Raw genomic sequence first — 288,358 nt, 5'->3', positions numbered from 1 at the left:
AGCTGCTGCTTGAGACACTGGTGGGAATTTTCAGGGGAGCTTGTCATATGGGGGTGCTGTATCCTAGTTTTCTTTGGTGGACTCCACTCTCTTCTAACCAGCTCAGGGGTGCAGAACAACAGTGTTTGATATTCCTAAGTCCACCTCCTTCCTACCAGGTGTATGCAGCAAAACACATAGCAGTTTACCTGTACCAGCTGTGTGACTTTAAAGAAATTAATTAATCTTTCTGAATCTCAAACATGTCCATTATAAAATGAAGTGGGATGGTGCCCACTTTGTCAGGGGAGGGATTGGAGGATTAAATAAATAAATATTTATTCGTAAATAAAGAGTAATGGGTAAGGCCTGGGATTAGGTAGGGTGGCAATTACAGCCCCCCCACCCCCGCTGGCTGTGATGGAGCCTACTGGCTGGCTCCCTACATTCGTTCTCCCCTTCTCTCTCAGAAAATGCTCCCGTATTTGTTTGTTTCCTCGCTAGGCAGGAGTGGCTGAGAATAAAGGCTACATCTTCCAGCTCCTTTTGTGGTAAGGTGTGATTTTCTGATGCACAAATCTGGCCATTGGGATTTGAGCAACAGCGATGTTGAACTGTGTCAGCTGTGCTCTTAAAGGGAAGAAGAGTCCGTCCCTCTCCCCTCCCCCTTTACTTTCCTGGTGCAGGGGGAGTGCAGAACTTGAGGGCTGAGAAGCCACCTTGGACTGTGTGGTAAGAACAGTACTTGGATTGGCAGAGCATCAAGACAGAGGGCGCCTGTTTCCCTGGTGCTGTTCCAGCTCTATAGGCAGCTAATGAGACAAAGAGACAGCTCTCGATTTTTTAAGCTGCTGGCTGGCATCTCTGGCAACACAAAGTCAATTTGACAGAAACTGGCCCTGTTGGGGACTACCTCATCCACTCCCTCAGCCTGCATTCAGTGACACACTGCTCCTGTGGACTTTGCACAAACAAGACATTGAGGTGAGTTTTCGTTATGAGGGCAGATTTTTTTTTCTTCTTGTTTAATTATTCAGTTCAGTTCAGTCTCTCAGTCGTGTCCAACTCTTTGCAACCCCATGAATTGCAGCACTCCAGGCCTCCCTGTTCATCACCAACTCCTGGAGTCCACCCAAACCCATGATCATTGAGTCAGTGATGCCACCCAACCATGTCATCCTCTGTGGTCCCCTTCTCCTCCCGCCCCCAACCCTACCCAGCATTAGGGTCTTTTCCAATGAGTCAACCCTTCGCATGAGGTGCCAAAAGTATTGGAGTTTCAGCTTCAACATCAGACCTTCAAATGAACACCCAGGGTTGATCTCTTTTAGGATGGATTGATTGGATCTCCTTGCAGTCCAAGGGACTCTCAAGAGTCTTCTCCAACACCACAGTTCAAAAGCATCAATTCTGTGGTGCTCAGCTTTCTTCACCGTGCAACTCTCACATTCATACATGACCAGTGGAAAAACCGTAGCCTTGACTAGATGGATTTTTGTTGCCCAAGTAATGTCTCTGCTTTTAAATATGCTTTCTAGGTTGGCCATAACCTTCCTTCCAAGGAGTAAGCATCTTTTAATTTCAGTCACCATCAGCAGTGATTCTGGAGCCCAAAAAATAAAGTCTGACACTGTTTCCACTGTTTCCCCATCTATTTCCCAGGAAGTGATGGGACCAGATGCCATGATCTTAGTTTTCTGAACGTTGAGCCTTAAGCCAACCTTTTCACTCTCCTCCTTCACCTTCATCAAGAGGCTCTTTAGTTCTTCTTCACTCTCTGCCATAGGGTGGTGTCATCCGCATATCTGAGGTTATTAATATTTCTCCTGGAAATCTTGATTCCAGCTTGTGTTTCTTGCAGCCCATCATTTCTCATGATCTACTCTGCATATAAGTTAAATAAGCAGGGGGACAATATACAGCCTTGATGTACTCCTTTTCCTATTTGGAATCAGTCTGTTGTTCCATGTCCAGTTCTAACTGTTGCTTCCTGACCGGCATACAGGTTTCTCAAGAGACACGTCAGATGGTCTGGTACTCCCATCTCTTTCAGAATTTTCCACAGTTTATTGTAATTCACACAGTCAAAGGCTTTGGCATAGTCAATAAAGCAGCAATATATGTTTTTCTGGAACTCTCTTGCTTTTTCGATGATCCAGCGGATATTGGCAATTTGATCTCTGGTTCATCTGCCTTTTCTAAAACCAGCTTGAACATCTGGAATTTCACGGTTCACGTATTGCTGAAGCCTGGCTTGGAGAATTTTGAGCATTTCTTTACTAGCATGTGAGATAAGTGCAATTGTGCTGTAGTTTGAGCATTCTTTGACATTGCCTTTCTTTGGGATTGGAACGAAAACTGACCTTTTCCAGTCCTATGGCCACTGCTGAGTTTTCCAAATGTGCTGGCATATCGAGTGCAGCACTTTCACAGCGTCACCTTTGAGGATTTGAAATAGCTCAACTGGAATTCCATCACCTCCACTAGCTTTGTTTATAGTTATGCTTTCTAAGGCCCACTTGATTTCACATTCCAGGATGTCTGGCTCTAGGTGAGTGATCACACCATCGTGATTATCTGGGTCGTGAAGATCTTTTTTGTACAGTTCTTCTGTGTATTCTTGCCACCTCTTCTAAATATCTTATGCCTCTGTTAGGTCCATACCATTGCTGTCCTTTATCGAACCTATCTTTGCATGAAATGTTCCTTTGGTATCTCTAATTTTCTTGAAGATATCTCTAGTCTTTCCCAATCTGTTGTTTTCCTCTATTTCTTTGCACTGATCACTTTCTTATCTCTCCTTGCTATTCTTTGGAACTCTGCATTGAGATGGGAATATCCTTCCTTTTCTCCTTTGCTTTTTGCTTCTCTTCTCTTCCCAGCTATCTGTAAGGCCTCCTCAAACAGCCATTTTGCTTTTTTGTGTTTCTTTTCCATGGGGATTTTCTTGATCCCTGTCTCCTGTACAATGTCACGAACCTGTGTCCGTAGTTCATCAGGCACTCTGTCTATCAGGCCTAGTCCCTTAAGTCTATTTGTCACTTCCACTGTATACTCATAAGGGATTTGATCTAGGTCACACCTGAATGGTCTAGTGGTTTTCCCTGCTTTCTTTAATTTAAGTCTGAATTTGGCAATAAGCAGTTCATGATCTGAGCCACAGTCTGCTCCCGGTCTTGTTTTTGCTGACTGTATAGGTACTTGCAAATTTAGCTCAAATGAATCCTTTTATACTTCTAAATTTTAGTAATGCTTTTTCACCTTAAAATCCATTTGCTTGACAGTAATAAACTGGGGAAAATTCTGAAAGAGATGGGAATACCAGACCATCTGGCCTGTCTCTTGAGAAACCTGTATGCATGTCAGGAAGCAACAGTTAGAACTGGACATGGAACAACAGACTGGTTGCAAATAGCAAAAGGTGTACGTCAAGGCTGCCTATTGTCACCCTGTATATTTAAGTTATATGCAGAGTAGATCATGAGAAACGCTGGGCTGCAAGAAACACAAGCTGGAATCAAGATTGCCAGGAGAAATATCAATGACCTCAGATATGCAGATGACACCACCCTTATGGCAGAAAGTGAAGAAGAGCTAAAGAGGCTCTTGATGAAAGTGAAAGAGGAGAGTGAAAAAGTTGGCTTAAAACTCAACATTCAGAAAATCAAGATCATGGCATCTGGTCCCATCACTTCATGGGAAATAGATGGGAAAACAGTGTCAGACTTTATTTAGGGGTGGGGCTCAAATATTACTGCTGATGGTGATGGCCCCCATGAAATTAAAAGACGCTTCCTCCTTGGAAGGAAGCTTATGTCCAATTTAGATAGCATATTTAAAAGCAGAAACATTTCTTTGCCAACAAAGTTCCGTCTAGTCAAGGCTATGGTTTTCCCAGTGGTCATGTATGGATTGAGAGTTGGACGGTGAAGAAAGCTGAGAGCGGAAGAATTGATGCCTTTGTACAGTAGTGCTGGAGAAGACTCTTGAGAGTCCCTTGGACTGCAAGGAGATCCAACCAGTCCATCCTAAAAGAAATCAGTCCTGAGTGTTCATTGAAAGGTCTGATGTTGAAGGTGAAACTCCAATACTTTGGCCTCCTCATGTGACAGTTGACTCATTGGAAAAGACCCTAATGCTGCGTAGGATTTGGGACAGGATAAGAAGACGAAGACAGATGATGAGATGTTTGGATGGCATGACCGACTCGATGGAGATGTGTTTTGGTAAACTCCGAAAGTTGGTGATGGACAGGGAGGCCTGGCGTGCTGCGATTCATGGGGTCACAAAGAGTCGGACATGATTGAGCAACTAAACGATACTGAGTACAGCTGCATTGGCTTTCATTGTCAGTATATATATATATATATATTCTTATTGTGTATTTTTCAACTGTTGTATATATTAGGAATCTTTCATATTTAGCCAGCTTTAAACAAACAAAGAAAAAAGAAACTGTCAGAAAATCTCTTGCGTTGAAACTTTGCCTTATTCCCATTTATTGTGATGAAATTTGGCTTTTTTGGATATCAGTTTACTTTGTGTCTTCTATTTGTCAGACTTCCCTTGTTTTCTTGTATCACTTCTTTGCCATATTTTAAAAATGTATTTATCTTTGCATGTGTTGGTTTTCATTTCCATGAGGGCTTTCTCTAGCTTAAGGTGGCAGGGGCTACTCTTTAGTTGTGGCGTTGAGGCTTCTCATTGCAGTGGCTTCTGTTGTTGTCCAGCATTGGCTCAGGTCAAGTGGACTCAGTAATTAAGCCTCCCGTGCTCTAGAACACAGACTCAGTAGTTGGAATGCATGAGCTCAGCTGCTCCATGGCATATGGGATTCTCCTGGATCAGGGATGGAACCAGTGATTCCTGCATTGGCAGGTGGATTTTTTACCACTGAGCCCCCAAGGAATTCCCCTCTTCTTTGCTTTATTTTTAATTACATTCTTTGCTCATTCTGTCTTTCCCCTTTGTTATGTGCAAAGTCAGGTTCCTGTTTTCTTTCTCTGCTGACTCCCCTGGAGAGAGACCCTCCTCTGAGTTTCTGCAGATGGATTTAGCTTTCTCCCCCACCCCCACAGGCCCAGGGAGTATTAATGACACCCTCTTTGGGTTCCTGAGGGCTAACTCTGCACAGGTCCTCTGCTGACCCCCTTGGCATCTGTTCTCTGTAGGTTTGACAGAGAAAAAGGCAGTTCAGAGAGGGTTGCCACTGGCTGAAGGCCACACAGCTAACAATGGCAGAGCAGGGATTCAGGGCAAAATGTGCTCTCCTTGTCACCTGTTTCTGTGAGAGGCAGGTGGCTGTAGGGTGAAGCGAGGGAGAGACCTGGGACACAGAATTGAAAGAGGCACCTCCAGGACTTCCCTGGGTGTCCAGTGGTTCAGATTCTGTGCTTTCACTGCAGGGGGCATGGGTTCAAGCTCTGCTTGGAGAACTAAGATCTCAAAAAAAAAAAAAAAGGAACTATTTTATTCAGCTTTCCTCATAACTCTGTTGGTAAAGAATCTGCCTGCAATGCAGGAGACCCCAGTTCCTGGGTTGGGATGATCCCCCGGAGAAAGGGATAGGCTACCTTATCCAGGATTCTTGGGCTTCCCTGGTGGCTCAGCTCGTAAGGAAACTGCCTGCCATGCAGAAGACCTGGGTTTGGTCCCTGGGTCAGGAAATCCCCTGGAGAAGAGAAAGGACACCCCCTCTAGTATTCCGGCCTGGAGAATTCCATGAACAATATAGCCTAAGCGGTCACAAAGAGTTCTATATGACTGAGCGAATCCACTTCACTTCACTTCAGTTTATAAAGCGGCATCTCTGTCAGCTCTACCTCTTCGTGGCTCACTAAGGGAGGGCGGCCTTAGACCAGCAGTTCTTGAAGAAGGAGGAGTGACTGTGACAAATTCTAGGGGTGTGGTTTTTGACTGTTGTCATGATATGGGGGGCCACTACACATGGGGGCAGGTGCCTGCTTCATGGCATACACGTTAGACGTGAATGATTCTCAAATGTCCTGCCAGATATTTAGGTAAGTCCAAACCCATTCATAATACCCCGAGTGGAGGCCCTTATCTGCACTTTGTCCCATAAGTTTAATAAAAGATTTCCAGGGCTGCAATTATGGTGCAAACTGGAGAAGTCAATATTTTGTTTTATTCAGAGCCTAACCATGGGTTGCTTTGCAGTTTGTGGCAATCACATGATGGCCACAGTACCTCGATGGCTTTGTGAATGGCCGAGACTGCACACTTGTGTCCTCCTGCATTTGCCAGGCTGAATCCTCAGTGAGGGCACATTTGGGTGCAAGTGTGAGTGCTCAAACATTTACCTACGGGAGCATGCATTGTTGTGAGTATAAATACATGTGTGTGCTCAGTTGTGTTCAACTCTTCGTGATGCTATAGACCCCAGGCTCTTTTGTCCTGGGATTCTCCAGGCAAGAATACTGGAGTGGGTTGCCATGGCCTCCTTCAGGGGACCTTCCTGACCCAGGGATCAAACCTGTGTCTCTTATGTCTGCTACATAAGGTCTGCCTAAGTAGACCTTATGTCTACTGCATATGGGGGAATCTTTACCACTACCGCCACCTGAGGAACTGAATCCTTGAGTATAAATGACCTACTCTTAGTTCTTTAAAAAAAAAAAAATATGTGGACCATTTTTAAGCTCTGTATTTAATTTGTTATCATCACTTCCTTTATGTTTATGATAACATAAACACTTGTTTTATGTTTTGGTCTTGAGACACATGGGATCTTAGCTCCATGTGGATAGAAGCTGCACCCGCTGCATTGGAAGGTCAAGTCTTATGCACTGGACCACCAGGCAGTTCACTCCCTATTTCACTTTGTGTTACTGGATGTTGATCTCCAGGACAGTTTGTTTTTTTTTTTTTAATTTCCTGGGACAGAACATTTTGGTTTTAAGATGGTTTTATTATCCATCAGTATTTCATTTCAGGATAGTAAATGATCATTTCAAAACATCTGCTACACCACCCTAGGAAACCTCCTTTAATGTGAGAAGGCAAGTGAATAGCAGTGACAGCTCTATGGACTTCTCTGTCATTCTCCAGGTAAGAATGAGAGGGCAGGTAGTGGGGTGTCCACGACCAGGAGCCTAAGCAGGTCCTCAATCTAACTGATAGAAGCAAAGTTTCTTTTGATCACTCTCACATGCTCAGGGTAGAGTTTCTTCTCAATTAGATCTGTACTTGGAAAAGGGCCTCTAGACTCCCCCTCCTACCCCAGCAGAGGGCTTCACATAGGCTCACCTGAGACCAGCTCTCGACCCGGTACACCAGTTCTGGAACCATGTGGTAATTCATTAGGTTCGCACCACTGATTTGTTCAGACCCTGGTATATCACCCTTATCAGTCAGTTCACTCTCTTAGTCATGTCTGATTCTCTGCGACCCCATGGAATGCAGTACGCCCTTCCGTACACTTCCCTGTCCATCACCAACTCCCAGAGGTTGCTGAAACGCCTGTCCATTGAGTCAGTGACGCCATCTCACCAGCTCATCCTCTGTCGTCCCCTTCTCCTCCTGCCTTCAATCTTTCCCAGCATCAGAGTCCTTTCCAATCAGTCACTACTTCCCATCACGTGGCCTAGGTATTGGAGCTTCAGCATCAGTCCTTCCAATGAATATTCCAAATGGATTACCTTTAAAATGGACTGGTTGGATCACACTGCAGTCCAAGGGAGTCTCAACAGTCTTCTCCAGCAACACAGTTCAAAAGCATCAATTGTTCGGTGCTCAGCTTTTCTCATGGTCATCCTTATAGCTATTATTAATATTGTCTCCTCCAAACTGAATATATACCATGCCATATCATGTGGCATGCAGAATCTCAGTTCCCCATGCAGGCGTCAAACCTGTGCCCCTGCATTGGGGTCCCTGAACCACCAGTGTTAAGGACAGACAGGTAACAAAATTCCTCTATATCAATTCACTGTTAACGTTAAAGAAATCTTCTTTAAAAAGAAGTGCTTGGACAAAAAGTTGAAGTGCCTCTGAAGGCCGCAGGCACCTCCATGACCCCACCATCCCCACCCCACCCGTTGCCTTTTGCTTGGTGCATCCTTGAGGGCACTCTGGCTCTCCACAGGAAGCTCCAGCCTTTGGACCTTTGAACTCCTTGCTTCCTCTCGGGAAATTCCGTCCTTCTTATGCTCACTGGGCTTACTTCCTCTCCTCCCACCTGTGTCCTGCTGTCACCTTGAAACCAGGCCGGCCTTGATCACCACCTACCCTCCCATCCTGACCACCCCTAGACACTCCTCTGTTCTCCATTCTCCACTTTATTTTTCTCCAAAGATCTGGTGGTCAATTGACACACTTGTTACACTTAGGTGCTGACTGCTTGTAGCCAGGCTGTGAGCTTGGTGAAGAATGAGACGGCCTGTGTGTTCTGCTCACTGCCCATGCACAGTGACTGTGCATGAGAGGCCAGCACACAGTAGGTGCTCAGCTAATGGAACTTACATTCCACATGGAGGGTCGTTGATGAAACCATGTGTCACAAAGGTAAATGTTTCTTGACAAGAGAGGAGGAGAAATATTGGGAGCTGGTGGAGGGAATTGCGGGCAGGCCTGGCTGAGCTGGAGGGTGGGAGTGCGAGCTGGGAGGGAATGCTTCCTCTAGAGTGAGCCGGAGCTGGAAAAGCGTGAGTCCAAAGAGCTGGGCAAGGGGAGGAGCCTTCCAGGAGGCTGGAACGGTATATGTATTTTTATCCCCATTTCACCGACTTAGAAACTAAGGCTTGGGGAGTAAGACAGTGGCAGCATTGGGACTAGAAATGGGTTTTATCCAGTCAGAGGCCCGAAGTTCTTCCTGGGACATTACTCTTTCTGAGAACGGGGTCAAGGTGTAGATGGCACATTTTATTATCCGCCTACTCAAATTGTATTCCCTTTACCAGCCAGTAGCTGCTTAGAGTCATCATGATAATCAAAAACATCCCCATGTGCCTCCTGGGGGAGAAGCAGCCTCACCTGTAAAGAGTCAAAGACTTAGAGAACTCCAGAAATAGTGATCAAGGGTCATTGGTGAATCAACCCTGCCTCCAGCACCTTCCAGGTTTCTTGTACAATATGATAAACCAATCCTCTCCTGACACTGAAGCTGGTGGCTTTCATAACTTGTCCACACATTAGAATCCCCCAGGGAACTCAGTAAGTCCCAATGCCAAGCAGCAGCTAGGCCAAAAAAGCAGAACGGTAAATTCGTCAGGGGATCCCAATAGGAGTCACGCTTGAGAACCAATGTTTTCACGAATCACCTGGGAGTCTTGTTAAAGACACAGATCTGACCCTGATGCCTTGGGAGGGGCTTCGAGTCCACATTTCTAACAAGCTCCCAGGAGATGAACTCGTGTGGCTGCTCCAGGGACCACAGTCTGAGTAGTCAGGGCGAAGCCCGAGGTCCTCAACTTCCAACAAGCATCAGAATCACCTGGAGGTCCAGTTAAGATTCAGAGGGCCAAATCCCACCCCAGAGCTGTCAATCTGACAGGTTTGAGATGGGGACCAAAGAATCTGCATTTCCAAGACCCTGCATGTGACCCTGATGCTGCTGGTCCAAGGACCACATGTGGAGCACAACGGTGGGGCTGGAGGCATAATCATGGACGGGCAACACAAGTCATCTCTCCGTCAGCTTCCCCAGACCCAAAGTGGGGATGATGAGATCCTCTCCCAGAGGGTGTCATGAGGGCAACCCTGAGTGAGCTAGGATGTGTAAGCCTCTTGGAAGCTGGCACTGAGCAGGTGGGATATGAATGATAGCATCCATTCTTAATGAATTTCCCTTGGTCCTGGGGTGCTCCTGGAGCCCAGGCAGACAGACCCTTCAACCACCATGGATGGCCCTCTCCCTGGCCCACTCACTGCCGACACTGTTTCTGTAGGCATTGTATATCTCCTTCACCCAATGGTCGCAGAAGGCCAGCTTTCTGATCCAGTCCACAGCATAGTGCACACTGGAACCTAGGCACAAGCTGGCTCCTGGGGCAGAACTGTGGAAACCATCAGTGGAGAAGTTGCAAGTGCTGGGGAGACGGAAGAGGGCAGGGGGATGGAGAAGAGACAGTGTCACTGTGGAGAGCTTGGAGCTTTTTACCAGGAGACCCATGGATGGGCTTAGGGCTGTGTTTCACTCTGTCCCTGAGTGCGTGAGAGTACTGTGAGTATCTGTCTTCTGGGAGAAGCAGGATCAGAGCTTCCATTAACTTCCCTAACAACAGTGGCTCCCTGTGCTCATGCCCAGTCAGCCTCCATTCTCTTTTCTTCCGGTATCAAAGAACATCTTTGGTTTTTTGAGGGGCAGTCATCCAGTCCCCTGCATGCACTGAGTGACCAAGCCAAAGAAAATCCCTCTATCTCCCACTTTGGGCTTTGGGGCACGAACACAATTACAAAATGTGGTTGGCCTTAGTTCATCCCAAGAGTAGGGTGCAGAAGAAAATACCAGTGGGCTCTTGATATTTTGATCCCCAAATTTGCTTGTTTCACATGCCTTGAAAGGCCTGGCTGCTAACCCTTTCTTCCTATTTTGTGAGCATCTCCGTATCTTTCTATAGGCATTCCTCATGTTAATTTTATCTTTTCAATTAGGCGGAGTCAGACTTCTCTGCTGGCCCAGTGGTTGGGAATCCAGTTGGCAATGCAGGGGGACACAGGTTCAATCCCTGGCCCCAGGAGATTTCACATGCTATAGAGTAGTTAAGCCCCCAGGCCACAACTACTGACAACATATTCTAGAGCCTTTGCTCCGCAACAGGAGAAGCTACCTCAATGAGAAGACTGCACTCTGCAATGAGGAGTAGCTCCTGCTTGCCCTAACTATAGAAAGCCTGTTCACAGTGTTGAGGCAAAAAAGAAAAAAAAGTAATAATAATAATAACAATAATAATAATCAGGCAGAGTCAATTGCATACGTACAGAGTACTTTGCATACAGTACCCTCCTTCAGCATGAAGCATGCCCTGGGAACACATCCGAGTGTCATGGGAAGTTAATGACAGGAGTGGCAGCTGAGAGCCAGAAAGGGAGTTGTGGGAAATTTGTCACCGATAGCAGCTAGAGTATGAAAATGAAAATCCCAGCTCTCATGGAACACCGGTGATTTTCTTTCCCTCCACCAGAAGCCTGGTATAGGTCTGCAAAATCACTGGACATCCCAAGGCAATGTGTAGACCAAAAACTTCAGAAAAACTTTTCAGAGAGTAAAAGCCTGGGTGGGGAGCAGTCAGCATGGTACACCAGGGCCTCTTAATGGGTGGATTTGGCTGACACTTTTCTTTTTCTCTTATTTTGCTGTTTCTGGATTTTCTGTGATGAGTTTAAGGGTAGAGATATGATGTACTAGGAATGAAAAAAATGCTTGGGAATTGTACCTAAGGTATTCCCAGATTAATGCCAGTGCTGCCACAGAGAAAACGAATTTGGAAATGGGAAGCACAGGATCATTCTCTCCTGTGCTTTAGGCTCAGCTTGAATATCAAACCGGAGACAACAAAATCCCTGCAGGATCCACAGAGATGCCTTGAGTGATACCTCAACTTCGAAAGCAAATTTCACCACTGGGGCAGGCAGACCAGAAGAACGCTGACTTAATCTGAAAGGGCTCAGTGGCAGACTCTAGCGTTCTCTCCAGGAGAGGCTGGAAAGACAATCACAGAGATATCAACGGGCTGACAGAAGCTGTTCTTCAGATATCTTCAAATTCTTGCCAATATGCCCAGTAAACATACACTCAAGCACATACACTTTCACTTTAGTCGTTTTTCACAGACATTTGTGAGTGTGTACAAGATTGTAAGCAAGTAAGTGATAATGTCAGGAAGTGGTGTTTTGGAGATGGTGGGAATAGGGGTGATCACAGTCTCTGCTCTGCTCTTTACCGAATTACTCAGATTTAAAAAGATGAGGATTATCGTTACCCTCTTTCAAATTCCATATATATGCATTAGTATACTGTATTGTTGTTTTTCTTTCTGGCTTACTTCACTCTGTATAATGGGCTCCAGTTTCATCCATCTCAGTAGAACCGATTCAAATGTATTTTTTTTAATGGCTGAGTAATATTCCATTGTGTATATGTACCACAAGGGCTCAGGGCCGGGGCAATGGGATGATCCAGAAGGATGGGATGGGGAGGGAGGTGGGTGGGGGGTCCGGGAAGGGGAACACATGTAAACCCATGGCTGATTCATGTCAATGTATGGCAAAAACTATTACAATATTGTAAAGTAATTAGCCCCCAACTAAAATAAATAAATTTATTAAAAAAAAAAAAAAAGAAATAAAATTAAAAAAAAAAAAAAAAAGATGAGGAATTCCCTGGTAATCCAGTGGTTAGGATTCCGTGCATTCCCTGCTGAGGGTGTGGGTTCATTCTCTGGTCAGGGTACAGGGAGCCCATAAGCTCTGTAGCATGAGAAAAAAAAAAAAAAGAAAAATCAAACAAAAATCGTGTGCAATTAACTTGATAGACCAGTAGCTTGATATCATAGTATTGAACATCCTAACTTCTGAAATCTTGAGAAGATCACCAAAAAATGTTTTCTGCATGAAGATAAGTTGTGGCTGTTCTAATAACTTGCTGGTATGACTCTGTTCCCAGAGCTGACCGCCTGTGTCTCCCAGAGACACTTGGGTTAACACGCCCACTGCTGTTCTATGTGCAGACTCTCCTCCCCACCATCCATGCACCACAAGGGAGCCTCCACAGTGGATCTGATGTAGTGGATGCTGGCCAGGAAGCCCTGCCTATGCTGGGACCATCTTCCTTGAGTACTAGAAAGTGAAATTATGAAATCCTTCTTCTTCTCCATGAAAGATACCAGTGGGTTTATTACACAGAGGTGTTGCTATCACTTTTTTCTCATCCCCTCCCTTGGGTGGCAGTAATCTGGGGCTAAAGAGAAAGAAAATACCGCCAACTACTGAAAGGGAGCAGACAACATCTAATCAGAAAGACAGAGAGCCATTTAGTGAGGATTACTCACTGTGCTTGTCACTTTTTGAGCACATTCTTAACTTTATGAGAAAGGGGTTATGTGACTTTATCCCATCAGGGCTTCTCTTTTCCAGAACCTATGAGTTTTCTTTTCACCTGAGAATTTTGATTTATTGGATGTTTTGAAAAATATAAGGTTACTTCTCATTAGAGTGACCACCACTATGACTAACGTAAAATGGAAATCATCACCTAGCTTCTCGTATATAGACAACTACAAGGCCTCTTACTCTTTTTTTTTCACTTTTAACTCATTATTTTATCAAGTAAAGGGAATTTTATGTTTTTGTATCCGTTGATACAGTAAGGGAAAGTTTTTGGATATTTCATGATGCTTTATAATAATATTAAAACCCCTTTTCCTGAAATTTAATATTTTCCGTTTTGAAATAGTATTTAAAACCATGGATATGACTAACCTAATGAGTGAGATTTGACTAGAATTTTTTGCATATGTTGTAAAAATTCATACTTTTTATGAAAGTCAGTGGATTTTGATAAATTACAATACAAGGACCATGTCCCTAGGAAGATACATTGTAAGACGCCACATTCCTAAGTTTTGAAATGCAAATGTCATTACTAAGGACAATCCTATTCCCCAAGAACCTATGCTTTTTGCCACATGCTCCTCCTTCTCTACTGTCAAGGTTCTCATCTTGCTACATGACTTTGTTTTTTTGTTTTTTTTTTTAATTTCTTTCAACCTCTTTTCTGTGGATTTTTTTTTTTTAAGAGGCCGTGGAAGAGTAGCTTCAGATCATTTCCCATCCAGTGGTCTGAGCACTGAAGTCTCTGGTAGGGAGCCGCTGGGCAGGCATAGACGATATCTGTGTGCCTCTAGACCACAAGATATTAAGAAGAGGTGGCAAGAATACACAGAAAAACTGTACAAAAAGATGTTCACGATGCAGATAATCACAATGGTGTGATCACTCTCCTAGAACCAGACATTCTGGAATATGAATTCAAGTGGGCCTTACAAAGCTTTACTAGGAACAAAGCTAGTGGAGGTGCTGGAATTCCAGTAGAGCTATTTTGAAATCCTGAAAGATGATGCTATGAACGTGCTGAACTCAATATGCCAACAAATCAGGAGAACTCTGCAGTGGCCGCAGGATTGGAAAGGTTCAGTTTTCATTCCAATCCCAAAGAAAGGCAGTTGCAAAGAATGCTCAAACTACCGCACAATTGCACTCATCTCCCACACGAGTAAATTAATGCTCAAAATTATCCAAGCCATGCTCCAGCAATATGTGAACCATGAACTTCCAGATGTTCAAGCTGGTTTTACAAAAGGCAGAGGAATAGCATAATCGAAGCTATGGTTTTTCCAGTAGTCATGTATGGATGTCAGAGCTGGAGTAGTAAGAAAGTTGAGAACCAAAAGAATTCATGCTGTGAAACTGTGGTATTGGAGAAGACTCTCGAGAATCCCTTGGACTGCAAGGAGATTCAACCAGTTCACCCTAAAAGACATCAGTCCTGAATATTCATTGGAAGGACTGATGCTGAGCTGAAACTCCAATAGTTTGGCCATCTGACATGAAGGACTGACTGATTCGAAAGACCCTGATGCTGGGAAAGATCGAAGGTGGGAGGAGAAGGGGACAACAGAAGACGAGTTGGTTGGATGGCATCACCAACTCAATGGGCATGAGTTTGAGTAAACTGCGGGGTGTTGATGATGGACAGGGAGGCCTGACTTGAAGCAGTCCATTGGCTCGCAAAGAAATGGACACAACTACGCCACTGAACAGACTGACTGAACTCAAAATCAAAGAAAGGGATTCTAGGAAATGTAGAACTAGCCTAGACAAATTAACACAGCAGAGCACAGACCACTTGACTTACTAAACCCTTCCGCTTTACTTAGTAGGATGAATTGAGCTTTGAAAAGCTGAGGTGGCTGATAAAGAGACTGTGGACAAGTCTGCAGGGAGGAGACTTTTTAGTCAATGCTTTAATTGTCCATCTTACAAATCTGCACTAGAAACAGTCAGAATCTCATTTTTGCCACCTCCTTTGCAGTCAGAATGTAACCATGTGATATAGGCTCAATCAATTAGATGCACCTAGATGGTACCCAGGCTCAGCCAATCAAATACATCCAGATGGCACCTAAGACTCAATTACTACAGCCACATGGAATGCAGGCTTAACCAATGGATACACCTACAGGTGAAAGCAATGCAAGTGGATTCTATTGCATAGAATTCAATCTAGCAGAGGTGCAAGGAACATAAGCCATCTCACTAGTGACAGCCGCTGAGTCTGAAGCCAGTGGTAGTGACAGTTCAGTTCAGTTCAGTCACTCAGTCGAGTCCGACTCTCTGCGAACCCATGAACTGCAGCATGCCAGGCCTCCCTGTCCATCACCAACTCCCAAAGTCCACCCAAACCCATGTCCATTGAGTTGACGATGCCAACCCACCTTCTTATCCTCTGCCATGCCCTTCTTCTCCTGCCCTCAATCTTTCCCAACGTCAGGGTCTTTTCCAATGAGTGACAGAAGATCCTGCAATTAATTTCTATATTGTCATGGCTGCCTCTCCAGCCTTCCCTCCCAGAAATCTGTGTCACTTAATATTCTTAATAAGTTTCTTTCCTGCTCAAAGTTACCTGTAATGGATTTTATTCTTTTCAAGTAGAAAGCTGACACCCCTCTAACTTCATTTAACCATCAAGCCTCTTTGCAAAACTAGACTAAGTAAGGAACAATGTCCAACCCCATGGGCAGTGGAGTCAGGGAGAGGCATTTTGTCAAATTATTATAGTGCCACAGACTCTGGGCCAGTGTCCCTCTGAGGGGGTCACTGACCTGGGTTGTGAGTCGGGTAGACCCATTTGAATCCAGGCTGTGGTGCTGACTGACCTGTTGTGTGACATGGAGCATATCACTTTCCTCATCTTGACAGTGGACTATGATTAGTACTTGCCTCCTCGGGTTGTCATGGAGACCAAAAGATTCCTGTATGGAGCAATCTCTCAACCATACACCTCAGCACGTGGGATACACCCACACCAGTGATGCTAGAAGGAACGAGAGTCAACTTTCTTTTGCTGGATTAAAAAAAAATCAGTAATAATAGAGGTGGTGTCCTCATGTAGTCCAAGATGAAGATGGTCTGTGAACACTGCAGTTTAGAAAACAGTTACATGTTTTTCGTTTTGAATTTTTTAGTTTTCTTTCTTTTTTTAATTTATTTATTTTAATTGGAGGCTAATTAGTCTACAATATTGTAGTGGTTTTGCCACACATTGACATGAATCAGCCACGGTTGTGCATGTGTTTCCCATCCTGAACCCCTCACCCGTCCAATCCTATCCCTCTGGGTCACCCCAGTGCCACAGCCCTGAACACTCTATCTCATGCATCGGACTTGGACTGGAGGTCTGTTTCATATATGGAAATATACATGTTTCAACACTATTCTCCGAATCCACCCCACACTTGCCTTCTCTCACAGAGTCCAAAAGACTGTTCTATACATCTGTGTCTCTTTTCCTGTCTTGCATATAGGGTTATCATTACCATCTTTCTGAAGCCCATATATATATATATATACATATGGCATATGTATGTGTGTGTGTGTGTGTGTGTGTGTGTGTGTGTGTGTGTGTGTGTGTTACTGGTGCTTTTCTTTCTGGCTTACTTCACTCTGTATAATAGGGTCCAGTTTCATCCACCTCGTTAACACTGATTCAAATGCATTCTTTTGGATATATGAGTAATATTCCATTGTGTATATATACCACAGCTTTCTTATCCATTCTTCTGCTGATGGACATCTGGGTTGCTTCCGTGTCCTGGCTATTATAAACAGTGCTGCGATGAACATTGGGGCACATGTGTCTCTTTCAGTTCTGGTTCCCTTGGGGCTTACGTCCAGGAGTAGGACTGCTGTTACATGTGGCTGTTCCATTTCCAGTTTTTTTTTTAAGGAATCTCCACACTATTCTCCATAGTAGCTCTACTAGTTTGTATTCCCAACAACAGTGTAAGAGGGTTCCCTTTTCTCCACACCCTCTCCAGGATTTATTGTTTGTAGACGTTTGGATAGCAGCCTTTCTGCCTGGTGTGAGATGGTACCTCATTATGGTTTTGATTTGCATTTCCCTGATAATGAGTGATTTGAGCATTTTTTCATGTGTTTGTTAGCCATCTGTATGTCTTCTTTGGAGAAATGTCTGTTTAGTTCTTTAGCCCATTTTTTGAATGGCTCGCTTATTTTTCTGGAATTGAGCTGCAGGCGTTGCTTGTATAGTTTTGAGATTTATTCATTGTCAGTTGCTTCGTTTGCTATTATTTTCGCCCATTGTGAAAGCCATCATTTCCCCTTGCTTAGAGTTTCCTTCTTTGTGCAAAAGCTTTTAAGTTTAATGAGGTCCCATTTGTGTATTTTTGCTTCTATTTCCATTACTCTGGGATATAGGTCATAGAGGATCCTGCTGTGATTTCTGTCAGAAAGTATTTTGCCTGTGTTTTCCTCTAGGAGTTTTATAGTTTGTGGCCTTACGTTTAGATCTTTAATCTATTTTGAATTTATTTTTGAGTACGGTGTTAGAAAGTGTTCTAGTTTCATTCTTTTACAAGTGGTTGACCAGTTTTCCCGGCATGCTTGTTAAAGGGGTTGTCTTGTCTTCATTGTACATTCTTGCCTCCTCTGTCAAAGATAAAGTATCCATAGGTGCGTGGATTTATCTCTGGGCTTGCTATTTTGATTCATTTATCTATATATCTTTTTTGTGTGTGTGCCAGGACCACGCTGTCTCGATGACTGTAGCTTTGTAGTATAGCCTGAAATCAGGCAGGGCATTTCCTCCAGGTCCATTCTTCTTTCTCAAGATTGCTTTGACTATTAGAGGTTTTTTGTAATTCCATACAAATTGTGAAATTATTTCTTCTAGTTCCCTGAAAAATACCGTCGGTAGCTTGATAGGGATTGCATTGAATCTATAGTTTGCTTTGGGTAGTATACCTATTTTCAGTATATTGATTCTTTCAATGCATGTACATGGTCTATTTCTCCATCTCTTTGTGTCCAGTTTGATTTCTTTCACCAGTGTTTTCTAGTTTTCTATATGCAGGACTTTTGTTTCTCTAGGTAAATATAGTCCTCACTATTTTATTCTTTTCGGTGCAATGGTGAATGGAATTGTTTCTTTAATATTTCTTTCAGTTTTCTCCTTGTTAGTGTACAGGAATGCAAGGGATTTCTGCGTGTTCATTTTGTATCCTGCAAGTTTACTATATTCGTTGATTAGCTCTAGTAATTTTCTGGTGGAGTGTTTCGGGTTTTCTATGTAGAGGATCATGGCATCTGCAAACGGTGAGAGTTTTACTTTTTCTTTTCCAATCCGGATTCCTTGTATTTGTTTTTCTGCTCTGATCCCTCTTGGCCAAAACTTCCAAAACTATGTTGAATAGTAGTGGTGAGAGTGCACATCCTTATCTTGATCCTGACTTTAGGGGCAATGCTTTCAATTTTTCATCATTGAGGATAATGTTTGCTGTGGGTTGGCCATATATAGCTTTAATTATGTTTAGGTATGTTCTTTCTATGCCTGCTTTCTGGAGTGTTTTGATGATAAATGGATGTTGAATTTCGTTCAAGACTTTCTCTGCAGCTATTGTGATAACCATATGTTTTTTTATCTTTCAATTTGCTAATGTGGTGTATTATGTTGATTGATTTGTAGATATTGAAGAACCCTTGTATCCCTGGGATAAAGCCCACTTGGTCATGATATATGATCGTTTTAATATGCTGTTGGATTCTGCTTGCTAGAATTTTGTTAAGGATTTTGCATCTATGTTCATCAGTGTTATTGGCCTGTAGTTATCTCTTTTTTTGTGGCATCTTTGTCTGGTGTTGGTAGTAGGGTAATGGTGGCTTCAAAGAATGAGTTTGGAAGTCTGCATTCCTCTGCAACTGGAAGAGTTTGAGTACTATAGATATTAGCTCTTCTCTCAATTTTTGGTATAATCCAGCTGTGAAGCCGTCTGGTCCTGGGCTTCTGTTTGCTGGAAGATTACTGATTACACTTTCCATTTCCGTGCTTGTGGTGGGTCTGTAAAGATTTTCTGTTTCTTCCTGACTCCGTTTTCGAAAGTTGTACTTTTCTAAGAATTTGTCCACTTCTTCCAAGTTGTCCATTTTATTGGCATATAGTTACTGATAGTAGTCTCTTATAATCACTTGTATTTCTGTGTTGTCTGTTGTGATCTCTCCATTTTCATTTTTAATTTGTTGATTAGATTCTTCTCCCTTTGCCTCTTGATGAGTCCGGCTAATGGTTTGTCAATTTTATTTATCTTCTCAAAGAATCAGCTTTTAGCTTTGTTGATTTTTGCTCTAGTCATTTTTGTTTCTTTTACATTTATTTGTGCCCTATTTTATGATTTCTTTGCTTCTATTAACCCTGGGGTTCTTCATTTCTTACTTTTCTAGTTGCTTTAGGCAGAGGGTTAGGTTATTTGTTTAACTTTTTTCTTGTTTCTTGAGGTAAGGCTGTTTTGCTCTGAACCTTCGCCTTAGCAGTGATTTTACAATGTCCCATAGGTTTTGGCTTGTTGTGTTTTCATTTTCAATTGCTTCTATGCATATTTTGATGTCTTTTTGATTTCCTCTGTGATTTGTTGGTTATTTACCAGCGTGACATTCAGCCTCCATATGTTTGAATTTTTAACAGTTTTTCTCCTGCAGTTGATATCTAGTCTTACTGCATTGTGATGAGAAAATATGCCTGGAATGATTTCAAGGTTTTTTGAATTTATCAAGGCTGGACTTATGGCCAAGGATGTGATCTCTTCTGGAGAAGTTTCCATGTGTACTTGAGAAAAAATGTGAAATTCATTATTCGGTGTAAAATTAGTATAGATATCAATTAGGTTTCTCTGTTCTAATGTATCATTTAAAGTTTGTGTTTCCTTGTTGATTTTCTGTTTACTTGATCCATCCATAGGTGTGAGTGTGGTATTAAAATCTTCCACTATTATTGTGTTATTGTTAATCTTCCCTTTCATGCTTGTTAGCATTTTCCTTACATATTGCTGTTCTCTTATGTTGGGTGTTTACGTATTTTTAATCATTACATTTTCTTCTCGGTTTGATGTTTTGATCATTATATAGTGTATTTCTTTGTCTCTTCCACAGGCTTTATTTTAAAGTGCATTTTATATGATATGAGTATTGCTACCCCTGCTTTCTTCTGTTTTTTTTTCCCCCCAACCCTTCACTTTCCGTCTGTATGTGTCCCTTGCTTTGAGGTGGGCCTTTTGTAGACAACATAAGTAGCGGTCTTGTTTTTGTATCCATTCAGCTAGTCTCTGTCTTTTGATTGCGGCATTCAACCCATTTACATGTAAGGTAATTATTGACAGGTGTGATCCTGTTGCCATTTGCTTTACTATTTTCGGTTCAGGTTTATGCAACCATTCTGTTTTTCCTGCCTAGAGAAGATCTTTAGTATTTGTTGAAGAGCTAGTTTGGTGGTGCTGAATTCTCTCCGCTTTTACTTGTCTGTAAAGCTTTTGATTTCTCCTTCATATTTGAATGTGATCCTTGCAGGGTACAGTAATCTGGGTTGAAAGTTTTTCTCTTTCATCACTTGAAGCATGTCCTGCAATTCCCTTCTGGCCTGAAGAGTTTCTGTTGAAAGATCAGCTGTTATTCTTATGAGAATCCCTTTGTGTGTAATTTGTTGTTTTTCCCTGGCTGCTTTTAATATTTGTTCTTTGTGTTTGATCTTTGTTAATTTGATTAATATGTGTCTTGGGGTGTTTCACTTTATGTTTATCCAGCCTGGGACTTTCTGGGTTTCTTGCATGTGGGTGACTATTTCCTTTCCCTTTTTAGGGAATTTTTCAACTATTATCTCCTCAAGTATTTTCTCATGGCATTTCTTTTTCTCTTCTCCTTCTGGGACTCCTCTGATTCAAATGTTGGGGCCTTTAACATTGTCCCAGAGGTTTCTGAGGTTGTTCTCTATTCTTTTAATTCTTTTTTTTTTCTATTTTCCTCTCTGCTTCATTTATTTCTACCATTCAATTCTACCTCAGTTATCCTATCTTCTGCCTCTGTTATTCTACTTTTCTATCCCTCCAGAGAGTTTTTGATCTCATATATTCCATTATCCATTATTGATTGGCTCTTTTTTTTTTTCCATCTAGGTCCCTGTTCAATGATTCACCATCATCTCAATCCTTGTCTGCAGGCTATTTATCTGTAACTCCATTTTGTCTTCCAGATTTTGGATCTTTTTTAACCTCCTTATTCTGAATTCTTTTTCCGGAAGACTCTCTATCTCCTCCTCTTTTGCTTGGTTTGGTGCACATTTATCATGTTCCTTTCCTGCTGATTTACATGTTTAAACCCCAACCTTGACTAACACACTTAAAAAATGATGAAAAGGAAAAATTTTGTTACATCTCATTTACCATATTAAAAAAAAAATGTGAAATACCCAAAGCAATTATACACTTTAAATGCTATCTCAATAAATCCTTTTTAAAATGTCAACCAACCTGGCTTCCCAGTTCCTTCTGATCATAATTCAGCCCCCATACCCCTTGATTTCTTTTCATTCTCTGATCTCATCAGCTCCATCTCCAATGCTGAATCCCTCATTCTGGCCCCCTCAACTTTCTCCTATTCTGAGAAGATCCAGAAGCCCCCTGAGGTTTTTTTAGTTGCTCTCCCTTCTACCTTGGGTGTTCTTCCAATAAAGGTACAGGCTCTGAGATCTAGCTGCCCAGCAGAATCACCTGAAGAACTTATGAATGCCCCAACCCCACCTGAGAGAGTCAGATATCGTTACTTGGGGAAAGAGGGTGGCACCTGAGCATTTATTGTTGTTTTAATACTTGCCAGGCACTTCTAACATTCAGCCGGCACTACTAAATCACTGCTGAAGACATCGTGCTCAGTTCCCACATAAAGGTTTCAGTTCAAAGGCCAGTTCTACAAGAGGCCGTCCCCAATCACACCAACTACTTCCCTTCCATATGCTACATATTTGATTCTGTCCCACCTAAGATTCTATCATATACAGATCTGCTTCCCAGTGAGAATGTCAGATGGATGAAGGCAGAGCCTGTGTCCTCAGTGCTTGGTTCCCCACAGATGCTCAGCACACAACTGTTTCATGAATGACCCTCCACCGGTGCCCTCCTGGGTCTAGCTTCCGCTCTAAGGGCTGCAGTTCTCCATGACGACCATTAGGTGGCGATAGTGCCTGGCTGCATTAAAGGTCATCTCTAGACCCACCAATGGAGAAGGCAATGGCAACCCAATCCAGTGCTCTTGTCTGGAAGATCCCATGGATGGAGGAGCCTGGTAGGCTGCAGTCCATGGAGTCGTGAAGAGTCAGACACGACTGGGCAACTTCATTTTCACTTTTCGCTTTCATGCATTGGAGAAGGAAATGGCAACCCACGTCAGTGTTCTTGTCTGGAGATTTCCAGGGAGAGGGGAGCCTGGTGGGCTGCCATCGATGGGGTCCCACAGAGTCGGGCACAACTGAAGGGACTTAGCAGCAGCAGGAGACCTACCAGGCCAACTGTGCAGGTCGGGGCAGTGGTAGAAGGGGGTAGGTGGTGGGGCCCATCCTGCCCTGTGCTTAGCCATTGCTCAGAGAAAGGAGAAAGGACCACGGCAGACAGTTGGTGGCCTCCCTCTCCTCCTCATTTCTAGACTCTGAGCCACTGAGCCCTGAAAACAGCCCACTCAGACTAAAGTCAGAGGCAGAAGGTCCTGCTTCCCTGTCTGGAACCTCCAAGTCCTGGCCAGTCCCCGAGCCCTGGATGTAACCTCCTGAGATGAATTCCATAGGTCCCTCACCTAGCTGATGACTTGCACACAAGGCTGGTCTGCTGGCCATGGCTGGTATCAGCAGACAACCTGAATATCCATCAACTGGGAGTTGTGACACACACTGCCACCTTCCACGTGGCAGGCTCCCATACCCCGAGAGAAGAATAAGGAAGCTCTTGTAAGGTCTTCTCTAAACCAGTTCCATTCCATTCCTTTCACAACACCAGCCAGGGATGGCTTGAGGGGCCAAACATGCCCTGCTTTTGTCTAGCCATGGAGCTGAGGAGTGTTCCCAAGTTTAAATGATGGAAAAAAAAATACTTATGTGACCCATGAAGATGAAATGACCAGGATGTGCCTGGGCAGAGTCAAGGTCACACGTTGCCCACAGAGCTCCTTGTAGCTCAGGTTGCCATCTTGGCTACTGAAAGACAAATTCATTCCCTGCCAGTGTTCTTCTGAGACTGACCCCAGATTTCCCTTCTGTCTCCATCTCTGTCAGTAAATTCTCTAGAACTGAACTTCCCAGGAAAGCTGCAAGTGGGGACATTTATTTATAATGTGGAGAGAAACCTTCCTGACCTCATGTGACCCCGTCTCCGTCTTTGGCCCAAACCTGATACATCCATCCTGACCAAATGGAAAACTGTCAGTTCGAGGAAGAGCAAGGCATATTTTTTCCAAAACAGCTTCATTTAAAAAAGGTGAAGATTCTGAAAAAATTAGGGGGTGGGGAGAACCCATAAGAACATACCTCGTGAATCTACTGGTTCAGTCACAAAGAAACACCCTCATCAGAGAAGATATTTAAGTTTCATACAAATGTTATACAAAGAAATTGTGAAAAAAATACTTCCGTATGCGAAAAGCAATTATGCTTCACAAATAAGGCTAGGTTTTTGTTTCTTTTGACAACTGCAATTGACAAATGTTCTTTCTTGTTTTCCTCTAGTACCCTCTTTTTTATTTCTTTTTATTATGAGTAACTAGCTGGAAACTATACAGTTCACATCCTCTTATCAATAATGAAGAGAAAGGAAACAAGATTAAAGTGTACAACAAAATGTACTGAAATGATACCGTACAATTAATTTTTATCCTATACATACATCACCTTTTTGCTTTGTTCAATGCTTCTTGAACATACATACAAAATGGTACTATAGCATACAGAGTGTAACGGCAGAGTGGTGTCCTGCTTCCCCTCAAACTGCTTTTGTTTCATATTGACATATAAACCTAAAATTCCATCGTAGAAATATTACATACATGCTTCATCTCAGGCTCAAATGTCCTCCGAGTGTGTCTCGCCTTTGACTTTTCACTTCTATGAAGCATGGCCATCTCTTACCAAGAAGGTGTGAGTGTCTTTAAAGGAACCACAAAGCAAAGAAAATCTCTGTTTTGGAGCTTCGGACTTGAATGCTTTCTACGGTCTTCTCTTCTGCAAACTGCGGTGAGCGGGGTTGTTTCTAGTTAATCATCTGTAAACAAAGATATGGGTTTTTCCTTTTTTTCTTTTGTCCCTTTTATTGGAGTAGAGTCATCATGGAAATCACATCAGATTAATGAGCACATCTATGTGCTCTTCTGGTCCAGAGAGCTTCCCTTTTAAAACATGGTAACATAGTACTTGAAATGGGCCAGTGGGTGCATGTGATGTGTCCATAGCAGCACTAAACTCCGTGCTGGAAATTCCTGATCCCAATGTGCTGTGTACAGACATAAAATGGTAACAGCTCACAGGGTGTCACAGAGAAGGAGCTGTGCACCGTAAAGCAACCCCTGTCCCCTCTCTGTACCCCTGTGTCAGACTGGCTGGGTGACCATCCTTTCTCCAGCATCCAAACAGTCTTTTTGTTGTTGTGTGTGTCTTTTGTTTTGTTTTGTTTTGCTTTTCTCTTTCTCTCTCTCTCTCTCTCTCTTTTTTAAAGAAGTTAAAGTTAGTACAAGTGTGAAAAGGGGAAGGTACTCTAGGCTTGATGACAGTCACAAATTGTATATTATTTACATCTAAAGCAAAGATTTCATGTGGGTGGAACATTCCACAGTGAAGGGTAATGCCAGACATGATATAATGCGCCCTGCCCTCCATGCCAGGTGCAGAGGCCAAGCCAGAGGTTGGCAGCCCTCCTGTCTCATGTTTCTTTGCCATTTCTGGTTTCCCTGGTGTCTGGATTTTTTCCCTCTATGGAGTGGGTGGTGTGTGTCCTAGCATGTCCCTAGGCACAGAAGGTGTCCAGGTGGGACTCTTTCAGGATGAGGCTCCTTGAACTGGTACGAGTGTTCTGCTCAGAGCGGGCTGAGCCTCGCTTCTCCTCACTGTCACTCCAGCAAGCTTGGATTTACTGCTCTGGGAATGGTCTGGGAGGGGGAAAGAGGGATTTAGCGTTCCTTCCCACCCCCTTCTACTTGATCTGCACCTGCTTCCCCAGGAAGCCACCTTCCCCTCCCAACTCTCCAACACACAGGGGGGAAATCCTGCCACTGTTTACTGATCTGGATTTTTGGGTCTTTAAGGATTTAACAAGAGCTGGTTGGAAAAACAGAAGGGCTTTGTGCTCAGAAAAAATAAAGATGAGGGGGGAAATGTACTAACGTATCGAGAAAGGGGTTTCTTATGCAGTAATTGGGACCAGGCACTCTTACTGCATGTGTAGACACAAAGAACCCCAAGCTCTTGTTATATTTAACCTTGGGCACCAAGAAAGGCACTGAGATTTGGTGTTCAGTCTACTTAATCCTGTTAACGGAGTTTCTTTCATCACTGTATAGACAACTTGAAAGCAGACTTATACCTCAACCAGCCAAAGGAAAAAGAGTGAAGACCAGAATGGTTAAGCCACCTGTGCTTAACGGTTAAGCCCAACTGGCTCCGTGTATGGACAAGCTAATGGGTCAACAGAGGATGGAAGAACCACAGTAAGGGCTAAGGGAGTTTCAAGGACACGTGCACCATAAGGAGCTACATCGTGGATGAGTAAGACGTGAGGACACTGAAGGAAGAGCCAAATGAGGTGTCTGTCCAGCGGGGAGACACCCAGCCTGCAGGCTCAGTGGGATGGCCGACTCTGAGAGACCCACCAGCACATCACTGAGATCTCATCATATATTAGATCGTTTACCAAGTTCAGACAGATTGGGACAAAACTTTTTTTTTTTTTTTAACTTCTTGAGGTGGGATGATGATATATGAACACAAGAGGTCGACTATCAAGCTTAGAGACAGACTCAGAGTGGGGGAGCAAGGGACCAGATCATCACCTAGAAGGGTAAGTACTCTTATCATCGCCTAGTGATAGGCAGAATGTGTGTGGTTCTGAGCTCTGGTTCGAGAAGAGAAGCAGCAAAGACAGTGATAAGGATCTCCCAAGTCACATATTCACTCAGGAGAGAACACATTCTCGTCACTTGTATCTATGACCCAAAGGGAGCGCTATTGTGGTGGGCAGAGCTGGGTTCCAGGGTGGAGCTATCTTAGGGTTCTTGAGTCCAAATCCACCCCTTCTTAGACATTCTTCCCTACTCGTGACACCTACATTGTTAGTCCTCTGGAAAGTCGGTGATTGAGCTGGTCATCACGACACGGAAACTCTGACAACAATGTACTCAAGTCACATCGAATCTCCCCAGCTCTGACAAAGATGTACTCAAGTCACATCGAATCTCCCCAGCTCTGCTGAAGGCAGAGAACAGCTAGGCAGCGGGGCTTAGCTTACTTAGCACAGGAGCCACATCCCAGAGCCAGGCCACCTGTGTAAGTGCAGAGCCTGACCTCTCCCATGGACAGGACAGGGCACGCTGGCTGATTCAGCCAATCACTGCAGAGGAAATGGGTGTTACTTCAGCACTCACCATGAGAATAGCAAGGATGAAGCCCCTTCAAGAAGCCAGATCGGGAATTCCCTGGCAGTTCAGTGGTTAGGACCTCGTGCTTTCACTGCCAAGGGTACAGGTTCAATCTCTGCTTGGGGAACTAAGATCTCATGAGCTGGTTAGCATGGTCAAAAAATAAATAAATAAATAAATAAAATAAAAGCAGGAGAGAGAGAGAAGCCAGACCATCCATCCTCTCTCTCTCATATCCTCCTGCTGTTTCCAATGGCCATCAGGAGCACAGTGAGGAAGAAACCAGGCAAAGCCAAGACCCATCACTCAGAAACATACATGCTCACAAAGAAAACACACACACACACACACATTCACTCAGGAGACGAGCACACTGTCTGCTGGGAAAAGATCCCCGTTGGCTGTCATGAAGTTGGTTCATACTTCCACTTCTGCACTGGGTAGTTTGTGTGAGGCTGGTGCTCTGTGATGTTTGGGGGCAGAGGCAGGTGGTTTGTCACACCTGTTGCTAACTGAAGATACAGCAAGGCAACGTCAGAGACTGGCAGAGAGCTAGAGTCTGGAAGAGAGCTCAAGTCCGTACAAACCCACCAGCTCTCTATCCTGCTGCCCAACAGGCTACTGATCTTAGAACTGGAGAGCTTCTGAGTCAGTGTTGCCATTTTCCAAATTGAGGCAGTCATAGAAGACTAAGGCTTTTACAAATGTATATTAAACCATGAACTAAGATCACTGGACGCTGAACGAGATTACAGGTGGAAATAAGGCGTACCATGATGTAAAAGCCATAAATTCCCAGAAGTTTGAAAGCAAATTTCCTTCAGAACCACTCTGCCAAGAGCTTAGTTCATCCAGGGAAACTGTAGGCACTGGCTCCACCACACTTAGGTGGCAAGGCTCCATCAAAGGAACCTAGATTATTTAGGCTAAGTATAACCATGAATCTACTGCCAAGGCTGATGAGAGATCAGGAAAGAGAGTGTGATGGAGGTGCCTGGAGTGACAAGGGTTGAGGAAGGAGCCACAGGTGAGATTTTACTGGACCATACCTCAGCCATGATGGTAGGACTCAGACACATACTTATTTGAAATGGAAGAGCCCAAAATGTGCGCCATGAAGTGTCTCAAGAAAACAACCCTTATGGCAAAGAATTTGGCAGGGAAATGGTTGAAGATATGCGAGTGGTGAGCGGGGAGAAAAAACACCCAGGGAAAAGTAAGGCTATACAGAGATGGAAATGTAATCACAGTGCACTAGTTGACTCTGAGACCAACAGCACGACCATAATGATGGACACACAGATGGTCATCTGGCAACGTTTATGACTCAGCCAACAGCCGGAACTGAGGTGGGCCATCTGCAGTTATAGAATAGAATGCACAAGATCTCTCCACCTTGGTGATGGGAACTCAGAGCAGGAAAATGGAAAAGTCTGAAAATGACAGTGGAGGAGAGGTGAGGGAATAAATGTGCACCAAGAGAGGGGTCCAGAGACAGTTTCCTCCAGCTGGGAGAACAAGGACTAAGGAATAAGTGTTGTACTGGAGCAAGGAAGCCTATAGAGCACGTCAAACAGTGACAAAGTGGTCTTGGAGAGAGGGGAGAAGAGAGGTGATAAGTGACCCCAATTCTCATCTTCAAAAGTCACAAGTCAACACACAACGACTAGATAAAGTCAAGAAACAGCAATATGAGGAAATAAGTTATCTATAAATAAGTACAGGATGCAAAAAATAGCCATGAAGACTGGGGCAAGGAATTGTTTTTCCCTATGTGATTTTACTTTCTCTGACTACACACATCCCGTCGTATCAGGGATGGTACAGGGGATTCATCCCACGACCCACCATGGACACCAGATTGCATGGAAACTTAATCTCATGGCCAGCCCTCCATAGCCACATCCACAGATTCAACCAGCTACAGATTGTGTAGAAATTCATTCATTACAGGAACATAATTCCGCTCAGATTTGGACTGCATAATCCAAACCCATGTTGTTCAAGGGTCAACTCGATATGCATGCATCACTTTAAAATCTTAAGATGAAGAGACAAGTGAACAGGAGAGTGATATGGACACCCAAAGGAAGTTCCTAACTCCTGTTTAACCTTTCTTTCTCTCAACTAGACCCTCATCTTAACCAGCCTGGTTCCAGAGGTTGATAAAGAGCACAGGAACCTCCATGTTTGTAACGCTCAGATTTCCTCCAGCTTCCACCCACACTGTCAGCAAGCAGTGAGCACATACAGAAGTCGTCAGGCATATGAGGAATGAGAAAATGAGCTGGTCTGCCTGCTTTGACACAAGCCTTCAGCCAGAAGGCTGTGGAGTGCAAACAGGGGGAAATGAACAGGCGTGAGCTCACAGTCCTGATCAGGCATCCAGGAACCTCCAGCTCAGCTCACACTCTAGAATAATCCTGAAACACTCCCTAATAAATGCTGACAATTGAGGCTCCTTCCCTCTGTCCCCTCTAGTCATCAGGCTCCCTGAGATGTTCTTCTCCTACTCCAGCCTCTGCACCAACTCACCAGCATCTCTAGACCCTTACCTCTTCTCTCCACCCTCCCTTTTCATCCCCTCACACACTAGGGTGCTTCAGGTCGGGTGGTCAACCAATGATGGTCCACAGGCAAAATCCAGCCCAATGCCTGCTTTCCCAAGTGCAAGTTCACTGCAGCACAGGAACGTCTCTTTATGTGCCATCTCTGGCTGCTTTCATCTGACAACAGCAGTTCTGATAAAAACTGGTGGTCCACCACCCCCTAGGCCAGGAAACACCTCATTCACCTCACAACTGCCAGAGGGTGTATCTCTCAACCACGTTTGTACATGCAAGCCTCCTTGTCACACCAGATTCTGTACCCCACAGCATCACCAATCCTCCTCTTCCCATGTGGATGACACCACTGTGCTGGTCCAAATCCCCAACAGGGCTCCCTGCCTGCAGCAGTGTTTTCCCAACTTGAACCCTTCCACCGACCAACAACCTCCACGGCTTTGACACATCCAAAGTCCCCCTACTTATGGCTCAGCTAATGTTTCTAAACTCACTTTCCACTTAAGTCAAACAAAAACTCTTCTATCAACACCAAAAGCAGGAAATCAGAATACCTGCCCTACACAGACGGCAACTCTACAAATCAACATAAGGAAAACTCAACTGTAGCAGAAAACTCGAGGTGGGTGCTGTGCTGCTGTTGAAGTCTCAAGTCTCCTCTGCCATTGTTAAAAAGAGAAGCTAGAAGGAGGGATGAGGAAGACACCTCAGCTCCAAACTCAACGTGTCCTCCAGATGCAGTCACAAGACCCGAGTGAGAGTGAGAAGGGAATTGACAGGCGGTTCAGTCATACTTCCATGCCTATTCATCTTCATATTCCCCCGAAAATCAGCTCATGCCACTCTCTCATCATGTCTCCTGGATCTAAACCCCGCTTCCAGTGCCACTGGGAAACCTCCAGCCACTCTAACAAGATACATCATTTCTTGCTCTAAGTACTCAATATGCAGAAACTAACTAACAAACAAAAGTTTGGTTTTCAGCTGAAGACAATAATCTGGGAGAGAGAAAGGCCCTGGAGCTGAAGGACCCTGAAAGAAGCAGAACTGTTCTCACTGAGGATGAACCATTTTAGAATGCCCTAAAACTTACTTGAGAGGTTGCAGGGGGAAGCCTAAAGAACACAGCTCAAACTCCACAGAAGAGAACTGGAAAAGTTAGTGCCAGATAATCTACCCAAAACAGCCTGCCAGGTTATTCCTCGATAAGAAATATTTCTACAGAAAGATCACCTCCGTAGAAATGCTTTTCTCCTCTGAAGGCCTCCACAGAATGTGGATGCTGGGACCTCAGGGACAAGTTCACACAGTTTAATTTACTATGGTCATTTCTGAGGGCAGAAGAACTGTCCAAACCAAATGTATCTTCTGTCCCACCTCAGTTCAGCAATAGAAACTCTCTCTGTCTTTGATTCAGAACTGAAAAAAACAAAACAAAACACAGCAAAAAAAAAAAAAAAAACTAACACGAATAAGGTAAATTCTCAACTTGGAGAAATGCCTCAAAGCTGCTTGCTAAGCCATCCTTCACCTCTACTGACCAGCCCAGGGTTCCCTCAAAGATCCCTAAGGAACCACAGTTTGCAAACCACTTCCCTGAACCCTCCAGACTCCCCTGGAGGAGATGGCTCCCCTGCCCCTGCGGAACATGAGAGTACATACAACCATCAGGGGGCCATGTACCAGAGTCTAGCTTGGAGCATAAGAGAAAGGAGAGGGTATTTCCTTGGACCCAGAGAGGTCAAGGATCTAGAAACACAGAAAAAGACAGATGGAGCCAAGGCACTGTTTTAAACAGGGCCTCCCCAGTACCCCACCCCAGGGAAGCCCGGGGATCCATAGGGGTGCTCATCATGGCCCTGACAACACCTTAACACCCTCTGCCTGGCATGCTCAGGGAGGGAAGGCCAGGCCAGTCAGTGTGGCCTAAGCCCTGTGCCCTTTTCTGCTCCATCTCCCTGGACACAGAACTAGGGAGGCCCCTTACTCAATGCTAGAGCCTCAGCTTCAAGAACACTGTTTGTCAACTCCCCCCTCTCTGACCTATTCTACTCTCTGGATTTCTATCCTATCCCCAAAGGATGTACAGCCATCCCCTAGTACCCAAGGTGGAATGGTTCCAGGACCCCCCAAGGATACTAAAATCCAAGGACGTGCAAGTTCCTTATATAAAATGGCCTAGAAGGATGAATACAACTGTGCCTTTGTATCCAACGGTTCCACATTCATGTATTCAACCAAACAGAGATGGAATTTTGGTTGTTTGCATGTACACATGAGAAATCCATGGATAGACAAGGCTACCTATATACTAAATCATATTATATCAATTCACTTTTATTCCACAATAACCTCTTCCTAGGCAATGATATCAATAAAGTCAAAGAGGTTTGACTTCTGGGATGAATTGATGTTTTTCCCTGATACACATGAATTAAAATCATAATGACTACAAAGGTAAAAAGTGACCAATGTGTCCTCTAAAATAACATCTGCATGCAATCAACATGGCACCCCCTGGGAAAATCAGAAATTTGATGTCTGTGTCCAATATGGCAATCACCAGCCACCCATGGCTATTGTATCTACATTCATTATCATTAAATTAACCTGAAATCCAGGTTTTGGTCACACTAGCCCCAGTTCAAGTGTTCATTGTTCAAGTGCCATATGAGGCTGGTCGCAGGTTTTCACAATGGGCAGAAGGGATGTAGAACATTCCCATCATCACAGAAGGTTCTACTAGACAACACTTGTCCTCTACATGCAGCCTGAAGACAGACAACTTCCCACATCACGGGAATCACCATGGTATTGGGAGGGGGCTGCTCTGAGATTCTGTTTGGCCCTAGGTGTGTGCGATGGATACTCACCGAGCCACTGTCCTTGCATTTCTCAGCTGGCGTCCCCTTCGCTTTCAAGGCGCTGGTTTACAGGGGGGGCTGCCTGAGTTTCAGAGGAAGTGCCCTGGGATAACTTATTTAGTGTTTCCGTGTTCACATCGGGGTCTACTTCCTGCTGAGGGGTGGTAGTTGAGTGCAGAGGGGGACAGAAGTCACATATACGCCGAGCATAGTATTTCCCAGGACTGCGGGGAACCCTGCTCTGTGCAAACCACCATGTGTTAAGACATGCCAACCAGCTCCACCCAGGTTACAGTGTGGTCCCTGAATAGCTGGATCGAAGCCTTCCCAGACACAGGAATTCCAGACTGTGTTTGAAGATATGTTCATTTTTAAGAGTGAGAGAGAAGAGTGAAATGGTTGACTGAAAGCTCAACGTTCAGAAAATTAAGATCACGGCAACTGGTCCCATCACTTCATAGGAAATGGATGGCGAAACAGTGTCAGACTTTTTTTTTTCTGGAGCTCCAAAATTACTGAAGATGGTGATTGCAGCCATGAAATTAAAAGACACTTATTCCTTGGAAGGAAATTTAGGACCAACCTAGATAGCATATTAAAAAGCAGAGACATTACTTTGCCAACCAAAGTCCATCTAGTCAAGGCTATGGTTTTTCCAGTAGTCATGAATGAATGGGAGAGTTGGACTGTGAAGAAACCTGAGCCCTGAAGAATTGATGCTTTAGAACTGTAGTGCTGGAGAAGACTCTTGAGAGTCCCTTGGACTGCAAGGAGATCCAACCAGTCCATCCTAAAAATCAGCCCTGGGTGTTCAATGAAATTATTGATGTTGTAGCTGAAACTCCAATTCTTTGGCCACCTGATACTAACGGTTGACTCACCAGAAAAGACCCTAACGCTGGAATAACTGGGAGCAGGAGGAGAAGGGGACAACAGGAGATGAGGATGGCATCACCACCATCCAGCAGAGTTTGGGTAAACTCTGGGAGTTGCTGAACGACAGGGAGGCCTGGTGTGGTGCCGTTCTAGGGGTCGCAAAGAGTGGGACATGACAGGTTGACTGAACTGAAAGTCGCTCATTCGTGTCTGACTCTCTGCGACCCCATGAATTGCAGCACGCCAGGCCTCCCCGTCCATCACCAACTCCCGGAGTCCACCCAAACCCATGTTTATCGAGTAGGTGATGCCATACAACCATCTCATCCTCTGTCGTCCCCTTCTCCTCCCGCCCGCAATCCTACCCAGCATTAGAGTCTTTTCCAATGAGTCAACCCTTCGCATGAGGTGGCCAAAGTATTGCAGTTTCAGCTACAACATCAGACCTTCCAATGGACACCCAGGATTGATCTCTTTTAGGATGGATTGATTGGATCTCCTTGCAGTCCAAGGGACTCTCAAGAGTCTTCTCCAACACCACAGTTCAAAAGCATCAATTCTGTGGCACTCAGCTTTCTTCACCGTCCAACTCTCACATCCATACATGACCACTGCAAAAACCATAGCCTTGATTAGACGGACTTTTGTTGGCAAAGTAATGTCTCTGCTTTTAAATATGCTATCTAGGTTGACCATAACCTTCCTTCCAAAGAGTAAGTGTCTTTTAATGTCATGGCTGCAGTCACCATCAGTTTTATTAAATCATTCTGGAGATATAAGCATGTTCGTGAAGCAAATAGTACGACTGTTCCAATTTCATAATTTCCTTTTTTAGACGAGTGTGCACCCCCATGCACTTGCTATCACCCTGTTACAGCATAGTTGAAAGGTTTTCACAGACCACATGGACCACAAATCCTAAAACGTTTATTCTCTAGACCTTCTTAAAAAAAGCTTACGAACCACTGCCTAAGCTTCTCAAACTTGGGTCATTTATCTACCACCCTTGAAAAATTTAGCAATCCACTGACACATTTCCTTGTCACATTATTTATGTTATTTGTGTTTAAATATATTCTTTGAAGTGGAGAGTTCTTCTAAACACAGAACTCTAGTATTGGCCATAAATGAGCACTAAGTATAAAATATTACTAATACATATTATTAATCAAGTCTTACTAGGTGGTGTCTCCAGCTAGAGTTTCTTGGCCTGGGATCTGCTTGCTGTGTTTTGGAAAGAGATTTAAAAGGCAGATTAGTTCCAAAGCAGCACTTTGTCCTTCACATAAGCACTAGTGATTGTTATAGCCTTGAGTCCAAGATGGGCTCCATGGTGGGGGCTGTCTAGTATATTGTACATTGTGCATTGCAGAATGGGGTAGAAGATGTGTTTGATTTGTGTGTGTGTGTGTGTCTGCTTAGTTACTCACATTTCCGACGCTTTGCAACCCCATGAAATGAAGCCTGCCAGACTCCTCTGTCTGTGGCCTTCTCCAGGCAAGAATACTGGAGTGTGTTGCCATTTCGTTCTTCAAGGGATGTTCTCGACCCAGGGATCAAATCCAGGTCTCCTGCATTGCAGGCGGTTTCTTTACCACCTTAGCTACCAGGGATGACCACATTGCTTGGGGCAGAGACAAATACTGCCCCAAGCAGGGAACCACAGCAAACCACATGAAGCTAAAGTCATCTGGGCTGTCATTACAAGCTCCATTCACACAAGTGAATGCATCCAAGTAAACTGGAGGGTGGAGACAATGGTGCCTGGAGACTTGGCTACGTGTCTGCCTGCTACTCTCATGTATGTAGGAGTCATTTGTAGTGAGTGAGCGTGGCAAGCGCCCTGTGATCCAGGAGGAGCCAAGGACCCGTCCACCACAGTCGGGTCCAGGGGACACTCTTAGTCCCACCTGACTGGGTGCAAGACTTCATGTGCTCGGGCCAGTGGGCCTTCTGGCAGGGGTCGTCAGAGTAGCTGATATTCCACAGCAGTAGAAAACATCCTCCTTCTTGCAGTTGGTACAACACAGTTTCCTCCTGGTCTCGGCCACTGCCTGCTGCTTCTCCAGCTCCAGTTGCTTCTTCACCTCAGCAATGAGCTGGTCCTGCTCCTGTTCTAGGCTCTGCCGCATCTCTGCCTTTTTCAACTCTGCCAGAGGAGGGGAGGGGAGAGGATACTGACTTCATCGCCCATCCCAAGCCATGGGTTCATTCACACCAGGTCAGAAGGTGAATCCTAACAGGTGTGAAACCTTGGGTCGGGGATGCCCTGGTCATATGAGCCCGTGCAGAGAATCACCCAGCTTCCCTGAGCTCCAATGTCTTCATCTGTAAAATGGGCATCCACCACGCTGACCACGAATGTAAGCATGATCATGAACGTCAGGTCCTGAGGATACTGAAAATGGGGCCCTGCGGTGATTCTGTAGGAAGTACTCACATAAAACCTCTGAAAAATGTCCACTCAATTCACTTTGAAATTTATCATTTGTATAAGCTTTTTTCTCTATCAAATACAGAGTACCTATGATCTGTAGGCACTGCTGTAAACACTTTATAAATGTGAACTCTTTTAATCCTTACTCCAACCTTAAGGAGGTGTATACTCCTACAATACCCATTTCACAGATGAGGAAACTGAGGCACACAGCTAAGATGAGCAGAGCTGGGGCTACAACTTGGATATATTTCTTTTCTGATGTGTTTAGTGGCAGCAGATCTAATCTTCCAGACAGGGCATCAGGACTGATCATTGGGCTGACAGGACAATGATCAAACTGCTCAGGCTACTGAGATTTCTCTCAGTTTTACAACAGGTCAGAGCTCACAAGCAGGAGAAGCTACCACAGTTGTTGTCATGAATTTGTTGCTGATGTTGGTATTTGGAAGAGAGGAAAACGGGTTTCTGCCAGCTCCTGCTTCATACCTGGTTTCTCCAGGTTAGACTCCCTAAGATGCCGTGTTCTCCCTAAGATTGGTAAGGCGGCCTGGACTACTTTTGACTGAGTGCACATTTGGGCCTAACTCTAGACATGCCAAGAAGTTCCTATCCAAACCTTTTCAGTGGAGGCCAGGTCAGCAGCACTTACCCAAGTTGTATTTCATGTCCAAGAGCTCCTTTTGGTGCAGCCACTGGATATCCCCCGCCCATGCAGTTATATATTTATTCCTCATTCAAATTCTCCATTATTATATTTTTTAATTTTTTTAAATATAAATTTATTTATTTTATTTGGAGGCTAATAACTTTCCAATGTTGTAGTGGTTTTGACATACATAGAGATGAATCTGCCACGGGTGTACATGTGTTCCTCATCCTGAACCCACCCCACACCTCACTTCCCATCCCATCCCTCTGGGTCATCCCAGTGCACCAGCCCCGAGCACCCTGTCTCATGCATCAAAAATGGACTGGTGATTCATTTTGCATGCGATGATATACATGTTTCAATTCCATTCTCCCAAATCATCCCACACTTTCCCTCTCCCAAAGAGTCTAAAATACTGTTCTATACCTTTGTGTCTCTTTCCCTGTCTGTCTCGCATTTAGGGTTATCATTACCATCTTTCTGAATCATATATATATATATGTATATATATATATGTATATATATATGCATTAGTATGCTGTATTTGTGTTTTTATTTCTGGCTTACTTTACTCTGTATAATAGGCTCCAGTTTCATCCACCTCATTAGACCTGATTTAAATGTTTTTTTTGTTGTTGTTGTTGTTTAATAAATTTATTTATTTTAGTTGGGGGCTAATTACTTTACAATATTGTAATAGTTTTTGCCATACATTGACATGAATCAGCCATGGGTTTACATGTGTTCCCCTTCCTGGACCCCCCACCCACCTCCCTCCCCATCCCATCCCTCTGGGTCATCCATTGCCCCGGCCCTGAGCCCTTGTCTCATGCATCGAACATGGAATGGTGTTCTGTTTCACATATGATAATATACATGTTTCAATGCTATTCTCCCAGAACGTCCCACCCTCACCTTCTCCCTCAGAGTCCATAAAATTGTTCTATGCATCTGTGTCTCTTATTCTGTCTCGCATATAGGGTTATCGTTACCATCTTTCAAATTCCATATATATGCATTAGTATACTGTATTATTGTTTTTCTTTCTGGCTTACTTCACTCTGTATAATGGGCTCCAGTTTCATCCATCTCAGTAGAACCGATTCAAGTGTATTTTTTTTAATGGCTGAGTAATATTCCATTGTGTATATGTACCACAGCTTCCTTATCCATTCGTCTGCTGATGGACACCGAGGTTGCTTCCATGCCCTGGCTATTGTAAACAGTGCTGCGATGAACATTGGGGTACACGCGTCTCTTTCAATTCTGGTTTCCTCGGTGTATATGCCCAGCAGTGGGATTGCTGGGTCATATGGCAGTTCTAGTCCCAGGTTTTAAGGAATCTCCACACTGTTCTCCATAGTGGCTGTACTAGTTTGCATTCCCACCAACAGTGTAAGAGGGTTCCCTTTTCTCCACACCCTCTCCAGCATTTATTGCTTGTAGACTTTTGGATAGCAGCCATTCTGACTGGTGTGAAATGATATCTCATTGTGGTCTTGATTTGCATTTCTCTAATAGTGAGTAATGTTGAGCATCTTTTCATGTGTTTGTTAGCCATCTGTATGTCTTCTTTGGAGAAATGTCTATTTAGTTCTTTGGCCCATTTTTTGATTGGGTCGTTTATTTTTCTGGAATTCAGCTGCTGAAGTTGCTTGTATATTTTTGAGATTAATTGTTTGTCTGTTGCTTCGTTTGCTATTATTTTCTCCCATTCTGAAGGCTGTCTTTTCACCTTGCTTATAGTTTCCTTTGTTGTGCAAAAGCTTTTCATTTTAATTAGGTCCCATTTGTTTGTTTTTGCTTTTATTTCCAATATTCTGGGAGGTGGGTCATGGAGGATCCTGCTGTGATTTATGTCGGAGAGTGTTTTGCCTATGTTTTCCTCTAGGAGTTTTATAGTTTCTGGTCTTACGTTTAGATCTTTAATCCTTTTTGAGTTTATTTTTGTGTACGGTGTTAGGAAGTGTTCTAGTTTCATTCTTTTACAAGTGGTTGACTAGTTTTCCCAGCACCACTTGTTAAAGAGATTGTCTTTTCTCCATTGTATATTCTTGCCTCCTTTATCGAAGATAAGGTGTCCATATGTGCGTGGGTTTATCTCTGGGCTTTCTATTTTGTTCCATTGATCTATATTTCTATCTTTGTGCCAGTACCATACTGTCGTGATGACTGTGGCTTTGTAGTACAGCCTGAAGTCAGGCAGGTTGATTCCTCCAGTTCCATTAAGCAAACATTATCCTCAATGGTGAAAAACTGAAAGCATTTCCCCTAAAGTCAGGAACAAGGCAAGGATGCCCACTTTCACCACTACTATTCAACATAGTTTTGGAAGTTTTGGCCACAGCAATCAGAGCAGGAAAGGAAATAAAAGGAATACAGATAGGAAAAGAAGAAGTAAAAGTCTCACTGTTTGCAGATGACATGATCCTCTACATAGAAAACGCTAAAGACTCTACTAGAAAATTACTAGAGTTAATCAATGAATATAGTAAAGTTGCAGGATATAAAATTAACACACAGAAATCCTTTGCATTCCTATACTCCAATAATGAGAAAACAGAAAGAGAAATTAAGGAAACAATACCATTCACCATTGCAACAAAAAGAATAAAATACTTAGGAATATATCTACCTAAAGAAACAAAAGACTTATATATAGAAAACTATAAAACACTGATGAAAGAAATCAAAGAGGACACAAACAGATGGAGAAATATACCGTGGTCATGGATTGGAAGAATTAATATAGTGAAAATGAGTATACTACCCAAAGCAATCTATAGATTCAATGCAATCCCTATCAAGCTACCAATGGTATTGTTCACAGAACTAGAACAAATCAGCTCACAGTTTGTATGGAAATATAAGAAACCTCGAATAGCCAAAGCAATCTTGAGGTAAATGTATTCTTTTTAATGGCTGAGTAATATTCCATTGTGTATATGTACCACTGCTTTCCTATCCATTTGTCTACTCATTGACATCTAGATTGCTTCCATATCCTGGCTATTATGAACAGGGCTGCAATGAACACTGGGGTTTACGTGTCTCTTTCAATTCTGGTTTCCCCTTTGTATCTCAATCCTCAGCCTGTGGATCTGTATGGAGACAGAAAGACTTATAAAGTGCATCTGGGCGTTTGCTGTGAATAGGGCTTGGAAGCTCCAGCTATCACGATAGGGTTAATGTCATGTGTTGAGTCAAAGAGCGGGAAGCCTGGTCTCTGCTCGCCTCCCCCAGATGGTTGTCAGTTGGTTAATTCAAATTCATGAGAAATTCTGCTTAAAAAAACAAACAAACAAATAAAAAACAAATACCAGTGGTCCATCTTTTCTAAGAGATGCTCCAGTAAAAGCCATTTAAAGTCAAAAAGACCAGATTTTCAAAATAAATAGTACAGTGAGTGACCTACTTATGAACAGGTTCCATTCCTAGAGCATGTTCCTAAGTCCAATTTGTTTGTAGAAGTCCAACAAAGTTAGCCTAAGCAACCAACTAACACAATCAGCTAGATAGTACAATACCAGGTACATCACTGCTGCTTTTATGCTTTCTTATGGACATCCTGGGCTTGAAATAAAGATACTGTAATACTGCACTCTGTACAGTAAAGCACACAAAGCACAACGACTTGTAGAGGATGTGTGCGGGTGACAATGTACGCCAGGGAGGTGAACTAACTTACAGGATTAAACATGCAAACATTCACGTCTTTCAAAATTCCCAACTTGAAGGTTCACACATAAGACACTTCAGTTCCATTCAGCCCCTCAGTCATGTCCAGCGCTCTGCGACTCCGTGAACTGCAGCACGCCAGTCCTCCCTGTCCATCACCAACTCCCGAAGTCCACCCAAACCCATGTTCTTTGAGGCGGTGATGCCATCCAACCATCTCATCCTCTGCCGTCCCCTTCTTCTCCTGCCTTCAATCCTTCCCAGCACCAGGGTCTTTGCAAATGAGTCAGCTCTTTGCATCCAGTGGCCAAAGTATTGGACTTTCAGCTTCAGCATCAGTCCTTCCAATGTACGCCCAGGACTGATCTCTTTAGCATGGGCTGGTCGGATCTCCTGCAGTCCAAGGGCCTCTTAAGTGTCTTCTCCAACACTACAGCTCAAAAGCTTAAATTCTTCTGTTCTCAGCCCTCTTGTTATCCCAGTTCTCACATCCACAAATGCCCACTGAAGAAACCATAGCCTTAACTAGACTGATCTCTGTTGACAAAGTGATGTCTCTGTTTTTTAATATGCTGTCAAGCTTGGTCATAACTTTCCTTTCAAGGTGCTGGGAAAGCTGGTCAACCACTTGTAAAAGAATGAAACTAGAACACTTTCTAACACCATACACAAAAATAAACTCAAAAAGGAGTAAGCATCTTTTAATTTCTTGTCTGCAAACAGCATCTGCAGTGATTTTGGAGCCCAGAAAATTTAAGTCAGCCACTGTTTCCACTCTTTCCCCATCCATTTGCCAAGAAGTGATGCCAGCAGATGGCATGATCTTAGTTTTCTGAATGTTGAGCTTTAAGCCAACTTACAGAAAAATACATATGCATACGTGAATTAGAAAAAGACCCTATGGTTAACAATACCTCTGAGAAAGGGTGGAGAATGAAATATGCATTCAATCAAGACTGTAGATTTTTGTGTGTCTAGGCATCCATTTCACTTCGTTCTAAGAAGACATGTATGCACTGTTTGTAAAATGAGAAAAGAAAAAAGAAAAGTAAAACAGCAAGCTGCAAATTAATTTTTAAAATAATGCCAAATGGAACGTGTCAGACCTCTAGGATACAGTGGCCAGGCAACCAAGGGGAAGTAAACAAATAAAACAAGGACTATTTTTCTCCTGTCCATGTGGCAAAAAAAGAGCTGGTGCCATGGAGTGCAGAGTAGGGAGGCTCGGTACATTTCACAGCCTGTCTGTTCTGATATGTCGTCCTCTTGGAAGACTGAGGCTGCTGCTGCTAGCTTTGCTGCTGCTTCTGCTGGTGCTGCATCTTCTGCATGTGCCTCTTTTGGGAGGACGTTTGAAACTTACTTGATGAGTTCCACACAACCTGCTGCATGGCCAGGGCAGTCTCCTTTGGTAAAACTGGTGAGTTAGTGCAACGTTAGTGCCTCTCTTTTCTGCCATGTGGTTAAGAAATATACTGTCCTTGTGGATAAGCTAGTCTGATACCTTCTTGGGCAAAGGGCAACCACAAAAAGGCCCTTTCTCTCTCTCATCTTGCAAAAGCAAACAACTGGCTTTGTAGAGTGGTAACTTCTCTGAAAGAGTCCCATTCCGGCTCTTTTTCAAATTAAAATAAGAAACAAACAAACAACAACAACAAAGCAGGAGTATGCAATCTGAAAACTTTCCAGGCTTGACACACTTTGGGGGAGTTTTCATTTAGTCACTAAAACGCTTTAATTTCTAAAGGATATGGAAGGTTTACTGGGATGGTGGGGAGGAAGAGGAAAGGCCATGGAAAATTCCATTGGTCCTAAAAATTTTGGAGTATATACTCACCTGCAGTCTCAAAAAGAAGTGACTTTCTTAAAAGTCAACACTCCAAAGGCGACCCCACCCAACTAGCCTACTTATATCAGACTTAGGTTACTGTCTTGTACATTAAAAAAGGACTTTTTCAGAGAAGGCTGGAAACGACTGATATGACACATATCATAAGTGGAGTCAAGGTCCTGAAGCGAGCTCCATTAGCCTCTGCTCTGGCATCTCTAGCTAGAAAAGCCATCGTTCGATCTGAGGATTCAGTTTCTCTGTATAAGCTGCACTTCTAACTGAAGATCACTTGGAGGTCACCAAGCACTCTTCAAAGCACCAGTCACTTAATAAACACATAAGTGAAATCACACCTTTGAAAAGATACTCAACTGCAGAGTCTGACATGAAGCCAATTCTTCAAGACCAAAATCATCCTCAGGTGGCTCTGGATTTCAACTTCTGTGAAGTTCCTCTAACTGACCTATTGTTTCAGAATCATCCTCTACATAAAATTCCCACCACGTTCAGAGGATCCTAGAGAAACTTCCTTCCGACTCCAGTGAGAGGAACAGCTCAGCTTCATTTTATCACCTGGAGTGCCTTGTATTTGGGGGGGGGGGGGGGCATGAGCTCTTTTAAGCACTCATATGTTTTTTCCCTTTTCATTTCAACTGCAGGAAGCTCAGGGCCAAAAGGGAAGAGTGACTTTGCTAATTCTGAAGGCTGACATAGTTATTTCTGTATGTAAAATTTCCCTACATCTCTCACTATTTCATGTTCATTTTTCTCGGTGTCTTGATTTCCATTTTATCAGTATATCTGAAATCCTTTCTGGAAGCAGTGAAAAAATCCACAACTAAACAAACAGTCGACTTCAGAAAGAAAGGAATAGTTGCCATCTGGGACCCAACAATTCCACAAACTTCATGGAAAAAATGCTACTCCTGTTGCTTTCTGCAGCATCAGAAGTGGTCCCTCAAACCGCAATCCACACAGAATTGGATGTTTCAGATGCCACTCATAATTTTAAGGGATGAGGTGGTGATCCATCCTTCCTGACCGACTCAACTGCTCTCTATCATCCTACCCTGCATCACTGAGAGATATTCCATCCTCTTTCAATGAATTCCAGGAACTGAGGTTCAGCAACAGTTCACAATGATACAAACACAGAGGATAAAAGCTCAAAACCCATCCCCCCTCCTGCTTTAAGCAGTGAGACTAAGAAAACCCTAGGGCACACAGAACTGAGAAGATGTGTCCTATCAGAAGCTGCCTGTTGTCTGTTTTGTCACTAAGTCATGTCCAGCTCTTTTGTGATCCCATGGACTATGTAGACCACCAGACTCCTCTGTCCATGTAATTCTCCAGGGAAGACTACTGGAGTAGGTTGTCACTGCCTTCTGGGGATCTTCCCAATCCAAGGATCAAATTTGCGTCTCCTGCATTGACAAGCAGATTCTTTACCACTGGGCTACATAATTAAAACTGGCTATCCGTGTATGTAACTCACAAAGTACAAGAGGTTTTATGGCTACAATCTCCAACTTGTTCTTAGGCCATGTTTCTCCTGGGCTCTTAATTAATTCTTATCTTTCTTGGGCATATCAACAGCCACTTGCCAAGCCAGCGGAGAAATTCACTGACTGCTTCACCAACGGGCCAAATATCTTTTAAATCATTCCTATGTTCCACTGGTATGGATCTAACAGAAGCAGAAGATATTAAGAAGAGGTGGCAAGAACACACAGAAGAACTGTACAAAAAAGATCTTCACGACCCAGATAATCATGATGGTGTGATCACTCACCTAGAGCCAGACATCCTGGAATGTGAAATCAAGTGGGCCTTAGAAAGCATCACTATGAACAAAGCTATTGGAGGTGATGGAATTTCAGTTGAGCTATTTCAAATCCTCAAAGGTGATGCTGTGAAAGCGCTGCACTCGATATGCCAGAAAATTTGGAAAACTCAGCAGTGGCCACAGGACTGTAGGAGGTCAGTTTTCGTTTCAATCCCAAAGAAAGGCAATGGCAAATAATGCTCAAACTACCGCACAATTGCACTCATCTCACAGGCTAGTAATATAATGCTCAAAATTCTCCAAGCCAGGCTTCAGCAATACATGAACTGTGAACTTCCAGATGTTCAAGCTGGTTTTAGAAAAGGCAGAGGAACCAGAGATCAAATTGCCAATATCTGCTGGATCATCGAAAAAGCAAGAGAGTTCCAGAAAAACATGTATTTCTGCTTTATTGACTATGCCAAAGCCTCTGACTGTGTGGATCTCAATAAAGTGTGCAAAATTCTGAAAGAGATGGGAATACCAGACCATCTGACCTGTCTCTTGAGAAACCTGTATGCAGGTCAGGAAGCAACAGTTAGAACTGGACATGGAACAACAGACTGGTTCTAAATAGGAAAAGGAGTACGTCAAGGCTGTATATTGTCCCCCTGCTTATTTAACTTTTCTGCAGAGTACATCATGAGAAATGCTGGGCTGGAAGAAACACAAGCTGGAATCAAGATTGCTGGGAGAAATATCAATAAACTCAGATATGTGGATGACACCACCCTTATGGCAGAAAGTAAAGAAGAACTAAAGAGCCTCTTGATGAATTTGAAAGAGGACAGTGAAAAAGTTTGCTTAAGGCTCAATGTTCAGAAAACTAAGATTATGGCATCTGGTCCCATCACTTCATGGGAAATTAATGGGGAAACAGTGGAAAGAGTGTCAGACTTTATTTTTTGGGCTCCAAAATCACTGCTGCTGGTGATTGCAGCCATGAAATTAAAAGACGCTTACTCCTTGGAAGGAAGGTTATCGCCAACCTAGATAACATATTTAAAAGCAGAGACATTACTTTGCCAACAAAAGTCCGTCTAGTCAAGGCTATGGTTTTTCCAGTGGTCATGTATGGATGTGAGTGTTGGACGGTGAAGAAAGCTGAGCGCCGAAGAATTGATGCTTTTGAACTATGGTGTTGGAAAAGACTCTTGAGAGTCCCTTGGACTACAGGAGATCCAATCAATCCATCCTAAAAGAGATGAATCCTGGGTGTTCATTGGAAGGTCTGATGTTGTAGCTGAAACTCCAATACTTTGGCCACCTCATGCGAAGTGTTGACTCATTGGAAAAGGCCCTAATGCTGGGTAGGATTGGGGGTGGGAGGAGAAGGGGATGACAGAGGGTGAGATGGATGCATGGCATAACCGATTCGATGGACATGGGTTTGGGTAGACTCCGGGAGTTAGTGATGGAGAGAGGCCTGGAGTGCTGCAATTCATGGGGTCACAAAGAGTCAGACACGAATGAGCAACTGAACTGAACTGGACTGATGTTCCACTGTAGGGTCTACCAACATGCCTGGGGTGTCTCAAGTTTGAAAGAAGCCACTGCTGGTTCAGTCCCTAACAGCAGTAAAGGGAGAACTGCTAAGACTCAGGCAGCAGTTCACAACTAGGTGAGATTTAGCTTTGTCAAGACACTTTTGAAGTCCTCCACTGGGTAGATGCTACTGACATCCAGTTGGTAAAGACCAGGGATATTGCTAAACATCCTTCAATAAACAGGACAAAGAACTGTCCAGCATAAAATGTCAATAGCGCCAAGGTTGAGAGGCCTTGGGCCCATGTCAGCTAAATGCAAATATGGCAGAAAACAGGCTCTGGTGCGCATCATACAATGCCCCTTGGATTTCTACAGACCTGAAGAAGAACTCAGCAGTCTGGTGCCGCTCACCCGGAAAACGTTACACTCTAGTAAGAAAATGTATTTTGAGATGCCTGGGCAGTGTGAGGGGAGGTAAGGGAGAATAAACTCATCAAGGTCTTTGAACTGAACACTTTTCTCAATTTCAGCCCTGTCCAACATCTTAGCATTGATAACCACTTGAGGCATGTAAGTGAACATATTGGAAAGGAAACTGCTTAGGTTCAAAATGACCTGACTGCTGGAAGCACCTATTACTTTCTAAGAGACTTCTTCTCCTGTGCTCAAAATCAACCACATTGGGTATCAAGAAGGTTAAAGGTAGCCAGGACCAGCTCAAGTCCTTGTCCTGCTCAGTAACTAGCTAGGTGACTTGGAGATACCCCAAGCTTTGTTGTGCACACTTCATGGTGTCTGAGGGTGACATGACATATGATAGTATAAATGGCAATGTGGCATTCTAAAACCAAATCAAGAAAGCAGAAACTGATACAGTCACTTACCCTCCTGCTTGGGAGATGTTTCGTTGGGTTCCTTCCTAGGTTTTTGACTCTCCAGTGCAGAAAGGTCTTCTCTTAAATCTGTGACAAATCCGCTCTCTGAATCAGAATCCAGGCCCAAATGCACTCTTGGGGAATCAGTCTCACCTTTTCCCTTCAGCTTAACCTTTGTGGGATGAGGAAAGAATTTTGCTTTGTCTGAAAAGTCCTTCTCAAGCTGGGGGCTCATCTTCTCCTTGACTGATCTTGGCTTTCTCACTGGCTGGTGACATGCTTTCAGCTCCTCTTCTATCTCTACTGGGTTTGCCAATTTGGACTTTCTTCTTTTCTTTTTTTTTTTTTTGAAAGCAGATTGCTCTTTTCCCATCTGAGACAATTCTGTGTCTTCAGCAACTTCTGGCTCATTCTTGGACCTCTGCTCCTCATCACTGATAGGGCCACTTTCGATACTATCTGACTTTTCTGTATTCCTGGAATCGCTGGGCTTGACAGTCATATAAACACCTTCTGAGATTTCATTTATGCCTACATTAAAAAAAAGAAAGAAAGAAAACAGGATGTAGCATGCTCACAGAAAAAGGAGCAGGACCAGAAAACCACAAATATTTAACATTCTCAATGCTGAAATTAAAAAAAAAAAAAAAATCACATTGCCTCAAACTGGCCTGTTGGCGTTAGCAGTAGACTTAAGCTGCAGGTGAATACAAGTGACAAATGGAACTTGCCTGGAGAGTGTTTCAGTTACTGACATTCAAAAATGACATCGGACCAAACCACGTGCATTTCTAATTTATACAGAGCTCAATCTTGGCAGCATAGGTAAGTACTGGGAAACATAGAATGGGAGGGATGGAAGGGAACACTACACCGGATTTGTTAAAACTGATCAATTTTCAGTTCAGTTGAGTTCAGTCGCTCGGTCTCGTCTGACTCTTTGCGACCACATTAACAGCAGCACTCAAGGCCTCCCTGTCCACCACCATCTCCCGGAGTGCACCTAAACTCATGTCCATTGAGTCGGTGATGCCATCAAACCATCTCATTCTCTGTTGTCCCCTTCTCCTCCTGCCCTCAATCTTTCCCAGCATCAGGGTCTTTTCTAATGAGTCAGCTCTTCGCATCAGGTGGCCAAAATATTGGAGTTTCAGCTACAACATCAGTCCTTCCAACGAACACTCAGGACTGATCTCCTTTAGCATGGACTGTTTGGATCTCCTTGCAGCCCAAGGGACTCTCAAGAGTCTTCTCCAACACCACAGTTCAAAAGCATCAATTCTTCAGCTCTCAGCTTTCTTTATAGTTCAACTCTAGCATTCACACATGACAACTGCAAAAGCCATAACCTTGACTAGACAGACCCTTGTTGACAAAGTAATGTCTCTGTTTTTAATATGCTGTCTAGCTTCATCATAACTTTCCTTCCAAGGAGTAAGTGTCTTTTAATGACATGGCTGCAATCAGCATCTGCAGTGATTTTGGAGCCCAGAAATATAAAGTCAGCCACTGTTTCCTCATTTATTTGCCATGAAGTGACGTGACCGGATGTCATGATCTTAGTTTTCTGAATGTTGAACTTTAAGCCAACATTTTCACTCTCCTCTTTCACTTTCATCAAGAGGCTTTTTAGTTCTTCTTCACTTTCTGGCATAAGGGTGGGGTCATCTGCCTATCTGAGGTTATTGATATTTCTCCCAGCCATCTTGATTCCAGCTTGTGCTTCTATTTTACAGATTAGAAATAAAAGAGGGCCTGAGAAATCCCTTGTCCTGGGACACAAAGAAAACCAAGACAGAGAGGCGAGGCTAGAGACATGGATTCTTGAGTCACCACTTGGGCTCTTCCCACATATTCCCAAAGCGTTAAGTCTTTTACTCTTTCTGTCCATGACTCAAAGAAATAAGCCAAGCCTTAAAGCAGGGATTGCAAACTCACAGCCCAAGAGCCACGTGGGGCAAGCAGACGTGTTATTTAGGAAGCAATGATTTGACCCAATGCTTTCCAATCTTTCGTTATTTGTCGCTTTTAACTTAGAATGTGCTGGCCAATTCAGAAACCCGGAAGTTTCACACAGAAATTAAGATTTTAGGCTTGCCTGAAAGAGCAGAAGACCTGGCCATTCTCGGTTACAGGGCTTCAAGCCTGGCTGGGGCTGAGAAGTACTGTCCCATTTCGGTTGGGGGAGCACTGTCTCCAGGTCACCCAGCTGCCCAGCCCCCATCTTGCTCCCTGCCCTGAAGCAGAGTCAACCATCATTGTGCTTCTACTGTTTTTCTACTGGTAACTGAGTCCAGAGGAAAGGCACCCATTTCCATGTCTCAAGCAAAAGGAAAAACGATAAAACAACAGGAGTTTCCTACATATACAAGCAAAAATTGGCAAAAGTCTATTTCTAACAATAATTTCATTTAACCTCTTTGTATTTCCTACTCCCAATAGTGAGCGTCATCCATCTGTAGGTAAATAATCCGTTACCCTACAAGCTTGAAAAGAGGAAATCCCCATCAACTCTGTATTGTCTTCATTCTAGAGCAATGGTTACCATGAGTGGGATCACGGAAGAGAAAATCGTAAAAGGGCAAGAGCCACAAACAGCCCAGCAGGATCAGGAGTGAACTATATCCACCTCCTCCAGGGCTCAAAGGGAAAGAATCAAAAAATCCAGTCTGGTTTGATTTCTGGATCTCAGGGCTGGTGCAGTTGGTAACTAATGTTCGGACCCAAGAATGACAAGCATGACCACATTTGCTTGGATACTGGAGCCCAAAGGCGGTGAATTCAGATCCTGCTCCTCTGCTTCTATTAGTTGTGTGACCCTGAACGGGTGGACTACCTCTCTGAGCCTCAGTTTCTTCCCCTGGACAATGGGTTTGATAACATTATCAACCTTCCAGGACAATCTTTGCACAGTGCCGGGGGGATAGGAAGTCCTCCGTAACTCCTTACTGACAATAACAAATCGAGGAGCTAGACTAGCTGCCTGGAAGAACCCAAGAAAGATATGGACTGCATAGTTCATCCACGTCACTCAATGTCCTAACCAAATGGGCAATCCAGCAAGGAGTGCTTTGGTTAGACAGCCTAGGTGACATCCAACGACAGCTCCTTTCTCACCCAAAGGTCCAGAGCACCCAGTGACAAAGAAATCTGAAGATTCCTTTAAAAACTGTAAATAGAATGGCCACACGACCCAGCAATCCCATTGCTGGACTTACACACCGAGGAAACCAGAACCGAAAGCGACTCGTGTACCCCAATGTTCATCGCAGCCGTGTTTACAATAACTAGCACATGGAAGCAACCTAGATGTCCATCGGCAGATGAATGGAGACGAAGGCTCTGACCCATACGCACAATGGAATTTTACTCAGCCATTAAAAAGAATACATTGGAATCAGTTCTAATGAGGTGGATGAAACTGGAGCCTATTATACAGAGCGAAGTAAGCCAGAAAGATAAAACACCAATAGAGTAAATTAACGCATATATATATATGGAACTTAGAAAGATGGTAATGATGACCCTATATGTGAGACAGCAAAAGAGACACAGATGTAAAGAAGAGACTGCTGGACTCGGCGGGAAAAGGCGAGGGTGGGATGATTTGCGAGAATAGCATTGAAACATGTATAGTATGTGAAATAGATCACCAGTCCAGGTTTGATGCATGAGACAAGGTGCTCAGGGCTGGTGCACTGGCATGAATGACTCTGAGGGATGGGATGGGGAGGGAGATGGGAGGGTCGGGATGGGGAACGCATGTACACCCAGGGCTGCATCATGTGAATGTATGGCAAAAGCCACTACACTATTGCAAAGTAATTAGCCTCCAATTGCTATAAATTTTAAAAAAGAGGTAAAAAATAAAAAGAAAGATTAGAAAATATTTTAACTAAGTGATAATAAAAACACAGCGTAACAGAATTCATGAGATGCATGTCTAGAAGTGTTCACAATTTTAAATGCTTCTATTAAAAATGAATAAAAGCCTAAGGCAATGGAAAAAAGAAAAAACAAAAACAAAAACCTCCCTCAAAGCGTTCAGCAAAGGCTATGTATAGGAAAGGTGAGGGATAGGTGTGATTAGCTCTTGCAAATTTCTTGCTGTCAGATCTTATGTTCTTGAAGTAAGGTGGTGGTCAGCTAACTGTGTTCCTGTAACCTTGAGGGAAGCAAATATTATTCCCTATTCCCTATTTCCTGAAAAGATAGGTCCCAAGCTTGACGTTCACCCTCCATGGTCCTGGTTGGGGGGAGGGGTCCCTGTGCAGGCTGGTTTTTCTAGTCATGGAGCATTCATCTAGCACCCACTCTTGTTACTTCCAGCAGTGCTCAGTCCTAGGTGGAAGAGGTAATTCTCAGTTCTCTGTGCCCTCCTCTTACCAAGGCCCCCATACACTGCCCAGCCACCTTCAATGAGGGAGCCAGGTACCCAGCATGTAGCTGACCCTCAGCCTCCTCAGTCTACCCAGTTGGAGAGCTGGGTCCTGTAGACTGTGACCCATGCAGATTGCCACAACCATTCGGTCATGGAGGTGGGGATGGAACACGTTGGCCATTGCTTTCAAACCTGGTCCAGACCAGTCAGTGGCTTCAGCAAGGGCTCTGGGACTCTGCAATACACAGCCTGTTCCCAAGCTCCACAGTTCATTCCCCATCCCAAGGCCCAAGGGCCTAGAGGGCTCTATGGGAAGGCTGTAATATATCTCACTACACTCTGCTCAGAGGCTTTCTGTTGGTGGTATTGGGGTTTCTAACGCCACTGAAGGTCTTGGGCTGAGGTCTGCAGCACCGTTTTCCACCCTGCCTCTATTACAGTATCTTCCTTGATGAGCTTATTCAACCTGGGACTAAAAGTTGGTAACTTGGACCATCACGGACCATTTCCAGTAGCCCAAGGACCACATTCTACTCTGTTTCTATAATGAAGGGATTTCAACTTCACAATGTCATGTGATGTAAAAGATTTATTCTTCCTCTAACTGAAATATTTAACTTAGAATAATGTCTCAATGGATATATATTGCAAACGAGGCTACCATTTATTTATTCACTGCTGGAATTATACTTGATGTGTAAGGTGTTTGAAACAATTATCATTGGGGTATAGTTGCATTACAATGATGCTTTAGTTTCTGAGTACGTATGTCCAAGTGAATCCATTTTAGGTGTACACATATCCCTTCGTTTTTGGATTTCCTTCCCATTTAGGTCACCACAGAGCAGAGTCGAGTCCCCTTGTTCTTTCATTTTTCTCATACTGTAACATTTTCGTAAATGTTAACTGGAGGTTAATTACTATACAATATCGTGATGGTTTCTGCCATGCATCGACATTAAGAAGCCGTAAGTATATCGGGGTCCCACCCATCCTGTAGCCTCTCCCACATCCCCTCCTATGCTATTTTTCTGGGTTGTTCCAGAGCACTGCTTTGCATTCCCTGCTTCGTGCCAAGGAAAATCTGAAAGATGATTTTTCTGTATGAAATATGTAATTTTCTTTATCTCACATGTGAGAACATGGGTGCAGATTTTTCTACGTGAAATAGGAAATATGTACTTCATGTTTGAAAATCTACTTGTATAATTTTTTCATCATATATGGAATCTTGTCTGTTTCACATGTGGATATCTGTGCACACTTTTTCCTACATGAACGGGGAATTCCAGATAGTTCAGATATGAAAAGTTGAGCATATGCTTTCCTGTCTGACCTCTGAAGTTGTATCCATTTCCTATGTAAAAATCTCAATGAAATTTTACTGACATGAAGTATGCAATTAAGATATGGGAACCAACAGGAAATTGGACATCTATTTCATAAAAGAAATTCTGGGCACCACTGTTTCTTCATGAAATACTTAATTCTTTGTATTTCTTACATAGAAAACAATGACTGTCCACCATGAAATAGGGAGATCTCTGTATTAACTGCATCAAAATCTAGGCACTAATTTTCCTTCATGAAGCTTGAACTTCTCTATATTTCACATCTGATAATCAGAATGAACATTTCCCTATGAGAAATAAGGAAATCTCTGCATTTCATGTAAACCATTGGTTCTTCAGTCTCTGAAACACCTGTTTGCATTTGTGTCCCTGTGTGTTACATGTGTGTGTGTACACATATGTGCTTGTGTCACCTGTTCCTGTGTGTGTGTGTGTGTGGCCTAATGTAGGTGCTCAGTGTGAAACACCAGACATCCTAGGAGGCAGAGTGTGAGCATTGCATCTATCCAGGCACTTAACGTGAGTGTGCCCACGTTAGCTATGTGGCCGAGAGGAAGAGAGTAAGCAATGGTCAGGAGGAGCACTTTACTCCACTTGAAACACTTGCAGGAGGAGCTCTGCTTCTCTGGGAATTGCATCCGCAGGAGCACATCCTTAGCCGCTGGGGTGCCTGCTTTAAGCTGTGGGCCAGGGGAAAGGCCAAGAGCTGACAGACAGCAGGCCAGGGGCTCCAGGGTGGTTTGGCTTGAGGCTGCATTGTGGGGCCCAAAGAGCGAGCAAAGGAAAGTGTGCTGCTTCATCCTCAGAGTATGGCTGCATTCCTGACACTGCTCAAGCCTAAGGCACACGGTTAGGGACGGACTCTGCAGGCGGTGAACTTTGGTGAGGTCAACGGTAACAGCGCCTCCCCCGCCGATCCCCACCCCCCACCAAACTCATCCACGCTCTGCCCGTGGCTTGCCGTTTAGATCCAAGGTGAGCACCTGTGTCCCTGACGTACCCACGAACCTTGTGTCACCTGTGTGAACCCCTGAGCACACAGAGTCGCCCGCTTCCCCAGTGGCAATTTCAAGCTTGACGGTGGCTGCAGTGTCACCTTCAGATTCCTTGCCTTCGACTCCAGCTGGCCTGGCTTGCCCAGTCGCTGGTCTGGCACATCTATACTGTTGGTCAGGCAAACGGCTTGTGTGGACCGGCGCACTGTGCACTGAGCCAAGTTGGGCCCCTGCGTGCCCAGAATTCCAAGGGGTGTGTCCCGTGAATGAACGCCTTTTGACTCCATTTGATTGGTTCTGTGATGAGGTCTGGAGGTCAAGGTATAGAGTTCAGCTCCTTCCCGCCACCATATTACCCGTGCGTGGTGGCACACGGTTCTGCGCATGCCTGTCTCCCTTTCCCTGCTCATTGGCTGTGGGCAAGTAACCAGTTGGTTGTGCCACGTAGACTGCGGCTGGTTGGCGGGCTTTGCCGGCCACCAGCTGTGCTCTCACGTCCAGCTTCTTTGTGGCTCTGGGCTACGGCCAGAACACCATAGAGAGTGAGACGGGGCCAGAGGAAGGCGGCAGCACCCCGGGATCCTGGGTCTTAGTTGTGAGCCCGGGTCTTCTCGAGGGAGGGACCCTGGGGCCTACCAGCGCGGTGGGGGCGGCAGAGGCAATGCAGGCCGCAGGTAGTGCACCAGGCAAAGAGGCCGCCCTCTTCTGGGTGGAGGCGGTAGGGAAAGGTGCAGCCCTGGAGGAGGGAGAGTTGGCGGGATTCGGGCAGGAGTTCCAGCTGCTGGTGTTAGACATCATGGAGGAGGTGGCGGTGGTGGCCTATGAGGAGCAGGAGCAGGTGTCCTCGCAGGAGCAGGGCCAGGAACATCCAAGCCCCAGAGCCCCCAGGGATCAGCCCGCACTGGAGGCCCTGACGGCCCTGCAGCTGGAGCTGGATTTTGTGAATAAGAAAGCCCAAAGGGCCCGCGCTCGCCTGAAACACAAGAACTGCCAGAGGCGGAAGCTGCGTCTAGAACACAGAAGTGCCATCATCGAGGGAATCCGTGGATTCTGGGTCGAAGTTGTATCCCTTGGTGTGGTGCTTGTGAATTTTTTTTTTTTTTTCAATCTGGGTAATTGCAGAAGCAGTTTAGAGATCTGGCAGTTCTGGTACAAAATGTATTTTTTGGATGCTGAGTATTGGTTACCGTTCTGTGTATCTGTTCCCGATATAAGGTGTGATGTCCTTGCTGTTCTGGGTAGCACAAATTGCTACTTGGGCTTTATTTGCAGAGGTCCCAATCAGAATTGTCATTAGCACCAGGGACTCTTCAGAGAAAAGGCTTGTCTGGGATCCAGGTCTTCTCTGAAAAGCTGCGTGAATTTGGCGGTGAGGTTGGGGTGTGTAAATGCTCATGCTGCTTGTACGTAGGAGTGCCTGTTTTCCAGAAGTAAGCTAAGTTTTAGGAGGCTGAGATGGAGCTTAGGGCCTTTCCTGTTAGGAACAGAACCTGCTCTGGTAGTGCATTTTTAGGCACAGCCTTGGGGCTTGTCATGCCTTCATACAGTCTGCGTTAACAGAAATGTGACGAGTTAACTCGTCGCAAGATGAACTCAGACAGCGCCATTCTACACTTTAGGCTAGATTTGTCCTTCCAGCACTTTTTTCCTCTAGCATCTAGAGGCTCCTTGACCTAAAGCAGTTTATGAACCACCCTCAAATGTCAGCTATGATGGCTGACCAAGATGAAGACATACTTCACTTCATGACCAACTTAAAGGTCAGGTAGAGGACACTGATAATTGTGGGGGGAAGGTGACTGCGGAGGGGAGAGGACATGATTTACCCCTGAAAACAGGAAAGGACAGCTCTTCTGTAAAGGGGTTTCACACCCATCCACCCCTACCCTACTCCCCACACTTTGTCCTGGCAGGTGGAGGAACTCAGGCATCCCTCTCATCACTGCAAGATCACATTGTCCTTCTGGAAGAATAGGTATTTCCAGAATGAAGTGATTGTTAAGGATTATCTCATTAATGTCACTGGTAAGAGGCAGCTCCTTGGATTTGGTGGGTGGGGGCAGAAAAGTGTAGGTTGAATTGGAAAGTGATTTAGGTCTTTCTCCCATACTCCTTTTCCTGCAGGATATCGAGAATCTCATTCCACCCTAATTCGCTGGAACCAGGGATTTGAACACAAGGCATACAGCCGCAGGCACCATGACAGCAGCGTTAACTTCTTCAACTGGTCCTTTGACCACAATTTCACAGGATCTGACCGGATTGCTGAGGTAGGGTCCCACGCGGCCACTGGGCCAGAACTGGTGATGTATGTTGGATTTCTTGGCGGTGTACAGGAGGGCTCAGGGTCTGGCCAGCCCCGTGCTGACCTAGCTCATTGCCCTGACAGTTCATCATAAAGGATCTCTGGCCCAATCCCGTGTGGTACTATATGAGGAGGAAGGCTCTGACATGAGAGGTATTGGGAGGACGAGAGGCGAGGAGCCCAGGGATTGGGCACTGGCATAAGTGTTTTCCAGAAACTTGGGTCACTTATTTCACTTGTGGAGAAAGTGAGACTCTGTGGAATGCAGAGTAACACCATGGAATGAGGGAATCAGCAAGAGACAGCAGAAGTAGAGAACTGTAGTGAAAAACAGGTTCTAAGTAGAGAAGCTTGAGGTAGATGAAGTGTCCTGGTCAGGGCAATGTCACTCCAATTTATATCTGGCTCAGCTGCACATCTCTGAACTGGCATTCCATGGCCAACAAGGCAACCCTCAGGCTCCTCTTAAATTGGGGCCCACCTACTATTGAAATCCCCTTTCTACAACGGTCTGCGAGTCTCCTTTCTGCTAGGCTGTTCCCCACTGACCATCATTTGATTCCATTTTGATCATCACACTTGTTTCTATTTTTGTTTTCTTTTACATTTTTTCCACATGCCACTCTCATTCTGAGAATACTGACCACTGTGTAGGATTATGCAGAATAGTCTTTTAACTTATTTATTTTACCTGGAGGATGATTACTTTACAAAACCATGATGGTTTTTTTCCTACATTGGCCAACACGAATCACCCATAGATATACACGTGTCCCCCCAAATGCTGAACCCAACCCCCACCGCCCTCCCCTACCTGTCTTTCTGGGTTGTCCCACAACATGACTTTGGTTGCCTTGCTTCACGCATCAAATTTGCGCTGGTCGTCTATTTTGCATAAGGTAATGTAAATGTTTCAGGGCTATTTTCTCAAATTAACCCAGACTCACATTCCACCCCGGAGTCCAAATTCTGTTCTTTATATGTCTGTGTCTTATTTGCTGTTCTGCATGTTCGATGTCTGGTACCACCTACGTGGTCCTAAACTCCATATATTTGTACTAACATGCAGTATTTGCTTTTTCTCTTTCTGACTTTCTTCACACTCTTAATAGGCTCCATATTCATTCCAACTCATTAGGACTGAGTTCAAGGCATTCCTTTTTAGAGCTGAGAAACATACCATTGTGTATATGTACCCCAACTCCCTTAACCTTTCATCTGCCGATGGCCATATAGGTTGCTTGCATATCCTAGCTCTTGTAAATAGTTGTACAGTGAAGATTGGGGTGCGTGGTTTAAAAACCTGTATGCAGATCAGGAAGCAACAGTTCGAACTGGACATGGAAAAACAGACTGGTTCCAAATAGGAAAAGGAGTACATCAAGGCTCTACGTTGTCACCCTGCCTGTTTAACTCTCTATGCAAAGTACATCATGAGAAACGCTAGGCTGGAAGAAACACAAGCTAGAATCAAGTTTGCCAGGAGAAATATCAATAACCTCAGATATGCAGATGACACCACCCTTATGGCAGAAAGTGAAGAAGAACTAAAGAGCCTCTTGATGAAAGTGAAAGAGGAGAGTGAAAAAGTTGACTTAAAGCTCAACGTTAAGAAAACTAAGATCATGGCATCTGGTCCCATCATTTCATGGGAAATAGATGGGGAAACATTGGAAACGGTGTCTGACTTTATTTTGGGGGGGGGTCCAAAATCACTTCTGACGATGATTGCAGCCGTGAAATAAAAAGACACTTACTCCTTGGAAGGAAGGTTATGGCCAACCTAGATAGCATATTTAAAAGCAGAGACATTACTTTGCCAACAAAAGTCCGTCTAGTCAAGGCTATGGTTTTTTCAATGGTCATGTATGGATGTGAGAGGTGGACGGTGAAGAAAGCTGAGCGCCGAAGAATTGATGCTTTTGAACTGTGGTGTTGGAGAAGACTCTTGAGAGTCCATTGGACTGCAAGGAGATGCCATCAGTCCATCCTAAAGGAAATCAATCCTGGGTGTTCATTGGAAGGATTGATGTTGAAGCTGAAACTCCAATACTTTGGTCACTTCATGCAAAGTGTTGACTCATTGGAAAAGACCCTAATGCTGAGTAGGATTGGCGGGAGGAGGACAAGGGGACTACCGAGGATGAGATGGTTGGATGGCATCACTGACTCGATGGACATAGGTTTGGGTAGACTCCTGGAGCTGGTGATGGACAGAGAGGCCTGGAGTGCTGCAATTCATGGGGTCACAAAGAGTCAGACACGACTGTCCGACTGAACTGAACTGAACCGAACTGAGAGAGGAAATATAAAAGTTCACAGACTCTCTCTCCTGGAAACTGACTTGAAAGGTTAAAGCTGTCTTTAGTGTTGTTCCGGGGGGCTAGGTTGACATATATGTATCTGTTTCTCTGTCCGTTTTGAAAGGAAACCCCCGATTTTGAGAAACTTATGTTGGAGTGTCCCCCTTTACCTAAAATAGAAAACCTAAGAAGGTGCTTCACATGAAGATCAATGGCCAACTAGTCCTCTCTGACATGAAAGTAATGAAGAGTGGTCTGCTGGTGAAACAGATCGAGAGGGAGAAACCAGTAAACATGAAATAATTCTGAAGGATAAATAGAAAGCATCAACCATAGGTGTCTGTGTATAGTTCGGCCAGGTCCTCAGGACAGATACTTCAACTCCATGTAGGATTCTCACTTTAACGCGTGGGAATTACCAGACCATGGAGAGTTATAGAGGGGGTTAAGTCATATGTTGGGGTTGTGTCAGGGGACAAGTTCTTCCTGTGGGGTGGGGTTGGGGAGGAAGGAGAAGGAAGAGGAGGGGCCATTAACTGTGGGTCTGGCAACTTGACAAGGGAAATGTGGATGTTCATGGAAAGGGTCTGGTGAACAAGAGCCAGAGATCGAAATAGTGGGACACAACTTTGTTGGAAGGTGGTGCCCCAGGTATCATCACTGTTGGATATCATCAGGCATTTTAAGAGTACAGGACAAGGAAAAAGCCTTAACATTCAACTCACTATGAACCACATAGCCTCCTTGTGTATATGACTGCACAGTTCACCTTTTCTCAGAGTCAGCTTCCCAGGCCTAGGGTTCCAGGTAACATCTTAGGGGATGGGGGCATAAAGTATATGGAGGGGCTGTGGCCCAGAGCAAAAGCGAGGGGGTGGGAAGGCAGTAAGGATATTAATTTCTGGCAAAAGTGACCAGGGGAAAAGATAAATCACCAGGAAACAGACAAACAAAAACAGATCCCATCGTGTATGTTTGAGCTCATGTGAACTCTGTTCTTTTTTCCAAGAACTCAGTTTAGGTACAAAGTCTGCAGGGGCAGAAGTCAGGGGAATGGGGATGTTAAACAGGCTAAGTCCAGCCTACCCAGCCGTGCACTCTGTGTCGCATGATGGCTCAGTGCTTAATATCCTTTTTTCCAGGAAGGCTTAAGCTCTGTGCCCAAGGCCCTCTGTCAGGCCTAGGTGCAGAAATAACATTTTTCCACAAACTCTCTGGTGACAGTGTCTATTCCTTGCTGAATGGCTCAGCACCGGCTGTATAAAACCACAAGTGGCCTTCTTCTGGGCTTTGTCGCTACTCTGTGGGCCAAGGGCCAATGGGAACACCTGGAGAATACAGAGCTTACGGAGGGACTGGTCGAACTTAGGGTGGCCCTTTCCAGGTAGATGGCTGCTTTCCGGAATCACGTCCACCTCTGGATTGGGCAAAGGACAGACTGGCACAAAGGGAGTAGGGAGAGGTCAATGTTTGTCCTCTCACCCCAGATACAATGGCTCCAATGTGGGCATTCCTGTGGGCGATATTTCTGTCTCACATGGAGTTCTCACTCCAAAAATTGTCTCCCGACAGCAGCATCTCCTTGGAGGGCAAAGGGTAAAGGATGAACGTCAAAGTTCATGGGTTTATGGATGCCCCCTTCAAGGTGCACTGAATGAGATCTCCTGCTCTGGGCCAACTTTTGCATTTGAATATCTTCAGCCTAGTATGCCCCTTCTACAGAGGAGCATCTACAGTTCCAGAAGGCAAGGCTTGTCCTTCTCTGGGTGCTTTCTGTACAAGCAGCGCAGCAAACAATGGAAACATGTCTTCTTACTTTCTTAATCTGTAGTCTTCAAAGGATCCTGGGGGCTCCGGCAGGCTGGTACCTGTCTTTCTCAGCGCCAGTTCAAAACAAAACAACACAAAGCAGAAACTATGCTGTAATAAGTCTGCTGTGGGTGTGGGATGGTGTATTGGTGCATGCTTTGGGGGACCTTAGACTGGGCTCATTCTAGGGGCTGCATGGTAGTTATCCACATTCAGAAGTTTTAGTAAGGCATTTCAAAGAAGATAAAGACAAGAGACGTTAAGGACAGGGTTCCCCAACACCTACTATCTCCTGTCTTCAGTACCAGTGCTTCAGTACCAGGGGTGGCTTTAGCTCTAACCTGACGTGGAGTGAAGAGTGCAGAGATAGTCACGGATCGGTTAGTAAACCTGAACTATGCATGGTTGACTTGATGGTCATTCTCTGGAAACTTGCCATGACATGTGTCCCCATGTCTTTCGGGCTTTCACTTGGGCCCTAAGGTCTAGGCGCTATCAGATTTGACTGCACACTTGGACGTGTTGTGTAAGGTTTTCTTCCACTGAATATCAATGCGTGTGAGACTTGGCGGATTACTGATAATTTCTTGAGCATTCTGGCTCAATCACCCTGAGCTGCATTTGTTTCCTGTTCCCTGGATATGTTCATGTTTTCCTCTGTTGAGAATGAAGATTGGGTGTCTCTGTTGTGCCTGCCCATGAATGTGAGTTGATGTTTCTTCCCGTGGGTCTGCCTATGACTCCTGTCTTCTTTGATGTGGCACCGATGCCTGTGCCATTATACACAGCTCTGCTGCAAAAGCTATGTCAGTTCTTGCATGGCCCTATTCAACATACATGAATTGTGTTGCTTGTATTCACTTTTGTTTTTTAAGTTTGTGTGTCTTTGTCAGATTGTGTGTGAATTGGATGATTTCTTTCATTCCTGGATCAAATGTTTCCAACATCTTGAATTGTGACTTTTTTTTTTTTTAAGAGATACACGATATTTGTGAACAGCAAGAAATGCTTTATCGCAGGAATAGTTAACAGTGACCCACGTTTGGAAACAGCAATACCCACATACTTACAGAAATGCCCGTTGGGCAAGAATATCACTCGTTGAAATGAGAATATGAATCAGGATCACAAAAGGCAAAGATGTTGCAGGAATGCATCTGTCAGAAAATTTTTCGTCTGTCAGGAGAGATTTGGGGTTGATTGTTAAGTGTTCTATAAACACTGCTGCAGAAAAGGAGGACATTGACTATTACCACTTCTTGCAGTGATCGTTAACCTGACATTACCCATGCAGAATTTCTTCATGATTTTAAGTGAAGCATCACTCAGGCAGTAAGAGTTGGGGCTTGCCTTTCTGTGAATAGGAATTTGTTAAAGAATTCTTGTCCTCAGTGACCTTCTATAGCCTGGGGAAAGGGGCTTGCATGATCAAGTACAAGTTCAAAGCCCCTTGCTATTTCTGTGCTTTTTCTGGAAGGAAAGCGCAGGGAATGGAATGATGCCAACGTGATTGGCACTGTGAACCAGTCTGTTGTGATGGGAGTAGAGATCAGAGGCACACGTCACTCAACCGTCCACAGTGAGGACTTCCAGCCCTGCCAAACTCTTTGAATGTCAGTCCCCCTCATGAGAAAATCCCATTCACCTTCCAGGATTATCATAGAAGTAGAATAGGATGCTGATTTGATCAACTAGTGAGGGAAAAAAATAATAATAACTGGGCCCAAAAAAGAGGGGTGCTTACCAAAGTCCATTAGACTGGACAAGTAAGCAATTAGTTGCACATCTGTGCAAGTTTCTTTTCAGGATTGTTTGTGTGTGTATGTGGGTAGGTGGGTGGGTGAGCATGCAGACACATGTGCGCTGACACAAATGTGTGTGTGAGCTGTCTGAACTGGTCTGGCTGGGGGATGGAAGAATGGACACTGAAAACGCGAAAGAGCTTGTGTAAGATGTAAAGATCATAGGGCAGCAGAAGCACTGACGCCAAGGAAAAAAGCCCAGGGATCTCACCGACAGAGCAAGCTAGAAATGTAAACAGGCTTGTAAGTGTAAACATGGATCCCTGAGCAGAAAGGAGAGGCAAGAACAAAGCACCTGGGTGCAGTCAGGGAGGATGCAAAGGAGCAGAGAAATGCAGTGGGCCAGATTCCCAGGCACAGAAGAGGGGCTATGCACAGCCCCTAGGACACCCAGCTACAAAGGGTTTTCTGTCCTTCTCAAGTGCAGGACCATTCTATCCTCGACATGACCAGGCATCTGAGCACAGCTTGCCCTTTTCTGTAAGGTTTGGGAGACTGGTGGCACTGTAGCATAAGCACCTGCTACATGCAGTTTGTCAGTTTGAAACATCACTCCTTAAAAGGGTGTCTTGGGTTGATCCTCTCACCCCTCCCAGTCCCACGGGCCTGGGCTGATGGTGTAGGCTGGGCTGTGTTCTCACGGGGAGGCTGGATGAGAACAGAACCACTTTGAAAGGGCCTCTGTACATTAAATGGACAGACTTCAATTCCTCTGGCAATGGAGAGCCGTGGCCCTTGGTGGGGCGCTATCCTTAGCATCTCTGTATAAATTTCTCTCAACAGAGAGAATTCCATGTCTGTATCACATTTAGACATGAGGGCCAAAGTGTTCTATGTGAAGCATGGAAGTTGGTATTTCACATCTGAATACATGCATGTAGATTTCCTGAATGAAATACAGAATTCGCTGCATTTCGCCTGGGAATATCTCACCACAAACTTTCCAAATTGAGAATGGAATTCCCTATATTTTACACTATGAAAATGTATGCACATATTAAAACATAATGTGACACACATGAGAAGCAAACTACTAAACGATGGAAAAGATAAAAGATATACTCGCTCTATATATCCTAGCAAATCAGCTCATGACAAAGTTTCCAAAATAATGAGTAGTCCTCAAGTAAGACCTGATGAAAACCTTTGTCACACTTTGTCCTAAATTCACCTGGTAACTAGGAGAGCTCTCAGTGTCTGTTAACTTGCTTCACACACAAGAAAAAAACTGCTCATCCTTTTATGAGTGTATGTGGTTTTGAAGTGAGACATTATCTCAAGAGATTCTGTTAACCTCCATAGACTTAAGAGATAAGGTGTTACTGTAACTAAATACCCCTGTACCCAACAACCTTGGGCCAAGCAATATCGAAACATTAAAGTTTAAAGCAGAGTATGTTTTACTGCAGAGCCATGCAAGAAGTGTGGCTTATGCCTTTAAAAACCTCAATCTACCTAAAGAGAAAAAAAGAGCTACATATAGAAAAGTATAAAGCACTGATGAAAGAAACCAAACAGTACACAAATAGATGGATAAATATACCGTGTTCATGGATCAGAAGAATCAATATAGTGAAAACGAGTATACCACCCAAAGCAATCTATAGATTCAATGCAATCCCTATCAAGCTACCAGCGGTATTTTTCAGAGAACTAGAAAAAATAATTTCACAATTTGTATGGAAATACAAAAAACCTCGAATAGCCAAAGAAATCTTGAGAATGAAGAATGGAATAGGAGGAATCAACCTGCCTGACTTCAGGCTATGCTACAAAATTACAGTCATCAAGATAGTATGGTACTGGCACGGAGACAGAAACATAGATCAATGGAACGCAATAGCAAGCCCAGAGATAAATTCATGCACCTATGGACACCTTATCTGTGACAAAGGAGGAAAGAATATAAAATGGAGAAAAGACAATTTCCTTAATACGTGGAGCTGGGAAAACTGGTCAACCACTTGGTAAAGAATGAAACTAGAACACTTTCTAACACCGTACACAAAAATAAACTCAAAATGGATTGAAGATCTGAATGTAAGACCACAAACTATAAAACTATAAGAGTCCTAGAGGAAAACATAGGCAAAACACTATCCGACACAATTCACAGCAGGATCCTCTATGACCCACCTCCAAGAATAATGGAAATAAAAGCAAAAATAAACAAATGGGACCTAATGAAACTTAAAAGCTTTTGCACAACAAAGGAGACTAGAAGCAAGGGGAAAAGCTTGCCTTCAGAATGGGAGAGACTAATAGCAAACGAACCAACTGACAAAGAATTAATATCAAAAGTATGCAAGCAACACCTGCAGCTCAAGTCCAGAAAAATAAGCGAACCAATCAAAAATTGGGCCAAGGAACTAAACAGACATTTCTCCAAAGAAGACATACAGATGGCTAACAAACACATGAAAAGATGCTCAACATCACTCATTATCAGAGAAATGCAAATCAAAACCTCAATGAGGTAGCATCTCACACTGGTCAGAATGCCTGCCATCCAATAATCTACAAACAATAAATGCTGGAGAGGGTACGGAGAAAAAGGAACCCTCTTACACTCTCAGTGGGAATGCAAACTAGTACAGCCACTATGGAGAACAGTGTGGAGGTTCTGCCATATAACACAGTGAACCCACTGATGGGCATATACACCAAGGAAGCCAGAACTGAAAGAGACATGCTGCTGCTGCTGCTAAGTCGTTTCAGTCGTGTCCGACTCTGTGCGACCCCATAGACGGCAGCCCACCAGGCTCCGCCGTCCCTGGGATTCTCCAGGCAAGAATACTGGAGTGGGCTGCCATTTCCTTCTCCAATGCATGAAAGGGAAAAGTGAAAGTGAAGTCGCTCAGTCGTGTCCGACTCTTAGCGACACCATGGACTGTAGCCTACCACGCTCCTCCGTCCAGGTGATTTTCCAGGCAAGAGTACTGGGGTAGGGTGCCATTGCCTTCTCCGGAAAGAGACATGTGTACCCCAATATTCATCGAAGCCCTGTTTATAATAGCCAGGACACAGAAGCAACCCAAATGGCCATCAGCAGACGAATGGATAAGAAATCTGTGATACATATACACAATGGAATATTACTCAGCCATTAAAATGAATGCATTTGAATCCCTTCTAACGAGGTGGATTAAACCGGAGCCTATTATACAGAGTGAAGTAAATCAGAAAGCAAAACACCAATACAGTATACTAACACATATATATGGAATTTAGAAAGATGCTAGCGATAACCCTATATGCAGGACAGCAAAACAGACACAGATGTATAGAACAGATTTTTGGACTCTGTGGGAGATTGCAAGGGTGGAATGATTTGGGAGAATGACCTTGAAACATGTATATTATCATATGTCAATCCAGATCATATACCATATCATGTCATATGCCAGGCCAGATTTGATGCATGAGACAAGGTGCTCGGGGCTGGTGCACTGGGAGGACCCAGAAGGATGAGATGGGGAGGGAGGAGTGAAGGGGCCTCACGATGGGGAACACATGTGCACCCGTGGCGGATTCATGTCAATGTATTCAGAAACCACTTAGATATTGTAAAGTAATTAGCGCCCAATTAAAATAAATAAATTTATATTAAAAAAATAAAAGTTACCTGAAAATAAACTACTTACATTTTCGTCAAAAAGAAAAAAAAAAAGAATGCCCTAGAACTAACAAGTCTTGGGAACTGAACTTCATGCCATTCTGCCCCTTCAGTTTGGACTAGGCATCAGGTTTTTTTTGTTTGTTTCTTTGTTTGTTTGTTTTTTGACTACTGAAAAGATGGAGTAGATTTCCTTCCAGTCTTTACATCTACTTAGACATAATCTTTCACATTTTTTTTAATGAAACAATGCATCTATTTCTGTTAAAATGTTTATTGTGAGCAAAAACCAACCAACCAAACAACAAAAAGAAATTGGTGCCCAGATTTTCACATGAGAAACAGAGATAATGCCATCATTCATGCAGGAAAATCTGCACCCTGATTTTCAGATGTGAAATATAAATAAGTCCCTATTTTATGTAATGAAAACTGTGCTGTGATGTAGATGTTGGAAAATTTGTGAAATTCATATTTAATATAGGAAAATGGATGCCCAGATTTTCTGATGTGAAATACACAGAATTTCAAAACTTCTTGTAGTAATACAGACATGCAGATATTCATAAATAAAATACAGAGAATTTCATATATTACGCTGAAAAAAAAATGGCTTCCAGAGTCTCATATGTGACATATACAGAGGTGCATTTTTCATATGGGAAAATCAAAACCTAGAAATACAAATGTCACTCCAGTTATTTATGCAATTCATGTAGAAATATTGGCACCCAGATTCTCATGTGTTAAATATAGATTATTCCATATATCATGCAAGGCAGCCTTCACGCAGATTTTCAAAAGTGAAATCCAGAGAATTCCAAACTTCAATAGGGAAATCTGTGGCCAGATTTTCATATATGAAATATAGTTGATTCTATATTTGACTGCCTGGCCCAGATATCAATTTCTGAATCACGGAAAATTGCATATTTTATATGTCAAAATCTGACACAAATATTCACATGTGAATAACTGACATTTTGTATCTCACATGAGAAAATATGTCCCCAGATTTTCCAATGCAAAATATACAGAATTCCATATTTCATACTGAAGAGCTTCATGCAAGTTTTCTTGGGTGAAATACAGAGAGTTTCACACCTCAAGCATGAAAACCACTTCATATATGAAATAGAAATTTCTACATTTCTTTAGGAAAATCGATGCCAAGTGTTTCAATTGTTAAATATACAGTATTTTGTAGCTCATGAAGCAAAGCCAATATCCGCTGGATCATCGAAAAAGCAAGAGAGTTCCAGAAAAACATCTATTTCTGCTTTATTGACTATGCCAAAGCCTTTGACTGTGTGGATCACAATAAACTGTGCAACATTCTGAAAGAGATGGGAATACCAGACCATCTGACCTGTCTCTTGAGAAACCTGTATGCAGGTCAGGAAGCAACAGTTAGAACTGGACATGGAAGAACAGACTGGTTCCAAATAGGAAAAGGAGTACGTCAAGGCTGTATATTGTCCCCCTGCTTATTTAACTTCTCTGCAGAGTACATCATGAGAAACGCTGGGCTGGAAGAAACACAAGCTGGAATCAAGATTGCTGGGAGAAATATCAATAACCTCAGATATGCAGATGACACCACCCTTATGGCAGAAAGTGAAGAAGAACTAAAGAGCCTTTTGATGAAGGTGAAAGAGGAGAGTGAAAAAGTTGGTTTAAAGCTCAACGTTCAGAAAACTAAGATCATGGCATTTGCTCCCATCACTCCATGGGAAATAGATGGGGAAACAGTGTCAGACTTTACTTTTTTTGGCTTCAGAATCACTGCTGCTGGTGACTGCAGCCATGAAATTAAAAGACCCTTACTCCTTGGAAGGAAGGTTATGGCCAACCTAGATAGCATGTTTAAAAGCAGAGACATTACTTTGCCAACAAAAGTCCATCTAGTCAAGACTATGGTTTTTCCAGTGGTCATGTATGGATGTGAGAGTTGGACGGTGAAGAAAGCTGAGCACCGCCAAACTGATGCTTTTGAACTGTGGTGTTGGAGAAGACTCTTGAGAGTTTCTTGGACTGCAAGGAGATCCAATCAATCCATCCTAAAAGACATCAATCCTGGGTATTCATTGGAAGGTCTGATGTTGAAGCTGAAGCTCCAATACTTTGGCCACCTCATGCGAAGGGTTGACTCATTGGAAAAGACCCTAATGCTGGGTAGGATTGGGCGCGGAAGGAGAAGTGGATGACAGAGGATGAGATGGTTGGATGGCATCACCGACTCGATGAAAATGGGTTTGGGTAGACTCCGGGAGTTGGTGATGGACAGAGAGGCCTGGCGTGCTGCAATTCATGGGGTCGCAGAGAGTCAGACACGACTGAATGACTGAAATGAACTGAACTGAAGCGAAGCAAAGTCAGCACACAGGTTTTCAGATGAGAAATATGAAAAATTCCATATTTCATGTTACAAAACGTGACCTTATTTATTGCCAATACTATGTGAAATACAAGAATTTCATATTTCAGGGGAAAGTGCTCTGTGCCTCGAGTTTCAAATGCGAAAGTAGAGAAATCCATATTTCCTGTAGGAAAATCAGTGCCTAGATTGTCATTCATGAAATATAAAGAACTGAATATCTCATGTAGAAAAATCGTGACCCAGATTTTCCTAAATGAGATATAAAAAGTTCATTATCTCATGGATTAGGTCTCTGCCAAGATTTTTTTTTTTTACGTGAAATATAAAAGTCTATCCCACAAATGCAGAGGCTGAAGAAGCTGAAATAATCAGTTCTCATGAAAACTTACAAGACCTTGTGGAACTAACATCAAATGAAAGAGATCCTTATCATCATCAGTTCAGTTCAGTTCAGTCGCTCAGTCGTTCATTTATCCCTCTTTCATGCTGTCTGTTCAGTTTGTAAGAGGCCTCTCCAGTAAAATTGAATGCACATTCTTCCCTCTCTAAAGTAGCTGCACATTCAGCCATTCTCCTTGCAAGCATCTTCAGTCCTGGCCCTGAGAGTCTCTCTGAAGGGCCCCAGATCAGCAGGTACACACACAACAGACAAGCACATGAATGCACACGTGCACACTCGCATGAGAATTTTTAGAGCTATTTCTTTAATGACAAGATTGCTGTCCCAGTTTACTTTGAAAGCTCACTTTTGGATTCTCCCTGGTGGTCGACCCCAAGTGTGTCCTTGGGACAAGGCCCTTCCTAATCTTGCCTCATTATGGTGAAAAATGAAGTTAGAGCAATTTGGGCCTCCTGTCTCCTATGAGTAAGTGGGTTGGGTGGGGATTTGGGGTGACTGCCTGTGGCCCCTTAAAATGGTAAGTCTCTGGTGTGTGGAATTATGAGCATCACTCCCCCCCCCCCGGCTTCTTGGGTGCAGGGCAACATGCAAGGGTCATGTTAAGGGGGAGAATGAAGGCTTTGGAGGAGCCCTGCATTCCAGCATTCAGTCTGTACCTTGGTCTTTGTACCAGGTTGGTGGATGGAGGTGACGTTCTGGGTAGGGATAGCAAAGAGATGGGAGAAGTCAGCAGTGAGCTCAGAGCCAGTGGAACTACCTCAGAGGTGGCTCATCTTTGTTCCTGAGTGATCCTTGAGGGATCCCACATCCTTTCTGACCTGCTTTCAGGGATCAGTCAGAGGAACTTGGCACCCCTTATCAGAGCCCAAGAGCATTCGGGTCTATCGGAGGTGATGTCAGGGTGAAAGACAATGTTTCCTGTCTGCATAGTCTCTCACTGTTTTCTGGGACTTTGCTGCTTCCACCGTTTTGTCCCCTTGCTATGGTTTGGGGGTCACTAGAGGTGACAGCAGAGGAAGAGGGGAAGGAATTCAAGAAATGCAAGCTCATGGATCCTTGGGAATCTGGGCCAGCTTGGTCAAACAAAGACCCACAGCAGACATGGGGATTGAGTTGGTGGTAGGGACAGGTGGGAACTTTGGACCTGAGTCATTAAGTAGAGGCCTTTGCCCACAGTCAGTGTGAGGAGGAGTTGGCACCCTACCTGAGCAATAAGATGCACGTTCATGTGCAAGACTAATCAGTCCCTATTCCTCAGATAGATGCAAGCAGCCAAAAGGAGATACAGCACACCACCTGGAGTATCTGTCTGTCTTCTATTTTCCCATTCTATAAATATTTATTTGGCTAGGCAGGGTCTTATTTGTGAGACGCGGGATCTTTGACCTTCCTTGGTGGCATGGGAACCCTTAGTTGTGGCATGTGGAATCTAGTTCCCTGACTAGAGATCAAACCTGGGCTCCCTGCATTTGGAATATGGAGTGTTAATGTCTGTACCTGCAGGTACCAAGGAAGTTCCTATTTTCCCTTTCTTTCTAATGTGAGCTTGAGATTAGGATGACAAAAAATGAAGTCTCTGGGTAAATGAGGAGCTGGGCTCCCCGTAGTTATCAAAGAATTGATTCTTTTGAACTGTGTTGTTGGAGAAGACTCTTGAGAGTCCCTTGGATTGCAAAGAGATCCAGCCAGTCCATCCTAAAGCCAATCACTCCTGAGTGTTCATTGGAAGGACTGATGTTGAAGCTGAAACTCCAAGACTTCGGCCACCTGATGCAAAGAGCTGAATCAATTGAAAAGACCCTTATCCTGGGAAGGATTTGTGGGCAAAGAGTTGGGCATGACTGAGCAACTGAATTGATTACAGTATCATCAAGAATTCTGTGTGCATACAAAACTGAAAATAAAAATCAAGGTTAATGGTGAAGCAACTCTCCATAGTCAGAAGTAAAAAATAGGATTCACAGAAATACACAGAGCGGAGATATAGAGGTGTCTGGGAGAAGAAAATGGAGAATCAAAGTGGGATACAGCAGTCAACTCGGGATTAAAAAACATAAATTAAAACAGATCCTAAAGGTTAGATTCCTAAGGTTATATCATTGATAGCAAATTTAAAAACAAATTAAGAGCTTAGAAAGAGAGTAGACTCCCAGATCACAGTTGTTTTCTACCTTACTATATATGAAATGTATATATATGAAATATTTTAATAAATAGGTTTGCTTAGTATTATTATTATTATTATTAGAAAGGCAATCATTCATTTCACTTCACTTCAGTTATTCAGTCATTTGCAACCGCATGGACTGCAGTATACTAGGCCTTGCTGTGTCTCACCAGTTCCTGGAGAGTACTCAAACTCATGTCCATTGAGTCGGTGATGCCATCAAATCATCTCCTCCCCTTTGTACCCTTCTCCTCTCACCTTCAATCTTTCCCAGCATCAGGGTCTTTTCAAATGAGTCAGCCCTTTGCATAACGTGGACAAAATATAGAAATGAAAGTTAAGGAAATAATAATGAAAACAAACTTAAAAATGATAAGCATAATTTAAAGAGAGGTCTAGGTACTTCCTTTGAGTTGTTTGTTATGTGATGCAGTTCAGTGTCAGATAGTCACTTGTTCCAGATTCTACTTGTCATGAATGGCTACGATTGACCCTCAACTGAACAATCTCCATATTAGCTGCTGAGTTTTAATCTGTTGCACATGTTACTTCTGGGGTATTTTACCCTTCTTCATTTAATTTCACTTCCTTTGTTTGCAAGTCAATTCTGTGTTGATTTTCCACCCTGAGGTGAGGGAGCAGCGACCCCCATTCAAGCTCACATGCTCAGTGGTTTGGTGGTGAGAATGGGAACATTGAAAACAATTACCACTGAGATATCTGTGGATTTTTGAATGGATGGACCACTGTGGGGTTACCATTTCCAAAGGTGTCATGTAGTTTCTTGATCCACTCTGTTCAGGTACCTGGCTGTTCCACAGGTCCACTGAACCAAACGAGCCCTGCATTTCATACACTTTCCAGGTCTAAGCAACTCAGTTTCTCAGGTTTTCTGCAAGGCAACTGATTTTGATTGTCTATGTGCTTTGTCCCCTGGCAAGGTCCGTGAGGATCAAGTGAGTGGGTGGTGAGCAAGGCACTGTCCCAGATGGGCTATGCATCTTACTCACCTGTATGGTCCCAGGCACTCTCTTTGCTGGCTGTGCCAAAAGGGCACGGTTGCAGGTGTGCCACTTGTCTCCAGAATGGAGCCGATCTCAGGCTGTGAGGCTGCTGGCCAATGTGAACTGTCCATGAACCCAGGAAGACACGGTGAACAATCGGCAGCCTATTCAGAGCTTGGTGGGAGATGTCGTCTCTGTGGCTGAGATATGAGCAGCGCCTTGGCTTCTGCCTCTTGCTGTCACACACATTGCACTCTGCCTCCCTGGCAAAAAGGTCGTAAAAGGTGGCTGACGTGGTCTCCTTGTGTATTTTCCAGTGTGTAAATGCTTGTTTTGTGAGCATGACAGCATTCACTATGTGGCCTTACAGCCTTTTTGGAAGAAAGTTTTTTTTTTTTTCCCATAATTTTTATCTCTAGTTTCCCCACAGTTTAGGTTGCTATACCACCTTTGCTCTGTCAAATTGTCCTCAAGACATTAAAGGCTGGCCTTTACCGCGGGGTAGATGATATGGTCTGGGCCTACCTTTTAAGACCCATTAAATGATCGTGTACAGGAGTTTCTGAGTCACTTCTTTGTGGATAATTGCATTTAAGGATATAGTCTGTGTTTTTGTTTTTGTTTTGTTCTCCCCAGGTAGGCTGCCCTCTGTGCTCACAAGCTCCCCATTGACATCGATGTGAGAGGGTTTCCTATTGTGTGCAAGCTTCTCCTCCTTTACGATTCCCTCTACAAAATGGGAATCCATCCCCAGAGTAATTTATCTCTGTTTATGTTTCTTATAGTTTGTCCTTCCACCTCTTGAAGAAATTTGTTTGCCTTTCTGGACATCTAGGTGGTGAAATTCCAGTTGGGCTATTTCAAATCCTGAAAGATGATACTGTGAAAGTGCTGCACTCAATATGCCTGCAAATTTGGAAAACTCAGCAGCAGCCACAGGGCTGGAAAAGGTCAATTTTCTCCCAATCCCAAGGAAAGGCAGTGCCAAAGACTGCACAATCTACCGCACAATTGCACTCATCTCACATGCTAGTAAAGTAATGTTCAAAATTCTCCAAGCCAGGCTTCAGCAATACATGAACCATAAACTTCCAGATGTTCAAGCTGGTTTTAGAAAAGGCAGAGGAACCAGAGATCAAATTACCAACATATCCGGTGGATCATCGAAAAACGCAAGAGAGTTCCAGAAACAAACACACAAAAAACCCATCTATTTCTGCGTTATTGACTATGCCAAAGCCTTTGACTGTATGGGTCACAGTAAGCTGTTGAAATGTCTAAAAGAGATGGGCATACCAGACCACCTGACCTGGCTCTTGAGAAACCTCTATGTAGGTCAGGAAGCAGCAGTTAGAACTGGACATGGAACAACAGACTGGTTCCAAATAGGGAAAGGAAAAATTCAAGGCTCTATATTGGCCCTACTTATAAAACTTACATGCAGAGTACATCATTAGAAACGCTGGGCTCTCACGAAGCACAAGCTGGAAACAAGACTGCTGGGAGAATTATCAATAACAACAGATACGTAGATGACACCACCATTATGGCAGAAAGTGAAGAAGACTTAAAGTGCCTCTAGATGAAAGTGAGAGAGAAGAGTGAAAAAGTTGGCTTAAAGCTCAACATTCAGAAAAACTAAGATCATGGCAACTGGTTCTATCAGTTCATGGCAAATAGATGGAGAAACAGTGGAAACAGTGTCAAACATTGTATTTTTGGGCTCCAAAATTACTACAGATTGTGGTTGGAGCCATGAAATTAAAAGTCATTTACTCCTTGGAAGGAAAGTTATGACCAACCTAGATAGCATATTACAGAGTACAAGGGACTGGTGCACCAGGATGACGCAGAGGGATGGGATGGTGAGGGAGGCGGGAGGGGGATTCTGGAAGGGGAACACATGTACATCCATGGTGGATACATGTCAATGTAAGGCAAAACAAATACAATGTTGAAAAGTTAAAAAATAGATAAATAAACTAATTTTAAAAAATAAAATAAAATAAAAATCAGGGAAATTACTTTGCTAACAAAGTCCATTCAGTCAATGCTATGGTTTTTCCAGTAGTCACGTATGGATGTGAGAGCTGGACTGTGAAGTAAGCTGAGCACCGGAGACTTGATGTTTTTAAACTATGTTCTTGGAGAAGACTCTTGAAAGTCCCTTGGACTGCAAGGAGAACTAACCAGTCCATGCTAAAGGAGATCAGCCCTGGGTGTTCATTGGAAGGACTGATGCTGAAGCTGAAACTCCAATACTTTCTTGCAAAGAACTGACTTATTAGAAAAGATCGTAATGCTGGGAAGGATTGTGGGCAAGAGGAGAAGGGGACGACAGAGGACGAAATGCCTGGATGGCATCACTGACTCAATAGACATGAGTTTGGGTAAATTCTGGGAGTTGTTGATGGACAGGGAGGCCTGGCATGCTGTGGTTCATGCAGTCGCAAAGAGTCGGACACGACTGAGCAACTGAAATGAACTGAACTGAACTGAGTTGAAGGGCCAGGCAACAGAGTTAACAAGTTGTTCTATGGAAGTTGTTCCATGTGCCAATGATCCTTAGATGCATTTATGCAGAAAGAATTGGTTGAAACATTTGCAATTTCAAAAATTTCCTAGCAAGTTTCAACTGGAAAGAAATCCTGGAGCCACTGAAAGTGTTATTTACTGTTACTATACAATATATTTTTACTTGTGGAACACAATAAATTCGAATATGTATGTATTTAAAACTGCTAATGGAGGTGTTTAGTTGCTAATAACTTTGTATGCTTAAATGAATCGGTTTTATATTTGAGCTATGCTTTTTCATTTTACCGTGCTTTATAAACTCACTAATTTTCTTCTTGGGATTTAGAAACAGTTTTATCATAATCTGAATTTTAAACGAGGCTATCCTCAGCTTTTTGTAAGAATGAAAACAATAAACTGGAATTAAAAATATCTCTCCACTATCTTCATTATAATAAATGATGACAAGAAGAAGCATGTTAAAGCAAGGGACAATGTGGATTGTCACAATCTAGTTTTCCTCTGCTTTTCCTTCTGAAACTAGAGGAGTGTATTTTCAGCCTCAACAAGTTTAAGTGTACCTTTCATACTAAAACCTTCTACTAGCCAGATGATTGGTAATACACGTGCCCCAAATCAAAGGGATTTTTCTTCTCCATCATCAATATCAGTTAGGCCACCAGAGCAAACTGTGATAGATCAACCTATGGTTTTCAATCACTTGAACATTTTTCTATCAACACTCACATAACAGCTACATCAAACAAATGATCATATTGAGAAGTTTGCTACTATGACTACCTCTATGTCACAGTACCACATCTTATCTCCATGACAGAGCAGTTATTTTGGACTAATGATTGAGATGTCTAACTTTCCAGTTAGGTACAGAGATATGTCAGCACATTATGGTCCTTTCTCTAAGCTGGAACATACAGGAAATTCATGGTTCCCAGCGCCAATGATCGCCGATACATCTGCTGCCTCTCTTTCAAGGTTAACTCATCAACTGTCTTTCTTATATGAAAATTATGCAAATTACAATGATCTAACAAACAAGTGTCAGATTATGCAGGGTAATGAAGAGTGAAATTAATGCTGGTACACGTTAATAAATTCTTACATCTCTTATTTCAACAATAAGATATATGCTCATCTTAGTTTTTTTTAATAAGAGTAAAATTACACTTTCCTTCAATATCTGGCTATTGGACTGCATTTTAATATAAACACTTTACTTCCAGGAACTTTTTGATAAGCATCCTATGTAAATTATATATAATCAATTGTTTGAAAAAAAAAAAGGAAATGAAAGCAAAAGGCAAAGAAGTCATGGATAAAGTGACTTTTGAAATCACTCAGGCTGATCTGAATGGATATCAAAATTAGGATGGTATGGGAGAAAGCAGAGATACAAATCTATCTGAGAAAAAGCAAATGCACAGTATGTATCTTACTGCTGTCTCAGCTGCATCCTAGTCTCTCACTTAAAAGAAAAAAGTTAGACATGAGGTTATCTCCATTAAAAAGTATGTTTCACACTTGAAAATATATGTGGTGTAGCCTGCTCAGTAATCGTGATCAGGATGATAATATCAGAGAGAAGATGACAGAGTGAAAAATTGTAACATAGCACAAAATAGATATTTTACATATGGTATTATAAACGGTCACATTTGCTCTTCTGTCTTTGATGCATATGTTTATTTCCTACCAACAGGATTTCACATTATTTTTCCAAATGTATATTTTCATGTTTCTTGCCTGTTCCTGCAAAGACAGACTTACATCCTTCTGTGGAATGCAACACCTCAGTTTGGTTCAGATATTCTTGGAAGACCTAATATCTGCTTGCTTTAGTAGCTTCATTAAATGCCTCTTTCACTGTCCTTCCGTAGCTGCAGAAGGCAAACTACTTTCAGTCATGTTAAGCCCTTTCTCACCACTTTGCTTCAACCTTTTCTTGCAGTTGGAAGGCACCTGTTAGCCTACCTACCAAAGTAAGCACAGATATCAGGCCTTCTATGTATTTACACACATTTCCTTATGTATCTTGCACATCAGCAAACATATAGTGCCTGCCAAATGAAGTATTTTAAGTACTTTCTGGGTTAGCAGTAAAGAAGTGTAATAACCAATCAAAAGATATATTCATTACTCAACAACATCCCATATCCTCCAGTATTGCTATAAATGACCCTTATAATTGACTGAGAATTTTTTGCTTTATCAAATATGTATTATATTTATGTGCAAGGCAAATGAGATAATTCAAATTATAGAATGATTGTATCTTCTCAAGAAATTTACAGTCTATTAGAACTCATTCTAAGCATGTTGCTTCAGCCTGCACTTCCATAAAATTCAATAGGAATTATACATAAATATAAAACAAAATGTTAGCATTCAGTTTAATCATCTAGCAAAATCATGGAGAAAGCGTGGCCCAAAATCAATGGCTGCTGCTTAATATATTGTGCAATGAAATACTCTGAGCAGAGTATCTGCTTGCTGGCCTGTGCTACCCAGACTCTTATGAACTCTATTTAGAACTGTGGGCGATCTCACTTGTAGCCATTCCCTTAGGCAGTGGTGGCAACATCGAGTCATGTCCGTATGTTTGTTTGCTACTCCACATAGGGCAACACCAAGTTAAGGTCATCATTCTCATTCTTGCAGCTAATGCACAGTGAGGTCTGGGGAATCTTTGCGTAGATAAGGGAGTTGTTCACAGGAGCACATTCTTCTTCTTGCACTGAAAATTGTCTTTAAAATGCAGGTCAGAATATTATGCATTAGAGAATTAAGCATTTTGCAGCAAATCTGAGTCACTGAAATTGGTGTCCTTAATTATCATTTCAAGCACTAAGTAAAATAGCCTCAGTTTAGATTTCAGGCATCGTGATATGTAGGCAAAAGTGCATGCTTTGAGCAGAATCTACATAAACGTGATTGCATGTTCGATTTAATTGCCTTCTACAGACTATTCCTTCTGACTCCCTTTCAGCTTCTTTTCATATTCTACCTTGAGTGAAAGGTCCTTCCGAAAGATAACAGGATTAATCTCTATAGTCCTTTGGGATAGCTAATAAAAGGTATGGATAGTAAGCCAGAAAGAAAAACACCAATACAGTATACTAATGCATATTTATGGAATTTGAAAGATGGTAACGATAACCCTATATGCGAGACAAAATAAGAGACACAGATGCATAGAACAGTCTTATGGACTCTGAGGAAGAAGGTGAGGTGGGAAGTTCTGGAACAATAGCATTGAATCATGTATATTGTCATATGTGAAACAGAACACCATTCAATGTTCGATGCATGAGACAAATGCTCAAGGATGGGGCAATGGGATGACCCAGAGGGATGGTATGGGGAGGGAGGTGGGAGGGGGGTTCAGGATGGGGAACACATGTAAACCCATGGCTGATTCATGTCAATGTATGGCAAAAACTACTACAATATTGTAAAGTAATTAGCTCCCAACTAAAATAAATACATTTATTTAAAAAAAAAGGCATGGATATTGGCATCAAGATATCTCAAGTTGACAAGCCTCTGCTTCTATGCACTCCTGAATAATATCAAATTGGCACATATTATCAAATTATGCCTCAATCATCCAACCTAGGGAAACCTGGCTACATCCTCACATATCTTGACACATTACACCTTTGCTCTATTCCTATATGTCTTTTTTTTTTTATATAAATTTATTTATTTTAGTTGGGGGCTAATTACTTTACAATATTGTAATAGTTTTTGCCATACATTGACATGAATCAGCCATGGGTTTACATGTGTTCCCCTTCCTGGACCCCCCACCCACCTCCCTCCCCATCCCATCCTTCTGGATCATCCCATTGCCCCGGCCCTGAGCTCTTGTCACATGCATCGAACATGGAATGGTGTTCTGTTTCACATATGATAATATACATGTTTCAATGCTATTCTCCCAGAACGTCCCACCCTCACCTTCTCCCTCAGAGTCCATAAAATTGTTCCATGCATCTGTGTCTCTTATTCTGTCTCGCATATAGGGTTATCGTTACCATCTTTCAAATTTCATATATATGCATTAGTATACTGTATTGTTGTTTTTCTTTCTGGCTTACTTCACTCTGTATAATGGGCTCCAGTTTCATCCATCTCAGTAGAACCGATTCAAATGTATTTTTTTAATGGCTGAGTAATATTCCATTGTGTATATGTACCACAGCTTCCTTATCCATTCGTCTGCTGATGGACATCTAGGTTGCTTCCATGTCCTGGCTATTGTAAACAGTGCTGCGATGAACATTGGGGTACACGCGTCTCTTTCAATTCTGGTTTCCTCGGTGTATATGCCCAGCAGTGGGATTGCTGGGTCATATGGCAGTTCTATTCCCAGGTTTTTAAGGAATCTCCACACTGTTCTCCATAGTGGCTGTACTAGTTTGCATTCCCACCAACAGTGTAAGAGGGTTCCCTTTTCTCCACACCCTCTCCAGCATTTATTGCTTGTAGACTTTTGGATAGCAGCCATTCTGACTGGTGTGAAATGATACCTCATTGTGGTTTTGATTTGCATTTCTCTAATAATGAGTGATGTTGAGCATCTTTTCATGTGTTTGTTAGCCATCTGTATGTCTTCTTTGGAGAAATGTCTGTTTAGTTCTTTGTCCCATTTTTTGATTGGGTCGTTTATTTTTCTGGAATTCAGCTGCAGAAGTTGCTTGTATATTTTTGATATTAATTGTTTGTCTGTTGCTTTGTTTGCTATTATTTTCTCCCATTCTGAAGGCTGTCTTTTCACCTTGCTTATAGTTTCCTTTGTTGTGCAAAAGCTTTTCATTTTAATTAGGTCCCATTTGTTTATTTTTGCTTTTATTTCCAATATTCTGGGAGGTGGTTCATGGAGGATCCTGCTGTGATTTATGTCGGAGAGTGTTTTGCCTATGTTTTCCTCTAGGAGTTTTATAGTTTCTGGTCTTACGTTTAGATCTTTAATCCATTTTGAGTTTATTTTTGTGTACGGCGTTAGGAAGTGTTCTAGTTTCATTCTTTTACAAGTGGTTGACCAGTTTTCCCAGCACCACTTTTTAACAAAAAAAGTCTAGGTTTTTCATTGCTTTTCCTCCAAGAAGCAAGTATCTGTTAATTTGATGACTGCAGTCTCCATTCACTGTCATTTTTGGAGCCCCCAAAATTAAGTCTGTCACTGATTCCACGTTTTTCTCTTCTATTTGCCAAGTAGTGATGGGACCAGATTCCCTGGTTTTGGCTTTTTGAATGTTGAGTTTTCAGCAAAGTTTTTCACTTTCCTCATTCATCCTCATCAAGACACTCTTTAGTTCCTCTTCACTTTCTCTTCCTACAGTGTTCCCATCTGAATATGTAAGGTTGTTAAAGCTTATCGCAGAAACCTTGATTTCAGCTTATTATTCATCCAGCCCGGCATTTTGAATAGTATAGTCTGCATATATTTCACATAAGCAGAGTGATAATCATCAGTTCTGTCACTATCTTTTCCCAGGTTTAAACTGGTCAATTGTTCCATGTCTTTTTCCAATTCTTCCATCTTGACCTAAGTACACGTTTCTCAGGTGAGAGGTAAGATTGTCTGTGACTCCTGTCTCTTTCAAACTGTCCACAGTTTACTGTGACACACTCAGCTAATGTCTTTGGTGGAATCACTGAAGCAGAAGTAAATGCTTTTCTGAAATCCCGTTGTTTCCTCTAGAAGCCAATGAATGTTCCCAAATTGTTCTCTGGCTCATCTATTGTTTCCAAATTTAGCTTTCACATGTGGGATTTCGTGGTTTATGTACTGCCTACAAATTTTGAGTATTACCTAGCTAGCATGTGAAAGGAGCAAGAGTGCATGCTTGTTTGAACACTCTAGCTTTACCCTTCTTTGGTGTTGGAATGAAAACTGACCTTTTCCAATCTCATGGCTGTGCTTGAGATTTCCAAATCTGATGACATATGAACCCAGGGCCCCAATTTAACAGCATCCTTAACAGTTTAGCAAATTCATGTTAATGAATGTGTGCAGTTTTGGATTAAATCATTCAATTTCTCCTTCATATCTGAATGAGATCCTTGTTGGTTTTATATTTGGCTCATTCATCATTTTGAGAATGTGCTACCATCCTCTATTGGACAAAAGAATTTCTACTGAAAGATCAGCAGCTATCCTTAAGGGGATCCAAATGTATAATATTTATGTCTTTCTTCTCGTGGTACTTGATGTTTGCTTTTGTTTGTGTGTGTGTGTTTAAATTTTCTGTGTTTAATTAAAATATTTGTTGTGGGGTGTTTCAGTTTGGATTCATCCTATGTGGGACTCTCTGGTGTGTTGGGACTGAGGGAGCTATTTCTTTCTCCATTTAATGAAGGTTCTTTACTTTTATCTCTTCAAGAATTTTCTCATGGAGCAACCTCTCCCCCCTTTTTTTTTTCTTTTTTTTTTAGTCTTCTCCATTTGGAGACCTACAATTCTCATCGTAGGATTTAATATTTTCACAGAATGCACAGAGCTTTTCCTGTTTCCTTTTCTTTCTTTTTTTTTTTTTTTTGCACACCACACTGTGTTTCGTTTATTTCCTCTTTTCTACCTCCAGCTTAATAGTTCTTTCTCTCTCTCAGTTATTCTACTGTTGGTTCCTTCCAGGGTGTTGTTAATCTCCATTTTTGCACTGACCATTACTGCTTGACTTTTCTTTATTCGTTATAGATCCATGGTAAATATGTTTATTTCTTCTCAGTGTGGGCCCCCAGTTCTAATTACTGGTGACTCCATTTAGCGTTCAAGCTTTTGGTCATCTTTACTATCATTATTCTGAGCTCCTTTTCAGGAAGACTTCCTATCTCCTCTTCCTTTGTTTATTTTGGTGGGTTTTTATCATGTTCCTTCACCGGCTGCATATCTCTCTCCCATTTCATTTTGTTTAGATCCTGTGGTTTGGGTCCCCTTTCTGCAGGCTGGAGGGCTATGACTCCACTTTGCTGTGGAAGCTGATCTTTGTGGGTGGGATTGGACCTGTAAGTTGTCAAGGTTTAATTCTTGGGGGATCTTGTTCCTGTGGTCTGTCAGGTGGAGCTTGATCACTTCTCTCTGAAGTGCAATCAATTGTCCTATAATGTGCTTTGTGGTGTCTGTGACTTTGATATGGCTTCATGCAGCACCTTTTGTAATATTTATTTTTGTGTTTCAGCTTTGCTGAAGAATCGCTGTGGGTTGTCGTGCACTGAAATTACTGGCTTCAGCTTAGGGCTTGATTTCCATGTAGGCATGGGAACTTTTGGATGCATTTCTCGTTTAATGTTCACTGATGTCAGAGGTTCAAAAATGATCTAAAGATCTGGAATTGACCTCGTGGCCTCTGGGTTTTGGTCCCTGAGTTACAGTAGCGTCAAGAATTCTGCATCCACAGAACAGAAGATAAAACCCAAGGTTGATGGTGAAGCAGTTCTCCATAGCCAAAAACAGTCAAAGGGATTCATAGAATTATACAGAGCAGAACAAGTTGAGGAGGGAGATAAAGATTTCTAAGAGGAGAAAAGGGAGAGTAAAAATGGAAGAGTACAGTCAACTCAGGAATTAAATCCGTAAATGGAAATCAGTTCTAAAGATCAAATTCCTAAAGGTATAATCATTGATTTAAAAAAATCAAAAAGCAAAGATTAAGTACCTAGAATAGAATTTAAACTACTATAAATACTGGAAGAAAGATGGAAGCCAAAGTCATTCTCAAAATTATAATGTAGTGTATAGAAATGAAAGTAAAGGGAATGATAAAGAGCAACAACAACAACAACAAAACATGAAAATAATAGAGAATAGTCTAACAATTTCTCTAAAGTTGCTCTGAGCTTTGTTGTGTCAGACCAGTGTCAGATAGCCTCTTTGTCCTCCTTCTACTTGTTGTCAAAAGCTATTGTTGTCTCTGGATTACACAGTTTCTGCATTAACTTCAGTGCTTCCATTTGTTGCACCTGTAACTTTTGGGGTACTTCGCCCTTCTTTGATTATTCTTACTTCTTCAGTTTGCAGCTCTCTTTCATGACTAATTTACTTATGACTAGTTTGCACCTGGAGAAGGAAATGGCAACCCACTCCCATGTTCTTGCCTGGAGAAACCCAGAGGCGGGGGAACCTGATGGGCTGCTGTCTATGGAGTCACACAGAGTTGGACAACACTGAAGCGACTTAGCAGAAGCAGCAGCAGTAGTTTGCACCATCACACGAGGGGACAGAAGGCTGTTATTCGACCTCACTTGCTCAGCGGTGCAGTGGTGGTGCTGGTGGAGACGGGGAGGACACTGAAAACAAATACCACTGGGTTATGTGGGGTGCTTAAGGTGGATGGGCCACCAAAGTGGGCTTGCTATTGACTAATGTGACATGCACTTTCTGGGTCCACCTTGCTCAGGTTCCCAGGTGATCCGCGAGGTCACTGTCCAAAGTGGGCCCTCTGTTTCACGCATGTCCCAAGTCTAAGCCACTCAAGTTCTCGGGTGGTGTGCAAGGGCACTGACCACATTCGACTATGTGCTTTGTTTCCCTCCCAGGTCCAAGTTTCTCAGGCAATTGGGTGGCAGGCAAGGCACTGTCCAATATAGGCCATGCATCTTAAGTATCTATCATGTCCCAGCCACTCGGTTTGTTTTTAGGGTAAGGGAGTTAGAGAAGGTGAGGTTCAGAAAAATAATGAGACTGGCACTTCATAGGAACAGGTCACCTTTAATGAGGCAAAAAGGGGCAGCAGTAAGATAAATGAGCTGCTGCACTAATCCAAGAAAAGAGTAAGTATATATAGGCATATATGTGGAAAGCTACTCTCTTAAGGGGGCCTGTTCTTCTCCAAGGTTGTTTTGAGTAGACATCTCTTAAATGGCTGGAGCAAGGAATTTTGGAGATCGGCCAGAGGCTAGACCCACTTGGAGCTGGGTATAACGGCCTTAATGTCTATGTTTCTTTCAGGTGAGACAGTTCTTTGTTTTTCATTGAATGGTTTAGAGGACATTACGGGGAGTTTTAACTCCAGGCTATTTAGCAGCCATGCAATTAAAAGACCCTTACTCCTTGGAAGGAAAGTTATGACCAATCAAGATAGAATATTAAAAAGCAGAGACATCGTTTTGCCAACAAAGTCCGTCTAGTCTGGGCTATGGTTTTTCCAGTAGTCATGTATGGATGTGAGAGTTGGAAAGTGAAGAACGCTGAGCACTCAAGAATTGATGCTTTTGGAACTGTGGTGTTGGAGAAGACTCTTGAGAGTCTCTTGGACTGCAAGAAGGTCCAACCAGTCCATCCTAAAGGCCATCAGTCCTGGGTGTTCATTGGAAGGACTGATGTTGAAGCTGATTCTGCAATAGTTTGGTGACCTCATGAGAAGATTTGCCTCATTGGAAAAGACCCTGATGCTGGGAAGGATTGGGGTACAGGAGGAGAAGGGGACGACAGAGGATGCGATGGCTGGATGGTTTCACTGACTCGAAGGAGATGAGTTTGGATAAGCTCCAGAAGTTGGTGATGGACAGGAAGGCCTGGCGTGCTGCAATTCAAATGGTTGCAAAAGTCAGACACGACTGAGGGACTGAGCTTAACGGAACTGATTTAGAGACATGCAACTTTTATTATGGAAGAAAGCAAAGAAGAACGAAAGAGCCTCTGGACGAAAGTGAAAGAAGAGAGTGAAAAAGTTGGCTTAAAGCTCAACAATCAGAAAACTAAGATCATGATATCTGGTCCCATCACTTCACGGGAAATATATGGGGAAACCGTGCAAACTGTGTCAGACGTTATCATTTTGGGCTCCAAAATCACTGCTGATGGTGAATCCAGCCATGAAATTAGAAGAGGCTTACTTCGTGGAAGGAAGATTGTAACCAAACTAGATAGCATATTGAAAAGCAGAGATATTACTTTGCCAACAAAGGTCCGTCTAGTCAAGGCTATGGTTTTTCCAGTGGTCATGTATGGATGTGAGAGTTGGACGGTGAAGAAGCCTCAGCGCTGAAGAATTGCTTTTGAACTGTGGTGTTGGAGAAGACTCTTGAGAGTCCCTTGGATGGCAAGAAGGTCCAATCAGTCCATCCTAAAGGAGATCAGTGCTGGATATTCTTTGGAAGAACTGATGTTGAAGCAGAATCTCCAATAGTTTGGCGACCTCATGCGAATAGTTGACTCACTGGAAAAGACCCTGATGCTGGGAAGGATTGAGGGCATGAGAAGAAGGGGAAGACAGAGGATGAGATGGCTAGATGGTATCACTGACTAGAAGGACATGATTTTGAATCATGGTTGGTGTTGGACAGAAAGGCCTGGCATGCTGCGACTCATGCAGTTGCAAAAGTCATACATGAGTGAGTGACTGAGCTGAACTAAACTGATTTAGAGACATGTAACTTTTCTTTATTATTGGCTTTGCCATCAGGACAAATTGCAAGAGTGTGTGTGTCTCTGGAGGGGTGCTGAACTCAGGCTCTGACCCTTCTCTCCTATGTAAACTGTACATGAATGCATGAAGACATGATTAGCAACTGGTAGCCTGCTCAGATCTTGGAGGGAGATGTTTTCTCAGAGGCTAATACAACTGCAGCATCTTGCTTTCTTTTCTCACTGGTCCAAACATTCCTCTCTGCCTCCGTGGAGAAAAGGGCCATAAATGTTAAGTATGTTACACACCTTTGATATCTGTAATGTGTAATATTTGTGCTGTGAGTGTGTCAGTTTTCTCTATGTGGCCTTCGAGACTTCTCTCAAGAATGGCCCCTTTTTGCATTTTTGTCTCTAGTATACCCATGGCTTAGGTTGCTACATCACCTCACCTCTGTCAGATTGTCCTCAGAGCATTAAAGCTGGGTCTTTACCATAGGGAAGATGATACAGCCCAGATATCCCTCCCAGGTCCACCTCAATGACAGTGGACAGGAGCATCTGAGCTTCTTCTCTGCTGGTAGTTTCACTTAAGGACATGTGTTTTTGTTTTTCTTTCCCTTGATTATGTTGCTCTATGTGATCCCAGAGTTCTCCACTGTCACTGTTCTCAGAGGGTTTACTACTCTTTTACAACATCCTCTCCAAGACCAGCCTCAGCCCCTAAATACTTTGTCTCTTTTTATACCTCTTTTATTTTGTCTACCTCCTTTTGAAAAGACATGTTTGACTTTCTCGGTATCTTGGGCCAGTCAACCGTGTTCACAATTTGTTTTCTGAAAGTTCTTCCATGTGTAGTTGATCCTTAGATGAACTCATTGGGGAGAGAGTGGTCTTTGTCTCCTATTCCTCTGATATTTTGGAATCAAACTTCAATATGCAAGTGCCATTTTATTAACTGAAGTGTTGCTGTTCTTCAGCCACTAAGTCATCTTTGACTCTTTGTGTCCCCTTGGACTGTAACACATCAGGCGTCTCTGTCCCTCACCATCTCCCATAGACTTCCCAAGATCATGTCCTATGAATCGCTGATGCTCTCCAAATGTCTCATCCTTTCTTACCTATTGCTCCTCCTGCTTTCAACATTTTCTAAAGATCAGTGTCTATTCTAATGTGTCAGCTCTTTGCCTCAGATGGACAAGGTTTGGAGCTTTATTTTCAGCATCAGACCTTTCAATGAATCTTCAGTGCTGATCACCTTAAGACTCACTGGATTGATCTTCCTGCAGTCCAAGGAACTCTCACTAGGCCACCACAGCAGAGTAGTTGAAACTAAACAATACTTTGGTGTTCTCACACCTGTACATGTCTTTGGAAAGACAGTGGTTGTGACTCTATTGGCCTCTACTGGCCAAATCATGTCTTAGTTTTTTTTTAAAAAAATTCTAAATTTGTCACAGCTTTTCTGTCAAGAAGCAACTGTCTTGTAATTTTAAGGTTGTCGTCACCATTTGCAATGAATTTAGAGCCACAGAAAGTGAAATCTCTCATTTTTTTCTGCATGTTCCCGTTTTATTTGCCTTGAACTAGTGGGAACAGACGCCATGATCTTATTTCTTGTAATACTGACTATTCAAATGTACTGTTTAGCAAATGTTTCTGTATAATTAGTGACAACTATTGTTTTCTTGTAACTTTGTTTTCCCTCAGTGTTTAAGATAAGAAATTACTCTCTACATGTTTTCTAACACAATAGCTACTCATTTTATGTAATACTGATGATTTTAATTTTCCTACTGAAATCGTGTTTACTATGATTCTGTGAAAACTTGGTGAAATGTTGATAAAATACCCAACCTGTGAAATACTTTGACATTAACGTAATGTCTTAAGACTGTTCAAGATATCGGGTTTTTCTTTTTTTCCCCCCTAATATGGAAACTAGGCAAATGCAAAGGATGACAATACCAAGAAGATATGACATGGAGAGGGGGCAGGCAGCTGAACCACCATGGTATGAAGGGACAGAAATCTGATTCATCCATGCTTTCTATTGTAATATTTGGAACAAAAAGTTAGTGATGAAATAAAATTTTACCTATTGAGGTATGGGGAAGATATTCTGATGTATACAACATTGACTTTCATTGTTAGGCTATCTAGAGTAGCCTGATTATGACCTATGCACTGTGCATTTTGCATCTATTTTACCCATTAAAGGGTAATATATTTTTCTAAAAAAAGGTAGTAGCTGTATCCCAAATTTAAGTAGTTGACCACTAGGAATATTGTTCAGATATGTTCCTTTGCTACTGGAACTTTAATTTTTAAAATTTTATCCAATGTAAAGATAGCAGCTGCTTTCTTAGAACAATATCTTTAAACACTTTACAGTTGCAATTTTATGGCTGAAGGTCTCATCAGATATTCGAAATCCAGCTCTTATTATAGAAAGAATAACAGAAGATGAGCAAGGTAATGGCATAGCCTTGAGCAAGAGGACCGAAATTGTTCAGCCTGAAACTTATACCAAATAGTTCATTTACTCTCTTGGGTGTGGCAATTGTTTTGCCAGCTTAATAAACAGGCTTGAAATTACATTTTCACAAAAAAAAAAAAGAGAGAGAGAGAAAAACTTCGAACAAGACACAAGTATGAAGCCATTTAAAGTTGTATTTACTGGAGATTTGTAACATATTTTACTTGAGGAGAATAATTTTTACTGTTATGTAAGTTTTTAAAAATACTAATACAGGGGGTTATTTGATGCTATTAACTTCTTATGATTAAAGGAATCGATTTTTCTTAGTTTTTCTGATTTACCTGTGTTTAAAAATTTACTAGATAAATGTTTTCCTTTGATGTTAGTTGCATTCTATCATAATCGAAATTTTGAATGAGGTAATCCTCAAATTTAGTAAGAATGAAAAGAAGAGTTGGGAATAAAAATGTCTCTACATTATCTTCATTAGTCTGAGATTATAAGAAGCATGTTAAAGCAAGGGGTAATGTGGATGATCAAAACTCTGACTTTCATCCTGAAACTAGAGGACAGTGTATATTTTCAGCCTGAACAAGTTTAAGTGTGCCATTCCTATGAAAGCCTTCTACCATCCAGAGAGCTCCTGATACAAGTGCCCGAACTTGAAGTGATTTTTCTTCTCCATCATAAATATCAGTTAGGACACAGAAGCATATTGTGATACAGCAATCTGGTGCTGCTTTAGTTGTTGTCGTTGTTTTAATTGAAGAATAATTTTACAGAATTTTTCTGTATTCTGTCAGAATTCAAAATAAATCAAACATACAGGCACATATATCCCTTCCCTTTGGGAATACCCTCCCATCTCCCTCCCCATCCAACAATCTAGGTTGATCATTTGTCACGGGACTACACATAGCCACTACACTAAATCAAATGGCTCCAGTGAAAATTTTCCAGCTATGTCTACTTCTATTTCTCTGTACCATAACATATCTCCATTACAGAACAGTTAGTTTGGACTGAGGATGGAGCCTTCTACCTTTACAGGTTTGTATGGTAATATGTCAGCCCATGACCATCCTTTTCCTAAACTACAACAGTCAGACAATTTATTTTTCCCAGTGCCAAAGATCCCTGATACATCTGCTGCTTCTCTTTCAAGATCCACTCATCAACCATCTTCATTATTTGAAAACTGTCCTAAGACAACTCATCTACCAAATAGGTGTCAGATTATAGAGGATATTGAAGTGTAAAATTAATGTTGGGAGATGTCAACAAATTCCTACAATTCTCTTATTTGAAGAATAAAGTTACATATTCATCTTCATATTGCCAATTTCTATTTTGAAAAAAATAAGAGTAAAATGAGTCTTAATTTAAGTTCCTATTTTACTCGCAGTAATATAAACACTTCTCTTCAAGGTCATACAAAAAACAGTACACTTGCTTTCACTCAACCCCACAGTCAGTTGATTGACATTATTGCATCAAAGTGAGCAGACCCATGTTTGGTTTGGTAACAGTCTGAATGTTAAGAATGTGTATAGAAGGGTGATCAATCACTTTTATTTCAGGAACGAAGTAGATTTATTGATGTGATTTTTCTGTGTAAAAATACTTTAGGAATGACATTTTACAGGTTTCATGTTTTTGGTTACTATTTATGTAAGCAACCTTTATTTTAAGTTGATGTAGAAGTAAACACTGGTTGAACATTGCCCTTCAATTGTGAGAAGACCAGTGACTTTATGATGTCAGAGCTACCCTTCAGTTGCTAGGAGACCAGTGACTTTGTGATGTCACAGCTTTTTGACTTTGAGAACCATGTTGATGGTCTAGAGAGTTTATCTGTGTATGCCAGCCAAGCAGCATTTGAAGTTGGAGTGTGTAAAATCAGACAAATGAGGAAAGTATCTGAAAAAAGATTTCTCTGAGATGGCACATATTCCTTCAGAAATTCAAGATGTGCCTCTTAAAGATGAATCAACTGGTTCCAAAACCTCCATTAGATCTTCTTTGTGTGATTACACACTAACTGGGGACTCAGTTTTGAGATCTATGATTGAAGAATATGCTTTTCAGGCTTTGTCTGAGGAAGTTGGGATAAAAAGGCCATGCTACATATTTTCTGTCTCTGAAACAAATGATTTTCTTTCACTAACTTTTCCACAAAAACTCTGGACTATACTTGAAAGTGAACAGTTTGAATCTATTTGGTGGGATGAGAGTGGCACTTCTATAGTGATCAATGAAGAACTCTTTAAGAAAGCAGTCTTGGAAAGAAAGGTCCCTTTCAGGATATTTAAAACTGATAGTATGAAAAGTTTAGTTCGCCAGCTTAACCTTTATGGGTTTAGTAAAAAGCGACAAACTTATCAAAGATCTGCTTCACTACCTGACTTTCTGGAAGAAGAAAGCAATGTCTCTCTTTTGAGCAAGGTATTCCAAAATTTCCACTTATTGGTAATATGTAAGATTAATTCATGTGACTTACAAAGCATGTTCACATATATAGCTAAAACTGAATTTAAAATTGAGATAGAAAATTGTTGAAAACATTTTATTTTTTGAAGTTGAGAACAGCTGGAGGTTAAAATATTTGATATTTAACATACTCTCCTAGCAACTTGAAACCGGATACTTGTCCTCAAGCTACTTTAAGTGGTATTTACTGTATATATAACAACATATTTTTTTAACTGAGGAGCATACCTGTTTCTAACATGTAAGGTGTTAAAACTACTAATGGAGACGTTTTATTTGATGCTCTTTAATTGGTATCATTAAAGGAATACATTTTTATAGTTTAGCTTTGCTTTTCAAGGGTACCTTGGTGTATAAAAAAATGAAATAATTGTATCCTTTGATTTTAGGTACAGGTCTACCATAATCCAAATTTCAAAAGAGGTTATCCCCAAATTTTAGGAAGAATGAAAAGAAGAGTTGGGATTAACAATGTGTTTCCAAAATCTTCATTAGTTCGAGATTACAAGAAGAAGCATGTAAAAGCAAGGGTTAACATAGATGATCGTAACTCTGGTTTTCATCCTGAAACTAGTGGAGAGAGTCCATTTTCAGCTTCCACAAGTTTAAGTGTGCCTTTCACACAAAAGACATATACCAGCCAGATAGTCCCTAAAACAAGCGCCCTTTCTCCGGGTGACTTATCTTCTCCATCATCAATATCAGTTAGACAAACAGAACAGAATGTGGTAGATCAACCTACTCTTTTAAACCAGTTGAGCGTTTTTATTGGCACTCCCATAGCACCTACACTCAAGTAAATGGCCACATTGAGGACTTTGCTACTACCGTTACCTCTACTTCTCAGAACCACATTCTATCTCCATTTCGGAGCAGTTCTTTTGGACTGATGGTGGAGCCTTCTACATTTCCAGGCAGGTATAGCGATATGTCAGCCCATGACAGTCCTCTTCCTAACCAGCAACAGAGAGGCAACTCAAGGTCCCCAGTGCCAATGATCGCTTATACACCCACCTCCGCTCTTTCAAGTCAATTCATCAATTATATTCCTTATGTGAAAACCATGCTAATTAAAACTGACCTATCAAATAAGTATCAGCTTATGGAACCTAATGAAGATTAAAATTTACGTTGGGAGATGTCAACAAATACCTACAATTCTTGTATTTGAACAATAAAGTTACACGTTCATCTGCACAGTTTTGTTTTCTATTTTGAAACAATGAAGAGTAAATTAAGGCTTTATTTCAATGTCTGGCTATTTTTCTGCACTCTTTTATAAACTCTTCAGTTCAAGAAAACATCCGTTAGGCATCCTAGGTAAATGGCACCGAATCTATTGTTTCTAAGCAAGAAAATGAGAACAAAGGGAAAAGAGGTAATGGATGTAAAGTGATTTGGGAAATCATCCCTGCTGAAATGAATGGGTGTCTAAATGAGGATGGTACGGGTGCAGGAAGACATACAAATAAAATTAAAAAGTGCACATACACAGTACATACCTTAGTGCATTCACATTTACATGATATTCTATAAGGTGTAGGTAGGGTCTTAACAAGACCTTCTAGAACTAACACTCAAAAAAGATGTCCTTTTCATTATAGGGGACTGGAATGCAAAAGTAGGAAGTCAAGAAACACCTGGCGAAACAGGCAAGTTTGGCCTTGGAGTACAGAATGAAGCAGGGCAAAGGCTAATAGAGTTTTGCAACGAGAACGCACTGGTAATAGCAAACACCCTATTCCAACAACACAAGAGAAGACTCTCCACGTGGACATCACCAGATGGTCAACACCGAAATCAGATTGATTATATTCTTTGCAGCCAAAGATGGAGAAGCTCTATACAGTCAGCAAAAACAAGACTGGGAGCAGACTGTGGCTCAGATCATGAACTGCTTATTGCCAACTTCAGACTTAAATTAAAGAAAGTAGGGAAAACCACTAGACCATTCAGGTATGACCTAGATCAAATCCCTTATGAGTATACAGTGGAAGTGACAAATAGATTTAAGGGACTAGGCCTGATAGACAGAGTGCCTGAAGAACTACGGCACAGGTTCAGGACATTGTATAGGAGACAGGGATCAAGAAAATCCCCATGGAAAAGAAATGCAAAAAAAGCAAAATGGCTGTCTGAGGAGGCCTTATAGATAGCTGGGAAGAGAAGAGAAGCGAAAAGCAAAGGAGAAAAGGAAAGATATTCTCATGTGAATGCAGAGTTCCAAAGAATAGCAAGGAGAGCTAAGAAAGCCTTCCTCAGCGATCAGTGCAAACAAATAGAGGAAAAAAATAGATTGGGAAAGACTAGAGACCTCTTCAAGAAAATTAGAGATACCAAAGGAACATTTCATGCAAAGATAGGCTCGATAAACGACAGAAATGGTATGGACCTAACAGAAGCAGAAGATATTAAGAAGAGGTGGCAATAATACACAGAAGAACTGCACAAAAAAGATCTTCATGACCCAGATAATCACGATGGTGTGATCACTCACCTAGAGCCAGACATCCTGGAATGTGAAGTCAAGTGGGCCTTAGAAAGCATCACTACGAACAAAGCTAGTGGAGGTGATGGAATTCCAGTTGAGCTATTTCAAATCATCAAAGGTGATGCTGTGAAAGTGCTGCACTAGATATGCCAGCAAATTTGGAAAACTCAGCAGTGGCTACAGGACTGGAAAAGGTCAGTTTTCGTTCCAATCCCAAAGAAAGGCAATGCCAAAGCATGCTCAAACGACCGCACAATTGCACTCATCTCACATGCTAGTAAAGTAATGCTCAAAATTCTCCAAGCCAGGCCTCAGCAATACGTGAACCGTGAAATTCCAGATGTTCAAGCTGGTTTTAGAAAAGGCAGAGGAACCAGAGATCAAATTGCCAATATCCGCTAGATCATCGAAAAAGTAAGAGAGTTCCAGAAAAACATCTATTTCTGCCTTATTGACTATGCCAAAGCCTTTGACTGTGTAGATCACAATAAACTGTGGTATATCTTGAAAGAGATGGGAATACCAGACCATCTGACCTGTCTCTTGAGAAACCTGTATGCAGGTCAGGAAGCAACAGTTAGAACTGGACATGGAACAACAGACTGGTTCCAAATAGGAAAAGGAGTAGGTCAAAGCTGTATATTGTATCCCTGCTTATTTAACTTATATGCAGAGTACATCATGAGAAACGCTGGGCTGGAGGAAACACAAGCTGGAATCAAGATTGCCGGGAGAAATATCAATAACCTCAGATATGCGGATGACACCACCCTTATGGCAGAAAGTGAAGAAGAACTAAAGAGCCTCTAGATGAAGGAGGAGAGTGAAAAAGTTGGCTTAAATCTCAACGTTCAGAAAACTAAGATCATGGCATCTGGTCCCATCACTTCATGGGAAATAGATGGGGAAACAGTGGAAACAGTGTCAGACTTTACTTTTTTTGCCTCCAGAATCACTGCAGATGGTGACTGCAGCCATGAAATTAAAAGACGCTTACTCCTTGGAAGGAAGGTTATGGCCAACCTAGATAGCATGTTTAAAAGCAGAGACATTACTTTGCCAACAAAAGTCCGTCTAGTCAAGGCTATGGTTTTTCCAGTGGTCATGTATGGATGTGAGAGTTGGACGGTGAAGAAAGCTGAGCACCGCAGAATTGATGCTTTTAAACTGTGGTGTTGGAGAAGACTCTTGAGAGTCCCTTGGACTGCAAGGAGATCCAAACAATCCCTCCTAAAAGAGATCAATCCTGGGTGTTCATTGGAAGGTCTGATGTTGAAGCTGAAACTCCAATACTTTGGCCACCTCATGCAAAGGGTTGACTCATTGGAAAAGACCCTAATGCTGGGTAGGATTGGGGGCAGGAGGAGAAGGGGACGACAGAGGATGAGATGTTTGGATGGCATCACCGACTCGATGAACATGGGTTTGGGTAGCCTCCGGGAGTTGGTGATGGACAGAGAAGCCTGGCGTGCTCCAAATCATGGGGTCACAGAGAGTCGGACACGAGTGAGTGACTGAACTGAACTGAGGGTCTTAAGATGGAGAAGAAAATGGTGCCCCGCTCCAGTATTCTTGCCCTTGGAGAATTCCCTGCAAAACGGCTCCCGGTGGGCTGCTGTCCATAGGGTTGCACAGAGTTGGACACAAGTCAAACGGCTTAGCAGCAGCAGAGTCTTAAGACATTAGACAGGAGAGTGTCTTCATTATAGAAATTCATTTCATACTTGAAAATATAGATATTGTAGCATGTCCAAAATTAGGATAACCGTTATACCGTCACTGTGATACCAAACATTACAGGACATAATCAGTGACTGGACAATGCTCAGCACAAGATAGATATTTTACAAGTGGTATTGTATAGTGTCATTTTAGCTCTGCTCTCCTTAAAGCATACTTTTATTTCCTGCCACGGTGATTCCACCCTATATTTCCTGATGAATATTTATATTTTGTTTATCTGTTCCCTCACGACAAAATAAATTCCTGTGGTGATTGCAGCATCTCAGGATGGTTAAGTTCTTTGAGGACAAGATATTTGTTTTCCGTAGTAGTTTCATTATCGTTTTGTTACACCTTGCTTCTGGAGCTACAATCACACACACTGCTTTCAGATGTGCTAAGCCCCTTCTCACAATTTTGTCTCAACTCTTTCTTGACGTTGGAAGGAACCTCTGTTCGCCCTCCTACCAAGGTGAGCACAGGTATCAGGGCTTCAATGTGTTTTGGGTCTACCCCCTTTTCTTTATGTATCTTTCACATCAGCTAAAACGTAGACCCTGCAAATGACATTTTGTAAGTACTTACTGAATTATCAATAATGAAAAGTAATCACCAATCCAATGCTATATACATTACTCTACAACAGCCTACAACCTGCACTATTATCATAATTGGCCTTTCCTACTTACTGAGAAAATTTTCCCAGTTGAGAAATATATATATTATATTTACATGAATGTCAAATGTGGGAATTCAAATTATACAATGATTGCTGCTCTTATGAAGTTTACAGTCTCTAAGAACCCATACTGAGCATGTTGTTTCAGGCCGCAGTTCCCTAAAACTCAGTAGTAGTTATAGAGATACTTATGAAAAAACAAACAAACAAACAAAAAAGAATCATTCATTTAAATCATCTATAAGAGTAATGGAGTAAGGAGGGATCAAAATCAATGGCTGATCCTTCATATAGTTCACAACGAAATACGATGAGCAGAGTGTCTGCCTTTGGACTATGCAGACTCTCATGAACACTACCTCGGGATCTTGGCAATCTCCACTTTGTGGCCATTCCTTTAGACGGTGGTGGCAATGTTAAGTCATGGCCCTGTTCTGGTATGGTAACCCATACAGGACAACACCAAGTTAAAGTTCACCGTTCTCATGTTTGGGGCTAATGGACAGTGACAGCTGTGGAATATTTGTGTAGATAAGGGAGGTGTCCACACAGCACACTCTTCTTCTTTCACTGAAAGTTTTCATTGAATTTGGCTGAGAATACTATGCTTTAGAGAGGTAAGCATTTTGTAGCCATTATAAGAGTTATTGAAATTGGTGTCCTTCGTTGTCATTTCAAGCCCAAAATCCAATGGTCTTGTTTTCGATTTCAGGCATCTTACTTTGTAGTCAAATTTGCATGCTTTGAGAAATAGCACCTTAAAGCAATCACGTCTTCTATTTCATTGTCATTTACTGATTATTCCTTCTCACTCCCTTTTATCTTCTTTCCTGTTCTGCTTTGTGTGGCAGGTCCTTCTCAAAAAGAACAGGATTAATTCCCTTAGTGCTCTGTGGTAACTGGGAAAAGGCATAAGGCCATTCACTATATCGTGTGGAAAAGCTACTGTTTTTGTTCCCTCCTGAAAACGTATTATTAAATTGTCCCTCAATTGCCCTACCACGGGAAGCCTGGTTACATGATACATTACCTTGTTGATCAATTCCCATATGGCTTTAACATATCAGTACCTTTAATTCTCAAAAGCTGATAGAGAAAATAGCTCAATACATTAGGGAAATATTGTACAAGAGTTCAATTTTCTTTCCTTTACTTATTTATTTTATAATTGGTGCCTAAAATAGTAAAAGTGAGAACAAAATTTAAGGGAATTAAACACAGAAGATGAGACAAGAAGTAGAAAAACTGATGGGAGATGATCAGAGGATAAAATTGGATGTTTACAATGTAACAAGCAAATGTGTAACAGCAGGACCTAAATAGGTCAATATGACTTCAGTATTGTTACCCTACAAATTATTTTCATTTTAGCAAATCACAGAATAGTCTTACATGCAAAACATTTCAAGATCCCACGGAATGCACAACAAAGTTATATCTTTTAAAACATTCTGATTTAAAAAGTCGCTAGAGAGAAATCATTCAAGTACAAAATAATTTCCAAAACTAAGCCTAGAGACGTATCAGAGAAACTCTGGGAAGTTCATAGGTGTCCTTCAGTGAGTCCTTGGGTTTTCTTTTCTTTTTGTAATTGTGTTTAAGCATATAAGATTGTGACTGTGCGTGTGTGTGTACATCAGATTAAGAATGTGTTTGTGAGTATATGTCTGAGCTCTCTTTTGGTCTTTTATGTTAGAAATTTCTGCTGAAGAAATAATTCATTCAAAAGTATAAACAGGTACAAATTAAAATGCTCATTCAAAAGTCTTCTTTTTCTTTTCAAAGTGCAAGATAAACGGATGCATCAAAGGTTGAAAACATTTCAATAATACCCAAGCTACTCCATCCAAACATAATTAAAAACTTTGAAACTCTCCCAATCAGCCCAGCAAAAGATGAGTGGGACCTTAAGTATCTATTATGTCTGGCAGTAACAAAACACCCAGCCTCTAATATGGCAGTAGCAAAGAAGGCCATGTAGAGGCCTGGAGTTTCAACCGGGCCTTCCTGTAATAGGATACTACCTTCCTATAGGAGGCTGCACACTCACCAGTTGGGGATTTCACATGCATTCACACACACAATGCTCAACCTTCATCTGAAGAAAAAACTGTGACATTAAGAGAAGAGGAATGGTCTGTTCACAGAAAAGGCAAGTGGTAAATTCAAAATGGATCCAGCTTCCTGCCTACATCCATGCTCAGTAATGTAATCCCTTGCAAGCATTCCTAAGGGTGACTAGGATGCACAAGTCAAAGATGCTTCTCCCAGGATTACAGAGATTGATTGAGAAGCTATAAGTTTGTTTACCTCTCACCCCTTCCTTAAGATCACATATCATGACTGTTAATACATAAGCCAGAAAGAAAAACACCAATACAGTATACTAATGCATATATATGGAATTTGAAAGATGATATTGATAACACTATATGTGAGACAGAATTAGAGACACAGATGCATAGAACAGTCTTATGGACTCTGAGGGAGAAGGTGAGGGTGGGACGTTCTGAGAGAATAACATTGAAACATGTATATTATCATATGTCAAACAGAACACCATTCCATGTTCCATGCATGAGACAAATGCTCAGGACTGAGGCAATGGGATGACCCAGAGGGATGGAATGGGGAGGAGGGGGGTCCAGGAAGGGGAACATATATAAACCCATGGCTGATTCATGTCAATGTATGGCAAAAACTACTACAATATTGTAAAGTAATTAGCCCCCAGCTAAAATAAATAAACATACAAAAAAAAAAAATGGGCAGCTCTAACACATATTTAGAGACAATGCCTGCTTCTGCCTAAGACCAAGGTTGTAGATCCAAGTGGCATATAGGGTAAGGTTTCCATCTCAGGATGCCACATGACACCTCGGGAGTTCTCCTTCTCTGCAAAGGTCTCAAAAAACATTGTGAGAAGTATGTTTTGAGGGAAGGAAACAAGGAAACCGACAAGAGTTGTGTTCTTTCTAATTATCCTCAGTCTCACTTATCATCCCATGTATAATGACAAAGCCCCTCAAGCACTGCCAATACCAATTTTTTGATGTTGTTCAGCCACTCAGTCTTGTCTGACTCTTTGTGACTCCATGTACAGCAAGAACCCTGGGTTCCCTTGCCTTTCAAATCACCAGTTTACTCAAACCCATGACTTTTGAGTCAGTGATGCTTTGCAGCCATCTCACCCTCTGTCGCTCCCTTCTCATCCTTCCCTCAATCTTTCCCAGCATAGTTAAGGTGCTTAACAAAGGAATTATTTCAAGGGGCCCAGATTCTTGCATCTTCCCATAGGTAGAAAATATCTCAATCCATTCACTTGATGTGTTCTGATTTTATTTCGTTGACCATAATATTTGCACAATCTCCATACCTGATCATTGTACCAAAACTTCTGTAAAACCTGGCTCCTCTGATCCTTCTTCAGAGCAGTCTTTTCGCATTACTTAAGAAGTTGCTCCACGTGATTAAAACCTTCTTAGGATGAAAGTCTAGAATATGATTAAGAACTCTTACAACTCAATAATAAAAAAAGACAAACACCCAATTTAAAATGGGCAAAGAATCTAGACAGACATTTCTCCAAAGAAGAGGTACAGTTGTCCAACAAGCTCATGAAAAGATGCTCTGACATCATTAGTCATCAGAGAAATGCAACTCAAAGCCACAATGAAATACCATTTCATGCTCATTATGATGGAGATATGATATATATGACAATAAAAAGTGTTGATGAGGATGTGGAGAAATTGGAAATTGATGCAGCCTCTAAAAAAAATAGACTTGCAGTTACTCAAAAGTCCAAATATTGAGTTACCACATAATCCAGCAATTCCACTCCTAGGAATATATACAAGGTTAATGAAAACATATGTCCTCAAGAGGAGGATCATAGCAGTATTAGTCATAATAGCTAAAAAGTGGGAACAATCCAAATGTTCATCAACTGATGAATGTATAAATAAAATGTGGTATCATCTATGGGATGAAATATTGCTCAGCAACAAAAATAAATGAAGCAATAAAATATGTACCAACAGAAAAAAAAAAAAAAAAGAAAGTCCTGATGAAGAAAACATAATTAGTCACTTTTAGGCTATGCAGTTTTCTCAGTCATTAGCACACATTCTAGAATTGCAAAAAAAATTTAAAAAAAAGGAAATTCTTGTGCAGCATCTCAGCTTTAGCCTATGTTTACTAATTCCTACCTAGCAATGTTCTGAAACTCAAAGGCTTGCTACTACTTATTAAAACCTGAGGGAATTTATGTTTTCATAAATTTGTGACATAAGTTTACGAAAACATATAACCATACATGTTTACATTATTTTAAAAAACATTTTCTTTACTTTTAGAAACAATGACAAGGGTGAAGTGAAGGGACACCTAAGTGTAGAGCCTGAATTTATTCTGGGTAACTTAGCTCTGTATTTTAAGTTTCTGTTTGTTTGTTTTTTTCTTTGTCTATACATACTAAGGCAGTCCCGGTTACACATTTTCCATGACACACACTGTGATGCTTTTCTTGTCACTTGCACAAGTTGGCCGAGGACTGATTTTCTATCTTCACTTGAAAGAAAATGGTTAAAATTTGTAGTATAATAAATATACAATGCTGTGTTTATTTCTGCTGCACAGCAAAATAAATCAGTTATTCGTGAATATAGCTGAGTCTCCCTTTTGAACAGTCCTCCCATATCCCTCAGGGGTCTGCTCCCCTAGCCCACAACACACTCCACTAAAGCACTTCATAGCACTGAGCAGGAAGTGCTATCTACTACATTAGCTATCATTAGCTACCTACTACATATTTGGTATTTTACATCTGTCAGTGCAATTTGTTCAAATCATTCCATTCTCTCCATCCCACTCTGTGTTCACAAGTCTGTTTTGTATGACTGCATCTCTTTCTACCCTCCAAACGGATTCTTCAGTACCTGTTTTAGAGATTTCATATTCAATATTGGTCCTTCTGTTTCTGAATTATTTCACTGCATCATAGGCTCTAGATTCATTTGTAACTCTACAAATAATCCAATTTTGTTTCTTTTTATGGGTAATTTTTCGTCCTATATATGTAACATAGCTTCTTTATCCATTTTTCGTTCCATGGGCACTAAGGTTGCTTCCCTTTATTGGCTATTATAAATGGCATTACAATGGTTACTGGAGTACATATCTTTTTCAATTATAGTTTCCTTTGAGTTTATACCAAATAGTGGGATTGTTGGGTTATATAGTAGTTTTATTCTTGGTTATCTAAATAACTCCCATAATGTTAGGCAACGGGGCAGCATTCATTTACATTCCTAACAATAGTGCAGGAGGGCAGGAGGATTCCCTATTCTCTATACCATCTCCTTTATATATTATTACACAATTATACACACACACACATACATATATATACATATACATATATTTACTTCTTTATTTGGTTGTGACAAATGTCATTTGCTGCATGTGGAATCTAGTTCCATGACCAGGGACCAAATCTGGGACACCTGCATTGTGATTATGATGTCTTAGCCACTGGACTAGCAGGGAAGCCCCCTATTGTGGATTTGTTTTTATCGATGGGCATTTAGAATGGTATGAGGTGATACTTCACTGTAGTTTTGATCTGTGTGCCTTTGTTAAGTAGAGGTAGTTTTTGCTATGGTCAGTTTCGGGAGTTTCTATCACAAACACTTGTTAAATCATGTCAAAGGTTTTACAACATCTGTTGAGATGATCATGTAGTTTTAATCCTTTAATATATATTGATATGCAGCTACTGAAGAATGTTTGCATATTTTGGATAAACCCCACTTAATAATGGTGTTCGATCCTTTTAAGGGATTGATGGATTTTTTTGGTCGCATTTTGTTAATGATGTTTGACTCTGTTCATCTATGTGATATTGGTCTCTAACTTTCCTTTTCTGTGTTATCTTGCTGTCGGTATCAGGGTGATGGTGACCTTGTAGGATGAGTTTCTGGGTTTTCCTTCTACTTTAGAATTGTGGAAGAGTTTCAGAAGCTTAAATGTTAGCAGTTCTCTCAATGGTTCATAAAATTTCCCTGGAAAGCCATATGGCTTTAATTGTGTTTACTGGAAAATTTTTCCATCACACTTTCAATATTAGTGTTTCTAATAGCTGTGCTAATATTTTCTATTTCTTCTTATTTGAAATTCTGAGAGTTTGTCCATGGATTTCAGATTCTAAACTTTATTGACTTATAATTGTTTGTTGTAGTCTCTTCTGATAATTTGTTGTTTTTGTAGTATCAGTTATATTGTCTCCTTTTGTATAACAAATTCTACTTGTATAACAAATTCTACTTCTAAGTGTTTTTCTTTTTCTTTTTTCATACTGTTCATGGGGTTCTCAAGGCAAGAATACTGAAGTGGTTTGCCATGCCCTTCTCCAGTGGACCACAATCTGTCAGACCTCTACACCATAACCCATCCATCTTGGGTGGCCCCACATGGCATGGCTTAGTTTCATTGAGATAGACAAGGCCGTGGTCCGTGTGATCAGATTAGCTAGTTTTCTGTAGTTTTAGTTTTAGTGTGTCTGCCCTCTGATGCCCTCTCGCAACACTTACGGTCTTACTTGGGTTTCTCTTACCTTGGGCCTTGGGTAATTCCTCTTGCCTCCACCGCCGCCGCCAGCCCCAGCCCCTGCCCTGGCCTAGGCCCTGTCGGCCGCCGCCCCCGGCCCCAGGCCCAGCTTATCCCCTGTCGGCCGCCGGATTCGGCTCCCAGCCCGGCCTAGCCCCTCTCGGCTGCCGCCCCCCCGGCCCCCGAGCCCTGGCCCGGCCTAGGCCCTCTCGGCCGCCGCCCCCGGCTCCAGGCCTTGCCTAGCCCCTGTCGGCTGCCGCCCCTGGTACCCGTCCCCCGGCCCGGTCTAGCCCCACTCGGCCACCACCCCTGGACCCCGGACCCCAGCCCGGCCTAGCCCCTCTCGGCCGCCGCCCTGGCCCCCAGCCCCTGGCCAGGCGTAGGCCCTGAAGGACGCCGCCGCCAGCCCCCGGCCCAGCCTAGACCCTGTAGGCCGCCGCCCCAGGCTCCTGGCCCTGGCTAGGCCCTCTCGGCGGCCAACCCTGGCCCCTCGGCCCCAGCCCGGCCTAGCCCCTCTCGGCCGCCGACCCCAGCTCCCGGCCCCTGGCCCAGCCTAGCTCCTCTCGGCCATGCTTCTGCTTTGAGCCGTCGCAGCTGCCTCGCTTCTGCGCTGAGCCATCACAGCTGCAACAGAAATCAGATTGACTATATTCTTTGCAGCCAAAGATGGAGAAGCTGTATACAGTCAGCAAAATCAAGACCAGGAGCAGACTGTGGCTCAGATCATGAACTGCTTATTGCAAAATTCAGACTTAAATTGAAGAAAGTAGGGAAAACCACTAGACCATTCAGGTATGACCTAGATCAAATCCCTTATGAGTATACAGTGGAAGTGACAAATAGATTTAAGGGACTAGACCTCATAGACAGAGTGCCTGATGAACTATGGACAGAGGTTCGTGACATTGTACAGGAGACAGGGATCAAGAAAATCCCCATGGAAAAGAAATGCGAAAAAGCAAAATGGCTGCCTGAGGAGGCCTTACAGATATCTGGGAAGAGAAGAGAAGCGAAAAGCAAAGGAGAAATGGAAAGATATTCCCATCTCAATGCAGAGTTACAAAGAATAGCAAGGAGAGATAAGAAAGCCTTCCTCGGCGATCAGTGCAAAGAAATGGAGGAAAACAATAGATCAGGAAAGACTAGAGACCTCTTCAAGAAAATTAGAGATACCAAGGGAAAATTTCGTGCAAAGATAGGCTCAATAAAGGACAGAAATGGTATGGACCTAACAGAAGCAGAAGATATTAAGAAGAAGTGGCAAGAATACACAGAAGAACTGTACAAAAAAGATCTTCACGACCCAGAAGACCACAATGGTGTGATTACTCACCTAGAGCCAGACATCCTGGAATGTGAAGTCAAGTGGGCCTTAGAAAGCATCACTATCAACAAAGCTAGTGGAGGTGATGGAATTCCAGTTGAGCTATTTCAAATCGTCAAAGGTGATGCTGTGAAACTACTGCACTCAATATGCCAGAAAATTTGGGAAACTCAGCAGTGGCTACAGGACTGGAAAAGGTCAGTTTTAGTTCCAATCTCAAAGAAAGGAAATGCCAAAGAATGCTCAAACTACCGCAAAATTGCACTCATCTCATATGCTAGTAAAGTAATGCTCAAAATTCTCCAAGCCAGGCTACAGCAATACGTGAACCATGAAATTCCAGATGTTCAAGCTGGTTTTAGAAAAGGCAGAGGAACCAGAGATCAAATTGCAGGTATCTGCTGGATCATTGAAAAAGCAAGAGAGTTCCAGGAAAACATCTATTTCTGCTTTATTGACTATGTCAAAGCCTTTGACTGTGTAGATCACAATAAACTGTGGAAAATTCTGAAAGTGATGGGAATACCAGACCATCTGACCTGTCTCTTGAGAAACCTGTATGCAGGTTAGGAAGCAACAGTTGGAACTAGACATGGAATAACAGACTGGTTCCAAATAGGAAAAGAAGTACATCAAGGCTGTATAGTGTCACCCTGCTTATTTAACTTATATGCAGAGTACATCATGAGAAACACTGGGCTGGAAGAAACACAAGCTAGAATCAAGATTGCCGGGAGAAATATCAATAACCTCAGATATGCGAATGACATCAACCTTATGGCAGAAAGTGAAGAAGAACTAAAGAGCCTCTTGATGAAGGTGAAGGAGGAGAGTGAAAAAATTGGCTTAAAGCTCAACGTTCAGAAAGCTAAGATCATGGCATCTGGTCCCATCACTCTATGGGAAATAGACGGGGAAACAGTGGAAACAGTGTCAGACTGTACTTTTTTGGGCTCCAGAATCACTGCTGATGGTGACTGCAGCCATGAAATTAAAAGATGCTTACTCCTTGGAAGGAAGGTTATGGCCAACCTAGATAGCATATTTAAAACCAGAGACATTACTTGGCCAACAAAAGCCCATCTAGTCAAGGCTATGGTTTTTCCAGTGGTCATGTATGGATGTGAGACTTGGACGGTGGAGAAAGCTGAGCACCACAGAATTGATGCTTTTGATCTGTGGCATTGGAGAAGACTCTTGAGATTCCCTTGGACTGCAAGGAGATCCAATCAATCCATCCAAAAAGAGATCAATCCTGGGTGTTCATTGGAAGGTCTAATGTTGAAGCTGAAGCTTCAATACTTTGGCCACCTCATGCGAAGTGTTGACTCATTGGAAAAGACCCTAATGCTGGATAGGATTGGGGGCGGAAGGAGAAGGGGATGACAGAGGATGAGATGGTTGAATGGCATCACCGACTCAATGAACATGGGTTTGGGTAGACTCCTGGAGTTGGTGATGGACAGAGAGGCCTGGCGTGCTGCAGTTCATGGGGTTGCAAAGAGTCGGACATGACTGAGCGACTGAACTGTACTGAAAATATAGGCTGCTTACTTAAATAGAAACCACAAACATGAAACTTGCAAAATTTCATTCCTCAAGAAATTTTACACAAACAAATTACATCAATAAGTCTACTTGGTTCTTGAAATAAAATTATTGTATCACTCTTTGGTACACACACTCTTAGAAGTCAATACTTTTACCAAAAAAACTTGGGTGAGCTTGCTTGTGTGCAGTAAAGTCAAACAACTGACTGTGAGCTGTGGTGAAAGCAAGTGTAGTGTGGTGTTTATTGTAGGTCCAAGCAAGGAATATTCTTTTGCATTGCCTTTCCTTGGGATTGGAATGAAAACTGACACTTTGCAGTCTTGTGGGCACCTCTGAGTTTTCCAAATTTGCTGACATATTGAGTGTAGAACTTTCACAGCATCATCTTTTAGGATTTAAAAATGGAATTCCATAATTACCACTAGCTTTATACGTAGTGCTTCTTCCTAAGGCCCACTTGGCTTCACATTCCAGGATGCATGTCTCTAGGTGAGTGATCACACCATGGTGATTATCTTGGTCATGAAGGTTTTTTGTACAGTTCTGTGTATTCTTGTCGCCACTAATTAATGTATTTTGCTTCTGTAAGGTACATACCATTTTGGTTCTTTTTCAAGTCCATTTTTGCATGAAATGTTCCCTTGGTATCTCTAACTTTTTGAAGAAATCTCAAGTCTTCCCATTCTATTGTTTTCCTCTATTTCTTTGCACTGATCACTGAGGAAGGCTTTCTTAACTCTCCTTGCTATTCTTTGGAATTGTGCATTCAAATAGGTATATATTTCCTTTTCTCCTTTGCTTTTCACTTCTCTTCTTTTCACAGCTCTTTGTAAGGTCTCGTTAGGCAGCCATTTTCCTTTTTTGTATTTTTTTTTCTTGTTGGGATGGTCTTGATCCATGTCTCCTGTACAGTGTCATGAATCTTCGTCCATAGTTCATCAGACACTCTTTCTATCAGATCTAGTCCCTTCAGTTTGTGTCTTACTCCCACTGCATAATCATAAGAGATTTGATTTATGTCATACCTGAATGGTCTAGTGGTGTTCCCCACTTTCTTCAATTTAAGTCTGAATTTGGTAATAAGGAGTTCATGATCTGAGCCATAGAGAGCTTCCGATCTTTTGTGTGCTGACTCTATGAAGTTTCTCCATCTTTGGCTGCAAAGAGTATAATAGAGTTCATGATCTGAGTCACAGTCAGCTCCCGGTCTGTGGATTAGATTAGCAATTGGATCAGATTGCCAGTTGCCAAACTCTAAGCTTTAACCTTTTCTGCCTCAGAGAACAGTGTATGCAATAGATACTATTTAAGCTGTTGGAGCTGAATTATGGAATGAATGTGGGCCTGCAAAGCTCTGTCTTCTTTTTTTTTTTTTCCTTTCCCTGCAAGCTTCATAATCAAGACATTTCCCTGGAACTTCTAAACTCTTTCATATATAGATATTTTCAATAGCAACCACTTGATTATTTTGCTCCTTAGAAGCCTTCTTACTCGTACATATCTGATTCTGTGCACATCACATAATAGGACATACAGTTTAGAGGTTGACCTTACTGCCCGGATTGGGCTTCTCTGATAGCTCAGTTGGTAAAGAGTCCGCCTGCAATGCAGGAGACTCCGGTTCGATTCCTGGATCAGGAAGATCTGCTGGAGAAGGGATAGGCTACCCACACCAGTATTCTGGCCTAGAAGATTCCACGGGCTGCTGAGTCCATGGAGTCGCAAAGACTCTGACACGCCTGAGCAACTTTCACTTTGACTTTAGAGCATGGATTACTAGTAGCAACCATTAAAGGAACCATTCAATAGGGCAATTGGACCCTGGACCTTGGACTTTGAGTATGGTGGCTAGTCAGTGAAATACCTGGTATTCTCATTGTCCTTGATGTGCACGGCTCAGACAGTAAGATATCTGCCTGCAACGTGGGAGACCGAGGTTCAATTTGTCAAGATCCCCTGGCAAAGGAACTGTCTACCCATTCCAGTATTCTTGGCTGGAAAATTCTATGGACAGAAGAGCCTGGTGGGGTCCGGTCCGTGGGGTCGCCAAGATCGGACACCATTGAGCAACTGACACTTTCCAACTCCTATAATCGGTGTGTGGGGCTTCTTCGTGGCAAATTTTAGTGGTCCAAGGGTCAGAGATAGCCTCTGTTTCAGACATACAATAAGTAGGAAGACCAGTGGTAAAAACGAGAGGCAGTGTGGCCTGCTGGGTAGAACGCACCAGACTATACCTATACCTATATCAGACTATACCTACACCTGACAGGAAGTGGTCCACTGGAGAAGGGCATGGCAAACCACTTCAGTATTCTTGCCTTGAGAACCCCATGAACAGTATGAAAAGGCAAAAAGATAGGACACTGAAAGATGAACGCCCCAGGTCAGTAGGTGCCCAATATGCTAATGGAGATCAGTGGAGAAATAACTCCAGAAAGAATGATGGGATGGAGCCAAAACAAAAACGATATCCAACTGTGGATGTGACTGGTGATAAACACAAAGTCCGATGCTGTAAAGAGCAATACTGCATAGGAACCTGGAATGTTAGGTCCGTGAATCAAGGCAAATTGGAAGTGGTCAAACAGGAGATGGCAATAGTGAACGTCGACATTCTAGGAATCAGCCAACTAAGATGGAGTGGAATGGGTGAATTTAACTCAGATGACCATTATATCTACTACTGTGGGCAAGAATCCCTTAGAAGAAATGGAGTAGACACCATGGTCAACAAAAGAGTCCAAAATGCAGTACTTGGATGCAATCTCAAAAACGATAGAATGATCTATGTTTGTTTCCAAGGCAAATCATTCAATATCATGGTAATCCAAGTCTACGTCCCGACCAGTAACGCCGAAGAAGCTGAAGTTGAATCTATGAAGACCTACAAGGCCTTCGAGAACTAACACTCAAAAAAGATGTCCTTTTCATTATAGGGGACTGGAATGCAAAAGTAGGAAGTCAAGAAACACTGGTGTAACAGGCAAGTTTGGCCTTGGAGTATAGAATGAAGCAGGGCAAAGGCTAATAGAGTTTTGCCACGAGAATGCACTGGTAATAGCAAACACCCTATTCCAACAACACAAGAGAAGACTCTACACGTGGACATCACCAGATGGTCAACACCAAAATCAGATTGATTATATTCTTTGCAGCCACAGATGGAGAAGCTCTATACAGTCAGCAAAAACAAGATTGGGGGAAAACTGTGGCTCAGCTCATGAACTGCTTATTGCCAAATTCAGAGTTAATTTGAAAAAAGTAGGGAAAACCACTAGCCCATTCATGTATGACCTAGATCAAATCCCTTATGAGTATACAGTGGAAGTGACAAATAGATTTAAGGGACTAGACCTGGATATACCTATATCCAGCCAATATCCACTGGATCATCGAAAAAGCGAGAGAGTTCCAGAAAAACATCTACTTCTGCTTTATTGACTATGCCAAAGCCTGTCTCTTGAGAAACCTGTATGCAGGTCAGGAAGCAACAGTTAGAACTGCACATGGAACAACAGACTGGTTCCAAACAGGAAAAGGAGTACGTCAAGGCTGTATATAGTCACCCTGCTTATTTAACTTCTATGCAGAGTACATCATGAGAAAGGCTGGGCTGGAAGAAACACAAGCTGGAATCAAGATTGCCAGGAGAAATATGAACAACCTCAGATATGCAGATGACACCACCCTTATGGCAGAAAGTGAAGAAGAACTAAAGAGCCTCTTGATGAAAGTGAAAGAGAAGAGTGAAAAAGTTGGCTTAAAGCTCAACATTCAAAAAAGTAAGATCATGGCATCTGGTCCCATCACTTCATGGGAAATAGATGGGGAAACAGTGGAAACAGTGTCAGACTTTATTTTGGGGGTCTCCAAAATCACTGCTGATGGTGATTGCAGTCATGAAACTAAAAGACGCTTACTCATTGCAAGGAAGGTTATGGCCAACCTAGATGGCATATTTAAAAGCAGAGACATTACTTTGCCAACAAAAGTCCGTCTAGTCAAGGCTATGGTTTTTCCAGTGGTCATGTATGGATGTGAGAGTTGGACGGTGAAGAAAGCTGAGCACCGCAGAATTGATGCTTTTGAACTGTGGTGTTGGAGAAGACTCTTGAGAGTCCCTTGGACTGCAAGGAGATCCAATCAATCCATCCTAAAAGACATCAATCCTGGGTGTTCATTGGAAGGTCTGATGTTGAAGCTGGAACTCCAATACTTTGGCCACCACATGCGAAGGGTTGACTCATTGGAAAAGACCCTAATGCTGGGTAGGGTTGGGGGCGGGAGGAGAAGGGGACGACAGAGGATGAGATGGTTGGATGGTATAACCGACTCGATGAACATGGGTTTGGGTAGACTCTGGGAGTTGGTGATGGACAGAGAGGCCTGGCGTGCTGCAATTCATGGAGTCGCAAAGAGTCGGACACGACTGAGCGACTGAACTGAACTGAACTCAGGTCTCTTTCACTAGGCAACCCTCAACACCATAAATCCTGGCCACTAATGTTTGTGAAAGGTTCCCTTTTCTGGAAAGTTGCCTTTGGTCACAGGAAAGCCTCCTCATCCAAGCGATGAAATTCTCACATCTATGGGTGAGATTTGGACTGAGTGACATGGAAGCAGATGTCTTAATACAAAATGAGATAAAGCCTGGTGCAACTTGGTCTCTGCTTGACATTAGATTTTGTTTCCCCTCTGCTATATCCTGCTTCTCTTATTCCATTTCTCCTGGAAACCCCTCACCATTGAGTCATCTGAGTAACAAACATGGCCTCTGCTTTTAGGTAATCTGATGGAAAACATTCCCACCACAGAATAGTAACTACCATTCGGCAAGAAAAGGAAAGGGAAAAATATTTATACTCTAGTCTCAATTTCTCTTACGGTGAAATGCCGCTGTCTGCTGCTATTTACTATCCTTTGTACAGACCTGTGAGATTACTTTGTTTGTTTGTTTGTTTTTTCATTTTTTTCCCCCCTATTTGACGTTCCTTGGCCACATAAGTCATGGAAAGATATGGTTTTCTTAGAAGCTGATGATATTTCTTTAGCTGATCTTGAGATGGACACCCACAGTTGGTGATTTTAACTTATAAACAATATACTTCATTTTTTCGAGGGATAGAATCTTAATAATCTGTCTTCGAGTCCAGAGTTTATCAAGATTAGTTAGTTTAAACATGTTTCTTATTGATTCCATTATTTAGGTTGTATGTTTCAAATACAGATCTCTATTCCAGAAGAGAATCAAATAAAATCCCAAGTGAAATAGACTTGGGAGATGATCGTCTATTCCAGTCAGAGAAGACAATCTATCAAATTGCATTGAACAGGTCAATCTACCATAGTAGCCTAATAACAATCTGTAAAGTCAGAAAAAGCTTCAAGAGGAAGTTAAAATAAGATCTCATAGGCATTAACAAACAAGAGAAATCAAGGGGAGCAGTAGAATGGCATAGGCACAGATGGTGAGGCTAAGAAGAAAAGAGAACAGATTGAAAGGTCAGTGTGATTGAAGAATAAAGGAACAACGTGAAGATTGAGAATAAGGTAGAATCCAGAGTCCTCATAGGCTCTTCTCAAGATCTTGCTTGCCATCACATGGCTTAGCTGGTGAGTGACAATTTTCTCTGTAGCAAGGTAGACAGTGTCCGAGGAACATACGTGGATGCTAGAGAATGGATTGCCGTCCACTGAGTCATCTGCATTTGAGAAATCTGCCCATGTTCTGCCAGGTGAGTGGCAATAAAGACAGTGGTATGTAGCTGAATCTAAAGCATGATAAGGGGTAAAATTAACAAAACTGAGGTATGGATAGGGTGAAGTGCATTAGAAAAGGAAGTAATCAAGAATGAATAGTAGTGTCAATCACAGAAGGAGAGAATTTGTGTTGTTATTCAGTCAGTAAGTCATACCCAACTCTTTGGAACCCCATGGACTCTAGTCTGCCAGACTTCCCTTCCCTATTTCCCAGAATTTGTTCAGATTCATGTCCATAGGGTTGGTGATGTTATCTAGCCATTTCATCATCTGCTGACCACTTCTCCTTTCACCTTCAATCTATCCCAGCATCGGGGCATTTTCTACTGAGTCAGCTCTTTGCATCAGGGGGTGAAAGGAAGAAAGAACACTGAAAGATAACTAAGTTTTCCAAGAAGAGGCCTTGAAACTCTTTAGGATACAGATGCAGAAAACACTTTTGACAACATTCAACACCCATTCATGATGGGTGTATGCAAAAACCTGTACAGGCAGTGGGATCACAGGGAATCTTTTTCAACCTAATAAAGGCCACCACATTGAATAAATCCACTGCACACAAGATTCCCAATGGTAAAAACCTGAGAGCATGTCCCCTAATGTTATGAATAAGATAAAGATGCCCACTCTCACCATTGTTACTCAGCATAGTCTCTGGAATCCAAGTGAGAGCAATCAGAGGAGAAGAAGAAAACAATTTTCAAACGAACTGGGAAAGAAGAGGTGAAACTGTCATTGTTTGCACGTGGCATGATACTATGCCCAGAGAATCCAAAGATACCACCAGGAAATGACTAGAACTAATCCAGGACGTTAGGGTATTGGATGGATACAAAGATAACACACAGAACACTCTTGCTTTCCTATAAAATAACAACAAAAAATAAAAAAAAAATAGAAACGAAGGAAGCAATCCCATTCACCATGGAACCAAGAAGAGAAAAATTTCTGGGAACAAACCTACCTAGGCTGGGAACAAACTGGTGCACAGAAAAAAATAAGGCATGGATGAAACAACGGTGATATAAAGAGATAGTGAGATACACCATTCTCATGTACTGGAAGAAAAAATATTGCGAAAATGGCTACACTACAAAATGCAGTTTGCAGATTCACTGCCATTCCTACGAAATTACCAATGGCATTTTTCACAGATAGTAGAACAAAAAAGTTATACAACTTGTATGGAAATACAGAAGACCTTGAAGAACCATGTTGCCTTGAGAGAGAAAAACAAGAGCTGGAGGATTCAGACTCCCTGATTTCAGTCTATACTACAAAGCTGCAGTAATCAGTGTGGTATGGAACTAACACAGAAACAGGAATGTAGAGAAATGGAACACGACAGAAAACCAGGAGATAATCTCATGCCCAAATGGGTCCCCTAATCTATGACAAAGGAGGCAGAAATATGCAATGGAGCAAAGATAATCTCTTTCATAAGTGATGCTGGAAAATCTTGACAGCTAAAGGTAAAAGAATGAAATTAGGACACTTCCACATCGTTGTTCAGTGGCCACGTCGTGTCTGACACTTTACGAAGCTGTGGGTGGCAGCACACCAGGTCTCCCTGTCCTCCACTATCTGCCGGAGTGTGCCCAGGTTCATATCCATTGCATCGATGATGCCATCCAACCATCTCATCCTTGTTTCTGGCTTTGCATTCTGACCTCAGTCTTTCCCAGCATCAGGGTCTTTTCCAGTGAGTTGGCTCTTCGCATCAGGTGGACAAAGTTTTAGAGCTTCAGCTTCAGCAGTGGTCCTTCCAATGAGTATTTAGGGTTGATTTCCTTGAAGATTGACTGGTTTGGTCTCCTTGCTGTCCAAGGGATTCACAAGAGTCTTCTCCAGCCCCACAGTTCAAAAAGCATCAGTTCTTTGGCGCTCTGCCTCCACTGTGGTCCATCTCAGACAACCATAAGTGACTACCAGAAAGACCGTAGCCTCGACTCTATGGACCTTTGTCAACAACGTGATAGCTTTGCTTTTTTACACACTGTCTAGGTGTGTCAGAGCTTTCCTGCCAATAAGAATTGGTTTTCTGATTTCATGGCTGCAGTCACCATATGCAGAGATTTTAGAGCCCAGGAAGAGGGAATCTGGCACAGCTTTCCCGTTTCCCCTTTCTATTTGCCATGAAGTGATGGAAACGGATATTGTGAGCTGCGTTTTTATACTGAGTTTTATGCCTGCATTTGCACTGTCCTCCTTCACCCCCATCAAGAGATTCTTTAGTCCCTCTTTGTTTTCTATCATTAGAGTGGTATTCATACGCATATCGTAGGTGGTTGACATTTCTCCCAGCAATCATGATTCCACGTGCAACTCATCCAGCCTGGCATTTCTCATGATGTGCTATGAACTTAAGTTAAATAAACAAGGTGACAATCAACAGCCTTTTCATCCTTTCTCAATCCTGAAGCAGTCAGTTTTTCCATATGTGGTTCTAACGCTTGGTTCTTGATCTGCCTACAGGTCTCTCAGGATCCTGGTAAAAGATGGTCCTGTATTCCCATCTCTTTAAGGGTTTCTCACAATTTGTTATGATCCATACAATCAAAGACTGTATAGAGTCGTCAGTGAAAAAGAGGTAGAGGTTTTTCTGGAATTAATTTGCTATTTCTCTCATCCAGCAAATGGTGACAACTTGAGCTCTGGCTCCTCTGCTGTTTCTAAAGCTACCCGAAGATCTGGAATTTCTCAGCTCATGTAATGCTGAAGCCTAGCATGAAGGATTTTGAGCATACATTTTTAGCATGGGAGACAAACACAATTGTGTGGTGGTTTGAACGTTCTTCAGTCCTACCCTTCTTGGGAACTGGGAAAAGGATTGACGTTTTCCAGGCCTGTGGCAGTTGTTAGGTTTTCGAGATTTGCTGACATCTCGAGTTCAGCACTGGTCATAGCAAACACCCTCCTCCAACAACACAAGAGAAGACTCTACCCATGGAGATCACCAGATGGTCAACATCGAAATCAGATTGAATATATTCTTTGCAGCCAAGATGGAGGAGCTCTATACATTCAGCAAAAAAATAAAGACCGGGAACAGACTGTGGCTCAGATCATGAACTCCTTATTGCCAACTTCAGACTTAAATTGAAGAAAGTAGGGAAAACCACTAGACCATTCATGCATGACTTAAATCAAATCCCTTATAATTAAACAGTGGAAGTGACATATAGATTTAAGGGACTAGATCTGATAGAGTGCCTGATGAACTATGGACAGACGTTCGCGACACTGTAAAGGAGACAGGGCTCAAGACGATCCCCATTGAAAAGAAGTGCACAAAAGCAAAATAGCTTTCTGAAGAGGCTTGAAAAATAGCTGGGAAAAGAAGAGAAGAAAAAAGCAAAGGAGAAAAGGAAAGATATTCCCATCTGAATGCAGAGTTCCAAACAAGAGCAAAGTGATATAAGAAAGCCTTCCTCAGTGATCAATGCAAAGAAACAGAGGAAACATCAGAGTGGGAAAGATTAGCGATCTCTTCAAGAAAATTAGAGATATCAAGGGAACATTTCATGCAAAGATGGGCTCGATAAAAAACAGAAATGGTATGGACCTGAGAGAAGCAGAAGATATTAAGAAGACGTGGCAAGAATACACAGAAAAACTGTAAAAAAAAGATGTTCACGTCCCAGATGATCAGAAAGGTGCAATCATTCACTACAGCCAGATATCCTGGAATGTGAAGTCAAGTGGGCCTTAAAAACATCAGTATGAAAGAAAAACACCAATACAGTATACTAATGCATATATATGGAATTTGAAAGATGGTAACGATAACCCTATATGTGAGACAGAATAAGAGAGACAGATGCATACAATAGTCTTACGGACTTTGAGGGAGAAGGTGAGGATGGGACGTTCTGGGAGAATAGCATTGAAACATGGTTATTATCATATGTGAAGCAGAACACCATTCCCTGTTCAATGCATGAGACAAATGCTCAGGGTTGGGGCAATGGGATGACCCAGAGGGATGGGATGGAGAGGGAGGTGGGAGGGGGTTCCAGGAAGGGGAACACATGTAAACGCATGGCTGATTCATGTCAATGAATGGCAAAAACTACTGCAATATTGTAAAGTAATTAGCCCCCAACTAAAATAAAAGAAAAAAAAATAAAGTAAAAGCATCACTATGAACAAAGCTAGTGGAGGTGATGGAATTCCAGTTGAGCTATTTTAAATCATCAGAGATGATGCTGTGAAAGTGCTGCACTCGATATGGCAGCAAATCTGGAAAATTTAGCAGTGGCCACAGGACGGGAAAAGGTCCGTTTCATTCCCATGTCACAGAAATGCAATGCCAAAGAATGCTCAAAAACCGTACAATTGCACTCACCGCACACACTAGTAAAGTAATGTTCAAAATTCTCTAAGCCAGACCTCAGCAATACGTGAACTGTGAACTTCCAGATGTTCATGTTGGTTTTAGAAAAGGCAGAGGAACCAGAGATCAAATTGCCAACATCCGCTGGATCATCGAAAACGCTAGACAGTTTCAGAAAAAACACCTATTTCTGCTTTATTGACTAGGTCAAAGCTTTTGACTGAGTGGATCACAATAAACTGTGGAAAATTCTGAAAGAGATGGGAATACCAGACCATCTGAACTGTCTCTTGAGAAACCTGTATGCAGGTTAGGAAGCAACAGTTAGAACTGGACATGGAACAACTGACTGCTTCCAAAAAGGAAAAGGAGAACGTCAAGGCTGTATATTGTCACCCTGCTTATTTAACTTATATGCAGAGTACATCATGAGAAACGCTGGGCTGGAAGAAACTCAGGCTGGAATCAAGATTGCCGCGAGAACTAGCAATAATCTCAGATATGCAGATGACACCACCTTATGGCAGAAAGTGAAGAAGAACTAAAGAACCTCTTGATGAAAGTGAAAGAGGAGAGTGAAAAAGTTGGCTTAAAGCTCAACGTTCAGCAAACTAAGATCATACATCTGCCCCCATCATTTCATGGGAAATAGATGGGGAAACAGTGAAAGACTTTAATTTTGGGGGCTCCAAAATCACTGCTGATGGTGATAGCAGCCATGAAATTAAAAGACACTTGCTCATTGGATGGAAGGTTATGATCAACTTAGATACCATATTTAGAAGCAGAGACATTACTTTGCCAACAAAGGCCCGTCTAGTCAAGGCTATGGTTTTTCCAGTGGTCATATATCGATGTGAGAGCTGGACGGTGAAGAAAGCTGAGCACGGAAGAATTGGTACTTTTGAACTGTGGTGTTGGAGAAGACTCTTGAGAGTCCCTTGGACTGCAAGGAGATCCAACCAGTTCATCCTAAAGGAGATCAGTCCTGGGTGTTCATTGGAAGGACTGATGTTCAAGCTGAAACTCCAGTACTTAGGCCACCTCATGTGAAGAGTTGATTCATTGCAAAATACCCTAATGCTGGGAAGGATTGGGGGCAGAAGGAGAAGGGGATGACAGAAGATGAGATGGTTGGATGGCATCACCGACTCGATGAACATAGGTTTGGGTGAACTCCGGGAGTCGGTGATGGACAGGGAGGCCTGGTATACTGTGATTCATGGTGTCACAAAGAGTCAGACACGACTGAGCGACTGACCTCAACTGAACTGATCTGAGTGCAGCACCTTGATAGCATTGTCTTTTAGAACTTTAAGTAGCTCTGCTGGAACTCCATCACCTCACTTGATTTCACACTCCTGAATGGCTGGCTCTGGGTGAATGGTCACAACATCATGCTTATCTGAGTCGTTTAGGCCTGTTTTTCTACACTTCTGTATATTCTTCCATCTCATCTTGATCTCTTCTACTTAGTTTCGGTCTTTACTGTTTCTGTCCTTTATCATGCTCATCTTTGGATGAAATGTCCTTTTGATACCTCCAATTTTCTTGAAGAGATCTCTAGTCTTTCCTTTCTATTGTTTTCTTCTATTTCTTTGCATTGTTTATTGAAGAAGTCCTGCTTGTCTCCCCTTGTTATTCTCTGAAACTCTGCACTTAGTTGGGGTACCTTTGCATTGTCCGCATGCTTTTTGCTTCTCTCCTTTCCACAGCAACTTGGAAACACTCCTCAGACAGTCACTGTGCCTTCATGCTTTTAGTTTTCGTTGGGATGGTTTGCTCCTTGTACAATATTTTGGGCCTCCTTCCACAGTACTTTAGACACTGTTTACTAGATCTAAACCCTTGAAACTATTTGTTATCTACACTGCATATTGAGAGGGGATTTCATTTAAATTGTACCTTGCTGACCTAGTCGTTCTGCCCTCTGCACCCACCCCAACTCCTCTCAGTTTAGTTTAAGCCTGCATTTTGCCATGAGAAGATGATGATCTGATGATGATCCACAGGTCTTGTTTTTGCTGATCGTATGCAGCTTCTCCTCCCTGATTGCTACCAAGAATATAATCAATCTGATATCAGCAGAGACCATTTGGTGACATACTTCTGTAAGGCCGTCTCTTCTGTTGTTGTAAAAGATGATTGCTATGACCAGTGCATTTCTTGACAGAATTTGATTAGTCCGTGCCTTGCTTCACTTTTTACTCCAAGGTCAAACTTGCCTGTCTCTCCAGGTACCTCTTGACTTCCTACTTTTGAATTCCAACCCCCTACGATGATAAGGCAATGCCAAAGAATGCTAAAACTACCGCACAATTGCACTCATCTCACATGCTAGTAAAGTAATGCTCAAAATTCTCCAAGCCAGGCTTCAGCAATACGTGAACTGTGAACTTCCAGATGTTCAAGCTGGTTTTAGAAAAGGCAGAGGAACCAGAGATCAAATTGCCAATATCTGCTGGATCATCGAAAAAGCAAGAGAGTTCCAGAAAAACATCTATTTCTGCTTTATTGACTATGCCAAAGCCTTTGACTGTGTGGATCACAATAAACTGTGCAAAATTCTGAAAGAGATGGGAATACCAGACCATCTGACCTGTCTCTTGAGAAACCTGTATGCAGGTCAGGAAGCAACAGTTAGAACTGGACATGGAACAACAGACTGGTTCCAAATAGGAAAAGGAGTATGTCAAGGCTGTATATTGTCCCCCTGCTTATTTAACTTCTATGCAGAGTACATCATGAGAAACGCTGGGCTGGAGGAAACACAAGCTGGAATCAAGATTGCCGGGAGAAATATCAATAACCTCAGGTATGCAGATGACACCACCTTTATGGCAGAAAGTGAAGAAGAACTAAAGAGCCTCTTGATGAAGGTGAAGGAGGAGAGTGAAAAAGTTGGTTTAAAGCTCAACGTTCAGAAAACTAAGATCATGGCATCTGGTCCCATCACTTCATGGGAAATAGATGGGGAAACAGTGGAAACAGTGTCAGACTTTACTTTTTTTGCCTACAGAATCACTGCTGATGGTGACTGCAGCCATGAAATTAAAAGACGCTTACTCCTTGGAAGGAAGGTTATGGCCAACCTAGATAGCATGTTTAAAAGCAGAGACATTACTTTGCCAACAAAAGTCCGTCTAGTCAAGGCTATGGTTTTTCCAGTGGTCATGTATGGTTGTGAGAGTTGGACGGTGAAGAAAGCTGAGCACCGCAGAATTGATGCTTTTGAACTGTGGTGTTGGAGAAGACTCTTGAGAGTCCCTTGGACTGCAAGGAGATCCAATCAATCCATCCTAAAAGACATCAATCCTGGGTGTTCATTGGAAGGTCTGATGTTGTAGCTGAAACTCCAATACTTTGGCCACCACATGCGAAGGGTTGACTCATTGGAAAAGACCCTAATGCTGGGTAGGATTGGGGGCGGGAGGAGAAGGGGACGACAGAGGGTGAGATGGTTGGATGGTATCACCGACTCGATGAACATGGGTTTGGGTAGACTCCTGGAGTTGGTGATGGACAGAGAGGCCTGGCGTGCTGCAGTTCATGTGGTCGCAGAGAGTCGGACACGACTGAGCGACTGAACTGAACTGAACTGATGATGATAAGGATCTCTTTCATTTGATGTTAGTTCCACAAGGTCTTGTAAGTTTTCATGAGAACTGATTATTTCATCTTCTTCAGCATCTGCATTTGTGGGATAGACTTTTATATTTCACGTAAAAAAAAAATCTTGGCAGAGACCTAATCCATGAGATAATGAACTTTTTATATCTCATTTAGGAAAATCTGGGTCACGATTTTTCTACATGAGATATTCAGTTCTTTATATTTCATGAATGACAATCTAGGCACTGATTTTCCTACAGGAAATATGGATATCTCTACTTTCGCATTTGAAACTCGAGGCACAGAGCATTTTCCCCTGAAATATGAAATTCTTGTATTTCACATAGAATTGGCAATAAATAAGATCATGTTTTGTAACATGAAATATGGAATTTTTCATATTTCTCATCTGAAAACCTGTGTGCTGACTTTGCTTCGCTTCAGTTCAGTACAGTTCAGTCGCTCAGTCGTGTCCGACTCTCTGGGACCCCATGAATTGCAGCACGCCAGGCCTCTCTGTCCATCACCAACTCCCGGAGTCTACCCAAACCCATTTTCATCGAGTCGGTGATGCCATCCAACCATCTCATCCTCTGTCGTCCACTTCTCCTTCCGCCCCCAATCCTACCCAGCATTAGGGTCTTTTCCAATGAGTCAACCCTTCGCATGAGGTGGCCAAAGTATTGGAGCTTCAGCTACAACATCAGACCTTCCAATGAACACCCAGGATTGATCTCTTTTAGGATGGATTGATTGGATTTCCTTGCAGTCCAAGAAACTCTCAAGAGTCTTCTCCAACACCACAGTTCAAAAGCATCAATTCTGTGGTGCTCAGCTTTCTTCACCGTCCAACTCTCACATCCATACATGACCACTGGAAAAACCATAGCCTTGACTATACGGACTTTTGTTGGCAAAGTAATGTCTCTGCTTTTAAACATGCTATCTAGGTTGGCCATAACCTTCCTTCCAAGTAGTAAGCGTCTTTTAATTTCATGGCTGCAGTCACCATCAGCAGTGATTCTGGAGCCAAAAAAAGTAAAGTCTGACACTGTTTCCACTGTTTCCCCATCTATTTCCCATGGAGTGATGGGACCAGATGCCATGATCTTAGTTTTCTGAACATTGAGCTTTAAACCAACTTTTTCACTCTCCTCTTTCACCTTCATCAAAAGGCTCTTTAGTTCTTCTTCACTTTCTGCCATAAGGGTGGTGTCATCTGCATATCTGAGGTTATTGATATTTCTCCCAGCAATCTTGATTCCAGCTTGTGTTTCTTCCAGCCCAGCGTTTCTCATGATGTACTCTGCAGAGAAGTTAAATAAGCAGGGAGACAATATACAGCCTTGATGTACTCTTTTTCCTATTTGGAACCAGTCTGTTGTTCCATGTCCAGTTCTAACTGTTGCTTCCTGACCTGCATACAGGTTTCTCAAGAGACAGGTCAGATCGTCTGGTATTCCCATCTCTTTCAGAATGTTGCACAGTTTATTGTGATCCACACAGTCAAAGGCTTTGGCATAGTCAATAATGCAGAAATAGATGTTTTTCTGGAACTCTCTTGCTTTTTCGATGATCCAGCGGATATTGGCTTTGCTTCATGAGCTACAAAATACTGTATATTTAACAATTGAAACACTTGGCATCGATTTTCCTAAAGAAATGTAGAAATTTCTATTTCATATATAAAGTGGTTTTCATGCTTGAGGTGTGAAACTCTCTGTATTTCACCCAGGAAAACTTGCATGAAGCTCTTCAGTATGAAATATGGAATTCTGTATATTTTGCATTGGAAAATCTGGGGACATATTTTCTCATGTGAGATACAAAATGTCAGTTATTCACATGTGAATATTTGTGTCAGATTTTGACATATAAAATATGCAATTTTCCGTGATTCAGAAATTGATATCTGGGCCAGGCAGTCAAATATAGAATCAACTATATTTCATATATGAAAATCTGGCCACAGATTTCCCTATTGAAGTTTGGAATTCTCTGGATTTCACTTCTGAAAATCTGCGTGAAGGCTGCCTTGCATGATATATGGAATAATCTATATTTCACACATGAGAATCTGGGTGCCAATATTTCTACATGAATTGCATAAATAACTGGAGTGACATTTGTATTTCTAGGTTTTGATTTTCCCATATGAAAAATGCACCTCTGTATATGTCATATATGAGACTCTGGAAGCCATTTTTTTTTCAGCGTAATATATGAAATTCTCTGTATTTTATTTATGAATATCTGCATGTCTGTATTACTACAAGAAGTTTTGAAATTCTGTGTATTTCACATCAGAAAATCTGGGCATCCATTTTCCTATATTAAATATGAATTTCACAAATTTTCCAACATCTACATCACAGCACAGTTTTCATTACATAAAATAGGGACTTATTTATATTTCACATCTGAAAATCAGGGTGCAGATTTTCCTGCATGAATGATGGCATTATCTCTGTTTCTCATGTGAAAATCTGGGCACCAATTTCTTTTTTGTTGTTTGGTTGGTTGGTTTTTGCTCACAATAAACATTTTAACAGAAATAGATGCATTGTTTCATTAAAAAAATGTGAAAGATTATGTCTAAGTAGATGTAAAGACTGGAAGGAAATCTACTCCATCTTTTCAGTAGTCAAAAAACAAAGAAACAAACAAAAAAAACCTGATGCCTAGTCCAAACTGAAGGGGCAGAATGGCATGAAGTTCAGTTCCCAAGACTTGTTAGTTCAAGAGCATTCTTTTTTTTTTTCTTTTTGACGAAAATGTAAGTAGTTTATTTTCAGGTAACTTTTATTTTTTTAATATAAATTTATTTATTTTAATTGGGCGCTAATTACTTTACAATATCTAAGTGGTTTCTGAATACATTGACATGTATCCGCCACGGGTGCACATGTGTTCCCCATCCTGAGGCCCCTTCACTCCTCCCTCCCCATCCCATCCTTCTGGGTCCTCCCAGTGCACCAGCCCCGAGCACCTTGTCTCATGCATCAAATCTGGCCTGGCATATGACATGATATGGTATATGATCTGGGTTGACATATGATAATATACATGTTTCAAGGTCATTCTCCCAAATCATTCCACCCTTGCAATCTCCCACAGAGTCCAAAAATCTGTTCTATACATCTGTGTCTGTTTTGCTGTCCTGCATATAGGGTTATCGCTAGCATCTTTCTAAATTCCATATATATGTGTTAGTATACTGTATTGGTGTTTTGCTTTCTGATTTACTTCACTCTGTATAATAGGCTCCGGTTTAATCCACCTCGTTAGAAGGGAGTCAAATGCATTCATTTTAATGGCTGAGTAATATTCCATTGTGTATATGTATCACAGATTTCTTATCCATTCGTCTGCTGATGGCCATTTGGGTTGCTTCTGTGTCCTGGCTATTATAAACAGGGCTTCGATGAATATTGGGGTACACATGTATCTTTCCGGAGAAGGCAATGGCACCCTACCCCAGTACTCTTGCCTGGAAAATCCCCTGGACGGAGGAGCGTGGTAGGCTACAGTCCATGGTGTCGCTAAGAGTCGGACACGACTGAGCGACTTCACTTTCACTTTTCCCTTTCATGCATTGGAGAAGGAAATGGCAGCCCACTCCAGTATTCTTGCCTGGAGAATCCCAGGGACGGCGGAGCCTGGTGGGCTGCCGTCTATGGGGTCGCACAGAGTCGGACACGACTGAAACGACTTAGCAGCAGCAGCAGCAGCATGTCTCTTTCAGTTCTGGCTTCCTCGGTGTATATGCCCATCAGTGGGTTCACTGTGTTATATGGCAGAACCTCCACACTGTTCTCCATAGTGGCTGTACTAGTTTGCATTCCCACTGAGAGTGTAAGAGGGTTCCTTTTTCTCCGTACCCTCTCCAGCATTTATTGTTTGTAGATTATTGGATGGCAGGCATTCTGACCAGTGTGAGATGCTACCTCGTTGAGGTTTTGATTTGCATTTCTCTGATAATGAGTGATGTTGAGCATCTTTTCATGTGTTTGTTACCATCTGTATGTCTTCTTTGGAGAAATGTCTGTTTAGTTCTTTGGCCCAATTTTTGATTGGTTCGCTTATTTTTCTGGACTTGAGCTGCAGGTGTTGCTTGCATACTTTTGATATTAATTCTTTGTCAGTTGGTTCGTTTGCTATTAGTTTCTCCCATTCTGAAGGCAGGCTTTTCCCCCTTGCTTCTAGTCTCCTTTGTTGTGCAAAAGCTTTTAAGTTTCATTAGGTCCTATTTGTTTATTTTTGCTTTTATTTCCATTATTCTTGGAGGTGGGTCATAGAGGATCCTGCTGTGAATTGTGTCGGATAGTGTTTTGCCTATGTTTTCCTCTAGGACTCTTATAGTTTTATAGTTTGTGGTCTTACATTCAGATCTTCAATCCATTTTGAGTTTATTTTTGTGTACGGTGTTAGAAAGTGTTCTAGTTTCATTCTTTACCAAGTGGTTGACCAGTTTTCCCAGCTCCACGTATTAAGGAAATTGTCTTTTCTCCATTTTATATTCTTTCCTCCTTTGTCACAGATAAGGTTTCCATAGGTGCATGAATTTATCTCTGGGCTTGCTATTGCGTTCCATTGATCTATGTTTCTGTCTTCGTGCCAGTACCATACTATCTTGATGACTGTAACTTTGTGGCATAGCCTGAAGTCAGGCAGGTTGATTCCTCCTATTCCATTCTTCATTCTCAAGATTTCTTTGGCTATTCGAGGTTTTTTGTATTTCCATACAAATTGTGAAATTATTTTTTCTAGTTCTCTGAAAAATACCGCTGGTAGCTTGATAGGGATTGCATTGAATCTATAGATTGCTTTGGGTGGTATACTCGTTTTCACTATATTGATTCTTCTGATCCATGAACACGGTATATTTATCCATCTATTTGTGTACTGTTTGATTTCTTTCATCAGTGCTTTATACTTTTCTATATGTAGCTCTTTTTTCTCTTTAGGTAGATTGAGGTTTTTAAAGGCATAAGCCACACTTCTTGCATGGCTCTGCAGTAAAACATACTCTGCTTTAAACTTTAATGTTTCGATATTGCTTGGCCCAAGGTTGTTGGGTACAGGGGTATTTAGTTACAGTAACACCTTATCTCTTAAGTCTATGGAGGTTAACAGAATCTCTTGAGATAATGTCTCACTTCAAAACCACATACACTCATAAAAGGATGAGCAGTTTTTTTCTTGTGTGTGAAGCAAGTTAACAGACACTGAGAGCTCTCCTAGTTACCAGGTGAATTTAGGACAAAGTGTGACAAAGGTTTTCATCAGGTCTTACTTGAGGACTACTCATTATTTTGGAAACTTTGTCATGAGCTGATTTGCTAGGATATATAGAGCGAGTATATCTTTTATCTTTTCCATCGTTTAGTAGTTTGCTTCTCATGTGTGTCACATTATGTTTTAATATGTGCATACATTTTCATAGTGTAAAATATAGGGAATTCCATTCTCAATTTGGAAAGTTTGTGGTGAGATATTCCCAGGCGAAATGCAGCGAATTCTGTATTTCATTCAGGAAATCTACATGCATGTATTCAGATGTGAAATACCAACTTCCATGCTTCACATAGAACACTTTGGCCCTCATGTCTAAATGTGATACAGACATGGAATTCTCTCTGTTGAGAGAAATTTATACAGAGATGCTAAGGATAGCGCCCCACCAAGGGCCACGGCTCTCCATTGCCAGAGGAATTGAAGTCTGTCCATTTATTGTACAGAGGCCCTTTCAAAGTGGTTCTGTTCTCATCCAGCCTCCCCGTGAGAACACAGCCCAGCCTACACCATCAGCCCAGGCCCGTGGGACTGGGAGGGGTGAGAGGATCAACCCAAGACACCCTTTTAAGGAGTGATGTTTCAAACTGACAAACTGCATGTAGCAGGTGCTTATGCTACAGTGCCACCAGTCTCCCAAACCTTACAGAAAAGGGCAAGCTGTGCTCAGATGCCTGGTCATGTCGAGGATAGAATGGTCCTGCACTTGAGAAGGACAGAAAACCCTTTGTAGCTGGGTGTCCTAGGGGCTGTGCATAGCCCCTCTTCTGTGCCTGGGAATCTGGCCCACTGCATTTCTCTGCTCCTTTGCATCCTCCATGACTGCACCCAGGTGCTTTGTTCTTGCCTCTCCTTTCTGCTCAGGGATCCATGTTTACACTTACAAGCCTGTTTACACTTCTAGCTTGCTCTGTCGGTGAGATCCCTGGGCTTTTTTCCATGGCGTCAGTGCTTCTGCTGCCCTATGATCTTTACATCTTACACAAGCTCTTTCGCGTTTTCAGTGTCCATTCTTCCATCCCCCAGCCAGACCAGTTCAGACAGCTCACACACACATTTGTGTCAGCGCACATGTGTCTGCATGCTCACCCACCCACCTACCCACATACACACACAAACAATCCTGAAAAGAAACTCGCACAGATATGCAACTAATTGCTTACTTGTCCAGTGTAATGGACTTTGGTAAGCACCCCTCTTTTTTGGGCCCAGTTATTATTATTTTTTTCCCTCACTAGTTGATCAAATCAGCATCCTATTCTACTTCTATGATAATCCTGGAAGGTGAATGGGATTTTCTCATGAGGGGGACTGACATTCAAAGAGTTTGGCAGGGCTGGAAGTCCTCACTGTGGACGGTTGAGTGACGTGTGCCTCTGATCTCTACTCCCATCACAACAGACTGGTTCACAGTGCCAATCACATTGGCATCATTCCATTCCCTGTGCTTTCCTTCCAGAAAAAGCACAGAAATAGCAAGGGGCTTTGAACTTGTACTTGATCATGCAAGCCCCTTTCCCCAGGCTATAGAAGGTCACCGAGGACAAGAATTCTTTAACAAATTCCTATTCACAGAAAGGCAAGCCCCAACTCTTACTGCCTGAGTGATGCTTCACTTAAAATCATGAAGAAATTCTGCATGGGTAATGTCAGATTAACGATCACTGCAAGAAGTGGTAATAGTCAATGTCCTTCTTTTCTGCAGCAGTGTTTATAGAACACTTAACAATCAACCCCAAATCTCTCCTGACAGACGAAAAATTTTCTGACAGATGCATTCCTGCAACATCTTTGCCTTTTGTGATCCTGATTCATATTCTCATTTCAACGAGGGATATTCTTGCCCAACGGGCATTTCTGTAAATATGTGGGTATTGCTGTTTCCAAACGTGGGTCACTGTTAACTATTCCTGCGATAAAGCATTTCTTGCTGTTCACAAATATCGTGTATCTCTTAAAAAAAAAAAGTCAGAATTCAAGAGGTTGGAAACATTTGATCCAGGAATGAAAGAAATCATCCAATTCACACACAATCTGACAAAGACACACAAACTTAAAAAACAAAAGTGAATGCAAGCAACACAATTCATGTATGTTGAATAGGGCCATGCAAGAACTGACATAGCTATTGCAGCAGAGCTGTGTATAATGGCACAGGCATTGGTGCCACATCAAAGAAGACAGGAGTCATAGGCAGACCCACGGGAAGAAACATCAACTCACATTCATGGGCAGGCACAACAGAGACACCCAATCTTCATTCTAAACAGAGGAAAACATGAACATATCCAGGGAACAGGAAACAAATGCAGCTCAGGGTGATTGAGCCAGAATGCTCAAGAAATTATCAGTAATCCGCCAAGTCTCACACGCATTGATATTCAGTGGAAGAAAACCTTACACAACACGTCCAAGTGTGCAGTCAAATGTAATAGCGCCTAGACCTTAGGGCCCAAGTGAAAGCCCGAAAGACATGGGGACACATGTCATGGCAAGTTTCCAGAGAATGACCATCAAGTCAACCATGCATAGTTCAGGTTTACTAACCGATCCATGACTATCTCTGCACTCTTCACTCCACGACAGGTTAGAGCTAAAGCTACCCCTGGTACTGAAGCACTGATACTGAAGACAGGAGATAGTAGGTGTTGGGGAACCCTGTCCTTAACGTTTCTTGTCTTTAACTTCTTTGAAATGCCTTACTAAAACTTCTGAATGTGGATAACTACCATGCAGCCCCTAGAATGAGCCCAGACTAAGGTCCCCCAAAACATGCACCAATACACCATCCCACACCCACAGCAGACTTATTACAGCATAGTTTCTGCTTTGTGTTGTTTTGTTTTGAACTGGCGCTGAGAAAGACAGGTACCAGCCTGCCGGAGCCCCCAGGATCCTTTGAAGATTACACATTAAGAAAGTAAGAAGACATGTTTCCATTGTTTGCTGCGCTGCTTGTACAGAAAGCACCCAGAGAAGGACAAGCCTTGCCTTCTGGAACTGTAGATGCTCCTCTGTAGAAGGGGCATACTAGGGTGCAGATATTCAAATGCAAAAGTTGGCCCTGAGCAGGAGATCTCATTCAGTGCACCTTGAAGGGGGCATCCATAAACCCATGAACTTTGACGTTCATCCTTTACCCTTTGCCCTCCAAAGAGATGCTGCTGTCGGGAGACAATTTTTGGAGTGAGAACTCCATGTGAGACAGAAATATCACCCACAGGAATGCCCACGTTGGAGCCATTGTATCTGGGGTGAGAGGACAAACATTGACCTCTCCCTACTCCCTTTGTGCCAGTCTGTCCTTTGCCCAATCCAGAGGTGGACGTGATTCCGGAAAGCAGCCATCTACCTGGAAAGGGCCACCCTAAGTTCGACCAGTCCCTCCGTAAGCTCTGTATTCTCCAGGTGTTCCCATTGGCCCTTGGCCCACAGAGTAGCGACAAAGCCCAGAAGAAGGCCACTTGTGGTTTTATACAGCCAGTGCTGAGCCATTCAGCAAGGAATAGACACTGTCACCAGAGGGTTTGTGGAAAAATGTTATTTCTGCACCTAGGCCTGACAGAGGGCCTTGGGCACAGAGCTTAAGCCTTCCTGGAAAAAAGGATATTAAGCACTGAGCCATCATGCGACACAGAGTGCACGGCTGGGTAGGCTGGACTTAGCCTGTTTACCATCCCCATTCCCCTGACTTCTGCCCCTGCAGACTTTGTACCTAAACTGAGTTCTTGGAAAAAAGAACAGAGTTCACATGAGCTCAAACATACACGATGGGATCTGTTTTGTTTGTCTGTTTCCTGGTGATTTATCTTTTCCCCTGGTCACTTTTGCCAGAAATTAATATCCTTACTGCCTTCCCACCCCCTCACTTTTGCTCTGGGCCACAGCCCCTCCATATACTTTATGCCGCCATCCCCTAAGATGTTACCTGGAACCCTAGGCCTGGGAAGCTGACTCTGAGAAAAGGTGAACTGTGCAGTCATATACACAAGGAGGCTATGTGGTTCATAGTGAGTTGCATGTTAAGGCTTTTTCCTTGTCCTGTACTCTTAAAATGCCTGATGATATCCAACAGTGATGATACCTGGGGCACCACCTTCCAACAAAGTTGTGTCCCACTATTTTGATCTCTGGCTCTTGTTCACCAGACCCTTTCCATGAACATCCACATTTCCCTTGTCAAGTTGCCAGACCCACAGTTAATGGCCCCTCCTCTTCCTTCTCCTTCCTCCCCAACCCCACCCCACAGGAAGAACTTGTCCCCTGACACAACCCCAACATATGACTTAACCCCCTCTATAACTCTCCATGGTCTGGTAATTCCCACGCGTTAAAGTGAGAATCCTACATGGAGTTGAAGTATCTGTCCTGAGGACCTGGCCGAACAATACACAGACACCTACGGTTGATGCTTTCTATTTATCCTTCAGAATTATTTCATGTTTACTGGTTTCTCCCTCTCGATCTGTTTCACCAGCAGACCACTCTTCATTACTTTCATGTCAGAGAGGACTAGTTGGCCATTGATCTTCATGTGAAGCACCTTCTTAGGTTTTCTATTTTAGGTAAAGGGGGACACTCCAACATAAGTTTCTCAAAATCGGGGGTTTCCTTTCAAAACGGACAGAGAAACAGATACATATATGTCAACCTAGCCCCCCGGAACAACACTAAAGACAGCTTTAACCTTTCAAGTCAGTTTCCAGGAGAGAGAGTCTGTGAACTTTTATATTTCCTCTCTCAGTTCGGTTCAGTTCAGTTCAGTCGGACAGTCGTGTCTGACTCTTTGTGACCCCATGAATTGCAGCACTCCAGGCCTCTCTGTCCATCACCAACTCCAGGAGTCTACCCAAACCTATGTCCATCGAGTCAGTGATGCCATCCAACCATCTCATCCTCGGTAGTCCCCTTGTCCTCCTCCCGCCAATCCTACTCAGCATTAGGGTCTTTTCCAATGAGTCAACACTTTGCATGAAGTGACCAAAGTATTGGAGTTTCAGCTTCAACATCAATCCTTCCAATGAACACCCAGGATTGATTTCCTTTAGGATGGACTGATGGCATCTCCTTGCAGTCCAATGGACTCTCAAGAGTCTTCTCCAACACCACAGTTCAAAAGCATCAATTCTTCGGCGCTCAGCTTTCTTCACCGTCCACCTCTCACATCCATACATGACCATTGAAAAAACCATAGCCTTGACTAGACGGACTTTTGTTGGCAAAGTAATGTCTCTGCTTTTAAATACGCTATCTAGGTTGGCCATAACCTTCCTTCCAAGGAGTAAGTGTCTTTTAATTTCACAGCTGCAATCATCATCAGCAGTGATTTTGGACCCCCCCCAAAATAAAGTCAGACACCGTTTCCAATGTTTCCCCATCTATTTCCCATGAAGTGATGGGACCAGATGCCATGATCTTAGTTTTCTTAACGTTGAGCTTTAAGCCAACTTTTTCACTCTCCTCTTTCACTTTCATCAAGAGGCTCTTTAGTTCTTCTTCACTTTCTGCCATAAGGGTGGTGTCATCTGCATATCTGAGGTTATTGATATTTCTCCTGGCAAACTTGATTCTAGCTTGTGTTTCTTCCAGCCTAGCGTTTCTCATGATGTACTTTGCATAGAGAGTTAAACAGGCAGGGTGACAACGTAGAGTCTTGATGTACTCCTTTTCCTATTTGGAACCAGTCTGTTTTTCCATGTCCAGTTCGAACTGTTGCTTCCTGATCTGCATACAGGTTTTTAAACCACGCACCCCAATCTTCACTGTACAACTATTTACAAGAGCTAGGATATGCAAGCAACCTATATGGCCATCGGCAGATGAAGGGTTAAGGGAGTTGGGGTACATATACACAATGGTATGTTTCTCAGCTCTAAAAAGGAATGCCTTGAACTCAGTCCTAATGAGTTGGAATGAATATGGAGCCTATTAAGAGTGTGAAGAAAGAAAGAGAAAAAGCAAATACTGCACGTTAGTACAAATATATGGAGTTTAGGACCACGTAGGTGGTACCAGACATCGAACATGCAGAACAGCAAATAAGACACAGACATATAAAGAACAGAATCTGGACTCCGTGGTGGAATGTGAGTCTGGGTTAATTTGAGAAAATAGCCCTCAAACATTTACATTACCTTATGCAAAATAGACGACCAGCGCAAATTTGATGCGTGAAGCTAGGCAACCAAAGTCATGTTGTGGGACAACCCAGAAAGACAGGTAGGGGAAGGCAGTGGGGGTTGGGTTCAGCATTTGGGGGGACACGTGTATATCTATGGGTGATTCGTGTTGGCCAATGTAGGAAAAAAACCATCATGGTTTTGTAAAGTAATCATCCTCCAGGTAAAATAAATAAGTTAAAAGACTATTCTCCATAATCCTACACAGTGGTCAGTATTCTCAGAATGCGAGTGGCATGTGGGGAAAATGTAAAAGAAAACAAAAATAGAAACAAGTGTGATGATCAAAATGGAATCAAATGATGGTCAGTGGGGAACAGCCTAGCAGAAAGGAGACTCACAGACCGTTGTAGAAAGAGGATTTCAATAGTACGTGGGCCCCAATTTAAGAGGAGCCTGAGGGTTGCCTTGTTGGCCATGGAATGCCAGTTCAGAGATGTGCAGCTGAGCCAGATATAAATTGGAGTGACATTGCCCTGACCAGGACACTTCATCTACCTCAAGCTTCTCTACTTAGAACCTGTTTTTCACTACAGTTCTCTACTTCTGCTGTCTCTTGCTGATTCCCTCATTCCATGGTGTTACTCTGCATTCCACAGAGTCTCACTTTCTCCACAAGTGAAATAAGTGACCCAAGTTTCTGGAAAACACTTATGCCAGTGCCCAATCCCTGGGCTCCTCGCCTCTCGTCCTCCCAGTACCTCTCGTGTCAGAGCCTTCCTCCTCATATAGTACCACATGGGATTGGGCCAGAGATCCTTTATGATGAACTGTCAGGGCAATGAGCTAGGTCAGCACGGGGCTGGCCAGACCCTGAGCCCTCCTGTACACCGCCAAGAATTCCAACATACATCACCAGTTCTGGCCCAGTGGCCGCGTGGGACCCTACCTCAGCAATCCGGTCAGATCCTGTGAAATTGTGGTCAAAGGGCCAGTTGAAGAAGTTAACGCTGCTGTCATGGTGCCTGCGGCTGTATGCCTTGCGTTCAAATCCCTGGTTCCAGTGAATTAGGGTGGAATGAGATGCTCGATATCCTGCAGGAAAAGGAGTATGGGAGAAAGACCTAAATCACTTTCCAATTCAACCTACACTTTTCTGCCCCCACCCACCAAATCCAAGGAGCTGCCTCTTACCAGTGACATTAATGAGATAATCCTTAACAATCACTTCATTCTGGAAATACCTATTCTTCCAGAAGGACAATGTGATCTTGCAGTGATGAGAGGGATGCCTGAGTTCCTCCACCTGCCAGGACAAAGTGTGGGGAGTAGGGTAGGGGTGGATGGGTGTGAAACCCCTTTACAGAAGAGCTGTCCTTTCCTGTTTTCAGGGGTAAATCATGTCCTCTCCCCTCCGCAGTCACCTTCCCCCCACAATTATCAGTGTCCCCTGCCTGACCTTTAAGTTGGTCATGAAGTGAAGTATGTCTTCATCTTGGTCAGCCATCATAGCTGACATTTGAGGGTGGTTCATAAACTGCTTTATGTCAAGGAGCCTCTAGATGCTAGAGGAAAAAAGTGCTGGAAGGACAAATCTAGCCTAAAGTGTAGAATGGCGCTGTCTGAATTCATCTTGCGACGAGTTAACTCGTCACATTTCTGTTAACGCAGACTGTATGAAGGCATGACAAGCCCCAAGGCTGTGCCTATAAATGCACTACCAGAGCAGGTTCTGTTCCTAACAGGAAAGGCCCTAAGCTCCATCTCAGCCTCCTAAAACTTCGCTTACTTCTGGAAAACAGGCACTCCTACGTACAAGCAGCATGAGCATTTACACATCCCAACCTCACCGCCAAATTCATGCAGCTTTTCAGAGAAGACCTGGATCCCAGACAAGCCTTTTCTCTGAAGAGTCCCTGGTGCTAATGACAATTCTGATTGGGACCTCTGCAAATAAAGCCCAAGTAGCAATTTGTGCTACCCAGAACAGCAAGGACATCACACCTTATATCGGGAACAGATACACAGAATGGTAACCAATACTCAGCATCCAAAAAATACATTTTGTACCAGAACTGCCAGATCTCTAAACTGCTTCTGCAATTACCCAGATTGAAAAAAAAAAAAAATTCACAAGCACCACACCAAGGGATACAACTTCGACCCAGAATCCACGGATTCCCTCGATGATGGCACTTCTGTGTTCTAGATGCAGCTTCCGCCTCTGGCAGTTCTTGTGTTTCAGGCGAGCGCGGGCCCTTTGGGCTTTCTTATTCAAGAAATCCAGCTCCAGCTGCAGGGCCGGCAGGGCCTCCAGTGCGGGCTGATCCCTGGGGGCTCTGGGGCTTGGATGTTCCTGGCCCTGCTCCTGCGAGGACACCTGCTCCTGCGAGGACACCTGCTCCTACTCCTCGTAGGCCACCACCTCCACCTCCTCCATGATGTCTAACACCAGCAGCTGGAACTCCTGCCCGAATCCCGCCAACTCTCCCTCCTCCAGGGCTGCACCTTTCTCTACCGCCTCCACCCAGAAGAGGGCGGCCTCTTCGCCTGGTGCACTACCTGCGGCCTGCATTGCCTCTGCCGCCCCCACCGCGCTGGTAGGCCCCAGGGTCCCTCCCTCGAGAAGACCCGGGCTCACAACTAAGACCCAGGAACCCGGGGTGCTGCCGCCTTCCTCTGGCCTCATCTCACTCTCCATGGTGTTCTGGCCGTAGCCCAGAGCCACAAAGAAGCTGGACGTGAGAGCACAGCTGGTGGCCGGCAAAGCCCGCCAACCAGCCGCAGTCTATGTGGCACAACCAACTGGTTACTTGCCCACAGCCAATGAGCAGGGAAAGGGAGACAGGCATGCGCAGAACCGTGTGCCACCACGCACGGGTAATATGGTGGCGGGACGGAGCTGAACTCTATACCCTGACCTCCAGACCTCATCACAGACCCAATCAAATGGAGTCAAAAGGCGTTCATTCACGGGACACACCCCTTGCGATTCTGGGCACACAGGGGCCCAACTTGGCTCAGTGCACAGTGCGCCGGTCCACACAAGCCGTTTGCCTGACCAACAGTATAGATGTGCCAGACCAGCGACTGGGCAAGCCAGGCCAGCTGGAGTCGAAGGCAAGGAATCTGAAGGTGACACTGCAGCCACCGTCAAGCTTGAAATTGCCACTGGGGAAGCGGGCGACTCTGTGTGCTCAGGGGTTCACACAGGTGACACAAGGTTCGTGGGTACGTCAGGGACACAGGTGCTCACCTTGGATCTAAACGGCAAGCCACGGGCAGAGCGTGGGTGGGTGTGGTGGGGGGTGGGGATCGGCGGGGGAGGCGCTGTTACCGCTGACCTCACCAAAGTTCACCGCCTGCAGAGTCCGTCCCTAACCGTGTGCCTTAGGCTTGAGCAGTGTCAGGAATGCAGCCATACTCTGAGGATGAAGCAGCACACTTTCCTTGGCTCGCTCTTTGGGCCCCACAATGCAGCCCCAAGCCAAACCACCCTGGAGCCCCTGGCCTGCTGCCTGTCAGCTCTTGGCCTTTCCCCTGCCCCACAGCTTAAAGCAGGCACCCCAGCGGCTAAGGATGTGCTCCTGCGGATGCAATTCCCAGAGAAGCAGAGCTCCTCCTGCAAGTGTTTCAAGTGGAGTAAAGTGCTCCTCCTGACCATTGCTTACTCTCTTCCTCTCGGCCACATAGCTAACGTGGGCACACTCACGTTAAGTGCCTGGATAGATGCAATGCTCACACTCTGCCTCCTAGGATGTCTGGTGTTTCACACTGAGCACCTACATTAGGCCACACACACGCACACACACACACAGGAACAGGTGACACAAGCACATATGTGTACACACACACATGTAACACACAGGGACACAAATGCAAACAGGTGTTTCAGAGACTGAAGAACCAATGGTTTACATGAAATGCAGAGATTTCCTTATTTCTCATAGGGAAATGTTCATTCTGATTATCAGATGTGAAATATAGAGAAGTTCAAGTTTCATGAAGGAAAATTAGTGCCTAGATTTTGATGCAGTTAATACAGAGATCTCCCTATTTCATGGTGGACAGTCATTGTTTTCTATGTAAGAAATACAAAGAATTAAGTATTTCATGAAGAAACAGTGGTGCCCAGAATTTCTTTTATGAAATAGAATTCCAATTTCCTGTTGGTTCCCATATCTTAATTGCATACTTCATGTCAGTAAAATTTCATTGAGATTTTTACATAGGAAATGGATACAACTTCAGAGGTCAGACAGGAAAGCATATGCTCAACTTTTCATATCTGAACTATCTGGAATTCCCCATTCATGTAGGAAAAAGTGTGCACAGATATCCACATGTGAAACAGACAAGATTCCATATATGATGAAAAAATTATACAAGTAGATTTTCAAACATGAAGTACATATTTCCTATTTCACGTAGAAAAATCTGCACCCATGTTCTCACATGTGAGATAAAGAAAATTACATATTTCATACAGAAAAATCATCTTTCAGATTTTCCTTGGCACGAAGCAGGGAATGCAAAGCAGTGCTCTGGAACAACCCAGAAATATAGCATAGGAGGGGATGTGGGAGAGGCTCCAGGATGGGTGTGACCCAGATATACTTATGGCTTATTAATGTTGATGCATGGCAGAAACCATCACGATATTGTATAGTAATTAACCTCCAGTTAGCATTTACGAAAATGTTACAGTATGAGAAAAGTGAAAGAACAAGGGGACTCGACTCTGCTCTGTGGTGACCTAAATGGGAAGGAAATCCAAAAACGAGGGGATATGTGTACACCTAAAATGGATTCACTTGGACATACGTACTCAGAAACTAAAGCATCATTGTAATGCAACTATACCCCAATGATAATTGTTTCAATCACCTTACACATCAAGTATAATTCCAGCAGTGAATAAATAAATGGTAGCCTCGTTTGCAATATATATCCATTGAGACATTATTCTAAGTTAAATATTTCAGTTAGAGGAAGAAGAAATCTTTTACATCACATGACATTGTGAAGTTGAAATCCCTTCATTATAGAAACAGAGTAGAATGTGGTCCTTGGGCTACTGGAAATGGTCCGTGATGGTCCAAGTTACCAACTTTTAGTCCCAGGTTGAATAAGCTCATCAAGGAAGATACTGTAATAGAGGCAGGGTGGAAAACGGTGCTGCAGACCTCAGCCCAAGACCTTCAGTGGCGTTAGAAACCCCAATACCACCAACAGAAAGCCTCTGAGCAGAGTGTAGTGAGATATATTACAGCCTTCCCATAGAGCCCTCTAGGCCCTTGGGCCTTGGGATGGGGAATGAACTGTGGAGCTTGGGAACAGGCTGTGTCTTGCAGAGTCCCAGAGCCCTTGCTGAAGCCACTGACTGGTCTGGACCAGGTTTGAAAGCAATGGCCAACGTGTTCCATCCCCACCTCCATGACCGAATGGTTGTGGCAATCTGCATGGGTCACAGTCTACAGGACCCAGCTCTCCAACTGGGTAGACTGAAGAGGCTGAGGGTCAGCTACATGCTGGGTACCTGGCTCCCTCATTGAAGGTGGCTGGGCAGTGTATGGGGGCCTTGGTAAGAGGAGGGCACAGAGAACTGAGAATTACCTCTTCCACCTAGGACTGAGCACTGCTGGAAGTAACAAGAGTGGGTGCTAGATGAATGCTCCATGACTAGAAAAACCAGCCTGCACAGGGACCCCTCCCCCCCCCCCCAACCAGGACCATGGAGGGTGAACGTCAAGCTTGGGACCTATCTTTTCAGGAAATAGGGAATAGGGAATAATATTTGCTTCCCTCAAGGATTACAGGAACACAGTTAGCTGACCACCACCTTACTTCAAGAACATAAGATCTGACAGCAAGAAATTTGCAAGAGCTAATCACACCTATCCCTCACCTTTCCTATACATAGCCTTTGCTGAACGCTTTGAGGGAGGTTTTTGTTTTTGTTTTTTCTCTTTTCCATTGCCTTAGGCTTTTATTCATTTTTAATAGAAGCATTTAAAATTGTGAACACTTCTAGACATGCATCTCATGAATTCTGATACGCTGTGTTTTTATTATCACTTAGTTAAAATATTTTCTAATCTTTCTTTTTATTTTTTACCTCTTTTTTAAAATTTATAGCAATTGGAGGCTAATTACTTTACAATAGTGTAGTGGCTTTTGCCATACATTCACATGATGCAGCCCTGGGTGTACATGCGTTCCCCATCCCGACCCTCCCATCTCCCTCCCTATCCCATCCCTCAGAGTCATTCATCCCAGTGCACCAGCCCTGAGCACCTTGTCTCACGCATCAAACCTGGACTGGTGATCTATTTCACATACTATACATGTTTCAATGCTATTCTCTCAAATCATCCCACCCTCGCCTTTTCCGGCCGAGTCCAACAGTCTCTTCTTTACATCTGTGTCTCTTTTGCTGTCTCACATATAGGGTCATCATTACCATCTTTCTAAGTTCCATATATATATGCGTTAATTTACTCTATTGGTGTTTTATCGTTCTGGCTTACTTCGCTCTGTATAATAGGCTCCAGTTTCATCCACCTCATTAGAACTGATTCCAATGCATTCTTTTTAATGGCTGAGTAAAATTCCATTGTGCGTATGGGTCAGAGCCTTCATCTCCATTCATCTGCCGATAGACATCTAGGTTGCTTCCATGTGCTAGTTATTGTAAACACGGCTGCGATGAACATTGGGGTACACGAGTCGCTTTCGGTTCTGGTTTCCTCGGTGTGTAAGTCCAGCAATGGGATTGCTGGGTCGTGTGGCCATTCTATTTACAGTTTTTAAAGGAATCTTCAGATTTCTTTGTCACTGGGTGCTCTGGACCTTTGGGTGAGAAAGGAGCTGTCGTTGGATGTCACCTAGGCTGTCTAACCAAAGCACTCCTTGCTGGATTGCCCATTTGGTTAGGACATTGAGTGACGTGGATGAACTATGCAGTCCATATCTTTCTTGGGTTCTTCCAGGCAGCTAGTCTAGCTCCTCGATTTGTTATTGTCAGTAAGGAGTTACGGAGGACTTCCTATCCCCCCGGCACTGTGCAAAGATTGTCCTGGAAGGTTGATAATGTTATCAAACCCATTGTCCAGGGGAAGAAACTGAGGCTCAGAGAGGTAGTCCACCCGTTCAGGGTCACACAACTAATAGAAGCAGAGGAGCAGGATCTGAATTCACCGCCTTTGGGCTCCAGTATCCAAGCAAATGTGGTCATGCTTGTCATTCTTGGGTCCGAACATTAGTTACCAACTGCACCAGCCCTGAGATCCAGAAATCAAACCAGATTGGATTTTTTGATTCTTTCCCTTTGAGCCCTGGAGGAGGTGGATATAGTTCACTCCTGATCCTGCTGGGCTGTTTGTGGCTCTTGCCCTTTTACGATTTTCTCTTCCATGATCCCACTCATGGTAACCATTGCTCTAGAATGAAGACAATACAGAGTTGATGGGGATTTCCTCTTTTCAAGCTTGTAGGGTAACGGATTATTTACCTACAGATGGATGACGCTCACTATTGGGAGTAGGAAATACAAAGAGGTTAAATGAAATTATTGTTAGAAATAGACTTTTGCCAATTTTTGCTTGTATATGTAGGAAACTCCTGTTGTTTTATCGTTTTTCCTTTTCCTTGAGACATGGAAATGGGTGCCTTTCCTCTGGACTCAGTTACAAGTAGAAAAAAAGTAGAAGCACAATGATGGTTGACTCTGCTCCAGGGCAGGGAGCAAGATGGGGGCTGGGCAGCTGGGTGACCTGGAGACAGTGCTCCCCCAACCGAAATGGGACAGTACTTCTCAGCCCCAGCCAGGCTTGAAGCCCTGTGACCGAGAATGGCCAGGTATTCTGCTCTTTCAGGCAAGCCTAAAATCTTAATTTCTGTGTGAAACTTCCGGGTTTCTGAATTGGCCGCACATTCTAAGTTAAAAGCGACAAATAACGAAAGATTGGAAAGCATTGGGTCAAATCATTGCTTCCTAAATAACACATCTGCTTGCCCCACGTGGCTCTTGCACTGTGAGTTTGCAATCCCTGCTTTAAAGCTTGGCTTATTTCTTTGAGTCATGGACAGAAAGAGTAAAAGACTTAACGCTTTGGGAATATGTGGGAAGAGCCCAAGTGGTGACTCAAGAATCCATGTCTCTAGCCTCGCCTCTCTGTCTTGGTTTTCTTTGTGTCCCAGGACAAGGGATTTCTCAGGCCCTCTTTTATTTCTAATCTGTAAAATAGAAGCACAAGCTGGAATCAAGATGGCTGGGAGAAATATCAATAACCTCAGACAGGCAGATGACCCCACCCTTATGCCAGAAAGTGAAGAAGAACTAAAAAGCCTCTTGATGAAAGTGAAAGAGGAGAGTGAAAATGTTGGCTTAAAGTTCAACATTCAGAAAACTAAGATCATGACATCCAGTCACATCACTTCATGGCAAATAAATGAGGAAACAGTGGCTGACTTTATATTTCTGGGTTCCAAAATCACTGCAGATGCTGATTGCAGCCATGTCATTAAAAGACACTTACTCCTTGGAAGGAAAGTTATGATGAAGCTAGACAGCATATTAAAAACAGAGACATTACTTTGTCAACAAGGGTCTGTCTAGTCAAGGTTATGGCTTTTGCAGTTGTCATGTGTGAATGCTAGAGTTGAACTATAGAGAAAGCTGAGAGCTGAAGAATTGATGCTTTTGAACTGTGGTGTTGGAGAAGACTCTTGAGAGTCCCTTGGGCTGCAAGGAGATCCAAACAGTCCATGCTAAAGGAGATCAGTCCTGAGTGTTCCTTGGAAGGACTGATGTTGTAGCTGAAACTCCAATATTTTGGCCACCTGATGCGAAGAGCTGACTCATTAGAAAAGACCCTGATGCTGGGAAAGATTGAGGGCAGGAGGAGAAGGGGACAACAGAGAATGAGATGGTTTGATGGCATCACCGACTCAATGGACATGAGTTTAGGTGCACTCCGGGGGATGGTGGTGGACAGGGAGGCCTTGAGTGCTGCTGTTAATGTGGTTGCAAAGAGTCAGACGAGACTGAGCGACTGAACTCAACTGAACTGAAAATTGATCAGTTTTAACAAATCCTGTGTAGTGTTCCCTTCCATCCCTCCCATTCTATGTTTCCCAGTACTTACCTATGCTGCCAAGATTGAGCTCTGTATAAATTAGAAATGCACGTGGTTTGGTCCGATGTCATTTTTGAATGTCAGTAACTGAAACACTCTCCAGGCAAGTTCCATTTGTCACTTGTATTCACCTGCAACTTAAGTCTACTGCTAACACCACCAGGCCAGTGTGAGGCAATGTGATTTTTTTTTTTTTTTAATTTCAGCATTGAGCATGTTAAATATTTGTGGTTTTCTGGTCCTGTTCCTTTTTCTGTGAGCATGCTACATCCTGTTTTCTTTTTTTTTTTTTTAATGTAGGCATAAGTGAAATCTCAGAAGATGTTTATATGACTGTCAAGCCCAGCGATTCCAGGAATACAGAGAAGTCAGATAGTAGCGAAAGTGACCCTATCAGTGATGAGGAGCAGAGGTCCAAGAATGAGCCAGAAGTTGCTGAAGACACAGAGTTGTCTCAGATGGGAAAAGAGCCATCTGCTTTCAAAAAAAAAAAAGTAAAGAAGAAAGTCCAAATTGGCAAACCCAGTAGAGATAGAAGAGGAGCTGAAAGCATGTCACCAGCCAGTGAGAAGGCCAAGATCAGTCAAGGAGAAGATGAGCCCCCAGCTTGAGAAGGACTTTTCAGACAAAGCAAAATTCTTTCCTCATCCCACAAAGGATAAGCTGAAGGGAAACGTGAGACTGACTCCCCAAGAGTGCATTTGGGCCTGGATTCTGATTCAGAGAGCGGATTTGTCACAGATTTAAGAGAAGACCTTTCTGCACTGGAGAGTCGAAAACCTAGGAAGGAACCCAAAGAAACATCTCCCAAGCAGGAGGGTAAGTGACTGTATCAGTTTCTGCTTTCTTGATTTGGTTTTTGAATGCCACATTGCCATTTATACTATCACATGTCATGTCACCCTCAGACATCATGAAGTGTGCACAACAAAGCTTGGGGTATCTCCAAGTCACATAGCTAGTTACTGAGCAGGACAAGGACTTGAGCTGGGCCTGCCTACCTTTAACCTTCTTGATACCCAATGTGGTTGATTTTGAGCACAGGAGAAGTCTCTTAGAAAGTAATAGGTGCTTCCAGCAGTCAGGTCATTTTGAACCTAAGCAGTTTCCTTTCCAATATATTCACTTACATGCCTCAAGTGGTTATCAATGCTAAGACGTTGGACAGGGCTGAAATGGAGAAAAGCGTTCAGTTCAAAGACCTTGATGAGTTTATTCTCCCTTACCTCCCCTCACACTGCCCAGGCATCTCAAAATACATTTTCTTACTAGAGTGTAAGGTTTTCCGTGTGAGCGGCACCAGACTGCTGAGTTCTTCTTCAGGTCTGTAGAAATCCAAGGGGCATTGTATGATGCGCACCAGAGCCTGTTTTCTGCCATATTTGCATTTAGCTGACATGGGCCCAAGGCCTCTCAACCTTGGCGCTATTGACATTTTATGCTGGGCAGTTCTTTGCCCTGTTTATTGAAGGATGTTTAGCAGTATCCCTGGTCTTTACCAACTGGATGTCAGTAGCATCTACCCAGTGGAGGACTTCAAAAGTGTCTTGACAAAGCTAAATCTCACCTAGTTGTGAACTGCTGCCTGAGTCTTAGCAGTTCTCCCTTTACTGCTGTTAGGGACTGAACCAACGGTGGCTTCTTTCAAACTTGAGACACCCCAGGCATGTTGGTAGACGCTACAGTGGAACATCAGTCCAGTTCAGTTCAGTTGCTCATTCGTGTCTGACTCTTTGTGACCCCATGAATTGCAGCACGCCAGGCCTCTCTGTCCATCACTAACTCCCGGAGTCTACCCAAACCCATGTCCATCGAATCGGTTATGCCATCCATCCATCTCACCCTCTGTCGTCCCCTTCTCCTCTCGCCCCCAATCCTACCCAGCATTAGGGTCTTTTCCAATGAGTCAACACTTCGCATGAGGTGGCCAAAGTATTGGAGTTTCAGCTACAACATCAGACCTTCCAATGAACACCCAGGATTCATCTCTTTTAGGATGGATTGATTGGATCTCCTGTAGTCCAAGGGACTCTCACGAGTCTTTTCCAAGACCATAGTTCAAAAGCATCAATTTTTCGGCGCTCAGCTTTCTTCACCGTCCAACACTCACATCCATACATGACGACTGGAAAAACCATAGCCTTCACTAGACGGACTTTTCTTGGCAAAGTAATGTCTCTGCTTTTAAATATGCTATCTAGGTTGGCCATAACCTTCCTTCCAAGGAGTAAGCATCTTTTAATTTCATGGCTGCAATCACCAGCAGCAGTGATTTTGGAGCCCAAAAAATAAAGTCTGACACGCTTTCCACTGTTTCCCCATTGATTTCCCATGATGTGATGGGACCAGATGCCATGATCTTAGTTTTCTGAACGTTGAGCCTTAAGCAAACTTTTTCACTGTCCTCTTTCAAATTCATCAAGAGGCTCTTTAGTTCTTCTTTACTTTCTGCCATAAGGGTGGTGTCATCCACATATCTGAGTTTACTGATATTTCTCCCAGCAATCTTGATTCCAGCTTGTGTTTTTTCCAGCCCAGCGTTTCTCATGATGTACTCTGCAGAGAAGTTAAATAAGCAGGGGGACAATATACAGCCTTGACGTACTCCTTTTCCTATTTGGAACCAGTCTGTTGTTCCATGTCCAGTTCTAACCGTTGCTTCCTGACCTGCATACAGGTTTCTCAAGAGACAGGTCAGATGGTCTGGTATTCCCATCTCTTTCAGAATTTTCCACAGTTTATTGTGATCCACAGAGTCAGAGGCTTTGGCATAGTCAATAAAGCAGAAATAGATGTTTTTCTGGAACTCTCTTGCTTTTTCGATGATCCAGCGGATATTGGCAATTTGATCTCTGGTTCCTCTGCCTTTTCTAAAACCAGCTTGAACATCTGGAAGTTCACAGTTCATGTATTGCTGAAGCCTGGCTTGGGAATTTTGAGCATTATATTGCTAGCCTGTGAGATGAGTGCAATTGTGCGGTAGTTTGAGCATTATTTGCCATTGCCTTTCTTTGGGATTGAAACGTAAACTGACCTCCTCCAGTCCTGTGGCCACTGCTGAGTTTTCCAAATTTTCTGGCATATCGAGTGCAGCGCTTTCACAGCATCACCTTTGAGGATTTGAAATAACTCAACTGAAATTCCGTCACCTCCAATAGCTTTGTTCATAGTGATGCTTTCTAAGGCCCACTTGATTTCACATTCCAGGATGTCTGGCTCTAGGTGAGTGATCACACCATCATGATTATCTGGGTCGTGAAGATCTTTTTTGTACAGTTCTTCTGTGTATTCTTGCCACCTCTTCTTAATATCTTCTGCTTCTGATAGATCCATACCAGTGGAACATAGGAATGATTTAAAAGATATTTGGCCCGTTGGTGAAGCAGTCAGTGAATTTCTCCGCTGGCTTGGGAAGTGGCTGTTGATATGCCCGAGAAAGATAAGAATTAATTAAGAGCCCAGGAGAAACATGGCCTAAGAACAAGTTGGAGACTGTAGCCATAAAACCTCTTGTACTTTGTGAGTTACATACACGGATAGCCAGTTTTAATTATGTAGCTCAGTGGTAAAGAATCTGCTTGCCAATGCAGGAGACGCAAATTTGATCCTTGGATTGGGAAGATCCCCAGAAGGCAATGACAACCTACTCCAGTAGTCTTCCCTGGAGAATTACATGGACAGAGGAGTCTGGTGGTCTATATAGTCCATGGGATCACAAAAGAGCTGGACACGACTTAGTGACAAAACAGACAAGAGGCAGCTTCTGATAGGACCCATCTTCTCAGTTGTGTGTGCCCTGGGGTTTTCTTAGTCTCACTGCTTAAAGCAGGAGGGGGGATGGGTTTTGAACTTTTATCCTCTGTGTTTGTATCATTGTGAACTGTTGCTGAACCTCAGTTCCTGGAATTCATTGAAAGAGGATGGAATATCTCTCAGTGATGCAGGGTAGGATGATAGAGAGCAGTTGAGTCGGTCAGGAAGGATGGATCACCACTTCATCCCTTAAAATTATGAGTGGCATCTGAAACATCCAATTCTGTGTGGACTGCGGTTTGAGGGACCACTTCTGATGCTGCAGAGAGTAACAGGAGTAGCATTTTCTCCATGAAGTTTGTGGAATTGTTGGGTCCCAGATGGCAGTGTTCCTATGAGTGATAGATTTAAACTATTCCTTTCTTTCTGAAGTCGACTGTTTGTTTAGTTGTGGATTTTTTCACTGCTTCCAGAAAGGATTTCAGATATACTGATAAAATGGAAATCAAGACACCGAGAAAAATGAACATGAAATAGTGAGAGATGTAGGGAAATTTTACATACAGAAATAACTATGTCAGCCTTCAGAATTAGCAAAGTCACTCTTCCCTTTTGGCCCTGAGCTTCCTGCAGTTGAAATGAAAAGGGAAAAAACATATGAGTGCTTTAAAAGAGCTCATGCCCCCCCCCCCAAATACAAGGCACTCCAGGTGATAAAATGAAGCTGAGCTGTTCCTCTCACTGGTGTCGGAAGGAAGTTTCTCTAGGATCCTCTGAACGTGGTGGGAATTTTATGTAGAGGATGATTCTGAAACAATAGGTCAGTTAGAGGAACTTCACAGAAGTTGAAATCCAGAGCCACCTGAGGATGATTTCGGTCTTGAAGAATTGGCTTCCTGTCAGACTCTGCAGTTGAGCATCTTTTCAAAGGTGTGATTTCACTTATGTGTTTATTAAGTGACTGGTGCTTTGAAGAGTGCTTGGTGACCTCCAAGTGATCTTCAGTTAGAAGTGCAGCTTATACAGAGAAACTGAATCCTCAGATCGAAAGATGGCTTTTCTAGCTAGAGATGCCAGAGCAGAGGCTAATGGAGCTTGCTTCAGGACCTTGACTCCACTTACATGTGTCATATCAGTCGTTTCCAGCCTTCTCTGAAAAAGTCCTTTTTTAATGTACAAGACAGTAACCTAAGTCTGATATAAGTAGGCTAGTTGGGTGGGGTCGCCTTTGGAGTGTTGACTTTTAAGAAAGTCACTTCTTTTTGAGACTGCAGGTGAGTATATACTCCAAAATTTTTAGGACCAATGGAATTTTCCATGGCCTTTCCTCTTCCTCCCCACCATCCCAGTAAACCTTCCATATCCTTTAGAAATTAAAGCGTTTTAGTGACTAAATGAAAACTCCCCCAAAGTGTGTCAAGCCTGGAAAGTTTTCAGATTGCATACTCCTGCTTTGTTGTTGTTGTTTGTTTGTTTGTTATTTTAATTTGAAAAAGAGCCCGAATGGGACTCTTCCAGAGAAGTTACCACTCTACAAAGCCAGTTGTTTGCTTTTGCAAGATGAGAGAGAGAAAGGGCCTTTTTGTGGTTGCCCTTTGCCCAAGAAGGTATCAGACTAGCTTATCCACAAGGACAGTATATTTCTTAACCACATGGCAGAAAAGAGAGGCACTAACGTTGCTTTTGCAAGTTAGAAGCCTTGCCTGTGGGATCTCTGCCTTTTAAAAGGGGCAAGCTCAAAGCCACTTCTGCTCCTGCAAGGGGAAGGGGTAGAGGCTGTGACCGATATCTGAAAGGTTGTCCTGGGAACGGGTGGGGGCAACCTCACTCTAGGTAGAGATCTTCTCTCAGTCCCACCCTGTGTTCTGGCCCAGGACTTGGGCTGAATTCTTCCCCGGAGGAGCAAGAGGGCCAGTCAGTTGTGTAACCACCAAGAACCCCTCCCCCCTCGGGTGGAAAAGCAGCCTGTCAGCACTCTTCTCCTTTCACACTCCTTGGTTTTCCTAGAACAACAGTTAACTGAAAATTTCCCCTAGAATAATCAAGAACTCACGTTTTTTCTGGGTGACAGAAATCTAAAAATGACAGGCATGGAGTCATGCAGTGGAAGCATGCTGAGCCCCCCAAAAAAGGTGTTGTCATTAAGGGCTTGCTTGGTGACTCAGATAATAAAGAATCTGCATGCAATCCTGGAGGCCCAGGTTTCTTTCCCTGGGTTGGTTAGATACCCTGGGGAAAGAAATAACAACCCACTCCAGTATTCTTGCCTGGGAATTCCCATGGACAGAGGAGCCTGGAGGGCTACAGTCCATGAGGTTGCAAAAGAGTTGGACACGACGGAGCGAACTCACTTTCAGTCCTTATTAAACCTAGTTTTATGTCCAGGCACATCGTCTGAGACCAAGGATGCTGACTTGCATCCGTGTTTTTTTGTGTGAACCCGAGGGAATCCTCTCTGGGGATGGATGTTCATCTGTCCAGTGCCTGGGGCCCCTGCAGTCGTAACGGACCCCTTCGCTTACAGATGAACACTCCTGTGGTCATCCCCGGGCCAGCCCTTCTCACTGCCTGACCTCACCCTCCAAAATTCTGCCTATTCCTGGGCATGTCTTGGCTAAAACTGTTCTCTTCCAAATTTTCCCTGCTGTCTGTTGAAATCCTGCCCTCCACTCTCATAGCTCATTTTCTCCCAGTAGATGCACTCCAAAAGGCAGCATTTTTCAAACTCAGCCACTCGTAGTCATTATTTTTGTCATTCCCAAAACCTGCTTGTTCACTTATTGCCCTAGTATATATTTTTTATCTGAAGCAGCAGCTGTTTAAAAAAAATGAACTCAATTTGGAACTTAAACTTAACTAGCACACAGTAGGGAAAACAGTATTTTGTGCTGTGCATAAAAGATGCAAAATGGAGAACTACAGTCAAAACGAAAGCAAGGCTTCTAAAGTCTCCATAAATACCATTGTGCTGGGGATGGTTCTGTCCTTGGTGTGGAGTTCCCTTGAGTGGTAGGTGTCAAGACTGCCAGGACCACACTGAGACTCTTCGGGAAGGAATTAGAAGAGATGAAAGGGAATACTCTTCATTCTGGGTGGTTCATTGGTATTCAGTGCTTTGGCCACTGGGAGGCTGTCTGGTTCCTTGGGGTACAGGCTCTGTAGGTTTCCTGTCCAAGCAAAGGATTCCTGTTAATGACCAGAGGGACTTTGGCTAAGTCTTTCTCAAAGTGCTTACTGAACTCTAACTGTGAAACAAGGTACTTGCAGCGATTCTGTTCAGCCAGTGGGTCATCGACTAACAGGTGGGCAACTCCAGGCCAAGGGGTGGGTCATGTTGGCCTCAGTCCCTCAGAGGCCTTGACAAGTTTCTCAAATGTGAGCAAGCCCACATTTGAGTAACCCAAGGAGTTTGATATTTGAAGTTGCACATGCTGAAGAAGTGGCCTAAGCATATAAAGCAAGAATATGCCCATTCATGGGGAGGCCCTTGGCATGACAGCCTGGGATGGTCACCTAGAACTCACTGACCTGGAGACCCTGCAGGTCAGCCTGAGTCCCGTCTACTTTCTGTTTTGTTTTTTCATGTGTTGGCTTCCGTCGTAGGTGAAGCTCCATCATCCACAACAGTGGGCAGCCAGTCTCCCCCCGAAATGCTGGTCCTCACCCACTCATCCTCCCAAACTTCCACGGCTGGGGTCACGCCCACCAACGGCACCGTCTGCACAGTCACGGCCCAGCAACCACCACCACCACCACCACCACCAGCAGCAGCATGAGAAACCCAGTGAAAAAGCAGAGGCCAGTTTTACCAAAGGAGACTGCCCTGGCCATGCAGCAGGTTGTGTGGAACTCATCAAGTAAGTTTCAAACGTCCTCCCAAAAGAGGCACGCGCAGAAGATGCAGCACCAGCAGAAGCAGCAGCAAAGCTAGCAGCAGCAGCCTCAGTCTTCCAAGAGGACGACATATCAGAACAGACAGGCTGTGAAATGTACCGAGCCTCCCTACTCTGCACTCCATGGCACCAGCTCTTTTTTTTGCCACATGGACAGGAGAAAAATAGTCCTTGTTTTATTTGTTTACTTCCCCTTGGTTGCCTGGCCACTGTATCCTAGAGGTCTGACACGTTCCATTTGGCATTATTTTTAAAAATTAATTTGCAGCTTGCTGTTTTACTTTTCTTTTTTCTTTTCTCATTTTACAAACAGTGCATACATGTCTTCTTAGAATGAAGTGAAATGGATGCCTAGACACACAAAAATCTACAGTCTTGATTGAATTCATATTTCATTCTCCACCCTTTCTCAGAGGTATTGTTAACCATAAGATGTTTTTCTAATTCACGTATGCATATGTATTTTTCTGTAAGTTGGCTTAAAGCTCAACATTCAGAAAACTAAGATCATGCCATCTGCTGGCATCACTTCTTGGCAAATGGATGGGGAAAGAGTGGAAACAGTGGCTGACTTAAATTTTCTGGGCTCCAAAATCACTGCAGATGCTGTTTGCAGACATGAAATTAAAAGATGCCTACTCCTTTTTGAGTTAATTTTTGTGTATGGTGTTAGGAAGTGTTCTAGTTTCATTCTTTTACAAGTGGTTGACCAGCTTTCCCAGCACCTTGAAAGGAAAGTTATGACCAAGCTTGACAGCATATTAAAAAACAGAGACATCACTTTGTCAACAGAGATCAGTCTAGTTAAGGCTATGGTTTCTTCAGGGGGCATGTGTGGATGTGAGAATTGGGATAACCAGAGGGCTGAGAACAGAAGAATTTAAGCTTTTGAGCTGTAGTGTTGGAGAAGACACTTAAGAGGCCCTTGGACTGCAGGAGATCCGACCAGCCCATGCTAAAGAGATCAGTCCTGGGCGTACATTGGAAGGACTGATGCTGAAGCTGAAAGTCCAATACTTTGGCCACTGGATGCAAAGAGCTGACTCATTTGCAAAGACCCTGGTGCTGGGAAGGATTGAAGGCAGGAGAAGAAGGGGACGGCAGAGGATGAGATGGTTGGATGGCATCACCGACTCAAAGAACATGGGTTTGGGTGGACTTCGGGAGTTGGTGATGGACAGGGAGGACTGGCGTGTTGCAGTTCACGGAGTCGCAGAGCGCTGGACATGACTGAGGGGCTGAATGGAACTGAAGTGTCTTATGTGTGAACCTTCAAGTTGGGAATTTTGAAAGACGTGAATGTTTGCATGTTTAATCCTGTAAGTTAGTTCACCTCCCTGGCGTACATTGTCACCCGCACACATCCTCTACAAGTCGTTGTGCTTTGTGTGCTTTACTGTACAGAGTGCAGTATTACAGTATCTTTATTTCAAGCCCAGGATGTCCATAAGAAAGCATAAAAGCAGCAGTGATGTACCTGGTATTGTACTATCTAGCTGATTGTGTTAGTTGGTTGCTTAGGCTAACTTTGTTGGACTTCTACAAAGAAATTGGACTTAGGAACATGCTCTAGGAATGGAACCTGTTCATAAGTAGGTCACTCACTGTACTATTTACTTTGAAAATCTGGTCTTTTTGACTTTAAATGGCTTTTACTGGAGCATCTCTTAGAAAAGATGGACCACTGGTATTTGTTTTTTATTTGTTTGTTTGTTTGTTTAAGCAGAATTTCTCATGAATTTGAGTTAACCAACTGACAACCATCTGGGGGAGGCGAGCAGAGACCAGGCTTCCCGCTCTTTGACTCAACACATGACATTAACCCTATCGTGATAGCTGGAGCTTCCAAGCCCTATTCACAGCAAACGCCCAGATGCACTTTATAAGGCTTTCTGTCTCCATACAGATCCACAGGCTGAGGATTGAGAAACAAAGGGGAAACCAGAATTGAAAGAGACACGTATACCCCAGTGTTCACTGCAGCCCTGTTCATAATAGCCAGGATATGGAAGCAATCTAGATGTCAATGAGTAGACAAATGGATAGGAAAGCTGTGGTACATATACACAATGGAATATTACTCAGCCATTAAAAAGAATACATTTACCTCAAGATTGCTTTGGCTATTCGAGGTTTCTTATATTTCCATACAAATTGTGAGATGATTTGTTCTAGTTCTGTGAACAATACCATTGGTAGCTTGATAGGGATTGCATTGAATCTATAGATTGCTTTGGGTAGTATACTCATTTTCACTATATTAATTCTTCCAATCCATGACCACGGTATATTTCTCCATCTGTTTGTGTCCTCTTTGATTTCTTTCATCAGTGTTTTATAGTTTTCTATATATAAGTCTTTTGTTTCTTTAGGTAGATATATTCCTAAGTATTTTATTCTTTTTGTTGCAATGGTGAATGGTATTGTTTCCTTAATTTCTCTTTCTGTTTTCTCATTATTGGAGTATAGGAATGCAAAGGATTTCTGTGTGTTAATTTTATATCCTGCAACTTTACTATATTCATTGATTAACTCTAGTAATTTTCTTGTTCCTGATTTTAGGGGAAATGCTTTCAATTTTTCACCATTGAGGATAATGTTTGCTTAATGGAACTGGAGGAATCAACCTGCCTGACTTCAGGCTGTACTACAAAGCCACAGTCATCAAGACAGTATGGTACTGGCACAAAGATAGAAATATAGATCAATGGAACAAAATAGAAAGCCCAGAGATAAACCCACGCACATATGGACACCTTATCTTCGATAAAGGAGGCAAAAATATACAATGGAGAAAAGACAATCTCTTTAACAAGTGGTGCTGGGAAAACTGGTCAACCACTTGTAAAAGAATGAAACTAGAACACTTCCTAACACCGTACACAAAAATAAACTCACAATGGATTAAAGATCTAAACGTAAGACCAGAAACTATAAAACTCCTAGAGGAAAACATAGGCAAAACACTCTCCGACATAAATCACAGCAGGATCCTCCATGAACCACCTCCCAGAATATTGGAAATAAAAGCAAAAATAAACAAATTGGACCTAATTAAAATGAAAAGCTTTTGCACAACAAAGGAAACTATAAGCAAGGTGAAAAGACAGCCTTCAGAATGGGAGAAAATAATAGCAAACGAAGCAACAGACAAACAATTAATCTCCAAAATATACAAGCAACTTCTGCAGTTGAATTCCAGAAAAGTAAACGACCCAATCAAAAAATGGGACAAAGAACTAAACAGACATTTCTCCAAAGAAGACATACAGATGGCTAACAAACACATGAAAAGATGCTCAACATTACTCACTATTAGAGAAATGCAAATCAAAACCACAATGAGGTATCATTTCACACCAGTCAGAATGGCTGCTATCCAAAAGTCTACAAGCAATAAATGCTGGAGAGGGTGTGGAGAAAAGGGAACCCTCTTACACTGTTGGTGGGAAAGCAAACTAGTACAGCCACTATGGAGAACAGTGTGGAGATTCCTTAAAAAACTGGGAATAGAACTGCCATATGACCCAGCAATCCCACTGCTGGGCATATACACCGAGGAAACCAGAATTGAAAGAGACGCGTGTACCCCAATGTTCATCGCAGCACTGTTTACAATAGCCAGGACATGGAAGCAACCTAGATGTCCATCAGCAGACGAATGGATAAGGAAGCTGTGGTACATATACACAATGGAATATTACTCAGCCATTAAAAAAAATACATTTGAATCGGTTCTACTGAGATGGATGAAACTGGAGCCCATTATACAGAGTGAAGTAAGCCAGAAAGAAAAACAACAATACAGTATACTAATGCATATATATGGAATTTGAAAGATGGTAACGATAACCCTATATGGAGACAGAATAAGAGACACAGATGCATAGAACAATTTTATGGACTCTGAGGGAGAAGGTGAGGGTGGGACGTTCTGGGAGAATAGCATTGAAACATGTATATTATCATATGTGAAACAGAACACCATTCCATGTTCGATGCATGAGACAAGGGCTCAGGGCCGGGGCAATGGGATGACCCAGAGGGATGGGATGGGGAGGGAGGTGGGTGGGGGTCCAGGAAGGGGAACACATGTAAACCCATGGCTGATTCATGTCAATGTATGGCAAAAACTATTACAATATTGTAAAGTAATTAGCCCCCAACTAAAATAAATAAATTTATAAAACAACAACAACAACAAAAAAAACATTTAAATCAGGTCTAATGAGGTGGATGAAACTGGAGCCTATTATACAGAGTAAAGTAAGCCAGAAATAAAAACACAAATACAGCATACTAATGCATATATACATATATATATATATATATGATTCAGAAAGATGGTAATGATAACCCTAAATGCGAGACAGACAGGGAAAGAGACACAAAGGTATAGAACAGTATTTTAGACTCTTTGGGAGAGGGAAAGTGTGGGATGATTTGGGAGAATGGAATTGAAACATGTATATCATCGCATGCAAAATGAATCACCAGTCCATTTTTGATGCATGAGACAGGGTGCTCGGGGCTGGTGCACTGGGATGACCCAGAGGGATGGGATGGGAAGTGAGGTGTGGGGTGGGTTCAGGATGAGGAACACATGTACACCCGTGGCAGATTCATCTCTATGTATGTCAAAACCACTACAATATTGGAAAGTTATTAGCCTCCAAATAAAATAAATAAATTTATATTTAAAAAAATTAAAAAATATAATAATGGAGAATTTGAATGAGGAGTAAATATATAACTGCATGGGGGGGGGGTATACAGTGGCTGCACCAAAAGGAGCTCTTGGACATGAAATACAACTTGGGTAAGTGCTGCTGACCTGGCCTCCACTGACAAAGGTTTGGATAGGAACTTCTTGGCATGTCTAGAGTTAGGCCCAAATGTGCACTCAGTCAAAAGTAGTCCAGGCCGCCTTACCAATCTTAGGGAGAACACGGCATCTTAGGGAGTCTAACCTGGAGAAACCAGGTATGAAGCAGGAGCTGGCAGAAACCCGTTTTCCTCTCTTCCAAATACCAACATCAGCAACAAATTCATGACAACAACTGTGGTAGCTTCTCCTGCTTGTGAGCTCTGATCTGTTGTAAAACTGAGAGAAATCTCAGTAGCCTGAGCAGTTTGATCATTGTCCTGTCAGCCCAATGATCAGTCCTGATGCCCTGTCTGGAAGATTAGATCTGCTGCCACTAAACACATCAGAAAAGAAATATATCCAAGTTGTAGCCACAGCTCTGCTCATCTTAGCTGTGTGCCTCAGTTTCCTCATCTGTGAAATGGGTATTATAGGAGTATACACCTCCTTAAGGTTGGAGTAAGGATTAAAAGAGTTCACATTTATAAAGTGTTTACAACAGTGCCTACAGATCATAGGTACTCTGTATTTGATAGAGAAAAAAGCTTATACAAATGATAAATTTCAAAGTGAATTGAGTGGACATTTTTCAGAGGTTTTATGTGAGTACTTCCTACAGAATCACCGCAGGGCCCCATTTTCAGTATCCTCAGGACCTGACGTTCATGATCATGCTTATATTCGTGGTCAGCATGGTGGATGCCCATTTTACAGATGAAGACATTGGAGCTCAGGGAAGCTGGGTGATTCTCTGCACGGGCTCATATGACCAGGGCAACCCCGACCCAAGGTTTCACACCTGTTAGGATTCACCTTCTGACCTGGTGTGAATGAACCCATGGCTTGGGATGGGCGATGAAGTCAGTATCCTCTCCCCTCCCCTCCTCTGGCAGAGTTGAAAAAGGCAGAGATGTGGCAGAGCCTAGAACAGGAGCAGGACCAGCTCATTGCTGAGGTGAAGAAGCAACTGGAGCTGGAGAAGCAGCAGGCAGTGGCCGAGACCAAGAGGAAGCTGTGTTGTACCAACTGCAAGAAGGAGGATGTTTTCTACTGCTGTGGAATACCAGCTACTCTGACTACCCCTGCCAGAAAGCCCACTGGCCCGAGCACATGAAGTCTTGCACCCAGTCAGGTGGGACTAAGAGTGTCCCCTGGACCCGACTGTGGTGGACGGGTCCTTGGCTCTTCCTGGATCACAGGGCGCTTGCCACGTTCACTCACCACATATGACTCCTACATACACGAGAGTAGCAGGCAGACACATAGCCAAGTCTCCAGGCACCATTGTCTCCACCCTCCAGTTTACTTGGATGCATTCACTTGTGTGAATGGAGCTTGTAATGACAGCCCAGATGACTTTAGCTTCATGTGGTTTGCTGTGGTTCCCTGCTTGGGGCAATATTTGTCTCTGCCCCAAGCAATGTGGTCATCCCTGGTAGCTAAGGTGGTAAAGAAACTGCCTGCAATGCAGGAGACCTGGATTTGATCCCTGGGTCGAGAACATCCCTTGAAGAACGAAATGGCAACACACTCCAGTATTCTTGCCTGGAGAAGGCCACAGACAGAGGAGTCTGGCAGGCTACATTTCATGGGGTTGCAAAGCGTCAGAAATGTGAGTGACTAAGCAGACACACACACACACACACACACAAATCAAACACATCTTCTACCCCATTCTGCAATGCACAATGTACAATATACTAGACAGCCCCCACCATGGAGCCCATCTTGGACTCAAGGCTATAACAATCACTAGTGCTTATGTGAAGGACAAAGTGCTGCTTTGGAACTAATCTGCCTTTTAAATCTCTTTCCAAAACACAGCAAGCAGATCCCAGGCCAAGAAACTCTAGCTGGAGACACCACCTAGTAAGACTTGATTAATAATATGTGTTAGTAATATTTTATACTTAGTGCTCATTTATGGCCAATACTAGAGTTCTGTGTTTAGAAGAAGTCTCCACTTCAAAGAATATATTTAAACACAAATAACATAAATAATGTGACAAGGAAATGTGTCAGTGGATTGCTAAATTTTTCAAGGGTGGTAGATAAATGACCCAAGTTTGAGACGGATAGGCAGGGGTTCGTAAGCTTTTTTTAAGAAGGTCTAGAGAATAAACGTTTTAGGATTTGTGGTCCATGTGGTCTGTGAAAACCTTTCAACTATGCTGTAACAGGGTGATAGCAAGTGCATGGGGGTGCACACTCGTCTAAAATAGGAAATTATGAAATTGGAACAGTCGTACTATTTGCTTCACAAACATGCTTATATCTCCAGAATGATTTAATAAAACTGATGGTGACTGCAGCCATGAAATTAAAAGACACGTACTCTTTGGAAGGAAGGTTATGGTCAACCTAGATAGCATATTTAAAAGCAGAGACATTACTTTGCCAACAAAAGTCCGTCTAATCAAGGCTATGGTTTTTGCAGTGGTCATGTATGGATGTGAGAGTTGGACGGTGAAGAAAGCTGAGTGCCACAGAATTGATGCTTTTGAACTGTGGTGTTGGAGAAGACTCTTGAGAGTCTCTTGGACTGCAAGGAGATCCAATCAATCCATCCTAAAAGAGATGAATCCCGGGTGTTCATTGGAAGGTCTGATGTTGTAGCTGAAACTCCAATACTTTGGCCACCTCATGCAAAGGGTTGACTCATTGGAAAAGACTCTAATGCTGGGTAGGATTGGGGGAGGGAGGAGAAGAGGACGACAGAGGATGAGATGGTTGTATGGCATCACCTACTCGATAAACATGGGTTTGGGTGGACTCCGGGAGTTGGTGATGGACAGGGAGGCCTGGTGTGCTGCAATTCATGGGGTCGCAGAGAGTCAGACACGAATGCGCGACTTTCAGTTCAGTCAATCTGTCATGTCCCGCTCTTTGCGAGCCCTAGAATGGCACCACACCAGGCCTCCCTGTCGTTCAGCAACTCCCAGAGTTTACCCAAACTCTGCTGGATGGTGGTGATGCCATCCAGCCACCTCATCTCCTGTTGTCCCCTTCTCCTCCTGCTCCCAGTTATTCCAGCGTTAGGGTCTTTTCTGGTGAGTCAACCATTAGTATCAGGTGGCCAAAGAATTGGAGTTTCAGCTACAACATCAATAATTTCATTGAACACCCAGGGCTGATTTTTAGGATGGACTGGTTGGATCTCCTTGCAGTCCAAGGGACTGTCAAGAGCCTTCTCCAGCACTACAGTTCTAAAGCATCAATTCTTCAGGGCTCAGGTTTCTTCACAGTCCAACTCTCCCATTCATTCATGACTACTGGAAAAACCATAGCCTTGACTAGATGGACTTTGGTTGGCAAAGTAATGTCTCTGCTTTTTAATATGCTATCTAGGTTGGTCCTAAATTTCCTTCCAAGGAATAAGTGCCTTTTAATTTCACGGCTGCAATCACCATCTTCAGTAATTTTGGAGCTCCACAAAAAAAAAGTCTGACACTGTTTCCCCATCCATTTCCTATGAAGTGATGGGACCAGTTGCCGTGATCTTAATTTTCTGAACGTTGAGCTTTCAGTCAACCATTTCACTCTTCTCTCTCACTCTTAAAAATGAACATATCTTCAAACACAGTCTGGAATTCCTGTGTCTGGGAAGGCTTCGATCCAGCTATTCAGGGACCACACTGTAACCTGGGTGGAGCTGGTTGGCATGTCTTAACACATGGTGGTTTGCACAGAGCAGGGTTCCCCGCAGTCCTGGGAACTACTATGCTCGGCGTATATATGACTTCTCTCCCCCTCTGCACTCAACTACCACCCCTCAGCAGGAAGTAGACCCCGATGTGAACACGGAAACACTAAATAAGTTATCCCAGGGCACTTCCTCCGAAACTCAGGCAGCCCCCCTGTAAACCAGCGCCTTGAAAGCGAAGGGGACGCCAGCTGAGAAATGCAAGGACAGTGGCTCGGTCAGTATCCATTGCACACACCTAGGGCCAAACAGAATCTCAGAGCAGCCCCCTCCCAATACCATGGTGATTCCTGTGATGTGGGAAGTTGTCTGTCTTCAGGCTGCATGTAGAGGGCAAGGGTTGTCTAGTAGAACCTTCTGTGATGATGGGAATGTTCTACATCCCCTCTGCCCATTGTGAAAACCTGCGACCAGCCTCATGTGGCACTTGAACAATGAACTGTTGAACTGGGGCTAGTGTGACCAAAACCTGGATTTCAGGTTAATTTAATGATAATGAATGTAGATACAATAGCCATGGGTGGCTGGTGATTGCCATATTGGACACAGACATCAAATTTCTGATTTTCCCAGGGGGTGCCATATTGATTGCATGCAGATGTTATTTTAGAGGACACATTGGTCATTTTTTTACATTTGTAGTCATTATGATTTTAATTTGTGTGTATCAGGGAAAAACATCAATTCATCCCAAAGTCAAACCTCTTTGACTTTATTGATATCATTTCCTAGGAAGAGGTTATTGTGGAATAAAAGTGAATTGATATAATATGATTTAGTATATAGGTAGCCTTCTCTATCCATGGATTTCTCATGTGTACATGCAAACAACCAAAATTCCACCTCTGTTTGGTTGAATACATGAATGTGGAACCGTTGTATACAAAGGCACAGTTGTATTCATCCTTCTAGGCCATTTTATATAAGGAACTTGCACGTCCTTGGATTTTAGTATCCTTGGGGGGTCCTGGAACCATTCCACCTTGGGTACTAGGGGATGGCTGTACATCCTTTGGGGATAGGATAGAAATCCAGAGAGTAGAATAGGTCAGAGAGGGGGGAGTTGACAAACAGTGTTCTTGAAGCTGAGGCTCTAGCATTGAGTAAGGGGCCTCCCTAGTTCTGTGTCCAGGGAGATGGAGCAGAAAAGGGCACAGGGCTTAGGCCACACTGACTGGCCTGGCCTTCCCTCCCTGAGCATGCCAGGCAGAGGGCATTAAGGTGTTGTCGGGGCCATGATGAGCACCCCTATGTATCCCCGGGCTTCCATGGGGTGGGGTACTGGGGAGGCCCTGTTTAAAACAGTGCCTTGGCTCCATCTGTCTTTTTCTGTGTTTCTAGATCCTTGACCTCTCTGGGTCCAAGGAAATACCCTCTCCTTTCTCTTATGCTCCAAGCTAGACTCTGGTACATGGCCCCCTGACGGTTGTATGTACTCTCATGTTCCGCAGGGGCAGGGGAGCCATCTCCTCCAGGGGAGTCTGAAGGGTTCAGGGAAGTGGTTTGCAAACTGTGGCTCCTTAGGGATCTTTGAGGGAACCCTGGGCTGGTCAGTAGAGGTGAAGGATGGCTTAGCAAGCAGCTTTGAGGCATTTCTCCAAGTTGAGAATTTACCTTATTTGTGTTAGTTTTTTTTTTTTTTTTGCTGTGTTTTGTTTTGTTTTTTTCAGTTCTGAATCAAAGACAGAGAGAGTTTGTATTCCTGAACTGAGGTGGGGCAGAAGATACATTTGGTTTAGACAGTTCTTCTGCCCTCAGAAATGACCATAGTAAATTAAACTGTGTGAACTTGTCCCTGAGGTCCCAGCATCCACATTCCGTGGAGGCCTTCAGAGGAGAAAAGCATTTCTACGGAAGTGATCTTTCTGTAGAAATATTTCTTATCGAGGAATAACCTGGCAGGCTGTTTTGGGTAGATTATCTGGCACTAACTTTTCTAGTTCTCTTCTCTGGAGTTTGAGCTGTGTTCTTTAGGCTTTCCCCTGCAACCTCTCAAGTAAGTTTTAGGGCATTCTAAAATGGTTCATCCTCAGTGAGAACAGTTCTGCTTCTTTCAGGGTCCTTCAGCTCCAGGGTCTTTCTCTCTCCCAGATTATTGTCTTCAGCTGAAAACCAAACTTTTGTTTGTTAGTTAGTTTCTGCATATTGAGTACTTAGAGCAAGAAATGATGTATCTTGTTAGAGTGGCTGGAGGTTTCCCAGTGGCACTGGAAGCGGGGTTTAGATCCAGGAGACATGATGAGAGAGTGGCATGAGCTGATTTTCGGGGGAATATGAAGATGAATAGGCATGGAAGTATGACTGAACCGCCTGTCAATTCCCTTCTCACTCTCACTCGGGTCTTGTGACTGCATCTGGAGGACACGTTGAGTTTGGAGCTGAGGTGTCTTCCTCATCCCTTCTTCTAGCTTCTCTTTTTAACAATGGCAGAGGAGGCTTGAGACTTCAACAGCAGCACAGCACCCACCTCGAGTTTTCTGCTACAGTTGAGTTTTCCTTATGTTGATTTGTAGAGTTGCCGTCTGTGTAGGGCAGGTATTCTGATTTCCTGCTTTTGGTGTTGATAGAAGAGTTTTTGTTTGACTTAAGTGGAAAGTGAGTTTAGAAACATTAGCTGAGCCATAAGTAGGGGGACGTTGGATGTGTCAAAGCCGTGGAGGTGGTTGGTCGGTGGAAGGGTTCAAGTTGGGAAAACACTGCTGCAGGCAGGGAGCCCTGTTGGGGATTTGGACCAGCACAGTGGTGTCATCCACATGGGAAGAGGAGGATTGGTGATGCTGTGGGGTACAGAATCTGGTGTGACAAGGAGGCTTGCATGTACAAACGTGGTTGGGAGATACAGCATCTGGCAGTTGTGAGGTGAATGAGGTGTTTCCTGGCCTAGGGGTTGGTGGACCACCAGTTTTTATCAGAACTGCTGTTGTCAGATGAAAGCAGCCAGAGATGGCACATAAAGAGACGTTCCTGTGCTGCAGTGAACTTGCACTTGGGAAAGCAGGCATTGGGCTGGATTTTGCCTGTGGACCATCATTGGTTGACCACCCGACCTGAAGCACCCTAGTGTGTGAGGGGATGAAAAGGGAGGGTGGAGAGAAGAGGTAAGGGTCTAGAGATGCTGGTGAGTTGGTGCAGAGGCTGGAGTAGGAGAAGAACATCTCAGGGAGCCTGATGACTAGAGGGGACAGAGGGAAGGAGCCTCAATTGTCAGCATTTGTTAGGGAGTGTTTCAGGATTATTCTAGAGTGTGAGCTGAGCTGGACGTTCCTGGATGCCTGATCAGGACTGTGAGCTCACGCCTGTTCATTTCCCCCTGTTTGCACTCCACAGCCTTCTGGCTGAAGGCTTGTGTCAAAGCAGGCAGACCAGCTCATTTTCTCATTCCTCATATGCCTGACGACTTCTGTATGTGCTCACTGCTTGCTGACAGTGTGGGTGGAAGCTGGAGGAAAGCTGAGCGTTACAAACATGGAGGTTCCTGTGCTCTTTATCAACCTCTGGAACCAGGCTGGTTAAGATGAGGGTCTAGTTGAGAGAAAGAAAGGTTAAACAGGAGTTAGGAACTTCCTTTGGGTGTCCATATCACTCTCCTGTTCACTTGTCTCTTCATCTTAAGATTTTAAAGTGATGCATGCATATCGAGTTGACCCTTGAACAACATGGGTTTGGATTATGCAGTCCAAATCTGAGCGGAATTATGTTCCTGTAATGAATGAATTTCTACACAATCTGTAGCTGGTTGAATCTGTGGATGTGGCTATGGAGGGCTGGCCATGAGATTAAGTTTCCATGCAATCTGGTGTCCATGGTGGGTCGTGGGATGAATCCCCTGTACCATCCCTGATACGACGGGATGTGTGTAGTCAGAGAAAGTAAAATCACACAGGGAAAAACAATTCCTTGCCCCAGTCTTCATGGCTATTTTTTGCATCCTGTACTTATTTATAGATAACTTATTTCCTCATATTGCTGTTTCTTGACTTTATCTAGACGTTGTGTGTTGACTTGTGACTTTTGAAGATGAGAATTGGGGTCACTTATCACCTCTCTTCTCCCCTCTCTCCAAGACCACTCTGTCACTGTTTGATGTGCTCTATAGGCTTCCTTGCTCCAGTACAACACTTATTCCTTAGTCCTTGTTCTCCCAGCTGGAGGAAACTGTCTCTGGACCCCTCTCTTGGTGTACATTTATTCCCTCACCTCTCCTCCACTGTCATTTTCAGACTTTTCCATTTTCCTGCTCTGAGTTCCCATCACCAAGGTGGAGAGATCTTGTGCATTCTATTCTATAACTGCAGATGGCCCACCTCAGTTCCGGCTGTTGGCTGAGTCATAAACCTTGCCAGATGACCATCTGTGTGTCCATCATTATGGTCGTGCTGTTGGTGTCAGAGTCAACTAGTGCACTGTGATTACATTTCCATCTCTGTATAGCCTTACTTTTCCCTGGGTGTTTTTTCTCCCCGCTCACCACTCGCATATCTTCAACCATTTCCCTGCCAAATTCTTTGCCATAAGGGTTGTTTTCTTGAGACACTTCATGGCGCACATTTTGGGCTCTTCCATTTCAAATAAGTATGTGTCTGAGTCCTACCATCATGGCTGAGGTATGGTCCAGTAAAATCTCACCTGTGGCTCCTTCCTCAACCCTTGTCACTCCAGGCACCTCCATCACACTCTCTTTCCTGATCTCTCATCAGCCTTGGCAGTAGATTCATGGTTATACTTAGCCTAAATAATCTAGGTTCCTTTGATGGAGCCTTGCCACCTAAGTGTGGTGGAGCCAGCACCTACAGTTTCCCTGGATGAACTAAGCTCTTGGCAGAGTGGTTCTGAAGGAAATTTGCTTTCAAACTTCTGGGAATTTATGGCTTTTACATCATGGTATGCCTTATTTCCACCTGTAATCTCGTTCAGCGTCCAGTGATCTTAGTTCATGGTTTAATATACATTTGTAAAAGCCTTAGTCTTCTATGACTGCCTCAATTTGGAAAATGGCAACACTGACTCAGAAGCTCTCCAGTTCTAAGATCAGTAGCCTGTTGGACAGCAGGATAGAGAGCTGGTGGGTTTGTACGGACTTGAGCTCTCTTCCAGACTCTAGCTCTCTGCCAGTCTCTGACGTTGCCTTGCTGTATCTTCAGTTAGCAACAGGTGTGACAAACCACCTGCCTCTGCCCCCAAACATCACAGAGCACCAGCCTCACACAAACTACCCAGTGCAGAAGTGGAAGTATGAACCAACTTCATGACAGCCAATGGGGATCTTTTCCCAGCAGGCAGTGTGCTCGTCTCCTGAGTGAATGTGTGTGTGTGTTTTCTTTGTGAGCATGTATGTTTCTGAGTGATGGGTCTTGGCTTTGCCTGGTTTCTTCCTCACTGTGCTCCTGATGGCCATTGGAAACAGCAGGAGGATATGAGAGAGAGAGGATGGATGGTCTGGCTTCTCTCTCTCTCCTGCTTTTATTTTATTTTATTTATTTATTTATTTTTTGACCATGCTAACCAGCTCATGAGATCTTAGTTCCCCAAGCAGAGATTGAACCTGTACCCTTGGCAGTGAAAGCACGAGGTCCTAACCACCGAACTGCCAGGGAATTCCCGATCTGGCTTCTTGAAGGGGCTTCATCCTTGCTATTTTCATGGTGAGTGCTGAAGTAACACCCATTTCCTCTGCAGTGATTGGCTGAATCAGCCAGCGTGCCCTGTCCTGTCCATGGGAGAGGTCAGGCTCTGCACTTACTCAGGTGGCCTGGCTCTGGGATGTGGCTCCTGTGCTAAGTAAGCTAAGCCCCGCTGCCTAGCTGTTCTCTGCCTTCAGCAGAGCTGGGGAGATTCAATGTGACTTGAGTACATCTTTGTCAGAGCTGGGGAGATTCGATGTGACTTGAGTACATTGTTGTCAGAGTTTCCGTGTCGTGATGACCAGCTCAATCACCGACTTTCCAGAGGAGTAACAATGTAGGTGTCACGAGTAGGGAAGAATGTCTAAGAAGGGGTGGATTTGGACTCAAGAACCCTAAGATAGCTCCACCCGGGAACCCAGCTCTGCCCACCACAATAGCGCTCCCTTTGGGTCATAGATACAAGTGACGAGAATGTGTTCTCTCCTGAGTGAATATGTAACTTGGGAGATCCTTATCACTGTCTTTGCTGCTTCTCTTCTCGAACCAGAGCTCAGAACCATACACATTCTGCCTATCACTAGGCGACGATAAGAGTACTTACCCTTCTATGTGGTGATCTGGTCCCTTGCTCTCCCACTCTGATTCTGTCTCTAAGCTTGATAGTCGACCTCTTGTGTTCATATATTATCATCCCACCTCAAGAAGTTAAAAAAAAAAAAAGTTTTGTCCCAATCTGTCTGAACTTGGTAAACGATCTAATATATGATGAGATCTCAGTGATGTGCTGGTGGGTCTCTCAGAGTCGGCCATCCCACTGAGCCTGCAGGCTGGGTGTCTCCCCGCTGGACAGACACCTCATTTGGCTCTTCCTTCAGTGTCCTCACGTCTTACTCATCCACGATGTAGCTCCTTATGGTGCACGTGTCCTTGAAACTCCCTTAGCCCTTACTGTGGTTCTTTCATCCTCTGTTGACCCATTAGCTTGTCCATACTCGGAGCCAGTTGGGCTTAACCGTTAAGCCCAGGTGGGCTTAACCATTCTGGTCTTCACTCTTTTTCCTTTGGCTGGTTGAGGTATAAGTCTGCTTTCAAGTTGTCTATACAGTGATGAAAGAAACTCCGTTAACAGGATTAAGTAGACTGAACACCAAATCTCAGTGCCTTTCTTGGTGCCCAAGGTTAAATATGACAAGAGCTTGGGGTACTTTGTGTCTACACATGCAGTAAGAGTGCCTGGTCCCAATTACTGCATAAGAAACCCCTTTCTCGATACGTTAGTACGTTTCCCCCCTCATCTTTATTTTTTCTGAGCACAAAGCCCTTCTGTTTTTCCAACCAGCTCTTGTTAAATCCTTAAAGACCCAAAAATCCAGATCAGTAAACAGTGGCAGGATTTCCCCCCTGTGTGTTGGAGAGTTGGGAGGGGAAGGTGGCTTCCTGGGAAAGCAGGTGCAGATCAAGTAGAAGGGGGTGGGCAGGAATGGCCATGGATGGGCAGGAAAGCTAAATCTCCCTTTCCCCTTGGCTTTCCCCCTCCCAGACCGTTCCCAGAGCAGTAAATCCACTTGCTTGAGCGGCAGTGAGGAGAAGCGAGGCTCAGCCCGCTCTGAGCAGAACACTGGTACCAGTTCAAGGAGCCTCATCCTGAAAGAGTCCCACCTGGACACCTTCTGTGCCTAGGGACATGCTAGGACACACACCACCCACTCCATAGAGGGAAAAAATCCAGACACCAGGGAAACCAGAAATGGCAAAGAAACATGAGACAGGAGGACTGCCACCCTCTGACTTGGCCTCTGCAACTGGTATGGAGGGCAGGGCACATTATATCATGTCTGGCATTACCCTTCACTGTGGAATGTTCCACCCACATGAAATCTTTGCTTTAGTTGTAAATAATATACAATTTGTGACTGTCATCAAGCCTAGAGTAGCTTCCCCTTTTCACACTTGTACTAACTTTAACTTCTTTAAAAGAGAGAGAGAGAGAGAGAAAAGCAAAACAAAACAAAACAAAAGACACACACAACAACAAAAAGAATGTTTGGATGCTGGAGAAAGGATGATCACCCAGCCAGTCTGACACAGGGGTACAGAGAGGGGACAGGGGTTGCTTTACGGTGCACAGCTCCTTCTCTGTGACACCCTGTGAGCTGTTTCCATTTTATGTCTGTACACAGCACATTGGGATCAGGAATTTCCAGCACGGAGTTTAGTGCTGCTATGGACACATCACATGCACCCACTGGCCCATTTCAAGTGCTATGTTACCATGTTTTAAAAGGGAAGCTCTCGGGAGGAGGGGCTAAGATGGCGGAGGAATAGGACGGGGAGACCACTCTCTCCTCCACAAATTTATCGAAAGAACATCTGAACGCTGACCAAACTTCACAAAACTACTTCTGAAGGCTGGCTGAGGACGTCAGGCTTTCACAAAAACTGCGCATTATCTTCAAAAGAGGGCGGAAATTAGATACTGAAGAGATCTCCAAACAGAAGCCAAATAAACAGAGGGAAGCGCTTTGGAAGGGACAGGCCAACAGATTAAGATCCCTGTAGTTAATACCGACTGCATTAAAAAGGACCTATAGATCTTGAAAAGTATAAGCAGGAATAAGGATCTATCTAAAACTGAGCAGATCCCACACTGCTCACAACAGCTCCAGAGAAAGTCCGGGATATATATATTTTTTACTATTATTATTATTTTTTTTTTAATTTTTTTTTAATTAAAAAAAATTTTTTTTCTCTTCTTTCCTTTTTCTTCAAGTCCTCTATTACACCTTTAACTTTCATTTTCATAACCCACTATTAACTTGCAAAAAAAAAAAAACCTATTTTTGAAGCAAACTACATACATATATCTTATACCTTTTGTGTTTTCTTTTTTTTTAATGTTTTTTTCCTGTTCTACATTTTTTTACTGTTTCTTTTTTTACTGTTTTACTGTTTTTTTTCTTTTTACACTGTTTCCTTTTTTCTTTTCTTTTTTTTTTTTTTAGATTGTAAGTTTTATAAGAGTCTGACCTCTACTCTAGATTTTTAATCTTTGTTTTACATATTTGATATCAACTTTGTACATTTAAGAACCCAATCTTTAGGACCCATTTTTACTCAGGAGTGTGATCACTGGCCTGATCACTCTCTCCCCCTATTGATGCTCTTTCTTCTCCCCCAGGGAACCTCTATCTCCCACCCTCCTCCTTCTCTTCTCAACCCAATTCTGTGAATCTCTGAGGGTGTTCTGGGTACCGGAGAACACTTTAGGAACAGGATACTGCCCAGATCTCTCTCTCCCCTCTTAATTCCTCCCTTTCTACTCATGCTCACCTCTGTTACCTTCCTCCCCCCTCTCTATGTATCTCTGTGAATCACTCTGAGGGTTCCAAACTGTGGAAAGCACAGAGGGAAGTGCTTACTGGCTAGATTGCTCTCTCCACATTTGAATTCCCCTCTTCCCCTCCTGGTCACCTCAACCCACCCCCCCCACCTCATCTCTCCATGTAACTCAGTGAACCTTTCTGGGTATCCCTCACTGTGGAGAATCTTTTCACCATTAACCTAAAAGTTTTATTATTGAGGCTGTATGGAAGGAGAAGTCTTGAGGCTACTGCAAGAATAAGACTGAAAACCAGGGGAAACATTAATTAATAAGAGACCATCCAATAGCCTCCATAAATTCACTGAAACCAAGCTCCACCCAAGAGACAATAAGTTCCAGAGCAAGACATACCACGCAAATTCTCCAGCAACGCAGGAACATAGACCTGAGCATCAATATACAGGCTTCCCAGAGGCACACCAAATCCATAGACATCTCAAAAATTAATACTGGTCACTCCATTACACTCTAGAGAGCAGAAATCCAGCTCCACCTACCAGAACACCGACACAAGCTCCCCCAACCAGGAAACCTTGACAAGCCACCTGTCCAACCCCAACCGCAGTGAGGAACCTCCACAACAAAGAGGAACTTCATGCTACCAGAATACAGAAGGGCCACGCCTAACACAGCAATCTAAACAAGATGAAAAGGCAGAGAAATACTCAGCAAGTAAAGGAAAATGAGAAATGCCCACAAAGCCAAACAAAAGAGGAGGAGATAGGGACTCTATCTGAAAAAGAATTTAGAATAAGGATAATAAAAATGATCCAAAATCTTGAAAGCAAAATGGAGTTACAGATAAATAGCCTGGAGACAAAGATTGAGAAGATGCAAGAAATGTTTATCAAGGACTTAAAAGAAATAAAAAGGAATCAATATAGAATGAATAATGAAATAAAGGAGATAAAAGACACTCTGGAGGGAACCAACAGTAGAATAACGGAGGCAGAAGATAGGATAAGTGAGGTAGAAGATAGAATGATGGAAATAAACGAAGCAGAGAGGAAAAAAGAAAAAAGAATCAAAAGAAATGAGGAAAACCTCCGGGACCTCTGGGACAATATGAAACGCCCCAACATTCGAATCATAGGAGTCCCAGAAGAAGAAGATAAAAGGAAAGGCCATGAAAAAATACTCGAGGAGATAATAGTTGAGAATTTCCCTAAACTGAGGAAAGAAATAGTCACAGAAGTCCAAGAAACCCAGAGAGTTCCAAACAGGATAAACCCAAGGCGAAACACCCCAAGACACATATTAATCAAATTAACAAAGATCAAACACAAAGAACAAATATTAAAAGCAGCAAGGGAAAAACAACAAATAACACACAAGGGGATCCCCATAAGGATAACAGCTGATCTTTCAATAGAAACCCTTCAGGCTAGAAGGGAATGGCAGGACATACTTAAAGTAATGAAAGAGAATAATCTACAACCCAGATTACTGTACCCAGCAAGGATCTCATTCAGATATGAAGGAGAATTCAAAAGCTTTACAGACAAGCAAGAGCTGAGGGAATTCAGCACCACCAAACCAGCTCTCCAGCAAATGCTAAAGGGTCTTCTCTAAACAGGAAACACAGAAAGGATGTTTCAACACGAACTCAAAACAACAAAGTAAATGGCAACGGGATCATACTTATCAATAATTACCTTAAATGTAAATGGGTTGAATGCCCCAACCAAAAGACAAAGGGTTGCAGAATGGATACAAAAACAAGACCCCTATATATGCTGTCTACAAGAGACCCACCTCAAAACTAGGGACACACACAGGCTGAAAGTGAAAGGATGGAAAAACATATTCCATGCAAACGGAGACCAAAAGAAAGCAGGAGTCGCAATACTCATTTCAGATAAAATAGACTTTAAAATAAAGGATGTGAAAAGGGACAAAGAAGGACACTACATAAAGATCAAAGGATCAATTCAAGAAGAAGACGTAACAATCATAAATATATATGCACCCAACATAGGAGCACCACAATATATAAGGCAAATACTAACAAGTATGAAAGGGGAAATTAACAATAACACAATAATAGTGGGAGACTTTAATACTCCACTCACGCATATGGATAGATCAACTAAACAGAAAATTAACAAGGAAACACAAACTTTAAATGATACAATAGACAAATTAGATTTAATTGATATTTACAGGAGTTTCCACCCCAAAACAATCAATTTTACCTTTTTCTCAAGTGCACATGGAACTTTCTCCAGGATAGATCACATCCTGGGCCATAAATCTAGCCTTGGTAAATTCAAAAAAATTGAAATCATCCCAGCCATCTTCTCTGACCACAATGCAGTAAGATTAGACCTCAATTACAGGAAAAAAACTATTAAAAGTTCCAACATATGGAGGCTAAACAACACGCTTCTGAATAACCAACAAATCACAGAAGAAATCAAAAAAGAAATCAAATTATGCATAGAAACGAATGAAAATGAAAACACAACAACCCAAAACCTATGGGACACTGTAAAAGCAATACTAAGGGGAAGGTTCATAGCAATACAGGCGTACCTCAAGAAACAAGAAAAAAATCAAATAAATGAACTAACTCTACACCTAAAGCAACTAGAGAAGGAAGAAATGAAAAACCCCAGGGTCAGTAGAAGGAAAGAAATCTTAAAAATTAGGGCAGAAATAAATGCAAAAGAAACAAAAGAGACCATAGCAAAAATAAACAAAACTAAAAGCTGGTTTTTCGAGAAGATAAACAAAATTGATAAGCCATTAGCCAGACTCATCAAGAAACAAAGGGAGAAGAATCAGATCAACAAAATTAGAAATGAAAATGGAGAGATCACAACAGACTCCACAGAAATACAAAGGATCATAAGAGACTACTACCAACAGCTATATGCCAATAAAATGGACAACTAGGAAGAAATGGACAAATTCTTAGAAAAGTATAACTTTCCAAAACTGAACCAGGAAGAAATAGAAGATCTTAACAGACCCATCACAAGCACGGAAATCGAAACTGTAATCAGAAATCTTCTAGCAAACAAAAGCCCAGGACCAGACGGCTTCACAGCGGAATTCTACCAAAAATTTAGAGAAGAGCTAACACCTATCCTACTCAAACTCTTCCAGAAAATTGCAGAAGATGGTAAACTTCCAAACTCATTCTATGAGGCCACCATCACCCTAATTCCAAAACCAGACAAAGATGTCACAAAAAAGGAAAACTACAGGCCAATATCACTGATGAACATAGATGCAAAAATCCTTAATAAAATTCTAGCAAACAGAATCCAACATCATATTAAAAAGATCATACATCATGACCAAGTGGGCTTTATCCCAGGAATGCAAGGTTTTTTTAACATCCGCAAATCAATCAATGTAATACACCACATTAACAAATTGAAAGAAAAAAACCATATGGTTATCTCAATAGATGCAGAAAAAGCCTTTGACAAAATTCAGCATCCATTTATGATTAAAACCCTCCAGAAAGCAGGAATAGAAGGAACATATCTCAACATAATAAAAGCTATATATGACAAACCCACAGCAAACATTATCCTCAATGGTGAAAAATTGAAAGCATTTCCCCTAAAGTCAGGAACAAGGCAAGGATGCCCACTTTCACCACTACTATTCAACATAGTTTTGGAAGTTTTGGCCACAGCAATCAGAGCTGAAAAAGAAATAAAAGGAATACAGATAGGAAAAGAAGAAGTAAAACTCTCAATGTTTGCAGATAACATGATCCTCTACATAGAAAACCCTAAAGACTCTACTAGAAAATTACTAGAGTTGATCAATGAATATAGTAAAATTGCAGGATATAAAATTAACACACAGAAATCCCTTGCATTCCTATACTCCAATAATGAGAAAACAGAAAGAGAAATTAAGGAAACAATACCATTCACCATTGCATCAAAAAGAATAAAATACTTAGGAATATATCTACCTAAAGAAACAAAAGACTTATATATAGAAAACTATAAAACACTGATGAAAGAAATCAAAGAGGACACAAGCAGATGGAGAAATATACCGTGTTCATGGATTGGAAGAATTAATATAGTGAAAATGAGTATTCTACCCAAAGCAATCTACAGATTCAATGCAATCCCTATCAAGCTACCAATGGTATTTTTCACAGAACTAGAACAAATCATCTCACAATTTGCATGGAAATATAAGAAACCTCGAATAGCCAAAGCAATCTTGAGGAAGAAGAATGGAACTGGAGGAATCAACCTGCCTGACTTCAGGCTCTACTACAAAGCCACAGTCATCAAGACAGTATGGTATTGGCACAAAGATAGAAATATAGATCAATGGAACAAAATAGAAAGCCCAGAGATAAACCCACGCACATATGGACACCTTATCTTCGACAAAGGAGACAAGAATATACAATGGAGAAAAGACAATCTCTTTAACAAGTGGTGCTGGGAAAACTGGTCAACCACTTGTAAAAGAATGAAACTAGAACACTTCCTAACACCGTACACAAAAATAAACTCAAAATGGATTAAAGATCTAAACGTAAGACCAGAAACAATAAAACTCCTAGAGGAAAACATAGGCAAAACACTCTCCGACATAAATCACAGCAGGATCCTCCATGACCCACCTCCCAGAATATTGGAAATAAAAGCAAAAATAAACAAATGGGACCTAATTAAAATTAAAAGCTTTTGCACAACAAAGGAAACTATAAACAAGGTGAAAAGACAGCCTTCAGAATGGGAGAAAATAATAGCAAATGAAGCAACAGACAAACAATTAATCTCAAAAATATACAAGCAACTTCTGCAGCTGAATTCCCGAAAAATAAACGACCCAATCAAAAAATGGGACAAAGAACTAAACAGACATTTCTCCAAAGAAGACATACAGATGGCTAACAAACACATGAAAAGATGCTCAACATCACTCATTATTAGAGAAATGCAAATCAAAACCTCAATGAGGTATCATTTCACACCAGTCAGAATGGCTGCTATCCAAAAGTCTACAAGCAATAAATGCTGGAGAGGGTGTGGAGAAAAGGGAACCCTCTTACACTGTTGGTGGGAATGCAAACTAGTACAGCCACTATGGAGAACAGTGTGGAGATTCCTTAAAAAACTGGGAATAGAACTGCCATATGACCCAGCAATCCCACTGCTGGGCATATACACTGAGGAGACCAGAATTGAAAGAGACGCGTGTACCCCAATGTTCATCGCAGCACTGTTTACAATAGCCAGGACATGGAAGCAACCTAGATGTCCATCAGCAGACGAATGGATAAGGAAGCTGTGGTACATATACACAATGGAATATTACTCAGCCATTAAAAAAAATACATTTGAATCGGTTCTACTGAGATGGATGAAACTGGAGCCCATTATACAGAGTGAAGTAAGCCAGAAAGAAAAACAACAATACAGTATACTAATGCATATATATGGAATTTGAAAGATGGTAACGATAACCCTATATGAGAGACAGAATAAGAGACACAGACGCATGGAACAATTTTATGTACTCTGAGGGAGAAGGTGAGGGTGGGACGTTCTGGGAGAATGGCATTGAGACATGTGTATTGTCATATGTGAAACAGAGTACCATTCCATGTTCGATGCATGTGACAAGGGCTCAGGGCCGGGGCAATGGGATGATCCAGAAGGATGGGATGGGGAGGGAGGTGGGTGGGGGGTCCGGGAAGGGGAACACATGGAAACCCATGGCTGATTCATGTCAATGTATGGCAAAAACTATTAGAATATTGTAAAGTAATTAGCCCCCAACTAAAATAAATAAATTTATTAAAAAAAATAAATAAAAAATAAAAGACAAGAAATACCTGCTTTTAAAATAAAAAAAAAAAAAAAAAAAGGGGGAGCTCTCTGGACCAGAAGAGCACATAGATGTGCTCATTAATCTGATGTGATTTCCATGATGACTCTACTCCAATAAAAGGGACAAAAGAAAAAAAGGAAAAACCCATATCTTTGTTTACAGATGATTAACTAGAAACAACCCCGCTCACCGCAGTTTGCAGAAGAGAAGACCGTAGAAAGCATTCAAGTCCGAAGCTCCAAAACAGAGATTTTCTTTGCTTTGTGGTTCCTTTAAAGACACTCACACCTTCTTGGTAAGAGATGGCCATGCTTCATAGAAGTGAAAAGTCAAAGGCGAGACACACTCGGAGGACATTTGAGCCTGAGATGAAGCATGTATGTAATCTTTATATGATGGAATTTTAGGTTTATATGTCAATATGAAACAAAAGCAGTTTGAGGGGAAGCAGGACACCACTCTGCCGTTACACTCTGTATGCTATAGTACCATTTTGTATGTATGTTCAAGAAGCATTGAACAAAGCAAAAAGGTGATGTATGTATAGGATAAAAATTAATTGTACGGTATCATTTCAGTACATTTTGTTGTACACTTTAATCTTGTTTCCTTTCTCTTCATTATTGATAAGAGGATGTGAACTGTATAGTTTCCAGCTAGTTACTCATAATAAAAAGAAATAAAAAAGAGGGTACTAGAGGAAAACAAGAAAGAACATTTGTCAATTGCAGTTGTCAAAAGAAACAAAAACCTAGCCTTATTTGTGAAGCATAATTGCTTTTCGCATACGGAAGTATTTTTTTCACAATTTCTTTGTATAACATTTGTATGAAACTTAAATATCTTCTCTGATGAGGGTGTTTCTTTGTGACTGAACCAGTAGATTCACGAGGTATGTTCTTATGGGTTCTCCCCACCCCCTATTTTTTTCAGAATCTTCACCTTTTTTAAATGAAGCTGTTTTGGAAAAAATATGCCTTGCTCTTCCTCGAACTGACAGTTTTCCATTTGGTCAGGATGGATGTATCAGGTTTGGGCCAAAGACGGAGACGGGGTCACATGAGGTCAGGAAGGTTTCTCTCCACATTATAAATAAATGTCCCCACTTGCAGCTTTCCTGGGAAGTTCAGTTCTAGAGAATTTACTGACAGAGATGGAGACAGAAGGGAAATCTGGGGTCAGTCTCAGAAGAACACTGGCAGGGAATGAATTTGTCTTTCAGTAGCCAAGATGGCAACCTGAGCTACAAGGAGCTCTGCGGGCAACGTGTGACCTTGACTCTGCCCAGGCACATACTGGTCATTTCATCTTCATGGGTCACATAAGTATTTTTTTTTCCATCATTTAAACTTGGGAACACTCCTCAGCTCCATGGCTAGACAAAAGCAGGGCATGTTTGGCCCCTCAAGCCATCCCTGGCTGGTGTTGTGAAAGGAATGGAATGGAACTGGTTTAGAGAAGACCTTACAAGAGCTTCCTTATTCTTCTCTCGGGGTATGGGAGCCTGCCACGTGGAAGGTGGCAGTGTGTGTCACAACTCCCAGTTGATGGATATTCAGGTTGTCTGCTGATACCAGCCATGGCCAGCAGACCAGCCTTGTGTGCAAGTCATCAGCTAGGTGAGGGACCTATGGAATTCATCTCAGGAGGTTACATCCGGGGCTCGGGGACTGGCCAGGACTTGGAGGTTCCAGACAGGGAAGCAGGACCTTCTGCCTCTGACTTTAGTCTGAGTGGGCTGTTTTCAGGGCTCAGTGGCTCAGAGTCTAGAAATGAGGAGGAGAGGGAGGCCACCAACTGTCTGCCGTGGTCCTTTCTCCTTTCTCTGAGCAATGGCTTAGCACAGGGCAAGATGGGCCCCACCACGTACCCCCTTCTACCACTGCCCCGACCTGCACATTTGGCCTGGTAGGTCTCCTGCTGCTGCTAAGTCCCTTCAGTTGTGCCCGAGTCTGTGGGACCCCATCGATGGCAGCCCACCAGGCTCCCCTGTCTTTGGAAATCTCCAGACAAGAACACTGAAGTGGGTTGCCATTTCCTTCTCCAATGCATGAAAGCGAAAAGTGAAAATGAAGTTGCCCAGTCGTGTCTGACTCTTCACGACTCCATGGACTGCAGCCTACCAGGCTCCTCCATCCATGGGATCTTCCAGACAAGAGCACTGGATTGGGTTGCCATTGCCTTCTCCATTGGTGGGTCTAGAGATGACCTTTAATGCAGCCAGGCACTATCGCCACCTAATGGTCGTCATGGAGAACTGCAGCCCTTAGAGCGGGAGCTAGACCCAGGAGGGCACCGGTGGAGGGTCATTCATGAAACAGTTGTGTGCTGAGCATCTGTGGGGAACCAAGCACTGAGGACACAGGCTCTGCCTTCATCCATCTGACATTCTCACTGGGAAGCAGATCTGTATATGATAGAATCTTAGGTGGGACAGAATCAAATATGTAGCATATGGAAGGGAAGTAGTTGGTGTGATTGGGGACGGCCTCTTGTAGAACTGGCCTTTGAACTGAAACCTTTATGTGGGAACTGAGCACGATGTCTTCAGCAGTGATTTAGTAGTGCCGGCTGAATGTTAGAAGTGCCTGGCAAGTATTAAAACAACAATAAATGTTCAGGTGCCACCCTCTTTCCCCCAAGTAACGATATCTGACTCTCTCAGGTGGGGTTGGGGCATTCATAAGTTCTTCAGGTGATTCTGCTGGGCAGCTAGATCTCAGAGCCTGTACCTTTATTGGAAGAACACCCAAGGTAGAAGGGAGAGCAACTAAAAAAACCTGAGGGGGCTTCTGGATCTTCTCAGGGTAGGAGAAAGATGAGGGGGCCAGAATGAGGGATTCAGCATTGGAGATGGAGCTGATGAGATCAGAGAATGAAAAGAAATCAAGGGGTATGGGGGCTGAATTATGATCAGAAGGAACTGGGAAGCCAAGTTGGTTGACATTTTAAAAAGGATTTATTGAGATAGCATTTAAAGTGTATAATTGCTTTGGGTATTTCACATTTTTTTTTTTAATATGGTAAATGAGATGTAACAAAATTTGTCCTTTTCATCATTTTTTAAGTGTGTTAGTCAAGGTTGGGGTTTAAACATGTAAATCAGCAGGAAAGGAACATGATAAATGTGCACCAAACCAAGCAAAAGAGGAGGAGATAGAGAGTCTTCCGGAAAAAGAATTCAGAATAAGGAGGTTAAAAAAGATCCAAAATCTGGAAGACAAAATGGAGTTACAGATAAATAGCCTGCAGAGAAGGATTGAGATGATGGTGAATCATTGAACAGGGACCTAGATGGAAAAAAAAAAAAAGAGCCAATCAATAATGGATAATGGAATATATGAGATCAAAAACTCTCTGGAGGGAAAGAAAAGTAGAATAACAGAGGCAGAAGATAGGATAACTGAGGTAGAATTGAATGGTAGAAATAAATGAAGCAGAGAGGAAAATAGAAAAAAAAAAGAATTAAAAGAATAGAGAACAACCTCAGAAACCTCTGGGACAATGTTAAAGGCCCCAACATTTGAATCAGAGGAGTCCCAGAAGGAGAAGAGAAAAAGAAATGCCATGAGAAAATACTTGAGAAGATAATAGTTGAAAAATTCCCTAAAAAGGGAAAGGAAATAGTCACCCACATGCAAGAAACCCAGAAAGTCCCAGGCTGGATAAACATAAAGTGAAACACCCCAAGACACATATTAATCAAATTAACAAAGATCAAACACAAAGAACAAATATTAAAAGCAGCCAGGGAAAAACAACACATTACACACAAAAGGATTCTCATAAGAATAACAGCTGATCTTTCAACAGAAACTCTTCAGGCCAGAAGGGAATTGCAGGACATGCTTCCAGTGATGAAAGAGAAAAACTTTCAACCCAGATTACTGTACCCTGCAAGGATCAGAGTCAAATATGAAGGAGAAATCAAAAGCTTTACAGACAAGTAAAAGTGGAGAAAATTCAGCACCACCAAACTAGCTCTTCAACAAATACTAAAGATCTTCTCTAGGCAGGAAAAACAGAAAGGTTGCATAAACCTGAACCGAAAATAGTAAAGCAAATGGCAACAGGATCATACCTGTCAATAATTACCTTACAGGTAAATGGGTTGAATGCCGCAATCAAAAGACAGAGACTAGCTGAATGGATACAAAAACAAGACCGCTACTTATGTTGTCTACAAAAGGCCCACCTCAAAACAAGGGACACATACAGACTGAAAGTGAAGGGTTGGGGGGAAAAAAAAACAGAAGAAAGCAGGGGTAGCAATACTCATATCATATAAAATACACTTTAAAATAAAGCCTGTGGAAGAGACAAAGAAGTACACTATATAATGATCAAAACATCAAACCGAGAAGAAAATGTAATGATTAAAAATACATAAACACCCAACATAAGAGAACAGCAATATGTAAGGAAAATGCTAACAAGCATGAAAGGGAAGATTAACAATCACACAATAATAGTGGAAGATTTTAATACCACACTCACACCTATGGATGGATCAAGTAAACAGAAAATCAACAAGGAAACACAAACTTTAAATGATACATTAGAACAGAGAAACCTAATTGATATCTATACTAATTTTACACCGAACAATGAATTTCACATTTTTTTCTCAAGTACACATGGAAACTTCTCCAGAAGAGATCACATCCTTGGCCATAAGTCCAGCCTTGATAAATTCAAAAAACCTTGAAATCATTCCAGGCATATTTTCTGATCACAGTGCAGTAAGACTAGATGTCAACTGCAGGAGAAAAACTGTTAAAAATTCAAACATATGGAGGCTGAATGTCACGCTGGTAAATAACCAACAAATCACAGAGGAAATCAAAAAGACATCAAAATACGCATAGAAGCAATTGAAAATGAAAACACAACAAGCCAAAACCTATGCGGCATTGTAAAATCACTGCTAAGGCGAAGGTTCAGAGCAAAACAGCCTTACCTCAAGAAACAAGAAAAAAGTTAAACAAATACCCTAACCCTCTGCCTAAAGCAACTAGAAAAGTAAGAAATGAAGAACCCCAGGGTTAATAGAAGCAAAGAAATGATAAAATAGGGCACAAATAAATGTAAAAGAAACAAAAAAGACTAGAGCAAAAATCAACAAAGCTAAAAGCTGATTCTTTGAGAAGATAAATAAAATTGACAAACCATTAGCCGGACTCATCAAGAGGCAAAGGGAGAAGAATCTAATCAACAAATTAAAAATGAAAATGGAGAGATCACAACAGACAACACAGAAATACAAATGATTATAAGAGACTACTATCAGTAACTATATGCCAATAAAATGGACAACTTGGAAGAAGTGGACAAATTCTTAGAAAAGTACAACTTTCGAAAACGGAGTCAGGAAGAAACAGAAAATCTTTACAGACCCACCACAAGCACGGAAATGGAAAGTGTAATCAGTAATCTTCCAGCAAACAGAAGCCCAGGACCAGACGGCTTCACAGCTGGATTATACCAAAAATTGAGAGAAGAGCTAATATCTATAGTACTCAAACTCTTCCAGTTGCAGAGGAATGCAGACTTCCAAACTCATTCTATGAAGCCACCATTACCCTACTACCAACACCAGACAAAGATGCCACAAAAAAAGAGATAACTACAGGCCAATATCACTGATGAACATAGATGCAAAATCCTTAACAAAATTCTAGCAAGCAGAATCCAACAGCATATTAAAACGATCATGTATCATGACCAAGTGGGCTTTATCCCAGGGATACAAGGGTTCTTCAATATCTACAAATCAATCAACATAATACACCACATTAGCAAATTGAAAGATAAAAAAAAATATGGTTATCACAATAGCTGCAGAGAAAGTCTTGAACGAAATTCAACATCCATTTATCATTAAAACACTCCAGAAAGCAGGCATAGAAAGAACATACCTAAACATAATTAAAGCTATATATGGCCAACCCACAGCAAACATTATCCTCAATGATGAAAAATTGAAAGCATTGCCCCTAAAGTCAGGATCAAGATAAGGATGTGCACTCTCACCACTACTATTCAACATAGTTTTGGAAGTTTTGGCCAAGAGGGATCAGAGCAGAAAAACAAATACAAGGAATCCGGATTGGAAAAGAAAAAGTAAAACTCTCACCGTTTGCAGAAGCCATGATCCTCTACATAGAAAACCCGAAACACTCCACCAGAAAATTACTAGAGCTAATCAACGAATATAGTAAACTTGCAGGACACAAAATGAACACGCAGAAATCCCTTGCATTCCTGTACACTAACAAGGAGAAAACTGAAAGAAATATTAAAGAAACAATTCCATTCACCATTGCACCGAAAAGAATAAAATAGTGAGGACTATATTTACCTAGAGAAACAAAAGTCCTGCATATAGAAAACTAGAAAACACTGGTGAAAGAAATCAAACTGGACACAAAGAGATGGAGAAATAGACCATGTACATGCATTGAAAGAATCAATATACTGAAAATAGGTATACTACCCAAAGCAAACTATAGATTCAATGCAATCCCTATCAAGCTACCGACGGTATTTTTCAGGGAACTAGAAGAAATAATTTCACAATTTGTATGGAATTACAAAAAACCTCTAATAGTCAAAGCAATGTTGAGAAAGAAGAATGGACCTGGAGGAAATGCCCTGCCTGATTTCAGGCTATACTACAAAGCTACAGTCATCGAGACAGTGTGGTCCTGGCACACACACAAAAAAGATATATAGATAAATGAATCAAAATAGCAAGCCCAGAGATAAATCCACGCACCTATGGATACTTTATCTTTGACAGAGGAGGCAAGAATGTACAATGAAGACAAGACAATCTCTTTAACAAGCATGCCGGGAAAACTGGTCAACCACTTGTAAAAGAATGAAACTAGAACACTTTCTAACACCGTACTCAAAAATAAATTCAAAATAGATTAAAGATCTAAACGTAAGACCACAAACTATAAAACTCCTAGAGGAAAACACAGGCAAAATACTTTCTGACAGAAATCACAGCAGGATCCTCTATGACCTATATCCCAGAGTAATGGAAATAGAAGCAAAAATACACAAATGGGACCTCATTAAACTTAAAAGCTTTTGCACAAAGAAGGAAACTCTAAGCAAGGGAAAAAGATGGCTTTCACAATGGGCGAAAATAATAGCAAACGAAGCAACTGACAATGAATAAATCTCAAAACTATACAAGCAATGCCTGCAGCTCAATTCCAGAAAAATAAGCGAGCCATTCAAAAAATGGGCTAAAGAACTAAACAGACATTTCTCCAAAGAAGACATACAGATGGCTAACAAACACATGAAAAGATGCTCAAATCACTCATTATCAGGGCAATGCAAATCAAAACCATAATGAGGTACCATCTCACACCAGGCAGAAAGGCTGCTATCCAAACGTCTACAAACAATAAATCCTGGAGAGGGTGTGGAGAAAAGGGAACCCTCTTACACTGTTGTTGGGAATACAAACTAGTAGAGCTACTATGGAGAACAGTGTGGAGATTCCTTAAAAAAAAAACTGGAAATGGAACAGCCATATGTAACAGCAGTCCTACTCCTGGACGTAAGCCCCAAGGGAACCAGAACTGAAAGAGACACATGTGCCCCAATGTTCATCGCAGCACTGTTTATAATAGCCAGGACACAGAAGCAACCCAGATGTCCATCAGCAGAAGAATGGATAAGAAAGCTGTGATATATATACACAATGGAATATTACTCATATATCCAAAAGAATGCATTTGAATCAGTGCTAACGAGGTGGATGAAACTGGACCCTATTATACAGAGTGAAGTAAGCCAGAAAGAAAAGCACCAATAACACACACACACACACACACACACACACACACACACACATACCTATGCCATAGGTATATATATATATATATGGGCTTCAGAAAGATGGTAATGATAACCCTATATGCAAGACAGGAAAAGAGACACAGATGTATAGAACAGTCTTTTGGACTCTGTGAGAGAAGGCAAGTGTGGGGTGGATTCGGAGAATAGTGTTGAAACATGTATATTTCCATATATGAAACAGACCTCCAGTCCAAGTCCGATGCATGAGATAGAGTGTTCAGGGCTGTGGCACTGGGGTGACCCAGAGGGATAGGATTGGACGGGTGAGGGGTTCAGGATGGGAAACACATGCACAACCGTGGCTGATTCATGTCAATGTGTGGCAAAACCACTACAATATTGTAGACTAATTAGCCTCCAATTAAAATAAATAAATTAAAAAAAGAAAGAAAACTAAAAAATTCAAAACGAAAAACATGTAACTGTTTTCTAAACTGCAGTGTTCACAGACCATCTTCATCTTGGACTACATGAGGACACCACCTCTATTATTACTGATTTTTTTTTAATCCAGCAAAAGAAAGGTGACTCTCGTTCCTTCTAGCATCACTGGTGTGGGTGTATCCCACGTGCTGAGCTGTGTGGTTGAGAGATTGCTCCGTACAGGAATCTTTTGGTCTCCATGACAACCCGAGGAGGCAAGTACTAATCATAGTCCACTGTCAAGATGAGGAAAGTGATATGCTCCATGTCACACAACAGGTCAGTCAGCACCACAGCCTGGATTCAAATGGGTCTACCCGACTCACAACCCAGGTCAGTGACCCCCTCAGAGGGACACTGGCCCAGAGTCTGTGGCACTATAATAATTTGACAAAATGCCTCTCCCTGACTCCACTGCCCATGGGGTTGGACATTGTTCCTTACTTAGTCTAGTTTTGCAAAGAGGCTTGATGGTTAAATGAAGTTAGAGGGGTGTCAGCTTTCTACTTGAAAAGAATAAAATCCATTACAGGTAACTTTGAGCAGGAAAGAAACTTATTAAGAATATTAAGTGACACAGATTTCTGGGAGGGAAGGCTGGAGAGGCAGCCATGACAATATAGAAATTAATTGCAGGATCTTCTGTCACTCATTGGAAAAGACCCTGACGTTGGGAAAGATTGAGGGCAGGAGAAGAAGGGCATGGCACAGGATAAGAAGGTGGGTTGGCATCGTCAACTCAATGGACATGGGTTTGGGTGGACTTTGGGAGTTGGTGATGGACAGGGAGGCCTGGCATGCTGCAGTTCATGGGGTCGCAGAGAGTCGGACTCGACTGAGTGACTGAACTGAACTGAACTGTCACTACCACTGGCTTCAGACTCAGCGGCTGTCACTAGTGAGATGGCTTATGTCTCTTGCACCTCTGCTAGATTGAATTCTATGCATCAGAATCCACTTGCATTGCTTTCACCTGTAGGTGTATCCATTGGTTAAGCCTGCATTCCATGTGGCTGTAGTAATTGAGTCTTAGGTGCCATCTGGATGTATTTGATTGGCTGAGCCTGGGTACCATCTAGGTGCATCTAATTGATTGAGCCTATATCACATGGTTACATTCTGACTGCAAAGGAGGTGGCAAAAATGAGATTCTGACTGTTTCTAGTGCAGATTTGTAAGATGGACAATTAAAGCATTGACTAAAAAGTCTCCTCCCTGCAGACTTGTCCACAGTCTCTTTATCAGTCAGGTCAGCTTTTCAAAGCTCAATTCATCCTACTAAGTAAAGCAGAAGGGTTTAGTAAGTCAAGTGGTCTGTGTTCTGCTGTGTTAATTTGTCTAGGCTAGTTCTACATTTCCTAGAATCCCTTTCTTTGATTTTGAGTTCAGTCAGTCTGTTCAGTGGCGTAGTTGTGTCCATTTCTTTGCGAGCCAATGGACTGCTTCAAGTCAGGCCTCCCTGTCCATCATCAACACCCCGCGGTTCACTCAAACTCGTGTCCATTGAGTTGGTGATGCCATTCAACCAACTCGTCTTCTGTTGTCCCCTTCTCCTCCCACCTTTGATCTTTCCCAGCATCAGGGTCTTTCGAATCAGTCAGTCCTTCATGTCAGATGGCCAAACTATTGGAGTTTCAGCTCAGCATCAGTCCTTCCAATGAATATTCAGGACTGATTCCTTTTAGGGTGAACTGGTTGAATCTCCTTGCAGTCCAAGGGATTCTCGAGAGTCTTCTCCAATACCACAGTTTCACAGCATGAATTCTTTTGGTTCTCAACTTTCTTACTACTCCAGCTCTGACATCCATACATGACTACTGGAAAAACCATAGCTTCGACTATGCTATTCCTCTGCCTTTTGTAAAACCAGCTTGAACATCTGGAAGTTCATGGTTCACATATTGCTGGAGCATGGCTTGGATAATTTTGAGCATTAATTTACTCGTGTGGGAGATGAGTGCAATTGTGCGGTAGTTTGAGCATTCTTTGCAACTGCCTTTCTTCGAGATTGGAATGAAAACTGAACTTTTCCAATCCTGTGGCCACTGCGGAGTTCTCCTGATTTGTTGGCATATTGAGTTCAGCACGTTCATAGCATCATCTTTCAGGATTTCAAAATAGCTCTACTGGAATTCCAGCACCTCCACTAGCTTTGTTCCTAGTAATGCTTTGTAAGGCCCACTTGAATTCATATTCCAGAATGTCTTGTTCTAGGAGAGTGATCACACCATTGTGATTATCTGCATCGTGAACATCTTTGTGTACAGTTTTTCTGTGTATTCTTGCCACCTCTTCTTAATATCTTGTGGTCTAGAGGCACACAGATATCGTCTATGCCTGCCCAGCGGCTCCCTACCAGAGACTTCAGTGCTCAGACCACTGGATGGGAAATGATCTGAAGCTACTCTTCCACAGCCTCTTAAAAAAAAAAAAATCCACAGAAAAGAGGTTGAAAGAAATTAAAAAAAAAAAAGTCATGTAGCAAGATGAGAACCTTGACAGTAGAGAAGGAGGAGCATGTGGCAAAAAGCATAGGTTCTTGGGGAATAGGATTGTCCTTAGTAACGGCATTTGCATTTCAAAACTTAGGAACATTGCGTCTTATAATGTATCTTCCTAGGGACATGGTCCTTGTATTGTAATTTATCAAAATCCACTGACTTTCATAAAAAGTATGAATTTTTACAACATATGCAAAAACTTCTAGTCAAATCTCGCTCATTAGGTTAGTCATATCCATGGTTTTAAATACTATTTCAAAACGGAAAATATTAAATTTCAGGAAAAAGGGTTTTAATATTTTTATAAAGCATCATGAAATATCCAAAAACTTTCCCTTACTGTATCAGCGGATACAAAAACATAAAATTCCCTTTACTTGATAAAATAATGAGTTAAAAGTGAAAAAAAAAAGAGTAAGAGGCCTTGTAGTTGTCTATATACAAGAAGCTAGGTGATGATTTCCATTTTACGTTAGTCATAGTGGTGGTCACTCTAATGAGAAGTAACCTTATATTTTCCAAAACATCCAATAAATCAAAATTCTCAGGTGAAAAGAAAACTCATAGGTTCTGGAAAAGAGAAGCCCTGATGGGATAAAGTCACATAACCCCTTCCTCATAAAGTTAAGAATGTGCTCAAAAAGTGACAAGCACAGTGAGTAATCCTCACTAAATGGCTCTCTGTCTTTCTGATTAGATGTTGTCTGCTCCCTTTCAGTAGTTGGCGGTATTTTCTTTCTCTTTAGCCCCAGATTACTGCCACCCAAGGGAGGGGATGAGAAAAAAGTGACAGCAACACCTCTGTGTAATAAACCCACTGGTATCTTTCGTGGAGAAGAAGAAGGATTTCATAATTTCACTTTCTAGTACTCAAGGAAGATGGTCCCAGCATAGGCAGGGCTTCCTGGCCAGCATCCACTACATCAGATCCACTGTGGAGGCTCCCTTGTGGTGCATGGATGGTGGGGAGGAGAGTCTGCACACAGAACAGCAGTGGGCGTGTTAACCCAAGTGTCTCTGGGAGACACAGGCGGTCAGCTCTGGGAACAGAGTTATACCGGCAAGTTATTAGAACAGCCACAACTTATCTTCATGCAGAAAACATTTTTTGGTGATCTTCTCAAGATCTCAGAAGTTAGGATGTTCAATACCATGATATCAAGCTAGTGGTCTATCAAGTTAATTGCACACGATTTTTGTTTGATTATTCTTTTTTTTTTTTTTGTCATTCTACAGAGCTTATGGGCTCCCTGTACCCTGACCAGAGAATGAACCCACACCCTCAGCAGGGAACGCACGGAATCCTAACCACTGGATTACCAGGGAATTCCTCATCTTTTTAAATCTGAGTAATTCGGTAAAGAGCAGAGCAGAGACTGTGATCACCCCTATTCCCACCATCTCCAAAACACCACTTCCTGACATTATCACTTACTTGCTTCTAATCTTGTACACACTCACAAATGTCTGTGAAAAATGACTAAAGTGAAAGTGTATGTGCTTGAGTGTATGTTTACTGGGCATATTGGCAAGAATTTGAAGATATCTGAAGAACAGCTTCTGTCAGCCCATTGATATCTCTGTGATTGTCTTTCCAGCCTCTCCTGGAGAGAACGCTAGAGTCTGCCACTGAGCCCTTTCACATTAAGTCAGCGTTCTTCTGGTCTGCCTGCCCCAGTGGTGAAATTTGCTTTCAAAGTTGAGGTATCACTCAAGGCATCTCTGTGGATCCTGCATGGATTTTGTTGTCTCCGGTTTGATATTCAAGCTGAGCCTAAAGCACAGGAGAGAATGATCCTGTGCTTCCCATTTCCAAATTCGTTTTCTCTGTGGCAGCACTGGCATTAATCTGGGAATACCTTAGGTACAATTCCCAAGCATTTTTTTCATTCCTAGTACATCATATCTCTACCCTTAAACTCATCACAGAAAATCCAGAAACAGCAAAATAAGAGAAAAAGAAAAGTGTCAGCCAAATCCACCCATTAAGAGGCCCTGGTGTACCATGCTGACTGCTCCCCACTCAGGCTTTTACTCTCTGAAAAGTTTTTTTGAAGTTTTTGGTCTACATATTGCCTTGGGATGTCCAGTGATTTTGCAGACCTATACCAGGCTTCTGGTGGAGGGAAAGAAAATCACCGGTGTTCCGTGAGAGCTGGGATTTTCATTTTCATACTCTAGCTGCTATCGGTGACAAATTTCCCACAACTCCCTTTCTGGCTCTCAGCTGCCACTCCTGTCATTAACATCCCATGACACTCGGATGTGTTCCCGGGGCATGCTTCATGCTGAAGGAGGGTACTGTATGCAAAGTACTCTGTACGTATGCAATTGACTCTGCCTGATTATTATTATTGTTATTATTATTATTACTTTTTTTTCTTTTTTGCCTCAACACTGTGAACAGGCTTTCTATAGTTGGAGCAAGCAGGAGCTACTCCTCATTGCAGAGTGCAGTCTTCTCATTGAGGTAGCTTCTCCTGTTGCGGAGCAAAGGCTCTAGAATATGTTGTCAGTAGTTGTGGCCTGGGGGCTTAACTACTCTATAGCATGTGAAATCTCCTGGGGCCAGGGATTGAACCTGTGTCCCCCTGCATTGCCAACTGGATTCCCAACCACTGGACCAGCAGAGAAGTCTGACTCCGCCTAATTGAAAAGATAAAATTAACATGAGGAATGCCTATAGAAAGATACGGAGATGCTCACAAAATAGGAAGAAAGGGTTAGCAGCCAGGCCTTTCAAGGCATGTGAAACAAGCAAATTTGGGGATCAAAATATCAAGAGCCCACTGGTATTTTCTTCTGCACCCTACTCTTGGGATGAACTAAGGCCAACCACATTTTGTAATTGTGTTCGTGCCCCAAAGCCCAAAGTGGGAGATAGAGGGATTTTCTTTGGCTTGGTCACTCAGTGCATGCAGGGGACTGGATGACTGCCCCTCAAAAAACCAAAGATGTTCTTTGATACCGGAAGAAAAGAGAATGGAGGCTGACTGGGCATGAGCACAGGGAGCCACTGTTGTTTGGGAAGTTAATGGAAGCTCTGATCCTGCTTCTCCCAGAAGACAGATACTCACAGTACTCTCACGCACTCGGGGACAGAGTGAAACACAGCCCTAAGCCCACCCATGGGTCTCCTGGTAAAAAGCTCCCAGCTCTCCACAGTGACACTGTCTCTTCTCCATCCCCCTGCCCTCTTCCGTCTCCCCAGCACTTGCAACTTCTCCACTGATGGCTTCCACAGTTCCGCCCCGGGAGCCAGCTTGTGCCTTGGTTCCAGTGTGCACTATGCTGTGGACTGGATCAGAAAGCTGGCCTTCTGTGACCATTGGGTGAAGGAGATATACAATGCCTACAGAAACAGTGTCGGCAGTGAGTGGGCCAGGGAGAGGGCCATCCATGGTGGTTGAAGGGTCTGTCTGCCTGGGCTCCAGGAGCACCCCAGGACCAAGGGAAATTCATTAAGAATGGATGCTATCATTCATATCCCACCTGCTCGGTGCCAGCTTCCAAGAGGCTTACAAATCCTAGCTCACTCAGTGTTGCCCTCATGACACCCTCTGGGAGAGGATCTCATCATCCCCACTTTGGGTCTGGGGAAGCTGACGGAGAGATGACTTGTGTTGCCCGTCCATGATTATGCCTCCAGCCCCACCGTGGTGCTCCACATGTGGTCCTTGGACCAGCAGCATCAGGGTCACATGCAGGGTCTTGGAAATGCAGATTCTTTGGTCCCCATCTCAAACCTGTCAGATTGACAGCTCTGGGGTGGGATTTGGCCCTCTGAATCTTAACTGGACCTCCAGGTGATTCTGATGCTTGTTGGAAGTTGAGGACCTCGGGCTTCGCCCTGACTACTCAGACTGTGGTCCCTGGAGCAGCCACACGAGTTCATCTCCTGGGAGCTTGTTAGAAATGTGGACTCCAAGCCCCTCCCAAGGCATCTGGGTCAGATCTGTGTCTTTAACAAGACTCCCAGGTGATTCGTGAAAACATTGGTTCTCAAGCGTGACTCCTATTGGGATCCCCTGACGAATTTACCGTTCTGCTTTTTTGGCCTAGCTGCTGCTTGGCATTGGGACTTACTGAGTTCCCTGGGGGATTCTAATGTGTGGACAAGTTACGAAAGCCACCAGCTTCAGTGTCAGGAGAGGATTGGTTTATCATATTGTACAAGAAACCTGGAAGGTGCTGGAGACAGGGTTGATTCACCAATGACCCTTGATCACTATTTCTTAAGTTCTCTAAGTCTTTGACTCTTTACAGGTGAGGCTGCTTCTCCCCCAGGAGGCACATGGGGATGTTTTTGATTATCATGATGACTCTAAGCAGCTACTGGCTGGTAAAGGGAATACAATTTGAGTAGGCGGATAATAAAATATGCCATCTACACCTTGACCCCGTTCTCAGAAAGAGTAAAGTCCCAGGAAGAACTTCGGGCCTCTGACTGGATAAAACCCATTTCTAGTCCCAATGCTGCCACTTTCTTACTCCCCAAGCCTTAGTTTCTAAGTCGGTGAAATGGGGATAAAAATACATATACCGTTCCAGCCTCCTGGAAGGCTCCTCCCCTTGCCCAGCTCTTTGGACTCATCCTTTTCCAGCTCCGGCTCACTCTAGAGGAAGCATTCCCTCCCAGCTCGCACTCCCACCCTCCAGCTCAGCCAGGCCTGCCCGCAATTCCCTCCACCAGCTCCCAATATTTCTCCTCCTCTCTTGTCAAGAAACATTTACCTTTGTGACACATGGTTTCATCAACGACCTTCCATGTGGAATGTACGTTCCATTAGCTGAGCACCTACTGTGTGCTGGCATCTCATGCACAGTCACTGTGCATGGGCAGTGAGCAGAACACACAGGCCGTCTCATTCTTCACTAAGCTCACAGCCTGGCTACAAGCAGTCAGCACCTAAGTGTAACAAGTGTGTCAATTGACCACCAGATCTTTGGAGAAAAATAAAGTGGAGAATGGAGAACAGAGGAGTGTCTAGGGGTGGTCAGGATGGGAGGGTAGGTGGTGATCAAGGCCGGCCTGGTTTCGAGGTGACAGCAGGACACAGGTGGGAGGAGAGGAAGTAAGCCCAGTGAGCATAAGAAGGACGGAATTTCCCGAGAGGAAGCAAGGAGTTCAAAGGTCCAAAGGCTGGAGCTTCCTGTGGAGAGCCAGAGTGCCCTCAAGGATGCACCAAGCAAAAGGCAAGGGGTGGGGTGGGGATGGTGGGGTCATGGAGGTGCCTGGGGCCTTCAGAGGCACTTCAACTTTTTGTTCAAGCACTTCTTTTTAAAGAAGATTTCTTTAACGTTAACAGTGAATTGATATAGAGGAATTTTGTTACCTGTCTGTCCTTAACACTGGTGGTTCAGGGACCCCAATGCAGGGGCACAGGTTTGACGCCTGCATGGGGAACTGAGATTCTGCATGCCACATGATATGGCATGGCATATATTCAGTTTGGAGGAGACAATATTAGTAATAGCTATAAGGATGACCATGAGAAAAGCTGAGCACCGAACAATTGATGCTTTTGAACTGTGTTGCTGGAGAAGACTGTTGAGACTCCCTTGGACTGCAATGTGATCCAACCAGTCCATTTTAAAGGTAATCCATTTGGAATATTCATTGGAAGGACTGATGCTGAAGCTCCAATACCTAGGCCACGTGATGGGAAGTAGTGACTGATTGGAAAGGACTCTGATGCTGGGAAAGATTGAAGGCAGGAGGAGAAGGGGACGACAGAGGATGAGCTGGTGGGATGGCGTCACTGACTCAATGGACAGGCGTTTCAGCAAACTCTGGGTGTTGGTGATGGACAGGGAAGTGTACGGAAGGGCGTACTGCATTCCATGGGGTCGCAGAGAATCAGACATGACTAAGAGAGTGAACTGACTGATAAGGGTGATATACCAGGGTCTGAACAAATCAGTGGTGCGAACCTAATGAATTACCACATGGTTCCAGAATGGGTGTACGGGGTCGAGAGCTGGTCTCAGGTGAGCCTATGTGAAGCCCTCTGCTGGGGTAGGAGGGGGAGTCTAGAGCCCGTTTTCCAAGTACAGATCTAATTGAGAAGAAACTCTACCCTGAGCATGTGAGAGTGATCAAAAGAAACTTTGCTTCTATCAGTTAGATTGAGGACCTGCTTAGGCTCCTGGTCGTGGACACCCCACTACCTGCCCTCTCATTCTTACTTGGAGAATGAAAGAGAAGTCCATAGAGCTGTCACTGCTATTCACTTGCCTTCTCACATTAAAGGGGGTTTCCTAGGGTGGTGTAGCAGATGTTTTGAAATGATCATTTACTATCCTGAAATGAAATACTGATGGATAATAAAACCATCTTAAAACCAAAATGTTCTGTCCCAGGAAATTAAAAAAAAAACAACAAACTGTCCTGGAGATCAACATCCAGTAACACAAAGTGAAATAGGGAGTGAACTGCCTGGTGGTCCAGTGCATAAGACTTGACCTTCCAACGCAGCGGGTGCAGCTTCTATCCACATGGAGCTAAGATCCCACGTGTCTCAAGACCAAAATATAAAACAAGTGTTTATGTTATCATAAACATAAAGGAAGTGATGATAAGAAATTAAATACAGAGCTTAAAAATGGTCCACATAATTTTTTTTTTTTAAAGAACTAAGAGTAGGTCATTTATACTCAAGGATTCAGTTCCTCAGGTGGCGGTAGTGGTAAAGATTCCCCCATATGCAGTAGACATAAGGTCTACTTAGGCAGACCTTATGTAGCAGACATAAGAGACACAGGTTTGATCCCTGGGTCAGGAAGGTCCCCTGAAGGAGGCCATGGCAACCCACTCCAGTATTCTTGCCTGGAGAATCCCAGGACAAAAGAGCCTGGGGTCTATAGCATCACAAAGAGTTGAACACAACTGAGCACACACATGTATTTATACTCACAACAATGCATGCTCCCGTAGGTAAATGTTTGAGCACTCACACTTGCACCCAAATGTGCCCTCACTGAGGATTCAGCCTGGCAAATGCAGGAGGACACAAGTGTGCAGTCTCGGCCATTCACAAAGCCATCGAGGTACTGTGGCCATCATGTGATTGTCACAAACTGCAAAGCAACCCATGGTTAGGCTCTGAATAAAACAAAATATTGACTTCTCCAGTTTGCACCATAATTGCAGCCCTGGAAATCTTTTATTAAACTTATGGGACAAAGTGCAGATAAGGGCCTCCACTCGGGGTATTATGAATGGGTTTGGACTTACCTAAATATCTGGCAGGACATTTGAGAATCATTCACGTCTAACGTGTATGCCATGAAGCAGGCACCTGCCCCCATATATAGTGGCCCCCCATATCATGACAACAGTCAAAAACAACACCCCTAGAATTTGTCACAGTAACTCCTTCTTCTTCAAGAACTGCTGGTCTAAGGCCGCCCTCCCTTAGTGAGCCACGAAGAGGTAGAGCTGACAGAGATGCCGCTTTATAAACTGAAGTGAAGTGAAGTGGATTCGCTCAGTCATATCGAACTCTTTGTGACCCCTTAGGCTATATTGTTCATGGAATTCTCCAGGCCGGAATACTAGAGGGGGTGTCCTTTCTCTTCTCCAGGGGATTTCCTGACCCAGGGACCAAACCCAGGTCTTCTGCATGGCAGGCAGTTTCCTTACGAGCTGAGCCACCAGGGAAGCCCAAGAATCCTGGATAAGGTAGCCTATCCCTTTCTCCGGGGGATCTTCCCAACCCAGGAACTGGGGTCTCCTGCATTGCAGGCAGATTCTTTACCAACAGAGTTATGAGGAAAGCTGAATAAAATAGTTCCTTTTTTTTTTTTTTTTGAGATCTTAGTTCTCCAAGCAGAGCTTGAACCCATGCCCCCTGCAGTGAAAGCACAGAGTATGAACCACTGGACACCCAGGGAAGTCCTGGAGGTGCCTCTTTCAATTCTGTGTCCCAGGTCTCTCCCTCGCTTCACCCTACAGCCACCTGCCTCTCACAGAAACAGGTGACAAGGAGAGCGCATTTTGCCCTGAATCCCTGCTCTGCCATTGTTAGCTGTGTGGCCTTCAGCCAGTGACAACCCTCTCTGAACTGCCTTTTTCTCTGTCACACCTACAGAGAACAGATGCCAAGGGGGTCAGCAGAGGACCTGTGCAGAGTTAGCCCTCAGGAACCCAAAGAGGGTGTCATTAATACTCCCTGGGCCTGTGGGTGTGGGGGAGAAAGCTACATCCATCTGCAGAAACTCAGAGGAGGGTCTCTCTCCAGGGGAGTCAGCAGAGAAAGAAAACAGGAACCTGACTTTGCACATAACAAAGGGGAAAGACAGAATGAGCAAAGAATGTAATTAAAAATAAAGCAAAGAAGAGGGGAATTCCTTGGGGGCTCAGTGGTAAAAAATCCACCTGCCAATGCAGGAATCACTGGTTCCATCCCTGATCCAGGAGAATCCCATATGCCATGGAGCAGCTGAGCTCATGCATTCCAACTACTGAGTCTGTGTTCTAGAGCACGGGAGGCTTAATTACTGAGTCCACTTGACCTGAGCCAATGCTGGACAACAACAGAAGCCACTGCAATGAGAAGCCTCAACGCCACAACTAAAGAGTAGCCCCTGCCACCTTAAGCTAGAGAAAGCCCTCATGGAAATGAAAACCAACACATGAAAAGATAAATACATTTTTAAAATATGGCAAAGAAGTGATACAAGAAAACAAGGGAAGTCTGACAAATAGAAGACACAAAGTAAACTGATATCCAAAAAGGCCAAATTTCATCACAATAAATGGGAATAAGGCAAAGTTTCAACGCAAGAGATTTTCTGACAGTTTCTTTTTTCTTTGTTTGTTTAAAGCTGGCTAAATATGAAAGATTCCTAATATATACAACAGTTGAAAAATACACAATAAGAATATATATATATATATATATACTGACAATGAAAGCCAATGCAGCTGTACTCAGTATCGTTTAGTTGCTCAATCATGTCCGACTCTTTGTGACCCCATGAATCGCAGCACGCCAGGCCTCCCTGTCCATCACCAACTTTCGGAGTTTACCGAAACACATCTCCATCGAGTCGGTCATGCCATCCAAACATCTCATCATCTGTCTTCGTCTTCTTATCCTGTCCCAAATCCTACGCAGCATTAGGGTCTTTTCCAATGAGTCAACTCTCACATGAGGAGGCCAAAGTATTGGAGTTTCACCTTCAACATCAGACCTTTCAATGAACACTCAGGACTGATTTCTTTTAGGATGGACTGGTTGGATCTCCTTGCAGTCCAAGGGACTCTCAAGAGTCTTCTCCAGCACTACTGTACAAAGGCATCAATTCTTCCGCTCTCAGCTTTCTTCACCGTCCAACTCTCAATCCATACATGACCACTGGGAAAACCATAGCCTTGACTAGACGGAACTTTGTTGGCAAAGAAATGTTTCTGCTTTTAAATATGCTATCTAAATTGGACATAAGCTTCCTTCCAAGGAGGAAGCGTCTTTTAATTTCATGGGGGCCATCACCATCAGCAGTAATATTTAACCCCCCCCCAAATAAATTCTGACACTGTTTCCACTGTTTCCCCATCTATTTCCCATGAAGTGATGGGACCAGATGCCATGATCTTGATTTTCTGAATGTTGAGTTTTAAGCCAACTTTTTCACTCTCCTCTTTCACTTTCATCAAGAGCCTCTTTAGCTCTTCTTCACTTTCTGCCATAAGGGTGGTGTCATCTGCATATCTGAGGTCATTGATATTTCTTCTGGCAATCTTGATTCCAGCTTGTGTTTCTTCCAGCCCAGCGTTTCTCATGATCTACTCTGCATATAACTTAAATATACAGGGTGACAATAGGCAGCCTTGACGTACACCTTTTGCTATTTGGAACCAGTCTGTTGTTCCATGTCCAGTTCTAACTGTTGCTTCCTGACATGCATACAGGTTTCTCAAGAGACAGGCCAGATGGTCTGGTATTCCCATCTCTTTCAGAATTTCCCCCAGTTTATTCCTGTCAAGCAAATGGATTTTAAGGTGAAAAAGCATTACTAAAATTTAGAAGTATAAAAGGATTCATTTGAGCTAAATTTGCAAGTACCTATACAGTTAGCAAAAACAAGACTGGGACCAGACTGTGGCTCAGATCATGAACTGCTTATTGCCAAATTCAGACTTAAATTAAAGAAAGTAGGGAAAACCACTAGACCATTCAGGTATGACCTAGATCAAATCCCTTATGAGTATACAGTGGAAGTGACAAATAGATTTAAGGGACTAGGCCTGATAGACAGAGTGCCTGATGAACTACGGACACAGGTTCGTGATATTGTGCAGGAGACAGGGATCAAGAAAATCCCCATGGAAAAGAAACACAAAAAAGCAAAATGGCTGTTTGAGGAGGCCTTACAGATAGCTGGGAAGAGAAGAGAAGCAAAAAGCAAAGGAGAAAAAGAAGGATATTCCCATCTCAATGCAGAGTTCCAAAGAATAGCAAGGAGAGATAAGAAAGCGATCAGTGCAAAGAAATAGAGGAAAACAACAGATTGGGAAAGACTAGAGATATCTTCAAGAAAATTAGAGATACCAAAGGAACATTTCATGCAAAGATAGGTTTGATAAAGGACAGCAATGGTATGGACCTAACAGAGGCATAAGATATTTAGAAGAGGTGGCAAGAATGCACAGAAGAACTGTACAAAAAAAAGATCTTCACGACCCAGATAATCACGATGGTGTGATCACTCACCTAGAGCCAGACATCCTGGAATGTGAAATCAAGTGGGCCTTAGAAAGCATAACTATAAACAAAGCTAGTGGAGGTGATGGAATTCCAGTTGAGCTATTTCAAATCCTCAAAGGTGACGCTGTGAAAGTGCTGCACTCGATATGCCAGCACATTTGGAAAACTCAGCAGTGGCCATAGGACTGGAAAAGGTCAGTTTTCGTTCCAATCCCAAAGAAAGGCAATGTCAAAGAATGCTCAAACTACAGCACAATTGCACTTATCTCACATGCTAGTAAAGAAATGCTCAAAATTCTGCAAGCCAGGCTTCAGCAATACCTGAACCGTGAAATTCCAGATCTTCAAGCTGGTTTTAGAAAAGGGAGATGAACCAGAGATCAAATTGCCAATATCCGCTGGATCATCAAAAAAGCAAGAGAGTTCCAGAAAAACATATATTGCTGCTTTATTGACTATGCCAAAGCCTTTGACTGTGTGGATTACAATAAACTGTGGAAAATTCTGAAAGAGATGGGAGTACCAGACCATCTGACGTGTCTCTTGAGAAACCTGTATGCAGGTCAGGAAGCAACAGTTAGAACTGGACATGGAACAACAGACTGATTCCAAATAGGAAAAGGAGTATATCAAGGCTGTATATTGTCCCCCTGCTTATTTAACTTATATGCAGAGTAGATCATGAGAAATGATGGGCTGCAAGAAACACAAGCTGGAATCAAGATTTCCAGGAGAAATATTAATAACCTCAGATATGCGGATGACACCACCCTATGGCAAAGAGTGAAGAAGAACTAAAGAGCCTCTTGATGAAGGTGAAGGAGGAGAGTGAAAAAGTTGGCTTAAGGCTCAACGTTCAGAAAACTAAGATCATGGTATCTGGTCCCATCACTTCATGGGAAATTGATGGGGAAACAGTGGAAACAGTGTCAGACTTTATTTTTTGGGCTCCAGAATCACTGCTGAGGTGACTGAAGTTAAAAGATGCTTACTCCTTGGAAGGAAGGTTATGGCCAACCTAGAAAGCATATTTAAAAGCAGAGACATTACTTGGCCAACAAAAATCCATCTAGTCAAGGCTGTAGTTTTTCCACTGGTCATGTATGAATGTGAGAGTTGCACGGTGAAGAAAGCTGAGCACCACAGAATTGATGCTTTTGAACTGTGGTGTTGGAGAAGACTCTTGAGAGTCCCTTGGACTGCAAGGAGATCCAATCAATCCATCCTAAAAGAGATCAACCCTGGGTGTTCATTTGAAGGTCTGATGTTGAAGCTGAAACTCCAATACTTTTGGCACCTCATGCGAAGGGTTGACTCATTGGAAAAGACCCTAATGCTGGGTAGGGTTGGGGGTGGGAGGAGAAGGGGACCACAGAGGATGACATGGTTGGATGGCATCACTGACTCAATGAAGATGGGTTTGGTTGGACTCCAGGAGTTGGTGATGAACAGGGAGGCCTGGCGTGCTGCAATTCATGGGGTTGCAAAGAGTTGGACACGACTGAGCGACTGAACTGAACTGAATAATTAAATAAGAAAAAAAAATCTGCCCTCATAACGAAAACTCACCTCAACGTCTTGTTTGTGCAAAGTCCACAGGAGCAGTGTGTCACTGAATGCAGGCTGAGGGAGTGGATGAGGTAGTCCCCAACAGGGCCAGTTTCTGTCAGATTGACTTTGTGTTGCCAGAGATGCCAGCCAGCAGCTGAAAAAATCGAGAGCTGTCTCTTTGTCTCATTAGCTGCCTATAGAGCTGGAACAGCACCAGGGAAACAGGCGCCCTCTGTCTTGATGCTCTGCCAATCCAAGTACTGTTCTTACCACACAGTCCAAGGTGGCTTCTCAGCCCTCAAGTTCTGCACTACCCCTGCACCAGGAAAGTAAAGGGGGAGGGGAGAGGGACGGACTCTTCTTCCCTTTAAGAGCACAGCTGACACAGTTCAACATCGCTGTTGCTCAAATCCCAATGGCCAGATTTGTGCATCAGAAAATCACACCTTACCACAAAAGGAGCTGGAAGATGTAGCCTTTATTCTCAGCCACTCCTGCCTAGCGAGGAAACAAACAAATACGGGAGCATTTTCTGAGAGAGAAGGGGAGAATGAATGTAGGGAGCCAGCCAGTAGGCTCCATCACAGCCAGCAGGTGGGGGGGGGGCTGTAATTGCCACCCTACCTAATCCCAGGCCTTACCCATTACTCTTTATTTACGAATAAATATTTATTTATTTAATCCTCCAATCCCTCCCCTGACAAAGTGGGCACCATCCCACTTCATTTTATAAAGGACATGTTTGAGATTCAGAAAGATTAATTAATTTCTTTAAAGTCACACAGCTGGTACAGGTAAACTGCTATGTGTTTTGCTCCATACACCTGGTAGGAAGGAGGTGGACTTAGGAATATCAAACACTGTTGTTCTGCACCCCTGAGCTGGTTAGAAGAGAGTGGAGTCCACCAAAGAAAACTAGGATACAGCACCCCCATATGACAAGCTCCCCTGAAAATTCCCACCAGTGTCTCAAGCAGCAGCTTCAGCCCGCTAATGAGAAAGTCTGTGTGCCAGCAGCTCTCCCAGCCTGATGGATGGGCCTCATTAGCCCAGGCCATGGGCACCTGAGCCGTGTGAAACACGGTGACAGGACAGGGGGCTTTGGCTGTTCCGGCTGACGGTATTGTTAATATCTCCATTTTAGCAGGTTATTTGTCTCCACCTCTCCACCAGTTGCAAATCCACCTGGGTTCTGCAGCCACCAGGCCTGGCAGGGAGGCTGCTGAGATAGTCTCTTCCCCTTTGCTCATTTCCTTCAGGAAAAATAAATTACATAGTTTAAACAGGGACTGGATTGGCCATGCAGCCACCAACATCCATCTTTGCAGAGAATGAAAGGCTCAGCCAGGCTGAGGGGAGGAGAGTGGGGGAGCTGAAAGGCATTAAAGAGAGAGCATCTGTTGCCCATGATGGATCACTTTTTGCTTCATTTCCAGCACGATTGTCTTTTCCAATGAGTCAACCCTTCACATTAGGTGGCCAAAGTATTGGAGTTTCAGCTTCAACATCAGTCCTTCCAATGAACACTCAGGACTGATCTCCTTTAGGATGGACTGGTTGGATCTGCTTGCAGTCCAAGGGACTCTCAAGAGTCTTCTCCAGCACCACAGTTTAAAAGCATCAAGTCTTCGGAGCTCACCTTTCTTCCCCATCCAACTCTCACGTCCTTACATGACCACTGGAGAAACCATAGCCTTGACTAGATGCACCTTTGTTGGAAAAGTAATGTCTCTGCTTTTAACTATGCTATTTAGTTTGGTCATCACCTTCCTTCCAAGGAGTAAGCTTCTTTTAATTGCATGGCTGCCATCACCATCAGCAGTGATTTTGAAGCTCCCCCACCCCCAAAGTATGACACAATTTCCGCTGTTTCCCCATTTTTCCCCATGAAGTGATGGGACCAGATGCCATGATCTTAGTTTTCTAAACTTGTAGAGCTTTAAGCCAACTTTTTCACTCTCTTCTTTCACTTTCGTCAAGAGGCTCTTTAGTTCTTCTTCACTTCCTGCCATGAGGGTTGTGTCGTATGCATATCTGAGGTTATTGATATTTCTCCCGGCAATCTTGACTCCAGCTTGTGCTTCTTCCAGCTTTGACTACCTACCCTTCTATTTGCATGGCCCCAGCCTTCCCCTTCTCTGGCACTTACTTAAATGTCACCCCTCCAGAGAGGCTGTCCTGACCCAGCTATCAAAAGTGTAGAGCCCCCAGAGGCAGGAAAGGGTGTATGGTGCTCCTGGAACCAAAAGGACACTGGTATAGTTTCTACCCTGTAGGCATACAACCTCACAGTGCACGGAACTGGGGGCATTCATGTATATTCATCAAGCACCGTCTATTCACTCAATAAAAAATTGAAGGCTGGTGACTATCTTGAGCTGGCCTTGAGTATCTTTTAGCTGTAATGAAGACGTAAACACTTGCTCACCTAACAAGATTAGACCTAGGTGTACCTTAGGTTGATTCAGTTGAGTTCAGTTCCGTTCAGTCGCTCAGTCATATCCGATTCTTTGCAACCCAATGAAGCACAGCACACCAGGCCTCCCTGCCCATCACCAACTCCCAGAGTCCACCCAAACCCAGGTACAAAGAGTCAGTGATGCCATCCACATCCATGCATGACCACTGGAAAAACCATAGCCTTGACTAGATGGTGGAGAAGGAGGTGGCACCCTACTCCAGTACTCTTGCCTGGAAAATCCCACGGATGGAGGAGCCTGGTAGGCTTCGGTCCATAGGGTTGCAAAGAGTTAGACACGGATGAGCGAACTCTTACTTTTCACTCCCATGCACTGGACAAAGTAATGGCAATCCACTACAGTGTGCTTGCCTGCAGAATCCCAGGGACGGCAGAGGCTGGTCGGCTGCCGTCTATGGGGTCTCACAGAGCCGGGCATGCCTGATGCGACTGAGCAGCAGCAGCAGCAGACCAGACGGACGTTTGTTGACAAAGTAACATCTCTGTCTTTTAATATGCTGCCTAGGCTGCTCATAACACTCCTTCCCAGGACTAAGTGTTTTTTAATTTCATGGCTGCCATCACCATCTGCAGTGTTGTTTCAGTTGGTCCAAAAATTCATCAAGCATCCCTATCCGTCAGACCTCCTGTCCTGCCTCTTGAGAAATCTGTATACAGGTCAGGATGCAACAGTTAGAAATGGACATGGAATATCAGACTGGTTCCAAATAGGAAAAGGAGTACGTCAAGGCTTTAATTTGTCCCCCTACTTATTTAACTTGTATGCAGAGTACATCAAGAGAAACGCTGGGCTGAAGGAAGCACAAGATGGAATCAAAATTACCGGGAGAAATGTCAATAGCCTCAGATACGCAGATGACACCCCCTATATGGCAGAACCTGAAGAAGAACCTAAGAGCTTCTTGATGAAAGTGAAAGAGGAGAGTGAAACAGTTGGCTTAAAGCTCAACATTCAGAAGCCTTAGATCATGGCATCTGGTCCTATCACTGTATGGCAAACAGATGTGGAAACAGTAGAAACATTGGCTGACTTTCTTTTTCTGGACTCCAAAATCACTGAAGATGGTGACCGCAGCCATGAGATTAAAAAACGCTTACTCCTTGGAAGGAAAGTTATGACCAACCTAGACAGCATATTAAAAAGCAGTGAAGTTATTTTGCCAACAAAGTTCTGTTCAGTCAAGGCTATGGTTTTTCCAGGGGTGGTGTAAACAAGTGAGAGTTGGAGTATAAAGAGGGCCGAGCACAGAAGAATTGATCCTTTTGAACTGTGGTGTTGGAGAAGCCTCTTGAGAGTCCCTTGGTTTGCAAGGAAATCCAACCAGTCCATCCTAAAGGAGATCAGTCCTGAGTGTTCACTGGAAGGACGGATGTTGAAGCTGAAACTCCAATACTTTGGCCACCTCAGGCGAAGAGCTGATTCACTAGAAAAGACCCTGATGCTGAGAAAGATTGAGGGCGGGAGGAGAAGGGGTCGACAGAGGATGACCTGGTTGGATGGCATTACTGACTCTATGGACATTGGCTTGGGTGGACTCCGGGAGTTGGTGATGGACAGGGAGACCTGGTGTGCTGTGGTTCACAGTGTCTTAATTCGTCATATAACACAGAGTGACTGAAGTGTATTGATGACTAAATGGTGATACGGTGAGGTGGACGGATGGATGCTTGTCTGGATGTGTGAGTGGTTGTATGGTGAGATGGAAAGTTGGATAGATGCTTAAGTGGATGAATGAGTGGCTAAATGGATGGATGAGTAATGGAATGGGTAGGTGGATAGAATGACTAATGGTTGATGGGTGATTGATAGTAATACTGCGATGGTTGGATATGTAGTTGCAAAAATGGTATAATGGTTAGATAGACAGATAGTTAAATGAAGGTAAAGAATCCCTTGAGTTAGCTGCCAAAAACACGGATCAACCTCACTGTAATCTGCTGAATTAGTTTCTTCTAATGAGTGTAAATGTTGTACTGAATGAATTGACTTCTGGCTCGAGAAGAAAGAGACTGCAGCAGAACCATCCAGGGAATCAGTCATGTGCTCCTGGATCCTCCCTGTTTTCTCATTGTTTGATAACCTAGGCACCTCGGTACCCACTTTTAACCACGTGCTATCCACTCGTCCCTTCCAGCCACCATCACACCTGCTGTCAGGTAGAGAACAGAGTTGTAGTTGCCAAGGATGGAGGGGATAGGGATGGGCTGGGAATCTGGGGTTGGTAGATGCAAACTACTACGTTTACAGTGGATACACAACAAGGTCCTAATGGATAGCACAGGGGACAATATTCAGTATCCTGTGATAAACCGTAATGGAAAAGAATGTAGAAAAAGAATGTGTACATGTGTATAACTGAGACACTTTGCTGATTTGCAGACTGACACGGCACTGTAAATCAAGTATATTTTAACAAATTGAAAAAAAAACAAACCAATAATAAAGTTCTCCTACCTTTTTTCAGCCCTACTGATAAAAGAGAAACAAAAAAAAGAAACAAATGCTTTCAAGAAAAATTCTGTTGAGAATTAACAAAGACTAAATCACTTAATAAAAAAAGAAATTGTATTTTAAAAGGCTTCCATTAGTGTCATGAATAGTAGACTCTTGAAGCTGTCCACACAGAGAGAGGTTTGGGGAGAAACAGACCTGTTCTTTATTTCTGAAATTAACTGCCTAGGTGGTCACCTACTTTTCTATTGTGATGATTGAATGTTAAAGGCTGGTGCTGACAGTCCACAGTCTGTAAATGTTTCATTCTGAATTCTGGGATGACTCAGAGCTCTCAGTGGACAAAGGCACTATCTTTCTCAATGTATAAGAGAGATAGCAATTAATGAATGTTGGATGATAGATGGATGGATGAATGGATGATGGATGGATTGGAGGGTGTTGGGTAGATGGATGGAAGGATGGATGGATGGATGGATGGATGGATGGATGGATGGATGGATGGGTAGCTAAGATTCAGTGGTCCCAGGCTTCTTGCCTTCACTCTTTATCCAGCAGTATCTTGCAGGCCTCTGGAATCCTCTTAGAAGTAGAGTAGCTGCACTATGCAAAACTCCCAAACAAAAACCCTTGGCTTTCTAGAAGTGTGAGCATGACACCAGAACTTCCTGGCTAGCTCAGCAGAAGGACAGAAAATCAAAGAAGTTTTCAGGTCAAACTCCAGGGATGAAGGTGTTTGTTTCACAAGGGAGTTAGAAGTCAGAGAGCTAACATGGGAATTTTTCAATGGCAAATAGCATAAGTACCATCAAAGTGGCTTTAAAAGAAATTGGCCTACTTGGCTGAAAGGTTGAGGAATGTGTGATCTCAGACCCCATGACCACCAACACCCCAAATGCAGAATTCAAGGAGTATCTTTAAATTCTTTTAAATTCAGTCTCTTTGTCTCTATCCCTGGACACTGTTTCCTCTAACTTGGCTTCATTTGTAGACAATAATCTACATGAGGTAAAAGATGTGGCAGAAATGATTAAACAAAGATTTCTATTAATTGAACATTGGTTAATTCTTAGAAGGACAAGTGCTTAGGAAAGATAGGTTAAATGTATGCTGTGAGATTAAAATGTCCTTATGGTTGAAATATTTTGAGTTTCTTCTTCCTTAGTTATTTGCAGCCAAAAGCATCCCAATATATATAACACATAATAAATAGTAGTATTATATCTCATGGACTCAGATGTCTACTTACAAAACCAATCATTCAAGTGGAGCAGATATTTTTACTCCATCAGATAATAATTGAGCATCTACAATGCATTGGCAGTGTCCCAAGAACAATAGACGCATATTTGAATAAGACATGGTGCTTTCAAACAAAACAAAACAAAGTTGAGACATTTGACCACCTTAAAAAAGTTACTAAAATACATAAGTAAGGCTTCCCTGGTGCCTCAGTGGTAAAGAATCCACCTGCCAATGCAGGAAATGCCAGTTCGATATCAGGTTTGGGAAGTTACTACATGTCCAGGGGCAACTAGACCCATGCACTACAACTTACTGATCCTGTGCTCAGAGCCCAGGAGCCCCAGCTACTGAAGCCCACTTGCCCTACAGCCTGTGCTCCACAACAAGAGAAGCCACTGCAATGAGAAGCCTGTGCACCACAACTAGAGAGGAGGCCCGCATTCCCCAACTAGAGATAAGCCCTGGCAGCAATGAGACCCAGCACAGTCATAAATAGATACTATTATAAAAATAAAAATAAGAGACAAAAGTCAAATTGAAATTCAAATCACAGACAACAGCAAGTGTAAATCCCCCTTGATATATAAAAATCTCTTACAAATAAAGAGTAAACCAGCAACCCAAATAAAAAAAAAAAAAGATCCTAGGGCATGTACACACATTTTAATATATTTGTTAAAAGTGCAACTGTTCCTTAAACTTATACAGATGTTCAAGTTCGCTCATCGTAAGAGAAATGCAAATATACTGAGATACAACTTTTCGCATCGGATTGACAAACGTTTGAATGTTTAATGACTCACAGTGCTGGTTGAGCTGTGGGGCTTCGTGCATTGCTTGTGGAAGCTGAAACTGGTACAACTCCTAAGGAGAAAAGTTGGCAATATCTATGCAATTTGTAAGTTCGACTCAGTAATTCCACTTCTGAGTATCTATCGACAGATATATTTAAGTGAGCATGCATATTCTGTATAGAGTTCTTTTCTACAACACCGTCTGTAATAGCAAAGAATGAAAACAAGCCGAATATCCACCAGCAGTGGACTGATATTTATTGGCTGTGGGACTTTTTATTCGGTTGGAGTTTGGATCTTCTTCCAAATCCAGTGAGAAGACGCCAGAGAGTTTAAAGGAGGAGACGGGCATAATCCGACTTCTATTTTGAAGAATCATCCTGATCTGGGGGATGGGTACCCAAGTTTAATCATCTGTAAGAAAATATCATGATGATAACCACTTGAGCTTGGTTCAGTACACTGTGTGTAGGGTATCACATGAGAAAATGCCTTCACGTTCCTTAGACAGCCCATAATCAGCTGTTTTTGACCAGACACCGTGCTTCCATCCTTCCCGCTGGAAACCATTCTCTCCCGACGCAGATGAGGACGGACGACGTCCCCAGGTCCCGTAAAGGGCCCCTCGTGGTCCTTCCTAGCTTCTCCCGTGCCTTCCACCTTGCTTTTGATTTCTGTCACCCCAGATCTCCAAGCCCTTATAAACGGACCCATAGACAATACAGCCTGCCATTTTTACTCACAGGGATTTGGGGAAACTCCTAGGATGGGGATAGACAGACAATTCTTTCTGGGTAAAGGGAAATCTGAGTTCAGAGCGCTCCGCCATTCTGCTGCAGCGCCCACAGCACCGACGATGGGGCCAGATCAGCACCCGTGAAGCTGTGCTCGCCAGTGACCACCAGAGGGCAGTGCGACCCCGCCATCGGCCCGAACTGCCCGCAGGGGCCACCCAAAGTTAGGCATGGAAATAGCACTGCAAGGATTCCAGAAGTATCTTCTTGGGCTGCACCCCTGCTTTGCGGGAGTGCTTCCTTGATATTGCAGCACCTTCGAGGATCTGTTCAGGCCCCAAAGTTAAGGATTAAGTGACCTGCTGTGGTGCCTCAAGAGCCATCAGCAGCCACGACCCCAGAAGCACTTCTTGCCACACTCAGCCCGAGTATAAAAGATAACTGCTCTAATGTTTAATAACACCGTCGCCGTGATAGTTTAAATTGTTTGACAAAATGGTGTGTGTGTGGGGGGGATGATTAATCCATAAATTCAAGATAGCAAACTATGTACCAGATCATTCAAGGATGACGGATAAGCCAGCTGCAACCAAATAGTGATTTTAAAACGTAACCATCAAGTATTTGGGCAACAATGTGTATTGGGGGAACTCGGACTACAGGGTGGGGGTGTCTCTTTGCCCTTATACCCTCTTCACCGCCCGACGGGTATCAGGACCGCAGAAGCCCAGCCCCCCTCTCTCTCATAGCCCATGGGTTCCTATACACCACATGGTGTGGCTGAATAAGGAGCTGCACACACAAGTCTGGCTTCTACATTTATTCAACACCTGCTCTGTCCCAGGCACCCAGCTAAGCCCTTGACTTGCGTTAACTCCTTCATCGTGATCACACAGTTGCTGTCTGGAGAGGTCAGATAGCACATGGTTCAGATGTGGCCTGGGGTCAAGTCCCAGCTATTCCTTTTCCTGTTTGTGGGAACTTCACTCCCTGCACTTCAGCGTTCTCACCTGTAAAATGGGGTTGAGGTGAAAACCCACCTCACAGAAATGTTGCCAGCATTGAGCGCATTAAGACATGAACAACACTTTGTTTGAAAGCTTCCCTTTCAGTCCCTCTGCATAAGAAATGAATATTACATCAAGACCCAGTATGATATAGATACATGTGTGTGCATATTATGTGTGTAAGCTAAAATATGTTCCACAAGGCAATGCTAACCTATAATACCATGATATATCCACTTAGTTTCCATCCTGTCCTGTTTTCTATTTAAAAGATGCAAGTAACAATCTACTAAATTGACTCTAGGACCCACCGTTTAGAAAATATTGGTTTAGTAAAGGGTTCGGCAGACCATGTGGTTCTCAGAAGTCCCATTTTACAGAATGGGAAACTGAGGTCCAGAAAGTGTTGTGGCTTGCCTCTGACCCCAGCTACTGGAAGGCAGCAGAGCCCAGACTGCAACCCAGCATCTCTGATGCCTAAATTAAGGCTCTTCCACACAAGATGCAAACTGACAGCTCACAGGCCAGATCTGACCCACAGAGACATTGGCCTAATTTTCACAATAGGTTTGCAAGTTTTGTTACAACTATATAAAATGTATCATTGGAAGACATAACTCAAAATATGAATTTTCAACTTATCATTGAAAGTGGGCAATCTGGCAACACGTGGACCTATGTATGCACGTGACCAGCAGGAGCCACACCCAAACTGCCACTTCCAGCTGCTCTCCAGGTTCATTACTTTGCCACAGTCCCCACCGTGCATGGACAGAGGGTCCTGGCAAGTTTCAGTCCATGGCATCTCAAAGAGTCGGACACAACTTAGCAACTAAAAAACAACAATCACGATGCCATTTTGTGTCCCAGACACTGAGACAAACCATCAATTGCCATAGTCTGTGTTTTTTTCAGACGGGAGAAATATTTTTCAAGAAGGAAAGACAGGACTTTCCTGGTGGTCGAGTGGTTAAGAATCTGCCTGCCAGTATAGAGGACACACGTTCGACCATTGATCTGGAAGACTTCACATGCTGTGGGACAACTAAGCCCATGAAAACTGCTGAACTTGCATTCTAGAGCCCATACCCTGGAACAAGAGAAGCCACCACAAGGAGAGGCACATGCACCGCAACTAGAGAAAGCTCTCTCTTGGCAACGAAGATCTGGCACAGTCCAAAATAAATATATTTTCCAAAAGAGGAAAAACAAAAGCTAAACCAAGGGACGTCCATTTCAAAACAAAAAAAGTAGATGCACAAATCTTGTCTCACATATTTAAATACAAAGAAACTACATCAATATCAACTTAACCCCAAATCTGTTTCTAGTCCCTGACTTGTTGAGCGTTTACAAACCCCATCTCAACCAATACCCTTTATCTACCGCCACCTGTTTTGCCCACCATCATGTCCCCAGCACCTGAAACTGCTCAGCCAAGAAAAAGTGCCTAATTAGAATGAACGGCTTTTATACAAAAGCTTCTCCCAATATCAGCAGGCATACAGTAATGGTGAGGAGCAGGCATTCTTTGGTCCACAGGATGGCTCAGGTCCAGCTTCTGCCATAACTAGCTGTGTGACCTGAGGTAGTTTCCTCAGTCTCTTTGGGTCTGATGCGTCCTCAGCTGCAAAATGCATGGGATGAGGCGCTATGTACATAAGTGACCAGGAATGTAAATAACGCTGGGTAAATAAAGTTCGCTTCTCCTCCTTCATTTCATCAAGGTGAACCAAGGTGAGTACTGGTTCATATTAACGAGTCTGGTGACCAGTTAGCCTGGCCTTGGATTATCTGCAGGGCTGGGGAGGCAGAGATCTCCCACTACCATCATGGCCTGACAAGGAAACCCTGGGCCAGATGGTAACGTCAAAGATTCGATCCCCAGGCATATCTCTGTGTGAGAAATGGCTTTTCAACATGCATTCCTCTTGCTGCTCACCCTCCTGAATTGAAGAGGCTGGAGCGATGAAAATTCCATTTCCCAGACTCCCTTGCAGCCAGGGATCTGAAGCCTTTAAGGGTCCACTCATCAGCTGTGTCCATGAGACAACTGCACTTATGGAAAGTTAAGAAAGGAAAAATTGCTGGGGAGAGGAGTAGGGCCTCGTGATCCTGTGGCAGTGGTCCCTTGGGGCCCAGTCCTGCAGTGTGTCTTCCTGAGCCTTCCTGTGAGTAGTTAAATACTCATAACGTTATCATTCATGCCCTAGGAAATTTGAACAAAGTCACGGAGAAAGTGGAGGAGAGAGGAGCCTGAGATGCTGCAGTCCACTGGATTGCAAAGAATTGCAAAGACTTACTGACTGAACAACAATCAGTCACACCCAAGAAGGGAAGCTAGATCCAGCCCATGTGTTTGGGGTATGGTACTAGTGATGAAGAAGCCACGTGCAGGAGATGCAAAAGATGTGAGTTAATCTTCTCTCTGTGTAGAGAAGATTCCCTGGAGGAGGACATGGTAACCCATTGCAGTATTTTTGCCTGGAGAATTCTATGGACAGAGGAATCCAGAGGTGGGCTACAGTGCACAGGGCCACACAGAGTCGGACATGACTGAAGCGATTTAGGACACACACGTGCATGCACAAATTATTCTGAGAATTATTAATGAGCCTTCTATGTCAGCTGTGGGAGCAGGTTGAGAAGTGAGGTCTGAAAAGGGACTTCCAGAGCCACCAACCAAGCAAACGGAGAGGCCATAGAGTCTAGTCACCAAAGTGAGGCTGCTGAGGGCCAACAGTAGAGAAATGGAGAGGAAACCATTACCTCTGCAGCCAAGTGTCCAGTGACAGGGCGGGTGCTGAGGCCCAGGAGTCAGGAGGGAGTTGTGGATGCATCCCAGACGACAGCAAGGACACGCCAGAGCCTGCAGGCATGTCTGCGCCTACTTGTCACCACATCAAAGCACAGCACCCTTGCAAGAGGAGGGACTGATGCTCCCTTTCTACTTTCAAACCCTCTCTCAAGTTACTCTTTTGGTCAATTCTACCTCGGAACTTTTCCATACTGTCCATGGGGTTCTCAAGGCAAGAATACTGAAGTAGTTTGTCATTCCCTTCTCCAGTGGACCACGTCTTGTCAGAACCCCATGAACAGAAATCAAAACAGGACACTGAACAATGAGCTCCCCAGGTCAGTAGGTGTCCAAAATGCTACTAGAGATCAGTGGAGAAATATCTTCAGAAAGAATGAAGGGAAGATGCCAAAGCAAAAACAACACCCAGTGGGGGATGAGACTGGTGATGGAAGTAAAGTCCGGTGTTGTAAACAGCAATATTGCAAAGGAACCTGGAATGTTAGGTCCCTGAATCAAGGCAAATAGGAAGTGGTCAAACAGGAGACGGCAAGAGTGACCATCGACATTTCTGGAATCGGCAAAGTAAAATGGACCTGAATGGGTGAATTTAACTCAAGTGACCATTATATCTATTACTGTGGGTAGGAATCCCTTAGAAGAAATGGAGTAGCCTTGATGGTCAACAACAGAGCCTGAAATGCAGTACTAGGATGCAATCTCTGAAAGGGCAGAACGATCTCTGTTCGTTTCCAAGCCAAACTATTCAATATCATGATAATCCAAGTCTACGCCCCAACACGTAATGCTGAAGAAGCTGAAGTTGAACGGTTCTATGAAGATCTACCCGGCCTTCTAGAGTTAACAACCCCAGAAGATGTCTTTTTCATTATAGGGGCCTGGAATGCAAAAGTAGGAAGCCAGGAAGGACCCGGAGTAACAGGCAACGTTGGCCTTATAGCACAGAATGAAGCAGGACAAAGGCTAAGCGAGTTTTGGCAAAAGATTGCACCAGTCTCAGCAGACACCCTCTTCCAGGAACACAAGAGAAGACTCTACACATGGGCATCACCAGAGGGTCAATACTGAAATCAGATTGATTATGTGCTTTGCAGCCAGAGAGGGAGAAGCTGTACAGGGTCAGCACAAACAAGACGTGGGGCTGACTGTGACTCTGATCATGAACTCCTTATTACCAATTTCAGACTTACCTTGAGGAAAGTAGGGAAAACCACTGGACCATTCAGATATGACCTAAATCAAGTCCCTGTGATTCGATTACACAGTGGAAGGGAGAAAGAGATTCAAGTGATTAGATCTCATAGAAAGAGTGCCTGAAGGACTATGGACAGAGATTCATGACATTGTACACGAGGCAGGGATCACGGCCATCCCCAAGGAATAGAAACGCAAAAAGGCAAAATGGTTCTCTGAGGAGGCCTTACAAACAGCTATGAAAAGATGAGAAACGGAAGGCAAAGTAGGAAAGGACAGATATACTCATTTGAATGCAGAGATCCAAAGAAAAGCGAGGAGAGGTAAGAAAGCTTTCCTCAGCAATCAATGCAAAGAAATAGTGGAAAACAATAGAATGGGAAAGACGAGAGTTCTCGTTGAGAAAATTCGAGTGACCAACTTTACAGGCAGGAACTTTTCATGCAAAGAAGGGCACAATAAAGGGCAGAAATGGCATGGACCTAACAGAAGCAGAGGATATGAAGAAGAGGTGGCAAGAATACACAGCATAATACAGAAAGGATCTTCAGGACCCAGATAAACACGATGATCTGATCACTCCCCTAGACCCAGACATCCTGGAATGTGAAGTCAAGTGGGCCTTCGGAAGCATCACGACAAACAAAGCTAGTGGAGGTGATGTAACTCTAGTCGAATTATTTCCAATCCTAAAAGATGATGCTGTGAAAGTGCTGCACTCAGTAGGCCAGCAAATCTTTCCACAGGACTGAAAAAGATGAGTTTTCAATCCCAAAGGAGGGCTATAGCAAATAATGCTCAACTACTGCACAATTGCACTCATCTCACATGCTAACAACTTAATGTTCAAAATTCTCCAAGCCAGGCTTCAACAGATTGTGAGCCATGAACTTCCAGATGTTAAGCTGGATTTAGAAAAGGCAGAGGAACAAGAGATCTAATTTCAAACCTCCACTGGACCAACAAAAAGCAAGCGAGTTCCAGGAAAACATCTATTTCTGCTTTGTTGACTATGCCAAAGCCTTTGTGTGGATCGCAACAATCGGTGGAAAATTCTTCAAGACATGAGAATACCAGACCACCTGATATGCCTCCTGAGACATCTGTAGGCAGGTCAAGAAGCAGCAGTTACAGCTGGACATGGAAAAACAGACTGGCTCCATATCAAGAAGGAGTACATCAAGGCTATATATTGTCACCCTGCTTATTGATCTTATATGCAGAGTACCTCATGAGAAACGCTGTGCTGGAGGAAACACAAAGTGGAATCAAGATTGCCGGGAGAAATATCAATAACCTCAGATATGCCGATGACAGCACCCTTATGGCAGAAAGCATGAACAAAAGAGCCTATTGATGCAAGTGACAGAGGACATTGAAAAACTTGGCTTAAAACTGAACATTCAGAAAACTAAGATTATGGTATCTGGTCCCATCCCTTCTTGACAAATAGAAGAGGAAACAGTGACAAATAATATGTTGGTCTCCAAAATCAATACAGATGGTGATGGTAGCCACGAAATTAAGAGATGCTTGCTCCCTGGAATAAAAGGTATGAGCAGGCTAGACAGCTTATTAAAAAGCAGAGGCATTACTTTGTCAAAAAAAAAAAAAAAAAGGTCCCTCTAGTCAGTTCAGTTCAGGTCAGTTTAGTCGCTCAATCAAGTCCGACTGTTTGTGACCCCATGAATCACAGCATGCCAGGCCTCCCTGTCCATTGCCAACTCCTGGAGCTCACCCAAACCCACGTCCATCGAGTCGGTGATGCCATCCAATCATCTCATCCTCTGTCGTCCCCTTCTCCTCCTGCCCGCTATCGTTCTCAACATCAGGGTCTTTTCCAATGAGTACACTCTTCACACGACGTGGCCAAAGTATTGGAGTTTCAGCTTCAACCTCAGTCCTTCTAATGTACACCCAGAACTGATCTCCTTTAGGATGGACTGGTTGGATCTCCTTGCAGTCCAAGGGACTCTCAAGAGTCTTCTCCAACACCACAATTCAAAAGCATCAATTCTTTGGCACTCAGCTTTCTTCACAGTCCAACTCTCACATCCATACATGACCACTGGAAAAACCATAGCCTTGTCTAGACGGACCTTTTTTCGCAAAGTAATGTCTCTGTCTTTTGATACTGTGGCTAGGCTGGTCATAACTTTCCCTCTAAGGAGTAAGCGTCTTTCAATTTCAGGGTGAGAGTCACCATCTTCAGTGATTCTGGAGCCCCCCAAAATAAAGTCTGACACTGTTTCCACTGTTTCCCCATCTATTTGCCATGAGGTGATGGGACCAGATGCCATGACCTTAGTTTTCTGAATGCTGAACTTTAAGCCAACTTTTTCACTCTCCTCTTTCACTTTCATCAAGAGGTGTTTTAATTCCTCTTCACTTTCTGCCATATGGGTGGTGTTATCTGCATCCCTGAGGTTATTGATATTTCTCCCAGCAATCATGTCTGCAGCTTGTGCGTCTTCCAGCCCAGGGTTTCTCATGATGTACTCTGTATATAAGTTAAATAAGCAGGGGGACAATATACAGCCTCGACGTACTTCTTTTCGTATTTGGAACCAGTCTGTTGTTCCATGTCCAGTTCTAACTGTTGTTCCTGAGCTGCATACAGATTTCTCAAGAGAAAGGTCAAGTGGTCTGGTAATCCAATCTCTTTCAGAATTTTCCACAGTTTATTGTGATCCACACAGTCAAAGGGTTTGGCATAGTCAATAAAGAAGAAATAAATGTTGTTCTGGAATTTTCTTGCTTTTTTGATGATTCAGCGGACGTTGGCAATTCCATCTCATTCAGGTTTGTTCTCAATCAAATCCTTTATGATTATACAACATAAATGAGAAATAGATTAAAGGGACTAGATCTGATAGACAGAGTGCCTGATGATCTATGGACGGAAGTTCGTGACTGAAGACCATCCCCATGGAAATGCAATGCAAAAAAAGGAAAATGGCTGTCTGAGGAGGCCTTACAAATAACTATGAAAAGAAGAGAAGTGAAAAACAAAGGACAGAATGAAAGTAATTCCCATTTGAATTAGAGCTCGAGAGAATAGCAAGGAGAGATAAGAAAGCCTTCCTCAGCGATCAATGCAAAGAAATAGAGGAAAACCACAGAATTGGAAAGATTAGAGATCTCTTCAAGAAAACTAGAGTTACCAGGGGAACACTTCATGTGCAGATGGGCTCGATAACGGACAGAAATGATAGGGACCTAGCAGAAGCAGAAGCTATTAATAAGAGGTCGCAAGAATACACAGAACTGTATATATCTATATCCATATATCTATATCTTCAAGACGCAGATAAGCACAGTGGTACGGTCACTCACCTAGAGCCAGACATCCTGGAATATGATGTCAAGTGGGCCTTACAGAGCATCACTAGCAACAAAGCTAGTGGAGGTGCTGGAATTCCAGTTGAGCTATTTTGAAATCCTGAAGGATGATGCTGTGAACGTGCTACACTCAATACGCCAAAAATTTTGGAGAACTCCGCAGAGGCCACAGGACTGGAAAAGGTCAGTTTTCATTCCAATCCCAAAGAAAGGCAGTGCCAAAGAATGCTCAAACTACCGCACAATTGCACTCATCTCCCACGCTAGTAAATCAAGGCTCAAAATTCTCCAAGCCATGCTCCAGCAATATGTGAACTGTGAACTTCCGGATGGTGAAGCTGGTTTTAGAATAGGCAGAGGAACCGTCCAGTCGAAGCTATGGTTTTTCCAGTAGTCATGTATGGATGTCAGAGCTGGAGTAGAAAGAAAGTTGAGCACCAAAGAATTGATGCTTTGAAACTGTGATGTTGGTGAAGACCCTCGAGAGTCCTTTGGACTGCAAGGAGATCTAACCAGTCCACCCTAAAGGACATCAGTCCTGCATGTTCATTGGAAGGAATGATGCTGAAGCTGTAACTCCAATAATTTGGCCACGTGATGCGAAGGACTGACTGATTAGAAAGACCACCCTTATGGCAGAAAGTGAAGAAGAACAAAAGAGCCTCTTGATGAAAGTGAAAGAGGAGAGTGAAAAAGTTGGCTTAAAGCTGAACGTTCAGAAAACTAAGATCATGGCATGTGGTCCCATCACTTCATGGGAAATAGATGGGGAAACAGTGCAAAGAGTGTCAGACTTTATTTTGGGGGGCCCCAAAAGCACTGTTGATGGTGACTGCAGCCATGAAATTAAAAGATGCTTACTGCTTGGAAGGAAGGTTATGGTCAACCTAGATAGCATATTTAAAAGCAGGGACATTACTTTGCCAACAAAAGTCCGTCTAGTCAAGGCTATGGTTTTTCCAGTGGTCATGTATGGATGTGAATTTCGGACGGTGAAAAAGCTGAGTGCCACAGAATTGATGCTTTTGAGCTGTGGTGTTGGAGAAGACTCTTGAGTGTTCCTTGGACTGCAAGGAGATCCAGTCAATCCATTCTAAAGGAGATCAATCCTGGGTGTTCATTGGAAGGTCTGAAGAGTCGGCTGAAACTGCAGTACTTTGGCCATCTCATGCGAAAAGTTGACTCATTGGAAAAGACCCTAATGCTGGGTAGGATTGAGGGCAGGAGGAGAAGGGGATGACAGAGGATGAGACGGTTGGATGGCATCACTGACTCAATGGATATGGGTTTGGGTAAACTCCGAGAGTTGGTGATGGACAGAGAGGCCTGGTGTGCTGCAATTCATGGGGTCGCAAAGACTCGGACACGATTGAAAGACTGAACTGAACTTAACTGATGTTGGAAAAGATCAAATGTGGGAGGAGAAGGGGACAACAAAGGACAGGTTGGTTGGATGGCATCACCAACTCAATGGACATGAGTTTGAGTAAACTCTGGGGCGTTGGTGATGGACTAGGAGGTCTACTTGCAGCAGTCCATGGGCTCGCAAAGACTCGGACATGACTGAAAGACTGAACTGAACTTAACTGATGCTGGGAAGGACCAAAGGTGGGAGGAGAAGGGGACAACAAAGGACAGGTTGGTTGGATGGCATCACCAACACAACGGACATGAGTTTGAGTAAACTCCGGGGTGTTGGTGATGGACAAAGAGGCCTGACTTGCAGCAGTCCATGGGCTCGCAAAGGATCGGACACAACTAAGCCACTGAACAGACTGACTGAACTCAAAATCAAAGAAAGGGATTCTGGGAAATGTAGCTCCAGACTAGGCAAATTAACACAGCGGAGCACAGAGCACTTGACTTACTAAACCCTTCTGCTTCACTTAGTAGGGTGAACTGAGCTTTGAAAAACCGACCTGACTGATAAAGAGACTTTGGACAAGTCTGCAGTGAGGAGACTTTTAGTCACTGCTTTAATTTTCCATCGTACGAATCTGCACTAGAAACAGTCTGGATGTCATTTTCCCCACCTGCCTTGCAGTCAGAACGTAACCATGGGACCTAGGCGCAATCAATTAGACGCACCCAGATGGTACCCAGGCTCAGCCAATCAAATACATCCAGATGGCACTTAAGACCAATTAGGTACAGCCACATGAAATGTAGGCTTAGCCAATGGATACACTTACAGGTGAAAGCAGTGCAACTGGGTTCTGATGCATAGAATTCAATCTAGACGAGGTGGAAGGGACATTAGCCATGTCACTAGTGGCAGCCACTGTGTCTGGAGCCAGTGGTAGTGACAGTTCAGTTCAGTCACTCAGTCCAGTCCGACTCTCTGCGACCCCATGAACTGCAGCATGCCAGGCCTCCCTGTTCATCACCAACACCTGAAGTTCACCCAAACCCATGTCCATTGAGTTGGTGATGCCATCACACCATCTCATCCTCTGTCATCCCCTTCTTCTCCTGCCCTCAATCTTTCCCAGCATCAGGGTCTTCTCCAATGAGTGACAGAAGATCCTGCACTCAAACTCTATATTGTTCATGGCTGTCTCTCCAGCCATCCCTCTCAGAAATCTCAGTCACTTAATATCCTTTAATAAGTTTCTTTCCTGCTCAAAGTTACCTCTAATGAATTCTATTCTTTCCAGTAGAAAGCTGACACCACTGTAACTTCATTTAACCATCTAGCCTCTTTCCAAAACTAGATAAAATAAGGAACAATGTCCACCCCCATGGGCAGTGGAGTCAGGGAGAGGCATTTTGTCAAATTACTATGGTGCCACAGACTCTGGGCCAGTGTCACCTGTGAGGGGGTCACTGACCTGGGTTGTGAGTCGGGTAGACCCATCTGAATCCTGGCTGTGGTGCTGACTGGCCTGTTGTGTGACATTGCACATATCACTTTCCTCATCTCGAGAACTGACTGTGCTTAGTGTTGCCTCCTGGGGATATCATAGAGACCAAAAGATTCCTCTACGGAGCAATCTCTCAACCACACAGCTCAGCATGTTGGACACACCCACACCAGTGATGATAAAAGGAATAAGAGTGACCTTTCTTTTGCTGGATTAAAGAAAATAAATAATAATAGAGGTGGTGTCCTCATGTAGTCCAAGATGAAGATGGTCTGTGAATGCTGCAGTTTAGAAAAGTTACATGTTTTTGGTTTTATATTTTTTAGTTTTCTATTTTTTATTATATTTATTTTAATTGGAGGCTAATTATGGTACAATATCGTAGTGGTTTTGCCATGCATTGACATGAGTCAGCCACGGGTGTACATGGGTTTCCCATCCTGAACCCCCTCACCCCAATTCCATCCCTCTGGGTCATCCCAGTACACCAGCTCTGAGCACCCTGTCTCATGCATTGCACCTGCACTGGAGGTCTGTTTCACATATGAAAATATACATGTTTCATGTTATTCTCTGAATCCATCCCAGACTTGCCTTCTCTCACAGAGTCCAGAAGACTCTTCTATACATCTGTGTCACTTTTCCTGTCTTTCACATAGGGTTATCATCACTATCTTTCTGAATTCCATATGTGTGTGTGTGTGTGTGTGTGTGTGTGTGTGTGTGTGTGTGTGTGTTATTGGTGTTTTTCCTTCTGGCTTACATCGCTCTGTTTAATAGGGTCCAGTTTCATCCACCTTGTTAAAACTGGGTCAAATGCATTCTTTTGAATGGCTTAGTAATATTCCATTGTGTATATGTACCACGGCTTTCTTAGCCATTCGTCTGCTGTTGTACATCTGGGTTGCTTCCGTGTCCTGGCTATTATAAACAGTGCTAGGGTGAACATTGGGGTACACGTGTCTCTTTCAATTCTGGATTCCTCGGGGTGTATGCCCAGCAGTAGGACTGCTGAGTCATATGGCAGTTCCATTTCCAGGTTTTTAAGGAATCTCCACACTGTTCTCTATAGTAGCTCTAATAGTTCGTATTTCCATCAACGGTGTAAGAGGGTTCCCTTTTCTCCACACCCTCTCCAGGATTTATTGTTTGTAGACGTTTGGATAGCAGACATTCTGACTGGTGTGAGATGGTACCACATTATGGTTTTGCTTTGCATTTCTCTGATAATGAGTGATGTTAAACATCTTTTGAAGAGTTTGTTAGCCATCTGTATGTCTTCTTTGGAGAAATGTCTGTTTAGTTCTTTGGCTCCTTTTTTGATTGGCTCGCTTATTTTTCTGGAATTGAGCTGCAGGCGTTGCTTGTATAGTTTTGAGATTAATTCATTGTCAATTGCTTCGTTTGCTATAATCTTGGCCCATTCTGAAGGCAGTCTTCTTCCCTTGCTTATAGTTTCCTTCACTGTGCAAAAGCTTTTCAGTTTATTTAGGTCCCATTGGCGTATGTTTGCTTTAATTTCCATTACTCTGGGAGGTGGCTCATAGAGGATCCTGCTGTGATTTCTGTCAGAAAGTGTTTTGCCTGTGTTTTCCTCTAGGAGTTTTCTACTTTATGGTCTTACATTTAGATCTTTAATCCATTTTGAATTTATTTTTGTGTACGGTGCTAGAAAGTGTTCTAGTTTCCCTCTTGTACAAGTGCTTGACCAGTTTTCCCAGCACAACTTGTTAAAGAGATTGTCTTGTCTTCATTGTATATTCTTGCCTCCTCTATCAAAGATAAAGTGTCCATAGGTACGTGGCTTGGACCTCTGGGCTTGCAATTTTGATCCATTTATCTATATTTCTGTCTTTGTGCTAGAACCACGCTGTCTTGATGACTGTAGCTTTGTAGTATAGCCTGAAATCAGGCAGGGTGATTCCTCCAGGTCCATTCTTCTTTCTCAAGATTGCTTTGGCTATTCGAGGTTTTTTGTAATTCCATACAAATTGTGAAATTATTTCTTCTATTTCCCTGAAAAATACCATTGGTGGCTTGATAGGGATTGCATTGAATCTATAGATTGCTTTGGGTAGTATACTCATTTTCACTATATTGATTCTTTCACTCCATGAACATGGTATATTCCTCCATCTATTTTTGTCCTGTTTGACTTCTTTCACCAGTGTTTTATAGTTTTCTATATGTATATATAGGTCTTTTGTTTCTTTAGGTAGATATATTCCTCAGTATTTTATTGTTTTCATTGGAGTGGTGAATGGAATGGTTTCTTTAAGTTTTCTTTCAGTTTTCTCCTTGTTAGTGTATAGGAATGCAAGGGATTTCTGCGTGTTCATTTTGTTTCCTGCAACTTTACTATATTCATTGATTAGCTCTAGTAATTTTCTGGTGGAGTGTTTAGGATTTTCTCTGTAGAAGATCATGGCATCTGCAAACAGTGAGTGTTTTACTTCTACTTTTCCAATCCGGGTTCCTTTTATTTCTTTTTCTGCTCTGATCGCTGTGGCCAAAACTCCCAAAACTATGTTGAATAGGAGTGGTGAGAGTGGGCACCATTGTACTGATCCTTACTTTAGGGGCATTGCTTTCAATTTTTCACCATTGAGGATAATGTTTGCTGTGGGTTTGTCGTATATATCTTTTATTATGTTGAGATTTGTTCCTTCTATGCCTGCTTTCTGGAGGGTTTTGGTGATAAATGGATGTTGAATTTTGTCCAAGAGTTTCTCTGCATCTATTGAGATAATCACATGATTTTTATTTTTCAATTTGTTAATGTGGTGTATTATGTTGATTAGTTTGTGGATATTGAAGAATCCTTGCATCCCTGGGATAAAGCCCACTTGGTCATGATGTATGATCGTTTTAGTATGTTGTTGGATTCTGCTTGCTAGAATTTTGTAAAGGATTTTTGCATCTATGTTCATCAGTGATATTGCCGTGTGGTTATATTTATTTATGTATTTATTTATTTATTTTCATGGCATCTTTGTCTGGTTTTGGTATTAGGGTGATGGTGGCCTCATAGAATGAGTTTGGAAGTTTCCCCTCCTCTGCAATTTCCTGGAAGCATTTGAGTATGATAGGTATTAGCTCTTCTCTCAATTTTTGGTAGAATCCAGCTGTGAAGCCGTCTGGTCCTGGGCTTCTGTTTGCTGGAAGATTACTGATTACCCTGTCAATTTCCGTGCTTGTGATGGGTTTGTTAGGATTTTGTTTTTCTTCCTGGTTCAGTTTTCAGAAGTGGTACTTTTCTAAGAATTTGCCCACTTCTTCCAAGTTGTCCATTTTATTGGCGTATAGTGGTTGATAGTAGTCTCTTATGATCCTTTGTATTTCTGTGTTGTCTGTTGTGAACTCTCCATTTTCATTTCTAATTTTGTTGATTTGATTCTTCTCTCTTTGTTTCTTGATGAGTCCGGCTAATGGTTTGTCAATTTTATATATCTTCTCAAAGAACCAGCTTTTAGCTTTGTTGATTTTTGCTCCGGTCTCATTTGTTGCTTTTACATTGATTTCTGCTCTATTATATGATTTCTTTCCTTCTACTAAGCCTGGGGTTCTTGAATTCTTCCTTCTCTAGTTGCTTTAGGTGTAGAGTTAGGTTATTTGTTTGACTTGGTTCTTCTTTCTTGAGGTAAGCCGCTTTTGCTATGAACCTTTGCCTTTGAACTCATTCTACAGCGTCCCATAGGTTTTGGGTTGTTGCGTTTTCATTTTCATTTGTTTCTATGCATATTTTGATATCTTTTTGGATTTCCTCTGCGATTTGTTGCTTATTAAGCAGTATGCTGTTCAGCCTTCATATGTTTGAATTTTTAATAGTGTTTCTCTTGCAGTTGACATCTAGTCTCAGTGTACTGTGGTCAGAAAATATGATTGGAATGATTTCAAGGTTTTTTGAATCTACCAAGGCCGGACTTATGGCTGAGGATGTGATCAGTCCTGGAGAAGTTTCCATATGTGCTTGAGAAAAAGGTGAAACCCATTGTTTGGTCAGAAATTATGCTTGGAATGATTTCAAGGTTTTTTGAATCTAACAAAGCTGGACTTATGGCCGAGGATGTGATCTGTTCTGGAGAAGTTTCCATACGTACTTGAGTAAAAGGTGAAACCCATTGTTTTGAGGTGAAATGTCGTATCGATATCAATTATGTCTAACTGGTCCATAGTATCATTTAAAGTTTGTATTTCCTTGTTAATTTTCCGTTTACTTGATCTATCCATAGGTGTGAGTGGGGTAGCAAAGTCTTCCACTATGACTGTGTTATCGTTAATTTCCCTTTCATGCTTGTTAGCCTTTGCCTTACATATTGTGGTTCTCCTATGTTGGGTGCATATGTATTTATAATCGTTATATCTTCTTCTCGGATTGATGTTTTGATCATTATGTAGTGTCCCTCTTTGTGTCTTTTCACAGGCTTCATTTTAAAGTCTATTTTGTCTGATATGTGTATTGCTACTCCTGCTTTCTTCTGGTCTCGATTTGCTTGGAATACTTTTTTCCAGCCCTTCACTTTCAGTCTGTATGTGCCCCTTGTTTGGAGGTGGGTCTGTTGTAGACAACATAAACAGTGGTCTTGTTTGTGTATCCTTTCAGCTAGTCTTTGCCTTTTGGTTGGGGCACTCGACCCATTTACATTTAAGGTAACTGTTGATAAGTATGATCCTGTTGCTGTTTGATTTGCCGTTTGGTGTTCGAGTTTATACAACCTTTCTGTGTTTCCTGCCTAGAGAAGATACTTTAGCATTTGTTGAAGAGTGAAAAGAAGAGTTGGGAATAGATGTCTCTACAGTATCTTCATTAGTCCAAGGTAATAAGAAGAAGCATGTTAAAGCAAGGGGTAATGTGGATGATCAAAACTCTGACTTTCATCCTGAAACTTGAGGACAGAGTGTATTTTCAGCCTGCACAAGTTTAAATGTGCCATTCATACGAAAGCCTTCTACCATCCAGATAGCTGCTGAAACAAGTGCCCCAACTTGAAATAATTTCTCTTCTCCATCGTAAATATCAGTTAGACCACAGGAGCATACTGTGATACATCAATCTGCAGCTGCTTTAGGTGTTGTTGTTGTTGTTTTAATTGAAGAGATATTGCTTTACAGAATTTTGCTGTATTCTGTCAGAATTCAAAATAAATCAACCATAGAGGCACATATATCCCCTCCCTCTGGGAGTACCCTCCCATTTCCCTCCCCATCCCACAATCTAGGTTGAGCATTTGTCATAGGATTTCACATAGCAGCTGCACTAAATCAAATGGCTCTAGTGAAAATTTTGCAGCTATGTCTACTTCTCTTTCTCCGTACCGCAACTTATGTCCATTACCGAACAGTTAGTTTGGACCGAGGGTGGAGCCTTCTACCTTTCCAGGTTGGTATGGTAATATGTCAGCCCATGCCCCTCCTTTTCCTAAACTACGACAGTCAGGCAATTTAGTTTTCCCAGTGCCAAAGATCCCTGATACATCTGCTGCTTCTCTTTCAAGATCCACTCATCAACCATCTTTGTTATTTGAAAACTGTCCTAATACAACTGATGTACCAAATAGGTGTTGGATTATGGAGGATACCAAAGTGTAAAATTAATGTTGGGAGATGTCAACAAATTCCTACAATTCTCTTATTTGAAGAAAAAAGTTACATATTCATCTTCATAGGGCCAATTTCTATTTTGGAATAATTAAGAGTAAAATGAGTCTTTCTTTCCGTGCCTGACTATTTTACTCTGCATAATATAAACACTTCTGTGCAAGGTCATAAAATAAACACTACACTTGCTTTCACTGAAACCCACAGTCAGTTGATTGACTTCATTGCATAGAAGTGAGCAGACCCATGTTTGGTTTGGTAACAGTCCTGAATGTTAAGAATATGTGTATAGAAGGGTGATCAATCACTTTTATTTCAGGAACCAAGTAGACTTATTGATGTGATTTTTCTGTGTAAAAATTCTTTAGCAATGACATTTTGCAGGTTTCATGTTTTTGGTTACTGTTTATGCAAGCAGCCTTTATTTTAAGTTGATGTAGAAGTAAACACTGGTTGAACATTGCCCTTCAATTGCTAGAAGACCAGTGACTTTATGATGTCAGCGCTACTCTTCAATTGCTAGGAGACCAGTGACTTTGTGATGTCACAGCTTTTTGACTTTGAGAACCATGCTGATGGTCTTGAGAGTTTATCTCTGTACGCCAGCCAAGCAGCACTTGAATTTGGAGTGTGTAAAGTCAGACAAATGAGAAAAGTATCTGAAGAAAGATCTCTCTGAGATGGCACACATTCCTTCAGAAATTCAAGATGTGCCTCGTAAAGATGTATCAAGTGGTTCCAAAACCTCCATTGGATCGTCTTCGTGTGATCACACACTTACTGGGGACTCAGTTTTGAGATCTATGATTGAAGAATATGCTTTTCAGGCTTTGTCTAAGGAAGCTCGGTTAAAAAGGCCACACTACACATTTTCTGTCTCTGAAAGAAATGAGTTGAATGATTTTCTTTCCCTCACTTTTCCACAAAAACTCTGGACTATAGTTGAAAGTGATCAGTTTGAATCTATTTGGTGGGATGAGAGTGGCACTTCTATAGTGATCAACAAAGAACTCTTCAAGAAAGAAGTCTTGGAAAGAAAGACCCCTTTCAGAAAATTTGAAACTGATAGTATGAAAAGTTTAGTTAGCCAGCTTAAACTTTAGGGGTTTAGTAAAAAGCGACAAACTTTTCAAAGATCTGCTTCACTCCCTGACTTTCTGGAAGAAGAAAACAATGTCTCTGTTTTGAGCAAGGTAATCCAAAATTTCCACTTACTGTCAATATGTAAGATTAAATCATGTGACTTAGAAAGCATGTTCACATATGTAGCTAAAACCGAATTTAAAATTGAGATAGCAAACTGTTGAACACGTTTTATTTTTTGAAGTTGAGAAGAGCTGGAGGTTAAAATATTTGATACTTAATACACTCTCCTAGCAACTTGAAATCAGATACATGTCCTCAAGCTACTTTAAGTGGTATTTACTGTATATATACAACATAGTTTTTAGTTGAGGAGCATACTTGTTTCTAACATGTAAAGTGTTAAAACTACTAATGGAGGTGTTGTCTTTGATTCTATTTAATTGGCATCATTAAAGGAATACATTTTTATAGTTTAACTTTGCTTGTCAGTTTTACCTTCGTTTATAAAAAACTAAATAATTGTATCCTTTGATTTTAGTTACAGATCTACCATAATCCAAATTTCAAAAGAGGCTATCCCCAACTTTTAGGAAGAATGAAAAGAAGAGTTGGGATTAGCAATGTGTTTCCGAAATCTTCACTAGTTCCAGATTACGAGAAGAAGCATGTTAAAGCAAGGGTCAACATAGATGATCGTAACTCTGGTTTTCATGCTGAAACTAGTGGAGAGAGTCCATTTTCAGCTTCCACCAGTTTAAGTGTGCCTTTCCCACAAAAGACTTATACCAGCCAGATAGTCCCTAAAACAAGCGCCCTATTTCCGCATGACTTTCCTTCCCCATCAATATCAGTTAGACAAAGAGAACAGAACGTGGTAGATCAACCTGCTGTTTTAAACCAGTTGAGCATTTTTAATTGGCACTTCCATAGCACCTACACTCAAGTAAATGGCCACGTTGAGGACTTTGCTACTACCGCTACATCTACTTCTCAGAACCACATCGTATCTCCATTATGGAGCAGTTCTTTTGGACTGATGGTGGAGCCTTCTACATTTCCAGACAGGTATAGCGGTATGTCAGCCCATGACAGTCCTCTTCCTAACCAGCAACAGAGAGGCAACTCAAGGTCCCCAGTGCCAACGATCGCTTATACACCCACCTCCTCTCTTTCAAGTCAATTCATCAACGATATTCCTTATGTGAAAACCATGCTAATTAAAACTGACCTATCAAATAAGTATCAGCTTATGGAACCTAATGAAGATTAAAATTTACGTTGGGAGATGTCAACAAATACCCACAATTCTTGTATTTGAACAATAAAGTTACACGTTCCTCTGCACAGTTTTGTTTTCTATTTTGAAGCAATGAAGAGTAAATTAAGGCTTTATTTCAATGTCTGGCTATTTCTCTGCACTCTTTTATAAACTCTTCAGTTCAAGAAAACATCCGTTAGGCATCCTAGGTAAATGGCACCTAGCCTATTGTTTCTAAGCAAGAAAATGAGAACAAAGGGAAAAGAGGTAATGGATGTAAAGTGATTTGGGAAATCATCCCTGCTGAAATGAATGGGTGTCTAAATGAGGATGGTACGGGTGAAGGAACACATACAAATAAAATCACAACAAGTGCACCTACACAGTACGAACCTTAGTGCATTCACAGTTACATGATATTCTATTACGTATCGGGAGAGTCTTAAGATAGAGAAGGAAATGGTGCCCCGCTCCAGTATTCTTGCCTGGAGAATTCCGTGGAAAGGGGCTCCTGGTGGGCTGCTGTCCATAGGGTCGCACAGAGTTGCACACAACTGAAGTGACTTAGCAGCAGCAGAGTCTTAAGACATTAGACAGGAGATTGTCTTCATTCTAGAAATTCATTTCATACTTGAAAATATAAATATTGTAGCATGTCCAAAATTAGGAGAACCGTTATACCATCACTGTGATACCAACGATTACAGGACATAATCAGTGACTGGACCATGGCCAGCACAAGATAGGTATTTTACAAGTGGTACTGTATAGGGTCATTTTAGCTCTGCTCTCCTTAAGGCGTACCTTTATTTCCTGCCACCATGATTCCACCCTATATTTCCTAATGCATATTTAGATTTTGCTTATCTGTTCCCTCAGAGACAAAATAAATTCCTCTGGTGATTGCAGCACCTCAGGATGGTTAACAAGTTCTTTGAAGACATGATATTTGTTTTCCGTAGTAGTTTCAGTACCATTCTCTTACACCGTGCTTCTGGAGCTACAATCACACACACTGCTTTCAGATGTGCTAAGCCCCTTCTCACAACTTTGCCTCAACTCTTTCTTGGGGTTGGAAGGAACCTCTGTTCGCCCTCCTACCAAGGTGAGCACGGATATCAGGTCTTCAATGTGTTTGGGGTCTACCCTCTTTTCTTTGTGTATCTTTCACATCAGCTAAAACGTGTACTTACTGAATTATCAACAAGGAAATGTAACCACGAATCAAATGCTATATACATTACTCAACAACATCCTATAACCTGCACTATTATCATAATTGACCTTTCCTACTTACTGAGAATCTTTTCCCAGTTGATAAATATATATCTTATATGTTCATGAATGTCAAATGTGGGAATTCAAATTATAAAATGATTGCTGCTCTCATGAAGTTTACAGTCTATAAGAACCCATACTAGTCATGTTGTTTCAGGCCCCAGTTCCCTAAAATTCAGTAGTAGTTATAGAGATATTTATGAAAAAAACAAACAAACAAAAAAGAATCATTCATTTTAATTCTCTAGAAAAGTCATGGAGTAAGGAGGGATCAAAATCAATGGCTGATCCTTCACATAGTTCACAATGAAAGAAGATGAGCAGAGTGTCTGCCAGTTGGACCCCCCAGACTGTCATGAACACTACCTAGAAATCTTGGCAATCTCCACTTTGTGGCCATTTCTTTAGACAGTAGTAGCAATATCAAGTCATGGCCCTGTTTTGGTATGGTAACCCACATAGGACAACACCAAGTTAAGTTCACCGTTCTCATGTTTGGGGCTAATGCAGAGTGAAAGCTGTGGGCTATTTGTGTAGATAAGGGAGGTGTCCAAACAGCACACGCTTTTTCTTTCACTGAAAACTTTCATTAAATTTGGCTGAGAACACTATACTTTAGAGAGGTAAGCATTTTGCAGCAATTGTAAGAGTTATTGAAATCGGTGTCCTTAGTTATCCTTTCAAGCGCAAAGTCCAATGGTCTGGTTTTCGATTTCAGGCATCTTACTATGGAGCCAAATTTGCATGCTTTGAGAAATAGCACCTTAAAAGCAATCACATCTTCTATTTCATTGCCGTGTACTGATTATTCCTGCTCACTCCCTTTGATCTTCCTTTCATGTTCTGCTTTGAGGGGCAGGTCCTTCTCAAAAAGAATAGGATTAATTCGCTTAGTGCTCTGTGGTAACTTGGAAAAGGCATGGATAAGGACATGCAATATATTATGTGGGAAAGCTACTGTTTTTGTTCCCTCCTGAAAACATAGTATTAAATTGTACCTCAATTGTCCTACCACGGGAAGCCTGGTTACATGATGCATTACCTTGGTGATCAATTCCCATATGGCTTTAACATATCAGTACCTTTAATTCTCAAAAGCTTATAGAGAAAGTATCTCAATACAGTAGGGAAATATTATACATGAGTTCAGTGTTCTTTCCCGTACTTATTTATTTTATAATTTGTGCCTAAAATAGTAAAAGTGAGAACAAAAATTCAAGTGAGTTAACGCAGTGAGTTAAACACAGAAGATTGAGACAAGAAGTAGAAAAATTGATGGGAGAAGATCAGAGGATGAAATTGGGTGCTTATAATGGAACAAGCAACTGTGTAACTGCAGGGCCTAAATAGCTCAATATGACTTCACTACAAATTATTTTCATTTTAGCAAATCACAGAATAGTCTTACATGCAAAGTATTTTAAGATCCCATGGAATGCACAACAAAGGTATATCTTTTAAAGCATTCTGATTTAAAATGTCGCTAGAGACATATCATTCAAGTAGAAAATGATTTCCAAAATTAAGCCTAGAGACAAGTATCAGAGAAACTTTGGGAAGTTCATAGGTGTCCTCCAGTGAGTCCTTGGGTTTTCTTTTCTTTTTGTAATTGTGTTTAAGCATACAAGATCGTGACTGTGCTTGCGTGTGTGTGCATCAGATTAAGAATGTGTTAGTGAGTGTATGTCTGGGCTCTCTTTTGGACTTTTATGTTAGAAATTTCAGCTGAAGAAACAGTTCATTCAAGCTACCAATGGTATTTTTCACAGAACTGGAACAAATCATCTCACAATTTGTATGGAAATATAAGAAACCTCGAATAGCCAAAGCAATCTTGAGGAAGAAGAATGGAACTGGAGGAATCAACCTGCCTGACTTCAGGCTCTACTACAAAGCCACAGTCATCAAGACAGCATGGTACTGGCACAAAGATAGAAATATAGATCAATGGAACAAAATAGAAAGCCCAGAGATAAACCCACGCACCTATGGACACCTTATCTTCGACAAAGGAGGCAAGAATATACAATGGAGAAAAGACAATCTCTTTAACAAGTGGTGCTGGGAAAACTGGTCAACCACTTGTAAAAGAATGAAACTAGAACACTTCCTAACACCGTACACAAAAATAAACTCAAAATGGATTAAAGATCTAAACATAAGACCAGAAACAATAAAACTCCTAGAGGAAAACATAGGCAAAACACTCTCCGACATAAATCACAGCAGGATCCTCCATGACCCACCTCCCAGAATATTGGAAATAAAAGCAAAAATAAACAAATGGGACCTAATTAAAATTAAAAGCTTTTGCACAACAAAGGAAACTATAAACAAGGTGAAAAGACAGCCTTCAGAATGGGAGAAAATAATAGCAAATGAAGCAACGGACAAACAATTAATATCAAAAATATACAAGCAACTTCAGCAGCTGAATTCCAGAAAAATAAACGACCCAATCAAAAAATGGGCCAAAGAACTCAACAGACATTTCTCCAAAGAAGACATACAGATGGCTAACAAACACATGAAAAGATGCTCAACATCACTCATTATTAGAGAAATGCAAATCAAAACCACAATGAGGTATCATTTCACACCAGTCAGAATGGCTGCTATCCAAAAGTTTACAAGCAATAAATGCTGGAGAGGGTGTGGAGAAAAGGGAACCCTCTTACACTGTTGGTGGGAATGCAAACTAGTACAGCCACTATGGAGAACAGTGTGGAGATTCCTTAAAAAACTGGGAATAGAACTGCCATATGACCCAGCAATCCCACTACTGGGCATATACACCCAGGAAACGAGAATTGAAAGGGACGCGTGTACCCCAATGTTCATCGCAGCACTGTTTACAATAGCCAGGACATGGAAGCAACCTAGATGTCCATCAGCAGACGAATGGATAAGGAAGCTGTGGTACATATACACAATGGAATATTACTCAGCCATTAAAAAAATACATTTGAATCGGTTCTACTGAAATGGATGAAACTGGAGCCCATTATACAGAGTGAAGTAAGCCAGAAAGAAAAACAACAATACAGTATACTAATGCATATATATGGAATATGAAAGATGGTAACGATAACCCTATATGCGAGACAGAATAAGAGACACAGATGCATGGAACAATTTTATGGACTCTGAGGGAGAAGGTGAGGGTGGGACGTTCTGGGAGAATAGCATTGAAACATGTATATTATCATATGTGAAACAGAACACCATTCCATGTTCGATGCATGTGACAAGGGCTCAGGGCCGGGGCAATGGGATGATCCAGAAGGATGGAATGGGGAGGGAGGTGGGTGGGGGGTCCAGGAAGGGGAACACATGTAAACCCATGGCTGATTCATGTCAATGTATGGCAAAAACTATTACAATATTGTAAAGTAATTAGCCCCCAACTAAAATAAATAAATTTATAAAAAAAAAAAAAAACAAAAAACAAAAATACAGCCAGGCACAAATTAAACTGCCCATTCAAAACTCTTCTTTCTCTTTTCAAAGTGCAAGACAAACGGATGCGTCAAAGGTTGAAAGCATTTCAATAATAACCAAGCTACTCCGCCCAAACATAGTTAAAAACTATGGTACTCTCCCAATCAACCCTGCAAAAGATTAGTGGGACCTTAGGTATCTATGATGTCTGGCAATAACAAAACACCCACCCTCTAATACGGCAGTACTCCAGAAGGCCATGTAGAGGCCTGCAGTTTCAACCAGGCCTTCCTGTAATAGGATACGACCTTCCTATAGGAGGCTGCACACTCACCAGTAATGAACACTCTTAGGCATCAAATGAAACTAAGGACGAAACCTGGAATTCTCTTCCCACATGGTGGAAGTCCCCTTCCCCCTTCCCAAGTGGATGTGATAGACAGTTAAAACTAAAAGGAAGTTATAACATGGCTGACATTCTTCTTACATAATACCTGAAATGTCCAAGCCCCACCACACTACTAAGCAGCTGACTATACAGGTCTTCTGGTCTCAAATCTGTGTGACAATCATCACATGAGAATTTTATGAATATTTGAGATGCATTGATAGTGCGGATCTGTAAAGCTAAACGTCTTTGAGATCTGACTCAAATAGGAAATCTGTGTACTCCCTGTCTTCAGTTTTATGGGGATTTCACATGCATTCACACACTTCCACAATGCTCAACCTTCATCTGAAGACAAAAACTGTGACATTAAGAGAAGAGGAATGGTCTATTCACAGAGAAGGCCAGCGGTAAAGTCAAAATGGATCCAGTTTCCTGCCTACATCCCTGCTCAGTAATGTAACCGCTTGTAAGCATTCCTAAGGGCGACTAGGATACACAAGTCAAAGATGCTTCTCCCAGGATTACAGAGTTGGATTGAGAACTGTAAGTTTGTTTACCTCTCATCCCATTCTTAAGATCACAAACCATAACTGTTAACCCATCAGAAGATGGGCAGCTCTAGCACATATTTAGAGACAATGCCTGCTTCTGCCTAAGACCAAGGTTGTAGATCCAAGTGGCATATAGGGTACGGTTTCCATCTCAGGATACCACATGACTCCCCAGGGATTCTCCTTCTCTGGAAAGCTCTCAAGAGATGTTGTGAGAAGAATATTTTGAGGGTGGAAAACAAGGAAACCGACAAGAGTTGTGTTCTTTCTAATTGTCCTCAGTCTCACTTTTCATCCCATGTATAATGACAAAGTCTCCCAAGCACTGCCAATACCAATTTGTTGATGTTCTTCAGCCACTCAGTCTTGTCTGACTCTTTGTGACTCCATGTACAGCAAGAACCCTGGGTTCCCTTGCCTTTCAAATCACCAGTTTACTCAAACCCATGACTTTTGAGTCACTGATGCTTTGCAGCCATCTCACCCTCTGGCATTCCCTTCTCGTCCTTCCCTCAATCTTTCCCAGCATCAGTTTCTTCCCAGTGATTTCACTCTAGGCCCTAGATGGTCAATATATTGGCTCTTCATGGTCAGCGTCAGAACTTCCGTGAATAGTATGAGTTGAACTCCTTCATGCTTGGCTAGTTTGAACTCCATGCTCGCAACGGAACTCTCACACATCTTCTCCAGACCCACTACTGCAAAGCATCGATATTTTGGCACTCAGTTCCTGTGGTCCTGCTCACTCCTCCATACGTTACTCCTGAAAATCAACTTTGCCCATTCGGATCTTTTTCAGTAATCACTCAGCTTATTAACATGGTGTCTAGACTGGTCGTAGCTTTTCATCCAAGTGGCAAGTGCCTTTTCGTTTCGTGGCTGAAGTCACTCCCCGCAGTGTTATCAGAGGTCAAGAAAGTGAAACCTGTCACTGAGTCAATTGTATCCTATTGCTAGATCTCAAAATGTTTGGGCCACATTCCATGGTCTTATTTTTAGTGTTCATTGGTTTGTGTTTAGATTGAGTTTTAATCCAGCTTTTCCTGTCACCTCATCAGAAGGCTCTTTAGTCCCTAGTGTTTTTCAGCCATTTGTGTGTTGTCATCTTATAACTAAGGTTATTCACACTTCTCACAGTAATTCTGTTTCCAGCTTCAAATTCTTTCAGCAAGTTATTGTCCATGGTATACTCTGCACAGAAGTCAAATAAGCTGGGTGACAATATATAGCCTCGATGTATTTCCTTCCCTATTTTGTACCAGTCCGTTGTTCCTTCTCCAGTTCCAACTGTTGTTTCTTGACCTGCGTGCACCTTTCCCAGGAAACAGGTATGGTGGTCTTATATTCTTATCTCTTTAAGAATTTTCCACAGTTTGTTGTGACCCACACAGTCTAAGGGCTTCCCCTGTGATTCAGATGGTAAAGCATCTGCCTGCAATGGGGGAGGCCCAAGTTCGATCGCCGGGTCTGGAAGATCCCCTGGAGAAAGAAATGGTAGGCTACAGTCCATGGGGTCGCAAAGAGTCAGACGCAAATGAATGACCTCACTTTCACATGCAGTCTAAGCCATTAACAGAGACAATAAAGGAGATGTAAATGACTTTATGAAACACCCTTGTTTTTTCTATGATCCAGACTCCAATTAAGGTTTACCTATTAAGATTAAATGACTAACTACACCTGCCTGCTCGCTCTCTCTCTGTTTCAAGTTGTTGCTGCTACTGCTGCTAAGTCGCTTCAGTCGTGTCCGACCCTGTGCGACCCCAGAGACGGCAGCGTACCGGGCTCCTCCGTCCCTGGGATTCTGCAGGCAAGAACACTGGAGTGGGTTTCCATTTCCTGCTCCAATACATTTAAGTGAAAATCGAAAGTGAAGTCACCCAGTTGTGTCCGACTCTTCACGACCCCATGGACTGAAGCCTACCAGGCTCCTACGCCCATGGGATTTTCCAGGCAAGAGTACTGGAGTGAGATGCCATTGCCTTCTCCATTTTTCAAGCTATCATCTACCAACTGTTACATTCCTGGGCACTTGCCATCTTCTTGTGGGCTCTCCTGGTGGCTCAGTTGGCAAAGCAACTGCCTGCAATCTGGAGACCTGGGTTCACTCCCTGGGTCGCGAAGATCTCCTGCAGAAGGAAATGGGAACCCACACCAGTACGCTTGCCTGCAAAGTTAGTATTAAATTATGACCATGCCCATCTCTGACCTTTGACACCCACTTGAAACAGTCAAGTTTCCAGAGCAGAAATAAGGAATCTGTGCTCCGGGAAAAAGTCGGGACAATTTGACAAATAGCTAGATATTTTGAGGAACGGACATTTTGAGCCCAATATCTGTATCATCTTTTATCTGGAAAGGAACTATGTTTCCTCAAACTGATGACAATTCCTCATTAGCAGAAATTTCAGGAAAAATAACTCGGCTTATCTGCATGTTCGAAGTCAATGTTGTACCAGTTATGTGTGTATGCACGAAAGCTCCCATTAAACAGATAAATTCACATCAACTAAAGTTTGTTGCTTTACTGGCATGCATAAATGAATTACAGAGCCTGCCTAGAAAGAAAATCAGAAGTTCTAATTGGGCAGATAATAAGAAGACGTTGAGAGCAACTCTCTTCATGGGGGCATCACAAATAATACTTCTATAAAGGCAACAGTTCCCCGAGCGCATCCAATGAATATTAGCAGAAGACCTTGCTCAACTATATGGGAACAAGACATAACTGGGAAGAATGGAAGGAAGATGGGAGAAGGAGGATGAGAGGAATAGAACCAAACCTGTGTCTTGTGGTGGGAGATGGAGAAGCAGGGGATAGATTGAGGATTCAGGTAAGTCACCTCAGTAAACTTAAATTACTTTTGACTGAAAGGAAGCAAGGTGAAGAAGCTGATGAAATATAGCTTGTCTAGAGTGAGAATCAAACAGAGAATGTGTGGTGTGGTCCTACATGTCCCAAACGGCCATGCAGGTCAACCAGTGTTCATAGGGCCTGGAAGATGAAACATGGGGTTAGAAAGCCAACCTGGGAGTGAAGTGTGTTTGACTGCGTAGAGATGGAGTGATGGATCTCGGATGTCAAAGTGCATAGGAAGGAATGCTTTTTGAAAAATCCCAAACTGACAGAGAAGCGGGACCTTAGGGTTCAGTCACACAGAGGAGGTAACACCATTGAATCCTCCCCCTCCCCACCCCCACCCTTTCCCACAAGCTGAGACCTACTATCAGGCAATAGAAAACAACTAGCTAGAACTAACACTCATGCTTCTGCCACCACAGGCTAGAAAACGATCCCAGTAGGGCCATAAATTTTCTGCCTGTGGTTGCAGACTCTTTGTCTATGGCATACAAAAGGGACAATAGATTTCCAATGAATGAAAATATTCAGGCTCTGGCAGCACTAAAAGCAAATAGGAGTTATCCCAGATTAGAGTCTGACCTGTCCCTACTGAAGATCCAAAGTTATTTCTGCCCTCGTTTGGGCACGCTTTCTCAAGAGGTGGAGCTGTGCTGTGGCTCGTGTTCAGGACCAGAACACTGACAGCAGGGACCCTAATAACATTCATTATACTGACCATGTTTTGCTACGCTGTGTGGCTGGTTCACTCGTTTTCTCACTTGTAGGCTTTCTCATTATTCTTGATTATTTACTGTTTTAAGATTGTTTACATCACATATTTGTTTTTTTTTTTATTTTTTTAATAAATTTATTTATTTTAGTTGGGGGCTAATTACTTTACATTATTGTAATAGTTTTTGCCATACATTGACATGAATCAGCCATGGGTTTACATGTGTTCCCCTTCCTGGACCCCCCACCCACCTCCCTCCCCATCCCATCCCTCTGGGTCATCCCATTGCCCTGGCCCTGAGCCCTTGTCTCATGCATCAAACATGGAATGGTGTTCTGTTTCACATATGATAATATACATGTTTCAATGCTATTCTCCCAGAATGTCCCACCCTCACCTTCTCCCTAAGAGTCCATAAAATTGTTCTATGCATCTGTGTCTCTTATTCTGTCTCGCATATAGGGTTATCGTTACCATGTTTCAAATTCCATATCATTTCACACCAGTCAGAATGGCTGCTATCCAAAAGTCTGCAAGCAATAAATGCTGGAGAGGGTGTGGAGAAAAGGGAACCCTCTTACACTGTTGGTGGGAATGCAAACTAGTACAGCCACTATGGAGAACAGTGTGGAGATTCCTTAAAATACTGGGAATAGAACTGCCATATGACCCAGCAATCCCACTGCTGGGCATATACACCGAGGAAACCAGAATTGAAAGAGACGCGTGTACCCCAATGTTCATCTCAGCACTGTTTACAATAGCCAGGACATGGAAGCAACCTAGATGTCCATCAGCAGACGAATGGATAAGGAAGCTGTGGTACATATACACAATGGAATATTACCCAGCCATTAAAAAAAATACATTTGAATCGGTTCTACTGAGATGGATGAAACTGGAGCCCATTATACAGAGTGAAGTAACCCAGAAAGAAAAACAACAATACAGTATACTAATGCATATATTTATTTTTTGTATGTATATAACATGTACTTTGTTTTCCTGCTTTCTGTGCCTTTTGTTGATGTCGTTTCTTGTCATGTTTGTTTTAATAGGTATATATTTCTATGTTAACTGTGATTTTCTGATGTTCTGTGGGAAAGCTCTTGTCGTTTTTGTCAGATTTCTTTCTTTATTTTTTACGTGGCACTCTGCTCTAGTGTTGTTTTATGTCTTGCAAGTTATTCGCTTAGTTGTATTATTGGTTCTGTGTTCTTCCCTATTGTGATTTTTGCTTGTGTTATTTTCTTTTTTTGTCATTATTATTTTTTTCTTTGATTTTTGTTTCTTACAATTTGTCTGACTTCCTTTGTTTCCTCTGTCTAATCTTTTACTATGTGATCTTGGTTCTCTGACCAGAAGTTGGGCCTGTTCTTCTAGAGTTTCAGCACCATATCGAAGACCATAGAGTACCAGAGAATTCCTGGTTCCAGCGAATATTAATTGGTGAGAGTGTCTATGAAGGCTTCCATCGCAAACTAAGAACCAATTCCACTCAAAAGGCTATATTATCCAGAGCTGATGCCTCATGCCACACAAAAAAGCAGAACAGAAACACAAGCCATATCATCCACAGATGGACTGCCTAAAGTCAGACTAAACCCGTACATACCTGCAAAAGATACCACCGTGAGAGAGAGAAGTGTCAGCTGTGGAATATAGATGCCAGAGAATATAGTTGCCAGTCCCTCCCCCTCCAAGGACACAGAATCCACTGCACCAAACTTATCCAGTCAGGGTGCATTTGGAAGCAAGAACTGCAACCCTGCACCCTGGGAAGAAAAGACCATTAACATAGTAAGATAAACAAATGTGAAGAAAGTCAAGTACGTTGCAGGCAAAGAAACAATGTTAAAACACATGAGACATAATTAAAGAGGAAATAGGAATTGTCGCTGAAAAAGAATTGAGAGGAACGATAGTAAAGATGATCAAACATCTCAGAAAATAAATGTAAATCATGCAAGAAACATTTAAGAAGGGTGTGTGAATGATAGCACAATAACTGCTGTATGTGTGCTGTAGGCTCATCCATGCGTTTGTACAGTAGAAGCCAGAACAACATTGGAAAATAATTATCTTCCAAATTAAAAACGAAGTATTAAAAGAAAAACAGACTTTAAATAACACAACAGACCTGGCAATTCAACTGAAACTTAAGTAGATTTCTTCGAAAAACCAGCAGAAGGCAGTTCCTTTTCAAGGGCAAATGAAATATGTCCGGATAAATCAGAAACCGGATCACAAATCAGGCCTTGGCAAAGTTAAGTTAATCAAAATGTTATCAAGCTTTTTTTTTTTTTTTTTACTGCAATATATGTTACGATTTAAACGTCAGTCATGGTGTGTGGTGGGGACAAAACAAAAAAAAACAAACAAAAATATAAATAACAAAGACAAAACAAACAAACAAACAAACACCTGAATACATTCAGTCTCATGCATATACCTCTTCATGGCCAAGAAATACACGAAAAATCAGACAGAAAAAAAAAATATATATATATATATTCATAGAAACAAATGACAATAAAAATGCGATTGCATAAAACCTATGAAACAGGATAAAACACTAAAAGAGTAAATATTATAATAAAGGAATGTCTCAAGTAATCAACCTAACAGCACAACTGAGACAATTAGAGAAAGAAGAAGAAACAGAAAACCCAAATTAGTTTTGGGAAAAAAAAAAAGTCACTGAGACTAGAACAGGAAAACAAAAGAAAAAATATAAACAATAGCAAAGATCAATAATGCTAAAAGGGACCTCTTGGAGAGCATAAAGAAAATACATAAATCATGAGCCAGACTCATCAACAAAAAAAGGGAGAACACTCTAATCAATAAAGTTAGACATGAGAAAGGAGACATTATAACCCATACCACAGAAACATCAAAGGATCATAAGAGACTACAACAAACAAGTTTAAGCCAATAAAATGTAGAATCTGGAAGCCACAGACTAATTCTTCGGAACTCAAGTAAGATGACACATAAAATATTAACAAGCATTACAAGCTCTAATATTGAAACTGTTACAAAAAATTTTCCAGTTAACAAACTCAAGGTCCAGATGGTGTCACAGATAAATTTTATGAACCATTAAGAGAAATGTTAACACATACACTTCTAAAACTCTTCCAAAATACTACAGTGGTAGGAAAATGCACACACTCATCCTACGAGTACAGCATCACCCTGATAGAAGACCCAGAGGTAACACAGAAAAGGAAAATTATAGGCCACTATCACACAGTTGAACATAGATGCAAACATCCTCAACCAAATACTCCCAAGAAGAATCCAACAGCACATTAAAAGTATCCAATAGCTTAATTAAGTGAGGTTTTCCCCAATATGCAAACATCCTCCAGGATCTGCGTATCAGTCCATCAGATACACCATAACAAATTGAAGGATTAAAACCATATGATCACCTCAATCAGTTCAGTTCAGTTCAGTTCAGTTCAGTCCCTAGTCGTGTCCGACTCTTTACAACACCGTGAATTGCAGCAGGCCAGGCCTCTCTGTCCTTCTCCAAATCCCGAATTCTACCCAAACCCTTGTCCATCGAGTCAGTGATGCCATCCAATCATCTCATCCTCTGTCGTCCACTTCTCCTCCTACCCAGCATTAGGGTCTTGTCCAATGAGTCAACCCTTCGCATGAGGTGGCCAAAGTATTGGAGTTTCAGCTTCAACATCTGTCCTTCCAATGAACACCCAGGACTGATCTCCTTTAGGATGGATTGATTGGTTCTCCTTGTAGTCCAAGGGACTCTCAAGAGTCTTCTCCAACACCACAGTTCAAAAGCATCAATTCTGCGGTGCTCAGCTTTCTTCACCATCCAACTTTCACATCCCTACATGACCACTGGAAAAACCATAGCCTTGACTAAATGAACCTTTGTTGTCAAAGTAATGTCTCTCCTTTTTAAATATGCTATACATGTTGGTCATAACCTTCCTTCCAAGGAGTAAGCTTCTTTTAATTTCATGGCTGCAATCACCATCAGCAGTGTTTTCGAAACCCCCAAAAATAAAGTCTGACACTGTTTTCACTGTTTCCCCATCTATTTCCCATGAAATGATTGGACCAGATGCCATGATCTTCGTTTTCTGAACGTTTAGCTTTAAGCCACCTTTTTCTCTCTCCTCTTTCACTGTCACGAAGAGGCTTTTTAGTTCTTCTTCACTTTCTGCTATAAGGGTGGTGTCATCTGAATATATGGGATTATTGATATTTTTCCCAGTAATCTTGATTCCAGCTTGTGTTTCTTCCAGCCCAGCGTTTCTCATGATGTACTCTGCAGAGAAGTTAAATAAGCAGGAAGACAATATACAGCCTTGACGTACTCCTTTTCCTATTTGGAACCAGTCTGTTGTTCCATGTCCAGTTCTAACTGTTGCTTCCTGACCTGCATACAGGTTTCTCAAGAAACAGGTCAGATGGTCTGGTATGCCCATCTCTTTCAGAATTGTCCACAGTTTATTGTGTTCCACGCAGTCAAAGGCTTTGGCATTGACAATAAAGCAGAAATAGATGTTTTTCTGGAACTCTGTTGCTTTTTTGATGATCCAGTGCATGTTGGCAATTTGATCTCTGGTTCCTCTGCCTTTTCTAAAACCAGCCTGAACACCTGGAAGTTCACTGTTCACATATTGCTGAAGCCTGGTTTGGAGAATTTGAGCACTACTTTACTAGCATGTGAGATGAGTGCAATTGTACAGTAGTGTGAGCAATCTTTGGCATTACATTTCTTTGGGATTGGAACAAAAACTGAACTTTCCCAGTCCTGTGGCCACTGCTGTGTTTTCCAAGTTTGCTGGCATATTGAGTGTAGCACTTTCACAGCATCATCTTTCAGAATTTGAAATAGCTCAACTGGAATTCCATCACCTCCACTAGCTTTGTTCATAGGGATGTTTTCTAAGGCCCACTTGACTTCACATTCCAGGATGCCTGGCTCTAGGTGAGTGATCACATCATCGTGGTTATCTGGGTCGTGAAGATCTTTTTTGTACAGTTATTCTGTGTATTCTTGCCACCTCTTCTTAATATCTTCTGTTTCTGTTAGGTCCATACAATTTCTGTCCTTTATTGAGCCCATCTTTGCATGAAATGTTCCCTTGGGATCTCTAATTTTCTTGATGCCATCTCTAGTTTTTCCCAATATGTTGTTTTCCTCTATTTCTTTGCATTGATCACGGAGGACGGCTTTCTTATCTCTCCTTGCTATTCTTTGGAATTACTTTATTTCATTTCTATGAACTACTATCTCCTTTCTAAAAAATGAAAATGTATCTTTTCAAATTTATATATATATATATATACTATCTTTGAAAATGATTTTGGATCCATAAGTTTTACAATATTTAGAGGAGTCTAATCTCTATTATAGGTTTTTAATTTTGCTTGTTGAAATGTGTTAGGAATCTAATATTTGGAATCTATTTTCACTTAGGGATTTAACTCCTGAGTCGTCTGTCTCTCCTATTTTGACTTTTCCTTTTCTCCTCCTAGGCACCTACATCTCCCACGTCTATTTTTTCTTCTCTTCATGACTCTGAATCCCTTTGGCTCTTTCTGGGTGTGGAGAGCTGTTTAACAATTAAGCTTGGGGTTTGATCTTTTGTGCTGTGTGGATGTAGAATTCTTGTTGTTAGTGTAACAGGGAACTGAAAGCTAAGATGAAGATATCAATTCCAGAACTGTGTTCATCGTCAGACCCCTGTTACCAAGGAACATTAAGAGACAATCACACACCCAAAAGTATCCATGCCTACATGGAAACCAAAATAAATACACAAGCCAGCAAGTTCAATGCAAGAGATCCCACACCTAATCTCCAGGAAAGCAGGAACAGAACAATGAATATTAAAAACTGGGGGGCTTCCCTGGTGGCTCAGAGAATAAAGCATCTGCCTGCAATGCAGGCGACCTGGGTTTGATCCCCAAGTGGGGAAGATCCCCTGGAGAAGGAAATGGCAACCCATTCCAGTACTCTAAAAAACTGGGCTGTCCAAAGCCATACCAAACACAAAGAGAACCAAAACACATTATTGAACGTCTCATTGCAGTCCAGAGAGAGGAGATACAGCTCCACTCACCAGAGCACAGACACGCATTTCCCAATTCATTAAATATTGACAAGTCACTGGGGCGAACCCCAAACACAGCAGCAGACTGCACAACAACGAGCAGCCAAAACCCTCCAGCCTGCAGAAAAGGGACCCTGACCACAGCAATCTAAGCAGAATGAAAGAATGAAAAATATGCAGAAGGTGAAGGCCCATGATAAAGCACCACCAAACCAAAATAAACAAATAAAATAAATACATAAATAAATAAAAGAGAAGGAATTCTTCCTGAAAAAAAAATCAGAATAATAATTGTAAGGATGACCTAAAATCTAGAAAAACAAGTGGAGTTGCCTGTAAATACACTGAACACATGGATTGAGAAGATCTAAGAATATTTAACAAGGATACAGAAGAAATAAAGTATCAATCAGTAATAATCGAAGGAAACAGAGATTAAAACAAATACTCTGCTGGGAATGACAGTAGAAGAACAGAGAGCAGAAAGGACTAGCTAGATGGAAGGTAGAATGGTAGAAATCAATGAAATAGAGTGGGAAAAATGAAAGCAGTGAGGGAAATCTCTGAGACTTCTGGAACAATGTTAAATGTCCCACCATTAGATTCAGAGCTGTCTGGATGGAGAACATCAAAACAAATAAGCAAGAAAGAAAAATAACTGCTTTGAGGAAATTTTTGAGATAAAATTTGAAAACCTCCCTTAGATGGGGGAAAGATATTTCTCTATGTCCCAATATCCCAGAATATCTAAAAGATGATATACTCAACGTGAAACAATCCACAAGGCATATTTATTAAACTAAGAAAAAGAAACACAAGAAGTAAACATCAAGGCCACAAGGGAAAATAAATAAATAACATACAGGTAGATTCACATAAGGATACCAGCTGCTCTTTCCTCTTCACACCAGGACAAAATAGTTTCACATACTTAAAGTGATGAAAGAGTCAAACCTAAATCTAATAAGGATGACATTCAGATATGAAGGATAAATCAACATTTGAACCAAAAGCTGTGAGAATTCATTACCACGAAACTGTTAAAACGGCCACTTACTTCATATGTCATCAGGTTTGGAAAATTCATCATTGGCAACGAGTGTGGAATAGGTCAGTTTTAATTCCAATAACAAAGGACAATGCCAAAGTATGTTCAAACTACCATACAATTGTGCTTGTTTCATGTATTAGTAACATAATACTCAACATCCTCCAGCAGTACATGAACCAATAATTTGCAGATGTGCAACCTAGATTTGGAAAAGCTAGATGAACCAGACAAAAAAAATTCCAACATTCACTGGATCCTAGAGAAGGCAAGGAAATTTCAGGAAAAAAATTGCATCTGCCTCATTGACTGCACTAAAGCCATTGACTGTGGATCACAATGGACTGTGATTATTATCAGACCTTCTTAACATGAGAAATATGTACTTGGGTCAAGACACAAGAGCTTGAACCAGACATGGAACAATTGGCTAGTTCAAAACTGAGAAATGAGTGTGCTTAAGCTTTAGATTCTGTTTATATGAAATATATATGCAGAGAATACTATACAAAATATCAGGCTGGATGGATCACAAACTGGAATCAAGGTAGCTGGCAGAAACCTCACCAATCTCAGATATAGACAGTACCACTCTAAAAAGAAAATTGAAGAGGGAGTAAACAGCCTCTTGAGTTTGAATGAGGAGGGTGAAATACCTTGCTGAAACTTCGACATTCAAAAAACTAAGATCACCGCATATTGTCCCATTACTACTTGGCAAAGAGAAGGGTGAAACCTGGAATCAGTGACAGACTTAATTTTCCTGGGCTCTAAAATCACTGTGAATGGTGACTGCAGTCATCAAATTAAAAGACACTTCCTTCTTGGAAGAAAAGCTATGTAAACCTAGATATTGCATTAAAAAGAAGAGACATTCACGTAACTAACAAAGTTCCCCACTTCATAAACCCCTATTGTTTATCCAGTAGTCATGTGCTGATGTGAGCGCTGGAGTGTAAAGAAGCCTGAGAGATGAAGAATTGATGCCTCCCAACTGTACTGCTGTAGAAGACCCTTAGGGGTCCCTTGAACTGCAAGCAGATGAAGCCAATCAATGTTAAGGGAGATTACCCCTGAGTATTCACTTGAAGGACTAATGATGAAGCTGAAACATCACCATTGTGGCCAACTGATGCAAAGAGCAAACTCACTGGAAAAGACCATGATGCTTGGAAAGACTGATGACAGGAGCAGAAGGGAGGAATAGAAGATGAGATGGTTGGACGGTATCAGCAATGCAATGGCCACATGTGTTTGAACAAACTCTGGGAGAGAGTGAAAGACAGGGAGGCCTTTTGTGCTACAGTCCATGGAGTCACAAAAGAGTTGGAGACAACATAGTGACTGAACAATGACAATCAAAGTCTCTAGAATTACTTCTTAAAATCACTCTAAAATATATTTAATTAAAGTAGTAACAAATAACCATTAATGTGGTATAATAGAAGATGGTGTAATTTTTTTTTAATATGACAACTATAGGCTCTGAAAGAGACAAATCTTAGAATTGAATACATTTTAAGAATGAGTTTGCAAGGAAAATTTTATCCAAGCAATAAACAATAAAGGGCCCTAGTGGCAATACTAATTGTAGACACATAGGTCTTTTAATTAAAAATGTTTTGAGACAAATGATATTAAACATGATTATACAATATTAATTATATATTTTGTCATATTACCTTTCATATTAATGATCCAATACAGCATATGCTCACCTCATCAAAGAGATCCAGGTACCCAAATCAAACATTAAAAATGTTTGAATATTGTCTCAGCCTTTTGGCTATCATGAAGTGTAAAAATTGCAGATCTCTAGCCATAAGTATTTTTTTGAAATATTTTTGAACTGTGGTGTTGAAGAAGACTCTTGAGAGTCACTTGGACTACAAGGAGATCCAATCAGTTCATCCTGAAGGAGATCAATCCTAGGTGTTCATTAGAAGGACAGATGTTGAAGCTGAAACTCCAATGATTTGACCACCTCATGCAAAGAGTTGATTCATTGGAAAAGTCCCTGACGCTGGGAAGGATTGGGGGCAGGAGGAGAAGGGGATGACAGAGGATGAGATGGCTGCATGGCATCACTGACTCGATGGTCATGAGTTGGGTAAACTCCGGGAGTTGGTGATAGACAGGGAAGCCTGGCGTGTTGTGATTCACGGGGTTGCAAAGAGTTGGATACGACTGAGTGGCTGAACTGAACTGAGCATTTAGATTAGTCCAAAAATAAATATCTAAATAACAGTAGAAGAACATAAGACCACTGAGGGAAGAGAAAATCTAAATGACCATATAAACCAAGAGGACTTAACACACTGAGCAGATCATTCCTTCTAACAAGAACAGAAGAATACACAACCCTCCCATGTTCAATTAGAATATTCTCCAGAATATTTTCGAGAATAGGTTTTACCTTAAGCCTTAAAATAGTTCTTAATAATTGAAATCATACAAAATATGTTTTCTGACATCCAATAAATGTAAATTGAAATCAGTAATGGGAAAAAAGTTGGAAATTGTATTGTGTGGAAAATTAAACCACATATCCCTAAGGGACCAAAGTTTGAAAGAATAAGTCACAGGGCAAATTAGAAAATACACTGTGGTGAATGAAAATGAAAACGCAACGTACCCACATCATCAGACACAACAGATATATATACACATTAAAATGGAAGCTCTGCAAACCTGAGAAGAAGCTAATATCTGCCTGCTACAGAAACTAGGGGAGGGGGGAATCAAAACTCACAGCAAAGAGAAAGAGGAAAACAATGAAGCCTAGTATGGGAATAAAATTATATACATATTTCAAAAACAGAGAAAAATCAACAAAAACAAAATAAATAAAATTGGAAGATATTAGGTAAACTGAGCAAACAAAATGAGAGAAGATCCAGTTATTGAAATGAGAATGAAAAAGATCCCATTGCAATGTAATCATACTAAATAAAGACACTTGTTAGGTAATATGGACACATATTTATGCCAGGAGAAGACTTAAGTTATGTGAAACAGTCGAATGGCTAAAAGAACAGAGTGATTAAAACAATTTTTAAAAACTGAAAATTCTGAATAGATTCATTAAATGGAGGTTGAATTCGAAATCATTAACCATAAATAAACATTTAGAATCAGATAATTTTTGATGTCTTATACTGATTAATTTTCTGAGCATGTCAATAACAATGTATGAAAGGCAGAAGTGTCCTATATATATTAGCAATCAGTGACAGTGATATTCATGCGCTAAGTTCCTACGCTCCTGTCTGACTCTCTTCGGCGCACAGCCTATCGCACATGGGTATCCCTCAATCCATCGGATTCTCGTGGTGCGTACACAAGAGTGGGTTTCCATGCCTTCCTCCAGAACATCTTCCCAAGCCAGGGATTGAAGCTGTGCCTCTTATGACTTCTGCATTAGAAGCTAGGTTGTTTATCACTAGTGACAACTGGAAAATAATTAGTGATAAATATATTATATATATATATACATACATACATACACATACATACTTATGTATATACACATATATAAATACAAACAAACACATATATATATACATATATCTATATTCATATGCATATATATCTATATACATATATATAAGTATTCTTAAGGTATAGGTATATACTTTTGCTGTTATAGGTATCAATGTATATTTCACTGTAAGTATTTACTACAGGTATGAACTTTTGCCGTATCCAATGATCTGGTATGTTGAGGTTTCTCTTTCATTTATCTCAGATTATTTTTCTAATTTCCCTTGTGACTCAGGCATTGACTCAACCATTCCTTAGAAATGCCTTCTAAAATATTCCACAAATGACACATTTGCAAAAATGTATGCCATTTTTGAGCTTTAGCTCCATGTCTTGGTAGTCAGAGAATATAGGTGGTACAATTTAAAATTTAATTGTTTTATGCCTTAATATTAAAGCTATGCTTGAGAATATTCTAGAGAATATTCAGATATACATAGATATATAACTATGTGTATACATACATATATATTTATCTATATATAGATATAGATATATACACGCACATATGAGTAGAGATGCATATATGCATAGTATACGTAAACATGTCTATGCGTATACATCAGTGAAGATATATATATATACACATATCTTTATATATATAAACATATGTGTTTGGAAAGCACCACAAACCTCCCCTGTTTACTCTTCCTTGATCAGGAAGAGTTTCTAGCCATGTTCTTGAAAATTTGATGTCCCTTTCTCTTTCCTATCTCGTTGGGACTTGCATTAACCTGTATTAACTCTTTTCTCATTATATTAAGGCCACTTTAGGTCCTGTTGAGGTAAAAGCCCACAGTCAGCTTGTCTTGGGGTATATGACTCTACTACAAACAGTAACATTTTCTGAGGGTGTAGAGAGTAGAGCACACTGTGAACTAAGTATGCTGTCAGCCTTATCAGTAACCAAAGGATGTTGCAGTCATCAAGTCATAAGCCATTGCAGCCATCCCTGAATGTGAGCCCTGAGAGGACTCTGGATGAAGTCAGGCCGCCCATCATCAAGCCTTCAATTACCACAGCTGCCACCAATTGTGCTGCCAGAAGTGACTCTGACACAGAAAAGAACAGGACACTGGCCCTAGTTATAGTGCCTATTGAAGAAATTATCTCAAGAAGCCCAGATTCCTGCATCTTGCCATAGGTAGAATCATGCTAAACCCATTAACTTGAGATGTCCAGTTTTCTTTAATTAACCACAATATATGAACATGCTGCCTCCATGATCATTGTGAAACTTTTATACACCCTGGCACTTCCATTCCCTCTTCAGAATGGTCTTTCAGAAATACTTGAGAAGTTGCTCCTCAGGAGTAAATCCTCCTCAGGACTAAAGTCTAGATGAATAAAACAAAATTCTCAAATTTTAGGCTGTGCATTTTTCCCAGTCAGTCACACAGATTCCAGGATTTAAAAAAGAAGTGATCCTTGTACAGCATTTCAAACTTTCAAACTACATTTATAATTTCCTACTTAGGATAGTTCTGAATGTCAAAGGTTTACTATTGTGTACTAAAACATGAAGGAATTTGTGTTTCTATAAATTGTTGACATCATTTGGTAACTGCTCTTTCCTTTGAGAAACATTGCCAATCAAATGAAGTGAGGAACACTTATGTCTAGAGTCTGAGTTTATTCTGGCTAGGTTAGCTCTGAATTGTTAAGTTTTTGCTTTATGTTTTGTCTATACATACGAAAGCAGTCTTTGGTGCAGATTTTACTTGACATATGCACTGGTACACATTATACTTGACTTATGCACTGTGATGCATTTCTTGCTACTTGCCCAAGTTGGCCAAGGACTGACATCCATTTTCCAATTTAAGAAACAAGTTGAAATTGGAGTGTGATTGCTTTACAATGGCTGGTACTTTCTGCTGTAAAACAATGTAAATCATCTATCAGTATATATGCATGAGCCTCCCTTTTGAGAAGCCCTCCCACCTGCTCTTAAGCCTCCTCTCCTACTCCACAATCCACTTCCCTAGGGCACCCCAGAGTCCTGAGGAGGAGCCTCTCACTGGCTAACTACTTCATACTTGGTATTATACATATGCTTGGGCATCTTGCTCGATCCATTCCACTATCTCCTTCCACTTCTGTGTCCAAGTCTGTTCTTTACCTCTGCATTTCTTTTCCCACCCTTCAAATAGATTCTTCAGAACCAGTTTTCTAGATTCCACATATATGCATTAATCTACAATATTGGACTTCTGCTTTCTGAATTACTTCACTCTGTATAATAGGCTCTAGATCCATCCATATCTCTAGAAATAATCCATTGTTTTTTTTTTCCTTTTTGTGCACGAGAAAGTTTCCATCCTGAGCATGTGCCATAACTTCTTTATCCATTCTTCAGTAAATGGACACCCAGATTGCTTACATAACTTGTCTACTGTAAATGGTATTGAAATGGATACTGGGATACACCTTTTTTCTTCAAAGGTGGTTTCATTTGGGTATATGTCTAATAATGTGATTTGGGGGTCATATGGTAGTTTTATTGCTAGTTTTCTAAAGAACTTTCATACTCTGTGGTATCATGTCAGTATTTATTTACATTCCTAACAACGCTGTGAAGGGTTCCCTTTCTTCCACATCATATCCTTCATTTATTGTTTTAAGATTTATATTTGTGTGTGTGTGTTTGTGTATATACTTGTTAATTTATAATATAATTATTTTTATGTAACATCTATATTATGAATGTATAGTATAGTGTAAACACATATTTGTTAATTTATGAATATGAATGCATACACACACACACATTTACTTCTTCATTTGTTTACATCAGGGTTTAATAGCTGCATGTGGAATCTAATTTCCTGACCAGGGATCAAACATGGAACCCTTGATTTAGGATCATGGTGTCTTAGCTTCTGGAACACTAGCCAAGTACCCTGTTGTCGATTTTATAATGATCACCATGCTCGATGGTGTGATATGATACTTCATTGTAGTTTTGATTTGTGTGCCTTTATTATGTTGAGGTAATTTTTGCTATGCTCAGTTTCGGGAGAGTTTTTTATCACACATGATTTTTGAATTTCATCCAAGATTTTTCAGCATCTATTGAGGTGATCATATGGTTTTAATCCTTCAATTTGTTATGGTGTATCTGATGGACTGATACGCAGATCCTGGAGGATGTTTGCATATTGGGGAAAACCTCACTTAATTAAGCTGTTGGATACTTTTAATGTGCTGTTGGATTCTTCTTGGGAGTATTTGGTTGAGGATGTTTGCATCTATGTTCAACTGTGTGATAGTGGCCTATAATTTTCCTTTTCTGTGTTACCTCTGGGTCTTCTATCAGGGTGATGCTGTACTCGTAGGATGAGTTTGTGCATTTTCCTACCACTGTAGTATTTTGGAAGAGTTTTAGAAGTGTATGTGTTAACATTTCTCTTAATGGTTCATAAAATTTATCTGTGACACCATCTGGACCTTGAGTTTGTTAACTGGAAAATTTTTTGTAACAGTTTCAATATTAGAGCTTGTAATGCTTGTTAATATTTTATGTTTCATCTTACTTGAGTTCCGAAGAATTAGTCTGTGGCTTCCAGATTCTACATTTTATTGGCTTAAACTTGTTTGTTGTAGTCTCTTATGATCCTTTGATGTTTCTGTTGTATCGGTTATAATGTCTCCTTTCTCATGTCTAACTTTATTGATTAGAGTGTTCTCCCTTTTTTTGTTGATGAGTCTGGCTCATGATTTATGTATTTTCTTTATGCTCTCCAAGAGCTCCCTTTTAGCATTATTGATCTTTGCTATTGTTTATATTTTTTCTTTTGTTTTCCTGTTCTAGTCTCAGTGACTTTTTTTTCTTTTCCCAAAACTAATTTGGGTTTTCTGTTTCTTCTTCTTTCTCTAATTGTCTCAGTTGTACTGTTAGGTTGATTACTTGAGACATTCCTTTATTATAATATTTACTATTTTAGTGTTTTATCCTGTTTCATAGGTTTTATGCAATCGCATTTTTATTGTCATTTGTTTCTATGAATATATATATACACATATATATATATTTTTTTCTGTCTGATTTTTCGTGTATTTCTTGGCCATGAAGAGGTATATGCATGAGACTGAATGTATTCAGGTGTTTGTTTGTTTGTTTGTTTTGTCTTTGTTATTTATATTTTTGTTTGTTTCTTTTTGTTTTGTCCCCACCACACACCATGACTGACATTTAAATCGTAACATATATTGCAGTTAAAAAAAAAAAAAAAGCTTGATAACATTTTGATTAACTTAAATTTGCCAAGGCCTGATTTGTGATCCAGTTTCTGATTTATCCGGACATATTTCATTTGCCCTTGAAAAGGAACTGCCTTCTGCTGGTTTTTCGAAGAAATCTACTTAAGTTTCAGTTGAATTGCCAGGTCTGTTGTGTTATTTAAAGTCTGTTTTTCTTTTAATACTTCGTTTTTAATTTGGAAGATAATTATTTTCCAATGTTGTTCTGGCTTCTGCTGTACAAAGGCATGGATGAGCCTACAGCACACATACAGCAGTTATTGTGCTATCATTCACACACCCTTCTTAAATGTTTCTTACATGATTTACATTTATTTTCTGAGATGTTTGATCATCTTTACTATCGTTCCTCTCAATTCTTTTTCAGTGACAATTCCTATTTCCTCTTTAATTATGTCTCATGTGTTTTAACATTGTTTCTTTGCCTGCAACGTACTTGACTTTCTTCACATTTGTTTATCTTCCTATGTTAATGGTCTTTTCTTCCCAGGGTGCAGGGTTGCAGTTCTTGCTTCCAAATGCACCCTGACTGGATAAGTTTGGTGCAGTGGTTTCTGTGTCCTTGGAGGGGGAGGGACTGGCAACTATATTCTCTGGCATCTATATTCCACAGCTGACACTTCTCTCTCTCACGGTGGTATCTTTTGCAGGTATGTACGGGTTTAGTCTGACTTTAGGCAGTCCATCTGTGGATGATATGGCTTGTGTTTCTGTTCTGCTTTTTTGTGTGGCATGAGGCATCAGCTCTGGATAATATAGCCTTTTGAGTGGAATTGGTTCTTAGTTTGCGATGGAAGCCTTCATAGACACTCTCACCAATTAATATTCGCTGGAACCAGGAATTCTCTGGTACTCTATGGTCTTCGATATGGGGCTGAAACTCTAGAAGAACAGGCCCAACTTCTGGTCACAGAACCAAGATCACATAGTAAAAGATTAGACAGAGGAAACAAAGGAAGTCAGACAAATTGTAAGAAACCAAAATCAAAGAAAAAAATAATAATAACAAAAAAAGAAAATAACACAAGCAAAAATCACAATAGGGAAGAACATAGAACCAATAATACAACTAAGCGAATAACTTGCAAGACATAAAACAACACTAGAGCAGAGTGCCACGTAAAAAATAAAGAAAGAAATCTGACAAAAACGACAAGAGCTTTCCCACAGAACAACAGAAAATCACAGTTAACATAGAAATATATACCTATTAAAACAAACATGACAAGAAACGACATCAACAAAAGGCACAGAAAGGAGGAAAACAAAGTACATGTTATATACATACAAAAAATAAATATATGCATTAGTATACTGTATTGTTGTTTTTCTTTCTGGCTTACTTCACTCTGTATAATGGGCTCCAGTTTCATCCATCTCAGTAGAACCGATTCAAATGTATTTTTTTTAATGGCTGGGTAATATTCCATTGTGTATATGTACCACAGCTTCCTTATCCATTCGTCTGCTGATGGACATCTAGGTTGCTTCCATGTCCTGGCTATTGTAAACAGTGCTGAGATGAACATTGGGGTACACGCGTCTCTTTCAATTCTGGTTTCCTCGGTGTATATGCCCAGCAGTGGGATTGCTGGGTCATATGGCAGTTCTATTCCCAGTTTTTTAAGGAATCTCCACACTGTTCTCCATAGTGGCTGTACTAGTTTGCATTCCCACCAACAGTGTAAGAGGGTTCCCTTTTCTCCACACCCTCTCCAGCATTTATTGCTTGTAGACTTTTGGATAGCAGCCATTCTGACTGGTGTGAAATGATATGGAATTTGAAAGATGGTAACGACTCTCCAGCATTTATTGCTTGTAGACTTTTGACTGGTGTGAAATGGCTTGCAGCCATTCTGACTGGTGTGAAAAGATATGGAATTTGAAAGATGGTAATGATAACCCTATATGCGAGACAGAATAAGAGACACAGATGCATAGAACAATTTTATGGACTCTGAGGGAGAAGGTGAGGGTGGGACGTTCTGGGAGAATAGCATTGAAACATGTATATTATCATATGTGAAACAGAACACCATTCCATGTTTGATGCATGAGACAAGGGCTCAGGGCCAGGGCAATGGGATGATCCAGAGGGATGGGATGGGGAGGGAGGTGGGTGGGGGGTCCAGGAAGGGGAACACATGTAAACCCATGGCTGATTCATGTCAATGTATGGCAAAAACTATTACAATATTGTAAAGTAATTAGCCCCCAACTAAAATAAATAAATTTATTAAAAAAATAAAAAAAACAAATATGTGATGTAAACAATCTTAAAACAGTAAATAATCAAGAATAATGAGAAAGCCTACAAGTGAGAAAACGAGTGAACCAGCCACACAGCGTAGCATAACATGGTCAGTATAATGAATGTTATTAGGGTCCCTGCTGTCAGTGTTCTGGTCCTGAACACGAGCCACAGCACAGCTCCACCTCTTGAGAAAGCGTGCCCAAACGAGGGCAGAAATAACTTTGGATCTTCAGTAGGGACAGGTCAGACTCTAATCTGGGATAACTCCTATTTGCTTTTAGTGCTGCCAGAGCCTGAATATTTTCATTCATTGGAAATCTATTGTCCCTTTTGTATGCCATAGACAAAGAGTCTGCAACCACAGGCAGAAAATTTATGGCCCTACTGGGATCGTTTTCTAGCCTGTGGTGGCAGAAGCATGAGTGTTAGTTCTAGCTAGTTGTTTTCTATTGCCTGATAGTAGGTCTCAGCTTGTGGGAAAGGGTGGGGGTGGGGAGGGGGAGGATTCAATGGTGTTACCTCCTCTGTGTGACTGAACCCTAAGGTCCCGCTTCTCTGTCAGTTTGGGATTTTTCAAAAAGCATTCCTTCCTATGCACTTTGACATCCCAGATCCATCACTCCATCTCTACGCAGTCAAACACACTTCACTCCCAGGTTGGCTTTCTAACCCCATGTTTCATCTTCCAGGCCCTATGAACACTGGTTGACCTGCATGGCCGTTTGGGACATGTAGGACCACACCACACATTCTCTGTTTGATTCTCACTCTAGACAAGCTATATTTCATCAGCTTCTTCACCTTGCTTCCTTTCAGTCAAAAGTAATTTAAGTTTACTGAGGTGACTTACCTGAATCCTCAATCTATCCCCTGCTTCTCCATCTCCCACCACAAGACACAGGTTTGGTTCTATTCCTCTCATCCTCCTTCTCCCATCTTCCTTCCATTCTTCCCAGTTATGTCTTGTTCCCATATAGTTGAGCAAGGTCTTCTGCTAATATTCATTGGATGCGCTCGGGGAACTGTTGCCTTTATAGAAGTATTATTTGTGATGCCCCCATGAAGAGAGTTGCTCTCAACGTCTTCTTATTATCTGCCCAATTAGAACTTCTGATTTTCTTTCTAGGCAGGCTCTGTAATTCATTTATGCATGCCAGTAAAGCAACAAACTTTAGTTGATGTGAATTTATCTGTTTAATGGGAGCTTTCGTGCATACACACATAACTGGTACAACATTGACTTCGAACATGCAGATAAGCCGAGTTATTTTTCCTGAAATTTCTGCTAATGAGGAATTGTCATCAGTTTGAGGAAACATAGTTCCTTTCCAGATAAAAGATGATACAGATATTGGGCTCAAAATGTCCGTTCCTCAAAATATCTAGCTATTTGTCAAATTGTCCCGACTTTTTCCCGGAGCACAGATTCCTTATTTCTGCTCTGGAAACTTGACTGTTTCAAGTGGGTGTCAAAGGTCAGAGATGGGCATGGTCATAATTTAATACTAACTTTGCAGGCAAGCGTACTGGTGTGGGTTCCCATTTCCTTCTGCAGGAGATCTTCGCGACCCAGGGAGTGAACCCAGGTCTCCAGATTGCAGGCAGTTGCTTTGCCAACTGAGCCACCAGGAGAGCCCACAAGAAGATGGCAAGTGCCCAGGAATGTAACAGTTGGTAGATGATAGCTTGAAAAATGGAGAAGGCAATGGCATCTCACTCCAGTACTCTTGCCTGGAAAATCCCATGGGCGTAGGAGCCTGGTAGGCTTCAGTCCATGGGGTCGTGAAGAGTCGGACACAACTGGGTGACTTCACTTTCGATTTTCACTTAAATGTATTGGAGCAGGAAATGGAAACCCACTCCAGTGTTCTTGCCTGCAGAATCCCAGGGACGGAGGAGCCCGGTACGCTGCCGTCTCTGGGGTCGCACAGGGTCGGACACGACTGAAGCGACTTAGCAGCAGTAGCAGCAACAACTTGAAACAGAGAGAGAGCGAGCAGGCAGGTGTAGTTAGTCATTTAATCTTAATAGGTAAACCTTAATTGGAGTCTGGATCATAGAAAAAACAAGGGTGTTTCATAAAGTCATTTACATCTCCTTTATTGTCTCTGTTAATGGCTTAGACTGCATGTGAAAGTGAGGTCATTCATTTGCGTCTGACTCTTTGCGACCCCATGGACTGTAGCCTACCATTTCTTTCTCCAGGGGATCTTCCAGACCCGGCGATCGAACTTGGGCCTCCCCCATTGCAGGCAGATGCTTTACCATCTGAATCACAGGGGAAGCCCTTAGACTGTGTGGGTCACAACAAACTGTGGAAAATTCTTAAAGAGATAAGAATATAAGACCACCATACCTGTTTCCTGGGAAAGGTGCACGCAGGTCAAGAAACAACAGTTGGAACTGGAGAAGGAACAACGGACTGGTACAAAATAGGGAAGGAAATACATCGAGGCTATATATTGTCACCCAGCTTATTTGACTTCTGTGCAGAGTATACCATGGACAATAACTTGCTGAAAGAATTTGAAGCTGGAAACAGAATTACTGTGAGAAGTGTGAATAACCTTAGTTATAAGATGACAACACACAAATGGCTGAAAAACACTAGGGACTAAAGAGCCTTCTGATGAGGTGACAGGAAAAGCTGGATTAAAACTCAATCTAAACACAAACCAATGAACACTAAAAATAAGACCATGGAATGTGGCCCAAACATTTTGAGATCTAGCAATAGGATACAATTGACTCAGTGACAGGTTTCACTTTCTTGACCTCTGATAACACTGCGGGGAGTGACTTCAGCCACGAAACGAAAAGGCACTTGCCACTTGGATGAAAAGCTACGACCAGTCTAGACACCATGTTAATAAGCTGAGTGATTACTGAAAAAGATCCGAATGGGCAAAGTTGATTTTCAGGAGTAACGTATGGAGGAGTGAGCAGGACCACAGGAACTGAGTGCCAAAATATCGATGCTTTGCAGTAGTGGGTCTGGAGAAGATGTGTGAGAGTTCCGTTGCGAGCATGGAGTTCAAACTAGCCAAGCATGAAGGAGTTCAACTCATACTATTCACGGAAGTTCTGACGCTGACCATGAAGAGCCAATATATTGACCATCTAGGGCCTAGAGTGAAATCACTGGGAAGAAACTGATGCTGGGAAAGATTGAGGGAAGGACGAGAAGGGAATGCCAGAGGGTGAGATGGCTGCAAAGCATCAGTGACTCAAAAGTCATGGGTTTGAGTAAACTGGTGATTTGAAAGGCAAGGGAACCCAGGGTTCTTGCTGTACATGGAGTCACAAAGAGTCAGACAAGACTGAGTGGCTGAAGAACATCAACAAATTGGTATTGGCAGTGCTTGGGAGACTTTGTCATTATACATGGGATGAAAAGTGAGACTGAGGACAATTAGAAAGAACACAACTCTTGTCGGTTTCCTTGTTTTCCACCCTCAAAATATTCTTCTCACAACATCTCTTGAGAGCTTTCCAGAGAAGGAGAATCCCTGGGGAGTCATGTGGTATCCTGAGATGGAAACCGTACCCTATATGCCACTTGGATCTACAACCTTGGTCTTAGGCAGAAGCAGGCATTGTCTCTAAATATGTGCTAGAGCTGCCCATCTTCTGATGGGTTAACAGTTATGGTTTGTGATCTTAAGAATGGGATGAGAGGTAAACAAACTTACAGTTCTCAATCCAACTCTGTAATCCTGGGAGAAGCATCTTTGACTTGTGTATCCTAGTCGCCCTTAGGAATGCTTACAAGCGGTTACATTACTGAGCAGGGATGTAGGCAGGAAACTGGATCCATTTTGACTTTACCGCTGGCCTTCTCTGTGAATAGACCATTCCTCTTCTCTTAATGTCACAGTTTTTGTCTTCAGATGAAGGTTGAGCATTGTGGAAGTGTGTGAATGCATGTGAAATCCCCATAAAACTGAAGACAGGGAGTACACAGTTTTCCTATTTGAGTCAGATCTCAAAGACGTTTAGCTTTACAGATCCGCACTATCAATGCATCTCAAATATTCATAAAATTCTCATGTGATGATTGTCACACAGATTTGAGACCAGAAGACCTGTATAGTCAGCTGCTTAGTAGTGTGGTGGGGCTTGGACATTTCAGGTATTATGTAAGAAGAATGTCAGCCATGTTATAACTTCCTTTTATTTTAACTGTCTATCACATCCACTTGGGAAGGGGGAAGGGGACTTCCACCATGTGGGAAGAGAATTCCAGGTTTCGTCCTTAGTTTCATTTGATGCCTAAGAGTGTTCATTACTGGTGAGTGTGCAGCCTCCTATAGGAAGGTCGTATCCTATTACAGGAAGGCCTGGTTGAAACTGCAGGCCTCTACATGGCCTTCTTGAGTACTGCCGTATTAGAGGGTGGGTGTTTTGTTATTGCCAGACATCATAGATACCTAAGGTCCCACTCATCTTTTGCTGGGTTGATTGGGAGAGTACCATAGTTTTTAACTATGTTTGGGCGGAGTAGCTTGGTTATTATTGAAATGCTTTCAACCTTTGACGCATCCGTTTGTCTTGCACTTTGAAAAGAGAAAGAAGAGTTTTGAATGGGCAGTTTAATTTGTGCCTGGCTGTATTTTTGTTTTTTGTTTTTTGTTTTTTTTTTTTATAAATTTATTTATTTTAGTTGGGGGCTAATTACTTTACAATATTGTAATAGTTTTTGCCATACATTGACATGAATCAGCCATGGGTTTACATGTGTTCCCCTTCCTGGACCCCCCACCCACCTCCCTCCCCATTCCATCCTTCTGGATCATCCCATTGCCCCGGCCCTGAGCCCTTGTCACATGCATCGAACATGGAATGGTGTTCTGTTTCACATATGATAATATACATGTTTCAATGCTATTCTCCCAGAACGTCCCACCCTCACCTTCTCCCTCAGAGTCCATAAAATTGTTCCATGCATCTGTGTCTCTTATTCTGTCTCGCATATAGGGTTATCGTTACCATCTTTCATATTCCATATATATGCATTAGTATACTGTATTGTTGTTTTTCTTTCTGGCTTACTTCACTCTGTATAATGGGCTCCAGTTTCATCCATCTCAGTAGAACCGATTCAAATGTATTTTTTTTAATGGCTGAGTAATATTCCATTGTGTATATGTACCACAGCTTCCTTATCCATTCGTCTGCTGATGGACATCTATGTTGCTTCCATGTCCTGGCTATTGTAAACAGTGCTGCGATGAACATTGGGGTACACGCGTCCCTTTCAATTCTCGTTTCCTGGGTGTATATGCCCAGCAGTGGGATTGCTGGGTCATATGGCAGTTCTATTCCCAGTTTTTTAAGGAATCTCCACACTGTTCTCCATAGTGGCTGTACTAGTTTGCATTCCCACCAACAGTGTAAGAGGGTTCCCTTTTCTCCACACCCTCTCCAGCATTTATTGCTTGTAAACTTTTGGATAGCAGCCATTCTGACTGGTGTGAAATGATACCTCATTGTGGTTTTGATTTGCATTTCTCTAATAATGAGTGATGTTGAGCATCTTTTCATGTGTTTGTTAGCCATCTGTATGTCTTCTTTGGAGAAATGTCTGTTGAGTTCTTTGGCCCATTTTTTGATTGGGTCGTTTATTTTTCTGGAATTCAGCTGCTGAAGTTGCTTGTATATTTTTGATATTAATTGTTTGTCTGTTGCTTTGTTTGCTATTATTTTCTCCCATTCTGAAGGCTGTCTTTTCACCTTGTTTATAGTTTCCTTTGTTGTGCAAAAGCTTTTAATTTTAATTAGGTCCCATTTGTTTATTTTTGCTTTTATTTCCAATATTCTGGGAGGTGGGTCATGGAGGATCCTGCTGTGATTTATGTCGGAGAGTGTTTTGCCTATGTTTTCCTCTAGGAGTTTTATTGTTTCTGGTCTTATGTTTAGATCTTTAATCCATTTTGAGTTTATTTTTGTGTACGGTGTTAGGAAGTGTTCTAGTTTCATTCTTTTACAAGTGGTTGACCAGTTTTCCCAGCACCACTTGTTAAAGAGATTGTCTTTTCTCCATTGTATATTCTTGCCTCCTTTGTCGAAGATAAGGTGTCCATAGGTGCGTGGGTTTATCTCTGGGCTTTCTATTTTGTTCCATTGATCTATATTTCTATCTTTGTGCCAGTACCATGCTGTCTTGATGACTGTGGCTTTGTAGTAGAGCCTGAAGTCAGGCAGGTTGATTCCTCCAGTTCCATTCTTCTTCCTCAAGATTGCTTTGGCTATTCGAGGTTTCTTATATTTCCATACAAATTGTGAGATGATTTGTTCCAGTTCTGTGAAAAATACCATTGGTAGCTTGAATGAACTGTTTCTTCAGCTGAAATTTCTAACATAAAAGTCCAAAAGAGAGCCCAGACATACACTCACTAACACATTCTTAATCTGATGCACACACACGCAAGCACAGTCACGATCTTGTATGCTTAAACACAATTACAAAAAGAAAAGAAAACCCAAGGACTCACTGGAGGACACCTATGAACTTCCCAAAGTTTCTCTGATACTTGTCTCTAGGCTTAATTTTGGAAATCATTTTCTACTTGAATGATATGTCTCTAGCGACATTTTAAATCAGAATGCTTTAAAAGATATACCTTTGTTGTGCATTCCATGGGATCTTAAAATACTTTGCATGTAAGACTATTCTGTGATTTGCTAAAATGAAAATAATTTGTAGTGAAGTCATATTGAGCTATTTAGGCCCTGCAGTTACACAGTTGCTTGTTCCATTATAAGCACCCAATTTCATCCTCTGATCTTCTCCCATCAATTTTTCTACTTCTTGTCTCAATCTTCTGTGTTTAACTCACTGCGTTAACTCACTTGAATTTTTGTTCTCACTTTTACTATTTTAGGCACAAATTATAAAATAAATAAGTACGGGAAAGAACACTGAACTCATGTATAATATTTCCCTACTGTATTGAGATACTTTCTCTATAAGCTTTTGAGAATTAAAGGTACTGATATGTTAAAGCCATATGGGAATTGATCACCAAGGTAATGCATCATGTAACCAGGCTTCCCGTGGTAGGACAATTGAGGTACAATTTAATACTATGTTTTCAGGAGGGAACAAAAACAGTAGCTTTCCCACATAATATATTGCATGTCCTTATCCATGCCTTTTCCAAGTTACCACAGAGCACTAAGCGAATTAATCCTATTCTTTTTGAGAAGGACCTGCCCCTCAAAGCAGAACAGGAAAAGAAGATCAAAGGGAGTGAGCAGGAATAATCAGTACACGGCAATGAAATAGAAGATGTGATTGCTTTTAAGGTGCTATTTCTCAAAGCATGCAAATTTGGCTCCATAGTAAGATGCCTGAAATCGAAAACCAGACCATTGGACTTTGCGCTTGAAAGGATAACTAAGGACACTGATTTCAATAACTCTTACAATTGCTGCAAAATGCTTACCTCTCTAAAGTATAGTGTTCTCAGCCAAATTTAATGAAAGTTTTCAGTGAAAGAAAAAGCGTGTGCTGTTTGGACACCTCCCTTATCTACACAAATAGCCCACAGCTTTCACTCTGCATTAGCCCCAAACATGAGAACGGTGAACTTAACTTGGTGTTGTCCTATGTGGGTTACCATACCAAAACAGGGCCATGACTTGATATTGCTACTACTGTCTAAAGAAATGGCCACAAAGTGGAGATTGCCAAGATTTCTAGGTAGTGTTCATGACAGTCTGGGGGGTCCAACTGGCAGACACTCTGCTCATCTTCTTTCATTGTGAACTATGTGAAGGATCAGCCATTGATTTTGATCCCTCCTTACTCCATGACTTTTCTAGAGAATTAAAATGAATGATTCTTTTTTGTTTGTTTGTTTTTTTCATAAATATCTCTATAACTACTACTGAATTTTAGGGAACTGGGGCCTGAAACAACATGACTAGTATGGGTTCTTATAGACTGTAAACTTCATGAGAGCAGCAATCATTTTATAATTTGAATTCCCACATTTGACATTCATGAACATATAAGATATATATTTATCAACCGGGAAAAGATTCTCAGTAAGTAGGAAAGGTCAATTATGATAATAGTGCAGGTTATAGGATGTTGTTGAGTAATGTATATAGCATTTGATTCGTGGTTACATTTCCTTGTTGATAATTCAGTAAGTACACGTTTTAGCTGATGTGAAAGATACACAAAGAAAAGAGGGTAGACCCCAAACACATTGAAGACCTGATATCCGTGCTCACCTTGGTAGGAGGGCGAACAGAGGTTCCTTCCAACCCCAAGAAAGAGTTGAGGCAAAGTTGTAAGAAGGGGCTTAGCACATCTGAAAGCAGTGTGTGTGATTGTAGCTCCAGAAGCACGGTGTAAGAGAATGGTACTGAAACTACTACGGAAAACAAATATCATGTCTTCAAAGAACTTGTTAACCATCCTGAGGTGCTGCAATCACCAGAGGAATTTATTTTGTCTCTGAGAGAACAGATAAGCAAAATCTAAATATGCATTAGGAAATATAGGGTGGAATCATGGTGGCAGGAAATAAAGGTACGCCTTAAGGAGAGCAGAGCTAAAATGACCCTATACAGTACCACTTGTAAAATACCTATCTTGTGCTGGCCATGGTCCAGTCACTGATTATGTCCTGTAATCGTTGGTATCACAGTGATGGTATAACGGTTCTCCTAATTTTGGACATGCTACAATATTTATATTTTCAAGTATGAAATGAATTTCTAGAATGAAGACAATCTCCTGTCTAATGTCTTAAGACTCTGCTGCTGCTAAGTCACTTCAGTTGTGTGCAACTCTGTGCGACCCTATGGACAGCAGCCCACCAGGAGCCCCTTTCCACGGAATTCTCCAGGCAAGAATACTGGAGCGGGGCACCATTTCCTTCTCTATCTTAAGACTCTCCCGATACGTAATAGAATATCATGTAACTGTGAATGCACTAAGGTTCGTACTGTGTAGGTGCACTTGTTGTGATTTTATTTGTATGTGTTCCTTCACCCGTACCATCCTCATTTAGACACCCATTCATTTCAGCAGGGATGATTTCCCAAATCACTTTACATCCATTACCTCTTTTCCCTTTGTTCTCATTTTCTTGCTTAGAAACAATAGGCTAGGTGCCATTTACCTAGGATGCCTAACGGATGTTTTCTTGAACTGAAGAGTTTATAAAAGAGTGCAGAGAAATAGCCAGACATTGAAATAAAGCCTTAATTTACTCTTCATTGTTTCAAAATAGAAAACAAAACTGTGCAGAGGAACGTGTAACTTTATTGTTCAAATACAAGAATTGTAGGTATTTGTTGACATCTCCCAACGTAAATTTTAATCTTCATTAGGTTCCATAAGCTGATACTTATTTGATAGGTCAGTTTTAATTAGCATGGTTTTCACATAAGGAATATCGTTGATGAATTGACTTGAAAGAGAGGAGGTGGGTGTATAAGCGATCGTTGGCACTGGGGACCTTGAGTTGCCTCTCTGTTGCTGGTTAGGAAGAGGACTGTCATGGGCTGACATATCGCTATACCTGTCTGGAAATGTAGAAGGCTCCACCATCAGTCCAAAAGAACTGCTCCATAATGGAGATACGATGTGGTTCTGAGAAGTAGATGTATCGGTAGTAGCAAAGTCCTCAACGTGGCCATTTGCTTGAGTGTAGGTGCTATGGAAGTGCCAATTAAAAATGCTCAACTGGTTTAAAACAGCAGGTTGATCTACCACGTTCTGTTCTCTTTGTCTAACTGATATTGATGGGGAAGGAAAGTCACGTGGAAATAGGGCGCTTGTTTTAGGGACTATCTGGCTGGTATAAGTCTTTTGTGGGAAAGGCACACTTAAACTGGTGGAAGCTGAAAATGGACTCTCTCCACTAGTTTGAGCATGAAAACCAGAGTTACGATCATCTATGTTGACCCTTGCTTTAACATGCTTCTTCTCGTAATCTGGAACTAGTGAAGGTTTCGGAAACACATTGCTAATCCCAACTCTTCTTTTCATTCTTCCTAAAAGTTGGGGATAGCCTCTTTTGAAATTTGGATTATGGTAGATCTGTAACTAAAATCAAAGGATACAATTATTTAGTTTTTTATAAACGAAGGTAAAACTGACAAGCAAAGTTAAACTATAAAAATGTATTCCTTTAATGATGCCAATTAAATAGAATCAAAGACAACACCTCCATTAGTAGTTTTAACACCTTACATGTTAGAAACAAGTATGCTCCTCAACTAAAAAATATGTTGTATATATACAGTAAATACCACTTAAAGTAGCTTGAGGACATGTATCTGATTTCAAGTTGCTAGGAGAGTGTATTAAGTATCAAATATTTTAACCTCCAGCTGTTCTCAACTTCAAAAAATAAAACGTGTTCAACAGTTTGCTATCTCAATTTTAAATTCGGTTTTAGCTACATATGTGAACATGCTTTCTAAGTCACATGATTTAATCTTACATATTGACAGTAAGTGGAAATTTTGGATTACCTTGCTCAAAACAGAGACATTGTTTTCTTCTTCCAGAAAGTCAGGGAGTGAAGCAGATCTTTGAAAAGTTTGTCGCTTTTTACTAAACCCATAAAGTTTAAGCTGGCTAACTAAACTTTTCATACTATCAGTTTCAAATATTCTGAAAGGGGCCTTTCTTTCCAAGACTTCTTTCTTGAAGAGTTCTTCGTTGATCACTATAGAAGTGCCACTCTCATCCCACCAAATAGATTCAAACTGATCACTTTCAACTATAGTCCAGAGTTTTTGTGGAAAAGTGAGGGAAAGAAAATCATTCAACTCATTTCTTTCAGAGACAGAAAATGTGTAGTGTGGCCTTTTTATCCCAGCTTCCTTAGACAAAGCCTGAAAAGCATATTCTTCAATCATAGATCTCAAAACTGAGTCCCCAGTAAGTGTGTAATCACACGAAGACGATCCAATGGAGGTTTTGGAACCACTTGATACATCTTTACGAGGCACATCTTGAATTTCTGAAGGAATGTGTGCCATCTCAGAGAGATCTTTCTTCAGATACTTTTCTCATTTGTCTGACTTTACACACTCCAAATTCAAGTGCTGCTTGTCTGGCGTACAGAGATAAACTCTCAAGACCATCAGCATGGCTCTCAAAGTCAAAAGCTGTGACATCACAAAGTCACTGGTCTCCTAGCAATTGAAGAGTAGCTCTGACATCATAAAGTCACTGGTCTTCTAGCAATTGAAGGGCAATGTTCAACCAGTGTTTACTTCTACATCAACTTAAAATAAAGGCTGCTTGCATAAACAGTAACCAAAAACATGAAACCTGCAAAATGTCATTGCTAAAGAATTTTTACACAGAAAAATCACATCAATAAGTCTACTTGGTTCCTGAAATAAAAGTGATTGATCACCCTTCTATACACATATTCTTAACATTCAGGACTGTTACCAAACCAAACATGGGTCTGCTCACTTCTATGCAATGAAGTCAATCAACTGACTGTGGGTTTCAGTGAAAGCAAGTGTAGTGTTTATTTTATGACCTTGCACAGAAGTGTTTATATTATGCAGAGTAAAATAGTCAGGCACGGAAAGAAAGACTCATTTTACTCTTAATTATTCCAAAATAGAAATTGGCCCTATGAAGATGAATATGTAACTTTTTTCTTCAAATAAGAGAATTGTAGGAATTTGTTGACATCTCCCAACATTAATTTTACACTTTGGTATCCTCCATAATCCAACACCTATTTGGTACATCAGTTGTATTAGGACAGTTTTCAAATAACGAAGATGGTTGATGAGTGGATCTTGAAAGAGAAGCAGCAGATGTATCAGGGATCTTTGGCACTGGGAAAACTAAATTGCCTGACTGTCGTAGTTTAGGAAAAGGACGGGCATGGGCTGACATATTACCATACCAACCTGGAAAGTTAGAAGGCTCCACCCTCGGTCCAAACTAACTGTTCTGTAATGGACATAAGTTGCGGTACGGAGAAAGAGAAGTAGACATAGCTGCAAAATTTTCACTAGAGCCATTTGATTTAGTGCAGCTGCTATGTGAAATCCCATGACAAATGCTCAAGCTAGATTGTGGGATGGGGAGGGAAATGGGAGGGTACTCCCAGAGGGAGGGGATATATGTGCCTCTATGGTTGATTTATTTTGAATTCTGACAGAATACAGCAAAATTCTGTAAAGCAATTTCTCTTCAATTAAAACAACAACAACACCTAAAGCAGCTGCAGATTGATGTATCACAGTATGCTCCTGTGGTCTAACTGATATTTACGATGGAGAAGAGAAATCATTTCAAGTTGGGGCACTTGTTTCAGCAGCTATCTGGATGGTAGAAGGCTTTTGTATGAATGGCACATTTAAACTTGTGCAGGCTGAAAATACACTCTGTCCTCAAGTTTCAGGATGAAAGTCAGAGTTTTGATCATCCACATTACCCCTTGCTTTAACATGCTTCTTCTTATTACCTCGGACTAATGAAGATACTGTAGAGACATCTATTCCCAACTCTTCTTTTCACTCTTCAACAAATGCTAAAGGATCTTCTCTAGGCAGGAAACACAGAAAGGTTGTATAAACTCGAACCCCAAACAGCAAATCAAATGGCAACAGGATCATACTTATCAACAGTTACCTTAACTGTAAATGGGTCGAGTGCCCCAACCAAAAGGCAAAGACTAGCTGAAAGGATACACAAACAAGACCACTGTTTATGTTGTCTACAACAGACCCACCTCCAAACAAGGGGCACATACAGACTGAAAGTGAAGGGCTGGAAAAAAAGTATTCCAAGCAAATCGAGACCAGAAGAAAGCAGGAGTAGCAATACACATATCAGACAAAATAGACTTTAAAATAAAGCCTGTGAAAAGACACAAAGAGGGACACTACATAATGATAAAAACATCAATCTGAGAAGAAGATATAACGATTATAAATACATATGCACCCAACATAGGAGAACCACAATATGTAAGGCAAAGGCTAACAAGCATGAAAGGGAAATTAACGATAACACAGTCATAGTGGAAGACTTTGCTACCCCACTCACACCTATGGATAGATCAAGTAAACGGAAAATTAACAAGGAAATACAAACTTTAAATGATACTATGGACCAGTTAGACATAATTGATATCGATACGACATTTCACCACAAAACAATGGGTTTCACCTTTTACTCAAGTACGTATGGAAACTTCTCCAGGACAGATCACATCCTCGGCCATAAGTCCAGCTTTGGTAGATTCAAAAAACCTTGAAATCATTCCAAGCATAATTTCTGACCAAACAATGGGTTTCACCTTTTTCTCAAGTACATATGGAAACTTCTCCAGGACTGATCACATCCTCAGCCATAAGTCCGGCCTTGGTAGATTCAAAAAACCGTGAAATCATTCCAATCATATTTTCTGACCACAGTACACTGAGACTAGATGTCAACTGCAAGAGAAACACTATTTAAAATTCAAACATATGAAGGCTGAACACCACACTGCTAAATAAGCAACAAATCGCAGAGGAAATCCAAAAAGATATCAAAATATGCATAGAAACAAATGAAAATGAAAACGCAACAACCCAAAACCTATGGGAAGCTGTAGAATGAGTGCAAAGGCAAAGGTTCATAGCAAAAGCGGCTTACCTCAAGAAAGAAGAACCAAGTCAAACAAATAACCTAACTCTACACCTAAAGCAACTAGAGAAGGAAGAATTCAAGAACCCCAGGCTTAGTAGAAGGAAAGAAATCATATAATAGAGCAGAAATAAATGTAAAAGCAACAAATGAGACCGGAGCAAAAATCAACAAAGCTAAAAGCTGGTTCTTTGAGAAGATATATAAAATTGACAAACCATTAGCCGGACTCATCAAGAAACAAAGGGAGAAGAATCAAATCAACAAAATTAGAAATGAAAATGGAGAGTTCACAACAGACAACACAGAAATACAAAGGATCATAAGAGACTACTATCAACCCCTATATGCCAATAAAATGGACAACTTGGAAGAAGTGGGCAAATTCTTAGAAAAGTACAACTTCTGAAAACTGAACGAGGGAGAAAAACAAAATCCTAACAAACCCATCACAAGCACGGAAATTGAAAGGGTAATCAGTAATCTTCCAGCAAACAGAAGCCCAGGACCAGACAGCTTCACAGCTGGATTCTACCAAAAATTGAGAGAAGAGCTAATACCTATCATACTCAAATGCTTCCAGGAAATTGCAGAGGAGGGGAAACTTCCAAACTCATTCTATGAGGCCACCATCACCCTAATACCAAAACCAGACAAAGATGCCACGAAAATACATAAATAAATACATAAATAAATAAATACATAAATAAATATAACCACAGGGCAATATCACTGATGAACATAGATGCAAAAATCCTTTACAAAATTCTAGCAAGCAGAATCCAACAACATACTAAAACGATCATACATCATGACCAAGTGGGCTTTATCCCAGGGATGCAAGGATTCTTCAATATCCACAAACTAATCAACATAATACACCACATTAACAAATTGAAAAATAAAAATCATGTGATTATCTCAATAGATGCAGAGAAACCCTTGGACAAAATTCAACATCCATTTATCACCAAAACCCTCCAGAAAGCAGGCATAGAAGGAACAAATCTCAAAATAATAAAAGATATATACGACAAACCCACAGCAAACATTATCCTCAATGGTGAAAAATTGAAAGCAATGCCCCTAAAGTAAGGATCAGTACAATGGTGCCCACTCTCACCACTCCTATTCAACATAGTTTTGGGAGTTTTGGCCACAGCGATCAGAGCAGAAAAAGAAATAAAAGGAACCCGGATTGGAAAAGTAGAAGTAAAACACTCACTGTTTGCAGATGCCATGATCTTCTACAGAGAAAATCCTAAACACTCCACCAGAAAATTACTAGAGCTAATCAATGAATATAGTAAAGTTGCAGGAAACAAAATGAACACGCAGAAATCCCTTGCATTCCTATACACTAACAAGGAGAAAACTGAAAGAAAACTTAAAGAAACCATTCCATTCACCACTCCAATGAAAACAATAAAATACTGAGGAATATATCTACCTAAAGAAACAAAAGACCTATATATACATATAGAAAACTATAAAACACTGGTGAAAGAAGTCAAACAGGACACAAATAGATGGAGGAATATACCATGTTCATGGAGTGAAAGAATCAATATAGTGAAAATGAGTATACTACCCAAAGCAATCTATAGATTCAATGCAATCCCTATCAAGCCACCAATGGTATTTTTCAGGGAAATAGAAGAAATAATTTCACAATTTGTATGGAATTACAAAAAAACCTCGAATAGCCAAAGCAATCTTGAGAAAGAAGAATGGACCTGGAGGAATCACCCTGCCTGATTTCAGGCTATACTACAAAGCTACAGTCATCAAGACAGCGTGGTTCTAGCACTAAGACAGAAGTATAGATAAATGGATCAAAATTGCAAGCCCAGAGGTCCAAGCCACGTACCTATGGACACTTTATCTTTGATAGAGGAGGCAAGAATATACAATGAAGACAAGACAATCTCTTTAACAAGTTGTGCTGGGAAAACTGGTCAACCACTTGTACAAGAGGAAAACTAGAACACTTTCTAGCACCGTACACAAAAATAAATTCAAAATGGATTAAAGATCTAAATGTAAGACCATAAAGTAGAAAACTCCTAGAGGAAAACACAGGCAAAACACTTTCTGACAGAAATCACAGCAGGATCCTCTATGAGCCACCTCCCAGAGTAATGGAAATTAAAGCAAACATACGCCAATGGGACCTAAATAAACTGAAAAGCTTTTGCACAGTGAAGGAAACTATAAGCAAGGGAAGAAGACTGCCTTCAGAATGGGCCAAGATTATAGCAAATGAAGCAATTGACAATGAATTAATCTCAAAACTATACAAGCAACGCCTGCAGCTCAATTCCAGAAAAATAAGCGAGCCAATCAAAAAAAGGGGCCAAAGAACTAAACAGACATTTCTCCAAAGAAGACATACAGATGGCTAACAAACTCTTCAAAAGATGTTTAACATCACTCATTATCAGAGAAATGCAAAGCAAAACCATAATGTGGTACCATCTCACACCAGTCAGAATAGCTGCTATCCAAACGTCTACAAACAATAAATCCTGGAGAGGGTGTGGAGAAAAGGGAACCCTCTTACACCGTTGATGGAAATGCGAACTATTAGAGCTACTATAGAGAAGAGTGTGGAGATTCCTTAAAAACCTGGAAATGGAACTGCCATATGACTCAGCAGTCCTACTGCTGGGCATACACCCCGAGGAATCCAGAATTGAAAGAGACACGTGTACCCCAATGTTCACCCTAGCACTGTTTATAATAGCCAGGACACGGAAGCAACCCAGATGTACAACAGCAGACGAATGGCTAAGAAAGCCGTGGTACATATACACAATGGAATATTACTAAGCCATTCAAAAGAATGCATTTGAACCAGTTTTAACGAGGTGGATGAAACTGGACCCTATTAAACAGAGCGATGTAAGCCAGAAGGAAAAACACCAATAACACACACACACACACACACACACACACACACACACACACACATATGGAATTCAGAAAGATAGTGATGATAACCCTATGTGAAAGACAGGAAAAGTGACACAGATGTATAGAAGAGTCTTCTGGACTCTGTGAGAGAAGGCAAGTCTGGGATGGATTCAGAGAATAACATGAAACATGTATATTTTCATATGTGAAACAGACCTCCAGTGCAGGTGCAATGCATGAGACAGGGTGCTCAGAGTTGGTGCACTGGGATGACCCAGAGGGATGCAATTGGGGTGAGGGGGTTCAGGATGGGAAACCCATGTACACCCGTGGCTGACTCATGTCAATGCATGGCAAAACCACTACGATATTGTACCATAATTAGCCTCCAATTAAAATAAATATAATAAAAAAATAGAAAACTAAAAAATATAAAACCAAAAACATGTAACTTTTCTAAACTGCAGCATTCACAGACCATCTTCATCTGGGACTACATGAGGACACCACCTCTATTATTATTTACCTTCTTTAATCCAGCAAAAGAAAGGTCACTCTTATTCCTTTTATCATCACTGGTGTGGGTGTGTCCAACATGCTGAGCTGTGTGGTTGAGAGATTGCTCCGTAGAGGAATCTTTTGGTCTCTATGATATCCCCAGGAGGCAACACTAAGCACAGTCAGTTCTCGAGATGAGGAAAGTGATATGCGCAATGTCACACAACAGGCCAGTCAGCACCACAGCCAGGATTCAGATGGGTCTACCCGACTCACAACCCAGGTCAGTGACCCCCTCACAGGTGACACTGGCCCAGAGTCTGTGGCACCATAGTAATTTGACAAAATGCATCTCCCTGACTCCACTGCCCATGGGGGTGGACATTGTTCCTTATTTTATCTAGTTTTGGAAAGAGGCTAGATGGTTAAATGAAGTTAGAGGGGTGTCAGCTTTCTACTGGAAAGAATAGAATTCATTAGAGGTAACTTTGAGCAGGAAAGAAACTTATTAAAGGATATTAAGTGACTGAGATTTCTGAGAGGGATGGCTGGAGAGACAGCCATGAACAATATAGAGTTTGAGTGCAGGATCTTCTGTCACTCATTGGAGAAGACCCTGATGCTGGGAAAGATTGAGGGCAGGAGAAGAAGGGGATGACAGAGGATGAGATGGTGTGATGGCATCACCAACTCAATGGACATGGGTTTGGGTGAACTTCAGGTGTTGGTGATGAACAGGGAGGCCTGGCATGCTGCAGTTCATGGGGTCGCAGAGAGTCGGACTGGACTGAGTGACTGAACTGAACTGTCACTACCACTGGCTCCAGACACAGTGGCTGCCACTAGTGACATGGCTTATGTCCCTTCCACCTCGTCTAGATTGAATTCTATGCATCAGAACCCAGTTGCACTGCTTTCACCTGTAAGTGTATCCATTGGCTAAGCCTACATTTGATGTGGCTGTACCTAATTGGTCTTAAGTGCCATCTGGATGTATTTGATTGGCTGAGCCTGGGTACCATCTGGGTGCGTCTAATTGATTGAGCCTAGGTCCCATGGTTACGTTCTGACTGCAAGGCAGGTGGGGAAAATGACATCCAGGCTGTTTCTAGTGCAGATTCGTACAATGGAAAATTAAAGCAGTGACTAAAAGTCTCCTCACTGCAGACTTGTCCAAAATCTCTTTATCAGTAAGGTCGGATTTTCAAAGCTCAGTTCACCCTACTAAGTGAAGCAGAAGGGTTTAGTAAGTCAAGTGCTCTGTGCTCCGCTGTGTTAATTTGCCTAGTCTGGAGCTACATTTCCCAGAATCCCTTTCTTTGATTTTGAGTTCAGTCAGTCTGTTCAGTGGCTTAGTTGTGTCCGATCCTTTGCGAGCCCATGGACTGCTGCAAGTCAGGCCTCCTTGTCCATCACCAACACCCCGGAGTTTACTCAAACTCATGTCCATTGAGTTGGTGATGCCATCCAACCAACCTGTCCTTTGTTGTCCCCTTCTCCTCCCACATTTGATCTTTCCCAACATCAGTTAAGTTCAGTTCAGTCTTTCAATCGTGTCCGAGTCTTTGCGACCCCATGAATTGCAGCACACCAGGCCTCTCTGTCCATCACCAACTCTCGGAGTTTACCCAAACCCATATCCATTGAGTCAGTGATGCCATCCAACCATCTCATCCTCTGTCATTCCCTTCTCCTCCTGCCCTCAATCCTACCCAGCATTAGGGTCTTTTCCAATGAGTCAACTTTTCACATGAGATGGCCAAAGTACTGCAGTTTCAGCCGGATCATCAGACCTTCCAATGAACACCCAGGATTGATCTCCTTTAAAATGGATTGACTGGATCTCCTTGCAGTCCAAGGAACACTCAAGAGTCTTCTCCAACACCACAGCTCAAAAGCATCAATTCTGTGGCACTCAGCTTTTTCACCGTCCGAATCTCACATCCATACATGACCACTGGAAAAACCATAGCCTTGACTAGACGGACTTTTGTTGGCAAAGTAATGTCCCTGCTTTTAAATATGCTATCTAGGTTGGCCATAACCTTCCTTCCAAGCAGTAAAAATCTTTTAATTTCATGGCTGCAGTCACCATCAACAGTGCTTTTTGGGCCCCCCAAAATAAAGTCTGACACTCTTTGCACTGTTTCCCCATCTATTTCCCATGAAGTGATGGGACCACATGCCATGATCTTAGTTTTCTGAACGTTCAGCTTTAAGCCAACTTTTTCACTCTCCTCTTTCACTTTCATCAAGAGGCTCTTTTGTTCTTCTTCACTTTCTGCCATAAGGGTGGTCTTTCTAATCAGTCAGTCCTTCGCATCAGGTGGCCAAATTATTGGAGTTACAGCTTCAGCATCAGTCCTTCCAATGAACATGCAGGACTGATGTCCTTTAGGGTGGACTGGTTGGATCTCCTTGCAGTCCAAAGGACTCTCAAGAGTCTTCACCAACATCACAGTTTCAAAGCATCAATTCTTTGGTGCTCAACTTTCTTTCTACTCCAGCTCTGACATCCATACATGACTACTGGAAAAACCATAGCTTCGACTGGACGGTTCCTCTGCCTATTCTAAAACCAGCTTCACCATCCGGAAGTTCACAGTTCACATATTGCTGGAGCATGGCTTGGAGAATTTTGAGCCTTGATTTACTAGCGTGGGAGATGAGTGCAATTGTGCGGTAGTTTGAGCATTCTTTGGCACTGCCTTTCTTTGGGATTGGAATGAAAACTGACCTTTTCCAGTCCTGTGGCCTCTGCGGAGTTCTCCAAAATTTTTGGCGTATTGAGTGTAGCACGTTCACAGCATCATCCTTCAGGATTTCAAAATAACTCAACTGGAATTCCAGCACCTCCACTAGCTTTGTTCCTAGTGATGCTCTGTAAAGCCCACTTGACTTCATATTCCAGGATGTCTGGCTCTAGGTGAGTGATCGTACCACTGTGCTTATCTGCATCTTGAAGATATAGATATATGGATATAGATATATACAGTTCTGTGTATTCTTGCGACCTCTTATTAATAGCTTCTGCTTCTGCTAGGTCCCTATCATTTCTGTCCGTTATCGAGCCCATCTGTGCATGAAGTGTTCCCCTGGTAACTCTAGTTTTCTTGAAGAGATCTCTAATCTTTCCCATTCTGTGGTTTTCCTCTATTTCTTTGCATTGATCGCTGAGGAAGGCTTTCTTATCTCTCCTTGCTATTCTTTCGAGCTCTAATTCAAATGGGAATTACTTTCATTCTGTCCTTTGTTTTTCACTTCTCTTCTTTTCATAGTTATTTGTAAGGCCTCCTCAGACAGCCATTTTCCTTTTTTTGCATTTCATTTCCATGGGGATGGTCTTCAGTCACGAACTTCCGTCCATAGATCATCAGGCACTCTGTCTATCAGATCTAGTCCCTTTAATCTATTTCTCATTTATGTTGTATAATCATAAAGGATTTGATTGAGAACAAACCTGAATGAGATGGAATTGCCAACGTCTGCTGAATCATCAAAAAAGCAAGAAAATTCCAGAACAACATTTATTTCTTCTTTATTGACTATGCCAAACACTTTGACTGTGTGGATCACAATAAACTGTGGAAAATTCTGAAAGAGATTGGATTACCAGACCACTTGACCTTTCTCTTGAGAAATCTGTATGCAGCTCAGGAACAACAGTTAGAACTGGACATGGAACAACAGACTGGTTCCAAATACGAAAAGAAGTACGTCGAGGCTGTATATTGTCCCCCTGCTTATTTAACTTATATACAGAGTACATCATGAGAAACCCTGGGCCGGAAGACGCACAAGCTGCAGTCATGATTGCTGGGAGAAATATCAATAACCTCAGGGATGCAGATAACACCACCCATATGGCAGAAAGTGAAGAGGAATTAAAACACCTCTTGATGAAAGTGAAAGAGGAGAGTGAAAAAGTTGGCTTAAAGTTCAGCATTCAGAAAACTAAGGTCATGGCATCTGGTCCCATCACCTCATGGCAAATAGATGGGGAAACAGTGGAAACAGTGTCAGACTTTATTTTGGGGGGCTCCAGAATCACTGAAGATGGTGACTCTCACCCTGAAATTGAAAGACGCTTACTCCTTAGAGGGAAAGTTATGAACAGCCTAGCCACAATATCAAAAGGCAGAGACATTACTTTGCGAAAAAAGGTCCGTCTAGACAAGGCTATGGTTTTTCCAGTGGTCATGTATGGATGTGAGAGTTGGACTGTGAAGAAAGCTGAGCGCCAAAGAATTGATGCTTTTGAATTGTGGTGTTGGAGAAGACTCTTGAGAGTCCCTTGGACTGCAAGGAGATCCAACCAGTCCATCCTAAAGGAGATCAGTTCTGGGTGTACATTAGAAGGACTGAGGTTGAAGCTGAAACTCCAATACATTGGCCACCTCGTGTGAAGAGTGTACTCATTGGAAAAGACCCTGATGTTGAGAACGATAGCGGGCAGGAGGAGAAGGGGACGACAGAGGATGAGATGATTGGATGGCATCACCGACTCGATGGACGTGGGTTTGGGTGAGCTCCAGGAGTTGGCAATGGACAGGGAGGCCTGGCATGCTGTGATTCATGGGGTCACAAACAGTCAGACATGATTGAGCGACTAAACTGACCTGAACTGAACTGACTAGAGGGACCTTTTTGTTTTTTTTTTTTTTTTTTTGACAAAGTAATGCCTCTGCTTTTTAATAAGCTGTCTAGCCTGCTCATACCTTTTATTCCAGGGAGCAAGCATCTCTTAATTTCGTGGCTACCATCACCATCTGTATTGATTTTGGAGACCAACATATTATTTGTCACTGTTTCCTCTTCTATTTGTCAAGAAGGGATGGGACCAGATACCATAATCTTAGTTTTCTGAATGTTCAGTTTTAAGCCAAGTTTTTCAATGTCCTCTGTCACTTGCATCAATAGGCTCTTTTGTTCATGCTTTCTGCCATAAGGGTGCTGTCATCGGCATATCTGAGGTTATTGATATTTCTCCCGGCAATCTTGATTCCACTTTGTGTTTCCTCCAGCACAGCGTTTCTCATGAGGTACTCTGCATATAAGATCAATAAGCAGGGTGACAATATATAGCCTTGATGTACTCCTTCCTGATATGGAGCCAGTCTGTTTTTCCATGTCCAGCTGTAACTGCTGCTTCTTGACCTGCCTACAGATGTCTCAGGAGGCATATCAGGTGGTCTGGTATTCTCATGTCTTGAAGAATTTTCCACCGTTTGTTGTGATCCACACAAAGTCTTTGGCATAGTCATCAAAGCAGAAATAGATGTTTTCCTGGAACTCGCTTGCTTTTCGTTGGTCCAGTGGAGGTTTGAAATTTGATCTCTTGTTCCTCTGCCTTTTCTAAATCCAGCTTAACATCTGGAAGTTCATGGCTCACAATCTGTTGAAGCCTGGCTTGGAGAATTTTGAACATTAAGTTGTTAGCATGTGAGATGAGTGCAATTGTGCAGTAGTTGAGCATTATTTGCTATAGCCCTCCTTTGGGATTGAAAACTCATCTTTTTCAGTCCTGTGGAAAGAATTGCTGGCCTACTGAGTGCAGCACTTTCACAGCATCATCTTTTAGGATTGGAAATAATTCGACTAGAATTCCATCACCTCCACTAGCTTTGTTTGTCGTGATGCTTCCGAAGGCCCACTTGACTTCACATTCCAGGATGTCTGGGTCTAGGGGAGTGATCAGATCATCGTGTTTATCTGGGTCCTGAAGATCCTTTCTGTATTATGCTGTGTATTCTTGCCACCTCTTCTTCATATCCTCTGCTTCTGTTAGGTCCATGCCATTTCTGCCCTTTATTGTGCCCTTCTTTGCATGAAAAGTTCCTGCGTGTAAAGTTGGTCACTCGAATTTTCTCAACGAGAACTCTCGTCTTTCCCATTCTATTGTTTTCCACTATTTCTTTGCATTGATCGCTGAGGAAAGCTTTCTTACCTCTCCTCGCTTTTCTTTGGATCTCTGCATTCAAATGAGTATATCTGTCCTTTCCTACTTTGCCTTCCGTTTCTCATCTTTTCATAGCTGTTTGTAAGGCCTCCTCAGAGAACCATTTTGCCTTTTTGCGTTTCTATTCCTTGGGGATGGCCGTGATCCCTGCCTCGTGTACAATGTCATGAACCTCTGTCCATAGTCCTTCAGGCACTCTTTCTATGAGATCTAATCACTTGTATCTCTTTCTCCCTTCCACTGTGTAATCGAATCACAGGGACTTGATTTAGGTCATATCTGAATGGTCCAGTGGTTTTCCCTACTTTCCTCAAGGTAAGTCTGAAATTGGTAATAAGGAGTTCATGATCAGAGTCACAGTCAGCCCCACGTCTTGTTTGTGCTGACCCTGTACAGCTTCTCCCTCTCTGGCTGCAAAGCACATAATCAATCTGATTTCAGTATTGACCCTCTGGTGATGCCCATGTGTAGAGTCTTCTCTTGTGTTCCTGGAAGAGGGTGTCTGCTGAGACTGGTGCAATCTTTTGCCAAAACTCGCTTAGCCTTTGTCCTGCTTCATTCTGTGCTATAAGGCCAACGTTGCCTGTTACTCCGGGTCCTTCCTGGCTTCCTACTTTTGCATTCCAGGCCCCTATAATGAAAAAGACATCTTCTGGGGGTGTTAACTCTAGAAAGCCGGGTAGATCTTCATAGAACCGTTCAACTTCAGCTTCTTCAGCATTACGTGTTGGGGCGTAGACTTGGATTATCATGATATTGAATAGTTTGGCTTGGAAACGAACAGAGATCGTTCTGGCCTTTTGGAGATTGCATCCTAGTACTGCATTTCAGGCTCTGTTGTTGACCATCAAGGCTACTCCATTTCTTCTAAGGGATTCCTACCCACAGTAATAGATATAATGGTCACTTGAGTTAAATTCACCCATTCAGGTCCATTTTACTTTGCCGATTCCAGAAATGTCGATGGTCACTCTTGCCGTCTCCTGTTTGACCACTTCCTATTTGCCTTGATTCAGGGACCTAACATTCCAGGTTCCTTTGCAATATTGCTGTTTACAACACTGGACTTTACTTCCATCACCAGTCTCATCCCCCACTGGGTGTTGTTTTTGCTTTGGCATCTTCCCTTCATTCTTTCTGAAGATATTTCTCCACTGATCTCTAGTAGCATTTTGGACACCTACTGACCTGGGGAGCTCATTGTTCAGTGTCCTGTTTTGATTTCTGTTCATGGGGTTCTGACAAGACGTGGTCCACTGGAGAAGGGAATGACAAACTACTTCAGTATTCTTGCCTTGAGAACCCCATGGACAGTATGGAAAAGTTCCGAGGTAGAATTGACCAAAAGAGTAACTTGAGAGAGGGTTTGAAAGTGGAAAGGGAGCAGCAGTCTCTCCTCTTGCAAGGGTGCTGTGCTTTGATGTGGTGACAAGTAGGCGCAGACATGCCTGCAGGCTCTGGCGTGTCCTTGCTGTCGTCTGGGATGCATCCACAACTCCCTCCTGACTCCTGGGCCTCAGCACCCGCCCTGTCACTGGACACTTGGCTGCAGAGGTAATGGTTTCCTCTCCATTTCTCTACTGTTGGCCCTCAGCAGCCTCACTTTGGTGACTAGACTCTATGGTCTCTCCGTTTGCTTGGTTGGCGGCTCCGGAAGTCCCTTTTCAGACCTCACTTCTCAACCTGCTCCCACAGCTGACATAGAAGGCTCATTAATAATTCTCAGAATAATTTGTGCATGCACGTGTGTGTCCTAAATCGCTTCAGTCATGTCCGATTCTGTGTGGCCCTGTGCACTGTAGCCCACCTCTGGCTTCCTCTGTCCATAGAATTCTCCAGGCAAAAATACTGCAATGGGTTACCATGTCCTCCTCCAGGGAATCTTCTTCACACAGAGAGAAGATTAACTCACATCTTTTGCATCTCCTGCACGTGGCTTCTTCATCACTAGTACCATACCCCAAACACATGGGCTGGATCTAGCTTCCCTTCTTGGGTGTGACTGATTGTTGTTCAGTCAGTAAGTCTTTGCAATTCTTTGCAATCCAGTGGACTGCAGCATCTCAGGCTCCTCTCTCCTCCACTTTCTCCGTGACTGTTCAAATTTCCTAGGGCATGAATGATAACGTTATGAGTATTTACAGACTCACAGGAAGGCTCAGGAAGACACACTGCAGGACTGGGCCCCAAGGGACCACTGCCACAGGATCACGAGGCCCTACTCCTCTCCCCAGCAATTTTTCCTTTCTTAACTTTGCATAAGTGCAGTTGTCTCATGGACACAGCTGATGAGTGGACCCTTAAAGGCTTCAGATCCCTGGCTGCAAGGGAGTCTGGGAAATGGAATTTTCATCGCTCCAGCCTCTTCAATTCAGGAGGGTGAGCAGCAAGAGGAATGCATGTTGAAAAGCCATTTCTCACACAGAGATATGCCTGGGGATCGAATCTTTGACGTTACCATCTGGCCCAGGGCTTCCTTGTCAGGCCATGGTGGTAGTGGGAGATCTTTGCCTCCCCAGCCCTGCAGATAATCCAAGGCCAGGCTAACTGGTCACCAGACTCGTTAATATGAACCAGTACTCACCTTGGTTCACCTTGATGAAATGAAGGAGGAGAAGCGAACTTTATTTACCCAGCGTTATTCACATTCCTGGTCACTTATGTACATAGCGCCTCATCCCATGCATTTTGCAGCTGAGGACGCATCAGACCCAAAGAGACTGAGGAAACTACCTCAGGTCACACAGCTAGTTATGGCAGAAGCTGGACCTGAGCCATCCTGTGGACCAAAGAATGCCTGCTCCTCACCATTACTGTATGCCTGCTGATATTGGGAGAAGCTTTTGTATAAAAGCCGTTCATTCTAATTAGGCACTTTTTCTTGGCTGAGCAGTTTCAGGTGCTGGGGACATGATGGTGGGCAAAACAGGTGGCGGTAGATAAAGGGTATTGGTTGAGATGGGGTTTGTAAACGCTCAACAAGTCAGGGACTAGAAACAGATTTGGGGTTAAGTTGATATTGATGTGTTTTCTTTGTATTTAAATATGTGAGAAAAGATTTGTGCATCTACTTTTTTTGTTTTGAAATGGAGGTCCCTTGGTTTAGCTTTTGTTTTTCCTCTTTTGGAAAATATATTTATTTTGGACTGTGCCAGATCTTCGTTGCCAAGAGAGAGCTTTCTCTAGTTGTGGTGCATGTGCCTCTCCTTGTGGTGGCTTCTCTTGTTCCAGGGTATGGGCTCTAGAATGCAAGTTTAGTAGTTTTCATGGGCTTAGTTGTCCCACAGCATGTGAAGTCTTCCAGATCAATGGTCGAACGTGTGTCCTCTATACTGGCAGGCAGATTCTTAACCACTCGACCACCAGGAAAGTCCTGTCTTTCCTTCTTGAAAAATATTTCTCCCGTCTGAAAAAAACACAGACTATGGCAATTGATGGTTTGTCTCAGTGTCTGGGACACAAAATGGCATCGTGATTGTTGTTTTTTAGTTGCTAAGTTGTGTCCGACTCTTTGAGATGCCATGGACTGAAACTTGCCAGGACCCTCTGTCCATGCACGGTGGGGACTGTGGCAAAGTAATGAACCTGGAGAGCAGCTGGAAGTGGCAGTTTGGGTGTGGCTCCTGCTGGTCACGTGCATACATAGGTCCACGTGTTGCCAGATTGCCCACTTTCAATGATAAGTTGAAAATTCATATTTTGAGTTATGTCTTCCAATGATACATTTTATATAGTTGTAACAAAACTTGCAAACCTATTGTGAAAATTAGGCCAACGTCTCTGTGGGTCAGATCTGGCCTGTGAGCTGTCAGTTTGCATCTTGTGTGGAAGAGCCTTAATTTAGGCATCAGAGATGCTGGGTTGCAGTCTGGGCTCTGCTGCCTTCCAGTAGCTGGGGTCAGAGGCAAGCCACAACACTTTCTGGACCTCAGTTTCCCATTCTGTAAAATGGGACTTCTGAGAACCACATGGTCTGCCGAACCCTTTACTAAACCAATATTTTCTAAACGGTAGGTCCTAGAGTCAATTTAGTAGATTGTTACTTGCATCTTTTAAATAGAAAACAGGACAGGATGGAAACTAAGTGGATATATCATGGTATTATAGGTTAGCATTGCCTTGTGGAACATATTTTAGCTTACACACATAATATGCACACACATGTATCTATATCATACTGGGTCTTGATGTAATATTCATTTCTTATGCAGAGGGACTGAAAGGGAAGCTTTCAAACAAAGTGTTGTTCATGTCTTAATGCGCTCAATGCTGGCAACATTTCTGTGAGGTGGGTTTTCACCTCAACCCCATTTTACAGGTGAGAACGCTGAAGTGCAGGGAGTGAAGTTCCCACAAACAGGAAAAGGAATAGCTGGGACTTGACCCCAGGCCACATCTGAACCATGTGCTATCTGACCTCTCCAGACAGCAACTGTGTGATCACGATGAAGGAGTTAACGCAAGTCAAGGGCTTAGCTGGGTGCCTGGGACAGAGCAGGTGTTGAATAAATGTAGAAGCCAGACTTGTGTGTGCAGCTCCTTATTCAGCCACACCATGTGGTGTATAGGAACCCATGGGCTATGAGAGAGAGGGGGGCTGGGCTTCTGCGGTCCTGATACCCGTCGGGCGGTGAAGAGGGTATAAGGGCAAAGAGACACCCCCACCCTGTAGTCCGAGTTCCCCCAATACACATTGTTGCCCAAATACTTGATGGTTACGTTTTAAAATCACTATTTGGTTGCAGCTGGCTTATCCGTCATCCTTGAATGATCTGGTACATAGTTTGCTATCTTGAATTTATGGATTAATCATCCCCCCCACACACACACCATTTTGTCAAACAATTTAAACTATCACGGCGACGGTGTTATTAAACATTAGAGCAGTTATCTTTTATACTCGGGCTGAGTGTGGCAAGAAGTGCTTCTGGGGTCGTGGCTGCTGATGGCTCTTGAGGCACCACAGCAGGTCACTTAATCCTTAACTTTGGGGCCTGAACAGATCCTCGAAGGTGCTGCAATATCAAGGAAGCACTCCCGCAAAGCAGGGGTGCAGCCCAAGAAGATACTTCTGGAATCCTTGCAGTGCTATTTCCATGCCTAACTTTGGGTGGCCCCTGCGGGCAGTTCGGGCCGATGGCGGGGTCGCACTGCCCTCTGGTGGTCACTGGCGAGCACAGCTTCACGGGTGCTGATCCGGCCCCATCGTCGGTGCTGTGGGCGCTGCAGCAGAATGGCGGAGCGCTCTGAACTCAGATTTCCCTTTACCCAGAAAGAATTGTCTGTCTATCCCCATCCTAGGAGTTTCCCCAAATCCCTGTGAGTAAAAATGGCAGGCTGTATTGTCTATGGGTCCGTTTATAAGGGCTTGGAGATCTGGGGTGACAGAAATCAAAAGCAAGGTGGAAGGCACGGGAGAAGCTAGGAAGGACCACGAGGGGCCCTTTACGGGACCTGGGGACGTCGACCGTCCTCATCTGCGTCGGGAGAGAATGGTTTCCAGCGGGAAGGATGGAAGCACGGTGTCTGGTCAAAAACAGCTGGTTATGGGCTGTCTCAGGAACGTGAAGGCATTTTCTCATGTGATACCCTACACACAGTGTACTGAACCAAGCTCAAGTGGTTATTATCATCATGATATTTTCTTACAGATGATTAAACTTGGGTACCCATCCCCCAGATCAGGATGATTCTTCAAAATAGAAGTCGGATTATGCCCGTCTCCTCCTTTAAACTCTCTGGCGTCTTCTCACTGGATTTGGAAGAAGATCCCAACCCCAACCGAATAAAAAGTCCCACAGCCAATAAATATCAGTCCACTGCTGGTGGATATTCGGCTTGTTTTCATTCTTTGCTATTACAGACGGTGTTGTAGAAATGAACTCTATACAGAATATGCATGCTCACTTAAATATATCTGTCGATAGATACTCAGAAGTGGAATTACTGAGTCGAACTTACAAATTGCATAGATATTGCCAACTTTTCTCCTTAGGAGTTGTACCAGTTTCAGCTTCCACAAGCAATGCACGAAGCCCCACAGCTCAACCAGCACTGTGAGTCATTAAACATTCAAACGTTTGTCAATCCGATGCGAAAAGTTGTATCTCAGTATATTTGCATTTCTCTTACAATGAGCGAACTTGAACATCTGTATAAGTTTAAGGAACAGTTGCACTTTTAACAAATATATTAAAATGTGTGTACATGCCTTAGGATCTTTTTTTTTTTTATTTGGGTTGCTGCTTTACTCTTTATTTGTAAGAGATTTTTATATATCAAGGGGGATTAACACTTGCTGTTGTCTGTGATTTGAATTTCAATTTGACTTTTGTCTCTTATTTTTATTTTTATAATAGTATCTATTTATGGCTGTGCTGGGTCTCATTGCTGCCAGGGCTTATCTCTAGTTGGGGAATGCAGGCCTCCTCTCTAGTTGTGGTGCACAGGCTTCTCATTGCAGTGGCTTCTCTTGTTGTGGAGCACAGGCTGTAGGGCAAGTGGGCTTCAGTAGCTGGGGCTCCTGGGCTCTGAGCACAGGATCAGTAAGTTGTAGTGCATGGGTCTAGTTGCCCCTGGACATGTAGTAACTTCCCAAACCTGATATCGAACTGGCATTTCCTACATTGGCAGGTGGATTCTTTACCACTGAGGCACCAGGGAAGCCTTACTTATGTATTTTAGTAACTTTTTTAAGGTGGTCAAATGTCTCAACTTTGTTTTGTTTTGTTTGAAAGCACCATGTCTTATTCAAATATGCGTCTATTGTTCTTGGGACACTGCCAGTGCATTGTAGATGCTCAATTATTATCTGATGGAGTAAAAATATCCGCTCCACTTGAATGATTGGTTTTGTAAGTAGACATCTGAGTCCATGAGATATAATACTACTATTTATTATGTGTTATATATATTGGGATGCTTTTGGCTGCAAATAACTAAGGAAGAAGAAACTCAAAATATTTCAACAATAAGGACATTTTAATCTCACAGCATACATTTAACCTTTCTTTCCTAAGCACTTGTCCTTCTAAGAATTAACCAATGTTCAATTAATAGAAATCTTTGTTTAATCATTTCTGCCACATCTTTTACCTCATGTAGATTATTGTCTACAAATGAAGCCAAGTTAGAGGAAACAGTGTCCAGGGATAGAGACAAAGAGACTGAATTTAAAAGAATTTAAAGATACTCCTTGAATTCTGCATTTGGGGTGTTGGTGGTCATGGGGTCTGAGATCACACATTCCTCAACCTTTCAGCCAAGTAGGCCAATTTCTTTTAAAGCCACTTTGATGGTACTTATGCTATTTGCCATTGAAAAATTCCCATGTTAGCTCTCTGACTTCTAACTCCCTTGTGAAACAAACACCTTCATCCCTGGAGTTTGACCTGAAAACTTCTTTGATTTTCTGTCCTTCTGCTGAGCTAGCCAGGAAGTTCTGGTATCATGCTCACACTTCTAGAAAGCCAAGGGTTTTTGTTTGGGAGTTTTGCATAGTGCAGCTACTCTACTTCTAAGAGGATTCCAGAGGCCTGCAAGATACTGTTGGATAAAGAGTGAAGGCAAGAAGCCTGGGACCACTGAATCTTAGCTACCCATCCATCCATCCATCCATCCATCCATCCATCCATCCTTCCATCCATCTACCCAACACCCTCCAATCCATCCATCATCCATTCATCCATCCATCTATCATCCAACATTCATTAATTGCTATCTCTCTTATACATTGAGAAAGATAGTGCCTTTGTCCACTGAGAGCTCTGAGTCATCCCAGAATTCAGAATGAAACATTTACAGACTGTGGACTGTCAGCACCAGCCTTTAACATTCAATCATCACAATAGAAAAGTAGGTGACCACCTAGGCAGTTAATTTCAGAAATAAAGAACAGGTCTGTTTCACCCCAAACCTCTCTCTGTGTGGACAGCTTCAAGAGTCTACTATTCGTGACACTAATGGAAGCCTTTTAAAATACAATTTCTTTTTTTATTAAGTGATTTAGTCTTTGTTAATTCTCAACAGAATTTTTCTTGAAAGCATTTGTTTCTTTTTTTTGTTTCTCTTTTATCAGTAGGGCTGAAAAAAGGTAGGAGAACTTTATTCTTGGTTTGTTTTTTTTTTTTCAATTTGTTAAAATATACTTGATTTACAGTGCCGTGTCAGTCTGCAAATCAGCAAAGTGTCTCAGTTATACACATGTACACATTCTTTTTTTACATTCTTTTCCATTACGGTTTATCACAGGATACTGAATATTGTCCCCTGTGCTATCCATTAGGACCTTGTTGTGTATCCACTGTAAACGTAGTAGTTTGCATCTACCAACCCCAGATTCCCAGCCCATCCCTATCCCCTCCATCCTTGGCAACTACAACTCTGTTCTCTATCTGACAGCAGGTGTGATGGTGGCTGGAAGGGACGAGTGGATAGCACGTGGTTAAAAGTGGGTACCGAGGTGCCTAGGTTATCAAACAATGAGAAAACAGGGAGGATCCAGGAGCACATGACTGATTCCCTGGATGGTTCTGCTGCAGTCTCTTTCTTCTCGAGCCAGAAGTCAATTCATTCAGTACAACATTTACACTCATTAGAAGAAACTAATTCAGCAGATTACAGTGAGGTTGATCCGTGTTTTTGCCAGCTAACTCAAGGGATTCTTTACCTTCATTTAACTATCTGTCTATCTAACCATTATACCATATTTGCAACTACATATCCAACCATCGCAGTATTACTATCAATCACCCATCAACCATTAGTCATTCTATCCACCTACCCATTCCATTACTCATCCATCCATTTAGCCACTCATTCATCCACTTAAGCATCTATCCAACTTTCCATCTCACCATACAACCACTCACACATCCAGACAAGCATCCATCCGTCCACCTCACCGTATCACCATTTAGTCATCAATACACTTCAGTCACTCTGTGTTATATGACGAATTAAGACACTGTGAACCACAGCACACCAGGTCTCCCTGTCCATCACCAACTCCCGGAGTCCACCCAAGCCAATGTCCATAGAGTCAGTAATGCCATCCAACCAGGTCATCCTCTGCCGACCCCTTCTCCTCCCGCCCTCAATCTTTCTCAGCATCAGGGTCTTTTCTAGTGAATCAGCTCTTCGCCTGAGGTGGCCAAAGTATTGGAGTTTCAGCTTCAATATCCGTCCTTGCAGTGAACACCCAGGACTGATCTCCTTTAGGATGGACTGGTTGGATTCCCTTGCAGACCAAGGGACTCTCAAGAGGCTTCTCCAACACCACAGTTCAAAAGCATCAATTCTTCTGTGCTCGGCCCTCTTTATACTCCAACTCTCACTTGTTTACACGACCCCTGGAAAAACCATAGCCTTGACTGAACAGAACTTTGTTGGCAAAATAACTTCACTGCTTTTTAATATGCTGTCTAGGTTGGTCATAACTTTCCTTCCAAGGAGGAAGCGTTTTTTAATCTCATGGCTGCGGTCACCATCTTCAGTGATTTTGGAGTCCAGAAAAAGAAAGTCAGCCAATGTTTCTACTGTTTCCACATCTGTTTGCCATAAAGTGATAGGACCAGATGCCATGATCTAAGGCTTCTGAATGTTGAGCTTTAAGCCAACTGTTTCACTCTCCTCTTTCACTTTCATCAAGAAGCTCTTAGGTTCTTCTTCAGGTTCTGCCATATAGGGGGTGTCATCTGCGTATCTGAGGCTATTGATATTTCTCCCGGTAATTTTGATTCCATCTTGTGCTTCCTTCAGCCCAGCGTTTCTCTTGATGTACTCTGCATACAAGTTAAATAAGTAGGGGGACAAATTAAAGCCTTGACGTACTCCTTTTCCTATTTGGAACCAGTCTGATATTCCATGTCCATTTCTAACTGTTGCATCCTGACCTGTATACAGATTTCTCAAGAGGCAGGACAGGAGGTCTGACGGATAGGGATGCTTGATGAATTTTTGGACCAACTGAAACAACACTGCAGATGGTGATGGCAGCCATGAAATTAAAAAACACTTAGTCCTGGGAAGGAGTGTTATGAGCAACCTAGGCAGCATATTAAAAGACAGAGATGTTACTTTGTCAACAAACGTCCGTCTGGTCTGCTGCTGCTGCTGCTCAGTCGCATCAGGCATGCCCGGCTCTGTGCGTCCCCATAGACGGCAGCCGACCAGCCTCTGCCGTCCCTGGGATTCTGCAGGCAAGCACACTGTAGTGGATTGCCATTACTTTGTCCAGTGCATGGGAGTGAAAAGTAAGAGTTTGCTCATCCGTGTCTAACTCTTTGCAACCCTATGGACCGAAGCCTACCAGGCTCCTCCATCCGTGGGATTTTCCAGGCAAGAGTACTGGAGTAGGGTGCCACCTCCTTCTCCACCATCTAGTCAAGGCTATGGTTTTTCCAGTGGTCATGCATGGATGTGGATGGCATCACTGACTCTTTGTACCTGGGTTTGGGTGGACTCTGGGAGTTGGTGATGGGCAGGGAGGCCTGGTGTGCTGTGCTTCATTGGGTTGCAAAGAATCGGATATGACTGAGCGACTGAACGGAACTGAACTCAACTGAATCAACCTAAGGTACACCTAGGTCTAATCTTGTTAGGTGAGCAAGTGTTTACGTCTTCATTACAGCTAAAAGATACTCAAGGCCAGCTCAAGATAGTCACCAGCCTTCAATTTTTTATTGAGTGAATAGAGGGTGCTTGATGAATATACATGAATGCCCCCAGTTCCGTGCACTGTGAGGTTGTATGCCTACAGGGTAGAAACTATACCAGTGTCCTTTTGGTTCCAGGAGCACCATACACCCTTTCCTGCCTCTGGGGGCTCTACACTTTTGATAGCTGGGTCAGGACAGCCTCTCTGGAGGGGTGACATTTAAGTAAGTGCCAGAGAAGGGGAAGGCTGGGGCCATGCAAATAGAAGGGTAGGTAGTCAAAGCTGGAAGAAGCACAAGCTGGAGTCAAGATTGCCGGGAGAAATATCAATAACCTCAGATATGCATACGACACAACCCTCATGGCAGGAAGTGAAGAAGAACTAAAGAGCCTCTTGACGAAAGTGAAAGAAGAGAGTGAAAAAGTTGGCTTAAAGCTCTACAAGTTTAGAAAACTAAGATCATGGCATCTGGTCCCATCACTTCATGAGGAAAAATGGGGAAACAGCGGAAATTGTGTCATACTTTGGGGGTGGGGGAGCTTCAAAATCACTGCTGATGGTGATGGCAGCCATGCAATTGAAAGAAGCTTACTCCTTGGAAGGAAGGTGATGACCAAACTAAATAGCATAGTTAAAAGCAGAGACATTACTTTTCCAACAAAGGTGCATCTAGTCAAGGCTATGGTTTCTCCAGTGGTCATGTAAGGACGTGAGAGTTGGGTGGGGAAGAAAGGTGAGCTCCGAAGACTTGATGCTTTTAAACTGTGGTGCTGGAGAAGACTCTTGAGAGTCCCTTGGACTGCAAGCAGATCCAACCAGTCCATCCTAAAGGAGATCAGTCCTGAGTGTTCATTGGAAGGACTGATGTTGAAGCTGAAACTCCAATACTTTGGCCACGTAATGTGAAGGGTTGACTCATTGGAAAAGACAATAGTGCTGGAAATGAAGCAAAAAGTGATCCATCATGGGCAACAGATGCCCTCTCTTCAATGCCTTTCAGCTCCCCCACTCTCCTCCCCTCAGCCTGGGTGAGTCTTTCATTCTCTGCAAAGATGGATGTTGGTGGCTGCATGGCCAATCCAATCCCTGTTTAAACTATGTAATTTATTTTTCCTGAAGGAAATGAGCAAAGGGGAAGAGACTATCTCAGCAGCCTCCCTGCCAGGCCTGGTGGCTGCAGAACCCAGGTGGATTTGCAACTGGTGGAGAGGTGGAGACAAATAACCTGCTAAAATGGAGATATTAACAATACCGTCAGCCGGAACAGCCAAAGCCCCCTGTCCTGTCACCGTGTTTCACACGGCTCAGGTGCCCATGGCCTGGGCTAATGAGGCCCATCCATCAGGCTGGGAGAGCTGCTGGCACACAGACTTTCTCATTAGTGGGCAGAAGCTGCTCCTTGAGACACTGGTGGGAATTTTCAGGGGAGCTTGTCATATGGGGGTGCTGTATCCTAGTTTTCTTTGGTGGACTCCACTCTCTTCTAACCAGCTCAGGGGTGCAGAACAACAGTGTTTGATATTCCTAAGTCCACCTCCTTCCTACCAGGTGTATGGAGCAAAACAGATAGCAGTTTACCTGTACCAGCTGTGTGACTTTAAAGAAATTAATTAATCTTTCTGAATCTCAAACATGTCCTTTATAAAATGAAGTGGGATGGTGCCCACTTTGTCAGGGGAGGGATTGGAGGATTAAATAAATAAATATTTATTCGTAAATAAAGAGTAATGGGTAAGGCCTGGGATTAGGTAGGGTGGCAATTACAGCCCTCCCCACCTGCTGGCTGTGATGGAGCCTACTGGCTGGCTCCCTACGTTCGTTCTCCCCTTCTCTCTCAGAAAATGCTCCCGTATTTGTTTGTTTCCTCGCTAGGCAGGAGTGGCTGAGAATAAAGGCTACATCTTCCAGCTCCTTTTGTGGTAAGGTGTGATTTTCTGATGCACAAATCTGGCCATTGGGATTTGAGCAACAGCGATGTTGAACTGTGTCAGCTGTGCTCTTAAAGGGAAGAAGAGTCCGTCCCTCTCCCCTCCCCCTTTACTTTCCTGGTGCAGGGGGAGTGCAGAACTTGAGGGCTGAGAAGCCACCTTGGACTGTGTGGTAAGAACAGTACTTGGATTGGCAGAGCATCAAGACAGAGGGCGCCTGTTTCCCTGGTGCTGTTCCAGCTCTATAGGCAGCTAATGAGACAAAGAGACAGCTCTCAATTTTTTAAGCTGCTGGCTGGCATCTCTGGCAACACAAAGTCAATTTGACAGAAACTGGCCCTGTTGGGGACTACCTCATCCACTCCCTCAGCCTGCATTCAGTGACACACTGCTCCTGTGGACTTTGCACAAACAAGACGTTGAAGTGAGTTTTCGTTATGAGGGAAGATTTTTTTTTTCTTCTTATTTAATTATTCAGTTCAGTTCAGTCCCTCAGTCGTGTCCAACTCTTTGCAACCCCATGAATTGCAGCACGCCAGGCCTCCCTGTTCATCACCAACTCCTGGAGTCCACCCAAACCCATGTTCATTGAGTCAGTGATGCCATCCAACCATGTCATCCTCTGTGGTCCCCTTCTCCTCCCACCCCCAACCCTACCCAGCATTAGGGTCTTTTCCAATGAGTCAACCCTTCGCATGAGGTGCCAAAAGTATTGGAGTTTCAGCTTCAACATCAGACCTTCAAATGAACACCCAGGGTTGATCTCTTTTAGGATGGATTGATTGGATCTCCTTGCAGTCCAAGGGACTCTCAAGAGTCTTCTCCAACACCACAGTTCAAAAGCATCAATTCTGTGGTGCTCCGCTTTCTTCACCGTGCAACTCTCACATTCATACATGACCAGTGGAAAAACTATAGCCTTGATTAGATGGATTTTTGTTGGCCAAGTAATGTCTCTGCTTTTAAATATGCTTTCTAGGTTGGCCATAACCTTCCTTCCAAGGAGTAAGCATCTTTTAACTTCAGTCACCATCAGCAGAGATTCTGGAGCCCAAAAAATAAAGTCTGACACTGTTTCCACTGTTTCCCCATCTATTTCCCATGAAGTGATGGGACCAGATGCCATGATCTTAGTTTTCTGAACGTTGAGCCTTAAGCCAACTTTTTCACTCTCCTCCTTCACCTTCATCAAGAGGCTCTTTAGTTCTTCTTCACTCTCTGCCATAGGGTGGTGTCATCCACATATCTGAGGTTATTAATATTTCTCCTGGAAATCTTGATTCCAGCTTGCGTTTCTTGCAGCGCATCATTTCTCATGATCTACTCTGCATATAAGTTAAATAAGCAGGGGGACAATATACAGTCTTGATGTACTACTTTTCCTATTTGGAATCAGTCTGTTGTTCCATGTCCAGTTCTAACTGTTGCTTCCTGACCTGCATACAGGTTTCTCAAGAGACACATCAGATGGTCTGGTACTCCCATCTCTTTCAGAATTTTCCACAGTTTATTGTAATCCACACAGTCAAAGGCTTTGGCATAGTCAATAAAGCAGCAATATATGTTTTTCTGGAACTCTCTTGCTTTTTCGATGATCCAGCGGATATTGGCAATTTGATCTCTGGTTCATCTGCCTTTTCTAAAACCAGCTTGAACATCTGCAATTTCACGGTTCACGTATTGCTGAAGCCTGGCTTGGAGAATTTTGAGCATTTCTTTACTAGCATGTGAGATAAGTGCAATTGTGCTGTACTTTGAGCATTCTTTGACATTGCCTTTCTTTGGGATTGGAACGAAAACTGACCTTTTCCAGTCCTATGGCCACTGCTGAGTTTTCCAAATGTGCTGGCATATCGAGTGCAGCACTTTCACAGCGTCACCTTTGAGGATTTGAAATAGCTCAACTGGAATTCCATCACCTCCACTAGCTTTGTTTATAGTTATGCTTTCTAAGGCCCACTTGATTTCACATTCCAGGATGTCTGGCTCTAGGTGAGTGATCACACCATCGTGATTATCTGGGTCGTGAAGATCTTTTTTTTGTACAGTTCTTCTGTGTATTCTTGCCACCTCTTCTAAATATCTTATGCCTCTGTTAGGTCCATAACATTGCTGTCCTTTATCGAACCTATATTTGCATGAAATGTTCCTTTGGTATCTCTAATTTTCTTGAAGATATCTCTAGTCTTTCCCAATCTGTTGTTTTCCTCTATTTCTTTGCACTGATTGCTTTCTTATCTCTCCTTGCTATTCTTTGGATCTCTGCATTGAGATGGGAATATCCTTCCTTTTCTCCTTTGCTTTTTGCTTCTCTTCTCTTCCCAGCTATCTGTAAGGCCTCCTCAAACAGCCATTTTGCTTTTTTGTGTTTCTTTTCCATGGGGATTTTCTTGATCCCTGTCTCCTGCACAATGTCACGAACCTGTGTCCGTAGTTCATCAGGCACTCTGTCTATCAGGCCTAGTCCCTTAAATCTATTTGTCACTTCCACTGTATACTCATAAGGGATTTGATCTAGGTCATACCTGAATGGTCTAGTGGTTTTCCCTACTTTCTTTAATTTAAGCCTGAATTTGGCAATAAGCAGTTCATGATCTGAGCCACAGTCTGGTCCCAGTCTTGTTTTTGCTAACTGTATAGGTACTTGCAAATTTAGCTCAAATGAATCCTTTTATACTTCTAAATTTTAGTAATGCTTTTTCACCTTAAAATCCATTTGCTTGACAGGAATAAACTGGGGGAAATTCTGAAAGAGATGGGAATACCAGACCATCTGGCCTGTCTCTTGAGAAACCTGTATGCATGTCAGGAAGCAACAGTTAGAACTGGACATGGAACAACAGACTGGTTCCAAATAGCAAAAGGTGTACGTCAAGGCTGCCTATTGTCACCCTGTATATTTAAGTTATATGCAGAGTAGATCATGAGAAACGCTGGGCTGGAAGAAACACAAGCTGGAATCAAGATTGCCAGGAGAAATATCAATGACCTCAGATATGCAGATGACACCACCCTTATGGCAGAAAGTGAAGAAGAGCTAAAGAGGCTCTTGATGAAAGTGAAAGAGGAGAGTGAAAAAGTTGGCTTAAAACTCAACATTCAGAAAATCAAGATCATGGCATCTGGTCCCATCACTTCATGGGAAATAGATGGGGAAACAGTGGAAACAGTGTCAGACTTTATTTGGGGGGGGGCTCAAATATTACTGCTGATGGTGATGGCCCCCATGAAATTAAAAGACGCTTCCTCCTTGGAAGGAAGCTTATGTCCAATTTAGATAGCATATTTAAAAGCAGAAACATTTCTTTGCCAACAAAGTTCCGTCTAGTCAAGGCTATGGTTTTCCCAGTGGTCATGTATGGATTGAGAGTTGGACGGTGAAGAAAGCTGAGAGCGGAAGAATTGATGCCTTTGTACAGTGGTGCTGGAGAAGACTCTTGAGAGTCCCTTGGACTGCAAGGAGATCCAACCAGTCCATCCTAAAAGAAATCAGTCCTGAGTGTTCATTGAAAGGTCTGATGTTGAAGGTGAAACTCCAATACTTTGGCCTCCTCATGTGAGAGTTGACTCATTGGAAAAGACCCTAATGCTGCGTAGGATTTGGGACAGGATAAGAAGACGAAGACAGATGATGAGATGTTTGGATGGCATGACCGACTCGATGGAGATGTGTTTCGGTAAACTCCGAAAGTTGGTGATGGACAGGGAGGCCTGGCGTGCTGCGATTCATGGGGTCACAAAGAGTCGGACATGATTGAGCAACTAAACGATACTGAGTACAGCTGCATTGGCTTTCATTGTCAGTATATATATATATATATATTCTTATTGTGTATTTTTCAACTGTTGTATATATTAGGAATCTTTCATATTTAGCCAGCTTTAAACAAACAAAGAAAAAAGAAACTGTCAGAAAATCTCTTGCGTTGAAACTTTGCCTTATTCCCATTTATTGTGATGAAATTTGGCTTTTTTGGATATCAGTTTACTTTGTGTCTTCTATTTGTCAGACTTCCCTTGTTTTCTTGTATCACTTCTTTGCCATATTTTAAAAATGTATTTATCTTTGCATGTGTTGGTTTTCATTTCCATGAGGGCTTTCTCTAGCTTAAGGTGGCAGGGGCTACTCTTTAGTTGTGGCGTTGAGGCTTCTCATTGCAGTGGCTTCTGTTGTTGTCCAGCATTGGCTCAGGTCAAGTGGACTCAGTAATTAAGCCTCCCGTGCTCTAGAACACAGACTCAGTAGTTGGAATGCATGAGCTCAGCTGCTCCATGGCATATGGGATTCTCCTGGATCAGGGATGGAACCAGTGATTCCTGCATTGGCAGGTGGATTTTTTACCACTGAGCCCCCAAGGAATTCCCCTCTTCTTTGCTTTATTTTTAATTACATTCTTTGCTCATTCTGTCTTTCCCCTTTGTTATGTGCAAAGTCAGGTTCCTGTTTTCTTTCTCTGCTGACTCCCCTGGAGAGAGACCCTCCTCTGAGTTTCTGCAGATGGATTTAGCTTTCTCCCCCACCCCCACAGGCCCAGGGAGTATTAATGACACCCTCTTTGGGTTCCTGAGGGCTAACTCTGCACAGGTCCTCTGCTGGCCCCCTTGGCATCTGTTCTCTGTAGGTGTGACAGAGAAAAAGGCAGTTCAGAGAGGGTTGCCACTGGCTGAAGGCCACACAGCTAACAATGGCAGAGCAGGGATTCAGGGCACAATGTGCTCTCCTTGTCACCTGTTTCTGTGAGAGGCAGGTGGCTGTAGGGTGAAGCGAGGGAGAGACCTGGGACACAGAATTGAAAGAGGCACCTCCAGGACTTCCCTGGGTGTCCAGTGGTTCAGACTCTGTGCTTTCACTGCAGGGGGCATGGGTTCAAGCTCTGCTTGGAGAACTAAGATCTCAAAAAAAAAAAAAAAGGAATTATTTTATTCAGCTTTCCTCATAACTCTGTTGGTAAAGAATCTGCCTGCAATGCAGGAGACCCCAGTTCCTGGGTTGGGAAGATCCCCCGGAGAAAGGGATAGGCTACCTTATCCAGGATTCTTGGGCTTCCCTGGTGGCTCAGCTCGTAAGGAAACTGCCTGCCATGCAGAAGACCTGGGTTTGGTCCCTGGGTCAGGAAATCCCCTGGAGAAGAGAAAGGACACCCCCTCTAGTATTCCGGCCTGCAGAATTCCATGAACAATATAGCCTAAGGGGTCACAAAGAGTTCGATATGACTGAGCGAATCCACTTCACTTCACTTCAGTTTATAAAGCGGCATCTCTGTCAGCTCTACCTCTTCGTGGCTCACTAAGGGAGGGCGGCCTTAGACCAGCAGTTCTTGAAGAAGAAGGAGTGACTGTGACAAATTCTAGGGGTGTGGTTTTTGACTGTTGTCATGATATGGGGGGCCACTACACATGGGGGCAGGTGCCTGCTTCATGGCATACACGTTAGACGTGAATGATTCTCAAATGTCCTGCCAGATATTTAGGTAAGTCCAAACCCATTCATAATACCCCGAGTGGAGGCCCTTATCTGCACTTTGTCCCATAAGTTTAATAAAAGATTTCCAGGGCTGCAATTATGGTGCAAACTGGAGAAGTCAATATTTTGTTTTATTCAGAGCCTAACCATGGGTTGCTTTGCAGTTTGTGACAATCACATGATGGCCACAGTACCTCGATGGCTTTGTGAATGGCCGAGACTGCACACTTGTGTCCTCCTGCATTTGCCAGGCTGAATCCTCAGTGAGGGCACATTTGGGTACAAGTGTGAGTGCTCAAACATTTACCTACGGGAGCATGCATTGTTGTGAGTATAAATACATGTGTGTGCTCAGTTGTGTTCAACTCTTCGTGATGCTATAGACCCCAGGCTCTTTTGTCCTAGGATTCTCCAGGCAAGAATACTGGAGTGGGTTGCCATGGCCTCCTTCAGGGGACCTTCCTGACCCAGGGATCAAACCTGTGTCTCTTATGTCTGCTACATAAGGTCTGCCTAAGTAGACCTTATGTCTACTGCATATGGGGGAATCTTTACCACTACCGCCACCTGAGGAACTGAATCCTTGAGTATAAATGACCTACTCTTAGTTCTTTAAAAAAAAAATTATGTGAACCATTTTTAAGCTCTGTATTTAATTTGTTATCATCACTTCCTTTATGTTTATGATAACATAAACACTTGTTTTATATTTTGGTCTTGAGACACGTGGGATCTTAGCTCTATGTGGATAGAAGCTGCACCCGCTGCGTTGGAAGGTCAAGTTTTATGCACTGGACCACCAGGCAGTTCACTCCCTATTTCACTTTGTGTTACTGGATGTTGATCTCCAGGACAGTTTGTTGTTTTTTTTTTTAACTTCCTGGGACAGAACATTTTGGTTTTAAGATGGTTTTATTATCCATCAGTATTTCATTTCAGGATAGTAAATGATCATTTCAAAACATCTGCTACACCACCCTAGGAAACCCCCTTTAATGTGAGAAGGCAAGTGAATAGCAGTGACAGCTCTATGGACTTCTCTTTCATTCTCCAAGTAAGAATGAGAGGGCAGGTAGTGGGGTGTCCACGACCAGGAGCCTAAGCAGGTCCTCAATCTAACTGATAGAAGCAAAGTTTCTTTTGATCACTCTCACATGCTCAGGGTAGAGTTTCTTCTCAATTAGATCTGTACTTGGAAAAGGGGCTCTAGACTCCCCCTCCTACCCCAGCAGAGGGCTTCACATAGGCTCACCTGAGACCAGCTCTCGACCCCGTACACCCATTCTGGAACCATGTGGTAATTCATTAGGTTCGCACCACTGATTTGTTCAGACCCTGGTATATCACCCTTATCAGTCAGTTCACTCTCTTAGTCATGTCTGATTCTCTGCGACCCCATGGAATGCAGTACGCCCTTCCGTACACTTCCCTGTCCATCATCAACTCCCAGAGTTTGCTGAAACACCTGTCCATTGAGTCAGTGACGCCATCCCACCAGCTCATCCTCTGTCGTCCGCTTCTCCTCCTGCCTTCAATCTTTCCCAGCATCAGAGTCCTTTCCAATCAGTCACTACTTCCCATCACGTGGCCTAGGTATTGGAGCTTCAGCATCAGTCCTTCCAATGAATATTCCAAATGGATTACCTTTAAAATGGACTGGTTGGATCACATTGCAGTCCAAGGGAGTCTCAACAGTCTTCTCCAGCAACACAGTTCAAAAGCATCAATTGTTCGGTGCTCAGCTTTTCTCATGGTCATCCTTATAGCTATTATTAATATTGTCTCCTCCAAACTGAATATATGCCATGGCATATCATGTGGCATGCAGAATCTCAGTTCCCCAAGCAGGTGTCAATCCTGTGCCCCTGCATTGGGGTCCCTGAACCACCAGTGTTAAGGACAGACAGGTAACAAAATTCCTCTATATCAATTCACTGTTAACGTTAAAGAAATCTTCTTTAAAAAGAAGTGCTTGGACAAAAAGTTGAAGTGCCTCTGAAGGCCCCAGGCACCTCCATGACCCCACCATCCCCACCCCACCCCTTGCCTTTTGCTTGGTGCATCCTTGAGGGCACTCTGGCTCTCCACAGGAAGCTCCAGCCTTTGGACCTTTGAACTCCTTGCTTCCTCTCGGGAAATTCCGTCCTTCTTATGCTCACTGGGCTTACTTCCTCTCCTCCCACCTGTGTCCTGCTGTCACCTCGAAACCAGGCCGGCCTTGATCACCACCTACCCTCCCATCCTGACCACCCCTAGACACTCCTCTGTTCTCCATTCTCCACTTTATTTTTCTCCAAAGATCTGGTGGTCAATTGACACACTTGTTACACTTAGGTGCTGACTGCTTGTAGCCAGGCTGTGAGCTTAGTGAAGAATGAGACGGCCTGTGTGTTCTGCTCACTGCCCATGCACAGTGACTGTGCATGAGAGGCCAGCACACAGTAGGTGCTCAGCTAATGGAACTTACATTCCACATGGAGGGTCGTTGATGAAACCATGTGTCACAAAGGTAAATGTTTCTTGACAAGAGAGGAGGAGAAATATTGGGAGCTGGTGGAGGGAATTGCAGGCAGGCCTGGCTGAGCTGGAGGGTGGGAGTGCGAGCTGGGAGGGAATGCTTCCTCTAGAGTGAGCCGGAGCTGGAAAAGGATGAGTCCAAAGAGCTGGGCAAGGGGAGGAGCCTTCCAGGAGGCTGGAACGGTATATGTATTTTTATCCCCATTTCACCGACTTAGAAACTAAGGCTTGGGGAGTAAGAAAGTGGCAGCATTGGGACTAGAAATGGGTTTTATCCAGTCAGAGGCCCGAAGTTCTTCCTGGGACTTTACTCTTTCTGAGAACGGGGTCAAGGTGTAGATGGCACATTTTATTATCCGCCTACTCAAATTGTATTCCCTTTACCAGCCAGTAGCTGCTTAGAGTCATCATGATAATCAAAAACATCCCCATGTGCCTCCTGGGGGAGAAGCAGCCTCACCTGTAAAGAGTCAAAGACTTAGAGAACTCCAGAAATAGTGATCAAGGGTCATTGGTGAATCAACCCTGCCTCCAGCACCTTCCAGGTTTCTTGTACAATATGATAAACCAAT

The 288,358-nt window shown here is 42.4% G+C and overlaps 2 protein-coding genes across 4 annotated transcripts; one reads left to right on the top strand and one right to left on the bottom strand.

The window, feature by feature from the left end:
- Positions 1-87,445: 87,445 nt before the first annotated feature.
- On the top strand, positions 87,446-217,900 carry LOC145537582 (heat shock transcription factor, Y-linked-like). Of its 3 annotated transcripts, XR_014076399.1 has the most exons (3): positions 87,446-88,001; positions 216,528-216,609; positions 217,041-217,900. XR_014076399.1 is itself a non-coding variant. In XM_081568277.1 (2 exons), exons 1-2 carry the CDS (start codon positions 87,581-87,583, stop codon positions 217,770-217,772), a joined length of 1,236 nt encoding a protein of 411 aa, XP_081424403.1. In that variant the 5' UTR covers positions 87,446-87,580; the 3' UTR covers positions 217,773-217,900. The 3 variants fall into 3 exon arrangements, 1 of the variants encoding a protein (XP_081424403.1); XM_081568277.1 differs by lacking the exon at positions 216,528-216,609 and having other exon boundaries at positions 87,446-88,084; XR_014076398.1 differs by lacking the exon at positions 87,446-88,001 and having other exon boundaries at positions 215,963-216,609.
- A 35,571-nt stretch (positions 217,901-253,471) lies between these two features.
- Positions 253,472-255,354, bottom strand: LOC145537548 (heat shock transcription factor, Y-linked-like). The gene is made up of 2 exons (XM_081568250.1): positions 254,709-255,354; positions 253,472-254,277 (listed from the first exon to the last, which is right to left on the bottom strand). Exons 1-2 carry the CDS (start codon positions 255,219-255,221, stop codon positions 253,546-253,548), a joined length of 1,245 nt encoding a protein of 414 aa, XP_081424376.1. The 5' UTR covers positions 255,222-255,354; the 3' UTR covers positions 253,472-253,545.
- Between the last annotated feature and the right edge of the window lie 33,004 nt (positions 255,355-288,358).

The sequence above is a fragment of the Giraffa tippelskirchi genome, chromosome Y, assembly GCF_054371585.1.
Source record: "Giraffa tippelskirchi isolate mGirTip1 chromosome Y, T2T-mGirTip1v1.2.pri, whole genome shotgun sequence".
Lineage (NCBI taxonomy): Eukaryota > Metazoa > Chordata > Mammalia > Artiodactyla > Giraffidae > Giraffa > Giraffa tippelskirchi.
Note: the sequence above shows the minus strand (reverse complement) of the source record. Positions and strands in the feature narration are given on the sequence as shown.

Coding starts and splice junctions, on each gene's coding strand:
- LOC145537582 (XM_081568277.1), top strand. CDS start 87,581: ATGGCACATATTCCTTCAGAAATTCAAGATGTGCCTCTTAAAGATGAA. Junction 88,085..217,040: donor ATGTCTCTCTTTTGAGCAAG/GTATTCCAAAAT, acceptor CTTTGATTTTAG/TTACAGATCTACCATAATCC.
- LOC145537548 (XM_081568250.1), bottom strand. CDS start 255,221: ATGGCACACATTCCTTCAGAAATTCAAGATGTGCCTCGTAAAGATGTA. Junction 254,278..254,708: donor ATGTCTCTGTTTTGAGCAAG/GTAATCCAAAAT, acceptor CTTTGATTTTAG/TTACAGATCTACCATAATCC.